This window comes from Mirounga angustirostris, unplaced genomic scaffold, assembly GCF_029215605.1.
Source record: "Mirounga angustirostris isolate CCGP_5_RB_7025 unplaced genomic scaffold, mMirAng1.0.hap1 SCAF_12, whole genome shotgun sequence".
Taxonomy (NCBI): Eukaryota; Metazoa; Chordata; class Mammalia; order Carnivora; family Phocidae; genus Mirounga; species Mirounga angustirostris.
Genome location: NW_026991720.1, coordinates 41,202,795 through 41,491,152, shown reverse-complemented (window position 1 = coordinate 41,491,152; position 288,358 = coordinate 41,202,795). Strand labels below are relative to the sequence as shown.

The 288,358-nt window shown below is 38.7% G+C and overlaps 2 protein-coding genes across 5 annotated transcripts; one reads left to right on the top strand and one right to left on the bottom strand.

The window, feature by feature from the left end:
* Positions 1 to 29,400: 29,400 nt before the first annotated feature.
* On the bottom strand, positions 29,401 to 59,701 carry HERPUD2 (HERPUD family member 2). Of its 3 annotated transcripts, XM_045864432.3 has the most exons (9): positions 59,370 to 59,701; positions 58,794 to 59,193; positions 48,395 to 48,472; positions 45,080 to 45,193; positions 42,984 to 43,138; positions 34,760 to 34,882; positions 31,832 to 32,155; positions 30,992 to 31,109; positions 29,401 to 30,255 (listed from the first exon to the last, which is right to left on the bottom strand). In XM_045864432.3, the coding sequence occupies exons 2-9, from the start codon at positions 58,938 to 58,940 to the stop codon at positions 30,094 to 30,096; spliced, it is 1,221 nt and encodes a 406-aa protein (XP_045720388.1). In that variant the 5' UTR covers positions 58,941 to 59,193; positions 59,370 to 59,701; the 3' UTR covers positions 29,401 to 30,093. The 3 variants fall into 3 exon arrangements, with proteins under 3 accessions (XP_045720388.1, XP_064431126.1, XP_064431127.1); XM_064575056.1 differs by lacking the exon at positions 45,080 to 45,193; XM_064575057.1 differs by lacking the exons at positions 45,080 to 45,193; positions 48,395 to 48,472.
* Positions 59,702 to 148,951: 89,250 nt separating this feature from the next.
* Positions 148,952 to 267,370, top strand: SEPTIN7 (septin 7). Of its 2 annotated transcripts, none has more exons than XM_054505230.2 (12): positions 148,952 to 149,152; positions 218,710 to 218,816; positions 232,387 to 232,487; positions 233,402 to 233,536; positions 238,593 to 238,710; positions 241,874 to 241,966; positions 243,054 to 243,150; positions 244,624 to 244,675; positions 249,474 to 249,599; positions 260,083 to 260,218; positions 264,310 to 264,449; positions 266,316 to 267,370. In XM_054505230.2, exons 1-12 carry the CDS (start codon positions 149,092 to 149,094, stop codon positions 266,353 to 266,355), a joined length of 1,206 nt encoding a protein of 401 aa, XP_054361205.1. In that variant the 5' UTR covers positions 148,952 to 149,091; the 3' UTR covers positions 266,356 to 267,370. The 2 variants fall into 2 exon arrangements, with proteins under 2 accessions (XP_054361205.1, XP_054361204.2); XM_054505229.2 differs by lacking the exon at positions 148,952 to 149,152 and adding an exon at positions 182,198 to 182,320.
* The last annotated feature ends 20,988 nt before the right edge of the window (positions 267,371 to 288,358 follow it).

Sequence of the window (288,358 nt, the reverse complement as noted above, 5' to 3'; positions counted from 1 at the left end):
CAAAATATAGCCAAGTGGAAATTATCCACTTGGCTATCCATAGCATCACTTCGACCACATTCCATTTGTTAGGAGCAAATCACTAAGACCAGCCCATATTCAATAGAGGGGGAAATAGACTCCACTTTTTTAGGATAAGTGTGTCAAACAATTTGCAACATATTTTAAAATCACTACAGAAGCGGAACTGGAATTCTCATTTATCCCTTTTTCACTTTACATCTCTAGCTCTGTCTTTGATTGCCAAGGTAGGAAAAAGGTGGCATAAATATTTGCACATTTCACCTCCATATCTGTAGTGGACATCATAAGCAGCCCAGTACTCATTCTGCTGAAGGTAGACTTGGCCTCAGAATCTCTCTCACTGTGCTTGAGGAAATCACCACCAGTCATGTGGAGTTGGTACACAAGTAGAAACGTCTTCCATCACTGCTTATATCATAGCTGTGTAGAAAAGCCTCACAGGGATGGTAGGTTTTGGCTATCGTAGATTCCTTAATCTATGGATCACCTCTTTTTTTTTTTTTAAAGATTTTATTTATTTATTCATGAGAGACAGAGAGAGAGAGAGAAGCAGAGGGAGAAGCAGGCTCCCAAGGAGCAGGGAGCCCGATGCAGGACTCGATCCCAGGACCCTGGGATCGTGACCTGAGCCGAAGGCAGACGCTTAACCATCTGAGCCACCCAGGCGCCCCTATGGATCACCTCTTGAACCTTCTGTAAAACAGGATTTATAATAACAAACCCCAAAAGTTCTCTAAGAAGAAAAAGGCTTGAGATTTGTCTAGTTATGTCATATATGTGTCAAAACCAAAGGCCAAATTAAAACTGATATCAAGAATCAGGTTTTTTAATCACAAAAATAGTTTATATTTCTATTGTAAGGAATAACACCTTATTAGCTTAACTCATGAAATTTATCATCCATGCCACTTTTTCATTTCTTAATCATACACCACAGCCTTGCAACTTCATTTATTTAACTGATTTGTATCATTACTTCTTGTTCAGGATTTTTATTTTCAATGTGTGCTTTACATGGTGGTAAGAGAAGAGAAGAGATCATATACACCAACTAATAGTTATTAAGCATGTGCTCTGCATCTGGAGATATATTAGCACACAGAATTTTGTGTTCCCTATAGCTGTGTTTTCAATTTGCAGTTTACAATCAGTAATAAAATCAGCTTAGTGGCCTGACCACCTTTTTGTTCATGACAGTATAAAACAGAAGAGACTAGAAAAGAATGGCAGAGAGTAGCATGCTTCCCACATTTTAAGGGTGAGTTCAATTAAGTGAAACTTTGTTTCAGTGTGTGCGTGTGTGTGCGTGTGTGTGTGTGTGCGAGTGTACAGAGCGGTGGAGCCTTGGAAAATCAAACCTAAAAATATATGACAATGATTAATATCCTAAACTAATCTTTTTTAATGCACGTTAGTTATTTGCAGGACTAAAACTCACACACAATCTGTGATACTCAGGCACTTTATAACTCACTAATAGCCACTAACTGTCCACCACACCTGCATCCCTATGATCCCGATTGTGATTAATGAGGTCATTCATTCTTGCTGTTATCCATATAGTATACCCATCTATGGTTTGGACTAACTGAAATGAGGGGAATATGGCCACACTCAATGTCTGCAAGAAATCTACATAGTGGTTCAGTAAAATGAAGCATCGTATTTCAATACAACGCACACACAGTTTAACTGCTGAGAAGATACATATAAAATGATTCAACTAATCAATATTTGGGTGCCTACCATATGCTAAGCACAAGAAAATTAAATATGATTGTTTATACTATGGAATTCAAATAAAGTTCTACCTGAGTTAGTGCTAGGTCAAAGGAGGCCACTAATTGCTATATGGGTACAAAATGGTGAAATTCGGAGCAGACATTAAGGTAATTTGAACAAATTTTAAAATACTGAAAATACAGAATGCCACAAAATGTGAGAAACCACTGAAGATAAAATTTCATAAGCCACCAACATACCGGACTCACATCAAGACAACAGACTTCAGACGAGGTTATCTGGGTAACCACTTCCATGAATATGTATTGATGGATAGAATTTATAGACATGTATAAGGTGTGTCTGCATCAATTATGTTTCATTCTCAAAATGTTTACAAGTGGAAGGTAATATTGGCCATACTTGCTTCCTTATCAAGTCATTACAACATTTTCATATACTTTCTTTTCCAAATCAATCTTCACATGAGTTATAAGAAAATAACCTGTGTGCCACATGGTTTAAATTGTAGTGTGGATGTTCATCGGCCTTCCTTTAGGTAAGAGGCAATAATTGGACAACAGGCTTTTCTCATTGCAAAGGGAAGAATACTGTCTTTGCAGAATGTGTTTCCCATCCATTATCCTCCTCTCTGCAAACTAACATTTGCCAAACCCTTAGACATAGTGTGATAAGGAGTGCTGTACTCAGAAATGGGCTCTGCAACACTGAAAAATAGCTTTCTTGTGGAGGAATATCATCTTGCGTTGAAAGATCTGATTAAGGGTTAGGAGAAAGATTTGATAATCACTGCCTAGGCTGTTGAATTCTTCCTGGAAGAAAGAACTTTGCTTTAGAGTTTTGTTCCTCAAAAGACGGGAGGTTTTATTCTTGCCCAGTATAATCATGGTCTTCCAGCTTTTATCTCCGTTCCAGGGAAAAGTAAGATACTGAGATAACAAGTACACATTGGGCTATTTTATCAATATTTTCTCATGTATCTTGTTTTCAGTTTCTTCTAGAGTTTTTATTGCTTGTAACTACTGTTTTTCTGTTCTGATTATAATAATTATAGAAATTTTCAATAATATTTTGTATTACAGTTCGATTCAAGATCAATGTAAACTATAGTCCACATTCAGCATGTCGGCTCAGTGTCCACAGGCTAGAAACCAAGGGATCTGAGTTCTAGTTCAGCTCTGTCATGCTACTGGTCTGATCCCAAGCAAGTCCTTGGCCTCTCTGGACCTGAGTTGTCTCGTCTACAAAATAAAGAGCTTAGAGGAGATGATGTTTTCTCCTCCTTTAGATGTTTAAACCTCCATTAGTGCTAAAATTATACAATTTGGGCTTAGAACTGTCTCACCTGCAAGACCTCTGCTCTAGACTTTGTGCACTGGCTATTCACATGCTATCCACAGCCCCCTTTTCACTTGCCTTCCTCAGCCATGGGCTGGAAATCTAACATTCTGGATTCCCAGACTCCCTTGCACTTAGATGGGATGGCCATGTAAGCTAGCCCTGGCCAGTGATGTTAGTTGAAACCTCTAATAGGAAATTCCAAGTTAGCTTTTTTTTTTAAGACTATTTATTTGCGAGAGAGAGAATGAGAGACAGAGAGCATGAGAGGGAGGAGGGTCAGAGGGAGAAGCAGACTCCCTGCTGAGCAGGAGCCCGATGTGGGACTCCATCCCGGGACTCCAGGATCATGACCTGAGCCGAAGGCAGTCGCTTAACCAACTGAGCCACCCAGGCGCCCTCCAAGTTAGCTTTTTAAAAAGAATAGACTTGGCTATAATATCCCTTCATCTTTCCATCCCTCTTCTACCTTCCTGCTTGGATGTGGCTGTGAGCCTGGAGCCACAGCATGTGACCATGAGGCACAAACATGAAGACTAAGGCCATAAGCTAATGCTAGCAAAATATGAAAGGAACCTGATTTGCAAATGCATCCCCAAACTATCATCCCAGACCCAGCTGGTCTACATGACACTCTTGTTGCTTGAAACAAATAAATCCTTGCCCAATTAAAGCACTACTAATTGGGCTTTCTATGTGCTGCAAAAGAATGCAGCCCTAATAAACCTTAAAAATTATCTTTCCCAAATAGTAATGATTGTAGAATGTACTTCAGTACACTTTAGAATTAATCCTCCTCCTTAGAATCAGTTTCCACTTTGAGATGACTTCCCTCACCTTGTTTAGCGCTCCTCTGACTCCTCCTCTGCATTCAAGACCCTGCTCATCCCCCTCCTGCTGCAGAAATGCTCTCAGACTCTTCCAGGTAAAGCCGGTCACAGCCTCCTCTGTGCCACCCCCATACCTGGCACTCTCCTGTCTTTGCTCCATCTCACTCTACTGGGATTTACTTGGTCTAGCTTTCCTCCTTACCAAACCACGAGTCTCCACAGGGCAGTCAGCATGTCTCACACAGCTTTGTTCACTCCAAGGATAGCTTTGAACCTGACATACGCAGATGTTCAGTAAATAGCAGTTTAATTATTTAATTTTGAATAAGTGCATTAATTTATTAATATCATTATCATTCAGCAAACTCATTGTTTATGTGGAAGTGGCTGGAGACAATTGGACTTCACGTGGATTGTTCTACGTAGAGACTGGATATTCTATCTAGACTGTATAACTGATTCTGCCATTCACCTCTACATGCATTACAAACTTACTTTCAAGAGGAGTTTCGGGGCACCTGGGTGGCTCAGTCATTAAGCGTCTGCCTTCGGCTCGGGTCATGATCCCAGGGTCCTGGGATCGAGCCCCACATCGGGCTCCCTGCTCCTCAGGAAGCCTGCTTCTCCCTCTCCCACTCCCCCTGCTTGTGTTCCTTCTCTCGCTGTGTCTCTCTCTGTCAAATAAATAAATAAAATCCTTAAAAAAAAAAAAAAGGAGTTTCTTTCAAGCATCAAATCTGTCTAACTCAGCCAATCTCCCACCTTTTCTGATGCAGCAATAAGACTGATCCTAAATTTGTTTATTAGTTTAAGGGAAATAAAAGATGTTATCAAGGTCCTAAAACTTACGAGAATGAAAAATGGGGAGCTTTTAACAAACAACAAGTAAATATTTATAATGTTACATTTATAATGCCTGGGAGGCATACATTATGCCTTTCCTGGGACAGCATTATAACAAATGGAAGAGATAGCAAGATAGTCATTCTTTCTGATCTATTGATTTGCTTGGCATAGTACAGGGGAGACATTTAGAACTACAGATTGTGTGTGTTTTTAAGGGAAGGAATACCCTAAAAAGGTCAAAAAAGTAATTGGGATGTAATGGGATTGTGTGAGATTACATTAAAGTCTACAGTTATTCCGTTTATTACATTTTGCTATGAACCACTAAAATGTCTATCTATCTAAGCAAATTGAAGCTGATTCAGTTATGCTTAAGAATGCTCAGATAATTAATATTTTAGTGGACCTCACTCACTAAAGCTATGGATAAAACATGTTTTTTTATGGGGAGTGATTTGTCTAGTGAAAAACACCATGGTTGAGAAAAGCATTCTGAAACTTTAGTAATTCACATACCAAATTCACAATTTAGGCTACAATCTTTGCCTGTATTATCATACAACTAGTGTACTTACTGGTTGTTTTACTTTGGGAAATTTACTCTTTTTCCTTCTCTATTTAAGTAAATGTATTTTAAAAGGAACTGCACACATTTAAATAAATACATGTGCATAAACACACACACATATATATACATACACACACACACACACACACACACATATCCTTCAAAGCTCCCCAGCCTTGGATAATATATATGTATATACTAGAGATACTGTTATCTGAAGGCTCTGAGCCTGAGGCCTGATCTTTCTTTACTTAAGAAGTGAAATAAGAACACCATAGAGACCATATGTTAACTAACTAGAATTTAAATAAAAACTTGAAACATAAAAAATTAATTAATTAATTAATTAAAATAAAAAAGAACATGGTAAAAGCTGAATGGCGTTCAATATGGGACAAACTTGAGACTTCTTCATGGACATATTAATAAAAATAATTGAAAAGTGAATAACTTTCTGTGAAAATGTAATTTACTATTGTATCCACATGCCACATAGAGTCTATTTGAATACCATCAGATATACACACCCTAAAGCTTGACAGGTATGAGTACAGCAGAAAGAGCACAGATTTTGGAGTCAGAGAGACCTAGATACAAACTCCAGCCCCACCACTTCCCATGTAACTTGGACAACTTCTCTTATCTCTCTGTGCTTCAGTTACCTCATCTGCAAAATGGGCATAACAAAGTACCACAATGGCATATAGTTGGAGAACAGAATGTCATAATTTGCAAAAGCATGCTGATGTGTGAAGATAGCTATAGTTTAGGTCAATAAAGAGTTCACATGTAATGCTTGTTAGAAAAAAATTTCAAACATCACCGAAGTAAAAGAATACAGTGAACACCTATGTACCTATTTCTTATATTCAATGTTACTGTTCTGCCATTTTGCCATTCTCTTTTCTCTCTCTCTCTCTCTCTCAATATATGTGAATGTGTGTGTGTGTGTGTCTTTAGAAATTCATGGATGGAATAGAAAGGAGATTTTGGGGGGGACAATAAGTTTTGCAAAACTCTGTCTTTAATCTTTCTAGTCTTATAAATCCAGCTGCTTACTCAGCTCTCCACTGGCTGTCTCATAAGCACCCCAAATGTAACAGAAATCTTGATTCCTCATTTCCTACCCCAGACCAGCTCCACCTGTCTTCCTCACCCTAGGAAATGACACCACTATCCACTCAGTTGTTCAGCATGAAAACCTTGGAATCAACCTTGATTCCCCTCTAACATGTGACCCTTTGCAAAAAAAAAAAAAAAAAAAGATTTAGGGGGAAGACCCAGAACAGGAGGGACCCTGATAGCATGGAGGTTATGAGTATGGATGACCTGAGTTCACTGTTGGGTAGATAGCTCATGAGCTTTGTGAATGTGGGCAAGATACTAACTACTCCAACATTCAGGTTTCTCCTATGAAATATCAAGATCACAATAGCATCTACGACTCCACAGTTGCTGTGAGAATTAATGACCTCAGTGGGGCAGCTGCCCAAGGTCAGCTCACCTAGGGCACTAGAGATTAAGCCTGTTTCTGGTTCACGGTCTCCTCCTTGCAGTGATGGTGGAAAGACAGAATGAGAGCTACATGACTTTCCACCTACAGTAAGTTGAGCAGCATCAGAAGGGGACAGGACTCATTGCCCCAGAAGTTCCCTCTATAATTACACTTGGATTTACATACTTTTACCAAACCAAACCCTTTCCTTTGTTCATTCCCTCTTCTAACTGTTTACATTTCCAACCACAGCCCCTCTGTGGGTGGGTTGCGTGGTGTCACACCCCCTTCCATGCTCACATTAGGCTTCAACACCCACCTCTCTGTGTCAATTGGCCACTATGGACCCTAGTTTAGGGTCCTTTCCTGACTTACTTGGAGCTTGTGATGCCTCCTCAGTGGATACGACTTAATAATTTGCTTATTAAAATGAATATATTCAGGGCGCCTGGGTGGCTCAGTTGGTTAAGTGACTGCCTTCGGCTCAGGTCATGATCCTGGAGTCCCGGGATCGAGTCCTGCATCGGGCTCCCTGCTCGGCAGGGCAGGGAGTCTGCTTCTCCCTCTGACCCTCCTCCCTCTCATGCTCTCTGTCTCTCATTCTCTCTCTCAAATAAATAAATAAAATCTTTAAAAAAATAAAAATAAAAAATAAATAAAATGAGTATATTCAGATGATAAATCCAAAATTATAATGACTTCTGGCTTACTCTCAACCATGCAAGAAATAAGTTTTCTAACTTGATTAAGTGTCAGAAGCAGATGTATTATCATTTAAGATAAATCATTTAAGTTTCGTGCTATTTCACTCACTGATGAAATAATCACTTAAATATGTATGAACGACAGAAAAAATATTTCAGAAAAACCCAGTGTAATATAAATATTGTTTTAAAATATACCAATAGTTATATTTTAAAGCTATAGCTAACATATTTATATTTATCATTTATTTTTATATTTGTATATCTGTATATATCTAAAGTCATGAAAGGTTATTAATAACTCCTTCACTGTAAATTATTACATGAGTAATTTATAAAATGAGTAAAACTAGAAGTAGGGTTTTGTTATTCAATAAGGTCTGTGCCCCTTACAATATTACTTTTATGTACATATTATCTCTACTCTGAAAACCCAAGGAAACCAGTTAAGTTTATTAGCTAAGGGGGTATTTATGCTAAGGTAAATACCTCTTACTTTGCCAGCATGAATACAGTTGGAGAAATGGAACAGTCTATGATTAGACTAAAAAACAAGAAGCATGACCTGGATCTCTGGAGGAGACCCACCTGGACTTTGGGGCATGTTTTCTTGGCCTGGGATTAGTCATCTGGCCCTGACTTTACAGCTTATTACAAAAACTAATGTTCTTTCATAACTGTCTGTATCCCACTTGACTGGTGCATTCTGTACCATCAAAAACGCATGAACACTGTTAGATCAGATCAGTCAACAATGCATCCTGCAATAATAAAAGGAGCAAGAAGGACTAATTTGTCCAAGTACAAATAATGTTTTCTGGACAACCTCCTGATAAACAGAATCTCGGGAATGGTGAAAATCTCAGTATTGTGAACTAATGTCCTGTGGCCTCATTTTATCCGCCTTTGACCAGAATGAGAATTAGACAAATAAATCTCTGAAAGCCAACAGCCGGCACTAACAGCAAGACCATGAGGTCCTACCAAAGATAAACAATTTCACAGAACACCAACATCAGATGAGGTCACTCTGGGATCATGTCAGTGAGATAAAAGTGAGACTCCTTTGAAATTATTTCCAAGCACAGACAAGAAAAAGGATACTGGGAAAACCATGAAAACAATCAAATGTCGCCCTCTTTTCAGCTAACATGAGTGACCACGGCCTTTTTGCCAATCTCCTCTTTAGCTCCACTCCATTTCTCCCACCTCCTAGATAAAGAGTATTAAGTTATCCAAGCGTAGATTTAATTTGACTTCCTTACAGTATCCAATCCGGAAGAGTACTCTGCTTCTTTGAACACGCCATGAAATCACCTAACACAGGCTCCGATCCTGAGTTGTTTCCTGGTGTTCTCTGTCGTAGTAAGTCACACAAGCAAATCTGTTCCCCCACAGGTATGTTCTTAAGGAACTTTGACTCTGGACGGTGTTAACACCAAGAGCTACACTGAATCCTTTGACCCCAAAATGATCCAATGACAGGGGAAACATAAGAAATTGGAAATAGAAATTGCAATTAGATGTGTGCCAGAAGGAAATTTCACACGATTGCCTTTGTTTGACACACCAACTCCATGAGTTTTTTCCTTCCCTCGCAGCCTCCAAGCAGTCCATCAGCAGGCCTCCTTAGCTCCACCTCAGAGCACGTCCCAAACCTGACCACACCTCATCACCTCCACTGCACACGCCAAGCCCAGCCATCCTTAGCTACCACCTGCCCTATTGCCACAGCCTCTGGACCTCAGCTGTGGCCTCCAGGCCCCTCCCACGGCCTGTTTGTCCCACCACAGCCAGAGGGCACTTTACAAATAGGAAATATATATGTATATGTAATACGGAGTTTACAAAAAAGTGCTCAATGTCAACAAGCACCTCAATGTTTTTGAATTAAAGTAACACGATGCTCAATGTAGTACTTACACAAAGTGACTGCTCGATAAATATTTATTGTATACATGAAGAACAATTTTTTTTCTAACAATTGGCAAAGATTTAAAAATAGAAATTCACAGTATTGGCAAGGGCTCACAGAAACAGCACTCCATGCACTTCTGGAGAGATTCTGCATTTTATCACAACATTTGTCTCAAAAGCCTGAAATGCCCATACACTTTGAGAAAGCACTTTCATATTTAAACTTTTGATTTCGGGATTTAATTAAGGATGTGCACAAAGCTGTATGTATATTCAGTAGTCAAGGCATTTTCTTTCTTTCTTTCTTTTTTTAGGATGTATTTGTTTATTTGTTTTTTTTTTTTAGGATGTATTTGTTTATTTAGTGGTATGTGTCAAATTGGGGGAGGAGCAGAGGGAGAGAATCTCAAGCAGACTCCACACTGAGCATAGAGCCCGACTCGGGGCTCAATCTCATGACCCACGAGATCATGACTTGAGCTGAAATCAAGAGTCAGTCACTTAACGAGCTGAGCCACCCAGGCGCCCCAATAGTAGTCCAGGCATTTTAACTGGCTGTTTAACCTTACACGTTCAAAAATGAATTTTTTTTTTTAGATTACAAAAATTCATCATGAAATAGAAAGACACTTTTCTGTTGCTGAGCAGTGTATTCATTCCTTACTGCTGCCATAACTGTTTACCACAAACTTGTGGCTTAAAACAACAAAAACTTATTATTTTAAATAAATGGAGGATGGGAGTAAGAAATGGATCTCACTGGGCTAAAATCAAGATATCAGCAGGGCTGTGCTCTGTCTGGACACTCTAGGAGGAAATCCATTTCCTTGCGTTCTCTAGCTTCTACAGGCCTCCTACATGTATGATGCCTACATTTCTCCATTTGACTCATAGCCTCTTCCCCCATCTTCAAAGCCAGTAGCTCATTAATTTCAACTCTCTCTGTGATTCTGACCTCTTCTGCTGCCTCCCTCTTCCACTTTAAAGGACCCTTATATTTGCATCAAGCTCATTTCCATAATCCAGACTAATGTCCCAATTTTTAGGTCAGCTGACTGGCAACTTAATTCTTTCTGTAACCTTAATTCTCCCTTGCTATGTAACATAAGATAATCAGAGGTTCTGGGAATTCAGCTGTGGACATTTTTGGAGAGCCACTATTCTGTCTACCACAGGGGGTAAGAAAAATTTGATCTCACTTCTAAGAAAACGATGACCCTTCCAACCTATAGGCTGGTTTTCAAACTTCAAAAGAAGGCTGGAGTCTGCAGCCTCAGGCTGCAGATAATGAACAAGACTTCTCAGCATACTCCAAAAACCTTCAATGATGACCATAGTCATGGTGGTTGGGAATCAGCATTGCTCTTATTGTTTGAAATCCAAATATTCAGACAAATAAGGTGGCCTGACCAGAGCCCTGGTGGGTATTTGATCCTCAGACCCTAGGTTCAGTCTACTTGAAGCAATCAGGAGGGGAAGAAGGCCAGAACTTGGGTTCTTAGGCCATCTGAGAGTCAAAATTGAGGGAACAAAGTTCAAACACAAAATCCACGCAGCAAAAGTAGGGCTGACGCTGTGAGACCAAACCAGTGGCAAAAGCCACGTATAACTGGGATGGAACTGGAATTAAGCATTCAAAAATTGAGCCCATTCAGCTGACACACCCACTGTGTGCCTATTTGCCAACTTTTCTCATGGTGTTTGGACAAGTCAGCCTGGCTTAAAGGTATGTTTGACGGACATCATTTTTCTCAGAGGGGAAATTAAAACTACACCATTGTTTTGACTAACTTTCCTTTTTCTCCCACAGATTGAAGAATCTCAGTAGTTAGAAGAGGAACCTTTGGCCCCATGCCTAACAGTAATCCAAATGAGGAAGCGGCATCTGGAGTCACTGGCCAGGGTCTCCTCCCCCAGCACCTCTGCAGGTGACTCACTTTTACTGCATTCAAGCAGAAGGGACACGAGATGGAAACCAGCATCTAATGCACACCACTCACACATTTCCAAAGAATCCATATTGCACTGATCCCCCTTCCATCCAGGTTTATTATCATACATTTTCTTTCCAGGAATAACGGAATGCCATTGGTGAAAGAAACAATGCATGAAACCTCTAGCTAATTCCGCTGTGGTTCAGAGAAAAGAGCTTTAGTGTGCAGGCCCCTGACTAATGCGCTTCCCTGATTCGAATGAGTAAAGGAGAAAAAAAAAAAAAACTATAGCTAACCTCATTCTAAAACATGAAAGTTGGGAAGGATTGTATGGGATAGAGATAAAGGAAGAAAGGCAACTCAACTAATTCTATTTTTCCCAACAAAGGATCAAGAAAACAAAAGCCCAAATCTTTACCATAAACTACTGGGTGCCAGACTCCTAAAATTCTTAGGACTTTTGAGGCATTACTAATAAGCTAAAAGAAACCAGGCCAGTGTAGAACAGTCTTGAGACCCCATCACAAACACTGGTCCATACCCTCTGATGTGACTGGTTGGTAGGAAAACAAATTCTTTCCATTTGACTGCTAACAAAGCTCACAGAAGAAACATTTCCTTTGACCCCAGCCCCTGCTTTATCCAGTGCTTATGATTCACTCAGGGCCAGGGCCCTGGGGCCCATCTCAGGGGTGAGACTTCTCTTCACCGTGCATGAAGGAAGCAGTGTTGAAAGCAAAGTATTTGATTTCCAAAGAGGAAGGCCTGTTCTCAAGGCCTAAACATTTAACTGTAAAATGTGTAAACGGTGCCATGGAATTCTAGCTGTGGTATGTGTCAAGCTAAGAAGGCAACATGCCATCTTGCCACTCTGTGTTACACAGAGGTACAGAGAGGCTGAGATAGATAAACACATACAGAACATTGTTCATTGTGATATTCAAATAAGGGAGCCACTTGGAGAACTTCTCTGCTGCTGAAAAATTAGAGCTACCATTGCATAAAAGCCATAGACATTTTGGCTTGATATCATCATCAGTTAAGCCACGGTTATAATAATTTGTCACTGGAAATATATAAAGATAAGGGATTACCTTGTTTTTCCACTTGACAGGTTTCTGAAAATGTGGAAAGTATTTTGTAAGTGAAGTCATACTAGGCATACCACTATTTAAAAATTTTTTTCTATAGCACTTACAACCTTCTAGTATATAATTCACTTATTTGTTGCACTGATTGTTTATTGATTCTTTCCCTCCTATTACAACATGCAGATCTTTGCCTATTGTGGCTGTGGCCACTGCTGTGGTTGTTGGCCCAGGACCCAGCTAAAACCTCAACCCCAGGGTTTCCTACTCCACATCTGCATCTCTTTCTTTACCACTCCACCCTGCAAGCCTAGGGTGCTAACCCTAACACTTCATTATCCTAAAGGAATTATAGGGCAATTTAGTCCACAAGCAGGGAGAAGGCTATCCCTTTTATCAACTCCTCCCTGCAACCATGATCCCGGGTTGGCATGATGTTCTCCACATGCCTTGATTTACTATTTCAACCTCAAACTTTTTCAACAACTAATACTTATTGAGCACCCCCTATGTACAAGGTACTGTCCTGGGTGCTTGGGATATAAACAGACAAAGTAGACAAAAACTCTTGAATTAATTCAACTAGTATTTCTTAACCCATTGAAGTTGATCCTATATGCAATGCCTCTCTATAAATTTACCCTATATGTCTAACTCTATGCTTACAATCAATCCCACATTAAAATCTCAACCTGACACTAATTTCTGATGTTTGCCTTTAAGATAAGCAGACAATAGGGCCTATAATACTCCAGATCTCTAAAATTTTTGTTAAAATATCTTACTTCACACTTACTGTAAATGAACAGGTGCTCACCTCCCATACGGCCTTGGGGAAAGAATCATTGAGTGTAAATATCACAGGTTATACAAATCTCATTGTCACTTCAAGGAGACTCCTCACACTCCCAAAGTAACCAAAAAGCCAAATTGAATTATTATGGAATTCTGGAATAAATCTCCTAATCCTTTCAGAAATCTCTGTCAGTCTGTTTCCATCTCACCATACTGGTCCACAATCCACCCATGCGGACACTCTTGTCTAGGCAAACCACTGGACGTTTTTAGTTGGAGTGTAATTTATGTGCCAAGTCATAATAACTATCTCAAAAATATTATGAAAAGTCAATATAATGAAAAGCTTTCCCTTGTCTCATTCTTGAAATTCTTCTCCAGCTTAACCCAATTGCATGAATCACTTAGAGGCCTTTAAACAAAATGAAATCCTAATGACGTCTCTGCCATGAATAATTAATTGTTCATGTACAATCTTCTCAACAAAATCCATTCTCATTAGATTAGAGGTTTCCTCAAGATGCGTGAGTTCATTATGGACATTTTTACCTCCTTCTTGTATCTTTCTTTCTTTGTCCATCTTATCTGTGTCTGTGATCTGAGATTCCATCACCCTGGCAGCCTTCCAAAGAGGAAGAGTTGGAAGGCATTTAAAGACTTTTGAGAAGTGGTCAAATGTCTTACTGTTTTTGAACATAGTGGCTTAACTGAGAGAGTAAACAACAGATAGTGAAGAACTAAACTTACCATGGTAAGGAAAGGTAGTTTGCTCTTTCAGTGGGAAACAAGGGGAGTAGGGTAGGTATGCTTAGCCATCTTCTTAAAAACTCATTTTTTCATCCATGAGTCTTCTGTCTTCATGAGAAAGCCTTGATGGTCGAAAAGCCTTGGGAAAAAAGAAACATAATAAAGTCTTGTAATTTCTTTTCAGATGATGGAATGCAAGGTCATAGACACAATGGGAAAAACTTTAGAGGTCATCTTCCACTCATTTGACAAAGAGCTGAATGCTGCCATCTGTTATAGTTCCAGCCACTGGACCATAATGAACCTTGTCCCTATCCCCTTCACAACCCTGCCTTTCCATTCACTCTTCCCTCCTCCAACCTCACACACAAATGGGTTCAATTCTTCAAGCTGTATTGCTGAACTGAATCAGATTTATTAAATCTGTGTTTGAATTTTTCTAACTACTCTAGAAGAAGAAAAGGAAAAGGATCTCATCTCCAACTTCAAACACATACTATTTCTATTTTCCTCCTAAACATAAGGTATACACATTGGATGATGCCTAAATTATCGTTGTTTTCACAGTAATGGTCTAAAAAACACGCATAAAACGGACTTGGCAGATACTAGGCACAGAGCTTTTTGTTTAACAGTTTTTTAATATAACTATATTCATCCAATAGGCAAGATTTTGTATTCTGTCCTTTTTCATCTAGCATATTATACGCATTTTTGAGGTTACTCACAGGCTTTACAACCACCATTTAGAAAAGCTGAGTGACATTCCTTCAGGTGGGCACACTCTAACAAACCATGCTCTTTTCTCTCCATTTTTCATGATTATTAATAATACTGCAATGAGCAACATCTTTCGCATAAAACTTTTCCAGTGTTGAGTATTATTTCTATAGGTTCAACTCTTAGAAATGTAACTACTGAATTAAAGGATAATATTTAGGTTGTTGAGATATATTGTGAAAAACTTTCCCAAAACACTACTCCAATTTATACTCCTACATATCCTATCCAAATTAACAGGATCAATTAATTTTCAATTCAAGGTGGTCAACAATGTACAGAAGAGGGTGACTTTATTTAGTTTTTTTTTAAAGATTTTATTTATTTATTTATTTGAGACAGAGAGAATGAGAGACAGAGAGCATGAGAGAGAGGAGGGTCAGAGGGAGAAGCAGACTCCCTGCCGAGCAGGGAGCCCGATGCAGGACTCGATCCCGGGACTCCAGGATCATGACCTGAGCCGAAGGCAGTCACTTAACCAACTGAGCCACCCAGGCACCCAGAAGAGGGTGACTTTAAATGTTTATTGTGAAAAGTATCTTACATACAGAAAAATATATAACATACATGAAGTTTAAAGAATAATAATAAAATTAACACTCATGTACCCATCACCCAGTTTAAGAAATAGAATATTATGAATATGTTAGAAGCCCCCTTCGTATATTGTGGCACCTACAGACAGATCTCATAATCTCATTAGCTTAAAATTCATATACAGACACGTACATTTATACTTCATTCACATCACAGCCCATGCAGCCTAAGGAACTCTCCTTGATGTAACTTTGGGGCGTTTCCATCTTACAATTTTGCCATCTTGGACTTTTTTTTCTGCCTCTAGTCAAGTATGACAAAGAAGAGAGACAGCATGGAGAACTCACATCTGCTTTTAACTGTCTTTCTCAAGAAGTGACACATCTCTGCTTTCTTTGTGAGAAGTGCCACATGGCCTCAACTTTATTGTAAAGGAGGTTGGCCGATGCAGCCCCTCTTGATACCCAAACGGTGCTGCCCATCGCTTACAGTCTCCGCAACAGCACCCTTCTCCAAGAGACAACCCCTTCCTGACTTCCGTGTTAATGACTCCCTTGCTTTTCTTTATAGTTAAAAACAAATTGCCTAGGAAGCACAAACCTAATTGTGTGAGAGAAGAACACAAAATCATATTCATTCTAGACAAACAGTCTATTGTTGATTGAATTCTCAGATGCATTCCTTCTTTCATCATTTTTCTTAAATTACTGCCTTCTGTATGCAAAATCTAGAAGGACAGTTGCAATTAATTTTCATGATATCACATAGTCCTTGGCTCCATCAGTCCATCAGCAAACCTCCCTCATGAGAAAATTCTAACTGTAATCAAGGAAGTAAATATCTCCCAAGAGCTGCTGGGAGAAATAGCTAATTCTAGCGCTGGGGCAGGACATATACAAGATGAGCCTGCAGCACCCTGTTATGCCAGGAAGTAAGGGAAGAAAGAAAAGAAAAATCCCAGTTCAAAAGAAAAATCCCAGTGATGGGAGTTATTTCAAAGGGACACAGGAGCCAACTAAAAGCACTCATAACGGCCAAAGCTGGAACAATTTGAGCAACTGAATAAACTAATACTGGATTAAAACCCAAAGTATAAAATAGGTAAAGATCCATGAGTCCAACAGACATAAATAAATGATTGGAAAAATAAATGGGAGAGAAGAGACAAATCTTCCATACGGAAGAATTCTAAGTAATTTCTGTAGTATACTCCATCTGCAAAGTGGTAGAGCAGGACTCCCTACTACTTAAGTGTGAGCTGTACATGGTGACTTCTTACGAAGAGCAGAGCATGGAAAGGGAGTAACTTTACAGTGAAGAAATCTGACAAACACTACCTCAACCAGGTGATCACAGTTAACATCAAGAGTGATAAGTCATGTTGATAGCATGTACTCTTGATATGATGTGAAGAAAAGGGCAATTTAGCTCTGTGATCATCCCCCAAAACACTCATGACCCTAGTCTAATGAGAAAAACATCAGACAAATCCCAAATGAGGGACATCCTACAAAACACCTGACCAGTACTCCTCCAGCTGTCAAGGTCATCAAAAACAAGTGAAGTCTTGAGAAACTGTCAAAGCCTAGTTTAAGTAGATGTGACAACTAAATGTAATGTGATATCCTAGAGAGGATTCTGGAATAGAAAAGGGACATTAGGTAAATATCAAGGAAATCTGAATAAAGTATGAATTTTAGTGAATAACAACCTATCAATATTGGTTTGTTAATTGCAATAAATGTACCACACTAGCGTCAGCTGTTAATAACAGGGGAAACTGGGGTACAGGGTACATGGGAACTCTCTGCACTATCTTTGCAATTTTTTCTGTAAATCTAAAACTGTTCTAAAATTAAACATTCATTTTCTCAAGTTAAAGAAGCTAAAGGAAAAGATCAAAAGAAACATCAAACAATTGCAGCCACTTTTATCTATATGCTTGAGTTTTAGACAGTAATAATTAAACCCCTGTAATAAGAGCTGAGGACTGAAGAAAAGTGTCTCCCAAGGGAACTGTGATGTAAGGCATGAAGCAGAGGGTGTTATCTCACTACCAAAAACTGTGGTCTTAATGGGGGGGTTTCTGTGAATTTGTCCAAAGTAGAGACTGTCAAAAATTTAAATGACCCTCGCCTGAAAAATAATGGTCTGATTCAACCACCAGGAGTCAACTCTGGACACAGGAAGATAGTGAGACAGCAATGCTTAGTTCCTCTGGGAACCACTCGCCTCTCTGGCGCCCCCCACAGCACCCTTGAGGAACCTGCACAAGTGGTTATTATTCTCTGAATTTTTTTTCCGAATGTCTGAAATACTCCATAATAATATTAAGGTCATGTTTTTCTAGATTTTTTTCCCATTGAACCTTCAATTCTGAAGTAATTCCAGGCAACAAACTGCAAAAACAGTACACCCTTCACCCAGCTTCCCTAAATGTTAACATTTTACAAAGCCGTAGTACAATGATCAAAACCAAGACACTGACTTTGAAGGAATACTATTCATTAATCTACAAACTATCTTCAAATGTCACCAACTGCACCACTAATGCCCTTTTTTCTGGTCCAGAATCACACACTGCATTTAGTTGCCATGTCTCCAGTCTGGGGCAGTTCCTCTGTCTTTGTCTTTCTTTCTTTTTTTATTTATTTATTCATGAAAGTCAGAGAGAGAGGCAGAGGCAGAGGGAGAGAAGCAGGCTCCCCGCCTAGCAGGGAGCCCGATGCGGGACTCGATCCCAGGACCCTGGGATCATGACCTGAGCCGAAGGCAGACACTTAACCATCTGAGCCACCCAGGCGCCCCTCTGTCTTTGTCTTTCTTACCCTTAACACTTGTGAACAGAGTAAAATAAACCCCTGGAGTTTATGGCAATCTCCCAAAACAGTTTTATTGAAGGCAGTTCTTCAGATCGTTGCCAGCACATCAGGGAAGAGCTGTGATATGAGTTCTTATCTGAGATGACTCTGTCACCTCCAGCAAATCCCCAGAAGGAGCAAGAGGAGAATAAGGAAGTGGCTTAGCAGGGGCAGGATTGCCCTGCAATCAGTTTTTAACTCTAAGGTCTCCTTAGAGCAGTGCCAAGCTCCTAGAAGCCCAGAAACCTCACCTCATTTGCAGGAACTTCTAAGGTGCGGGGGGGGGGGGGGGGGGGGGGGCGCATTGTGGGTAAGTGTGTGCCCAAGTCCACTCACCAGGGCTTGGTGGAGGAGTTCAACCCGAAACTGTCTGAGAGAGGACCAGGCTGTCAGTACCGTGCATCTTGGAGCTGACTGGGGGCCACGGTCCCAGCCTTCCCCAAGTTTAGCATAAAAGACCAGACTGTCAGGGCCAAGAGAGGGGTTTCTCTCTTGCGTGCTTTTTCATGCTACTGTGACCGTAGCATCCTGCGCAGCAGTGCCCCGGAGCTCTGAGCAACCTTCCTCCAGGACCCACAGCAGTAGAGATATGCGGTGGGACATCGCCATCTAGTGCTGAAATAAGAAAGTGCAACAATGCTATCCCTGCCTCTCTGGTCCCTGTTAGTGGGGGCATAAAACTACTTATTTAGCAGAAGTTGACAACCTAGAAGAAGCAACATGTCAAGATTTGATCAGTTGACTAATTTCATAGCATGACAAGTCAATGTGGTTTATTGGGCATAGAGAGTTTGGAGTCAGATGGACCAGGAGAGAGTCCCTTCTCTGTTCGTATTCAACATGGCTTATTCAGCCTCTTGAGTGTCCCTGACCCTCATTTTCCTCATATTTAAAGTGAGGCTAATCATAGTTACATTTAAGGTTGTTATAACAAACCTTGATGAGCACTGGGTTCATAGTAGGCACCCAATAAATATGTATTCCCTCTCATGCTCCTCTCTAGCCCCTTGGGCACAATTTCCATGACAACCTTGAGTCACTGAAATGGAAGACAGTTCATGAGAGGTATGATAACATTTATCCAAAAAGCTAGACATGCTGTAAAACCCAGAAGCCATACTGCAGAGTGCTTAGAGCAGAGACTGTGACAGGGTTTTGAAGACCTTGTTTTGAAGACCAGCTCTGCCGGATGCTGGTTTTTCCATCTGTAAAATAGAAACGGTAATAAACATACCTACATCCTAGGGTTGCTGTGAAAATTAAATAAATGAATACCTGCAAGGCACTTAGAAAAATCAACATTTGATGAGTGTGATCTAGTATTAATAATATTTCTTAATGTTGCTGACCCAAAAATGCAGGGCTGGGAGTGGGGAGGCTCAGAAACAGCATTTATTTGATTTATAAGAAGAAAATGTTACATGTTACATTTCTTGTCCTTTTGAATGCTGCTACTCCATCCCTTGTGTTTTCCCCTAAAACACACACACACACACACACACACACACACCTGCACTCTATCTTCAAAGAGTTACTTTGAGTCTGGTGTTTCTTGACTGTTAGCTTCCTGGGCCAGACCACGATGCAGTGGGGCCTGGGTAGCCTATCTGGGCTTCATCAACAGCCCGAACCCCTCAGAGAGCTGCACCTTCCTTGTAAAGTGACTCTTCAATCACTATGAAATATCCTTCTTACTCCAGTAATGCTTCTTATCTTAAAGTCTGCTTCGGATACTAAATACACCAGCTTCCTGTTGGTTCATGACTGCATGGTAAGCCTTTTCAAACACTCTTTTTACTTTCAACCTTCCCATATCCTTACACCTCGGGTTTGTTGTTTTTAAGTCTCATAGAACTAGGTTTTGTTCTTTATCCAGGTTGACAATGTTGACTTTAAATTGTAATATTTAGTCCACTTATGGATGATGTAAATATTGATGCATTATTCAGGCTTACTCTTTGCTCCATTTGTTCCCATCTGTTCTATGCTCCTTCTTTCTCCTTTCTTGCCTTCTTTCGAATTTTTAAAATGTCATATTCCCCTTCCATTATCTGTTTGGTTTACATTTTAATTATTCTTTTAGTAAATACCATAGAAATTGAAATGTGCACCCTGCTTAATTAATTCCTAATATAAATTAGTGCCTTCAACATTTCCATTTCCAAGACAATTTAAGGTCCTCAGGATATTCAATTCCATTTACCTCCCATCAGACATATAGGCTACTTTTGTAGTTCATTATACGTGTAAGACCCCATAAAGCATCAAATTCCTAGTTTATGGCATTATCTTTTTAGATTTACACATATTTACTTTTCCACTGCTTTTTTATTCCTTTCTGCACCTCCAAGTGATCAGTAGCTGTTCTCCTTATGCTCAAACACCCATTAGTATTTTCTTTTGGTACAGGCTATCTTCATTGGCCTGAAAATGTCTTTTGAGGGATATTTTTGTTGCATATCCTCTCCCAGGTTGGCTGTTGTTTTCTTTAAGCTCTTTGAAAATATCACCTATTAGGCTTACTTACTGTTGCTTCTTTGAAAGTTCTTCTCTGGCTACTTTTAAAATTTGTCTTTTTTTCAGCAGTTTTACTAGGAAGTAATTGATGTGATTTCCTTTGTATTTATCTTGCTTGGAGGTCAATAGCATTTCTTATATCTGTAGCTCAATATCTTTCATCACTTTTGGAAAATTCTTAGCCATTGTCTTTTCAAATTTTGTGTCTGCTCTAATCTCCCCCACTCCCTCTCCATCAATCTGGATATTTGTTGACCTTTCAGTTCACTAACTCTCTCTTAAACTGTGACCATCAAAGCCATCTACTGATTTTTAAATTTTAGCTATATTATTCTTCAATTCTAGAATTTCTTTTTTATGTGATTTCCAGGTCTCTGCTGAGATTTCTCCTTCTTGTCAATTCCTTGAACTTTTCTTATTTTATTTTTAAATGTTTTTGTATGAGTAGAGTTGACATGCAATGTTACATTAGTTTCAGGTGTACAGCATAGTGATTCCTCGTCTCTATACATTATGCTCTGCTCACCACAGTGTAGCTACCATTGTCACATGACATTAGTACAAAACCATTGACTAAATTCCCTATGCTGTGCCTCTTATTCTCATGATTTACCCATTCTATAACTGGAAGCCTGTATCTCCCACTCCCACTCCTTTTGCCCATGCCTTTACCACCTCCACTTTGGTAACCATCAGTTTGTTCTCTGCATTTATAGGTCCAATTCTGCTTTTTGTTTGCTTATTCATGTTTTTTTTAGATTCCACATATAAGTGAAATCATATATCTTTCTCAGTCTGACTTATTTCACTTAGCATAATAGCCCTAGGTCCATCCATGTTGTCACAAATGGCAAGATCTCATCCTTTTTATGGCTGCATAATATTCCTGTGTGTGTGTGCATGTGTGTGTGTGCACATCTTCCATATCCTTTTGTCTATCAGTGGACACTTAGGTTGCTTCCATATCTTCCCTATTATAAATAATGTTGCAATAAACATAGGAATGCATGTATCTTTTCAAATTAGTGTTTCCATTCTCTTTGGATAAATACTCAATTATTGGATCATTTGGTATTTCTATTTTTAATTTTTTGAGGAGGCTCCATACTGTCTTCCACAGTGGTTACACCAATTTGCATTCCCACCAGCAGTGTACCAAGTTTCCTTTCTCTCCACATCCTCACCAACAGATGTTGTTTCTTGTGTTTTTTATTTTAGCCATTCTGACAGGTAGGATGTGATAGCTCAATGTGATTTTGATTTGCATTTCCCTGATGATTAGTGATGTTGAACATCTTTTCATGTGTCTGTTGGCCATCTGGATGTCTTCTTTAGAAATATGTCTATTCAAGCCCTCTGCCCATTTTTTAACTGGATTGTTTGTTTTTTTAGTGTTGCATTGTATGAGTTCTTTATATATTTAGAATATTAACCCCTTATCAGACATATCATTTGCAAATATATTCTCTCATTCAGTAGACTGTCTTTTGTTTTATTGATGGTTTCCTTACCTAGGTTAGGGAAATTTTCAGGTATTATTCCTTCAAATAGATTTTCTGCCCTTATCTCTTTCTTCTCTTTCTGGGACCCCTATAATGTGAATGTTTGTTCACCTGATGTCCAAGAGATCCCTTCACCTATCCTCATGTTTTTTATTCTTTTCTCTTTTTGTTGTTTAGCTTGGGTGCTTTTCATTTACTTGTCTTCCAGATTGCTAATCCATTCTTCTACATCTGCTAATCTGCTGATGATTCCCTCTAGTATATTTTTTATTTCAGTTTTGTAGTCTTCAATTCTCATTCATTTTTATATTTTCTATCTCTTTGCTGAAAGTCTCACTGAGTTCTTCCACTCTTCTCTCTAGCCCAGTGAGTATCTTTACAATCATTATTTTAAATTCTTTATCAGGCATATTGCTTATTTTCATTTCATTTAGTTCTTTTTCTGAGGTTGTGTCTTGTTCTTTCTTTTGGAGCATATTCTATGTCTCCCCATTTTGCTTGACTTTCTGTGCTTGTTTCTATGCATTACACAGAAGAGCTACTTCTCCTAAACCTGAAGGAATGGTCTTGCGTGTGGTCATCTCCTGAGTAGACTGTGTGTGCTCGGTGAATTTCCTGGCTGGCTGGAGCTACCGCTGGCATGGGCTAGGCGTCCCAGGGCTCTCTATGCAGCAGGTGCCCTGATAGGGAAGCTAAGGCTAAAGTGAGTGCAAGCCGGGGTGTTGTGAGGCTCTACATACAGAGAGCACCTTGGCACGATAGCTGAAGCTGAAGGGGGTGTTATCTGGGGTGTCCTGGGGCTCTCCATGTAGAGGGTGCCCTGGCAGGCTAGCTGGAAATGAGCCAAGGTACAGGTCAGGAGGTCCTGGGCCTTTCTGCACAGTGGATACAGGCAAAACAGCTAAACCTGAAGTGGGTGCAAGCCCCGGTATCCCAAGGCACTCTGCACTCAGGGCACTCTGGCAGGACAGTTGAAGCTGAAATGGGTGCAAGCCAGGGGCTGTGGGGCACTCTCTGCAGGGGGTACCCTGGTGAGGCAGCTGGAGCTGAAGCAGTGGGTAGGCTGGGAGGTCCCTGGACCTTCTGCACAGAGGGTGCCCTGGCAGGATAGCTGAAACTAAAGTGGGTATCAGCCAGGGGAATCCAGGGCTCTATGCACAGAGGGCACTTTGGCAAGATAGCTGAAGCTGAAATGAGTGTAAACTGGGGTATTCTAGGACTCTTCACACAGAGACTGCCCTGGAGGGGTGACTGGAGCCAAGGCAGGGCCCAGGCCAGAGGGTACTGGGCACTCTGCTCAGGGGAAGCCCTGGCAGGACAGCTAAGGCTAAGGAGGGCACAGGTCCCCGGGCTCTGTGCAAAATGTGCCCTAGGAAGACAGCTGAAGCTGAAGTGGTTGCAAGGGGACTGTTCTGGGGCTCTCCACACTGAAGGCGACCTGGTGGGACAGCTGAAGCTGAACTGGGTGCAAGCCAGTGTGTCCCGGGGTGCTCAGCTCAGGGAGGGCCCTGGTCTGACGACTGGAGCCAAAGCCAGTGCAGGTGGGAGTGTTCCGGGATGCTCCGCACAGGGGGTGCCCCGGCAAGGGGGCTGAAACTGATGTAGGCATGGCCTGGGGGTTCCCAAGCACGTGGCTCTGGCGGCACGCTGCCAGGGCAGCTAGATCTGAAGGAGACTTCAGCCGGAAGGTTCTTGAGCGCTCTGGGCAGGTGTTGCTCTAGCAAGCCATCTGAAGCGGAAGTGGTGTGGGGCTGGGGCGCTGCGGGGTGCCTGGCGCCTCTGTCACCTCGGCAGGAAGGCTGGAGCTGGAGCCAGCGCTAATCAGGGGTGTCCCAGTGTGCAGCGCCCTGGGGCCGCCCTAGAGGACGGCTGAGGCTGGTGCAGGCTGGGGACCCGGGACTCACGGAGGCGGCAGGCGGGTTAGGGTGCCCAGCCTGTGCACTGGTCTGCGCCTTCAGGGTGGAGAGGGAATGTGGACCCGCGGGCAACCCCTCCCAGCCCAAAGAGTCCAGCAGCTCCCCGGCCTGTTGGCAGAGTCCCAGAGCTGCCTTTCATATGCTAGTCGCGCTTTTTAAACTCCTTTTTCCCTGTGCCCCAGGACAGAGGGGTGTGCCCCCAGTCCCTCAGTCCTCGCCCTCGCCAGGGCCCTTCGCAGCGCTGTGGGCGCGGCCTTCCCTCCTTACCTTGTCTGCGTCTCTCTCGCTGTTCCCTTTTGCCTTCTGTCTTTTGCTGTGCCGAAGCTGTTCAGCGGGCGCTCAGTTTGAAATTTGGCGCCTCCGGAGGAGTGCTGGTGAGTTTGGGTTCGTCCCAGGTCGCCATCTTGGGCCGGAACCTTTACTTCCTTGAACTTTTTAATCCTAGCTATTGTTAAGGTCTCTTATGTAATGCTAAATATCTGAATTTTCTGAGGGTCTGTTTCTCTTCACTTTCTCATTTTGGTCATATCCTGTGTTTCTGTATTCTTAGTTACCTTTTATTAATGAACAGAATTCCAAAAAAAAAAAAAAAACTATAGAGAAATTAGAGAAACTGCATAGTGTTATCTTCTGTCGGGATTTATTTTTGCTTCTGGATGGTACTAGGTTTGGTACAAATTGCCTCATTCAGTTGGGGGCTGAGGTGATTTGAGAGTGGGCTTCGGTCCCTGTGAGAACAGGCCCATTTCCAGTTTGTGTACTGGAGGGGTCGGGGGCCCTTTTGGGTCCCAGTAGAAAGCCTGGGGGTGTTCAAAAGCGCTTCCACTCGGTGCATCCTGGACTCTAGTTTTTGTTACCTATGAGTCTCCCCAAAATTTTTGCGCAGCTTCCCAGCCACTACGCTTGAATGAACAAGGCTTTGAGGTGGGAAAAAGTGGCACTAAATGTAGGTCGCACCTGTCTGGAATACTGGCCTTTGTTTTCTTGATTGCTCTCTGATGTCTTAATAGATGCACGTGTTCTGACTTTTATGGTTTTCTCAGCAGAAGGGTGGGTGTAAAACAAGCTAATCACCCATTGCTGGAAGCTGAATTCTCCACATGCCTTACTTGAATAATTAATTGTAAAGAGTTCAAGTTCTGAAGTAAAATAGACAAGTTCAAATCTTGACTCTCTCACTTACTAGCTATGTGAACTTAGGTGAGCTATTTGACTTCTTTGAGTCTTAGTGTCCTTATCTGGAAAAACAGAAGTAACAGTAGCACCTACCTTGAGCTATTTTAAGGATTTTTTTTTAGATGCAGGTAGAGCACAGCGCCAGGAATGTAGCAAATATTGAAATGTTACTCAAATGTTAGTGATAACAGTTTTCAAAGTACTATAATAATTTTTATCATTAATTATGTAAATTAACACAAAACAGCACCCTCTGTGAGGGTTGTAACTGCTAAAGACCCAACACAGATCTTAATTTTTCCAACTTTCACAGCTATGGCTTTGGGACCCTTGGATAGAACGGCTCACCGCACCGCATGAAATAGTTTACGCAGGCGTTCGTGTGTTCATTTTGGAAAGTAGATCAATTGGAGTGAGAGAGTCAGAATTTAGCAGCAGGATCAAGGAAGTAAGCTTTGGCAAGAAGACTCATGAAATTAGCCCTCCTAGGCTATGGCCTCGAGGGTGTATCTAAGTGTAATGAGAGACAATAACCACCAAGGTTTGCTCTGGAAAAGGGAGACAGATCTTTCGCTATCCTCTCGATATTAGGGCTGAGCCCTCATTGTGCTGGGAAAAGCTTTCTGCTTACTAGGACTCCTGGACACAGAGAAGCTCCACGTGCTAAGGAACAAGAACCCTAATTATTCTGGGCTCTCTTTGTAAGAAAAGGCTTTATTTCAAAGATTCCATAGTATTTTAATAAGAGGCAACACTTAAATTCAAGAAGCATTTTAAATGTCTTAAATGTTTTTAAATGTTACTATATTGTACACTTAAAAATCTGTTAATAGAGATCTCACGTTCGACGTTCCTACCACATAAAAATTTTTCAAAAAAATGTTTAAAGTACTTTTAATTGTTGAAATATTGAAACATCCAAACTATATTTATATAAGATATAAAATGCCAGAAGCATGTTTTGTACTCACCACGTGGCCAGTTTATTTCACTTTCCCGGTTACAGTTAGAGCACATGATGCCACGTGGGGTGGTGAGTCCAGCCACGCTGGGACTCCAGGAAATACTCTGTCATCGAGAACACCACATTGCAGAGCCTGGTGCAGTTTTGCAGACCCAGCAACGCAATTCCAGATATGACAGGCCTGACGGTCTGATTTATACCAGACTTATCGAAAGCTGATCTATAAATCAGCACACCTTAGTCTTTCCACAATGAAGCAAAAATAGCCACTGGGACTGTACAAATGAGGATCCAAACATGGTCTTTTCTCCCCTCATTTGAAAAGCCAAATTTCAATAGTGATGATGGAGCCAGGAAAACCAGTTAGAATAATGATGGATGGTGGCACTGAACAATGCCACCAAACTACGGCAAGAACTGTCTCCAAGTCTCCAGTCCTGAGAATCACCCTTTTCCTTTTACCCACCTAACATAATCCGACCCTCTCGCCCACACTGCTTGGCTGTACAAATTCTAGTCTTTATTGTGATGTGTAAGGAACAGAAGTCCTAGAAAGTGTTTATATCCCACAAATCCATCCTGGCTGTTGCTAGTCAGCATTTGGCCTACAGACCAGTGTCTGGGCTTCTGTGCTGCTCTTTTGCCATCTGGAAACCATCTCCAAGCTACCACAGCCCCCTAGGCACCATCTGGCCCCAGTATGGACACAGCTCCTCCCTTAATCCTCTAAAGCACAGCTGACACTGGGCTGTAGGTTTTGACAAAGTCTTACCAAAAGTGAGCCTAACATGAGGGAATTAATAATGTAGTGAAAATCATTAAAATCCAGCAACACATTCCACTGTTCTTAGAATCTTTAGAGGGGGCGTATATGACTAACATTTTTCTCCTTAGCCCCAATCTGCAGCTAGGATACAGAGACCTGTTCATTTCTTCCACATGGGTGTCCCCTACAATGCTGTTCCCCTCTATGAATTCTATGGCTCCAATTCTCCCATCTCTAGCTCCCAAAAGAAGAAAGATTAATCTGTCTCATAATTATCTCTGCATTCTTACCCTACCCAACCATTCTGGTTTAGGATATGACCCATGAAGCATTTCTTACAGCTTTGACAGTTTATTTATTTAGCTCCCAGGTTAAAATCCAGACCCTCCCTCTGGATGCACTCACTCCATCAGCCCTGAAGCAAGCCATCCCTAATTGTGATCCGAACAGTATACAAATGTACCAAAGCTCACCCAGTTGGATATCTATCAGTTCTAATTCTTTCCTGTTAAAACAATGCAATATCTTAAAAGCTAAATCTCACACGTACACCATACCCTTTCAAACTTTTGCTGATTCAAAGGATATGTACATTTTCAATCACTCATTCAGTATTGAACTAATTGCTGTGCACTCTTCTAGGACTAGGGATATTATAATGAGCATAAATATGTTCCCAACCTCATAGCCCTCGTATCTTGTGGGAGAGACAAAAGGAAATAAATATAAACTGCACTGGTGTAATCTGCAAAGAACAGTGCTACCAGGGAAAAGCTTCTCTACAGAACTGGCCATTAGCTGAGATCTCATGAATGATTAGTAAATGTTAACAAGGCAAAAAAAAAAAAAAAAAAAGGAAAAAGGGAAAAAAAGGAAGAGTCTCTGTGTTCCAAGCAAAAAGAACAATTTTAAAAGTCCTGGGGCTGGAAGGAGAGAGTACTGGAATTGGAAGACCAGCCTAGCTAAAAGAGAGGCATTAATGGTGAGCAGAGATTGAGAGGGTGCAAGGCAACCTTTCAGAACTTTGTAAACATGTTAAGGAACTTGATTTTTATTCCAGGAACAATAAGATGACCCTGAATGATTCTGTGCACACTTTGAAAATTTGATACTTGCTGGAAAGGCTATATACTATTTTATATTCCCCTACAGCTTCACCTACATTGATTATTATTTTAATAATTTGATAGTTTTAACCTTGGGACTCATTACATCTGTTTTCATATTTATTGCCCATATTTGTATCTGTTACAGACATAATGTTTGTGTGTCTCTCCAACCCCAAATTCATGTTGAAATCCCAGCCCCCAGTGTGATAGTATTAGGAGGTGGGGTCTTTGGGAGGTAACTAGGGCATGAGGGCAGAGCTCTCAGGAACAGGATCAGTGCCCTTGTAAGAAGAGAGGAGAGAGAGTGTACTTCTGCTCTGTTCTCTGCCATTTGAGAATACAGCAAGATGACCATCTACCCAAGAAAAGGGCCTTCACCAGACACAGAATCTGCCAGCACCTTGATCTTGGACTTCTCAGCCTCAAAAACTGGGAGAAATAAATGTTTGTTGTGTAAGCCACCCAGCCCAACCTGACTAGAGATTATCCTGCCCATTTCCTAATGGGATATTGTCTTCTTTTAACAAAATTTAGGACTTATTATTATTGTTTTAATCTTTTTTCCCCTAATTGTTTGCCTTTTAATTATGTATGTCAAAATATTATATACATAGCAACCTTTTCTTTTAGGGATTCTGCCATAAAGGCATTTTGTAACCCCAATTATTATAGAAGTATTCATCTATATTTTCTGTTAGTAGTTGCATGTTCAATTGCTCATACTGAATCATGATATCTTGATTGACATCTATAAACAAACCTAACTTTACTTTTCAAAGAGTTATCCCTTGAAATGTCACTTTTATCATTATAAGTAAACAACTTAGAAAATCATTTGTTTTCTTAATCTTTCAAAATCTTCTATTTTGTTCTATTATCTAATCATATATTACCAGACCAGTACCACATATAACTTTATAATACATTTCATGTGAGATCAAGTTCTTGCACACTAAGTTCTCCTATCCTCATTTGTCCAATTTTAATTTTTAGCTACCCTATGAGAAACTTACTCTTTTCTTATAAAATACTGAATTGGCTTTCACAGGGATTTTTAAATAGACTATCAAGGTTTCAGACTGAGAACTAAGAGATATCCATCTGGAACACAAAGAGGTGAAAATGACCTGGAAGACTTCAGCAAGATTTTCCAACAACTATTGAAATTTACATAGATTTTTACATGTAATGGGTACATTACTGAAAGGTCTGAACAAATATCCCATAAGACAGTTTACCATAATTGACCTTTTATTTAAAAAAATTACAGGGAGCAATTTCCAGCATATTTTATAAAAGTACTGCCTGTATCAAACATTTATATCACTATTAATTCCATTGAAGAGCTGCCTTTTTTTTAAGGTACTAATTCCAATTGATGGGATACATGCCCTTAAAATAGAAAGTTTCCATTATTTATCCAAATGTTAAAATTAAGATTATTGAGAAGTTTATTGCTTTATGGCTGGGCAAGATGCTGCTAGCACATTTTAGGTAAATAATATTCTTTATTAAAAACTATGAGGTCATTCTGTTTAAAACTTTCAGGATAATTCACAGAAAATAGATATATTTATTCAAATTATACACTGAAGGGCTGGGCTGTTGGCTATAGACATTTATATGGGAAGCAGCTCTTTAAAGAAATAAGACACACAAATAGATCTGCCTTGATATAATATACATAATTGAAATTAACAAAACCTGGAAGACCAATATTGTTATACTATGTTCTGTTAGAATCTTAAAAAAGAAATCACACATTTAGTAGTCCATTTGTGCTTAAAATATTCATATGCATGAGAAGCTTAAAGAAAAAAACACCTCTGTACATGATGATGAAAAGAAAGTAATAAATTTTTTTGAAATTGCACTGTTATTTAAAACACTTTCCTAAAGTCAGACCCTCCTCTGTAACTGGCACAGTTTTTCAGGTCTAATTGGCAACCTGGGGAGGCCCCTCTGGTATCAGTGAAGTAAAGAAGGTGGTGATAAAAGACCAAGCTGCCGCCATTAATCCAGGCCTTTGAACTGCACCGGCGTCTTCACCTGCATCTTCTCCACTCTCATCTTCAAGCCCATCATCCATAAGACGCTCCTTTCAAACAAACAAGAAACATACTCCTAAGGGATTTGAAGTTAGCATTAACTCATGACAGAAAAAGACAGAATTAAACTCTTCCCTACAGAAAAGGAATATGAGCATGTAATAAGGAAGTGGTACATATCTGGTCATCAGAAATCTTTGTTAAATCCAAAATTGATAAATTCCTCAGTGTTCAAGTTCAAAGGGATAACTGCCAATTTAATACAATAAATTCTCACCGTGTGCATAACTTTCTTTCTAGGCTATTTTCAGGAAGAATAATGTTAATTCTTCCTGCTTAATTCTTTTTGTGGTTGTTTTTTGGTTTTTGGTTTTTTTGACAGAGAGAGAGAGCATGAGCATGGGGAAGGAGCAGAGGGAGAGAGGGAGAGAAGGGCAGAGAGAGAGAGAGAGAGAGAGAATCTTAGGCAGGCTCCCCCCTGAGTGCACAGCCCAACATAGGGCTCTATCTCACGACCCTGAGATCATGACGTGAGCCAAAATCAAGAGTCGGACACTTAACTGACGAAGCCACCCACGTGCCCCCTACTTAATTCAAATATATGACTGATTCAGTATTATATTCTAAGTTCTCCCAGATAAAATCACACAATTTATATGTTAACTTTTCTTCACGTGCCATTCCACAAAAACTTGTGGAATGCCCCAAGATTCTTTTATCATGTTGGTTTCTTACACTGCTGAGGAACATCTATATTTGAAATATACAAAAGCCTCATTAGCATACCATTTCTTCAAGTTCTAGGTTGTTTGCATTTTGCCCATCATTGTTAACTTCGGCATTATTGTCAGGAGCCTGTTGCTGACGACCTTCTTGCCTAAAAGGAAACCATCCAGCTTGGTGTCTGTGCAGTAAAATAAAGAGAAAAGAAAAGAAGTCTCAACTGTTTTTATTTGTATCGCTTTAAAACAGTGTCCTACAACAGAATAATTATTTCAACTATAATAAATAAAAAGACCAAATTTCCTACTTAGGACCAAGAACTGCCCCTCTCAAAGCAATGACAGCAAAACAGGAATTGACTTAAGTCTAAAAAATCTATCATGGGCTTTGCTGGTTCTATGCTAGATATCTTAAGATCTAACTTAGCTATCTTAATGTCCTAACATATTGAGAGTCATAACATCTTTTCTGCTATTTTTCAAAATGAAATTCAACTACATATTTCTTTGCCTCTTGGGGTAAAGGGGGGCAAGAAAAAGTCTACTTAGGAAAAAAAGTCTGACCTATTCCTATAGGTCTTACTAATGATAACTATAACTAAAAAGAATATCCTTATGCAATAGAGCATCAGACACTTCAAGTTCTAAATAATTGATAGAGCATGTCTAAATGAATTAATAATTTTTTATTATGAAAGACGGTGAAAGAAAAATCTGCTTGTAGACCGTTCTGATAAACATATTTACTCAACATAACCTACTTTGCTTTTGGTGCTAGGTATCTGGAGTCCAAAACTCCTATTCCTTCACTCAACAGTCATGACAGACTACTATATGCCAAATTCTGTGAACATTTTAGAAAGTAATTAAAAGAAACCACAAAAAGTTAACAAGCATCACTCACAAATAAACCAGTAGCATGGCTCCCATTACCATGATAAACCGACTAAAAGAAGAATAGAAGTATACAATGCTAAGGAGAATTGCAGCTCGTGAGAACGTGTACATCCAGTCTAGCCAGTCTCGATTGAAGTCTTCTTCATTTAGCACTGGACCTCCCTGTGCATTCATTTGAACATTCTCATTCATGGGTCGATTTTCTTGGGCCACTAGGTTTGGAGCTGGTGGGGGTTCTTCTCCAGGAACACGTGGCAGATTTAGAGGCTGTGAAGCAGCAGGCTGAGCAGGGTTGGCATTTGATGTGGCCTGAGCTGAAACTGCAGCTTGACTGAAATATTCACCAAAATAAATATTAAGAAGAAAAAAAAATTTTATCATACTCTTTTATTTTGTAAAACTTCCTTGGGGAGCCATATGTATTTTTCATAAACCTAACATGGAATATCACAACTCTGGTACCACATTTCTTAGGTAAGCATGAATCCCAGTGGAAAAGTGAGGTCAAGACTGATGGTAGGAGAGAGTAGCTCAGGAAAGGATGCTCCCTTAGCCTCACAGTCTAAGATGGTAGGGGAGAGGTGGAAGACATAAGAAGGCCATGGTAATCATTATCTTTTCTCTCTTTCATTAAATTACTTTATAACATAACGACCAAATCTTTTTCCAAATCTTTTCACTAATGGCCCCTTTTGTTTTTCTACGTGGGATGACTACCACCGCACCCACCACCTCTCCCTTAGAGCCATTTTTTGAAAAATATGTCTAAAAATGTAAATTGATCATTACCCTGTGTGTCCATTGTCAGTGATAAATGATTTGTATTTGTGTTTTAAGATATTAACTAGATCCCAGATAACAACCCCCCGACCCCAATCCTGACTTTTGGGAACTCCATCTGGGAACCACTGGAATAGGTACTCGTAAACCTATGAAGAATTGTGTTCCTGAAGTTTGCTTATAATTTGATTGCTTGAAAGAATAAATTTTTCTATAGGAGGCTTCCAGTAAAAAGATAATATATCTGGGATTTGCTTTAAATTATCCAGCACAGGAGGGGCAAGTTCTAGAACAAGAATGCCATGATTTGATAAATGTTGAGGCTGGGTGAGGAGTACACAGGGATTCATTTCACTATTCTATCTTTTTGCATGCTGAAATTTTTTTACAATAAAATGTTTATAAATCAGGATAGCAAAACAGAAGTTTCCCAGGCTACAAAAGCCCATTTAATTCAGTATGCTAATACCTTGTATCTGTAGGGGGCTTTTTAGTTTCCAAAACACATCCTACCTCACGGATATTCTGATTCATAGGTGAGTTACACTTCATTAAAGGAGAGAACTTGAGGCTCAGAAGTTAAATAATGTACATAATAGTGTATAGTTTATAACAAGCTACAATAAGCCCCACTTATCTTACACAGTTCTCAGGAGTTATAAATGAGACAAGGGGTGTAAAGCATCTAGCATCTAGCACAGTACTAAGCACAAAGCAGTCACTCAGATGGTTACTATGACCACAGCAATAGGTAAGGTACAAATAGCCTGTCTGCAGCCAAGGGATCATGCAAGAGAACATTAGGATATGAGGTTCATAAAGCACATCAGCTTTATGGGGTAAGGTCTGGAGTAAGGATAAGGATACAGACTTCACACTGTAGGCAAGGGAACCATCAGGTATTTGGGAGGATGGGGAATGACTGGCTCAATTCTGTGCGAAGCTCATTAACCTGGCAGCAGCAGGATGAAATATAGTAAAGAATCCAAAAGGAGAAAGAACAATTGCAGTAAGGTAGGTCCAAAATGTGAAAAGATCTGGGCAAAATATTGAAAGGAAGATATAGGGGAAGAACAAAAGTTAGAAACAACCTATTAACTCATCTTGGTAAATTGTTGGGTTCAGGGATAACTGAAGGCAGAGTCAAAGCTGATTGAGGTTAAGAGCCTGGAGAATGAATGAGAGGAGACTGTGTCACTGACAAGTCAGGAAGGAGAACACATTTAAGAGGACAGTGGTGTCAAATTTGAGACACCCTGAATTTAAAGGAAAGGCAAATTTCCCTAGGGAAATCTTCCAGCAACCAGGATGAAGCACAGGAGATAAAGAAAAGGGGTCATCCACCGAGAGCTAATGACTAAGGCCACAGAAGGAAAAAATTCAAGAGGAGTGGCCTAGGACTGAACCCTGTCTTCATTACCAGATTGTCATAAGGTACATGGCAAGTACACAAATTTCTGTCTAACTAAACAAGCAATGTTACCATTTAGAAGAAGGGGAAAAATGAGCCATCAAGGACACAAAATGAGTGATCAGAAAAACAGAAAGAACGAAGAGGATAACAAAATCACAGAAACAAGAGAACATTAAAGAGAAGCTAGAAATGTTAAATGAATACATAGAAGTCCAGAAGAATGAAGGCTGAGAAGCTGTGCTCGGTGCTACGATCCATGCTGACCAGAAGCAAGACTTACTAAAATGCTGACAGTCCAGAAAGCATATTATTAGCCTTATGTCAACATGAATGTTCCTGACATAGGATTCCCTTTCATTTAGCATCCTATCTCTTCATGTAGATTTGCTGCCTTCCAGTGAAACTTAGGATCCTAAGTTTTCTCCTCTTAAGTAGATAAAATGTTATATTAAAGAAAGCATCTCAATACTGCTAAATGTAATTAGGAGAGAGAGGGAGAAACAGAGAATAGGTTTAGCTGATGTGAACTGGATGTGAACCCTTTTCTCTTTAGCCAAATCATTTAAAAGAAAGTTATCTGCTGAAATGTTGGCAAATTCATTCTCATAGTAATTTTTAAAAACCAATAAAACACATCAGTAAATGGAATCCCATATCAACTTACCTAGGATGAAAAAGAAAATAAAGCAAGTAGCACACTAAGCAAAAAGAAAAAAAAAAAACGAACTCAAATTAACTTACTATTGCATGTAATACTGATGAGCATACATCTGTTGCCACCACAGCATCTGCAGGGGGCTGAAAGCGGGATACACTGGGAATCCAGCTGGAATAGCTTGCCCAGGAAGCGGGTTGTCCACATTTCTGCAATACACAGATAAAAGAAATGTCTTTTCATGCTCTAGAAGTTGAAAGCATTTCTTGGAATTTTCATTTCTTAAGTCTAAGCCACCCGTTGACAAAATACACTAAATCATACTGAAAAGAAAAATACTTATTTTTCAACATTCTTCAAATAAGATATTATGGTTTATACAGGATGACCCAGGCCCCAAATTATAGAACAACTAACATTTCAGCCCAATCTTAATAAGAAAATAAAGCAAGTCACCCACAAAATGTGTGGCAAGCCTGAACATTTTGCTATCTTCCCATTTCAGCAGAAAAGGCCAAAAATACTTTTAATTACATTTTAAGTACATTCTCCTTAAGAACCAAAAGCCCTAAAATATACTTCACGACAAAATATTTTGAGGAATGGGGAGCCTACCGAAATGATATTTTATATTAGTAATATTATTAAAAACATAGCATCTATTAGCTATAAAATAAAAAACATTATAAAAATCTGTAAAATTTTTTTTTTAGTTAAAAAACCAAGACTGGCAGAACATATTTATACATGCATTCTTAAAGTAGGTTAAATGTCTATTAACTCAATAAAATTTGTGGAAGGTCATACTTAAGTTCTCTATGCCTCAGTTTCCTTGCCTCTAAAATGGAGCTAATAATAGACTCTTCCTCATAAGATTGTTAGTCTGTACTCAATAAAAGTTAGCTATTTTTATTTTTACTGTCCTTTATCCCTAAATCTGAATACAACTCCAAAGTGTGTGATATGAGATTTGTAGAAATTCACATATATCAAGACACCTACAGGAATAAACATATGAATAAATGCAGAATTTGTGTACTTGCTAACTTTCCTTTTCTTCATATTACTTGAATTTTATCTTTAGCTGATATAAGCTGGGTCTAACCAGAATGAGACAAGACTCAATAACAAATTCATGAATTTTTAATATGATATTCAAAAGACTGTTAATGTACAATTGGCAATAATTGATTTCACTGCTAACAGGATGAACTGGAATAAGGCTTTAAAAAACAATTTTACAAAATTAAATATCTTTAAAAATGTTCACTTTTACCCAACAGCCCAAGTAATTCAGCTTCTGAGAATTAACTTAAAGAAATACAAAATATGGGGAAAATTTTCACATCTCTGCCCTACACAAATGATATTTTATATTAGCAATATTGTTAAAAACACAGCAACTATTAGCTATAAAACAAAAAATAAACATTATTAAAATTTTAAAAAGAGAGGGGGAGGTGGGAGCAAAGGATCAGAAGAGCTTTAAGAAACATCAACTAAATGTAATCTGTCACCCTCTGAATACTGATTCAATCAAGACAACCAGAAGAGACATTTGAGATAATCAGGAAAAACTGAATATGAATAGGGTATTTGATGATATTAAAGAATTTCTGAGTATTCTACTGGTATTTTGATTAACATTTTCTTATAGTCTGTATCTGTCCTATCTGTGTCAGATACCCAGTATTTACAGATGAGAGGGTATCTAGGTTTTGCTTTGAAAATACTCCAGCCCAAGAAAAAAAAGGAGGAACAAGAGGGAATAGATAAATGGTTAACAGTTGTTGAAGCTGGGTGTTAGGTAAATGGGGGCTCATTATAATATTTTCTGTACTTGTGAATGTTTAAAAAGTATAAGCAAATTCGGTGAGGAAACTGCGGTTATATACCTGCAGGAGGAAATCATTTGATGGCACAAGTTCTAACAGCTTTTGTTTTCCTTTTCAGACAGACTATACCAGTTAGTACTATTTGATAAAAACTAAACAACAGAAAAAAGGGGTGAGGGACATTCACAGGAACACATGGAAATGGTTGAGTACAACAGAGATCATGACAAAAACCAAGAACTTGAAAGACTGTCATTCACAAATACTTGAGAGCTATACCAAGAAACACTCATTAATACGTTTTTTAAAGTTAGGAATTACAAAGGAGAGAAGATAAAAGGAACTGGAAACTTCAAAATTCAGGAACAAATTCTTTCAAAAAAAACCTGTGAAATCAGCCCCATTTCCCTTACCACTCCATACCAAGATGAACCAACTGCAGGGAATCCCCACCTTACTCCCAGAATATGCCTTCTCAAGACTCTCCACACTTGCTTTGTTCTACCTGCTGAACTTCCCTTAAAATCAGCTCAAACATTACCATCTATGAAGCCCTCCCCACTCCTCTAAGCAGAGACAGTCACTTCCTTCTCCAAGCTCCTGCAAAACTTTTTTCAAGACTATGGTAACACATCAGCAGATGGTAATTTGTCTATCTGACCTACTTCCATTGAGGGCAAGTACATAATTCATCTTCCTGTCTTCAGTGTCCAGCATATAACAAATTATAAGGTAAACTTTTACTGAAGAAAGTCACAGTGTCCTCAAAGAAACAGATTTGCTTACTCAGTCACCAATACTTAAAATCTGATCAGTAGATCTGACTAGAATAAAGTTTTAAATGGGAGGGCAGAGAGGAGAGAAACACCATTATAAATGAAGTCAAAATACAAATGGCAACCTATTAAAACAAACAACAAAATAGTCACTTCAACAAGACTGTTAAGAACACAGACTTTCAAGTGAGATATGGATTTGAGTTCTAGCTCTGCGGCTGACCACTTCTGTGAACTTAGGCAAGCTCAGAGCCTTTAAGCCTCCTTCTCATCTATAAAATGGGAGAAAAAAGTACCTAGACCACAGAGATGATGTAAAAGTCAACGTACAGCACTGAATTATAGCATGTGTAAGTGTTTAACACAATGCCGAGCTTGTGCTAAGTGCTCTGTAAGTACTATTAATATTCTTTTAGATAAAGAACTGTCACAAATGAATTTCGGAAAACAGCAACACACCAACAAATAAGTATTTCACAAAACAAAACAAAAAGAACGTCTTTATCGTGACTCAAATTAAAACAGGAACATTCCAATTTATCACATTGGCAAGAACATATTTGTATGGGGTATCAGACTCTTTAACAACTGTTATTGGGAGAATAAACTGGTACAACTTTTCTTTACTGCAATTTTGCAATGGTCTTTAAGAGCCTCAAAAAGTCTTAAGAAACACTTTGACCCAGGAATTCCCCTTCTTACAACTTATCCTAAAAGAATAACTGCTAACATATAAATAAATACTATTTAAGAATACTGATTGTAGGGCGCCTGGGTGGCTCAGTCGGTTGGGCGACTGCCTTCGGCTCAGGTCATGATCCTGGAGTCCCGGGATCGAGTCCCGCATCGGGCTCCCTGCTCAGCAGGGAGTCTGCTTCTCCCTCTGACCCTGCCCCCTCTCATGCTCTCTCTCTCAAATAAATAAATAAAATCTTTAAAAAAAAAAAAAAAGAATACTGATTGTAGTGAGGTTTAGTGGGAAGAAATTAAACAACCCAAACCCTTATGATAGAATATTGCCCCAATTCTTCACTCTTCTATAACTCTCTATACATGCATACTGTCTGGCATACAGGGGCAAAGCTAAAGCTGGCTTATACCAGCTAATATTGACTCACAAAGCTCAAGTTCAGGAATTTTGTGAGCCAACCCTTGGTATCTTGAAATCAGCCGTGGTGAAAGTACTTAACACCAGAAAAATCAGCAAATGCTACAAATCAGCTTTATTCCCCCTCCCCGCAAGAAAAGCCAGTCGGTAAGCATTTACCAGCACACCACTGGTAACCTGGCAATACCTCAATGCTATTGAACATGGCCATGTGACTTGTTTTGGCTAACGGAACGTTAGTGAATGTGACACATGCAGAGATTGTAAGTGTGCTCAGGGGTTAGCTTCCCCTCTTGTGTTCCTGTCATTTGTCATAAGAAGAACCTGTCCTAGGGAGTTTCTAGTCCAAAGAATGAGAAACATGAAACAGACCAGAACTCAACCTACAGCCTGAGGCAGAGCTGTCCCGAGTGACTAACAAGATTGGTGAACAAGAAAAATGAAGTGTGTTGTTGTAAGCCACTGAGATTTTGAGGTCATTATGTAGTAAAACCAACTAATGACATTCTTCATCGATAGAGGAGTGAGCCAACTGGCATATCCACATAATGAAAAATCTTAAAACTTTCTTAAATAAAGGGACACCAGAGGCTGAGACATACAGAGGTAATGCTGGGAAAAGAAAATGTCCTGTGTGCATCAAAGTAGTCTCCCTGGAAAGAATGGGCTTTGAATTGGGTGGTGCATAATAAGAATATGATTGCAAAGTGCTGAACAAAGGCTGTTTCAAACAAGAAGTGGGTATAGAAGACGACTGAGGGGTAGCCAACCAGGATGTTAAACTAAGGCACTACCGGAACATAAACAACTAGAGAAACTTGTACTTCTTGGATCTTCTCTCAGGAGAACTACACACATGTGCACGGAGTATTTCGATAAGCTGCTTGGGGTGGCAGGAAGGGGATTAAGGGCTTTGTAAGCGTGTTCATGTTCAAATAACAATAGTTGGTCTTTGAACTTCCTGGCTAGCTGCAGGGCTTTTATTTTGCTGTTTGGGCACTGGCTCTAATGGTCTTTCTCTCTGCTCTTTATCCCCACCCCCAACTCTCCTCCAGAGCTAAATCACCCTAAATGAATGCTGAACCAAAGTCTAAAAAACACTGGTGTGAATATAAGAACTCATCCAGAATGCCATGTGTCTCAAGACTTTAAATGTGGTAGATTTATATTTGAACTGGAAATATGTCCTCGCTAAATTATATTTTTAAAAAAGGTTTACAAAATATAATAGTATTATTTTTTATTTAAAAAGTTTACTTAGGGCACCTGAGTGGCTCAGTGAGTTAAGCATCTGCCTTTGGCTCAGGTCATGATCCCAAGGTCCTGGGATCGAGACCCGCATCGGGCTCCCTGCTTTCCAGGGAGGCTGCTTCTCCCTCTGCCTCCGCCTCTCTCTCTCTCTCTCATGAATAAATAAATAAAATCTTTAAAAAAAATAAAAAAAATTAAAAGTTTACTTAGAAAAGTGAAAAGATATCACAAAAATATTAGTAATAGTTATTTCTAGGTGATGAGCTATAAGCAATTTTTACTTTTTGGGGGGGGTGCAGAGGGAGAGAGAATCTTAAGCAGGCTCCACGCCCAGCATAGAGGCCGACAAAGGGCTCCATCTCACAACCCTAAGATCATGACCTGAGCCGAAATCAAGAATCAGACGCTTAACCGACTAAGGCATCTAAGCGCCCCAGCAATTTTTACTTTTAAAAAAACCAGACAATATGGAAGGGTACAATGAGTAGGTTTTGGTTTTGTTAATTATAAAACAAAGCTGTTAATATTTCAGGGAGAAAAAACTGATGTACAAAACAATGGGTATTCTATAACCCAACCAGTAATTTTCAAAGTTAAAGTAAATAAATGTGACAGCACAACAAACTAAGTCCAAAGCAGTCAGTCAGGATTTATAAATGTGACATTATAAATGGACAGCCAATGTGATGATGTGCACATACTGCTTTGGTCTTCCCATATTTCCTCAAGACCTAGATAGGGGCAAATAATCACCTGTATTAGGATTTCTCAACATGAGGTTCCCAGAGTATTAAGTTGGCAAATTCCTGAGCACCACCCCAGACCTAGTGATTCAAAATCTCAGGGAGTAGGGACCAGGATTTAGGAGTTTTAACAAGCTCACTAAAGACTGAGAACACTAACCTACATGGTGAAAAGCATGTGACTAGTTAAATGTAAGCTGTACTGAATTTTGAAAAAGGAATGCACAGCTTATATTTTGTTGGTGAGTTCATCAAGGTCACTAAATTACTGCTCTTGCACATTTAAGGCTAAGGCCTATGTTAAACAAAATCTACTTAAAGATAGATTTAAAGTCTTCATTAGTAAAAAATTACACCTATGAGATTAAGTTAAATTATATTCATTATTAAACTGAATAATCTATTAAACTTTCAGTAAATTGCTTTGTATATCACAAAGTGCTCTTCCCAAATATATTTATTTTCCAGCACCTAGTACTGGCATTCATTCATTCAAATCCGTTTGCTGAATAAATGTACAACATTCTCTTGTAAGTATGAATGAATTTGTAAGTAATTGCTAACACATCACTAAACGCTTTACATACATGAACTCTTTTAATCCACAATGGAATCCTGTATGATAAGTACTACTATCTCCAGATAATGAGCAAACTGAAGCAAAGCAGGGAAAAGACTTGCCCAAGCAAGTAGTCAGTAGACAGATTCAAACCAAGGCAAGCTGGCTCCAGAATCTGTACAGTCACTAAGTTATACCACCTTCCTGATTTGAAACCAAACATTATTCATCTAGTAATAGATTCCCTAAGTAAAGCTGTAATATCTTTAAAGATTTTATTGTTCATCATTTTAATACTTACATTTGGCAAAATAAACACTATTTCAGAATTTTCTGATCTGTTTAATACATTGCTAAGAGCCGAATGCTTCCATGTTGATTTCCTCAACAGAAATTATTAGAGAAATAATTAATCTTAGAGAAATTATTAATCTTTTCTCAAGGTATCTATGGTCTTATTCTGAAGACCTGTAACTTATAAGTTTTGTTTTATTACAAAATATATTCACTATAAGTATGAGAAAGAGTTAAAAATCTTATTATCATTATTAACATGTCATTATATATTCTTCCAGGTTTATTATATGCATTATACTCTCACTTTCCAGCACTACCACCAAATAAGTAAAATCACTGTACAAATTGAGAGAAACTGAAACTGTCTTATTCTGCAAAAAAAAGAGGAAATGAATTACTGTCATAAGATAGAAAATATTTTAAGCTATATACTCAGCTTTGTTTTTCAACATTAAGAATTGAGTTTTGCAAACTGAGGGTTCCAGAGGGGAGGGGGGTGGGAGGATGGGTTAGCCTGGTGATGGGTATTAAAGAGGGCACGTTCTGCATGGAGCACTGGGTGTTATGCACAAACAATGAATCCTGGAACACTACATCAAAAACTAATGATGTATGGTGATTAACATAACATAAAAAAAAAGAATTGAGTTTTGCTGTACACCTTAATTACATAATGTTTTACGTCAAATATAATTCAATATAAAAGAAAAAGTACTGAATTAAGTTTAAAGTTCTAAGTAAAAAGTATCTGAATGTTTATTCGATCCTGTTTGACATAGCCATCAACGGCTACTCCTTGGTTATGTCACTTCTACCATTCTGAGGTCCTAGCTGTTTCCTTATTTCCAGCCTCACAAGCATAGATCTGGAGCACTGTCACACACTGCAGGACCATAGCATGCTATGCAATACAAAACGATCTCACTACCTATTACTCATGTTTCCTTTACTTCAAAAGTAACAAATAATAGTACCCCAGTTAAATACCTTGGTTTCGTACATAACCCAGGTCCAAACCGTATTCTCCAGGACCCTACTCTTTGAGCTGTCTGAAAGATGTGCTGTGGCTGTTGGCTGCATTTCCCCCTACGACTGCCTAATCCAAAAGGCCTGCTATAATTGCTAAATATAACGTAGCCATTGCAAGCCTCTTGAGTAAACTCCTCTAACAAAGACCATAGCAACGGTTAACCTATCTTTTATAATACATCACAGTTTTACCCTACCTCAGTTATTACCGAGTCTGGCTGATCAGAAACACCTATGGAACTTTTTAAAAACAGATTACTGGGCCTTATACTCTTCCAAGAACACCCTCACTCACCATCAGCTTCCCAGAAAGCTAATTTGAGTAGATCCACGGTGAACCTAAAAGAATTTTTTTAGCTACCTAGATCCTTGCTATTTGAAGTGTGGTCAAAGCATCAGAAGCATCAGCATCACCTGGGAGCTTGCTGGAAATGCAGAATCTCGGGCCCATCAGACGTACTGAATCATATTGCAGCTTAACAAGATCCCCAGGTGATTAGCACAAACATTAAAGACTGAAAAGCACTGCCCTAGATGATTCTGAGGTATGGCCAGCTTTCAAAAGCACTGCTCTCCTCAACCCCCTAATTCTCAAAATGTATAAGGAAGAATATGAATAAATTTCCAATGTACTTTGATTAGTGCAGAGGGGCTACCCTGAAAGTCGGGAGTAACAGATTTTTAAGAGGCCCACAACTACGACTTCACTCACCCTTGCATTACATAGGGGAACTGATGACTCTGTGCTGGGTCGGTTTGTGCTTGTGGAAGGGTACGTTGCCTCAATCCTTCTGAGGAAGAGCTGGCAGCTAAAGACAAGGTTTCTTGACTGGATGATGGCGTTGTTGATCCTGACTGATCTGAACTCTACAAACAAAAATGTAATTATTTCTTCAAGGAGATTTAATTCATTGCAATCATGAGATTAGAGACACACTGTTAAAAATGTATTTATGAAATCCCTCTGCAAAAAGTGAACTTTAGAAATATACTGATTTGAATCTTGTGCCCAGCATAATAGGCTGATATTTTCATTCTGATGAGAGTAAGAGTTCAGAAAATCAACAAATACATTTCTTTACAAAATTAACAAGATATCAATCAGGATTTTAAAATTCTCACGTTCTGATGATGTCATTAACTCACAGATTCAATAACTTTAAATAATATAACCACTTGAAGACCACCTCAACAATTTTAACATCCTTCCAACTTCATTAAAATTATATTTTACCTGTACTGCCTTCCTATTGACTGGATGTCTTTTTGTACGTCTATCTTCCTAAGTCATGCCATGTAAAAGGTGCCTGCCAAGAACAATGGTCTTTCACAAAACTAACAAAGCTTTCTTTAAGAGGTTATTCCACATAAAGTAGACACCAAGTAGGTATCTACCTAATCAGACTAGGGAGTTTGATTCTTAGGGACATAAACTGGAAAAGGCTTCCTTTTTGGCAAGATTTCTCATTAAATGGACCAACATAATATGGTATTCATTTTTTTAAAAAATTAACAGAAAAAAGGCATAGCCATTTGGCAGCACAGCCTAATTTTGTTAGAACTAATTTTTTTTTACCTTATTAGATAACTCTTTCATGACTAGATTTTTAAGACCTTCTCAAATCCCACTGAAATTTCTCAGCCATAAAAAATGAAGGGTAATTCAACTTAATTTTCCCTTGATACTTTTCAGATTTTGGTAACACAGCTTGAAAAAACTGAATATACATACTAATGACATGAAATCATGGTTGAGGAACCACGAGACAAGTCAGGAGGGATCTTTCTTAACAAAAACTGAAGCAACACAACTGTGTCCAAAGAGTATATCCTGAATGCCCATGTTTTGTCCCTTCTTAGGAGAGGTAGGAAACATAGAAAGACCCTTGGATTTACTGATAAACCAAACTTCAATTTAATGAAAGCTAAATTCCCATAGCTAGTGCTGGAAAATACTTACCAGAGGCCATACTAATTAAATATAGCAACTAAAGGGTCTAGTTTCTTAAAGAAGCAGTTAACTAATAATTACTGAAAGATCCTTCAACTAGTTATCACCTCTGCCATCCACCCCCTCCTTCAAGTTTTGGCTAGATTCTTGACAAGAAGTATACTTAGCAGTAAGTAAGTTCTTTGCCCAAGAGTTTTAAAGCAACCTTCCACTCATCCAATCCTTTTCTCGCACCTCCAAAGGTGTCATATAAAACATTAATGGGAAACTGAAAATAATTTAGCATAAAGAATTTGTCTTTAAAACTTGTATATCTAAATTGAAAAGTTCAACATTTTAAAAATTCCCAAGTTTAGGCAGATGGAAAAATAAGAAGGGAAAAATGAAGTCTGAAAGAACTGACTAGGTGAAATAATCTTTCTTCCTGAAGTTGAAATGTATGCCCAAGTCCAGTCATTTTAAAAAATAAAATTCTTGACCAAGCAATCTACTTTAAGAAGATTTAGCATACTCAAAATTTAAATAATTTAATCCACCTTGAATAAAATACAGTATTATCAAGTATCTTTAATATTTCTGAAACTTTACTGGTCCTAGATTTTAAATTATGTAATCATATCTTCACTTTGCTTTCTGAGTATTTTAGTATTTAACCCCTGAAGATTGGATCTTCAATAACAAATAACTCAAGTTTCCAGGGATAACACTATGCACTGGATCTCTTAAAACCAAGTTTAAATGCTTATCTCAAGCTGTTCAAAACACAATCTCACAACCCACAAGCTCCAATAGTTCTGTTTTTCACCTAAAAGGATAATCAGAAAATTTCAACATTTACTCCTCCACAAACAACTCACAGAATTGCTGTTGGATGCCAATGCTTCATGACTTTCTCTAGTGGTGCTGGATTTTGGAGAACTGGGAGGAGTCCGAGAAGTACATACTAGATGAACCATATGATACTCATCTTGCTAAAATTAAAGAAGATTACATTGAAAGGGTAGTACTGTAAAATATATAGTTCAAAAAGTCAGTACCTAAGCTGAAATATTTAACTCAAATTTTAAGTTCCTTTCTGGCGTAGACATTTTATTAGTAAATTGTTGCCATTTGAAGGTACCGTAATGTACCCTTTTAGTATCTGGGGCCCTTCTGAATTCCCTTTGTATATCAAGGAGTCTTGAAGCAATCAGTGCTGTGAAGTTGCATCAGTGCAATCTATTATTTCAACATAGAGACATCTAGCACCTTAATATCAAAACTGTGTAACAGTCACATTGAAGCTTAGGCCTACAAACTTTGAGTAGTGAAAATATTTCCATTACTTGAGACTTCGCAGCCATAATAAAGAAACTCAACTGCACCTACTCTCATTTGCCTTAATTTTAGCAAGGTGATATATAGTTTTAATTTTTTTAATTCAAAAACTAGTTTTACCTATAACAATTATACACAGATTTAAAGTGTATATTTGAACTACATTCTGTACATATTCCATGTGTTTCCATAAACTTACAACTATGCTTAAAGGAATATATTCTAATAAGGATTAGGATTGGCATTTAAGCTCAGTGATTTCATGAGTATATTTATAGTCAGGCATAAAGCTAGTATATAAGATGGAGAAAGGAGAGAAAATAAAGGAGAGCAGAGAAGAACAAAGGATGGCTCAGCAACTTAAAAAAAGAAAGAAAAGAAAAGAAAAGAAAACAAGAGAAGGATAAAGAAAAGGGGGAAGGAAGAAAGAAAGATTCCCAGTTGTGAGAAAGAGAAACAAAGCTACCAGAAACTAAGAATTTATTAACTGCCTCCCATAAACCTAGAATTGTGCTTAATTCTGAGGTGAATCCAAAAAAAGGGTAAGAGTCAGCCCCTCACCCAAAGAGGCTCATATCATGAAAATATCAGAATACAACATTAGCGCACAATTAGGGAATATATAAAACAGTCTGCACAAAACTGAGAAGCACAAATTACAATTGCTTAAGGAGTTAATAGGGTTAGAACGCTAGGGAAAAGGCATTCCCAGAGACAGCATGACATAAGCTGTGCCTAGCAAGCTAGGTAGAAAGCACACCTGATTTAATGTCCTCTTAGCTTCAGAATACTAAAAAGCATTCAAGTATAAGATGTTTATCCTTAGAAACCTAGTTTCAAAGGTCATATTAATCACAATTAACTAATAGTTTTCATTCACCTTTGGAGACTGTTTCTGCAAAACATTTTATAACTAACAGGTAAAGCTAATGGCAGCATCTACCTGAAAAAAAGTAAAGGGGTAACTGACTTTAACAAAAACGCTTTAAAGATCTATTCAAAATATAAAAATATTGTTCAAAATGTTTTATATAAGGGGCACAACAGTCCTTTAAAGCATTTTTATTTTAACTCTTCTGGTCAGAAATCATTTATAGAAGGAAAAACCTTTTAAAAAGTATTCATATGCATACACTAGCCATCCTTGGATTAAAATTATTATAAATTCTGTATTTCAAAGAGCATAGAGCAGAAACGTTTTTAAGCATAAACACAAGGGGAAAGATGAACAGGTGGAGCACAGAGGATTTCTAGGCTAGTGAAACTATTCTTCAGCGGATGACATGGTGGATACATGTCATTATTTATTTGTGAAAACCCATAAACTGTACCACACCAAGGGTGAACCCTAATGTAAACTATGGACCTTTGATAATGCTGCATCAATGTAGTACACTGTGTACAATGTCAGTTGCAACAAATATACCACTCTGACGTGGAATTTTATTGGTGGGGTAGCCTAGGCACATGTAGAGACATGGGGTATATGGAGAATCTCTATACCTTCTGCTCTATTGTGCTGTGAACATAAAACTGCTCTAAAAACTCAAGTCTATCAGGGCACCTGGCTGTAGGTGGAGCATGTGACTTTTGATCTCGGGGTCATGAATTCAAGTCCCACATTGGGCGGGGCGTAAGGGCTTACATTAAAAAAAAAAAAAGTCATCTATCAAAGAGAGAGGGAAAAAATCTGCTGTAATGCCACTATTTTCGAGGGGGGGACAGGGAAGAGAGGCTGTTAAACCACTTTGGCAGCCTGAAACTACCTGATTAAAATGAAAATGACAGCAAGAAGTCACAATGGCAAAGCTAAAATTTCAACTGTCTAAACAGAAGAAATATACCAGTATAAGATTTTTTGAAGTTTCCCACAGGTGACCATAAACATAGAGGAGAGGACACAGATCTTCTAAATGAGATTAGGGATATCCAAAAGAACATTAAGAGTTAAGTCAAAGAGTTAAGGAGAAACATAAAAGCTATGTATTTGATTCTGCTACATTCACAAACAAAAAGCCGCATCTCAAATGCAGAAAAGTTCTACAAGTTTAATTCCACAAATGAACATGAGCTAAGAGCTGCCATTACAATAACTAGCATTCAAGCTGACTGTCAAAAACTACATTGAGGGCGCCCGAGTGGCTCAGTTGGTTAAGCGACTGCCTTCGGCTCAGGTCATGATCCTGGAGTCCCGGGATTGAGTCCCCGCATCGGGCTCCCTGCTTGGCAGGGAGTCTGCTTCTCCCTCTGACCCTCCTCCCTCTCATGCTCTCTGTCTCTCATTCTCGCTGTCTTAAATAAATAAATAAATAAATAAATAAATAAATAAATAAATAAATAAATAAAAACTACATTGAAATATATTTTAGCTCGTAGCACCAACATTCAAAGTTTGCCAACTGATCAAGTAATTGGACTTCCTTTTCATTTCCTGTCCTGAAATTAAACTCCTACCTCAAGCAACTTGTATTAAAACATCACGCAGTTCGGTCAAAAGGGGATTTAAGAGAGAAGAGATTATCAATGAAAAGCCCTCACCACTACTTGAACACTCTACTCCTGCACTACCTCTAAGTCAATACTGCTTTCTTATATAAGGTGACAACTGAACAGAAACATAGACTCCGAGTTCATATTTAGCTACCAGATGGATATACAAAACTATTACCTAAACTAACTAGAGTCTATCATTATGTTCTTTACTTTCTAATTCATGTTTACCTGTTATGCTACCCAAAAGGGTTGATCTTAAGGATCTAAAAACTGAACTAGTTGGATATCGATAAAACTTCAGAACATATCTCTTCTCACACTCTAAATGTATCTGTTATCAAATAGTGGTTAGAAAAGCTTACTTTTCTGAGAATGTCTTTCAGCTGCAGATGATCGGGAAGCAGTCTGCCCGAATACACCAATCTCTGATCCTTCGTCAACTAAGAAATGGGACAAAGAAAAGAATTCAACTTTTTCTAATTATACAAATGGAAGTTGGGAATAATATGCCTAAAAATGAGTAAAGTAAAACTCCCTTTAGGCACAGATAAGCAGAAAATTGACATAATTTAAGACCTTTTTTTCCAAATTCTACTTAAGACATTAAGAGCTCAGCAAATGGTAGTCTATCTATTGTAGATATAATAAAATACAGATAATTACCATTTTTTTAAAAAACAGGAAAAAAAGGTAAACTGGAAATTTGCCTTTTCAGCCATAATGCAATGCATGTGTGACTATCATTAAAAACCTTTAAGACTATAAATGAGAAGATGGCTGGCCTTCTAATAGTAATAGTCAACAATGGGATAAAATTTCAAGGTCACCACAGTTATTTCGAATTGTTTTCTCAGTATTTATAATCTAAAAGAATATACAAGATTTATTTTCTTCTTTACTAACATCATACAGAACGATTCACTGGTTTTAATTCAAGAGCCGTTTGAATTTAGTTACAGTTTTGTATAACTATTCTAGTTTTTATTATTCCTACCATTCTCACAAATACCTCTATACGTTTTTCAAAAACACAAGACTAAAGAAAAATCAACTCAAGTGCATAGAGATTCAGCTGCCATCTTTATATGAAACCGAGAATAGGAAATACGTTCTGGTTACTTCTGCCCTATTTTGTACGTATGATAAATCTGCTAAGTGTTCACACTGCTAGAATTAAAGTATTTAAAATCAAAGTATTTATGTACGGTCCCCATAAGACTTCCTAAATAAGTAGATGTTCCATGAATTCTATTAAAACAATTAAATATTAGCTATATCAATAATTGTTAAATATGCCAAATCTAAGCAATAACAATTTTCAAACAGAATATATGTATTCAGCATGGCTACTAAAAAGGGTCTTACATTAAAAATAACCATAATAGAAACTGTCATACTGAGTAAGATCTGTGGTTCAGGGTTTCTTGGGTACCCAAGATGAAGGGAAAGGTACAGCTGTCTTTCCAAGATACTTAGCTGTTAGGCATAATCTAGCTTTCCCTGGAAGTATTTTTGAGTGTGCCATTCCTAAAATGCACAAGTTCAAATTCCTGTATATAAACAACCAAATTAACACAAGAGGTGTTTTTTTTTTTAAATACATATCACAAATCTTGAAATTTCAATCAATACACATAAATATTGAGTGGGGAATGAATAGTGAATTATATAACATAAGTTAAAAGCTAAGTAGATAATAATTGATTTAACCCTTGGACAAAATTATAAGTTTCCATAATATACTTACTAATTTAGCTGGAAACTAAAAAAGTTTCTTTGATAAATACTACAGTCATCATAAACTATTATTTTTCCATCAGTCCAAACATTTAATAGATACTTCTATGTCATAACATTCTGCATAAAAGACATCAGTCTTATGAATTTTTTTTTTACTTTACTATGAAAATTCTCAAACATACACAAGGTGGAGAGAACAAAACAAACCCCAAGGTACCATCTTCAAGAACTCCCAAATACTCAACTCCAACAATTATCAATATTTTGCTATTCTTGTTTCATCTATCCCCCATTGCCTTTTTGAGGGGAAAGAGAATTTTAAAACAAATATCACACATCATTTCTTCTCACCTGTAAAAACAGTATGTATCTGGAACAGGTTTTTGGGTTGGTTTGTTGTTTTTGTTTTTGTTTCAAATAACTGCAATGTTACCACAGTCAACAAAATAAATATCAATTGGGTCAACTTTGAATAAACTTTTATCTTTCCACAACAAGGGAACATCAATTTTCAAAAAGGCAGAATACAATAGAATAACAAAATTACATGGCACACCCCCCACAAAGTACATGAAGCAAAAACAAGTATGGATGAGGATGTGGAGAAATTGGAACCCTCACACACTGCTGGTAGGAAGACAAAATGGAACAGCCTCTATGAAAAAGTTTGGCAGTTCCTCAGAGAGTTAAACAAAGAGTTACCCGACAGGGGGCACCTATGTGGCTCAGTCAGTTAAGCGGCCAACTCTCGGTTTTGGCTCAGATCACAATGTCAGGGTCGTGAGATCAAGCCCCGCAGGGGCCTCCACGCTCAGCTGAGTCCGCTTGAGATTCTCTCCCTCTCCCTCTGCCTTTCCCCCTGCTCATGCTCTCTCTCTAAAATAAATAAATCTTGGGGCACCTGGGTGGCTCAGTCGGTTAAGCGACTGCCTTCGGCTCAGGTCATGATCCCAGGGTCCTGGGATGGAGCCCCGCATCGGGCTCCCTACTTGGCAGGAAGCCTGCTTCTCCCTCTCCTACTCCCCCTGCTTGTGTTCCCCCTCTCGCTGTGTCTCTGTCAAATAAATAAAATCTTTAAAAATAAATAAATAAATAAAATAAATCTTAAAAAAAAAAGTTACCCAATGACTCAGGATATGCCCAATTCCACTCCTAGATACCAAAGAAAACTGAAAACATATGTGCACATAATAACTTGCATAAGAATGTCCATAACAACATTAGTCATAATAGCCAAAAAGTAGAAACAACCCCAATGTCCATCAACTGATGAATGAATAAACAAAACATGATAAATACATATAATAAATACTACTCACCCATAAAAAGTAATGAAGAACTGATACATACTATAATGTGGGTGAACCTTGTAAACATTTTGCTAAATGAAAGGAGCCAGACAAAAAAGACCACATAGGGCGCCTGGGTGGCTCAGTTGGTTAGGCAACTGCCTTCGGCTCAGGTCATGATCCTGGAGTCCTGGGATAGAGTCCCGCATCAGGCTCCCTGCTCGGCAGGGAGTCTGCTTCTCCCTCTGACCCTCCCCCTTCTCATGCTCTCTCTCTCTCATTCTCCCTCTCAAATAAATAAATAAAATCTTAAAAAAAAAAAAAAAAGACCACATATACTATGATTCCATTTATATGAAATTTCCAGAATAGGCAAATCTATAGACAGAAAGTAGATCAGTAGTTACCAAGAATGGAGAGTGACTACTAGTGAGTATAAGTTTTCTTTTTTGAGGTAACAAAAATGTTCTGAAATTAGACAGTTATAATAACTACACAACTTTGTGAATTAACTAAGAACCACTGAGTTGTACATGTTAAAGAGCAAGTTTTACAGTGTGTGAATTATATCTCAGTAAAATTGTTTCTTGAAATTAAATATTCAAATGCCTTCAAATAATCAGAAATTTTAAAAGGAGAAAGGGATTCTTTAATTTTACTGTGACTGAAAAACAGAGAAAAAGGAATTTTCTTGTGCCTAACTTAGGTGAGAAGATCTGAAAATTCTTCTATGTCACTAAATTGCCTCTTCACTTTAAATATCAATAAATTAATTTAAATATCTGGAAAACCAGTAGTTAGATATGATAACAAACAGCACAGTAATCAACTGACTGAACTTTCAACTAGCCATTTTGGATCATAAACTAGAGTATTAGGAAAAACACAGATTTTGAGATCTCAATTCAAATTCAATTTCACTAATAAAAGTGACACAATTTTATTTATCCAGACCTGCTAATAACAGCATCATTTATCTTGACTGAAAAATCCATTTCTGTATTAAATTAAGTAATGCTACCTGCTATAACAAACTCCATAATCTCAGTAGCTTAACATAATAAAAGTTCGTTTCTCTCTCAATTAAAAAAATAAAAAATCACGTGGTACCCTTTCAATATAAAAATCCAGAAGACTCAGGATTGGTAAATCTAAAACAAAGTACTAATTAAATTGTCAATTAAAAATCTACTGTTAAGATACTGGCTACACAGATACATATATACTTGACCATCTATGTTAACACCACCATTCTTCCTGTTGCTCACACCCTACGTGGAATAGCCAGCAAATCCTATCAGATAATGCTACTTTCACTGCCTCCACTGCTTACCACTAGATAAAGCCTAGTGATACATGGTACCTGGTATTTTATGGTAGAGTAGAGGCAGCTAAATTACCAAGTTAGAAACATCCCAATGGTACTCCAAGGATGGTACTCCGAGAGACAAAACTAGGCCACTCCAAATAAATACCTGCTTAACTAGCTGACCCCAAAAATTCTGCCACTCACTTAACAGACATTGCTAAAAACCAAGGTGAGGAAAGCTCATCAGCTAGTATAACATGCAAAAATAAATCATAAAGTGGGGAGATTTTTTTCTTCCTAAAAGGTTTACATATACTATCTAAAGTATCTGACTTTTTACTATTTAATCAGATATCAAAAACAGACAAAATACTATGCATCCCTAGTGCATTTAAAATATTCACAAGAGTCTGATAGATGAGTTTACAAAGCCAACAACAGTTTCATATTTCTAGAAAGTCACCTTGCTGGTATCAAAAGATTAAGTTTTGTATATGAGGAACTAAATACAAGCTCTCATTATGGATGGCTTAAAAAAATCATGTTCTTAGTATATCTGACATCAACACAATCAAATAGCTTAGTAAAAAATCTTCAACTTACATGTTAGTTCAAAGAACTAGAACCCAAGTCCTTTGAAAGTGGTAATTATTAGTATTTCAGTACTTAACATATAGCTCAGTCACAAGTGCCAAATAACTTTAAAGAGGTGGTTCCCAGAAGGTGCACAACATATCGTTTCTGTAGGAAATGAATTCTATGAATTTGTACTGCAACGTATCTTCCTCCCACTCCCACTAAATTCACCCAATTTCAAGCCCCAAAGAATTCAGAAGCACTGTAAATGGAAGCATGGTTTACCCAAACTGCCTCTACTCCTTATCTCCTTGCAACAACAGTAAACAAAAGCAGCAAACAGGAGCTTAAAAAATAATTTTCTCTAGAACTCCAAAGGGACATCCCCAGCTTAGCTGTTTCCACTCACAGGCCATTTGCAATCAGGTATACATACAACAGAGAATGCCAAAATACGTGACTGCTATGGTTCATAAAAACAAGCAAGAATGTAAAACGATAAAGCAAAGCAATGTGCTTTGAGGTCTTAAGATACTAGGTTCCCATATCTTCCCTAAAATATATCAAAATAAACAGAAATAGCACACACTAACATGACATGCATTAGAACACTATTAAAGCTATGTTATCCATTCATCTACAGCCTTTAAATGACAAACCACCTAAACACATACACCTCTTTTTATAGTTCATTTCTTTTCAGTTTGCAAGCATATAGCTAAGATGGCCAGGTCCCTAAATGCCTTTCTTCATCTTATCACATATAACCATCATATACAATGTGAATTAATGGTTTAAGCACCGAGGCTTGAAAGTCAGACCAACCTGGGTTCAAATTCCAAATCTACTACTTAAGGAGTTTTATCACCAAGCCTCAGTTTCCTATCTATAAAATAGAGCTAATAAATAAAACTTACATCCTAAGGTGCCTATGAGGAATAAATGTGATAAAACATACAAAGTACTTAGTAGAATGCCTAATATACACGGCAACCACTTAGAGTAAATGGAAGTTTAAAATTTGAGCACCAACTATGACAGTTAAATAACAGCATTTGAGACCATGAAATCACTATTTGTAATGCAGAGGTGAGAAACTTAAACTAAAAGTTCTAGATAAATCCTATTTTAAAAACTGATGCATGATTAAACAAAACATAGTACTGTTATTTTCCAAAAGAATACATTAGGAAAAGCTACAAAGGAGTTAAATCAAATTTCGGGACGCCTGGGTGGCTCAGCTGGTTAAGCGTTTGCCTTCAGCTCAGGTCATGATCCCAGGGTCCTGGGGTCCTGGGATCGAGTCCCGCATCAGGCTCCTTGCTCAGCAGGGATCCTGCTTTTCCCTAGCTCACCCTGCTTGTGTGTTCCCTCTCTCCCTCTCCCGCTCTCTGACAAATAAATAAAATCTTTTTTAAAAAATAAAAAATTAAAAATAAAACAAATTTAGTCAGCACTCATTCAAAACTTAACTTTTCATCAATCTTCACATTCAATTTAATAATATCCTTTGTTCGAAGAGTTTTAAAAATATGAACTATATTGCTACGTGACATGAAACCCTCTTAAACATATGCACTAAAATTGTAAAGACAAGTCTTACAAAACAAAAATTATTTATATATATGGATTATAAGCCCCTTGAAGTCAACAGTTCTGAGATAGTTAAGTAAGTTTTAAAAATGACCTGCCTGAGTAAGGTAATAGGGAATTACAAAAATGAGGCAGATATAAACCTCAAATTATATTATTCAAGCTACTTCCACTGCTAATGAAATTAAGACTTCCATCTGAACTGTAGGCAATTTGGTTATGGAATGTTATATTCTCAGAACAGAACCTATACAACTGGTTCTATTTCTATTTCTATTTCTTTAATTCTAACGGAATCGCAGAGCAATTTGAAAAAGCAGAACAAACCTCCTAGCTGAGCAGGAGAGCTAGAAGACGTTAAGTAATGATATTGACTGCTTTAGTTTAACAAAAGAAAGCACCCAGACAAAGGAAATCCACCCACAGCTGAGGGACATGTTCAACAGGCATTTTGACCTCAAGACTGTAAAATGAGGAGCCAAGGCAAGCCCCAGAAAGGTTTATCCTCAAAACTGAATTCAGGGTGAGTCAGGTCCATCTTAGTTATTGTTTGTGTATGAGAACAGAGAGTAAGAAAGAAGCAATGAGAAAGATGCCTAATCAGACTTAGAGATCCTTACTTTTTTAAGTTTTCTCTAGGATAGTCCATTCTACTGAATAACATTAAGTTCAACTATTTTGAGAGGCGCCTGGGTAGCTCAGTCGTTAAGCATCTGCCTTTGGCTCAGGTCATGATCTCGGGGTCCTGGGATCGAGCCCCGCATCGAGCCCCGCATCGGGCTCCCTGCTCCGGGGGAAGCCTGCTTCTCCCTCTCCCACTCCCCCTACCTGTGTTCCTTCTCTTGCTGTCTCTGTCAAATAAATAAATAAAATCTTTAAAAAAAAAAAAAAGTTCAACTATTTTGATATTTACATCTCTAGCAAATAAACCTAAACTAGATCAAAGTCTGAAACTACTCAAGTAAAAGTGGCCTTCTTGACAGGTATCTTCACGCCCCCGGGGCAATTACCCAAATTACAGAATAATTATTTCACACTACAGGCCAATTTCAGGATCTGAAAATGTAAAGTCATGAAGTGATGACAAATGGCATATCAGAACATAATTCACAACTATCTATATACACTATCAACATGAACTGATGCACTTTCCAGTTCCTACACCAAGTCCTAAATCAATTATCAATACCATTCAAAGTTAAACAAAACTCCAAAAGAGTTCAATTCCACATCTGAGGTTTTTAGTGATGGCACTGTAAAGTCTTGCATAAATATGGCAACTGCCCTATTTCCTAACTGGAAGACACCTTCCCCTCTGTAGCCCATTATGGATCTGTAATCTTTCATTTAAAAGTACTATATTACGTTGAGAATCATCAAAGCAACATTACCTCTGAAATGATAGGTTTAAAAAAAAAAAAAAAAAACAGCTATCATCTTGTCTGCTTAAAACTGTTATCAACTCTTTAAGAAAAATGTCCCCAGAGGCGCCTGGGTGGCTCAGTTGGTTAAGCGCCTTCAGCTCAGGTCATCATCAGGAGTCCCGCATCGTGCTCAGCAGGAAGTCTGCTTCTCCCTCTGACCCTCCCCCTCTCCTGCTCTCTCTCATTCTCTCTCAAATAACAAAATCTTTAAAATAAAAAAAAAGAAAGAAAGAAAAATGTCATTGTCACTGTGAACCTTTTCTTAAAACAGCTACACATTCCCTTACCTTCCCTTCTGAGATGACCATTCCCTCCCTATGCTCCTACAGCATTCAGTACACCCCTCTTGTGTAACACCCGTCACATAATATTACAGCTTTTTACTTACATATCTGTATGCCCCACTAGACCTGAGCTTCAGAAGAGCAAAGGAATCATCATCACCTTCATGCGTAACATATAGACACCCAAATGCCAGGTCAATAAAATCCTAATTAAATAAATAAATGAAGCCCAAGAAAATATGCTTTGGTGGGAAAGGGTATATTTGCTGTGGGTTTATTGACAGATGGAAAATTGAATTTAAAATATTCATGTGGAGATTATCTGTGATTAAGTCAAATCAGTACCTGACCATAAAGCTAAAATCTTAAGACGATACACACTCTTGCAGAGTTTAGCCAGAATTCTGTTAACAGCAGTAGACATGTGACCTGTTTTAGAGATCCTAAAAGGACAACTTCAAATCTCCATTATTTCCTTCCAGCAGCTCCTATTTACTTTCCTAGAAGCCACTGCCCACAGGGACCAAGGCCCTCCACCCACCCTTGGCCCATCAGACCCAGTTAGAGCAGTATTGACCAGAGCCATCACTTCTCTACTCCTTACTGGAGAACACTTGCTTCTACAAGGCACTGGAACTGTACTCTGCTTCCAAATCATCCACCTCCACCAGGCAGATGTGCAAAGAATCAGGCATAAGAAATAATCTCTGTTAAACACCAAATAGCACTTAAGACACCTAAACACAGAATTAGTGTTAAGCAGTCTTTGTGGGTGCTCATAAGAACCCAAACTTCCCTCATAATACGTTAATAGAATATTGCCTATATTACAAAATGTTCTCTGTTCTAAATAACCATCTAACTTTTAGTACTCCAATTCCTATACTGAAGACTACCTATGGGGTATCATGAAACAGTCGGTGTGTTCAACAACTAAAACACTTCAAATTAGTTCTCATGTGATAAGTAAGTTAGAATGTAAGCCTGTCAAATCTAATAACCACAGGAAGTTTTCAGTGAAGTTCTAAGATAACAAACACATGGTCCTCACCCCCAGTTCCACACACTCTCATTAACTAGAAATGAACTTCAATATTACAATTCACTTGGAGGGGTGCCTGGGTGGCTCAGTGGGTTAAGCATCTGCCTTCAGCTTGGGTCATGATCCCAGGGTCCTGGGATCGAGCCCCTCATTGGGCTCCCTGCTCAGTGGGGAATCTGCTTCTCCCTCTCCCTCTGCAGCACCCCCTGCTTGTGCACACACTCTCTCTGTCTAATAAATAAATAAAATCTTAAAAAAAAATAATACAATTCACTTGGAAATGACTTGCTGGAAGAGAAAAGTCAGGTTTGCCACAGTTAAACCTGAAAGTGTGTGTACAAGCAGCAGGTGGGTTAGGGAGACACAGTGCAGCAAAGTTTGCAATTGATCTGTCCTCCAGCAGCCAACTGATCCATATGGGTACTAGAGATTAGTACTAGGAGGGCAGAACTCCTGTCAAAAACTGGCTTCTTCTGGGTGCAGGTAAGGCAAATGGGTTTCACATCACTCTTCTCTTAGATACTTTTTGAAAAAGAAAAAGTTTTAGAGAAGTGGTAACTCTTGGTCTAACATACTGCAAACCAAGTCCCTTTTAGTTTAATCATACAATATAAAGATCTCACATAAGCACATACCTGAGCATATATTTAAATGTAAATGTATAAACACACGTTATAGAGAGAGAGAGAGACACACACACACACTTAGATATATGCTCAAGTATATACTTATATACTTAGGAATGATATTCAGGCTCTGTTATAAATAGTACTATGTAAGTCTATTGACTTTCAATTCTGATTATTCCAAAAAGCTATTTTCCACCTTGAAAATGTGTAAAATGAATCATATGCAATAGGAAATCTTCTGTAAAGGAGAAAACTTTAAAATAAATTTGTTACCCCTTGTGTAAATCTTAACTTTCAAACCAAAGATCTAAAAAAAATGAGGGTTCCATCTAGTTTGTTCCAAGTACTTAAATACCTCAGGGTTTTTAGTTCCTCTACTAAAAATATTTGTATCAAAAGTACTGACAAACAAATAAGGCCAACTAAGAGTTGTTTTTCTAAACCTCCTGTTTTTGCAATAACTGCCCTATTTCTGTAGTTCTTCTAGAAGTCTCAATGCCTAACTAAAGCAATAAAAGCTTTAATATAGGTTGCAGGGTTTATCTTTTTTTTTTTTAAGGATCCATCTGTCTCTCCCATATTAAGCCGATGACTTAAGTCCAATGAAAATGGTCCTTTTTTATGCCTATCAATTCTTATGTCCCTTGATATTTTTGTAGACAGTACTCTTACTAATTAACTGAACCTCATGAGGAAGATATTAATGATGGTTGAGACACTCAAGAGACACACACACACCTCGGAACTCAAAATACTTCGCAGTCTAGCAAGAGACCTATTTGATTCAAGAGGGGAGGGGATGAACAGAGAGACGGGAGTGCATGGCACGAAAAGTTGCTGACCAGAGCAGCTGCGCCCAGCTTTTAGACACTTACTGGTTTGCTAGGGTACACGTTAGATAGATGTGTTTTTAGTTTCCCCACGGTCCAGTTCAAGAAGCAGCTAATAGTCTGGTCACTGTATTTCTGATTCGGTGCTTTAATGATGAGGGTCACAGGAATCTCCATCCCATTTTGGTCCATGGTGCCCCCGAGTTGAACAGAGTCAAGAGGAGCAGCCCAAAGGAGCCGAGGTGGTAACTGCCGGCGCGACTGGTACAGGGACGGCAGCAAGTAGGTTCTTAATATTCTGTGTCCAAGTCAGTCACAAGTGCATCGGGCGATACAAGGGCCATTGCCGGTACCAAGGATGATGGACAGTGGCGGCGGCGGGGTCCGGGGACCCGGCCGTGGGTGCAGCTTTCCCCGCCAGGTCCGGGCTCCGCCGGGCTCCGGACTGCGGAAAGAGGCCGGGAGGAAAAAAGAGAAAGCAATGATAAGGGAGGGAGTCACCGCCCCGCCCCCGCCGCGACCCCCAAGCTGAAACGCAACAAGGCCCCTACGCGACGGCCCTGCCAAGCGGGCCAGAGAAGGGGCCGAGCCGCTCAGGGCGACCCGCCGGGGCAGGGGTACCTGAAAGAGGGCCGCGGAGCCCGCCACCGCCGCCCTCCGCGCCCGGGTAGGGCCGCCGGCCGCACAGTCCTGCCGGGCGTCCTCCGCGGCGGCCGCTCCCTTCCTGCTGCTCGGCGGCGGCCACGGCCCGGCCCCGGGTCTCGCGAGGCGGCGCGATGGCCGCCGGAGAAGTTGGCCAAAGGGCGCGGCCCGCTCTCCGCCTGACCCCTCGGGCAGGACACGGCAGCGCGGCGCAGGACAGGGCGCGGCAGAGGCAGCGGCAGGTGGCAGGAGGGCGGGGACTAGAAGCCCAGGCTCCCGGCGCGAGCGCGCTCGTTTTGTTGTTGTTATGAGGAAGGTCTGGGTCCCCTTTAAGCCGGAAGGCGCAGGACGGAAGTGCGTCACGCGCGGCCCGCCCCGGCGCCGGGCTCAGGCGGTACAGCAGGAGCCGACCGCCGCGCCCGACCGCCCGGGGGGCCGCCGGCTGAGTTCCGGGTCGCCGCGAAGCCGCTGGGCTGTGCTGGAGCCCACCTGGCCTGACCGCTCGCTCGGTCCCGTACCCCAGCCGCGCTCAGGCCTCACCACCAGCTGAGCTGGCGCTAGCACATCCTGTTTTGACCACACCCTGAAGATTTGAGAAGTGCTCCTTCATCCTAAGAGTTTCTCTGCAAAAGTTAGTGTCCTTCCAGATGATGAATCAAAGTTCCGCTCCAAATGTCTTGTGTCGAGTGTCTGCAAAGCACGGTACCAGGAGCTTTGGCGGAGAGACCATGAGCTACACTGCGTAAGGAGCAAAAGCTTTCAGTGAGACCGGAGGTCTGCCTCTACTTTCCGTGTCACCCTGGCTATCCTTTCTGAGCCTCAGTTTAGTTCTCCAAACGGTAATGGCTAACTGCGTGTTGATGAGCAAATGAGCCATCTGGTACAGTTGAGGCATATGACAGTCTCTCAAATGTTAATTTCCATCTCTTTCCTCTTCGTCTTCACAGAAGTCGGCAAGTGCTTACTGAGCCCCTACTGTGTGTTCAGTGGGAGATGAAGAGGGATGGTAGTGTTATTTTTGTTTTACGGCTTAGGCGTAGAATGCAAAGGTTATGTTCACTGCCCAAAACTGACTTATTCTCCATTTTCTGCACGGGTTTGGGGGTCAGTACAGCAAATTAGACGTGCATTTTCACGGGCTTCCACTTACAGGAGAAGGCAAGCAGGTAATATAGAGAGCTAGTCTTTTTCCCTCTCGCCTTCAGAAGGGTTAGTGAAGGTTAGCTACCATTGAGTTAGTGACCAAGGGAAATTCTTCCTCTCTATAGGTAATGCAGCAGGATCCCTTACACCCTGACTTCTTTCACCTCCTTCTTTGTGGTAGGACATCTATATCTGAGCCATACCCTCTCAATGCTCTTCAGAAATAAGAGTGAGGCCCCCTTTATTTTTTTGTCTTGTACTGAGGACAGCTTGCTATGACTCGGGTTTTCTGTAGCAGACCCTGGTCTCTTTCTACCTAGTATTTAGTCATCCTAATGGAACTTTAACTTATTTCTAGCTAAAAATACTTTTTCAGACTCCTGTACATCTAGGGGTAGCCCATTTGACCCAGTTCTAGCCAATAAGACAAAAGTTGAAGTTGCTACTGGCCCTTTCAAGGAAGGACATGCACATGTTCTGCAGGCCAGAGCTCATCCTGTCCTACACCTGTTGTTCTTGCTTGAGGAATATGCCAGAGGTGCAGCAGCCATAGTTCAGTCATGAAGCAACAAACAGAACAGAGGCCTGCATTCCAAGGCTGGCAGAGCAGAACAATTGAAAGAGGCTAGATCCTTTATGGCATCATTGTGCGACCATGTAAGTCCTAAGCTGTCTGCCCTAAGACTTCTTTTTTGTCCATTTCCTGTTTGAGCCAGGAAGTTTCCACAATCATCACCACCTAACCCTAACCCTACAACTCTTGTCACTTATGCTCATGACTCAGACTGAGTAATGTGGTCATCTCACTTGGTACTGTGAAATGTACATTTTTAGTGAGATATACATTAATAATTACTAATATTAAGGCAGAATGTGCATTTCACTATTTAAAGGAGAGGTTCACTAGTATGGACAAAAACATTTAAAAATGTAATGAACATTCAAGAGACTGAAATATATGGTTATAAGGATGATATAGACAAAAATGATTTTTTTAAATTTCGCAGCCACCTAAGTGCCTAAAAATGCTTTTTTTTTTTTTAAGATTTTATTTATTTATTTATTTGACAGAGAGAGACACAGCAAGAGAGGGAACACAAGCAGGGGGAGTGGGAGAGGGAGGAGCAGGCTTCCCGCGGAGCAGGGAGCCCGACGCGGGGCTCCATCCCAGGACCCTGGGATCATGACCCGAGCCGAAGGCAGGCGCTTAACCGACTGAGCCACCCGGGCACCCCTAGAAATGCTTTTGATGCTGTTGAATTTGGCCATAATAAATGATACTAGAATGTGATCCCATTTTTGTTAAGTATATGTGTGTATAGAACATCGTATGAAAGGGTGGTCCCCAAAATATGGATAGTGTTTACCTTGGAATTTGGGGTAGAAAAAATTGTTAGTATTGAGGAGAAGCAACATTGCAGTTACTTAAAGGCTTCTATGAGCATTGAGCTGCCTATTTAGATCATTGTACATGTTACAGATAAATGGAAATGTGAAAGAACAATTGCATATTTCAGTTACCATTATAGCTTAAAGGCAGCCTCCAATGAGAATACTTAAGGGTGTGATGCTAATAGATAATAAAGGATTTGTGGTGGTTAAGACTAAATCTACTTGAACAATATTAACTATTCAGTACACATAATCCTAGTAGCTAATTCGGTAGTTCAGGGTGACTTCTGCCCATGAGTAGCTTTGTTAACAAAGTAAAGCAAATCTAAAAGAAAATTATTTGTAAGTCATATGAGTTGATTTCCAGTATTTGTGGGACTTTTTCCAATTCTTTTCATCTTTGGGGTGGGAAGGAGGATAGCTAGAAAAGCATATATTGATTTGTTCTGTGAGATTCCAGTTTCTTCTAAAAATCTAAAGAAAATAAAGTGCTTGTTACTGAACTTTTCTTAACTGAAATTTGGAATATCTTCCAGGAAGGTAAAATACTTTATGATGTTGAATAATACAGTTTGTGGTGTTTTGATATTTTGTTGTTTTGTTTTTTTTTAATAATCTTGAGAGGAAAGACTTTAGTCAAGTGATGATCTTGCATTTGCAAATTTCAAAGATGATGTTGGCCATCTGGTTTCTGATTCCTTCTATTTCTACTTACACCAAACTTGTCTTTTTTTTTTAAACACTGTGCCACAAAGTATCTAATCAAATCTTAATCAAGTTCATTGTTTAAAAACAATGAAATTCTACACTTAAAGCCTAGGAAAATTAGCTCGTTTCAACACTACACTTTCAAAATCTTAATGGGTCCCAGATGTTTGATTATAAACCATATTGTGGAAATGGAAGGAAGAAAACCACCCATGCATTAAATGCCAAATGGGTGATTTGAGGGATGTGTCATCTAATGAGTTCTCAGAACAGCCCTGAGAGGTAGTGAGGACAGTGAAGTGCAGAAATGCTAAATGTCTTGCCCAAAGTCACACAGCTAGTTCTGATTCCTCTATAATGCAGACTCTTCCCACTACACTGAACTTTCCTATTTAAATATATTCATATATACCAAGACACATTCAGGAGGAGAAGGCTTTCAGGAACAACATCTTAGAAGTTATCTAGATCAGTTTTCCAACTACTGCCAGAATCACCATATCTCTGAAAGGTAGTCAGCCAACTTTGGCTTGAACCATTCCAAGGAGAAGGAACACTGTTGTTTTCACTACAGCATGACCTGTTGTGAAACAGCCATGGTTATTATAAGTGAATTAAAATCTGCCTTCCTATTATTTGTCATTAGGCAACTTTTCTCCTCTTGATGAATCTAAAATATGTTTACTCTTATATCACGTGCCAGCCCTTCAAATGAATAAATGCTCTCTATGATTTCTCTAGACTAAAAAATCCCAGATCCTTCAATCATCCTCAAGAATAGTTTCCAGATCACCCAGAATACTGACTCACCTTTGGACACAGTAGTTTGTATACCCCTCATCAATTATGGTGACTGCAGTAAGCATTTAGACACATGATTTCCCTAGAACAGTCTTCATAAGGACACATCTGTATTTCTATTAATTTGTGTATTAGTAGAAATCTTCATAAGCTGGTTTAGCAGTGGGATTTCTGCTTTTCAGAAACTGTATATTTAGTCAATACTTAGAGTGACCATTTGGCTAAGACTGAAGTCTCTCTCTGATAATTCAATCTAGTGACTTACTTATGACAGTCCTTGGAGAAAATTGTAGCCAGATAACATCTCACTGACTTCCTTAGGTGACCAGAGAAGCAGGGAGGGGCAAATCCCTTATACTTTCCACCCTTTAGAGAATTTTGACCTAAATGTATGGATTGTCTATTGCTGCAAAACAATATACACCCAAAACTGTGGGTCAGAATTTTGGGAACAGGTTAGCTAGTGGTTTTAGTCTGAGTCTCTCATGAAATTGTAGCCAAGATTTCAGCTGGCATTCAGTTATCTGAAGGCATTGTTGGGACTGACTGGAGGTCCTTCTTCCAAAGTGGTTCACTTGTAAGGCTGACAAGCTGGACTGGTTCTTAGTGTGAAATCTCACTTCCTACCCATGTAGGTCTCTTCACGTCACTGCTTGAGTGTCTTCACAACATGGCAGCAGGATTCCCCCAGAATGAGAGGTCCAAGAGACAAAGGCAGAAGCAGGAATGCCTTTCATCTCGGACATCACACCTTTTCACCTCCATGGTGCTGTCTTGGTCACAGAAACCAGCCCTGAGTCAGCATGGGAGGAGAGTACATACAAGCATGAATACCAGGAGGTAAGGACCGTCAGTCTCTTTTTAGAAGCCAGCTACTGTAATGTACCTTACCAAAGCATAACAGGTCATAATAGACACCCCATTCATTCTATATACAACCATCCAAGTCCAAATCCCAATCATAGTCTTGTTGTTTCACAACTGCTTGCCTTTCCTCTGACATTCTCTCTCTCCCCGGAGATCTTTGACCAATTTCCTCACTCCCAAATTAGAACCATCCTTAACACTATCGGCTCTATTTCTCAAATGTTTATAAATGTGTATCTTTGTTACTAAAAGCAAACATAGTTGAATTTGGGGATATTACATTTGCTATTCTACATTCAAACAAAGTTAAGAATAATCACTAAATTGAACTGGAGAATAGTCATTAGGCCTTACCTGTGGCCTAATCTCTTAATCTGGGTTCGCAGATATACCTTGAATCGTCTATAGAACTGTGCACTTATGTACACGTGTGCATTTATCCAGAGGAAGAGTCCATGGTTTTTATCAGCTCCTCGAAGGGGCCATTTATAGTGCCTTTCAGAGCCCCCAATAAAATTCAGTCCTCATTGTAAGGTTTTTCCAGTTAAAGGAAATGGGTTATTGAACCAATTATCAAGTTTTTGCCTCAAAAATCCAAAAATACTCTTCACTGCCTGCTTTGTGATAAAGGAGATAAACCCTATAAATAGTTCTCCTTCTCTAGCTGTCAGGAAACTAAGCTTTGTCAGTAGGGGGCACCGGAGGGACACTGGAGGAAGAAGAGCTATCTACCTGTGTAGTGTCATATGCTCCTTTAGGTAGGCTCTCGCAGCACACCTGACTTCTGCAGCTCCGGGTTCCCGCAGTGCCCAGAGGCCCGCTCTGTGTAGCAATCCCCACAAGCCCTCTCCGACAACTTTGCAGGCAACCCTCATGAACAGCTCCACAAGCAGCCTCACAATGGAGACCACCAATACAACACCCTCCAGAAACAACTGCCCCTCACACCCCTTAGGCAGCCTTGTACCTTCAGCAAACCCCTCTGCACTCAAATGAGCCATAGTCACTGGACTTCTTTAACAAGGGTCAATCTCATGGGTATGTATATATCTGGTCTTCCTATATTCTTTAGAATTCTCTTTGCTCCTACTAACCAACTTTTTATCATTCCAATTCCCTGTTACAAGGAATAATTCTTTATATTTAACCTCCATGTTCAAAATATTGTTTGATTTCTCTCTTGATTGGACCCTGATATACAGAATTGGCATCAGTAGTGGTCCCAGGAGATAAACATACAAAGAATTTAAGAATTGCTTTGGTCATGCCTTTTGGCTGAGCTCCTCCCAGTGGGAAAAGAGATAAGGGCATTACAATTAAACTATCACTTGTGGTTGATTGTGATGACATGCCGACTGTAGCAAGGGATTGCTCAAGTGTTGATGCACTTGACCATTATGGCAGTTAAGATGACCATCAGGACAGTGGTATGATTCTTCTGAGTGCACTTTAGCATTTAGCAAAAGAAAATGACAAGCTCATCTTTGAACTCCCAGTTCCAGTCACAGTAGAAGACCAGAATGCTTCCATGATAGCTATAGAAGAATCTTTTAGTTCTTGCAGACACAGGGATGATACTGATGAAAATCAAGCACAAAATTTTAAGAGTTGCTAAATTATAGCAATAATTGAATTCACATCAGATTTTTCACTTTAAAGTTAGTGTATCGAATGGGAAAGAACGGGATCCTGCCGTTGGAACGGGGACATCTGCTTAGACCCAGATGAAACTGACAGTCTTGAAACTACAAGTCATTCTAAGGCTCCTCAGTTAGTGAAAGTAGCCTGCCCTCAGGAGACTAGCCTCATTGCTTAAAAACTCTATGATAATCTCATCTGGGGCAGATTCCTAAAAGAGGATGTTTATTCTCCTCAAGGCCCACCATAACCATTCCCTATTGCCTATTGTATCCTCTAGACTTACAACTAGGGTTAAATCTCATCATGTTTCATGGGAACAGGTACACACCATGACCCAGGAAGAAATAGCTTACACACCAAAATAATGGCAAGCCTTTGGTAACCTGTATCAGCAGAAATTGGGAACATGCATGGCAGTATATTCTAAGAGTGTTAGACTGAGAAGGGTGAACTATAACACTAGATTGGGACAAATTATTCAATATGAGTGTACTTACTAGAGATCCCAGAGTTAATGTGCTAGTTCATAAAACTGAAGGTGGCTCTCACAATTTATTGATTGACTGACTGAAAGTTAGACTCAACCATTTAATGGTTGACCTACATTTAATACAGCTGAGATACCAGAGCTTTCCTGGCATGATGTAGATAAAGGAATCCAAGGGCCTAGGGAAGATAGGAATCTTAAACTCTATCCTGTGTTACCTTCACACCCACCCACCCCCTCCGACATTCCCTGAGAAGATCCAGAAGGCACCCACTTCACTAAGGTATTGAGAAACACATTAGTGAGAGGAGCACCCACATGCTTGTAAAGCTCTGTGGTTGCTCTTGTTTGTAGAGCAAGTATGGCTGAAAGGGTTGCTGCTACTGAGATGAACTCCCTAGTTATGGTGCCAAATGGGAGACAGCACCCTGAAAGGATGGGAAAGTCTTCTAGGACACAGTATGGTTTGAATCAGAGACCATTATATGCAGAGAGGCACGTGGATTCTTAGCTCAACTGCAAAGATACTTAATGTCCACCATTTATATAATAATAATTGTGCTAGTCACTATTACAGAGGACTGAAGAATAGTAAGATGTACTCGCCTTCGAGGAGTTTGCAACTTAGTAGGAAAAAATAAGAAGCACACAAATGTCTATAAGACACAATAGGTAAGGGGGTGCCCCAGGCCCTTCTGCACCCCAGCCAGTTCATGCCTCAGCCAAAAGCAGAAGAGGAAAGGAAGGGAACATATGTGATCTGTTACATCAAAGTGGGTTGGGGGCAATTTGCAAAAGGCAAACAGTAATTTGACATGATTTTTTCCTTTCCTCCGCTTTTCCAACTTTCCTCCCATTTCCCCTAGATTATGAGTTCATTAAAACCCCATCCACTGCCTTTCCCCAGGCCCAACGAGACTCTTTCAGTTCAGCCACTAGGGAGCTGAGAAGATGGACCCCACACTACCAGGCATGCATGCCTACCTCCCTCTTATTAATGCCTCTTTTTCACTGTGCCATTCTTAAGGATGACGTCAATCCCTTTCTTCACACTCTACCATCTCTCCCATTTCACTTCCAGTAAGTATGGCAATTTCATTCTGTTGGTAGTGGCTTCCTAGTTAATTGTGTTAAGATTCTGAGGCCAGATCTAGGATCAGCAGAATAATTGATTGGTTTGACTGACTAAGGGAAAGAGGGTATGGCAGCTAAGTCAAGTATTTCAAACACTATACACTAGAAACCCATTTCATTCACTCATTCATTCATTCATTCTATGCATTTTCACACTCCAAAGATTTTGTACTTATCTTGAAAAGTAGTTCCAAAAACATGTATAACAGTTTTTAAATGGTTATAAAAGTGGTCAGGGGTGGGGTGCTTGGGTGGCTCAGTCAGTTTAGCATCCGACTCTTGATTTCAGCTCAGGTCCTGATTTCAGGCTCATCAGGGAGTCTGCTTGTCTCCCTCTGCCCCTCCCCCGGCTCGCACGCACACTTTCTCTCTAAAATAAATCTTAAAAAAAAAAAGTCAGGGGAAAGGCCATAGTTCTTGAGAAAAATCTTGGCTGAATTCATATTTTTTACCCTTCTTAGTTTCTTTGTGCATTTCTCTTCATGACTCCCTATGGTTTGTCAACTAGGTGGAGTCTTTGAAACAGCAAGCTAACTTTAAGAAAATTTGTTAAATTCCAGGCTTTACAGAGTATAGGACAGCTTCTTGAGTATAGTCTATGTAACACTCATTCTTAAAGAATGCAGGATTTTATCTCCCTGATGGGATTTATGTTTCACAACTTTGATGTTGCCCAGTGCAAAATGCTCAGTTCTGTTGCAAGACTTTGTAACTAAAATCACTTAAGAATGAAAATAAGGCAACTTGCCTTTGGTAGAGTGTTTATTACAAATGTGGAGTGTGCTAGGTGCTTTTGTACAGTGATCTCTTTGAATCCCCTCAAGATAAACGCTGAGCCCCCATTTTCAAACTTGCCCTGTTCTTAGATGCTTTTTTTGTGCTTCCATGTGAAATCTATCACATTTACCATGTGACAATTATCTCTTGATAAGTGTGTGCTTTCCCTTGACTGTGAGCTCCCTGAGGCTAGATATTATGCTGTAACCATTTTTTATCACTGTTGCCCAGCACAATTCCTATTGCATAACAACAATAAATATTATCAACTAAATGATAAAACTCATTTTACAGAGAAGGGAGAAGAGCTGTAGAGAAGCTAAGTAATTTGCCCAAAGTCACGCAGTTAATAATTGATAGAGCCGTTGATAAAAAAGTCCATTAATTTTATGGCACTTCCTATTTGTTCCTATTTAATAGCACTTCTAGCTTCTGATTCTGTAGGATTTTTGTGTAACTATCCATATGCTCTTTCATGTGTCTGATTACAGACAGTAGAGTGTCTGGTAGAACTACAGGATAGATATCTGGGTCAGTAAGGAGCTATACCATGAGATTAGCAAAAAGACTACAGAATTGTCACAGAGACAAAGTTCAGAAGTAATGCGGGGACGTGACTCTTCATACATCTGCTGAGAATCTGAGGTAGCTAAAAGCAGCATCCTTGATTAACTGTAAACTTGTTTGTTATCTACCCAGAAAAACAGAGAGAACAACCACAGGAATTTCAGCATTATACCTAATTCTTATCTCTTATACACTTCATTCTGTCATTTAATGATTGACCAGACCACAGGCATTTTTCTGATAACTCCCTTGCCAAACTCAATATTTTAATTTGTTATTTGTTATTTTACATGTAACTGGAATCTCCTATAGTTATTATATGCTTGTAGCCTTTTTATTTTGTGTCTATGAAAGCCATTCCTTGGTTAACACAACAATCTTCTATTCACTCTTACCCCAAAGTACAGCTTATAGAGTAACGCTTCAGGAAGGGAAAAGTTTGAGGCACTCCCTAAAAACCACCCACATTTGTGAGGATGCCAAGGAATTAATGAAAATAAATAAACTTAAAGAAGGAAGAGAGTGTTCTGCATAGTTTGGTACTTTGTCTCAGATTCATGTGAGACATGATCTTTGCTCCCCACCAGTTATATATTGGTTCTCCAGTTTTTTTCAAAATTCCTTTAGAAGCCTCCATTTGGGTACATGGTTTCATTTTGACTTATTATTAACAGAAACCATTTTTAGATTGCTATTTTATAGAAATATCATAGAAAAAACATCAGCTATGATTTTTTTTATTAAAAACATATTTTTTAACTTTATAAGAAATTTTAGTCTGATTTTTATAATCTCACTGTTAGCAACTATCATTATCTTTTATGCTCCAATTTTCATTATGTATGTATGCATATTTATAATGAATCCATGTATATGTATAGTTTTATAAGGTTGTAATAATAGTATACATACACTATTTTAGAAATGACTTTTTTCACTTAAAGCTGTTTTTGTAAGTTCTTTTTATTTCTATTTGATTACTTTTTTATTTTATAAAATCGTATTATCAGTGCTGGAGTTTCAAAATATAATGCTGTATTAACATGCCATAATTTTATTTAGTTGTTTCTCAAGTGATAGGTGAGTTCACAATTTTTCATTAGTAAAAATAATACTCCTATAAATATGTTGGTATGCTTAGCCCTTATTCTTGAAACATACTGCTAGGAGAATGATTACTAAGTCAAAGGAGCTGAGCATTTTGTCACTCTTGATATTCATTGACCATTATATTTTTAAATCAATTGAAGTAAAGCTTGAAATGAAAGTAAGAATTTGGCATTATTTTATTTTTAACTTGCTTTAATTCAGCTGTAGTATAAAATGTGTGGTCATCAACATTTTGAAATTCTCTGAAAATATGCCGTTTTGTCTATTTTGTTGCAAGTGATACTAGCTAACTATCAAAAAGGCATGGTGGATTCAGTTCTCTTTCCCATTCTTTGCTTACCCAATGATATATTGGTATCATTCTTTAGTGGGCATTCTCACAGTAGAAAAGATGGCCTACGTCTTTAAGACTTATGACTTCCATATATCAGATCTCATTAAAGATTCTGATTATCTTTGCTTGGCTCTGATGCCTACCCTGGACCAATCATTATATCCATGAAGATGTAGTACTCTTATTGGTCCATCTTGGTCTCATGTTGACGGAGGGGTGGGAACAAGGCACCGTGACTGACAGCCCTCCTAGGAGCCATGGATTTGGAGAAGTGATTTTCTCAGAGGGGCTATTGGTAGAGAAAAACAACATATCCATCATATGTATGACTTATATTGTATTTAAACTTCTTTAAATTTATAAATGTAAATGTAAATTTGACCCTATTTAAGATTGTGAAGTAAGAATTTTTACTTTCTCTCTTATCTCCCCTTTACTGCATCCTTCTTTCTCCTTTCTCTCAGACCTACCCTCCACTGTCCAGTGACCTAATGTTCTTTCTAACCTGTTTCCTGTCAAAATCTACTTTCAGTTAGCAGAGTTGAAAACAAACTGAAAAATGAAATTAAGACCCAGGATTCAAATTCCTATCTTCTTTAAAGTTGGTTTGTTTTTAATTTTTTTTTAAGATTTTATTTATTTATTTGACAGAGAGAGACACAGCGAGAGAGGGAACACAAACAGGGGGAGTGGGAGAGGGAGAAGCAGCTTCCCGCGGAGCAGGGAGCCCAATGTGGGGCTCGATCCCAGGATCCTGGGATCATGACCTGAGCTGAAGGCAGACGCTTAACGATTGAGCCACCCAGGTGCCCCAAAAGTTGGTTTGTTTTTAATTGAGGACAATCAGAAAGGAGTAAGAAAGGCAGAATTTTCAGGAGAGGAGGGACATCTGAGCACCTTTAGATACTCCCCTTATACTAGGAATTCATTTTTCCCCCTTTATTTTTTTAAATATTTTATTTGAAAGAGAGAGAGAAAGTAAGCACGAGCCGGGGGAGGGGGTGCAGAGGGAGAAGCAAACTCCCCGCTGAGCAGGGAGCCTAATGCGGGGCTCGATCCCAGGACCCTGGGATCATGACCTGAACTGAAGGCAGATGCTTAACCTACTGAGCCACCCAGGTGCCCCCTTTTTCCCCATTTAGATAACAAGTCATATCTTTGGTGAAAAGGATGTAAGAGCTGCCTGGGACCCAGGATCTCACCCTTGAATTCTGTCCATTCAGCTAGTCCCCAGAGAAAATACACATGTAGAAGGAAAGGCTAGCCAATACATGCCCTCTATTCCCATGACACTATTGTGCAACAAAGTAGAAGTAGTTAAGAGCTTAGGCTCTGGAGTCAGACCAACCTGTGCTCAAATGTGGCTCTGTCACTTATCTATATGATCTTGGGCAAGTGAGTTAACCTCTGGGGGTGTTAGTACTTTTGAATATAAAACAGGGATAATAATTTCTACCTCATGGGTGCTGTGAGGATAAAAAGAGCTAAGGCATGCAGACTGCTTAGTTCAGTGCCTGGCACATAGTAAGACCTCAATAAATGAGAATTGCTTGATGTTGATGATGAAGAAGGAGGAGGAGGAGGGGCGAGGAGGAGGGGGAGGAAGAAGAAAGAGGGGGGAGGAGGAGGGGGAGGAGGAGAAAGACAGGAAGAAGAAAGAGGGGAAGGAGAGGAAAGGAAAAGAGGAAGGAAAGAGAAAGAAGGAGAAGAAAGAGGGCATCATCTTCTGACCCAAAAGGCCAAATTATAAAGAAACCTCCTTTTCACTTGGCTACAGGTGGGTCTTAGGGCCTAAAATAGTAATCTTCAAAAATTTTTATTCTTACAGCTCCAAAATAATTTTTTTAAACTGTGAAACCCCTCATGCATTTTTTTTTTTTAAAGATTTTATTTTTATTATTTATTTGACAGAGAGACACAGCGAGAGAGGGAACACAAGCAGGGGGAGTGGGAGAGGGAGAAGCAGGCTCCCTGCAGAGCAGGGAGCCCGACGCGGGACTCCATCCCAGGACCCCGGGATCATGACCTGAGCCAAAGGCAGTCGCTTAACCGACTGAGCCACCCAGGCGCCCACCCCTCATGCATTTTTAAGTTGACATCTAAAGTTTTTCATCATGAGTTTAAATAGTTACAAAAAGATATTATTCCTAGCATTTTATAGTTTTATTTTCAAATAAAACTGTTATGTCATTTTTAGCTACTCAGTTGCTAGAGTCATTCACTTATCATTATCACAGGGTAATCACAAAAGAAGCCTATACCAAGACGTCACATAATTAATTATACCCATTTTTATTTCTCTTGGAAGCAACTTGTTAATCTACCAGATTCAGAAACAGAAATTGAAAATGTGTTAATTTCAATAGACTTTTGTCATTACCATATGCTTAAAATATATTTTCATAAAAATCTTGGAGCTACAGATTTCACTCATTTATTTCATGGCATTATTTATTATTATACTTTAATTACCAAAGCCGACCCAAACAGGTATCAGACCGTTTTTTTCTATAGGAAAAGATTAACTTCCTATTCAGTTGATATATACAGGTTGACAAAGGGTAGTGAATTCTAAGTGTATGAGGTATGTACATACAAACACACACACACACACATACGTACATACACACTATATATCTATATACATTCACACATATGGTTTGGAGATCCAGGCCCCATACCAATAAAAGTAGGCTGTCTTCCTCTCATGGGCCCTTTTCATCTTAAAACCACTTCAAAGTCCAGTGCTGTATCAGTCTGACACTGAGGAGTGATCAACCCAAGGGAAAGGACACGAAACTGAGAAAATGTTTTGAACTACAGCCCATTCTTGTACCCAAACTGTGTTGCACTTGTATTAGACTCCTACTTGGGTGGGTGGGGCTTCCCTCAGAGGTCAGTAAAGGCCCAAGATGTGTGTATGAAATATCACAGTAGAAGTGAGCTGAAATTCAAACCTGAGTTATATTTGCAAATACTGTACAGGAATCAAGCATACAATATAAGCATTGCCGATGTGACATGTGATATAATTCCATCTGAGTTTTTACTGTTGGGTTCATAGACCACAGATTGCAGTTACTTCATGACTGTTCTCTCAGGTGGACACCTGATGTACTGCTTGCAGGAGTGTAAATGAATTCCACATTTCTGGGGGCACAATTTGGTAATGCATATCAAAATTTTAAAAGAGGACTGTAATCAGGAAGGGGTAGGGATGTATTCTGAGGGCCAGTAATATTCAATTTCTTGACTTGGGTGGTAGATACACTTGTTTACTTTATAACTATTGGTTAAAGTATGTAAGTCGATTGTATTTTTTCTCTATGTTATATTTCACAATTTAAAAATTGTCCAGGGGTGCCTGGGTGGCTCAGTTGGTTAAGCGACTGCCTTCGGCTCGGGTCATGATCCTGGAGTCCCTGGATCGAGTCCCGCATCGGGCTCCCTGCTCGGCAGGGAGCCTGCTTCTCCTTCTGATCCTCCCCCCTCTCATGTGCTCTCTCTCTCTCATTCTCTCTCTCTCAAATAAATAAATAAAATATTTTTAAAAATAAATAAAATTTTTTTAAAATTGTCACAAAATATACCTATTTGGCTATTCACTTTAAATAATGCTTCCATAGTTTAAAAGGGATGTAGGAATATTCTAGACCATTGTTTAAAATAGCAAAAAATGAAAACTAAAAATCCAGTACTGAGGGTTTGGTTAAATAAAGCATAGCATAACCATATACTGCAATACTATACAGCTTTTTTAAAATTACGTACAGATAAATATGTACTGAGATAGAAGTGGTTCATGGCATAAGGTGAAAAACAAACTGCAAAGATTATGTTTGGCGAAATCCCTTTTCACTTGACAATTATATAATCCATGTATGACAAACAATTTCTGGAAATACGTTAACCAAAATATCAATAGTGGAATTGTGGTGAATTCTGCATATCCATGTTTTCTATACATGTTTTCTACTGTCCATACTTCTTTCTGCCTATCCATGTTTTCTAATTTTTCTAAATAAATTTGTTTTACTATTTTGATAAGAAAAAAGTAATTTTTAACTTGTAAAAGCTCACTTATCCCTTGATTCAGCAGCAAGCCTTGTTGGCATTATTCTCAGTTTTGGCCTTTCTTATTTTTAAATAAAATATACATTTTACAGGGACAACCAGTTCTTTTCATAAACCCTTATATTTTGGGGTGCCTGGATGGCTCAGTTGGTTAAGCATCTGCCTTCAGCTGGGGTCGTGATCCCAGAGTCCTGGGATCGAGGCACACGTTCGGCTCCCTGGTCCGCGGGGAGCCTGCTTCTCCCTCCCTCTCTGCCTGCCGCTCCCCCTGCCTGTGTGCACTCTCTCTCTCTGCCAAATAGATAAATAAAATCTTAAAAAAATAAACGCTTATATTTTAAAATACTAATGTATTTTGTTTCTTGACAATCTGGATGGAGTCAGACATGAGGCTTTAAGTTAATTTCATGTTTTAAGTTTTAATCTCCATAAGGAACATTTTCTAAAATCAAAACTGGTACTAAAAAAGGAACCTACTTCAGTGGTTTAAAAAACCACTTTTTTTTAGAAAGTAAGCAGGATTGAATGGTATTTTTATTTTAAAAATTTGCTTGCTCACAAATTCTTCAGAATTTTAGATGAAGACCTAATTTGAGAGTTATATTCAAGTTACAGACTTCATATTTACTATCACATTATTAAATTTCTTCTTAGAGGTACTTAGTGTGGTATTTTCATGAGGAAATATACTCATTTGTAGAACAGGAAACACAATGAACCATGAAATGCACCATTGCTGCGGTTAACCACATTAGCCACTGGGTGGCCCTACTGTCTCACTCCATTCAGTATCTCTGCCCGTGGAAGTTTCCAATAAAACCGAAGATGAAGAGTAAGGCTTTATTCACAGAATGCTTAATTAGGAACTGATGCAGCATTTACAGTCTCAACATTTTATTTAGAAACAGTTCTGCTCGTGTATGCAGTATTTTCTTGTGTTCTTTGATAACTAGGCATTTGATTTGCCAAGGAAAGGAAGGGAAAAGCTTTTTTTTTCTTTTTTTCCTTAACATTTCATCATTTCCTATTCCAATTTTTTAATCAGAACCAAAAATTCTTCATTTGTGACATATTAGCTATTTTCATAGCTGTCATTTTCAGAGTCCTATAATAAAATAATACCAGTAAAAACAAAGAAAGTTACCACTAGACAGGAACTTAGTATCTTCTTTTGGAAAGGTAGAAAGCTACCTCTTTTGGAAAGGTAACTTCTGCCTCTGAAAAAATTTCATTGTGTTCTGGTAAGGACTCGTGAATAGAAGACAGAAATAAACCCCAGAGATGCAGTGTTAGCCTCTGAATAAGGGATCCTTAAGGCTAAATCTCCTTGGAATCACAGATCTACACCTTGGGTCTAATCATAATTTAGAAACTTGACCTCAATTTTTATTTCTCGATGCCATTACATTTGCATTTCATGCATTTATGATAAGCTTTTTCTCCATCCTCTCTTTTAGTCTAATTTTTCAACCCTAAACCTATCATTTTCTTCTGTGTTCTTGGTTCCTTTTCAATTTCCTATCCCCATCTTTTTCTTTTTTGCTGTCCCTTTTCATTTGCTAGGTTGAGCATATAATTTTTGAATGAGAATCATTGTTTTAAAAATTCTACTTTAGCCCTGAATCATTCCTTCAGAGGAAAGGAAATCTAGAAATCTAACATAAATGGTTCAGAGTTTCAGATGTCCCTAAATGTGAACACAATTACGTGAATACTTGAGTTAGTAATCACTGCTATTTAATAAATTAGCTGTATAACTGATTTACTAATCTGCTTGGGAAAACTAATGAATGATGGGATCAGATAAAAAAAATTTTTTGAACTCAAACAGCAGCGAAATTAGAAAGAGAACATATTTTTGATTCTACACACTATAGAGTAACTAAAAACAGAACTTGGGGTAGACTACAGAACTCCAAGTGAGGAAGTAGAAATTAAACAACAAGTTCACCTTATCAGGAAAAAAATACAGTCATGACTTGGAGAATATACCGTTTTAAACATGTTCAAATAGATAAGGAAGAAGAAGTAATGTAGGATCTTGGATCCCAGGTTTGGGAATGATTTAATCTTGTATAATTCATAGAATTCTCTGCAGAAGGGGAGAGGAATAAGGAATCTGATTGGTGATCAGGGAGAGAATAAATCACAGCTATCATCCTACCCAGAGGAGATAAATGCACACAAAACCCTCGAAGCCCAGTCATGTCATATATCCCAAGGTTGGGTCAAATCCCTATGCTGGGGGGCGCCTGGGTGGCTCAGTCGGTTAAGCGTCTGCCTTCGGCTCAGGTCATGATCCCAGGGTCCTGGGATCGAGCCCCACATCAGGCTCCCTGCTCGGCGGGGAGCCTGCTTCTCCCTCTCCCACTCCCCCTGCTTCTGTTCCTGCTCTCGCTAACTCTCTCTCTGTCAAATAAATAAATAAAATCTTAAAAAAAAAAAAAAAATCCCTATGCTGGCTGTCACATATGTCAATAGTACTATCTCCCAGTCAAAAACAAGCCTGTTTGCACAGTGTGGGAGCCAAATGGCAGCAACCACACCCACCCTAGAGGCTTCATTATTTCCCATGTCTTCTGGGATTAGACTTATATATTTTGAATGAAACTCTGCAGTGGCTGAATCTCATGGGACACCAGTGGGGCTAAATCTATAACATTCTTCATCCATAAATAGACTTGTGTCAACAAAGTTTTAGATCAAAAATGTATTTAAATATTTCTAAATGTCTCATTTGTGCAAATATTCAATTTCCTCTTGCTGCAACTTGAGTCCATTGTTATTCCTTTTTAATAATGAGATGTTTCCAGGATATAGAAAATTATAAAGAATCATAGGATGAACTTCCAGGTGCCTATTATACAGCCAAGACAATTTTTACCATTTTCCTTATTTGCCTGAGCATTTTCCTAAGAATTTTTTAATACAAGTAAAATATTTTAGATACAGAAGAAATCCCTGGTATCATCTCTTCTAACCCCACTGCTCATCATCCTTCCCTTCAAGTAACCACTACCAAGAATTTGGTGTTTATCATCCCATGCATGTTTTTATAGTTTGACAACATATGTATGTATTCCTAAATAAAATATATATAAATGAACATTTTAACCTTTTCTAAAAAATAGCACCATATTGTATATAGCCTTCTGCAATTTGCTTTTTTTACTTAACATTGTATTTTTAAGATTTACCCATTTTGAGAATATTACTCAGCCATAAAAAAAATGAAATCTTGCCATTTGCAACAACATGGATGGATTGAGAGGGTATAATGCTAAGTGAAATAAGTCAGAGAAAGACAAATGCCATATGATTTCACCCATATGTGGAATTTCAGAAACAAAACAAGCAAACAGAAAAAGAGACAAACCAAAAAAACTCAACTACAGAGAATAAACTGATGGTTACTCGAGGGGAGGTAGGTGAGAAGATGGGTGAAATAGGTGATGAGGATTAAGAGTACACTTACCGTGATAAGCACTGAGTAATGTAGAGAATTGTCAAATCACTATATTGTACACCTGAAACTAATATAACACTCTGTTAATTATGCTGGAATTAAAAATAGATAGGGGTGCCTGGGGGGCTCAGTCGGTTAAGCGTCTGCCTTTGGCTCAGGTCCTGGGATTGAGCCTCATGCCAGGCTCCCAGCTTAGCAGGGAGCCTGCTTCTCCCTCCCCCCCCCCCCCCCCCCGCTTATGCTCTCGTATGCACGCTCGCTCGCGCTCTCTCGTTCAAATAAATAAATTGTAAAAATCTTAAAAATTAAAAAAATAGAGATAGATAAATGATTTATCCATTTTGCTACATTTACCATCAGTCTTCATTTGTTTTAATTTAGACCTGCAGCTCAGTTCTCTCTGATTTTGCTTATTCATTAGGCAGTTTGGCCTTACAGAAGTTTACCATTTAGTGGAGGAATTGCAAACAGTTTTTGAAACAGCCATGATTTTAATCTTATCTGTTTACCATGGAAAAACAGATTAAGAAAAAGGGTCTGTTTGCAGTCTTTTTCATGTAGTTTCTAAAGATGACCTGAGCTATTCAAGTAATTAATACCCCAAAAGTTTTTCTATGTTGTAATGAACACCAATAAATGCATCATGGAGCTGTTGGGCTGTATGGTAAAGCGGAGAGTTCTTGTCCCTAGGAGTTAGTGGTCTTACAGTCTTGTCCTGACTGTACTGTCTTCGGCACTTTATCTGACTCCTCTGGGCTCTCATTTTTCTCATCTATAAAATGAATCAGTTGGACCAGATCCTCTTGGCGCTAATTTCAATGATCTGTGAAATAGTTAAATAAAAATTATAAAGGCTTAAAATTTAAGTCCTATGCTTTAGTAGAATTTCATTTTCTGTCTGAAATAAAATTTTATTACAATCCTTTGATAAGGAAACTGCATAATGTATGAATACCCATTTGTTAGGACATAGAGTGTACTTAACTATTTAAATTAGTATGTAGATGTATAGGTACATTTGTGACTTCATGACACTTTGTTCACATCTGTAATCTATATGTAGGCAAATTGTAAGGACTGCAGATGGGAGTGTATAGTATTAGAAACACCTGCAGATATTTGGCAGTTTCAGTCACTCTTCCTGGACCCTTCAAATACAAGAGTAAGGTCTTTTATTAAAGCTGCAACCTGTAGAATCCTCCCTCAATCCTTTATCAGAAAAATAAAATAAGTCATGTTAGAGGATTTTTGAATTTCTGATTGTAGATATCAATAACTATCAGTCTGGAAAATGGCCGAGCATAATAAAAAATATAATCTTATAACACTGGAAGCTTTATAGTAACACAAAAATGCCACTCCTCTATCTCCCTCATCCTCCCACTCCTACCAACTCCTGTCCACAATTTCAAAAGAGACATGAGAAAATCCTTTTAGGGGGCGCCTGGGTGGCTCAGTCGTTACGTGTCTGCCTTCAGCTCAGGTCATGATCCCAGGGTCCTGGGATTGAGCCCCGCATCAAGCTCCCTGCTCAGTGGGGAATCTGCTTCTCCCTCTCCCACTCCCCGTGCTTGTGTTCCCTCTCTCATTGTGTCTCTTTCTGTCATATAAATAAATAAAATCTTTAAAAAAGAAAATCCTTTTAAACCACCATTTACCTTGAAGTAAATTTTAAAAAGTGTGATCAGGGATAGAAACAACATAGGTGCTAAGAGTGTGAAAATAAATCTTGATGATTGCCCAAGTATCTAATAACTTGTTCACCAATACTGTGTTTAAAAATATAAATTTTCATGAGTAACAGATTATAATGATGATTGGCCTTTGAAAAACCTGTTTCCCACTCCTTTTTAGCATGGAAGCATCCCTCACTTATTGCTATGGGGAATTGCCCTATTTTGTCTTGTTTCAGAAAGAAACCGTCTCATTTTGTGGGAAACCATCCTCATCACCTAATGTTTCGGTCCATTTTTTTCCCAGGATTTTTGCACTCGAATACCAATTACATCATCTCTTGGGGATATGATAAAATTACGTTAAAAACTCATGTTAAAGCTGCAGATTTCCTTTACTGCTCTACATAACAGCCTTACTCCCAGAGAATTCACAAATTACATTTAAGGAATAAGGGAACTTCCTTTCTTCATTTTATTCTCATTAAATCTTCTAGGACATTGATTAATTAAAGAGGATTGGTCTACTAAAGTATGTCCATTAAGTGTGTAGGGCATGCTACTCATCAAATGCCAGGGCTCTGAATGGGTAAGATTTCATGGTCAAGTATAGCTCTCTTAATACAATCTCCTTCTCGTGCCTCCTCACTCCCACAGTCTTCCATTTCACTGCTCTTCGTTCTTGCTCCTACCAATACCTCCACTTAGATTCTCGCATCCCACCTCCTTTCCCATAACTCCTTCCTCTCAGTAAGTTTCACTTTTCCCACCTACATTTAGCCGCATCTGCTCTGATCTGTAGGCATATTTTGCCTTAAACCCTAGGCAGGTGAACAGAGGCAACACGATATCAACCTGTCCAAGAAGCTCTGCGATTATGGAAGGTAGATAAGCAGGTGGTAGCAAGAGCATCCAAGTGGATCAGCCAGGCCTGGGGACCCGCCGGGCTGGCCCACTTGCAGACATTAACGAGAGGGCAACACGAAGGAGGCCTCACCGTTACTGTAATTGCTGAGAGCAGGAAGGAGGGGGCAGCAAGGGGGAAGGAATTCTCGAAGAAAAAGTGGAAAACCAAGATTAGAATCCCAGGAAGATCAAGTACCAGTGCCACGTCCCGCAGGTTGGGGGAAGGACCAAAGTCGGTGTGGGAGAGCCAAGAGTTTACCTAGTGCTTTGGCTTTATCAGTAGGCAGGCGCACGCGCACGCAGTACTAGCAGCTGAGCTGATAGCTCCCTGCTCGAGCGGGTCAGGGAAAACGTGAGGGCGGAGGAGCCCACCCCAGGAGCTGTTGAGGCCCAGCTTAGGAAGCAGCCGGCAAAACCGGCAGAGGCTGCTGGGCCGATCAGGCACCAGGAATGACAGAGAGGGTGGCACAGGTGAACGGCAGCCACCAGGCAGGACAAACCAGCTTGGCCAGTGCCACAGCGGAGGCCATGCTGGGCTTGGATCAGGGAGGTTGAGGCAAATATGAGAAAGTAGAAGAGACCAAATAGGTAAGCCAAGGTAGTGAGCGGCCAGCATGAACAGACACAGGGCAGGCCGGATGGCTGTCACTATGTGTCCAATTTTCCAGCTGTGATCAAATAACCAATTAAAATGTAAGTCACTTTAGGTCAAGGTCAATTTGAATTCTACGCCTTGCTGGTGATACAGGATCATTAACTGCATCAATAATGCCCATGCTAGGGGCGCCTGGGTGGCTCAGTCGGTCAAGCGGCTGCCTTCGGCTCAGGTCATGATTCCAGGGTCCTGGGATCGAGCCCCGCATCGGGCTCCCTGCTCAGCGGGAAGCCTGCCTCTCCCTCACCCACTCCCCCTGCTTGTGTTCCCTCTCTCACTGTCTCTCTCTCTCTGTCAAATAAATAAATAAAATCTTTAAAAAAATAATAATAATAATGCCCATGCTAAACCCATTCTGAAATAGGGGCAATTGTATCCTTTATTGTTGGTCTGGATGTGTTCAACAAAAAGGAAATGATGGAGGCAAAACCGTGCAACTTATTTTATTTATTTTTTTAATTTATTTTTAGAGAGAGAGTGCACACACGCACAAGCAGCGGGGGAGGGGCAAAGGAAGAGGCAGAGAGAATTTGCCTGAGACCTGGCTCAATCTCATGACCCTGAGGTCATGACCTGAGCCAAAACCAAGAGTCAGACATTCAACCTACTGAGCCACCCAGGCACCCCACCATGCAACTATTTTTAAAACTGATGCTCATTAATAAATCTCTTGAGGAGATTTAACTTGACATGTTGAGATTCATGTAACTTTATGTTGAGAATACATTTTCCAGAAATAATTTATTTCAATTGGTCACATTTTTATCTTACACTAAAGTGTAAATTTAATTTAGTGTAAATATCTACCATTTGAATACTAACATAATCTTTTTCCTTACACAAAAAATAAAAGAACATTTATGTATGTGCACATGTATGCATCAAGACTAAAAATTAAACGTAGGTTAAAGTCTTTAGCTAAGAAAAACAATTGGCAAATTCACAAGTTAGAATTTATAACTCCATTGTGAGGTTAACTAACTTGTTAGTGTAAATAAGATCGTCAGCATATCAAAAAGGTGATCCTGTCTCAGTTGTAACTACAGATTGCAAATCTTGGGTCAGTTCAAATTTTTACCAACAGATGCCAGTGACTTTACTGAAAGCAGAAAATTAGAATAGAAATGGAAGTGTAAACACAACCCTAGTTGATGAACATGCTCATTGTACTTCCTTAATATGATACTAACAAATATTCAGCTTTTGAGTTGATCAATGGTATATTCAACATATCACAGGAGCATAATTTTTAAAATGATTTGTCCAAAGTTTCTATCAATCCATCCTAGCAACAGAGCCAAGTGTTAGAGTTATTGCCGCCTGAGTTGCAACAGCTGCCCTGGGAATCTTGCCCAAACAGCAAGTTAACTGTTATTCACAGTACTATCTGGTCTTTCCCACCCCAAACATACACAAAAGATTTTTGTCATTCTTGGCATTGAGCAATAGAAGTAGCAAGACATGCCAGTAGAACTCCAAAGGCAGAATGTCCTTCCACCTGTTTTACACCGTAAGACAGACTTCCAAGTGCGAGGCGGTGTGGAGGGCTGTTTCCTTGAATGGCAGCTGAATGCACCAGCAGGATCCTTGGCAGCAATGCCCAGGCACTGAAGCTGGGCATTCAGGAAAGCTAAATGGAGAAAAGAAACTTGAGCAAACTGCTTCCTGGAACACTGAGAACCTAAATGGGAAATTAAGAACTACCAGATTCTCTCTATCCTTACACCAGCCAAGATCAGATTTCCAAGCTCCTATTTATTCTAATTTTTCCCCCAAAAAAGTGCTATGACAATTTATGAAGATAATAAAAATAATTTTTTTTCTTTGAGAAATGGTATTGCTTACCGCTTTATTATGCTCTTACTTGAGAATTTTTTCCCCATCCTAAAGGAACAACTTTGTACCACAAAAGAGGTTCATCTAGGGAGACACGTGACTTATTCTGCATCTCAAAGAGACAGCTCCTTAGGTAAAAGGCGTTGGATATTCCAGTTTGCTTCTTGAACATCGAGGTATCACATTAACAGAAAGCTGGGGCAAAGTCTGGCCTCTGCCTGCTTGGCAGACAAAAATCTCACCACCCAGCAGGACACCTAGACAGGGAGAACTTGGGGCAGGAATAACTCCCACAGTGGAGCATGAGGATAAACTGATAACAAAAACCCTACAAGTCACAGGCTTGTGTTAATTTTGAGCTATCTGCCTGGTGCCATCCGGAATTCTAATGTCAAACCTAGAAGCTTAGCAGTTTCAGAAAGTAATAACCGCAGTCGGAGGGGGCAGGGGAGAATTCCTCCAGCTACTTTTAGTTTTTCAGGAAGCTTGGAAGTAATTGTTTACTTAAAGCCTCAAGGATGACTTTTAGTTAGGGAAAAAAAAAAAAAAAAAAACCTCTTGATTCCTTGATTTCCTTTTGGGAAGATAAATTCATTATTACTTAACAAATGTGTTTGCTTCTTGTCAAAGCAGGGATTCTGTGGGGGAAATCACATTAAAAGGGGTTTTCAGGGCGCCTGGGTGGCTCAGTCAGTAAGCGTCTGCCTTCGGCTCAGGTCATGGTCCCAGGGTCCTGGGATCGAGCCCCACATCGGGCTCCCTGCCCTGCGGGAAGCCTGCTTCTCCCTTTCCCACTCCCCCTGCTTGTGTTCCCTCTCTCGCTGTGTCTCTCTCTGTCAAATAAATAAATAAAATCTTTTAAAAAAGGGAGGGGCAGTTTCAGTGGGGAAGGGATTAGAAAACACTGTCCTACAGAAAACTGTTTTAGGGATGTAAATTTTCAAGTTGTTTTCATAAACATTTCGCAAACAGTGGCTTATTTCCCATTATGCTTGCCTCTCATTCAATCAAAGTACTGAAGATTTACAAAGCTTGTTAGAGGCGTGGCTGTGGGAAATTCCAGAGCTGCTGCCGCCTGTGGAGACTTCCTTTACTCAGTGTCTCAGATCCCAGACACTCAGATCCAGATCCCACGGTCTGACTTGCCAGAGCTGCAAGGAAATGATAGAAATTCAGTAGAAGTAGACCTTGCTGCCAGGCAGCCCTCTCATAACGTTAGGGATTCTTCAAAGAGGTTTTACCAAAGCAGAGGCAGAGCATGCATATGGACTTACCCAGATTCAAGAAATGGGGGCAACAACGTTTCTTATTTGATCTCCTCTCATTTCATCAGTGAGAACAAAATCCATTGTTTTCAGTTGGCACAAAAGTGTATTTATTCATTAACCCACCACGCGTTGCTCATGTACCCATCCTTCGCCAGGCTCCGTGCTAAGTGCTGGAGAAAGATGAATAAGACTCAGTGCCACAAGCAGGGTTGTCAAAACCTGACCTCATTCTGGGTTGCTTGGACAAGCCAGCTGGGACCTGGGCTCCTCACTCCCCACAGAAGGGATTGCACCCAAACTTATAATGGAACCAGTTTCTCCCTTCCGTAGAACCAAGGTCCTCAAGTGTTGGACAACTGGTTTTCCCAGGCAACTCCCATAAAGACATAGTATCTAACCCCAGACTGGATGATATCCAAGAAGTTTGATTATCCCCCCACCATCTAGGTCATTCTCACTCTTGCCCGATAAAGAGAGCAGCGAGGGAACAAGTTCCCTTCCCTGGAATGTCCACCCATGGTGTGTCCAGCAGAGAATCGTGGTCCATCTCTTCTGTTCTCTCATTCATTCTTGCTTTGTAAATTTCCCCAGTAAAGCCTATGAGATCTCATGGAATTCATCACGAACCTTGTTGCATGGCAGGTGATGAGCCTGAAAGCATCCATCTTACAGAACAATGCTTCCCAGCTTCTGTAATACTACTCAGCACCATGCTGAAATCACCTGTTCCAGAACAAATCCTGTCCTTTGATACAAAGGATTTAATGTTCAGTTCTGGTGGGACCTGGTCAAGGGAGGGAGTTGGGAAACACTTCAGGGGGTCAGTGCTAACTTCCTAGCAGAGGAGTGAGGAGTTTGTGCCATGGAACTCCAGTGTTCCTTCTCTAACTGCTCAGCTCCTGTGGACCATGCCCGCATTAAGCCTCCCACAACCATTGATCACATACATGTTTGTTTCATGAGTTCATTGGTTTAGTCACATAATTAGAGCTGTCACATAATCAAGGGCCTTGAAAAAGCATAATGCTCTCTCCAAGTAATATTATTTGGATATCAAAGGTGTATTTAACATAGATTATCGGGCGCCTGGGTGGCTCAGTTGGTTAAGTGACTGCCTTCGGCTCAGGTCATGATCCCGGAGTCCCGGGATCGAGTCCCGGGATCGAGTCCCGCATCGGGCGGGGAGTCTGCTTCTCCCTCTGACCCTCCCCGACTCATGTACTCTGTCTCTCTCTCTCTCTCTCATTCTCGCTCTCTCAAAATAAATAAATAAATCTTTAAAAAAAAATAACATAGATTATCAGTTCCATTTTTTTGTTGTTTGTTTTTAAGCTAAGAACTTACTCTCCAGATGAAGGCTTATAATGAAGCTCAGAATATAAAATACATGTATGTGGACCTGCTCCAACTGAAGTGAGGCGGAGGGGTAGGACTCAAGGATCCCAAGGAACACTGTTTGAAAAGCACTGTGAGAAATACCAAAAGGGTAAAAGAGTTTAGAAGTTTCTTGAAAAAATAAAGCCCAGCTGTTCTGTAGCTTGACTGTGATGGTGAATACACAAGCCTACACATGGAATAAAATTGCAAAGAACAAAATAGGCTCATACACAAACAAGGACATATAAAACTTGTGAAATCTGAAGATCAGTGGATTGTATCAATGTCAATTTTCTGGTTGTGATATTTTGTTATAGCTCTGTAAGATGTTGCAACTGGGGAAAACTGGTGGAAGGGTATACCAGGTCTCCCTGTATTAGTTTTTCCTACTGCATGTGGCTCTACAGTTATCTTTAAAAATTTTATCATAATTAAATAAATAAGTCCCTGGCATGAATTTCTCATCCTGTCCTTTTCCTCCTGAAATCACAGAATGGTCAAACTTACCTATGACTACCAGCTGAGGTTCTTTGGTGGTCATATTAATGAACATAGGCAGGTGTATCAGGAAGCCTTCAGGTATAAGTAATAGATAATGCTGACCCAACTGACTTAAGCAATAAGAAAAGCATGGTGTGGGTGTCTGGGTGGTTCAGTCGTTAAGCGTCTGCCTTCGGCTCAGGTCATGATCTCACGGTCCTGGGATCGAGCCCCACATCGGGCTCCCTGCTCGGCGGGAAGCCTGCTTCTCCCTCTCCCACTCCCCCTGCTTGTGTTCCCTCTCTCTCTGTGTCTTTCTGTCAAATAAAATAAATAAAATATTTAAAAAAAAAAGAGGTGTGTTATATAATAAAAAGTCTAGAGTAGGGTAGTCCCATGGTCAGTTGGATTCAGTAGCTCACCATCATCAATCAAGGACCCACATTCTTTCCATCTTTCTACCCTACCATCTGCCACATGTTAATTTTGTCCTTAGATGAGCTTCGTTAGCAAATAGCTGCTATCATACCATACCATATCATTTTCTTAAGTTTCATGCTAAGGAAACATTTGTGGATCTTTCTACCACTTGCTTCACTCACTTATTTTTACTGACCAGGATCAAGTCACAAGCACTTCCCTACATGAATCACTGACCAGGGGGATAATTTTACCTAGATATAGTCCCTGGTGGTGGGAGATGGTTATATCTGAAAAAAAATCAGCACTCCGCTAATGAGTAAGAGCCAGGGGTGGATGGGCGATGGATAGGCAACCCATTACCAAGGAGCCACAACAATGTGGAGTGAGAGTTATCCTAGAAAATTCCAGGCATTTTTCAATAGTACAGCCATTGAATCTCCTAGATTTTGAGGCAAGCTCAGAAAGTGATGAAGATGGAGCAGGCACTTTCTAGCACCCAGAACAACTGGAAAGAACATACTTTTACAGCCAATTCCTGATTCTACACCAAGGAGAATGATGAGTCCAGCTCATCATGCACAAGCCTGGGGAACTCAAAACTAGGAGGAGAACAAGGGAAAGAGGCTGCCATAGCAGAAACCCAGAGAATGAACCTCCTCCCAGGAGCTGGCAGGGCTGTCCTTGCCATTAAAGATCCTGTCCTGGGTTTAATGGTGAGCAATTTTTTTGCTTTGTTTTATTTTGCTTGAGTGAGGGTTGAGTTAAAGTAAGATAATATATAAGGGTTATTTTTTTTTAAATAAAACTATTTTAAAAGTGAGGAAATGCAACAGCTGCCTTTCAGATGGTTGGTTTCTTGGTCATCAGAGATTTCCTTTTTTATTTACCCCAAATTTCTGACCTACAAGTATAGCACCCAATGCAGTATTTGTCACTGAGTCCTTGCTTAATCATTGTGTAGGATAAAACTCCTTGGAACTAGAGGTGGGGTTTGAGGGACATGAAGACCAACCAGAGACAAGGAAAGACTCTTACTGCTGGAGTTGGTACCAGGAGACTCAGGGAGGGAACAAGGAGTCAGCGTGTGTATTTGAAGATATGCCCATATTTGGTAGGGTTGAAGGGGTACAAAATATGGGGCAAATGACAGGCTTTTACTGCCTCCCTGCCTGCAATGTCAGCCTCAAGGAGCCAGAGACCAGACATCTTCCCCAGTGCCTATCTGTATTCCCAATGCCTATCACATAATACATGTAAATATTCATTTAATTAACCAAAAATTTCCTTGTGAACTTTCAAATTATAAAAGGCTAGAAGGGTATGTTCTTTCTGAACCATGGCCTCAAGAAGAAAGGAAGGGAGCAGAAGATAGCTGTTTCAGTCATTCTCTGTCATACCCCCTGCATTTGTGGTCCTCTATCAGGACATCCACTTGCAAAACCCCAGTCCTAGAGCAGGAAATGGTGGGCAAGATGGTATTGCCCAGCTCAGGAAGACCTTCTCCAATGATGCACTTGAGTAAGGAGTGGGGGTGGGGGACTATTACTTACAGGGTCTAAATCTTGGTGCTGGAATTAGACCTCAGTGCTAGGTCTGCAGACCTGGAGGGCCTGGCGTCCTGCAGGCCAAAAGCTGTTCTTCCCAAGTTCTGGGCAGTGGAAGCTGTGTGAACTGAATAGTGAGCTCATCTAAACTTCGAAAAGATGGGGAAGACTGTTGTTCCTCTCCCCCTGGAGGAACTTTACAAATGACCTTGACAAATAGCCCCTCAAAACCTACAGAACCAAGTTTTTCACAATCCTCTTTATTCCTCTGCTTCTATTTTCTTCCTCCTTTTTCTTCCTTCTACATTTCTTGTCTTCCTTTCCCTTTCTCTGTTTATTCTTGTCATCCCCTCTTTCCCTCCCATTTCCCCAACTCTTCTTCCTCCTCCCCAGTAAAGGGGACACTTTGGAACTGGAAGTATACCTCAAGATTTATTGAAAGCAATTATCTCTTCTTCATAGGATTCTCTGGCCTTTCATAGAAAATGATTCTTCTATCCCAAGGTGACTTTCATAATAATTCCCTGAAGACTAAAGAATTATATGTAAATTTAGTACATTAAAAGGGAAAAAAACATTTAAATACTAACATTTAAGCATTCTGGCCTCTATTATTTTAAAATTATAAGTTTGATTTAATGCGATTCATGTTAGAATTCCTGAAACTACAACCATCATCTGTGGTTTGCAGGCTTCTTTTATCTACACAGAAATTTCCTGTCCCATTTTCTCTTTCCCCAGAGACCCATAACAACTTACGTACTGTTGATTTCAGGTTCTGTTTGGGAGGGTAAGGGGAAGAGAAGCCATTTTAGACAAACTTGAGGCGAGGCAGAGGACAGCATGAGATGTCAGCCCTTACCTAGGCTGGCATGTTTACTTTTGCCTGAGCGAGTTTACTTGAGAATAAAAATGTCTTCCCACTTAATTAATTTAAAATTCGTTTCTTGAACATATTCTCCAGAACTCAGTGTGCCCACGTACAATTGTGTATGCCACATTTGTGCACAACATCACAAGTTCTCAAAACCCAAGTCCACAGATCTGGGGTCATCGAGGCCCGCTAACCCTCATACAGAGCCTCCCAAGTGCCGGGCACCGTGCAAATCTCTTCACACGTTATCGGCTTATCTAATCCTTCAACAACCTTTCAAGGGAAGAGTCTTAGTCTGCTCAGACTGCCACCACAGAATACCGTAAACTAGTGGCTTAAACAATAGACATTTATTTTCTCACAGTTGTGGAGACTAGAAGTCCAGAGATCAAGGAGCCAGCAGCAGGGTTGGGATCTGGGAAGGGCTCTCGTGTTGGGCAGATGGGGCCACCTGCTTGCTGGATACTCACATGGCCTGTCCCCTGTGCTCCTGCGGAGGGAGAAAGTGAGCAAGCACTCTGGTGTCTCTTCTTAAAAGGACACCAATCTTACTGGATCAGGGCCCCACCCTTAGGACCTCATTTAACCTTCATTACTTTTCTAGAGGCCTTGTGCCTAAATACAGCCACACTGGAGATTAGGACTTCAACAAGAATTTGGGGAGAACATATTCAATCCATGACAGCAGGTAATGTTGTTCTCCTCATTTTTCAGATTAGGATGCAGAGATCTAGCCGGATTGAGGAATTTGCCCAACATCACAGAGCTAGTAAATGGCAACACTGGGATCTGAACTCCAGCATCATGCTCTTCAGCACCCTGCTGTGTGTGTCTCTTCAGATGGCAGGAATCCTTTTTTTTTTTTTTTAAAGATTTTATTTATTTGTTTGACAGAGAGAGACACAGCGAGAGAAGGAACACAAGCAGGGGGAGTGGGAAAGGGAGAAGCAGGCTTCCCGCAGAGCAGGGAACCCCATGCGGGGCTCCATCCCAGGACCCTGGGACCATGACCTGAGCCCAAGGCAGACGCTTAACGACTGAGCCACTCAGGCGCCCCAGCTGGCAGGAATCCTAATATCACATCTAACAGCCCCAATCCCTGGCAGACAATTTACACCGGTCCTAATATTATCAGAGCATTGCCATGCCTTTTTTAAATTGCCTTTCCTGCAGGGACATAATCTGTCACTATTATTATTATTTTATTAGAAACAGATTTTTATATTATCAAATTTAGAGAAATAATGTATAGTTACTACTCTTAAAATGCTTATACATCTTAATCACCTAATGAAAACTTCCTCTAAGTATCTGTATTTATATTCTAATGGTTATAAATATAGCCAGTAGTGATATTTTAAAGGCTCTATTGCTTTTTTAAAGATACAAAGCTTTTTAATCCAAATTTCTACTCAGAAAACTGGGGCATTGTAATTTGGTAAGGCTGCTCGTAGAATTCTTACCAATCAGTGAAGAAAATATTTATACCACCTTACAGACTTTATGATGTTCAGATCAAATATGTACTGAGGGGAATGTGATGACCGGATTGGCAACAGTTCTGGGATTTTTAGTGGAAGTATTCAGGGGTAGGGAAGGTGGGGAGGAATGATGTGTTGGATAAGAGCAAAGATGCTGGAATCTGGCTATCCAGGTCTGAATCCCGGCTCTGCTGTGTCCTGGAGCAAGTCACTGACAGCTCCAAGTTTCAGTTTCCTTATTAGTAAAATGAAGCCATTAGTAGCTTTTACATTATGTAAGGATTACGTGAGGGAATCCTTAAGTGTAAATTAAATAGTGCCTGGCTCACTAAAAATTAAATTTTTTTCCTGCTTTATAGAAACATAATTGACATATACCATTGTGTAAGTTTAAAGTATACAACATTATTATATATATATATGTAATATATATATATATATATAAATGATCACCACAAGGTTAGTTAACATATCCCTGAAATAGTTACAATTTTGTATGTGAGAACATTTAAAATCTACTCTCTTAGCAACTATCAAATAGCCAATACAGTATTGTTAACCATAGTCACCATGCTATACAATACATTCCCAGAACTTATTCATCTTAAAACTGGAATTTTATACCCTTTGACCACTTTCCTCCATTTCCCCCACCCCTCCCACCGCCTCATCCCTGGCAACCACCAATCTATTCTTTGTTTCTGAGTTTGTTTTTAATTTTTATTTATTTATTTTTTAAAATATTTATTTGACAGAGAGAGACACAGCGAGAGAAGGAACACAAGCGGGGGGGGTGGGAGAGGGAGAAGCAGGCTTCCCGCAGAGCAGGGAGCCCGATGCGGGGCTCGATCCCAGGACCCCGGGATCATGACCTGAGCCGAAGCAGATGCTTAAAGACTGAGCCACCCAGGCACCCCAGTTTCTGAGTTTGTTTTTTAGACCCCACATAAAAGTGAGCTTGTACAGTATCTGTCTTTCCCGGTCGGACTTATTTCAAGTTGCATAATACCCTCAAAAACTTAATCTTTTAAAATTGTAAACTTCTAAAGAGCATGTTTTATACTTCTAAAAAATTTTCCAGGGGTGCCTGGGTGGCTCAGTCGGTTAAGCGGCTGCCTTCGGCTCATGTCATGATCTCAGGGTCCTGGGATCAAGCCCCACGTTGGGCTCCCTGCTCAGCCGGAAGTCTGCTCCTCCTTCTCCCTCTGCCTCTGACCTCCCCCCACCTCATGCTCTCTCTCCCTCTCTCCTTCTCAAAATAAATAAAATCGTTAAAAAAATTTTTTTTTCCAAAACTCCCCAACAGGAAGGGACGCAATGAGTGTTAAATGAAAGAATGCCAAATATCTTGAGAGGTCAATGTCCCACCCCAGCCCATTCTCAGTATTATTAGTTTCACCAGGAAACAGGGGGAGCTCTGTCTTGAAGCTAAACAGGGCCTCGCACAGGCAAGAGCATTGCTAGACCACAGGCCTTGTTCTTAAACCACAGCTCCACACCCCAGCCACACATGAGATTGGGGCGGAGCTCTTGCTTCATTCTCTTGATCAACAGGTTCTCACCTATGCAGTTCTTATGACTTTTTTTTTTTATATAAATGTGCACGTATGTCCAGTCTTTCTTGGTGATGGCATTATGACATGGCGTATTTCTCTTCAGAATCTATTTAAAACTAGGTATTTCAGCTGTTGGAGTGAATTAAAATTATTAAGTACTACATAAAATATATTTTGGTCAGCTGAGCCTAATTGTAGACTGTGAACACAGATACCCATCAGCACAACTACCACCCCCCACAGACACTGTAGCATCTGCTTGCCTCTATTGATGTGATTGGGAACCTTTGTTCTGTGACTTGGAGAGGAGACCCAAGTGCAGCAGCTGCTGGGATGGCTAAGAACCAAAAAGGTATGAGGGATGGTATGGATTCTCTTCCCACCTAGCTTTTTGGACTTGGTTGGACGCAGCAGCGGTTAGAGGTGAGGGCCAGGAAGTGGGGGAACTATTCGGAAGAAAGCTTCATGCTTCTCAGTCCCAAATATCATCGCTTCAGATCCCAGGGGATAAAGTACCGAGCACAGAGCTGGGAGGCAAGAAGCCGTGTTCTCCGCTTGTTGGCGGACCGTCGCTCTGCTCTGACAAGCTAAGGCTGCTGGGCTTGGCAGCGCTGGGAGAGGCCGTGGACTTGGCCCTAGCAGCATCGCTTTCATGATGGGCAGCTCCAGCGCTGACTCTTTCCAAGTGACCCTGCGGGAAGCAGACCAGGAGGAGCCAGAGCCGGAGGGAGAGGACCAGGTGGATCTGCATGGTTGCAGCCGCTGGTGTGTAAGCACGAATGACACATCCTGTTGGGGACGCCCTGAAATAGCTGAAGGACACTGAGGTCAAGCTAAGATCCTGTTGTTACCTTTGTAATTTGGACATCAAAAGGACACGTAGCCTGATTTTACATAGTCTGGGAGAACTGGACATGCTGTAACTGAACTATAATTGCAGTTAATGGGCTGCTTTATAAGTAACCTAATTTCACAGAATAATTGGTGGCTTACAATAAAATGAGATTGGTGACGTACGATAAAACAAGGAGATTATAGCCATTGCCAAAAACGCCTATGAATTGGAAAGATTAATATACAAGCAAAAATTATGAATTCAGTTTTGCACAAAGAGAAAAACACAGAGCTTAGAAAGAATGAGACTTGCTTCATGGATAGTTTATTATCAGGAGTTCCAGCATTTCTTTTCAAGAAGAGCGTAGGAGTAGAAATGTGGATGGAAGATGGATGGAGGACTGCCTTGGCATTGGCATGTCACTCTACTTTTGTTTAGATATATTTTTCTTTTTTAAAAATTTTTTAATTTAAATTCAATTTAGTTAACATATAGTATATTATTAGCTTCAGGGATAGAATTTAATGATTCGTCAGTTGCATATAACACCCAGTGCTCATTACATTACATGCCTTCCTTAATGCCCATCACCCAGTTACCCCATCCCCCTACCCACCTCCCCTCCAGCAGCCCTCAGATTGTTTCCTATAGTTAAGAGTCTCCTGTGGTTTGCCTCCCTCTCTGTTTATTGTTTTGTTTTTAAGATTTTAATTATTTATTTGACAGAGAGAGCAAGAGAGGGAACACAAGCAGGGGGAGTGAGAGAGGGAGAAGCAGGCTTCCCGCTGAGCAGGGAGCCCGATGCCGGGCTCAATCCTAGGACCTGGGACATTGACTTGAGCCAAAGGCAGACACTTAACAACTGAGCCACCCAGGTGCCCTTCCTCTCTGTTTTTATCTTATTTTATTTTTCCTTCCCTTTTTTATGTTCATCTGTTTTGTTTCTTCAATTCCACATATGAGTGAAAACATATGGTATTTGTTTTTCTCTGACTGACTTATTTCACTTAGCACAGTACCCTCTAGTTCCATCCACGTCTTGCAAATGGCAAGATTTTATTGTTTTTGATGGCTGAGTAATATTCCATTATATATACACGCCACACCTTCTTTATCCATTCATCTGTTGATGGACATCTGGGCTCTTTCCATATTTTTGCTATTGTGGACATTGCATGCCACTCTACTTAAGACTGAAAAAATGTCAGTTGTTTTCATCAGAGGATGGGGTGTTAATGGACATGAGTACCTTTGGTACCACTGCTGACCCCAGGGTATCCTTAGGTTTTGAACCACTTCCAAACCAGCCTTGTCAACTACCACAAGACACATGGTATTGGCTTCCTTTCCTCCCAGTGAGAGCCACCTGGGGTGCAGACAATGGGTCCTGGACTGGGGGAGGCATGGCCATGGCTCTGAAGACACTCCCACACAATCTCTGCCCACTTCCAGTTGACCGACATCCCACTGTGGATTCCAGTGAGAAACACCTTCTAGCAAACTCTATTGTTAGATCAGTTTCCCTAAGAACAGGAACCAGGGAAGCCCTCAGTGGCAGCCTCCCTCTCTGTTTATTACCATCCCATTCTGTCTGTCCATTTCTCTCTAGCAACAAAGCTTTCTCTACTCATCCTTCACCTTTCAGCTGGTAAGTCACTTTCTCAAGGAAACCTCCCCTGACTAGGTTAGGCCTTTCATCACCGTGTTTACTTCTTCATAATTAACTAATACTGACAGAATTGTGTATTTAATTACTGCAGAAAATGTGGGCAAGGATCAGGCCCATATTGTTCACTGATGAACCCTCAGTTCCTGGCACATAGTAAATACAAAATATCTGTTGCATGAGCAAATGCTGATGTCATCTGAGAGCTCTCCCTACATGGTTTAAGGCTTCAGCTAAGGCAATGGGTGTTTTTCCTCGTGCTCTGAATATTTTTAAGTTGTTTTTAATATTATATAAGCAATATGTGAATACGTGTTCATTGTGAAAAAAAAATCAAAGAACACATACACATACATATGAAAGTCATGGTCTTATATATGTGAATTAGGCCACAATAAAGCTACTTTTAAAAAGCTACAATTCTCGGGTGCCTGGGTGGCTCAGTTGGTTAAGCGACTGCCTTCGGCTCAGGTCATGATCCTGGAGTCCCTGGATCGAGTCCCGCATCGGGCTTCCTGCTCAGCAGGGAGGGAGTCTGCTTCGTCCTCTAACCCTATCTCCTCTCAGGTGTTCTCTCTCTCTCATTCTCTCTCTCTCAAATAAATAAATAAAATCTTAAAAAAATAAAAAATTTAAAAATTTAAAAAATAATAAAAAGCTACAATTCTCCTTCACAATTCCACACCATCCCAGTCCCATTCCTTTTCCCAGTCCTAGAACTACTGTCAACATGTCAACTTCCAAATCCTCTTCGGTGTGCTTTCATACATATACGTATCTTCATACACATATATTCATATACATATTCACATTTTCCTGCATATATGTGGTGTACACAAACATCCAGAGTCCAGTCAGAAGGCAGAAGCTATGCTAAAAACTACAGAGGTTGTTTAACACAGGTCAGAGAAGAGTGAAGAGACCAGAGAAGAGCAGGGAGCCACCTTCAACCGTGGGGCTAGAGGGACAAGGGAGAAGGCAGTGTTATCCTGATGGGTGTGGGGCCCACCTGGAAGGATCTGGAACCACTGCAGCACTTCCAGGCTAAGGCTGGAGTCACGGAGAAAGGATTGTAGAGGAGGGGATGGAGAATCGACAGGATGCTGCCAGACACCATCTGACACAGAGAGAAGGGGAGAAATAACGTGGCTTCTCCCTTCCTCTCGTTCTCCAGGGTTCCACCACTGGCTCTCTTTGGCTGGGTCTGGAAGGGAGCCTGGGGAAAGCAGTTCCCAGGGATATTAAGCCCAGGATAGAGGATGGCAGAGAATAGATCTGAGCAAACAGACAAAAGACCAGCATATGTGGTTTAAAATAAAGCACATAAAATAGCATCGTGGTATATGCAGTGTTCTAAATTCGTCCTGTCATTTTTGCAGGGATAAAATCTGCTTAAAATGGCCATTGAGAGCAGGCTTGATCCACAGAATCAAGGTTACAGCAGTAGAGCACAGAGGAAAGCAGCAGAAGGTAGAGGTGTTCCAGGAGAAATGCACTCCCGTCCAAAGGGGAGGCACATCACAGAGCGGCAGGTCAGAGGACTGGTTTGGGTACAGGTCTGTTCTCAGGTAACCAGGCTGACCTGCTCTGCAGACAGGTGGGAAGAGAGCTGTATGGGCTGATTCTCACCCAGGAGTAGGCTCAACGACTCAAGAGATTTTAGAACCAAAAGGTCACAGAAGTCTCTCATTTCAACTCCTGGCTCTTACAGAATAAGGAACTGAAATACAAAGAAGTGAAATGATGGGCTCCACAGCCAAAGGACCTCAAGCCTATTTTTTGTCATTTTTTTGTTTTGGGGGGCATGGTACGGAGGTGTCGGGGAGACAGCTTAGGACCAATGCCTCCCCTTCCTGTGGGCATTGGGACTGCTGCTGAGTCACAGAGCAGCCAAACAGAGGTCTAACGAGACACGGGGAAGTCTAGAAGCACTTGTTCCAATAGGACCTGTTTCATAAACAAGAGGACCTGTTTCATAAACAATGCTTGGCACCTGGCGTGTCTTATGAAGGAATTCACCCAAGAAGATCTTTTCGTTAGAAACTCTTCTAGCCTCCAGAGTCTGGTTTTAATTGCCTTTAGCAAAATTTCAGAACCTTCAGTGCACTGCAGGAGCTGAGCTGGATGCAAAGATGCACAAGATACAACAAAGAGTAAGCCTTGTACTTCTAGGAGTCCTAACTCTCACGGGGTCAGAAGTGAATCAAAGGATTATGATACAACGAGATAAATATAATAATATCTGTGGCACAGAAGAGGGAGGGAGTAACTGCTGGGGGGGTGGGGAGCTTGGGAAAGTGGACTGAGAAGGCCTCACGAAAGTGACATGATGGAAGGTGGAGAAGGAACGATAGGAGCACCTCAGACCTCCAAGTCCAACTCTAAAATAACAGCATTCAACCAAACTTCCCTGAAACACCACTATGATCCCTCAAGGATTGACAAAGCAGCTGTTCTTGCCCCCATTTACTTCTCATTATGTAATGGAAACTGCGCATACATGTAACATGTTTAAAAGTAAATGATGGATAAAATGAGCCCATGGGCCCCATCAGTCAGGATCAGCAGGGCCAGGCTGACCTTCAGAGACGGTGCACCAGAAAGTGAAGGAGGCTCTTCACATATAATTTAATATCGCAGCCACATGCTTCTAAGGAAGCCCTGCACAGTTCTGTCTTGCCCCACAATAACACTTTTCAAATGTTTTTGAAAATATCAGATAGCCAACCGAGACTCGAATGATGCTTTTCTCCTTACTGTTGTGCTTTGCTAGCGCCCCAAGCATGTTTGGCCTGTCCGCGGGTGATCCTGCTCTGACCAGGCAGCCCCTTTCCACTCCAAGACACCCCGGACGAGGCTGGCCTCGACAAGCTCGTGTTCCTGTTCTTAAGCAAAGGGACGGAGAGCGGGGCTTTCGCTTCCCCACACAGCCCATGCATTATGACCTTGTGCTTTACCCATCCTGTCAATAACCTTACAACTCAGGAAAGCCACCTGCAGCCTTGCGGTCTGGCTAGACATGAAGAAAGGGGCTGACGTGAGAAACTGTTTCCTTACGTGAGCTCGGCAGCAGGGGGTCAGAGGAAGACCGTATGACGGTGAAGCATTTGTGGGCGCAGGCAGGCGTCTGAAACGGGTCTGGTGTAGCACTTGCTCTCTCACTTCACCGTGGGATCTCGGACCAGGGATTTCACCCTGTTGAGCCCAAGTTTTATCTTCTGTGAATGTGCTTCAAAAGAGCACCTACCTTGTGAGGTCACTCTTTCAACACACACTGCAAATGTCCCTACTGTGTGCCAGGCACCGTTCTCGAAGAGAGAGATTCAACGGTGCACAAACAAAAATCCCAGCCCTGGAGCTTACCTTCTAGGGTAAGAAGATAGACAACAAAAATAAAAGGACTATTGATCGTGTTGGAAAGGAAAGGGGTTAGGGAGCGTTGGGAGAGATGCCATTTTAGGTGGAATGACCAGAAGGGCCTGAGCGAGCAGGTGACTTGGTAGATGCAAGCTAAGCAGCAAGAGGACATCCGGGGGCCCACCTTCCAGGGAGAAGGAACAGCCTGAGCGGAGGCCCTGAGGCAGAAGCAAGTCTAGTAGGTCTGAAGAACAGTGAGTGAATCTGGCTGAAACCGACTGAGGGTGGGAAGAGACAGGAGGGAAATGAGGTCAGAGCTCAGGAGGGCAGAAGAGTGGCAGGCTCCGACTTGCATTCGAATAGCATCACTCCTGGGAAACCGGTTGGGAAGCTACTGTAGTGATCCAGGTGAGAGAGAAAGCACACCACGTCCTAACCTCGGCGCCTGGCACGAACCAGCTCTGGATAAGAGTGCCACTGACCTGAAGCCACGCGTGCGTAGCTGGCGAGGGAAGACCTCAGCTTTGTTCTCCTTTCTGCCCCTCTCTCAGCCATCCATCTACTGCCCACGTCGTCTTCCTCAATCACCCTGCTTGTCATCTTCTTCCCCTTTTCTTCTCTCTCTGCTTCCTCTTCACTCTGCTGTCTGCCTTTACTTTCTCTTATGAATGGTCTGTCCTCCAGGGCCGAGTTTTGGGGGGGTGGTTTTGCATCTTGGGGAGAGAGCAGTGCACCTCCTGGCCTGTGAGTTCCACAGGGCGCATCAGTGGGACCAGACATGGGGTGACAGGCACAGAAGGTGCCTAGAGAGGTGGCTCTGCCGTGCAGGTTGTACTGGGGCCGTAGGCAGAGTTTTGTAGCCTGGTCAGCATTCCACCACGACAAGAGAAGCCCCTCTCGGAGTTTTAGGCAATTCCGTAAAGGACGCCAGTGCAGGGGGTTAAGAGGCTGACACCACCGCAGCTAGACCAGGAGAGCAGAGATCAAAAGGCCGTTCTCAGGAAATCAAGAAGTGTAGGGACTGTAGGGAAACCATCACAAATAACCCCAAAGCCTTCAGCACCAAAGCGAGTGCTTCTCAGAAGGAACCTCCCTGATACCAGCCACCACTTCAGTGTCACAGTACCAGGTAAATGGTCACAGCAGGCAACAGGGGGATTCCCAGAAGGCATTCTGACAGCAGGACCACCAGCCATGACGTAACTAAGCATCGTGACCCAACTCGACGCGACGTAACACAGAAGTGTCTGCAAATCACAGGAACATGTGGCACTACAGCCAAATTCATCATGTCCCTGGCTCAACTTGCCCTCATCCGGAGCTTAAGATACCCAGGGCCACTCTCATCCCCCTGACAAGGTGACAGAAGGGAAGTCAGAGTGGAGAGACACAGGACCTTAACTAACTGTGATTTAAAATATCTTACTTTTGCTAATTTTACAAAAACATCTGGCCCTGTGCATATGCACGTTGCTCGGACCCCTCCCAGGGCCCTCGAGGGTGTGCTATGAGTGAGGGCTCCTGAAGCTTTAGCTTCTCATGGAAAATCTGTCTTTGCCTGGAACCGAAGCCATTTACCTTCACTGGCCAGAGAGCTGATTCCATCATAGGAAGGGGCTTTGGGCCAGTGTGAAGTTTCCTTAGGAATTGTTTGCAGCAGTAATGTTTTTTACTCAGCTTGGAAACTGCTAATAGCACTACTAGATGATTTATTAAATTGATACAAATTTGAATTAGTAGAAAATGAGCCACTGTGTGTGGCCTTTACTCTCAGACTTCTGAATCACCCCCCTTTAAGTCAGTAGGACCCAAACTAGTCTATTCAACAAAAAATTATTGCGGGCATACGCCATGCGGGTACGACCATGAACTCTGATTGTAAGGGGCCTTCAGGGGAGGAGACCAGTAATCAAATAATCAGTCAAGGACTAGAGGGCGTCCCACTGAGAATATGGACAAGTGATCCTAATCTAGTGTTCTATAACAGGAAAGACTGAAGGATTCATTCTTTCAACAATTTTGGGGGGCTGCCTACTCTGTGCCCGCACAATGCTAAGGGCCAGGATAAGGGCGAGCAAAAAAGCTGCGGCATCCCTGCCTTTCTAGAACCGTCCCCTGCATGAAACATTATCACAGAATCACATTGCATCTATCCTTACTGACAACCCAGCGATGGCCTCTCTGAAGGAGTGCAGCAGGTGCACCTGTGAGCATATTTGAAGGGGGTTGGTGCAGCAGGACAGACTTTCAGGAGGGGCCACAGTGCACTGAGAACCAGAGGCAAATTAACCCGCGAGTGAGGAGGTGGCAGGGCTTGTGGGAGTCTCCTAGGCAAAAGGAGCTGCAGGAGAAAAGACCTTGGGGGCGGGAGGAATGTAGGAGGGAGAAAAAGACAAAAAGAAGCCAGCATGGCTGAGCAGCTCCAGCGGAGGACAGGAGAGAGTATGGATACATGGGGCTGGAAAAACAGCAATGCACTGGTGTGCCTAAAGCCAACGGGAGCCCCAGAAGTTTCTGAGGAGTGGAGAGACATTGCTCGGTTGGCATTAAATGGACGGCTCTGGCTGCAGCGAGAATATTGGATTACGAGGGTTGCTTTGACAGTAGCTGCATCCTAATTACGTCCCCCTTTCTCACTTTCCTTTCCGGTAGCCGCAGAGATTTAAATAAATGCCTGCCAGATACTCAGTTCAAAGCACCCGACAATGAAGGGCTATGTGGCTTGGAGAAGAACACACTGCCTTCAGTCAGGCAGACGCAAATTAGATCTTCCCTCCACCTCCACTCAACTGGTGGCCCCGGCGAGTCACTCACCCTCTCTCCAACCCACTTGCGAGTCACTCGCCCTATTTACAACCCACTCTCCACCCACTCCGTAACATGGGGAGAACAATGCCTCCCGCGCGGAGTTAATGAGCAACAGAAAGGGGTGCGCAAATTACCTGGCATTTGGCAGAACTCGGGACACACCAGCTACTATTGGAAGTGACTGCAGTGTAGGCAAGCTAGTCGGGAGAAGATTTCCGACCAGAAGTAACACTAGCATAAGCACTGGGAATATAGTGCAATCTCTCCTATTTAAAAAAAAAAAAAAGAAATATACACAATATCATATATATTTATGTGAAGAGTACATTTTTATAGAGAGCCGTCTAATGAAATCTTCCTACCAGCAGTGTTGGAAAACAAGTCTATGTTATCTACGCAATTAAAATATATACACATATACAATAAAGTTGAAAAGTTTTCTCAATAAATTACATTGTGCAAGACTTGCGTTATCTCTGGCCTTTTCCTGTTTGCAGTTGTCCTGTGATGACAAAGGAGAAGCTGAACTCATTTGTTTGCCGGTGCATCCCCCAGACTGAACAACATTAGTTTCTCAAAAATGATGTTATTTGTTTCTGTTTCTGCAGAGCCTGCTGGAGATCCGGGCACTTGGTGGTAGGTGTGTGGTAAATACTTGCAGAATGGAAAAATAGGCAAAAAACAAAAGAAAAAAATTTAATGTATGAGTCTGAAAACTGTAGTTTATGAACCAAAATCAAGACACATCGTCTCTTCCACAGAACATGAATGTCTTGGAGAGAACGTGGCATGGCAAGTTTGAACTCCACACTGTCCTGGAAAATTCAGGATATACGATCGGCATACACCTCAAACAGCTGACTCGGTTTGAAAAGAGCTATAGCCAGTTCCACTGTGAGCATGTGTTATACTTATTTTGCGGCATAAAAATTGTTGCAAGTCCTTTGTTCACAGTGGAAGGAACAATCTAGAAGATTTAAGGGATTTCTGTTCAACTGTTGACACAAGGACTCAGGATCTGCTTTTCTCTTATCTCACTCATTGTAATTAATTAGCTGCCCTGATGAGACCTCTCCTGGCACAAAAAGAACAAGTGAAACAGCCATACATTTTGTTTGTGAAGCGCAGCTGAGCCTAGCCCAACAGAGTGTCGATTCAAAAGAGGGAAATAAAATATGCAGCAAAGTTGGGGACAGGGAACAAAGAATCCAGTATGACAATTGAAAGGAGGGTTAAACAAGCATTCAGAGTACCATCAGGAAGGTAAAAAGCCTCAAGAGTCTAGAAAAAAAAGATAAACTGGAGGGACAAGGCTGAGAGGAGGTGGAAGGACCGATTTAAAATCAATGAAGAAATTTAAGACTTTGTTCTAAAGGAATATTTTTACAAGTTGGGTTTATTGAAGTATAATTTACATGCTATAAAATTTGCCTTCTTTTTTTTAAGATTTTATTTACTTATTAGAGAGAGAGACAGCAAGAGAAAGGAACACAAGCAGGGGGAGAGTGGGAGAGAGAGAAGCAGGCTTCCCGCTGAGCAGGGGGCCCGATGATGATGATGATGATGATGATGATGATGATGAGGGGCTCGATCCCAGGACTCTGGGATCATGACTTGAGCCAAAGGCAGATGCTTAACGACTGAGGTACCTACACGCCCCTAAAATTTACCTTCTTAGTATAAAGTTCTATGAGTCTTAAACATCACATAGGGTGTGTAGTTACCACCACAATCAAGAGATAGAATAATTTCATCATCTCTAAATTCCCATTTGCCCCTTGGTAATCAATCCCTCCCTCAACCTTAGCTACCGGCAGCCACTGTTCTGTTCTTCTGTCACTCTAGTTTTGCCTGCTTTAAAGGAATTTAGTAACAGACCTTAAAATGGGGGAGAAAAGGAACTGAGAGTTTTTCTCCCTACCATCCACTCACTTCCTATACCCATTAATAGCATCATTTAGTGAACTTAGGTTTATTGAGGATCTATTATTTGCTAAAGATTTTAAGTACATCATCTTTCATTTTTACAGCTTGTCGGGGAAGGAAGTTCATTCTCCCCATTTCCCAGGTGGAAGATGACACTCAAGAAGTGTCAAGCTGGTAAGAGAGCGGAGATTCCAAATCAAAGTTGACCAGAAATGTCACCATGGTCTATCTCTGGGTGTTAGGTTAGAGCTGGTTTCTACTTGCTTTCTTAAACGTTGTTTGCATTATCAAAGTTTTTTTAACAATGAGTTTATGCTATTTTTGTAACCAGAAAAAAATACCTTTATAAATATATAAATATATACTATATACAAGGTCTGATTCCAAAGCCTATCCTCTTTGCTGAGCAAAGGCGGGGGAAGACAGGGAAAATAATTTAGAAGGGAAGAAAGGAAAGGCTCCTCTTGGCCACAGGCACCCGTTCAGAAGTAAGGAACCAGAATCAACTCTACCAAAAAGACCAGAGCACAGCTTTGCTCTGTCTCTAGATCTCACCACTGTCGAACATCTTCAGCTTCAAAAAGTTCCCTAACACAAGTGTCCTTCCAAAGTGGTGAACATTAGCCCCGGAGGCCAGTAAAATCCCACGGAGACCGCTCCAGACTCAGCAGACAATCCTGTGCATCTTCCTGCCTCGTCTCCAAAGACCAGGTAGGAACAAGCTAACCATCACAGGCAAGTGAGGGTACAGCAACCTTTTCACCACTTTTGGAGAGGCAGGAAGGTGAATCCCAAGACCAGGGCTAAAGGAACACAGGGCACCTTTTATTGGAGGGATAGGGGATCGTATTTAAATAAGACTATGTTGGGGGAACATTACCCATCATGGTGCTGCAAGGGATTCGTGAGGGCATTCTCTGATCTTTAGGCAGAATCTATTGATTGCTTGTTCCAAAAAATATTTGATGGGTCTTACAAAGATGTACATAATACAAAAAATTTTATGTTAACTATACTGAAATTAAATTAAAATTAAATTAAAAAACAAGGAAAAAATAATTTAGGTACTAGAACTGCATACCCAAATAGAAAGACAATGAACCTTGACTCCTACCTTACACCATACACAATTAATTCAAGAAGGTTCACAGACCTAAATGTAAAAGTAAAAACTAAAACTTCTAGAAGAGAAAAGAGGAGAATATCTTCACAAATAGGGATAAGCAAAGATTTCTTAGATAAGAGGCAAAAAGCAAGAACCACTTAAAAAGTGATAAATCAGATTATACCAAAATTTAAAACTTTTGCCTCCTAAACAGATAGTGTTAACTACAGAAGCAATCCAAAGGCTGACATAAAATATTTCTAAAAACATACATCTGACAAAGAATTAGTACTGGAATATGTAAAGAACTCCTATACCTCAAAAATAAAAAAATTAAAAAGCCTGAACAACTCAATTTGGATTGATTTGAATAGACACTTCACAAGGGAAAAGACATTAATGGCTCAAAAGCAATTTTAAAAGATTCTCAGTATCATTATTCATCAGAGAAATACAAATTAAAGACAGTGAAAAACTACTATTCACATGAATAGCTAAAATAAAAATGACTGCCGACACTAAACGCTGGGAGATCATAGAACAACCTGAACTCTCAAACGCTGCTGGTGACACAACCACTTTGGGGAAAAAGTCTGACAGTTTCTTACGAAACTAAACATGCACCTACCCAATGACCCGGCAATTGCACTCCTAGGTATGCAGCCAAGAGTTAGGAAAGCATTTCCACAAAGAGACTTGTACAAAAACATTCTTAGCAGCTTTAATTGCTAAGCAAACTGAGGTATATTCACACAATGGAATACTAATCAGCAATATAAAGAAACAAAGTCTGATAGCCTAACAGTGCGGATGAGTCCTTAAAACATTGTGCTGAGTGAAAGAAGGCTTATTATATAAGAGTACTTGCTGGGTGATTCCATTTATTTGAAGTTGTAAAACAGGGAAAAATTTCAGAACAGTAGTTGCCTCTGAGCTTGTGGGGATGAAAGAAGGACATAAGTAATCTTGCCGGCCTGATGGGAATATTCTATATCTTGATAAGGATTTGTTAGGCAAGTGTGTTCCTTTGTCAAAAATCACTGGATGGTATACTTGAGGTGAGTGCATTTTGTTGGATGTAAATTTTAACTTAATTAAAAAAAAAAAAAAGAAAAACCATAACCAAATATTGAGCTTTAGTTAATGATATGCATACTAAAATGTTTAGGGGTTAAGTGTATAGATGTTTGCTATTTACTTCGAAAAAATAATTGAAAGAGGGATGGATACCTAGATAATATGTGATAAAACAAGGACAAAAACTTAATTAGTGAATCCAGATGGTGGGAACATGGATGTTAACTATAAAATTCTGTCATCTTTTCTAGATATTTGAAAATCTTTGTAATAAAATTTTGGGAAAAAAATAGGTTGGGATTTAAGAGAAAGGAAAAATGCAGGTCAGACAAAAAGGATGAAACTGAAGTTAGAACATCATAAAGAACTACAGATCTGTCTTTGAGCTTCCTAAGAGCCAAAGCAAAAGAAAGAGGGTGAAGGCAGAAGAGAAAGAGGAAGATGGAGGAGGAGGGAGGGAAGAGAGAGAGAGAGAGAGCACAGGCTCAGTTACATAATTAGCAATGCCCATAAGATTTTTTTTTTAAGTAGGCTCCATGCCCAGCGTGGAGCCCAATGTGGGGCTTGAAATCATGACCCTGAGACCCAGACCTGAGCTGAGATCCAAGAGTCGGACGCTTAACAGACTGAACCACCCAGGCACCCCTGATTTTTAAAAAATTGTTCTAGTAGAGCACCGCTTTTCCTGATACAAGTTTTCATCAAGAGGGCACTATGCAATGTGGTTCTATTAGGTAGTATAAGAACAAGGTTCAGAGACTTTATTTCCTAAACAAGCAAGAAATTCATTTCTCTCTCATATATAATAATCTATAGGTAGTGTTCTGGGACTAGTATGGTGGCTCTATTCAAGGGAAAATAAGTGACTGGGGCTCCACAATTCAGTAACCTAGGAAATGGCTGTGATGATTTTATCCAGGAAAAAAAAAGTGTATCCAAAAATGTAAATACCCTTGAAAATTTCTAGGAAATATTCTAACACTTGTCTCATTGATCTACTCCAATGTATCTTGCTAAATCCATTTCTCTCTGAACATGTACCATATGCTACGTACCATAGAGAATGATAATAATAACTTTTTGTGCCGTATTTCAACAATTCTAAGATGTATAATTTTTTCCCCACATTTTGGCACCTCTGAAATCAGGATGGGTCTTAAAATCAATGGCATGTTGTAATTGGGATTTTTTCCTTTCTCTCTTTTTTTTAAGATTTTATTTATTTATTTGAGAGAGAGAGTGTGTGAGCGTGAGAGATAGAGAGAGCACGAGCAGGGGGAAGCATGCTCCCCACTGAGCAGGGAGCCCGATGCAGGACTCAATCCCAGGACCCTGGAATCATGACCTGAGCCCAAGGCAGACGCTTAACCGACTGAGCCACCCAGGCGCTTGATTTTTTTCTTTCTTAATGGTACACAAAATAATAGTGTTTCTTCATTCGGTGGTGCATGTTAGATTTAACAAAACACATCTACTACTTCATGGTTCAAAATATTTTCATCTTATTTGAGTCTCACAACATCATATTTTGGTGAGATAGGTAGTTATTTCTATTCCAAATACAGAAATTGAGATTCAGAAAGTTTAAACGACCTTTCCAAGGTCCTCAGCTAGACTATGATGAAGCCATAACTCTAATCTGAGCTGTCTAAATTTGAAATACCCTGTTTTCTCCAATATCACACAAAATATTTAGGGAATGAAAGCTCCTTGGAAACAGAGAATCTGTTTTATTCACTACCATAGCATCAGAGTACAAAACATTGCTTGGCACATAGCAGATATTTAACAAGTGTTTATTGAATAAATTAATATTACAGAAGGGAATGAGTGGTCACAAGGGAAAGAGCCTGTGGGCTGTAGTGGGCTGGGCAGTTTATACGGAGGGTCACTATCCTGCCATCTTCTCTCTGCTTTGATGTACTTCTCATTAATCACTCAAACAGTACCTACTTCATGATGCTTAAATCAGATTAAGCTAAATATATTTGCTCCCTAATAACCTGAGAAGCAATCCAGTATTGGGCAAAGTGTACTGATTTTCACATGAGAAAATCTGGGTTTAAATTTCTTCTGATTTTTGGGTGCCTGGGTGGCTCAGTCGTTAAGCGTCTGCCTTCGGCTCAGGTCATGATCACAGGGTCCTGGGATCGAGCCCCGCATCGGGCTCCCTGCTCTGCGGGAAGCCTGCTTCTCCCTCTCCCACTCCCCCTGCTTGTGTTCGTGCTCTCGCTATGTCTCTCTCTGTCAAAAAAATAAAATCTTAAAAAATAAAAATAAATAAATAAATTTCTTCTGATTTTTAACCACCTATTAGCATAAAATTTGGGGAGAAATTACTTAACTTTCCAGAGCTTCAGTGTTCTTATCTGCAAAATTGGGAATAATAGAACTTTCCAGATTGCCTCACTGTGAGGCTTCAGTGAAACCAGATATGTGAATACAACTCACACAGAACAGGGGCTCAATAATATTAATTCTCTTTCCTAAAACATGCTCCATTTGAACTTGGTAAGCACTTCCATTTTTGCACTTCACATTTCCCCCCCAAGATTGTGGGTTTCTGAAAGAACCCCATTTGGTTCATACCCCCATTTTCAGAGCCCTGGAGGCTGACAGACACATGCTAAGTACCCTCAGATATTTTCAGAGTTCCTTCATTCACGTATTGAATCTATAAATATTTATCGTGTGCCAGTCCCTGTTCTAGTTGCTGACGATACAACAATGAACAAAACCAAAATCCCTGTCCCTGTGGAGGCAGATGGATAATACATGAATAAATAATGCATGGTGTTAAGTGCTATCCAGAAAAATAAAGCAGGGAATGGGGATTGGAAGTTGGGGTGGGGGTGGGGGAGTGACTCGTAATATTACTTTGAGTGTTAAAGAAAAGCCTTACGGTGACATTGGAACAGAGACTGGAAGGAAATGAGGGGAAAATCATGCAGACCTCTGGTGTAAATTTTAAGAGCAATAGAAATATCAGTAGGAAAAATAAATGAAAAGAACTAGACAAAACATTCCAGAATTTGGGAACATTTGACCAAAAACCCGATAGAATCAAGTAACAGGCTCCCTTGGGCAGTACTAAATGGACCAATCTAACTGGAGTATCAGGAAAAGAATTTGTATTTTATGTTAGGGACAATGGTGAACCACCGAAGGCTTTTGAGCAAGTGGGTGTGAAAGGATCAAAATAGCACTAGAGGACGCTTACTCGGGTAGAGCAACCCATGCAGGGAGTATTAAAGGGAAGAGATGACAGTTCTAGCCCAGACATCTTAAGGTTGACTTTCTGGGGGGCTTTCAAAAAGAACACGCTCAGTGAACGGTTGGAAATGTAGGCTTGGAGTTAAGAGTGAGATTTGAGATTTGAAGCCCAGAGCCATCTAAACCCCAACAGCTGATTGTCATCATCTCCCGAGCCTCCCAGACTCCATCTGCGAGCAACAAACAGATCTTGTTAGAATTTTACTTCTGGCCTGAAAACGAGTAGAACATTCCTCTTTGGAATTTTCCAAGCTTAGGCCAAGACTAGACAATCAGAGTCAGCAGTAATGAGAATGATATGCAGGACCTGACGGGGAGACATGCCAGCAAATTAAGTAGGAAAAAAAAAAAAAGCCCTGAAAGGTGGGGCACAACATGCCTTGGGAAGCTGAGACTCTCGAGAAATCTGGAAGAACATATATCATGCCAGATGCTTCGGCCTTATGGGAGGCCTTTTGTTTAAAGGCGTGCTACGTGAAGTGATTTAGACACCTTTCAAAAAAGCAACAGGCCAATGATTCATCGTGTCTGAAAAAGCGTACAGACCCTCACGTTGGACTTTTCAGTCAAACACTGATTGGAAATAACAAAAGCCATCTCTTTGCCATTTGGAGTGATTTCTCATTCACCCACCAACCAGCAGGAAGAGAGTCTGTGGAACCCGGGGAGTGGGGTTTGTAAACCGCAGGGAGAAAATTTGCAGGAAGCAGTTGCAGCTTTATATAAGATTCTTTAAGATTCTTGAGTCCTATCGATGTGCTCATGGCTGTGTGACAGTGGAAATCTACCGCTGAGAAAAAAGAAAAGAAAACATTATCAAAATAAGCTTGGTTCTCACTGAGAAAAGCAAAGGACTGCCATCTTGCCTGGAATCCTGGTGCGTGTACCGTGGGCCTATAATTAGCTATTGGCTTCCAGGAGAGACCAAAGAGATGCAAAAGAGAGGGCCTCCTTTCCTTGAAATATATATTTTTTAAAGATTTTATTTATTTGAGAGAGAGAGAGATCGCAAGCAGCGGGAGGGGCAGAGGGACAAGCAGACTCCCAGCTGAGCAGGGAGCCTGCCACAGGGCTCGATACCAGGACCCTGGGACCATGACCTGAGCCTAAGGCAGATGCCTAACCGGCTGAGGCACCCAGTTCCCCTCCTTGAAATGTATTCTCTTAGCCCAGGAATCTGTAAATACATTGCTTACATAACCCCCAAAAGAATTGTTTAAAAACTGTGTAACTCCCTGCATATTTTCAGTTGTCATCTAAAATTTTTCATCGTAAGATGATGGTAGATTGTAACGGGGAGAAATATTTCACGACACTATTTGACAAAATAGGTTTTAACTCCCCAATGAATGAAACACCCCACATCTTAAAGAAATCATATAAAAATTTTATAAACCAGTTTCATCCAATGTTTCTCAAAAAAATCTGCTTGTCTTATAAGGATATTTTAGTTAACTTTAGGAGAATCAGCATCGCTAATGTACACTGTTCGGCTGCCCCAAAACCAGAGCTTCCCCACAGAGGCCAATTATTCTATTTCTAATGCCAGACTTCACTCTGAACAGAAATATGTATGAGATGGGCCAAGAAAGGAAGCCCTATGCACATAATAAATAAAGGTGTCCTCACCAAACCAATATTTCTTTCTTGTTTTTTACCTCTATACACATCTACAAAAAAATAAGACCTTTTTCCTGCACCATTACCCCTAACAAAAGCATTTAGTCCATATTAAAATTTCTCACATGCCTCCCAAATACCCTTTATGACTGATTCATCCCACCCAAGATTCAATCCTGGACCATGTATTCCAGCTGGTTGTTACACATCCCTTGTCTCTTCTAATAGAACATGCATTTTAGTAGGAGTGATATGGTTCCCAAGGGAGTGAAAATTAATTCTTGGGAGATGAAAAAAAATCTTACTTTTTTTGTGTACAAAGCAAAGATATACATATAATACATAAACATATACACAGTATACCTGTGATATTAAACTTTCATGGTGGAGGGGACAATTAGGAAAAAATGTCTAAAAAGCGGGGGAGGGGGGGACAAGAGATGAACAATAATAGAAATTAAAAAAACGCTGATCTAGAGCATTCCCTATTTCATGGCACTGACAGATGGATGAGATCCCCAAACCAGTATTTCAGGGTACTACCTGATTGGTTCACAGGGGAGGTTTTTATAGTCCAGGGCAATACCCCATTGTGAGATTTGGGATGTATGATGTGGCAGACATGGAAATGTCCTGCTTGGATATCCCCTTCAAGAAAGGACCCCATCTGTCCAGATGAGAGGAATGTGGCTAGCTGAGACTCCTCAGAATCTCCCTCAGCTTTCCAGTGGAGGTCACACTCTTCTCCAGAAATGCCCCGGCCAGTGAATGAGCAAAGCTGGTGTACAAAGCTTGGCCATTTTCAGCCAATACAAGAACTTCTAAGAGGCCATCTTGGCTCGGAAGCTCCCCCATTGATCTGACAGAGACATTGCGGGGTCTGCATCACCTGGCAACTCCAGCAGCCCAAACCTGCTTTCTCCCTTTCTCTTTCACAAATGTCACTCCCCAATAAAACATTTGCTTGCACTCATAACTCTCAACACCCTCTTCCTGGAGAACCAAACTGGCTTCATACCTACTTTGCAGGATTCTGTGTAGATTATATTACAGTAGACTACACAAAGCCCAAGTGTATGGAGCCAGCATTTGGTGTTTTATAAATGGCAGCTGTGATTTCGAGGATGTCTTATAGCTTCCAGTTTAATAATAGCATGTTGAGATTTTAGATCTGTTGAGTCTCTGGGGGATCATACAAGCCAAATCTGCTCGAACCAGGGTTAGAATTCACAGAACCGTCAGTTTAGTTCCCCTAAAACCAGAGTTCTCCGTGTCCTTGAGTTGCAACAGTAGGAGGGGAAAACCAGTTCATCCCTGTCAGTTAGATGCCTATTGAAGAATTCCATCAACAGCTGCAGGCAAAGGCAGGAGTCAATAGGAAACCGTGTTCCATGTTGCTGTTGCAATTCAATATTTCCTGAAGGCAGAGGCCGCCTTCATGCCTCAGAGAGTTGGAATCAACCTGGGATTCATGGAGGCAAGTAAAGTTGTGAAGGATGGAAAAAGGTCACTCTGTCCAGTCATAATTTGATTCTCTCCACCCCACTGCTCTCTTACACCAATATATGAATGAGGGGTCAAAAACACACTTCCTGGTCAAAATGTACTTGATCCTGAATTAGTTGCAAGAAACTGAAATCTGAATCAAACTAGCTATAAACAAACAAACAAGTAAACACAGATGAAAGAAAAAAGAAGGGGCGCCTGGGTGGCGTGGCTCAGTCATTAAGCGTCTGCCTTCGGCTTGGGTCATGATCCCAGGGTCCTGGGATCGAGCCCCACATCGAGCCCCACATCGGGCTCCGTGCTCAGCAGGAAGCCTGCTTCTCCCTCTCCCACTCCCCCTGCTTGTGTTCCGTCTCTCGCTGTGTCTCTGTCAAATAAATAAAATCTTTAAAAAAGAAAGAAAAAAGAAGGAAGGGTGGAAAGATGGAGTGGGCTTATGATTTATTGGTTTATTATTTATTTGCTTCTTGCAATGGGAAGTCCAGGAGAAGCCGACCTCAGAGGATTACAGGCATTTAGCAATACAGGAAGATCTCTCTCCTTTTCTTTTCATCTCTCTGCTCTGCAGATGGGCTTGCTCTACCTTCTGCAGAGAGGAAATGGAGCATGGTTCAGACGGTTCTTGGTTATATCATCTCAATGACACCAACTTCCTTTTCCAAAGCTGGATATAAAGTCCCAGGGAAAGACAAATTGGCTCAGCCCAAGGCCTAAGCACGTTTCTACCCAATCACTGTGGCCAGGTAGAGGAAGGCTATGGTTGGCCACGTCTGGATCTCAAACCTCTGAACTGGTTTGGCAGCCCATTAAAACTACAAGGAGAAGGTGTGGGATCATCTTACCCCAAACGAGATAAGGCATTGTGTCAAAAGAAGATGGGGGAGGGGATGCTGACAAGCACAGCTGACAGGTGTCCATTACAGATCCTTTATGCCTCAAGGTCTTGCTTTGTTTTCCAACAAATGTCTCTGAAAACAGAGACTTTTATAATTGCAAAGAAAAAATTTTGTTGACAGAAAGAGGAGAAAATATGCACAAGACAGGAGATGGGTAAATAAGGCTGACATTAAAATTCTTTGGAACAAGGGCGCTGGGGTGGCTCAGTTGGTTAAGCGTCCAACTCTTGATTTCAACTCAGGTCAACTCAGGGTTGTGAGATGGAGTCTGCTTAAGATTCTTCCTCTCCCCCAACCCCAGCTCGCATGTGTGCTTTCTCTCTCTCTCTCTCAAAACAAGCAAACAAACAAACCCCAAAAAAATCGTTGGAAGAGTACATCATCTCTTTGTGATTTCAGGTATTTGATCTCTAGGAGGATGACTCTCATGTCTACTTCTACCAGCCCCTAATTCCAGTCTCTAACCCTCAGGGGATAAAAATATCACCTACCTCACAGGGCTTCTGTGAGAATTATATGAGTTAATGAAAGCAAAACATGTAGTACAAAGCCCGATGCACAGAAATCTATTTTATAAATAAAAATATAATTTGTATATAATCCGGTAGCACCCATATTCCTACTACATACTGAAGGCTTTTTACTGCAAATACCTGCAACTCTCTGCTTAGGCCCAGGGAGACCCATGCAGAGAATTAAGGCCCCCAAATCAACTCTCAACCAACAGGAGTTAGCGGCCAAATGCATGAACTTCCTTATCCCTCAGTAGGGCAGCTCCGAGTTCCCCAGCATGACTACATTCCAGCAGACTCATTTGAGAACATGCCCTTTTTTTGGCTTCCTTTCCTTCCCTGTCTTACTACTTCTGCTCCCTTGTCAGTGTTTCCTGGAATCATCTCCTAAATAAACTGCTTACACTTGAATCCTTGTCTCAGGACCTACCTCTAGGGAACCTAAACTAAGACAATAAATTTGCAAAAAAAAAAAAAGTGGAAGAAAATGCACTAGAATGTTCACCATCACTATTCTATGATTGGCGGGACTGTAAATGATTTTCCTGTTTATTATCTATATTTAAAACATTTTCCACAAATATGAACATGGATAGCAACTAATTGTTATGGAAACAGTCTAAAATCTTAAGCCTGGTTTTTAGTCTCTGCTGGACCTCACCACCTTTGTCTTCTACCGACTTTTAACTCTACATACTTAATAAACAAGTCTTAACTTTTGCCCCCACTGAGTCCATCCCTAGCTCTGTGCCTTCACTCATACCTTACTCGGCGCTTTTTATTAATCCTACCACTTCCAGTAGGCCTCCCCTATTCCCTCCAGCCCATGATGCCATTTTTAAAAAAGATTTTTATTTATTTATTTGAGAGAGAGAGAGCGCTCGAGAGTGAGAGAGAGAGAGCACCAGCAGCAGGGAGGGGCAGATGGAGAGGGAGAAGCAGACTCTCCACTGAGCAGGGCTCGATCCCAGGACCCTGGGGTCGTGACCTGAGCCGAAGGCAGATGCTTAACCGGATGAGCCACCCAGGCGCCCCCCATGATGCCATTTTATGTCCATTTTTTCCATGAATCATTTCATTGACATTATCTGCATGCCTTACATTATTTTAAAGATACATTATTTTAAAGTACTTCTTTGGTATGGGTCTCTTCACTTTCTGGGATACTTGCATCACAATAGAGCTATTTCCAACACTAAAACGGTATTGGACCAATTCAAGATAAAATACTCCCTCCGCCCCCACCCAAATTATTTCAGATAATATCTGAGCTGCATCTGCTGTTTCAGTCTTTAACAAAGTGTCTTTTTTACGGGACAGCAGCAATGGGGGAAGAACAGGAAAGAAACAGAAGCTGGCTCTCATGCACTCATTCCATCACCCATAAATGATCTTTTCATGAGGACACGGCCGATAAGGAGAAAAGGAAAGACAAAAAGCATTCTTGACTTAGGAATGGAATAGCAGCTCCCCCTCTGTGTCTGATTCAGTTACTCAGAATGGCTTTCTTACGGCTGTGCTTTTTGTGAATTATGAGTCTCTCTCTTTCTATTCCCCCCAGGCTTCATATTAAAGACGAGATGCAGCTGCCAGGGACTCCAGAGATTTCCCAGCAGTCTACTATGGTGAAATAAAATACCATGTTATGCTGGAAAACTCACCAGTCCTTTCTTCACATAGGCTGTGCTATCCCATGGCCAGGATAAGGGATCCCAGGCCTGCACGCTGACTGTTGCTCCTGAGATTTGTCACGGTCGTCTTCTAGACGGTGCTCAAATCTTTCTGTGTTCCAGCTTCCCACCATGCTATTGATAATTGTCTTCTAAAGGGCTGCTATATGTTTGTACGATACGTGTACACTCCACCTTCTTGAGCTACTCTCCCGAAGGAGGGTATTTGGTTACTATTAGAGAGCAACTGTTTTACTTCCAAGGAGAGAGAGGTTCTGCGGCCCTGTTGCCACGGATGATTCGGGACACTGGCAGGCTTGTGATCTTCCCTATTTGCATCTTCTGTGTCACTACTACCAGAAGGGTTGCATTATATAAATGGGCTGAGGTTTATACATAGTGATCGGTTGGACTACTTGTGAGGTTGCAATCTCCGCTTTCTCTGCCCCAGAGAAAAATGGAGGCAGCTAAACGAGGTGCACCAGCCTGCGTGGAGATTGGGAGCACGCTAGTGAACTGTTGGGAAAGGATCCCATTGGAGACTATCTCTAGCTAAACGGTTTAAACCTTATTAGAGACTGAAGCTAAAAGTTAACACAATGCCCCATCCTCATATCCTGATTTCAATCTTTAAATAATAGGATAGGCCGGGGCGCCTGGGTGGCTCAGTCAGGTCAGCGTCTGCTCTCCGTTCTGGTCATGATCCCAGGGTCCTGGGATCCAGCCTCCCGTGTCGGGCTCCTGGCTCAGCGGGACGTCCGCTTGTCCCTCCCCCTCTATCCCTCCCCTCACATTCGTGCTCTCTCTCTCTCAAATAAAATCTTTAAAAATAAAAAAAATAATGAATAATAGGATAGGCTTCAAATCCCAGCAAAAGCTTAGGTGAGCCTATAGCAAAAGAGAAGGAAGAATGTGAGATATTATTTAGTTCTTGCTGGTAACGTTAGCTCTCCAAGACTCAACAGACCGTCCTCTCTACACGCTCCTTTCTCTCTCTCCCATTTTACTCCAGTTATTGGCTAGCAAATAGGATAAATGAAGGTCCCCCTTTCTGTCGGATATACCCTGTATTCAGAAGTCTTTACTAGACTAAAATTGGATACTAAGTATTGAATTTCTTTCTAACCCCTCTTTGGGGTATACATGGGAGAAGAGGTAAGGATCCAATTCGTGATACAAACATTCATTTATATATTCAATCAGACAAACAGGTCCCTTTGGGAGCACACAAACACAATCTGAAAGTAGTTCAGTTTACCAACTGAGGGGCAAAGGTGAAGTCTTCACTGTCTTTTATCTTTTTTGTAATAGGTGATCAATAAATATAGTTGAGTTGGATCATTAAGTTAAAAACATCTGTGCCCATTTTGAAGAACACAATCTGAAAGCAAATTACCAAATGCAATGAATATATGAATTATACTTTGAACCCCTTCTCTGCTTTTCAGTTGTGAGATTAAAATGCTTACCAAGTCTAACTTGTTAATTTTTACCAGTCCCAATAGTCCCTGGAGGAAAGGAGTCACGATGAGTATCCTTCCATTTTACAGACGTGAGAACTGAAGAACAAGGCATGAGTCGGTGAGTCAGAGTCAGCATACAATGATGTGAAACTGGAACAGAAGAGGCAGAAATGCAGCCCAGAATCTACTTTGGGGCTCCTTTTCTATCTCCTTGCCCCCTCTGGCTATATAGCAACTTAGGAAGCCCTGGCATTGCACTCTGGTACAACAGGAGAAACATCCCCCTACCCATCAGAGGGGCAGAACAAGGAGGCAGATCCCTGGAGTGGGTCAGGACAGGCACTCTGCTTAGTCCCTCTACCGTGTGTCCCCCTCCACTTGCACGCTCCAGTGCCTACCTAATTCAGCGCTCAGCTTGACCCCTAGTGAACTCTGGCCGGATGAAAGAATGAATGATAACTTGCGACTCCCATTTTGGTGTTGGAACCATTAATTCAGTATTTCTTAAAATGGTATGGTCGGCCCCTTCGGAAGAGGGAAAAAAAAGCCCCCCACCCCCCACCCCGCCACCACATCACTTATCTGCAATTGAAGACTGCAGACGCTTAATGAAAAAAATTTCATGCTCCAGGTTGACAAGGGACCCTATGCATTTGGTTCTAGTGATGCCTTTTTCTAATTAAACAAATACCTAAGTAAATTAATAAACACAAATACCATGTATGAGGAAGGGTCTTCATTATGTTATAAAGTGAGGAAGCTCTAAGACAGTGCATCCACTGGACTACCTGCTTTTAAATGCATTATCTGGTTTGATCTTCACAGAAGCTTTTCGAGATGAGTGGTCTTTTTTTTGTTGTTGTTCCTTTTGTTAGATAAGGAAACTGAGAGAAGTTGGGTAACTTACCCAGAATCACCCAGCTTGCAAAGGAGGATTTAAAACCTATTCAGTTTGGATCCAGAGCCTGACATCTCACTCCCTCTCTCTGGTTCTTGCTCCCACTTCAGCTTCTTTACTCCTTTCTGCCTTCTCTTTCTTCTCTTTCTCTCTCTCTTCCTCTCTGCCCCTCCTTCTCTCCATCTGTGTCTTTCTCTGTCTCTCTCTCCCTTTTCTACCACATATATTTATCTATGCATAGCTTTTCTCACACTCTCCAAGAGACCCAGAATTTAGAGAAGTGTCATCGTCAGCGTGCCTTGCCAGTCCCGGATTAAAAGGCCAAGCAGGATGTCTGATATTCCATCCACCAGGCCACTGCCTAAGGTCACTACCCAGCTGCTGGGCACAGCCTAGACTCAGAGACTGCCTGGGCTGGGGCTGTCCACGCATTTTATACTTGGATTGGAAAAAGGCAATTATTAATTTTAGAAGCAGTGTTTAGAAGTGGCTGTCACTTAAATTTTGTCAACTAATTTGTATAAACATGTGCTACCAATATAAATAATTTGCATCAGAGGTTTGCTTAGGTTCTTCTGTAGGAACACTCTTCATGCTCCAGAAATCGTGAAGATCAAAAGATTAGCCAAGCACCGGTTAAACTTCTTCCTTGGATGCAGCACATACATCCGTACTTCTGTTAGCTCACATTTTGAGCAGTGCCTCTGTACCAAAAAAACCCCACATGCTAAGATTTTACATACATGATCTTATTTCACCAGGCCTTTTAAGAGTTAAACAATAGCCCAGTTGTCACTCCAGAGTATGTGGCTGAGCCAGCTCTCCAACAGAGGTGGGCCGCCTGTCAGGGCCTGAGCTCTCAGCACTTCTGCCCCCAGTGACAAGCCCTGGGCCATCTCTGCAGAAGACAAAGATGAAAATAGCCTAGCAAGGCACTTGGAATCCAGTAGCAAAGATTTTTAAAGCTTCACAAGTATAATAATAAAGAGCAGAACACAGTCTACATCGTCTTCTGGGCCCAACAGGTACGGAGTAGTAAGGATTTCTGAAAAAGAACAAACCTTTCCTTTGCATGCAATGCTTTTTTAAAGAGCTTGGAGAAAAGAGGAAACCACAGATCATGCTCTGAGACAGGCTGCCTTCCAAACATCACAGTTACTTCTGTGGAAAAGCAGAGCTAAGACCGGGGGTTGGGGGGGGGGGGGCGGTGCGGGGGTTAAAGTCCAGAAAGCCAGTGGCCTGAAATGGGTTTAAAACTTCTGTGCATCTGGAGATAAAGGAGGCAGAAGGGCCAGGAAAGATGAGAGTTAATGACCCACATGGCAGTCACCCCCGATACTGGCTCGGTGGCTCTTACCATCAGAATAGCGCAGACACTGAGCATTTAAGAATTAGCCACTGACACTGGAAGGCCTTTGAAGGCCAAGACTTTTTCTTGTTTATTTTACTTTGCTATAAATCATTTACTTCATACTGTAGTTCTTAGGGTAGGACATCCTGTATTAATTTGTGACCATTATCGAGTTGAGAGAAAACCCAGAGTTTGTATACAAAAGAAAAAAAAGAATTCCCCAAATTGTTTTCTTTAGATGCATGGCTGTGTGGGGGAGAATCAATGCCAAGATTCATTTTTGAAGCGTTGTCTAAACTCCAAAAGTTTTAAAATGATTCCAAACCCCAGTCACATTGGCGAGGGAATGGTCTCCCCCACTGAAATTCTACTTTGCATAAGGTCTATCCCTTTTGACTTTAAAACATATTTAAACATTTTTGAAAGATTGCAGAGGTAAGGAGTTCAGTAGTTTGGTGGGAGAATCACAACAATGTGACCCTCTTCAACACATGTTCGTCAGGGACTCTATTTTTTCAATACAAAGGCACTTATTCTACTAACTCATTTTCTGCCCTCAATCCTCTCTCTTAGTTGGGATGCTGCATGGAATATGGTAAAAAAGCTGTCATGCAGCCATTCCTTAGGAAAAAAAATCAGTTTGTTTCTACTACATTCGCCCTTTAAGGGTTATCTGATTGCAATTATCTTTCTAAAAAAAAAAAAAAATCTTGCTGGAACTTGCAAAGTTCTAACAGAAATTGGAATGAAGCAGTCAGGCAACGGCAAGTCCAGGAGGGGAAAAAAAACAGCGAGTCCGGACTTTGAAAAGTATTTACATACATTCCAGCACATTCCAAGCACATAAAGGATAAACTGAACAGGGAAAGGCATTCCATGCCCCAAATTGAGCCTTAGTCAAAGAAACACTTTATGTTACTGCTACATGTAGAGAAACAGAGCAGAAATTGTAGGCCCAGAGGAAGTGTTTGTGGAAGATTCTGAGGGAGAAGGACAAACATACACCAAGTAGATGCTTCCCATAAGGACATGCTTTGCAATTTGAGCATTTTTGAGCTTGCAATGGAATTTTAAAGCCATCCAGAAACAACAGATGTTTGAACCCAAATGATCCAACTTCATGATGCCAAAATTAGGGCTCTGAAGAGCAACTTAGAATTTTAACATATGAAGAACCACGTCAGTAACTCTTCTCCAGGCAACAGTTGAAAGAGATTTATTCTGTGGCTTGCTCACCCTACCCTTTTATCTGTGCCCATTTATATTCTCAGCGAGAAAAATTTCTGTCAAATGGAAATATTAGTAACTGAAATGTAAGCCTCTTTTCTAGGTCTGACTTGGATCTCCTTTCTCCTTTGAGCACTCTGCCTCTAAACTGAATTATGAAACCAGGAGGAGGACCCTTCTGAACATTACTTATCCCTAAACTTTCACATACGAAAACCAATAACACGTTTTGGTTGGACCTACACAGCACAGAATTATCTAGCTAATGTCGTCCTTGTAAGCAGCCAAATCAGGTATTTCGAGCAAGCAAACAAGAACCAACCAACACCAACTCCCACTGACAATAAATAAGCAAACTGCACTTTACAAGCTACTTTTTTCCCCAGAGTAAATAGGTAACAGATAAAGGCCGAATCCCTCTTTACTTGGTTTGAAGGAGAGATCAGGGTGGTTCAATTCCAAAACAAGGTTGTTTCTTGATTAGCTCGAAAGGTTAACTCCCACCACCACCCTCGTCTTGAGGATAAACAAACGAATGTAACCTAGACATCAAATCACTTTATTCAGCTTTCAAAGAAACGTCTTATACATCTCGTTTATCAAATAAACTTCCCAGCAAGGTAGCAAGGTTTATTGGTTTCCAGAAGGATGTTAACATAAAGATGTTTCTTCTTTCAGCCACGTAAATACTGCAAAATAGCGCCGATGAGAAGAAAGTGGCAGTATGGTCCTGGTTCTAAAAGGGAGCCAGGAACTCAAACTGTAACTGCATTTTAAAAATAGCACAGCAGTGATGATTATAATTTGGCTCCGCAGCACATAAGCGTGGTATGAACAGGAAATGGGAGTACATCTTCTGAGCCTGATAAGGTTCTCTAATGTAAGACATATGCTCTGTTTCTTAGCTGGAGAGCTAGGCCGAGGCAGAAAGAAGAAAAGCATACATGTTTTGGGTTCATATATGAAACCAAAAATCAAACTTATCAACCTTGGAAGATTTTTTTTTTAATTCCTATTGAATTAAGTGATGAAGTCAAGAAATGTGCAGTGTGGATTCAAATGAGAAAAAAAATACCTTTATTAGAAAAATTAAAATTTGAAGTAACTTCCAGAGGAAAATTAACTGAGTGAGCTACTGTCTCAGGGCGGCCTCTGCCAAGCAGAACCACTCCTCAGAGAAGTCACTGTTAATCCAGGGAACATTCCTGATAAAAGAATCTCCATGGGCTACGAAAGGTCAAAGTTGAATTCACTAAGCACTGTATGTCTTAAGACCATTCTACAATATTAATAATTATTCCTAATTCTTAAGACAAAGTAGGAATGTGGCAAAATGCCCTTGAGATTACTTTTATATTCTAGGAAGGAACTGGTGGTTTAGGTGGTTCCAGATTAGTGTTTTAGAGTAAGGATCATATAGTGCAACACGGCTCAGCATTGGTTGCATGACAATACATAAAAATCCAGACGGACTCATCACATCTCCCAATTTTATAGTCCACATCAGGGACAATGAAAAGGAGCTGATATCCGTGCCTATCATCAAAATACAAATTGGATTTATTATCCCTTGACACAGATGATTGTAAGGAAAACTTGTAACATCTGGAAAAGAAATCAAAAAAGTAGTTTAGTTTCTAGGCTCTCCTCCTTTACAAACAGAAAGCAAGGGAGATTTTCCTTGTTATTCAGAATAAGAATAAGTTCACTAATTCAACAAGTATTTAAGTGTCTCCTATGCATGAGGCACTGTTGTGATTGCCAGGGATATGACAGTGGGAAAGACAGAGAAGGAGCTTATGTTCTAGTAGGAATGTCAGTCAATAAATACCTAAAGAAGAGAACTTCGAGGGTAATTAATGCTATTAAGGGAATGAAAGGGTGATGTGTAGAGAAAAACAGAATAGGTGGGAACCACTTTAAGATGGTCAAGGAAAAGTTTGCTTCAGCTGAGGCCTGAATAATGAGAAGAAGCCAAATTGATGGATATACAGGAGAATGTACTAAGGGTAGAAGTGAAAGCTGGTGCAAAGGTTCTGTGGTTGGAACAAACTTGACTTCTTCAAGGAACAGAAAAAAAGCCAATGAGGTCAGAACATGGTGATTGATGGGGAGAGGGGAAGAGATGAGGCTAGAGAGGTAGTGAGGGCTAGGTTATATAGGACCTGTTGTATCTTGGTAAGAGGTTTGGATTTCTTTTAAGAACAATGAGAAGTCATTGGAGAATTTTATGTGACTTTGATCTGATTTTTACGTTTTTTTAATTATAAAATATTTCAGGCATCCAAGAATGTATAGATAACAATAAAATGAATACCTTGAGAAATTGTGTTCTTGAAATCCCCATGTTACCCTTCTCTACCTTATTCCCTTCCCTTTCCTCTCTACCTTATTCACACCCCTTTCTGGGGCATGGGGGTGGCTACGTCAGTTAAGCCACTGATTCTTGATTTCGGTTCAGGTCATGATCTCAGGGTCGGGAAATGGAGCCCTCCATTGGGCTCTGTGTTGGGAGTGGAGCCTGCTTAAAATTCTCCCTCTCCCTCTCCCTCTGGTCCTCCCCCTTACCCCCCACCATGTACTTGCATTTTCTCTGTCTCTCTGGAAAAAAAAAAAAAAGATAACCTTATTCTGAATTTTATGTTCATAATTCCCACACATATTTTTGTGCTTTTAACACATACACACATACATATCCATAAATAATATATGTGACACTGCCTTACATTTTTTATTGAGATATAATTGACGTTGCATATTTTAAAACTTGATATGAATGGTACCAAACTGTACACATTCTTCTACAATTTGCTTTTTTTCCCCTCTAAATATTTTTTTGAGATTTATCCAGGCTGATATGGAGAGTTCTTATTCATTAATTTTTGATGACTATTTAGTGTTTTCTTATATTAAAAAACCACAATTTATCCATTCTTCGGTTAGTGGGCATTTCTGTTGTTTTCAACGTTTCTGTTTCTGTTCAGTGTTTCTCTTCACATCTCCCTGGGCAGGCAATAGAATATAGAGAGACAAGAGTGGAAACCCAAAACCCATTTGGAAGACTCATTGGTAGCATACCAGTGGTGACTAGCTACATGATGAGGTGAGGAGAAATGGAGAGATTTGGTATATGTTTTGAAGATGTGACTGATTAGACTTGCAGATGGCTTTGACAGGGAGGAGGGGTTGCTGAGAAAAGGTGAGAAGTTGAGGATGCCTCCTGACTTGGGTCCTCAGCAATTTTCAAGGCACCTAGTGGCCCAAATCTTGGCACTTTAAAAGGTACCAAGTGATGTGAAGCTTTCATTTCTTAAGGTTACTAAAAATCTTATTTATAGTGCCTTATAATACACAGTATTCGGCATGTCATAAAATTTTGATGAATAAATAGGCAATTGAATGAATAACAGAATTTACAATTGGTTCTGTAGGGTACATTGAGATTACACTAAGATTTAGTTACAAGACAATCTCGAGTATTTTCAGATGAAATGGAATGAAAATAATTGAAAGGGGAATGTGTGTGTTTGGGGATTATTAATGAAATGAGATTGGCTTTATGTCGAACATTTTCAAAGCTGAGCGATAGGCATATGGGGGTTGCACTTTTGTGAATGGTTGAAAAATGATAAGAAAACAAATTTTCGCTCTCTTCCCATCAAGGTAAGAATTGCCCCAATATGGCTCTTCAAATAAACATCCAAATAATAACCACTCCACGTGAACAGGTTGTCAGAGAATTCAAGAAGTCCAGTCAAAGTTCTTAACCTCTTCAAGTTTACAAAGTTCATGAGTAGCTGATGAAACATGTGGACACTTTTCCAGAAAAAAAATTCACATATACACAATTTCATATTTTTAAATTAAAATTTTATGTTTTATTTTTTCTATGTTTAATAGTCATACCATAAGATTTTATTTTATTTTATTTTATTTTATTTTATTTTATTTTATTTTATTTTATTTTATTTTATTTAAGGTTCTTTTGGAGAAATGGTTAACTCCAGCACTGGGGCAGGAAAAATACAAGGTGAATCTGGAGCATCTTGTGATACCAAAAAAGTAAGGGAGTGCTCAAAAAACAAAGGCAGCATATCAAAAGGACATAGGCGCCAACCAGAAAGAGCTCCCAGTGGCCAAAGCTGAAACAATCTGAGCAAAAAAAATAAATAACAATAGCGTTGGATTATAATCCATAGAATTAAATAAATATCCATGAATCAAACTGATATGAACAAATAATTAAATTTAAAAATAGATGGGAAAGAAGAGACAGTCTATCTCACATAAAAATCCCAATTAATAGGGGCGCCTGGGTGGCTCAGTCGTTAAGCATCTGCCTTTGGCTCAGGTCATGATCCCAGGGTCCTGGGATCAAGCCCCGCATCGGGCTCCCTGCTCGGCGGGAAGCCTGCTTCTCCCTCTCCCACTCCCCCTGCTTGTGATCCTGCTCTCACTGTGTCTCTCTCCATCAAATAAATAAATAAAATCTTTAAAAAAAAAAATCCCAATTAATAAGTATGGAAGAAATGAGAAAAATAGAAAACCAAAAATGGAACACCATAGTAGTATTTGTTGCAAGCAAGATCATCAATGGATGCTAAAATCAATGGAATAGAAAAACAATATTTTTATAATCTCAAAGTGTCTCCCCAAATATTTAATTACAAAGGTAAAAACATTAACTTTACAGTAGAGAAACCTGGCAAATAGCCCCCTAAACATGTGATGGGAGTGAACAGCACTAGTAATAAGATGTCATCATCGTGAACTCCTGGATTATGATGTCTTGCAAAGGCCACGTCTTTTCTGTGTATTCTGGTAAAAAAAAATGCCATAAACTTAATTTAATCATGAGAAAACAGCAGACATAGCAAAACTGAAGCACATTCTGCAAAAAGCTAACTAGTAACTCTTCAAAAATACTGAAGTAGCAAAAGACAAGGAGAGACTGGGGAACGGTCCACATTGTTGGAGAATAAGGAGACCGGACAGTTAAATGCAATGTGAAACCCTGGATGGGGACCATAGAAAAGGGTGTTAGGGAAAACAGGGTAATCCAAATAAAGTCTGTAGATTAGTTAGTAATGGCTTTACGCCAGTGTTCATTTCTTAGTTTTGATCATTGTACCATGGTCATATAAAACGTTAATGTTGGGGTGCCTGGGTGGCTAGGTCAGCGAAGCGTCTGTCTCTTGATTTTGGCCCAGGTCATGATGTCGGGGTCATGAGATCGAGCCCTGCGTGGGGCTCTGTGCTGGCCTTAAGATTCTCCCTCTGGCTCTCCCATTCCCCCCCCACACAAACGCTCTCTCTCTCCTCCATACTACCTTCCCCCGTACCTAACGCTGCTATCACTTGTATCATTATTTACTCACTATTTCTTTAAAATTGACCCCATTTATTTTAAACTTAAAAAGCAATAATTAAACAAAATAATAAGCTCTTCTACAGGGTCCTCAGGACAGGGATGTTTGTTTTATCCACCGATGTACCACAAGTTCATTGAATAGTGGCTGGCGCACAGAAGGTACTCAATAAGCACTTGTTGAAGGAATAAATTAAAACCTTTACAACACAACTGTAAATGGAAAGCCAGCATCATTTGCCAGGCATAGAAAGATTACTTTCTATTCTAAAATAAATACAATACAAATAACACAGTATTATTAAATGCTGTTGCTTCCTGAATGCTTTGAACCTGAAGCCTAATATCTCTATTTTTTTAAGATTTTATTTATCAAAAAAAAATATATTTTATTTATCCACTTGACAGAGAGAGAGAGAGAGATCATGAGCAGGGGGAGTGGCAGGCAGAGGGAGAGGGTGAAGCAGGCTCCCCACTGAGCAGGGAAGCCTTACGCGGGACTCGATCCCAGGACTCCGGGATCATGACCTGAGCCGAAGGCAGATGCCCAACCAACTGAGCCCCCGAGGCGTCCCTATCTTTATATTTTAAAAGTAATGCAAGTGTTAAAAGATATAAAAGAGGATACCAGTTACAAACAGAACTTTTCCTTAATTTAATCAGAAGGATTCAAAGAGAATAATTCTCTGAGTAAATCAATTTAAAGGCATATCAGTGTGCCACCTAAAAACATCCCACAACTGACCAAGGCAAGGTGCCATTCTCTGGGGAAGATGGCTCTCTCCTAAAAGAATCAACTGAATCAGGGCTTATGTAGGGTGAGATAGCTCAGTCTCTCTCAATCTTCTCACTTCTTAGGTGTCATCTCTTCTCTCCTGGAATCTCCTACCTCCTTGCTTACTTCTCATTCCCGTCTCCAGTGCCCTATAGAATTATTTGTAGTCTCTGTAACACTCCATTGTGCATACCTCTTTTAGCACTTAATACATAAATTCATGATTGTTTTTCTTCAAATCTATCTCCCTCATTTAAATTATAAACATAGAGGACAGCAGGGACTGTGTCATAGCCTGTTTATATCCCCAGAGCTCTTACCAAGATCTAACAGCATGGTAGGCCTATAATAAATGGCTGAATTATGAAATTAAGGAAATTACAGAAGTTAGAGGAAAAGAAAGAACTGTGCGATTTTTCTCTGATCCTTGAAGCTGTGATTTTTGTCATCACCTGTGCTTGAAAAGCTTCTTCTTGAGATCATTTATAAGATCTTCCCAAACACACATGAGGGTTCTCTACAGAGATGAAAAAGTAGATAGCAATCCTTTCTTTCAAAATCTTTCAGAATTAATTTGCTTCCTAGAGCAATTATAATGTGTCATTCTTTGTTTGCAGAGTAAATGCAAAACCTGGAGGATACCTCCATTGTAGACATTACAGCTGCATTTTTGTGGCTTGCTGATAAAGACGGAGGTAGCGCTGAGGTCAGTTTTCTATACCTGGGTGATGATCTCTGCTCTCCAGAAAGGATGATGGGCCAATACAGCTCCTACCTGACAATAAGTTTAAAAATTACAGGATGCCAGAGGCATCTGGGTAGCTCAATCAGTTGGGCGTCTGACTCTTGATTTCGGCTCAGGTCTTGATCTCGGGGGTTGTGAGTTCAAGACCCGTGTTGGGCTCCACACTAGGGGTGGAACCTACATTAAAAAAAAAGAAAAGAAAGTACGGGATGCAAAGGAAACACACTACAGAACAACATTCTTACAAGAAGTCCGAAATGAACCTTCTTTGGACAACCCTTGAGACGGTTAGCAGCAGTTTCTTTGGAGTATGTGAGTATGTCTAAATAGAAACCAACTTGCTGTTAACTATTGCGTTTGAGAACAGGAGTCAATATATACATAGATCTAACATGGAAGTACATGGCAAGCATCCCTGAGATACTGAGCTGAAATTATCTCTACCTTATCAAATTATTATGCAGAAATCAATAGCTTTCATATACATGAAAAAAACGCTTAGGAGGGGCGCCTGGGTGGCTCAGATGGTTAAGCATCTGCCTTCGGCTCAGGTCATGATCCCGGGGTCCTGGGATCGAGCCCCGCATCGGGCTCCTGGCTCAGCGGGGAGCCTGCTTCTCCCTCTCCCTCTGCCTCTCTACCTGCTCATGCTCTCTCTCTCTGTGTATCTCTGTGTCTCAAATGAATAAATAAAATCTTAAAAAAAAAAAAAAAAACGCTTAGGAAATACAATGAAAGCAAAGACTATTTTTAATAAGCAATAACATACATAAAATTCTCCACCCTCAGTCATAATGAATGTTATTAAAACTTTTATACCACGCTGGTACTAATTTTCTTCTATCAGGTAAAAAAATCCAAAAGTTTTAGAACACTCCATGTTGGCAAAGCTGTCCGGAAACAGGTACTCTCATATATGCAGTATGAACTGACACCGTCCTTGTGGAAGGCAATTTGCCAACAGTGTCAAAATTACAAATACATTTACTCTTTAACTTGCCAATGCCACTTCTAGGAATTTATTCTAGCCATGGGAAGAGGCTGATGTGCACTGTCACTCACTGCAGCATTGTAGTGGCCGTTTGGGGCTGGGGGGAAGGAATCAAGCATTCATCAAAAGATTTTTGGTAAAAAATGTATTTGTACAAAACTACATTATATAAATCTCAGTTGAAAAACATTCTGCAAATGGGCGCCTGGGTGGCTCAGTTGGTTAAGCGACTGCCTTCGGCTCAGGTCATGGTCCCGGAGTCCTGGGATCGAGTCCCGCATCGGGCTCCCGGCTCGGCGGGGAGCCTGCTTCTCCCTCTGACCCTCTCCCCTCTCATGCTGTTTCTCTCTCTCTCTCAAATAAATAAATAAATAAAATCTTTAAAAAAAAAAAAAAAAAAAAAAAAAGAAAAACATTCTGCAAAATACCTAACCAGTGCTCCTCAAAACTGTCAAGAGCAACAAAACCAAGGAAAGTCTAAGAAACTGTCATAGCCAAAAGGAGCCTCAGGAGACAAGACGGACTAAATGTAATATGACCCTCTGAAAGAGAAACAGTAAAACTAAAGAAATCCGAACAAAGTAAAGACTTTAGTTAATAATGTATCAGTATTGGTTCAATAATTGTAATAAGTACACCAAGCTAAAGCAGAATGTTAATAATAGACCAGCATATGGGAATTCTCTGTACCATCTTCACAATTTTTAAAAAATATATAAGAGTGTTGTTAAGAAATGAAAGTTATTGATAAAAATAAATTATAGGATAGCCATACAATGTTTGGCTTTCTATGCAACATTCAAGAAAGAATAAAGAAGCTCTGCCTGAACTGATAAGGAAAGATCTCCAAGGTTGTTAAGGAAAAAAAATCAGTTGTATAAGAACTTGCATTTTTCTAGAGAAACACTGCATGCACACAGGTACCTAGTAACAGTGGTCATCTGTCAGGGGTAGAATGGGAAAAAGAATGGATGGAGAATAAGGTGGAAAGAAAAAATACAGACACACACACACACAGAGACATTAATGATGTGAATTGGAATACCCAATTTAACTAATTTATCAGCTGCTGCCTATAGGACTTTCTATGAATAAACAATGAGATGGACTCCTGAGTAAACTATGATCATTGTTGAGAAGCCACCTCCCTTCCTGAATGATGAATCTTTTTACACCCTGCATTTCTGTGGATTCATTTTAAAAAATAAGTACAAAATGGAAACCCAACTGATCTGAGCCTGCCAAACTTGTATGGACCCAAACTCCTGAATGGTTTTGCCTAAAAGATCATGCTACCCTCTTCTGTAGTATCCTCAGTTTCTTTTTCTGTAAAGTGAGGGTAAGTTTAAGTCAAAGTTTCTGTTTTGAGAAACTTGTGTGATTGATTGAAAGAGAGATAATTTATGGATAGGGAAAAAAAAAGCAGTGCGAGTGCAGAATGGCAGATCCATAAAAAACTACTTGAAATGAAGAGCAAGCTATGGAAGTTTGTTATTTTCTAAAGAGACTAACAAAGTGAAGTTCTACCTCTAGTAAGAGATTAACAAAGGAAGTTCTTCACTAAATATTCCAACAAAAGATATATGAGGGACAGAATAATTTGAAATTGGAAGTTATTCATTTAAAAAAAGTGATTTAAAGAGTAAGATTCATTTTGCACTTATTTCAAAGAGCTGTTAGAAACCCAATCCAAATGGAAAGGCATTTAATTATATGAGGTTCACAATGACATTATCCTTAAATCAGGTCTGCCTTCTAACATATGAGGGGGTCCAGGGCAAAAGTACATATTAAATTGAACATGTCTATATCTAAATATTTTAAAGTTATAGATCAAGCTAGCAAATTGCTAAATAAATATTTAAATCCTCCTACCTTGGCATCTTCATAACAACCTAAATGATTAGGTCTGAATTTAGATTTCTCAAACTGATGTTCAGAGTTCCATGCCAGAAACCAGCAGGAAGGAAGAGGAGAGCTAGTTTGTAGTCCCAACCCATGGCTTACCCAGCCTTGTGAGGATAGAGGTCGGGAAGAAGCCACAGATGTTCTTTGGACCATGTGAGCTTGGAATTCCTCTGTCCAGGCTACCCCAAATATGGTTCTGGTAGAGGGCATACAGCTCTGAGTAGGCATGTCCCCTTGGCAACACAGACCCCTCACCTCATGGGGAGAGGCATGGCCAAAGGAAAGCAAGAATAGGGCCCTCAAAAGTTTGAGGCCAGAGTTAGGGACTTTTCTCATCCTGGTCTAAGGGTGAAACTGTTTCAGATATTTCTTAGTGATTAATCATCAGATGAGGGAATAAAGAGTAAAACTTTCAGTCTTCTGGGTCCTTCAAAACATCACCTTGAAATGGAGATTTTTGTTATGATGATACTGACCAATAGAGAAAAATCAAAAGATATAATGATTTGTCTTTGGGCATTGTGCAACACTGGGATTTTCTGAAATTCAAGGTCGTGTATAAAATAAAGTGGAGTTGGTTGATTTGTATGATTTAGTACAATTTTTACATAGTATGTGATTCAAAAGGCTCTCTAGAGAGGTCGAATGGGGGATACGGAGAATGGAGTAGACTTACTCTTCAGTTGATACCATTCTTAACTGTTGGATTTTTCGTTTTTATCATGTAGATATATTGCATTTACATTTGAACAACAGCAACAAACATAAAGATCTTCTAATGGTCTCCTAAGCAAATATAGAAGTTTGAATGTTGAATTTAATTATCAGGCCTAAATCTTTTGGTCCCCAGATGAAGCATTGCCAACACAACATATTAGGTAATGTGATAAATACAGAAACTCTATTTTTTCTTAATGGCAACATTCACATTTGAAGCAAGCTGTCAGTAGCAAACTGCTAAACAGTTGCCTGGTTTAGCAGATGTCTTTGTTAGGAATGTGACAATTATCACCATTATTTATTTCACTGAATATCAAGTGGTACAGAGGGAAGCCAAGTCCTCATCAATAGTGCACGTGGTTAATTACATCACGCTATCTCCTCACATGCCTTATTCTTTGCTACTTGCTTTTGAAATTATCCTAAAAACACATCTCTGACAGACTTAAAACTGAATGCATTTCAAAGTTAATATCAGCTGTCACACAAAACTGTGGACTACATGGGATAAAGGAAATTATTTTTTTCCAGCTACTTTATTTGCTGTATAATATTAGGTAACATTTACCAGGTGCTTACTCTGTCCCAGAAAAAGAGTAAGCACTGCACATACATTTTTTCTTTTAACTACAATCAGAAACTCCCCTGATATTCACATATATTCTTTCATCTGCACTGTACCTTCCTACAACATGTTATTATTTCTTATATTAGTCAGTGACTTGCTTTTATATGATGAAAATCATGAATTTTTTGTCCATTGAATAATTCCTACTATAGAAGTTCTATATAAATGGAAAAAATTATATTATAATAAAGACCAAATCATTGAGGAAAACAAAATCAAAGTCTTGTTTCCCAAATAAGCTGAATTTTATTCTTTTTTTTTTTTAAAGATTTTATTTATTTAATGTCAGAGAGAGGGAGAGAGAGAGAGACTACAAGAGGGGGAGGGGCAGAGCAAGGAGCCCAATGTTCGACTGGATCCCTGGGTCCTGGGATCATGACCTGAGCCCAAGGCAGACGCCAACCGACTGAGCCACCCAGGCATCCCCTGAATTTTGTTCTTAATTCTACAGATTAAATCAAGGCAACTCTTGCTATCAAATTCGACAATTCAATAAGTGAGAAATCACCTACTATGGGAGTGCTCCTCTGTCGTTGGGTTGGATACAAAAATGAATTAGACTGTCCCTCTCCTCTAAGTGTATGGTCTAATGGAGAGGAGCAACAAACTGTTGGATGCCAAAAAAGATCGTGGAAAATTCTGTGTTACAGATATCATCCAAGTATTTAATAATGTGGGGAGCCTCTTATTCTGACTTTGGTTGTGGGGAGAGAGCAGTTTGGAGAATGATTTGAAGTGAGCTTTGAAGAACAGCTAATTTACAAGAGCTGATCTGGAAGGAAGGGCACCTGACAGAGGTAATACATAGTTTAAGAAAAAGGAACTGAGCACAGAAGAACTTGTCACAGACCAGGCTGCAAGAGTTAAGTGGGAGATAAGCCTACAGTAATGGATTTGGACCAAATCATGGAGGGCTTTGACTATAGAAGGCAATGTTAGGAAAGGAAAGTCTTTGAGCTCAAAGGGACATACCCAGATCTAAACCTTTGGAAGATGACTCTGGCAGTGTCCAAAAAAGCCAACATTAAAGATATTGGTGGGAAAAACCATTAAATGAGCCAAAGAATGGGACAGAGTCTTTCAAAACGCAAAAGCTTTAAGATGTGAAGTAACAAATTTGATTTGCTATTTTTCCACTAAACAGAGGGAAAACAAACTGAAAGCAGGGAGACCATTTAGGAAAATATGCAGTGGTCCAAGCAAGAGTTAATGAGTTCTGAAGAAGGATAGTGAACAGAAGACTGATTTGAAAGATAATGGTGGAAGGAGACCATTGAATTGATTAGCCAAGAACAAAGGCATAGGAGTGAAAAGTGATGAGTTTAATTTAGATCAGAGTTTAAGATGTCTGCAACACATCGGTGTGGGATGCTCAGAGTATAGTGAGGGACAGGATCTGATTAGGGGAAGATGGATGAGGGTTAAGGTGTAGGGCTGGGAGTCATTCTCATAACAGGGAGAGCTGGATAGACAGAGCTGTAAGATAGATGAGATTACCAAGAGATTGTCAGGAGTTAAAACAGAGGGCTGGAGACTGAATCTTCCGAAAGCTTATATATTTAAAGGGTTTGTTTCAAGAGAAAGGGGAAGGGGTAAAAAATCCTGGAAGGAAACCGAACAGAAGCATTCCAGGAGGGAGGAAAGCCAGAAGAATGTCCCATGGGCTCTGGTGGAAATGAAAGTTCTAGTAAGGAAGGTGTAGTAATACCAAATTCTGCTGAAAACAGTTTGAGCAGAAGGTCTATAAAGAGGTTTCGGCTTTAGAACTTCAGATAGGCTGATGCTGCTGAGGATCAAGAAGGAGAAGAAACCAACGTGGATAAAGTCTATAGATGAAAAAGCAGGAGAGAGACAGAAACACCATTAACAGAAATTAGAAAATTAGAATCAAGGGAGAGTAGTAGGCCAGGAGAGAAAAGGTGTGTTAGGTATCAAAGGGGTTAGGGGGAGAGATGAGCAGGGAGGGAGATCCAGAAAATGGAAGAGGAATAGATGAAGGGGAGTAAAGTCAAGAAGGACATGGGAGAGGGAGGAAAGAAAAGGACAGATGGAAACCCTGGCTTTAGAAGGAAATCAGGAAAATTCTTCAGAGACTAGAGAGAAGATAAAGGGAATGGGTAATAATTTGGACAAAATGGAATTTATATAGGGTTCATAGCAGATGATCTCCAGCTCCTCGTAAGCAGGTAGGAAAAGAGGTAGGTGTAGAAAGCCAACAGGAGTGCCAAAGTCTGGAACAACAGCTCTGTGTATTTAAGAGTGAATTGATGAGAGGCGAGAAAAAGAATCCCCAGTGTTGTTGAATTCCCCAATTGGAAGGAAGTTTAGAGCATCCAGTCAACCTGGTCATCATCCTTCTCCAGAAATGCTTTCTACCGTCGGTGACTCCAGACCTGCAGCCCATCTCACCGCATCTCCCTCCAGATTGTCATTAGACTAGCTTGGTGGTGGCACATTTGGAGCCAACGAATGCAAGAACCACAGCAAACTGGGCTCACTGGGCCTTTGTACCCCAGATGGGGACACAACCACAGTTTTCTAAAGTTCTAAAAATAAATAAGTTGTTTTTTTAGAGACAAGTACAGTGACTCTATTATATACACTCACCAGGAGATTGTGCGGAGTTTGGGATGTTGTAATCCTCTAACTCAAAGAGGAATTGTTAGCCAGATGTTGAAAAATATATGTAAATGGGCTCCGGGAGTACATGCTATCTCTACATCTCCCCAAAGAATGTTGACCTAGTCCTAAAGCATTTACTTACACATTCTTTTCAAATAATCTTTAAAGTAAATTCGGAAGTACTATGTTGTAGCACATAGGTTAGTCCAATATAGACAAAATGTTAATCGTTGTTGAAGCTGTGTGACAGAAATGAGAATTTATTATACGCTTCTCTCTACTTGGTATGTTTGAATTTTTTCATAATAAAAAAGTAAAAGGAAAACAAGAAAAAAGGAGATAAGTGTCTTTAGTGTGCATATATAGTTGGGAGTAATGAGATGCCTTTCTTGCTTTTCTCCTTCCAGCTGACATACACTATAACCTTTGAGTAGTGGCTTACCCTAGTTTCTTTTTTTTTTTTTTTAAGATTTTATTTATTTATTTGACAGAGAGACACAGCGAGAGAGGGAACACAAGCAGGCGGAGGGAGAGGCAGAAGCAGGCTTCCTGCGGAGCAGGGAGCCCGATGCGGGGCTCAATCCCAGGACCCTGGGATCATGACCTGAGCCGAAGGCAGACGCTTAACGGCTGAGCCACCCAGGCGCCCCTACCCTAGTTTCTTTTACTCCAGAACAAATCAGAATATACTGGCACTGAGATTTGGATGATATACCATCATTATTATTCCACATAGTCCTTCACACTTCATAAAACTCTTTCATGTGCTGTCATTTCATTTAGTTCCGTGGAATTTCTGTACTCACGGACATTCTCCCAAATAACTGCCCTCCCAAAATCCATCCCAAAAGAAAACAGGCTTTAATCATTCAGGATTCAATCTGTATTGAACAACTAGCATGTGCCATTACTTTGAAGTTATTTTAAAACTCCATGGCTAACTATCTTTGTAAGGAAAAAAGTAACACTCAAAAGAAAGCCTTCATTTGCTCAATAAACATTTATTAAGCACCCACTATCTGCAGAGTAGATGCCAAGGTCTCCGTAACACAGCATCCCGCGAACTTCTGCACGTAAGCAAGAATGGCTGAAGACTTGTGATGTGGCCCTTGCAGTGAGGGGAGGGGAACTTAAAAAAAAATGCAGATCTCCAGGCTCCGCATACAAAGGAGTTCAGGTCTGGGGAGGTCTCAGGAAGGAGTGAGAAGCCCTGGTCTACATCACCAGGTCTCGGGGGACCAGAGCAGACTCTAGTCTGACTGAAGCTGGCCCTGCCATCCATGGGGTATAGTTGGTGAGTGTAAGGAAGGCAAGCTATGTGTTTGAAGTTGCATCCCGATGCTAGAGAGGACGTGAAAACAGGATGCAAGCCTAGAGAAAGGATTCGGCAGAATTTGGGAAAGCCAGAAGTACTTGGCTCACTGGGCTTAGGTTCAAGCCTGGACTTTGGTCCTGTGGAGTTCTCGACAGGGGCCTAGAAAGGACGGATTGGATAGTGGATCCCTTTTGTGTAGCTGGCACCGTGCAAAGCTCTTTATTTATATAATCTCATTTCATCCTCATGACAGCCCTGCGAGATAGGGCAATTTGCCTACGGTCAGATGGCCTGTAAGTGGATGAGTTGTATTTGAACCTAACTCTATTCTGACTGAAAGCCTACAGCCTTTCTGTCCCTCCACGGTACTTACAGGGACTGGGGCAAAGGCTTGTCAGGCTCACTGAGGGCGATAGCTCAGAAGACCATGTAAGTATAAGGGGCTCTGCTCACAGAAGGCATCAGGCAGCTATCTCTACGCTCCACTCAACTTCCAGTGACTCTTGACTGACAGGGTTCTGGTTAGTCCCAGCGTTACGTCTCAGGCAACAAAGGGAAATTGGCAGGTTTGTCTTTGTGCCCCCAGCCTCCCCAGTTTTACCTGTTTCTTCCCCAATCCCTGAGGAGGGGCTTATTGTCCTCATGTTCTTCACCTTCATTCGCACCAAGTAATACACGTCTGATAGATGAAAGCACGGTGTTTTGGGGGACCTACTGCTTTTAAACAAAGAGCAGGTGTTTAGAGGAATGAAGTTAGTATCAGAGGCAGGACCTAGGAAGAATTTGGAAGACATGCCGAATTCTCCTTAATCACACTTGTAGATAGGTTGTAGATAGCAAAGGATCAATTCAAATTGATCCTATTGCTATCTGGAATTGATCCTACAGCTATCTGAAGAGAAATGATAGGAATTTCAGGAGATGAGGTCATGAAGAGTCCCACTGCTTCAGAGATTCTCCTGAAGTACTTTTCACACCACTGTACCAGCCTATCTGTACGAAGTTCTCGTTTTCACAGGGAACAGTACATATGTGTGTGCTTCTCCCAGAGATGGTAATCAATGCATATAATCCATCAGAGCCTCTTTCTTTCGATAACTGAAGTTATAGACCTGGACACGGCTTTATTAGCGTCCCGAACACCGGTATTGCCCTACCCTACAATAAACAAAATAAACAAGAGAGGCTCTCCTGGTCACCCCCTCCCACATCACCTGATCATCATACAATGAGGGCTCAAATCATGGAATTTTCTCTACTTACCAAATCACTTGTAAGTTCAAAATTGTTCCGGCAAATACTTGAGATTAGTGGTTATGAAATATGGATAGATAGATATTGATTTAGACTTAGATTTAGAGGTGGTAGTTTATTTGCTAAGAGAATACAGTGATGACCTGTAAATGTGATTCTAAGATAACATCAAGCTGGATTGTGGTTTTCTGTATCCTGTGTATACAAGTGAAGTAAGTAATTTTACAAGGCAGCATGATAAAGCTTTGTTACTTATCAGCGGTGCAGCTTTTACAAATTACTTGACATCTTTGAGCCTTGTTTTCTGCACTGGTAAGATCAAAATAGTAAAACTTGCCTTGAAAAGTTTTTGTGAGGATTAGGTGTAATATATGCAAAGTACCTAACAATGCCTGGGCCATAGGGGCTCAGAAATACTTGTTGAACGCATAAATAATAGATGCTCAATAAAGGTAGGTAGTTTTTATTATTTATTAGAATGCTCATCAAACTTTATAGGCTTTAAACTTGCCTATCCCATGTTCCTCAGGAATAATGAAAAAAATTAATGGTTTCATTCTTAATTTCAAGAGCAAACACATCTGCTGCAAAAATTGAAATTACAGGGGCGCCTGGGTGGCTCAGTTGGTTAAGCGACTGCCTTCGGCTCAGGTCATGATCCTGGAGTCCCGGGATTGAGTCCCGCATCAGGCTCCCTGCTCTGCAGGGAGTCTGCTTCTCCCTCTGACCCTCCCCCCTCTCATGTGCTCTCTCTCATTCTCTCTCTCTCAAATAAATAAATAAAATCTTTAAAAAAAAACTGAAATTACATAAGTATATAAATAAAAAGCGAAAGGTCCTACTCCAGAGCCTATACCTTAGAGGTAACTACTGTTAACAGTTCAATATATATCCTTTCAGACCTTTTTCTAGGCCTGTGCAAATACATGATATAATTTCTAAACACGAGTTTCACTATACATGGTGTTCTGTGACTTGAGTTTTTTTTTTTTTTTAAGATTTTATTTATTTATTTGAGACAGAGAGAATGAGAGAGAGAGAGAGCACATGAGAGGGGGGAGGGTCAGAGGGAGAAGCAGACCCCCCGCTGAGCGGGGAGCCCGATGCGGGACTCGATCCCGGGACTCCAGGATCATGACCTGAGCCGAAGGCAGTCGCTTAACCAACTGAGCCACCCAGGCGCCCGTGACTTGAGTTTTTGATGTAATATCGTGGACATCTTGCCAGACCTAGGATTCTATTTGTATAGTCAGACTTTATGATACAAACATCCTATTAATGGAAAATTAGGTTATTTACTATTTTTTGCGGTTTCAACTGTGTTGCAACAAACATCCTTATGTAAATACCATCTTGGCGTGTACACTAGTTATTTTTCTAGGATAAACTTCTTGAGGAATAGCCACGTTAAAGGGTACATATATTAACTAGACTCTGCCATGTTGCAGGGAGAGTGTTAGGGCTGACATAACAGCCCAATTTTGTCCCCACAAAATTCCTATGTTGAAGCCCTAACCCCTAGTAGCTCAGCATGTGACTGTCTCTGGAGATAAGGCCCTGAAAGGGGGTGCTGAAGTTTATGAGGCCATTAGGGTGGGCCCTAATCTGATCTGATTGGTGTCCTCATAAGAAGAGGGAGTTTGGACACACAAAAGACACCAAGGATGTGAACGCATAGGGGAAGGACCACGTGAAGACACAGAGAGAAGGCAATTATCTGCAATCCGAGGAGAGAGATCTCAGGAGAACCCAAGCCTGCTGGCACCTTGATCTCGGACTTCTTGCCAGAGAACCGAGAGAAACTAAATTCCTGTTGTTTAAGCTACCCCAGCCGTGCTATTTTGTTATGGCAGCCCTAGCAAACTAATACAGCAGGGTTATTCTCAAAGCGGTGGTGGCCCTTCTGCCTTGAGCTGAAGTCCCCGTAGTGTGAGCAAGCTGTTCTGGCCACTGCTCCCTACTTTCTTGATCCCATGCTCTCGCTGTTTCTTCCTTCATTGTCTTCACCCTCCTTGCTCATTGCAGTTTATTTAATAAGGGGGCACTTAATATGAACCTTGGGGAATTTCAAGGATTTTTGGATTTTTTTTTAAAGATTTTATTTATTTATTTGAGAGAGAGACTGAGAGAGAGAGAGCATGAGAGGGGGGAGAGTCGGGAGGGTCAGAGGGAGAAGCAGACTCCCTGCCGAGCAGGGAGCCCGATGCGGGACTCGATCCCGGGACTCCAGGACCATGACCTGAGCCGAAGGCAGTCGCTTAACCAACTGAGCCACCCAGGTGCCCCTGGATGTTTTTGAATAATTTGCTTTTTGATATTCCTCATTCTGGCATGGCATTAAGATAACAGGAAGTACGGACTGAGGTATTTTCCCACTGAATTATCCTCTATTTTTATTATATGAACTAGGAAACATTGAGAAGAAAATTTTTCCCATATCATTTTCTTCACATTTCCTCCCCTGACTGATGAGAGCAAACAGCTCAGCCTTTGTAGATCACTTCAAATTTATTAGTCAAGTCTTTAGGTTAAGATAACGAAATCTCCCTACATCAACTTAGTGGCCAAGTAGAGTTAACGCACCCCTTGAAACACATTCCCTCTCCCTGGCCAACCGTCTCCCTCAAACTCATTCTATCTGGGGTGTGTGCTTCTGCACGAAGGAGGCAGGAAGGCAACTTGAAGTTACTGGAAGATCTACATTCTGCTCCACGGCCATCCTCAGTAACCTCCACATACTTGACATTCCTTTGAGTTCCTGAAGAAGAGTGACTCACCCAGAATCACATAGCCACAGCAGATGGAATAATTGGTCTCTGGGTCTCCTGATATTTCTTTCTTCCGTCAGCAATTCTCTTTACTTGTAAAGTGAACGATCGTCTTGTTGGAGACAGCTGCATGTTGGTGACCAGAGGAAAGGAAGAGGGGGAGGATCTGCCCGTGATTGAAAAAGAGGGCTTTCTTTGGTGAACTCTTCCTTGCCTGGTTTCTTGCCAATGTTCACGTTGGTTGCCTAAGCACCGTAAGTCTGGGAAGCTTGTGCTTATGTTTGGCTAACCGTTTAGTATATCTTGGGAAGCTACAAGTCAGGCCTGCCTGCTGATGAAGAGGGAAAGAGAAGGGCAAGAAGGAGCTGGGCTGGGGGAAGTAAAGGTGGGCCTCCCCTCTTTGTCCAATCTTGCCAATGGTACTGTCAAAGGTGCTCTCATTTGATTGACAAAGAGATGCCAAAAAAACTAAACCAAGCTGAGCCAACACAAAAGCCTCATGGTGACACTAAAAACGAAACACACACACACACACAAAACCCAACCCCAACAAACACAGAAATCTCTGCCATTTGACATCTGGAGGGAAATTGTGTAAAAAAGGGTCCTCCCCACCGCCAATGTGTTTGTATGTGTGTGCAGTGGAAGTTGGGGATAAATTAAGGAGCAAATATGAAGATAATATAATAATCACTTCCTAATTGCAACACTCAAGTTGTATTTTATTTTTGCCCTTTTTGGGGGCCTGTTTTTTTTTTTTCTATTCCATTCAGTTTCCTAAGCCACATATGATCCCTGAAGGTATGTGCAATTATTTCCAAAAAATATTTGGGTGCCTACTATGGGCAAGGCACTATGCTAGGTTTGCTCAAGATGAAAAGATGGCTAAGATTTAGTCTATGCTCAAGCTCTGCAGTTTCACAGCAAAAGTAATTCATAATCATGTTTGCTTACAGATTTGCAAAAACAGCTAACTTTTACAAGAGAAACCGCTTTAATTGTCTTGCATTCATCGATAGCATTTAAATGTCATTGACATTGAACTCAAACCGAAACATAATTTGAAATAATAAGCAATTAAATGAACACTCTTATCACAAACAAGGATTTCAGAAGAGTTGGCTTACTAATGTGTTATAAATTATAAAAGGGAAACAAAGAGTTACACCCATGCCATATGTGAACCATGGGGCTATAAAGTAATTTATCATCTGTAATACATCTGCCTCATTTAATTCAAATTCTAACATTTATAATTTCAGTAGTTGGTACTATGGTCTTATACATGACATGGAAAAAATAATATTTGAACAAGTTCTTGAATTTGGTGGGTAGCTGCTTAGGGTTACAATGTCTCTTCCAACTCTTAAGATACTAGATTCTATTAGGACACAAATGTAGCCTTTAGAATAGAACTCCACACGGAAATATCTGTAGTTCAACACTAGTTTAATGCTGTATTACTATCATTTTGGATGTTAAAGTTGGCCATTATTTTGGTTTCATAAAATCTGTTTATCTGTTTATTGTGGTTGACTGGCAAAATGTTATCATTTACTGCCAAATTTCTGGAAGTAAATCAGGGAAAAAAAGAGTATTAACTGAAAATCGTAAATCAGTCTCAATCATGATTCCTCCCCTGAAATGGATGGGCAACATGGGCACCAATCAGAGAGAGATGCTATTTTTTATTAGATGCTTAAGTATTTCCCTAAAATAAGATCCAAACAATGTCAAATGATTAGAGGTATAGTGTAGAAAGAGTCTCAGTTGTCGGGCGTCTCAGAAAGGAAGGAAGTAATGACATACCATTTTAACTATTACTAAGCATTTGTCCTCCCAGTCTCCATGGTAATCCAGTGCAATTGCTCCACATAAAGTAAGCACATTAGTCTGGTACAGGCATTTGCTTCCTCTCTGAATTTCCTGTTTTCCTAGATATGAGGTCTCTGAGGTGTGCCTTTAGGAAATAGTCACTCACTCAGCGGTCTGCTAGGAAGAGTGATTTGGAGAGGGTAGGTTTCTGCTGTTTGCTAAAAAGATAGCTTTGTTCTAACCTACCCTGTTCCATCTACAGAAACTTAAGTTTGATTCAATTCACTTTCACTAACCTCTTATACAGCAGGAGGCATTCAGTCGTTGCCAAAGTCAGTATATTAAGTCTAGTTGTTGAGGGCAGCTGGTTTCTCATAGAACCATGTTTCCCTACTTCCTATATCAGTCAGGTTATGATTCAGTGGTAGGAAATGCCAAAGGGAGGTGGCAACAATGGCCTTTTCCACTTACAATAGATTTTCTTTTATGCACTTTGGATTTTTCTCCAGTATTGTGCTCAATGGTATTTCTGCCATGTAATTAGATCGGATGGCTCTACGAGGTGCTGATTGGCAAGAAAACCTCCAGGTAAATGGCTTCCTCTCTTCCCGCAGACCCAGAGGCAACTGTGCTGCCGGTCTGTTACCAGGGATTTCCCCAGAGGGAACTGGGGATCTCATCTGCATTGGAATGAAGCTTCCAGGAGGGCCCTGGAATTTGAAAATTCCTTGACCCTCCACTGATAAGTTGAGATAAATTAGGCCTCCCGGGGCAGTCTGGATTCAGACATCCTATTTCTGTGCTTTCTCCTCCACTCCCTCCTTGGCTGGTGGGAAAAAGAAAAACTCCTCCTTCTAAGGTAAAGAATTTAAGAATGGGAGCTATTTGCTGTTTAAACAGCTATTTTGCTGCTTGTTTAAATCTCTGGTCTTCAAGTTACATGGTTCTTTCATTTTATCTTCTTTTGTTTTGTTATTACTACTGTGTCTTTTGGCTTCTCTTCCTCTGTGGGGTGAAGTTTGAGCTTCACAAAGGAAGAGGAAGTATGAGGCTTGATGTTTTCTCATTTTTGTTCATTAGTTGTATAACCTTGCAAGTGTCACTTGACTTCCTGTACAATATGGATTCTTAAGTCTATAGAAGGGCTTGTCAATATCTATTCCCTTTCATTTGCAGAACATTAACATTGTCAATTATTTTAGTTAGACTGATCTCAATAGAAGTTTTCTCTAATATCTATGTTATTTAATCAAGAATTTAACACTAGAATACACTGGGATATTAGTTTTCAAATATTTAAAAGTTAAGTACAAAATTTTAAACCGTACTTACCTTGATTCCCTGTGTTTGTATTTCATGATACTTAAGTGAGGTTTTGTGGATGGCAGGATATTTCTTGTGAGGAATATCTTGAATTATGAGGTTTCATATTTTAAGCTTGATTTGAACAAAATATATTCCCATAATCATTCATATGATTTCATAGTTTCAACTTTTATGAATAAGTTGTATGTCTTTAATTTTCACAAGAAATAAAGTTTTAATTAGTCAAGGCTCTTTATTTTCTTTCTTTTTTTTTTTTTTAAAGATTTTATTTATTTATTTGACAGAGAGAGACACAGCGAGAGAGCGAACACAAGCAGGGGGAGGGGGAGAGGGAGAAGCAGGCTCCCCGCAGAGCAGGGAGCCCGATGTGGGGCTCCATCCCAGGACCCTGGGATCATGACCTGAGCCAAAGGCAGTCGCTTAACCCACTGAGCCACCCAGGCGCCCAAGGCTCTTTATTTTCCAAATCATTTCTCAATCCTCTTCTACTAGACTTCAAGGGAGGAATAAAAAGCACTCACGGGTTTTTGGATATTTGAACATTACTGTTAATGGGGAATATTGCAAATTGCCTAAACCACTTCACAAAACACACAACTGAAATCTCAAGCTCCACCCCTACCACCTAAACTGACATGTTTGCCAAGTTTTGGCAATAATGAGAAGTGCTATCTCATTTTTACTCTCATGTTCTGAGTCGGCCCTCAAGAAAAACCTTTATATATAGACCTAATACTATTGACGTCTCCTTCTTCTTGCATTAAAGGTAGAAGTACCTGAAAATTGTAAGAAATTGTCTAACCCTTTCACCAGACCAAATGTCTAGCAAATGAAGATAGGATTCAGGACAACAGAGGAACAAATCTCTTCACCTGAGGTCTTGTGTACTGGAAAAGCATGAGCCTTTGAACCATGTCTCAGGCTCTCACAAATTCTTTTTTTTTTTTTTTTAAGATTATTTATTTATCTATTTGAGAGAATGAGAGAGAGAGCGAGCGTGCACAAGCGCGTGACCTGGGAAGAGGGGCAGAGGCAGCCGAGCAGGAATCCCTGTGTGGGGCTCACTCCCAGGACCCTGGGTTCATGACCTGAGCTGAAGGCAGATGCCCAACCGACTGAGCCACCCATGCGCCCCCACAAATTATTTTTTTAGAAGATTTTATTTATTCATTTGACAGAGAGAGAGAGAGCACAAGCAGGGGGAGCAACAGAGGGAGAAGGAGAAGCAGGCTCTCACAAATTCTGAGGCCTTGAGTAAATCACTTCACTTCTCTAAACATTGGTTTCCTTGTTTAAGAAATGAGGGTAGTATCTATTTCACAAAGCTGTTATATAGATTAAATTAGATTGATGTGAAATGACAGGCTATAAAAATTTTCATCTTCCAGTCAACCATCAGAATATTATAAGTAGTCCTGGTTCTACTACCAAAGCTAGAAAATTGGCCTATATTTATCATAGACAGTTACCAAAACAATGATATTTCCCTAGTTTACAAAGCACAATCACTTAAAGAATACTTTCATTTATAGATATTCAGATATTAAGCCTAATTGTGTATGTGTGTGTGTGTGTGTGTGTCTATTTAGACATTAATTCTGGGCATTTGGGGGAAGCTTTGATTAAGAAATATTAAGCAGCTGTGTACCAGAATTTTGGCAAACTGACATTCATTAATTATTCAACACATCTACATTGAACACATATACTATGTGCTAGTGCAGCAATTCCTAAACTTTAAGGACTCCTAAGAAGGACCTCATTACATTCTTACAAATTATTGAGGACGCCGGAAAGTTTCTGTTTATGTGGAACATATCTATTGATACTTACTCTACTAGAAATTAAAACTCAGAAAGTTTAAAAATATTATTTACTTATTCGTTAAAAAATGACAATTACAAGTTAACATAAATTATTTTTATGAAAAATAGCTGTATCCTTCAAAAAATTAATTTGAAGAGTGTCATTGTTTTACATTTTTGCAAATCTCTTTAATGTCTGGCTTAATATTAGACGGTACTGGATTATTTATGTGTTTTTGCATTCTGTGGCAATTATCACACTTCACATAGTCCCTGGAAAACTCCACTATATGCTTGTGAGAGAATGAGAATGAAAGAGATAAAAAAAAATTCTTAGTATTATAATTAAAATAATTTTGACCTCATGGATACCCTTTCATCTCAGAGACCTCCCCAAGGGCTTCCCATTCCATATATCAACCACTGTGCGAGTGCCTTGCACCCAGTTTTGACTCAAGAAATATTTACTGAATGAAGTAATACCATACCCTGTGGCAGGTGCTGGGGATACATGGACGAACCAAGACAAGAGTCCCTTACTGGGACTTAGCTTAAACTCCAGTAGAAGAGACGAACCATGAAAGATGATGGACTGTGAAAAACAAACTGAGGGTTCTAGAGGGCAGGGGGGTGGGAGGATGGGTTAGCCTGGTGGTGGGTATTGAGGAGGGCACGTTCTGCATGGAGCACTGGGTGTTATGCACAAACAATGAATCATGGAACACTACATCAAAAACTAATGATGTAATGTATGGTGATTAACATAACAAAAAATTAAAAAAAAAAAGAAGAGGCACATATTTATAGTACTTTGCTATTAGTACCACCCTAGGGATAAATACAAGATACTATGGGGGAGGAGGGGGCACCTTGCCCAATTTTGGGAGATCAGGAAAGCCTTTTAGAGAAAATGATGGCTATGCCGAGACTTTAAGGAGAAGCCAGGCGAGGAAAGTGAGTATAAAATGAGAATGAAGTGTTTCACACAGAGAAAACAGCAAGGCTTGCTAGAGTTTAGAGAGCAAGGGATGGTAGGTTGGCCAGAAATGAGGGGAACTGTATCACTTAAGTTTCCTGAGGGAAAGTTTGAAGACTTTCAACAGGGGACTGACATAGTTAAAGTTTAGAAAGGTTACTTCGGGTACAATATGAAGAATGAACTGGAGTTGAACAAGGCACTGGGCAGAAAGGCTATTGCCGAGATTTGAGGCAGGAGATGATGTTGGCCTACATAGAACAGTAGTAGTGGAGATGGAGAGAAATGGCGAGATTGGAGGTATATGAGAAGGAAAAATGGACAGGACTTTCTGATGGCTGTAGGAGATGAGAGAGAGAGAGACACCGTGGGGCTGAGTATAATACTCATATTTCTGGGTTAGGCAATTGAGTTAATGATGGTACTATTTAGAGATAGGGAACATAAAAGTAAGTATAATAAAAATGAAGAGTTTAATTTGGGATATATTGTTTTGAGATATCTTGGGATATCAGGACATGTATTTTTTTAAATACAAAATCGTATTTATAAAGAAATTTTAAGGATACACATTTCAAGGACACATATATTTTCCCTTCTCTCAGTGGAGACATAAGACAACTATGTAGACTTACTGAATTTAGAAGGACATTTGTTACAGGCCAAATACAATCCAATGTCTATCAGGACATGTATTTTGAAGGCAGTCAGGTATGCAGGTTTCTAGTAAGGAGAGAGAACTGGACTAGAAATTTATATTTAGGAGTTATTAGCATATATATGGTCACTGAAACCTTGGAAGTGAATGAGATCACCATAGTATAAAAAGTGAGAATAGGAATAAACTGACCAGGACACAATGCTGAGGTACATGGACATTTAAGTGACAGGAAGAAGATGGAGGTCCTGGAAGGTAAAACAAAGAAGCCAGAGATCTAGAAGGAACACTAGGTAAGTGGGTTTCAGAAATCAGAGGATGGAAATATGGCAGGCAGTGGTCACAAGGATCAAATGCTACAGAGATGTCAAGTAAAATAAGAAAAAGGGTCCACTAGAAAAAGGAACCCTCATGCATTGTTGGTGGGTATGCAAATTGGTGCAGCCACTGTGATAGACAGGATGGAGGTTCCTCAAAATATTAAAAATAGAACCACGATATGACCCAATAATTCCACTACTGGGTATTTGCCCAAAGAATATGAAAACACTAACTCAAAAAGAATTATGCACCTGTATGTTTACTGCAGCACTATTTACAATAGCCAAGTTATGGAAGCAGCCCAAGTGTCCATCATCAGATGAATGGACAAAGAGTTGTGGTATATATACACAATGGAATATTACTCAGCCGTAAAAAGAATGAGATCTTGCCATTTGCAGCAACATGGATGGATCTATGGAGCATAATGCAAAGTGAAACAAGTTAGTCGGAGAAAGACAAGCACCATATGATCTCACTCACATGTGGAATTAAAGAAACAAAACAAACGAAGAAAAAAGAGACAAAACAAAAAACAGACTCTTAACAAACTGATGGTTACCAGAGGGGTGGTGAGTGGGGAGATGGTTGGAATAGGTGAAAGGGATTAAGAGTACACTTATCATGATCAGCACTGAATAATGTATAGAATTATTGGATCACAATATTGGATCACTATATTGTATACATGAAACTAATATAACACTGCCCATTAACTATACTGGAACTAAAATTTTTAAAAATTGTGTGAAAAAAAAGAAAAAGGGGCCACTAAATTGAACAGAGTGATTGTTAGTGACCCTGTTGAGAATTTCAGTGGAATGGTAGGGATAAATTGAATAAATATCCATTTATTTATTGAGTAAATAATCCATTGAGTGAAGTTCCTGGGAAGGCAGGAGACAGAATCCAGAGACTAGGCACAAAGAGAGGGGATACATGTAGAAATGTGTGCCTCAGATTTGGGGGGATACCTGATTCATTGTGATGTTTGAAAGGATAAATGTGGATGCAGGTAGGCTTATGAATATGGAAGCAGGAAGTTGTTGGAATTCCTCTCTGACTGGTTTTATTTTTTGCTGATAATAAATGAGGGAGATGGTTTAAAAACAATGGAGAAAATCTGAAGTGGCTGTTGTGAAAAAGAGAGCTAACTAGGGAGAGGCAAGTATTATTTGGCAAGGTTGAAGGTTCATTGGAGGTTGGACACTGTAAATATGCGGTGAAAACAATCTATACTGTCTATCCAGGATTTCAGGTCATTTTTTAAAAAATCTGTTTTTGAATCAGAAGGTTAAGGTCTAGACTATATTTTATCAGCAAATATAATACTGCAGATAGTGCAGTAGAGATCATAAAACTAATACAATAATTCTCTTACTCTCTCCACCCCAACATAAAATTTATGATACACATATGTGCATGTGCACGCACACACACACAATTATATAACACTATTAGAACTCCTTATGGAGGAAGTTCTATAGGTTGTCATCATCATGTTGCCTGTAACCTTCCACATAATTTTCAGTGGAAAGTAGTGAAGCTATTATTGTGTTGGGTGTAGTTTGTTGGAGAGTATGAACAAACCTGAGGCAAACAACTTATTTTTTATATAAAGAATTTATCCATTTTCAGAGAGCAAAATAACAAAATTCACCTCTTTCATATCCATTGAAAGATCCCCCTCCAAGAGATATATCAGTAGAGATGAGAGGCAAAGATTTTCATTATAGACTATTAGATTACATAAAACAATAATAGTATTCAGGATAATTTTATATTTTAAAATGTGCTGTATATAGGTAACATTCATTAAATATTTATTATGGACTGGGCACATTTAACTTTCACAAAAACTCCATTAGGTAAGTATTATTCCCATTTATAGCTGAGGGAACTGGATTACAGAAAGGTTGAGTAACTTGACCTTAGGTATATCCATAATAAATGGCAGAGCTGGGATTAGAACCCAGGCAGTCTGACTTCAGAGGTCACGTGTTTAAATTCCACCTATACTGCCTCTTCAAGGTAGAAATTTAATGAAATTTCCTAAAGTAAAATGCCCTTTTGAAGTCTGGAAAATTAACACAATGACTGTTTGGACAGATGAGTTGTTAAAAGACGTTATGAGCAATTCAGTACAAGTGGAGACTAAGGAAACAGTAGATACCAAGACACAAAATAAGCTGTTTCCTTAGATAAAATTTCCTTTGTAAAAAAAATACTTGGAAACATTTCAAGTATACGAGAGTATAGAAAATAATTACAATTTAGTACCCAAGTATCCTCCACCTAACCTTTAAGGTTTGCCACATTTTCAACAGATCACTTTTGGCAGAAAATAAAGTATTATAGATAGGCGTGAACCTTTCCTATTACATCCCCTTCTCTTCTCAGGAAGTAACCACTATTCTGAATTTATCTATCATTTCCTTACATGATTTTCCCAATTTGCTCTCAGTTTTTTGTTTTTAAACCTTTATTTATGATATACCATATACATCTTTCTGCAACTTGCTTTTTTTTTTGCTCAACATTATGTTAATGAACTTTATCTAAATCAATACTAGTAGATTTAGTTCATTAATTTCCCTTGTTTAGTATCCCACGTATGTCAGTTTGTCCAATAGTGTAACTTATTCATCCATTCTCCTGTAAGTGGACATTAAAATTGTTTCACTAATATAAGTAACGCTGCTATGAATATTCTTGCACGGACTCACGGTAATTATTTATATATTACATATATTATGTAATAAAGATGATAACGTGCATGAACTATACAGCAAAGACAGGCATTAGTTTTCAAGAAAGGTAACAACAGACCATGAGTTGTTCTGAGCAAAGTGAGGCTACTTTGACTACTAAGCATTTGGGGGGGGAGGCTCAAGGATCAAGCGACATTCACTGCTACAGTATGACACCACAAAATTTCAGTCCTTAATTACTCTTTCACTGTTGTCCAATAGTTTCACGTGTGTTCATTCATTTTCTCAACTAGAGTATAGCTCCACCAGGACGGAACCGGGGACCAACAAAGTGAGTTAACACGAGTGTGACCGTGAAGAGCCCGCAGTGGAAGCTGCAGCAGGCGACTTCTTGGCTGTGCCAGGCCACCAGAAAGTGACAGCGCCAGGCGAATGTCGGGGCAACCAGGACCTAATCTCACTTTCCACCCCGAGAGTCCTGGAAGCTGAGGACACGGGGATGGATGGAGGCATAGACATCTGCTTGAAGCGTCTCTCCACTCGCACCCACAGGTCAGTAGCTGGGAACAGAGGCTTGGACGCGGCCCCCGCCCAGAGCGCAGCTTCCCAGTCTGGCCTCTGCTAACGGCGCCTCTTTGCTTTACGTCAAACCCGTAGGGAGGCGCTAAGGCCAACCAGGCGGCTTCCGCAGCTCCAAAACCTGACGTGAAATTGCGCGGGGCGGCACTGACAGAGGCCATCTTTAATTCGGGCAAAACCCCACCCTCATAGCCCACCGGCCACTCCCTCTCATCGTCCCCAGGCTTTTCACGGACAAACGTAACGCGGCTTAACCTTAGAGGCAGTGTTGAAGAAACACGCATAGAGGCCTGACTATCCATGACCCCGGAGGCGCCAAATCCTGCCAATTTAAACATGGCGGCTAAACCTGAGTAGCAAAAGAGCAGTGATGCCAATGAAGTCATGTTCGAAATGGAGAGAGGCGGCGGGGCAGAGGAAGTAATCTCGCGAGATCGAAGCTGGCGTCGGCTAGGCCCGGAAGCTTCGTCTGAGGGGGCGGGGGCGGAGGAGGGAGCGGGACTCGGGCGAGAGCCAGTGGAGGAGTCCGCCTGTTGTCGCCTGCGTAAGCGGGGCAGCGACGCCGGGCGGCTACGCCGCGGAACCGGCGTAGGCGGCTTTGGAGAATCGGCGCGCTGCGCTGCGCCCGGGCTGGTCGCGGAGGGGGGAGGGGATGTCGGTCAGTGCGAGATCCGCTGCTGCTGAGGAGAGGAGCGTCAACAGCAGCACCATGGGTGAGTCTCAGCTTTGGGCCGCCGCGACTCAGGTCGGCGGCTCCGGACTTGGGGGGGGCTCTGCGGCCGCCAGACCGAGCTGGGGGTACGCCCTGAGGCGATGCGGGGAGCTGCGGCCGAAGGAGGTGGCGTGGGCCGGCGGCGGGCTCGGGGCGCGGTGGCGGCGGGCCCGGGGGGAGGGGAGAAAGCGGCGGTGACAGTTTGAATTGAATGTGAGGAGAGCCGAGGCGGCGGTATTTCCTGTGCCGCGGCGGGCGGGCCGGAGGAGCGGGGAGTGGGGAGCCGTGAGCCACGGCCTCACCCGCCCCGCCGAAGCGGCCCGAGCGGGGTCGTCTTCGCCCGGCCCGTAGGCTCCCGCGGCCCTGTTTCCTCTGGTCGGCGGCCGCTGTATCCACGGCGGAGCTCCCCTCGTGGGGAGTGGGCCTGGCGAGGAGGGTGGGGACGTTTGTGCGCGCCCGGGTGAGGGTGGTGTGTGGGCCGGCCCGGGAGGGCGGCGGCGAGGAGGGAGGAAGGAGGATGCACCAGGCTGAAGCTACGGTAGAGGCGGCGGCGGCGGCGGCGGCTGCAGAGGCTCCGGCAACCGCGTCGCCTCCTCGCTCCGCCTCCCGGCCTCTCGGGGTTTCCTTTCCCCAGGCGCGGCCCCGAAGGCCGGTGGATGGCGGGCGAGGCTTGAGTGCGGAGGCTAAGGAGCTGGTTTGGGCTTAATATTTAGGAAAAAGGGGAAAGAGAACGCCTGGGAAGGGCGCCCCCACCCCTCCCCGAGGAGTGGAAAGGGTGGGAAGGGTCGCTGGAAAAGGGAGGGAGTTGGAAATACTGGTGATGTTTAAGGAAATTAATTATTTTGAAAATATTTCAGTATTCTCAGTTATTCTCTTCAGAAACCTTTCATTTCCTTTCCTCCCCCACATATTGGAAAAAGAACAAGGCCATTTCATTCACATTTTCCACTCCTGAGTTCCATTTCATACTGTTTGTGTAGTAGGAAATAAGCAACTGAGATTTTTCTAACACATTTTCATTTGCTAAGTTAAATTTTGAGAGTGCACTGTTTCAAATCTTTTTTTTTTTTTTTAATATAGTGTAGGGAAGGAATTTGTGACGTCCAGGTGTTTGCTTAGTTACTGAAATAACTTACGAGTTTATGGTTATAGTTAAACTTTAAGATTTCTTTTGGCTTTGTTACTCTGATGGAATGGAAGAATACCTTCCTGAGTGCCCTTGAGAATCTAAATGAACAGATCATCTAGATTGAAAAGCATTTTACTTGTTTTACATATTTACGTGATGAGTATAGTCAGTCGTCTTCGTCTCCCTCTCCCCAAGTAATATAAAAGCAACTTGAGGAGGAAAGTTTTTAGGCATTAAGTGTACAGGTACGGATGAAATTTGTGGAATCCTGATAGACTAAAGGATGGTTCCCTAGCAGGATAAAAACAATTACTAAGCTACTTACTGCTGCCTGGATCCCTTATTCCTCCAAATAGCAAGTGAAGGGGCCGGGGGAGGGCAGGAAACAATCTTTCATCCCACCCAGCTGTTCAGTGGGTGGGGCTAGAGGAGATAGGGTTGAGTGGAGCTATGAAATAAATGTGGAAGCTACATAGATGGTTTGTATGGTAGCATTGTGCCATTCTGTGATGGGACAACATGGTGGAGCCAAGTCCTCTTAATACAGTTATTAAAGGGACGCCTGGGTGGCTCAGTCGTTAAGCGTCTGCCTTTGGCTCAGGTCATGGTCCCAGGGTCCTGGGATCGAGTCCCGCGTCGGGCTCCCTGCTCAGCGGGAAGCCTGCTTCTCCCTCTCCCACTCCTCCTACTTGTGTTCCCCCTCTTGCTGTGTCTCTGTCAAATGAATAAAATCTTAAAAAAAAAAAATACAGTTATTAAAAATATCACACACCCTCTTAGGCTTACAGAATTGAAGATCATAACTGATAATAGAAATTTATTTTGTGTTTATGTCAAGTAGATTTTAATTTACAGAAAGGATATTTTTGTAATTTAGTTAAGAATTTTTGGTTTTCAGTACATTAACTACATGAAAGGTAGTGTTATCAATAGATTGTTTCAGAAGTTTGTTGTAAAATTGGTTGTTTGCATTTGTGCGTTTTCCCATAGAAATAATCTTAAATAAGTCTATGCTAGAACTTCTGAGCTAGTCTAACAGAAGGTAGGACTCCTGACAGATGTTAGAGCAGTTGTAGAGGGTTAATGTCAACAACACAGACAGACACACACATACATGCAAGCATGGGTAGGAGGAAGAGTTAGATCTGTGGTTTCCAAGGTCTCAATAATGGGGGGTGGTCAGATGACATAAACCAGTCAGAGTGAAAATAGTGGTAGAGTAGGTTGGTTTCAGACTTCTTATAATTTGATGATACACATGCTCACTATAGATTCTATTCTGGGAATTGCCAGTAGAGTACTGTTCTATGACTAAATTACCAGCTGAGAACCATGTCTTACATTTTGAGCTAATGAGCTCTCTTCAATTTTTTTATTAGAGGTTGAAAGATTTTAACTTTAACATTTATGTATTTTACGGAATTTTGAGGCAAAACTTTGTGTGTGTGTGTGTTTTCCCTGTAACTAAATTTGGACTGTAAATGACACTAGGTTTATTGTGCCATGAAACTGATGTAGAAAAAAATGTGTTTTTGAGGAGTAGAATTTTAAGGTACCATGATTATGGGTTAGGCTTGCCAGATGAGAGCATAGTGTTAAATGCAGACTGTTGGTCTCTACAGCAGTGCTTTGCAGACTTCAGGTTGAGGCCTATTAGTGGGTCTTGAAATCAATTTCGTGGACTTGTAATAATTTTTAAAAAGTAGGAAAGAAAGATAGCAGTACATTGCACTTAGCATGAATTTTAGGGGGGTTAAATTTTGTTTTATATGTATTGTGTATTGGGTTGGGTTATAGCATTTTTATTAGGAATTGTGGTCAAAAATAGGAAAACACGTGGGGGATGTGCAGTGTGGGTGGGTCAAATCAAAGGTCTTTAAACATTATGGTATAGCGTGGAGATCTTGGTCTGGGGACCCCGGGATCATGACCTGAGCTGAAAGCAGAGGCTTAACCGACTGAGCCACCCAGGGGAGAAGGGAGGACTTTAAATGCAATTAAGTCCATGTGGCTTTTTCTTATCTTGGATTCATTTATTCTGTACTCCATACATGGAGTGTGGTTAGAGAGATCTGGGACCTGCTCCTTGAGAGGAGGTCACCATACAGGATGGGTCCCAAAAGAAGATAGTATTGTTTAGTGACTCTGCTCCAGGCCTTGAGGAGATATATATATATATATATATATCTTTTTTGTATATATCTTATATATCATATATCTTAAAAGATATATATATATCTTTTAAAAAATTATATATACATATATACGTATATATGTATATATGTATGTATATGTGTGTATATATACATATATATTTTATTTTATTTTATTTTTTAAATTAAATTAATTATTATTTTTTTTTTTTGGTCTTGTCCATATGCATCATCAGAAATCAAGAGAGCCAAGATTTGGGCATGAGCCTGGGGGGAAGGGGGCCAAGGAGGCAGCTTGATTTGCTTTCAGTGTTGAAGGCTTTAGGCCAGACATACAGAAGATCTTTTGATTTGTGCCTGGTGTAGTCCAGCTCTCCAGAGGTAGGATTATATATACGGATTTGAGTTCAAAGTGATAACAAATATAGTATAATGATTAAGAATATGGGCTTTGGTGTTAGGCAGACATGGGTTTAAATCCTGGCATTGCCCACTTACTAGATGTATCAGGATACAATTAGGTTACTGCTTTTCCAACTGATGAAGGACCTTTTCTTTCCTTCCCTTTTCTTTTAAAATTTCCAATCCACTGTTGACTGATACTGTTGCAAAAAGTACTGCAAAATTTTAAAAAATGAAGATGCATTTAAAAAAAGGGGAAATACAGCCCCAATTTTTTATTCAGTCCAACAGACATAAACTTATTTTTGCTATAAAAATTTTCATTTCTGTGCTCCAGTTTCTATACTTCACTGAAGTAAACCGATAAACAGTTCAGACTGGCTCACTGGTCCACACACCACACTTTAAATAGCACTGTGTTAGACTATGCTGCAGTGAGAAATAGCCCTAAAAAAATCTAAGTGAAGGTAGCTAAAGATGAGGTTTTGCCTGTCATTCTAAAGTTTATGTACTTTATTTAGGCAAGTGTTTCTTACCTTCAAAAGTACTTGTTTGTAGGCTGAGGAGAGTAAATAAGTATCCCCAGAGTTTGCGGAGTAAAGCCTGAAGTTGTTCCTGTTCACATTATTTTGAATTTTTAAAAAAATCTTGTTATTCATGTGACATTTGCATTTTATTTGTTTGCCTTATATGCAGTATAAAGAGGCTTTCTTCCTCCTCCTTCGTCACCAATGTGGAAGTAAAAATTGACTCTCCTGAAGAGGTGACACGTTAATTCTGTTCTGTTTACCTCTGGGGCCACAACTGAGTACTTGTGGTAGCTTCATATGAGAAGCGAGGCTCCAGGTCAGAATTTGTCAAACTTGGCACTATTGTAATTTGGAGTTTTATAATTGTTTGGGGGGCTGTCCTTTGCATTGTACAATGTTTACCAGCATCCCTGGCCTCTACCCACTAGATGCCAGTATCGCTACCCCAGTTGTGACAAAAAAAATGTTTGCAGGCCTTGCCAAATGTCATGGGGTGAGAGGGAGAGGAGAGAATCACCCCGGATTGAGAACCACTGTGCCAGGTGATGGAGAAGCCTTTGAAGGATCATAGGAGATGGAGAAGAAAGAAGTCTTTCTTTACCATCTAGTCCATAATTTTTCCTCTTAGTGCTCTCACCATATTTCCCAAAATTGGGAATCAGAATCACCTAGGTAGCTTATGTGTGTGTATATGTGTGTATGCATGTATGTATGTAAGTTTATCATTTAATTAATGAATTTTTGTAAAATGTGATCAGTAGTTAACTGGATACATAACATTATGCTAGGTCAATATTTTCCAAAATATAATTGATAAACCTCATGCATGAGGGACAACCACAGCCTCCTGTTAAAAATGCAGATTAATTAGTTCCCACCACACATGCAGTGATTCAGTCTCTGAGAGAGGGGCCTAGGAATCTGCACTTTTAAATGCTTTCCAAATTAAGTAACTTTATTGAGGTATAGCTTTCATACAATAAAAGGCACAGAGTTTAAGTGTTCAGTTCAGTGAATTTTGACAAATATATATGCCTTGTAGCTTTTATTCCAATCAAGATAAAGAACATTTTTGGAGAACCTGGGTGCCTTAGTCCTTTAAGTGTCCGACTCTTGGTTTCAGCTCCGGTCATGATCTTGGGGTTGTGAGATCAAGCCCTGCCTAGGACTCTGTGCTCAGCAGGGAGTCTACTTGAGATTCTCTGCCTCTGCCCCCACCCCCACCCCCCCCACCCCATGTGCTCGCTCTCGCTCTCAAATAAATATATATATATATATTTTAAAGATAAATAACATTTCCATCACCCTAGAGTTTCTTGTGCCCCTGTGCCATTTTCCCTCTACTGCTCCAGGTAACCACTGGTCTGATTTCTAATGTCCACAGATGAATTTTTAAAAAATTTTTTAAAAAAGCAGCTTCATTGAGATATAATTCACATGCAGTCGACTCATTTAAAGTGGTTTTTCTGGGTAGCTTTTTAAAGTCTTTTCCCCCTAACTTCTTTATTGTGACAGATTTGAAATATGAAGAAAACATGAAATAATAGTAAAATTATCATCTTGGTACTTTTAAAAGCATACAGATTGTAGTAGTCTTCCAGAGTTCCATAAACAGTAGGCTTGGGATAAGGCCCTGATTGTTTTTCAGAATGATTAAAACCATTTTTTCCAGTGTTACTTTGTAAAATATATTTGAAATATTCCTGCAGTGGCAATTTGAGATTTTTGTAAATGTAACAAATACTTGACTGCCAACAAAGTGTCAGACACTGCAAAATAGTAGTAATCAAGAAAGCTATGGCCCATGACTTTATGGATGTTAACATAGTGTTTGTGTTTTCATTTCTGAAAATGCTTTTTATTCTATGGGGGAGTTTATATTTGTCAAGTAAGTAATACAATCACTTTGTTCAGAATTGAGAAGGTTAAAAAGAGATATGTAGTGAAAATCTTTCTACTCCTATCAAGTAACCCAGTTTCCTCCTCAGGCAACCTTTTTTAACAGTTTCTTTTATGTTTCTTCTGGAGGTGATTTTTACATATACAAGCAAAAAACATACATTCCTCCTTTCCCCACCCATGGTAGCATCAGACACATTCTTCCTCACCTTTTAATTTTTTCTACTTAGTGTATCTTAGGATATTCCATATCAGTATATGAAGCGCATTCTTATTCTTTTATACAGCTGTATAATTCCATTATAGGTAGGCTGTGATTTTACATGTCCCTTTCTGCTAAGACATTCATTTTCAATATTTTGCTATTATAAACCATAATGTGGTGAGTAACTTGGGACGTTGATTATTTCACATGTGTTAGTATATTAGAACTCTTGAACCCTTTGACACAAGACATTATTAACTAAAGTTGTAGTATTGATGTTAAGTCATTACCAGCTTAGGACTTCAGCACTCAAGTTCATTCATTTAACAAACATGTCTTGTGCCTTGTGCTGTGTGGTGGGCACTGGGGATACTGAGTTAAATGCCGTGATGGTCAAAATAGAAGGTGATTAAGAGCTTAGGTTCTGGAGTTAGACCTGGATTCACATGTCTAAATCTTAACTGAATCTTGGGCAAATAACAGAATTTTGTTTCCTTCTCTGTAAAGTGGGAATCATAAAGTTACTGGATAATTAAATGAGAATTAAATGAGATGATAATGTGGCAAGTTCTTAGCTTCACATATCGAGCAGATGTTAGCTTTTTTTTTTAGATTTTATTTATTTATTTGACAGAGAGAGACACAGCGAGAGAAGGAACACAAGCAGGGGGAGTGGGAGAAGGAGAAGCAGGCCTCCCACGGAGCAGGGAGCCCGATGCGGGGCTTGATCCCAGGACCCTGGATCATGACCTGAGCCGAAGGCAGACGCCTAACAACTGAGCCACCCAGATGCCCCAAGAGCAGATGTTAGCTTTAAAAAAAAAAGTTATCATGGCACCTGGGTGGCCTAGTCAGCTGAGCATCTGTCTCTTGGTTTCTACTCGGGTTGTGGTCTTAGGGTCATGGGATCAGGCCCCGCATTGGGCTCTGTGCTGCTGTCCAAGTCTACTTGAGATTCTCTCTCCCTCTCCCTGCCCCTCCTGCTTGTGCTCCTCCTCTCTCTCCTTCTCTAAAAGAAATGAATAAATCTTTAAAAAAAAAAAAAGTTATCAGACTATATGGCAAGTGACTATTTACTTTTCTGCCTTCATTTTTAAGTTTCTTAAAGTCAAGGACTGTGTTTTGTTCACTTTTCCCTACCTGGCATTTACTTAGTAAATCATTTGTGATAGGATTTTAAGGTATATAGAGTATACAGTGGAAATACAGAGCAGGATACCTTTTCTGAACTGGAAAAGGTAAATCTTTAAGGGTAGATAAGAGTGATTAGGCAGAGGAGGAGGAAGGATACTTACTCTAGGCTGAGAACTCATGGTAATTTATGAGGCTAGACAGGTTAAGTAGAGATCTGGTGTCCTGTGCTGAGGATTTAAAAAAAAAATCTTTACTGAAGGATTTTAAAAGGAGAAGAATAGTAACCATGAACATCATGATGATAATTCCAGTAGGGATAGCTAGAACACCAGGGTGGGGCCAGCGAATTGAGGGCGGTTAACATAGCAATCCTAGGACTAAAAGATGAAGGACAAGGGTGCCTGGGTGACTCAGTCGGTTAAGCGTCTGCTTTTGGCTTGGGTCATGAGCCCAGGGTCCTGGGATCAAGCCCCATCTTGGCGTGTTGGGCTCCCTGCTCAGTGGGGAATCTGCTTCTCCCTCTACTCCCCCTCCCCACTCATGCTCACTCTCAAATGGATAAATAAAATCTTTAAAAAATATATAAAAAAGATGAAGGACAGAACTAGGGTAGTGGCAAGGGACATGAAGTGAAGGGGATGGTTGTGAGGGGATGTAGGTGGGGAGTAATGAGCCCAGAATATCTGAACCTGAGTAAATGGGTGATTAGTAGGTATCATATATTGAAATAGGTAATTTAAAACATGATATTGAGAGGCCTGGAGAACATCTAAGTATGCATGTCTGGTAGTTTTAATACTAGGAGAGACCTTTAGGATGGAAAATAAAAATTTAAGATGATTGTGAATTTATTCGTTTCTGCTTTGAATTTTTACATTTACTAACTGAATCCACCATATTGATCAAAAGCTATACTGTAGTTGGGTCAGTAAATTTGTTCGTACCTTTTTTTTTTTTTTTTTTTTTTTTTTAGAGTTGGGGAGAGGGGCAGAGGGAAAGGGAGAGAGAGAATCTTAAGCAGGCTCCGCGGCCAGTGGAGAGCAATTGCAGGGCTGGATCTTAAAACCCTGAGATCATGACCTGAGCCTAAATCAAGAGTTGGACGCTTAACCGACTGAGCTACCCAGGTGCTCCTGTTGATACTGTTTTTTTTAAGACTTTGTATTTGTGGTTTGGTGAGAAGAGTTGAAGGAAATTGGAATAAAATGATTTGTGTGAAACTTCAGTGTCCTTCAAAGTTAGACAGACTGGGGTCTCCAATTTCTTAAGAGTACTAAGATGTTTACTTATTTAAAATTTCTACTGATATATTTCATAGCAATAGCTCTTTCACACCAAGGGTCACACTAGTGTTTCTTTACATGAATAACATTTTGTATCCTTAATGTTCAAATGTTCATACAGATTGTAATTAGAGTTCTTTTCTTTTTGAGGAAGATTTTGGTATGTATTTTTAATTATAGCGAATACTATAAATACTTTGCCTGAGATCATTATGTGTATAAGAGAAGGCAGAATCTTTTTATTTTTATTTTTTTTATTTTTTAAAATTTTATTATGTTATGTTAGTTACCAATACATCATTGGTTTTTGATGTGGTGATCCACGATCCATTGGTTTTTGATGTGGTGATCCACGATCCATTGTTTTCGTATAACACCCAGTGCTCCATGCAGTACGTGCCCTCCTTAATACCCATCACCGGGCTAACCAGTCCCCCTTCCCCTCTCCCCTCTAAAACCCTGTTTTGTTTCTCAGAGTCCATAGTCTCTCATGGTTCATCTCTCCCTCCAATTCCCCGCCCATTTTCCCCTTCATTCTCCTAATGTCCTCGATGCTATTCCTTACGTTCCACAAATAAGTGAAACCATATGATAATTGACTTTCTCTGCTTGACTCATTTCCCTTAGCATAATCTCCTCCAGTCCCATCCATGTTGATGGAAAAGTTGGGTATTCATCCTTTCTGATGGCTGAGTAATATTCCATTGTATATATGGACCACATCTTCTTTATCCATTCATCTGTTGAAGGGCATCTCGGCTCTTTCCACAGTTTGGCTATTGGGACATTGCTGCTATGAACATTGGGGTACATCTGGCCCTTCTTTCCACTACATCTGTGTCTTTGGGGTAAATACCAGGAGTGCAATTGCTGGGTCATAGGGTAGCTCTATTTTTAAATTTTTGAGGAACCTCCACACTGTTTTCCAAAGTGGCTGTACCAACTTGCATTCCCACCAACAGTGTAAGAGGGCTCCCCTTTCTCCACAACCTCTCTGACATTTGTTGTTTCTTTCCCTGTCCATTTTTGCCATTCTAACTGGTGTAAGGTGGTGTCTCAATGTGGTTTTGATTTGGATTTCCCTGATGGCTAATGATGATGAACATTTTTCATGTGTCTGTTAGCCATTTGTATGTCTTCTTCAGAGAAGTGCCTTTTCATATCTTCTGCCCACTTTTTGACTTGATTATTTTTTTGGGTGTTGAGTTTGAGAAGTTCTTTATAGATCTTGGATACCAGCCCTTTATCTGTAGTGTCATTTGCAAATATCTTCTCCCATTCTGTGGGTTGCCTCTTAGTTTTGTTGACTGTTTCCTTTGCTGTGCGGAAGCTTTTTATCTTGATGAAGTCCCAAACACTCATGAAAGAAATTGAAGAAGACACAAAAAGATGGAAGAAAATTCCATGCTCATGGATCGGAAGAATAAACATTGTTAAAATATCTATGCTATCCAGAGCACTGTACTACCATCCCAATCAAAATTCCAATGACATTTTTCAAAGTGCTGGAACAAACAATCCTAAAATTTGTGTGGAATCAGAAAAGACCCCAAATCGCCAAGGAAATGTTGAAAAAGAAAAAGCTGGGGGCATCACGTTGCCCGATTTCAAGCTATATTACAAAGCTGTGATCACCAAGACAGCATGGTACTGGCACAAAAAACAGACATACAGACCAATGGAACAGAATAGAGAACCCAGATATGGACTCTCAACTCTATGGTCAAATAATCTTTGACAAAGCAGGAAAAAACATGCAATGGAAAAAAGACAGTCTCTTCAATAAATGGTGCTGGGAAAATTGGACAGCCACAGGCAGAAGAATGAAACTCGACCATTCTCTAACACCATTCACAAAGATAAACTCAAAGTGGATGAAAGACCTCAATGTGAGACAGGAATCCATCAAAATCCTAGAGGAGAACATAGGCAGTAACCTTTCTGACATCACCCACAGCAACTTCTTTCAAGATACATCTCCAAAAGCTAGTGAAACAAAAGCAAAAATGAACTTTTGGTGCTTCATCAAGATAAAAAGCTTCTGCACAGCAAAGGAGGCAGAATCTTCATAGTAATTTTATCTTAGTGCTTTCTGTTTATGCTGTTATTAAAGTAACCAGGGTAATACATGTAGCATTGTAAAAATTTGTTACATGTAGCATTCTGGGATGTGATCTATACAAGGAAATTTTTTTCAGTAATGAATGAATCGTTTTTAATTTTAAAAAGTTTTAATAGATATGCGTAGTTGCTTTTATGATGAATTCAAACAAATTTACAAGGAGGAAAAAAGCCATTAAGTTATTTCAATTGCTGAAGGTTAATTTGTGTTCTTTCTTAATTACATATTTTTTCCATGGTTGTAATTAGTGGTGTATTAGTGGTTAGTGGTTCTTCACTCTGGTCAGACATTGAAAACACTTCCAATGCTTAACACCCTTCGAAGCTTATTAGTTCACTAGCTGTGAGGTGGGGCTCAGAAATTTGCATTTTAAGTATTTTAGATAATTTTGATGAAGAACCAGAGTTCATAAACTCTGAATTATATATTATGAGGTAATATAAGTAAAAGTACTCTGTAAACTCTTAAATTTTTACACAAAACCAAGATATTATTCACTTAATATTTAATATAGTTTTTGGTATATTAATCTGTATGCAGGTTATTTTAATATGTATATAGTGCTACAATGTTGGTATCATGATTTGTGTAGCCATTTTATTATTTTGAGACATTTTGTAGTTTCAGTATTTTAGAATTGTAAGTGTTTGAAAGAGTATCTTTAAACAAACCTTCTGCCTTCCCATTATTTTCCTAGGGTATTTGTTAGTTTAGTTCCTTAAACTTGTTTCGATTTACATTTCTTACATTTTGGAGAGAGAGATTTGTTACGTATAAACTGATTAGCTTCCCTACTTTCAGTGGAATATACTGAATTTGTTAAAGTCACCATCAGGAACATTTGCTTTTATGCTCTGCGTTATGGGGCTATTAAATAATGCAATATGGGAGTAGTTTTTGTTTTTTAACAATGTATAGCTTTTCACATATTTCTCCTTTCATGGATGTACTTACCTTCTTCTGTCCTTGAGTCTGTAGCTATCTAGTTTACTGTTACAAATCTCTGTGTTTTAGTTGCTCTGTTTTTATTTCTTGGTTCATTTCTTTATTGAAGGTCTGCTATCTGTTAAGCATGAAGTTAGATTTCCACTTCTGGTTCCCAGCTATAATCTGTAGAACTAATATGCTGAGTGAAAAGGAAAGAAATTTAAGTGGAAATGATTCCTGTTCCATGGATGTATAAAATGTGCAAATAGAAAAGAACTGCAGAAGTTCTTTATATAGTCACTGTATAATTTGCAAAGACCTTAGTTCTCAATGGATGGCTTGTAGTCTTACTTTTCTTGTTGCTGAGAAGGGTGAATTGAGTAACATTTCTCTAGTGTAAGTTTGGAGACATGAGAACTTGGCATGAAGGGATGAAATTAGTGATCCTAGATAGAACTGTAGTATGTCCTGTCTTGGAATTTGTGTTAGAATGTTAAAGTTAGTCTAATACAGTACAACTAGGAGTTACTTTATGAGATGCTAAATTCAGCTGTGAGCCAGAAAGATAACTGGAATGACTTAACTGGCAAGCAGACCCATCAAAAATACTTAAGTTTGTGTTTGACCATGGTGCTGTGCTGTGCTGTTAAAATGATAATTACACAGATGTAATTTTTTTTTTTTTTGAAATTTTGGAATAATTTTAGACTTTCTGAAGTTGCAGCCCCTAACTTATTGAAAGTTAAATATTTGGTCAACGTGGAGGAAATGCAGAAATAATACCACAGACGTGCAGATACAAAATGTTATATGAGGTAAACACCATCAACATTAGTGCTGGCCAGGACTAAGGGAGTTAAGAGAGGAGTTTTATGCTTGATGGAAACATCTTTAATTGGAATCTTTGTTCAAAGTTTTTGGGTAGGGCTGGGAGATTCCATTGTTTTTTGGTTGAAGGATGGGTGTTCTAAGTATAGTTCATCATTAGTGGAGTCCATATAACAAATTATCAGCATGATTCCTATCCCCTACTTCTAGGCTGATGCCCAGGTATCTGTTTTTTATCAAGCTTCCCAGATGCTTCAGATTACAGCCAAGTTTGGGAATCACTTATCTGCAAGATAAAAGTCCAGAGGCCTTAATAATAGCTGTCATCTATTGCACAACCACTACAATGACCAGCATTTATTATACTCATTATATGTGAAGTACCAAATATTTCATATATACCTTGCAGTAACCTCATAAAGATGTTATCCTGGTCTAAGCCTCAGAAAGATTATGTAATTTACCCTCCAGTAATTTAGAACTACTACCAGAGTGTAGTTCTAAGTTACAGCAGATATTGGAAATCAGATTTCTAGGTATATTTGTACTGCCTTATTATTCTTTTATGTGTTCTGTCATTAAAAACTTAGGCAGTCATTTTAGGATTTCCTTGGTTGGACTTTTTCTTCTATCCAGATTGAGTAATATTCTTTGTATTTTTGCCTCTGCTTATGCTGTTCTTATCTACCTTGAAGCCCCATCCATCCATTAAGGAAGGTCCAGCTCAAAACTACTCAGTCAGGGAGATTTTTCCCAATTATCTGAATCTTTGATGATCCTTCCCTTTCATTGAACTCCTAGAAGATACGTTTTTAGTAGGTAATAGCACAGTTTTTTATGTATTATCAGTTATTGTTCATGTTTAATTATTGTTGGTGGAGTAGTGTTTGCAGTATTGTGATGTGTGGCATACTTTTTTGAGCTCCCTACCACTCTCTAGCTTTATTGTGTATATAGTACTGATCTTGAATAGAGTTCTTTTTTATAATGAAGTATAAGTTGAAGGCATTGGTTATGGGTTAAAATAGAACTTAAAATTTTGAGATATCAAATTATTTTGGTTACTTCAGTAGCTCACTAAGGCAGGCTTTTAAAATCTTCGGTTGTAGGGTAAATTTAACAGATATATTTATAATTTATGAGTAATTTCAACAGTAAACAATTTGGTTTGCAATACAATTTTTTAAAAGATTTATTTATTTGAGAGAGAGAGAGAGAGAGAGAGAGAGACCGTGGGGGGGGAAGGGCAGAGGGAGAGGGAGAGAGAGAATCTCAGTCAGACTCCCCACTGAGCATGGAGCCAGCAGACTCAAGGCTTGATCCCATGACCCTGAGATCATGACCTGAGCTGAAATGAGGAGTCTGATGCTCAACCAACTGAGCCACCTAGGCACCCCTGCAATACAATTTTTTTAAAAAGTACTTTCTTAGGAACTGTATTACTCTGCTAGGGCTGTCATACCACAGATTGGGTGAATATCACAGATTGGGTGGCTTAAACAACAGACTTTTATTTTCTCACAGTTCTGGAGGCTGGAAGTCCAAGGTGTGAGCAGGTTTGGTTTCTTGTGAAGGTTCTTCCTGGCTTGCAGACAGCTGCTTTCTCAGTGTGTCCTCATATGGCCTTTCCTTTGTTCGTGAAGAGAGAGTGAGATGTCTTAGGTATCTCTTCCTCTTTTTATAAGGGCGCCAGTTGAATGTGTTTGGGGCTCTACTGTAAAGACCTCCTTTAACTTCGATTACCTCTTTAAATGCCCTGTCTTCAAATATAGTAGTCACATTGTAGTTAGAGCTTCAACATATTGACACAATTCAGTCCATAAGAGGAATCAAATTTCTATTTTCCTATATGGTTTGTAATGTAGATAAGCTCTAGAAAGTTTTTTAAAAAAATGGATAATATTTTTATTGATTTCTTTTTATTAGGTAAGCAATACTAGGATGAATATCAGTTAAACATTTTATGAGTCATGGGATTTGGTATTCTGACAAGAAATGGCTTTGATGTCTTTTAAGAAGCTAGTTTGGGAGATATATACTGAAATAATTTGAATTCTTTGATGAAATTGCTATGTTGTGTTCAGAATGAATTCTAGTAAAATGCAGATTTTGTGTGTGTGTATATGTGTGTCTGTCATGAGTGTAAAAAGCATAACAGTGACGGATTAAAATGGAATAAAGTTAATCTTTTGAAAATTTTGAGTATGTTTTTGATACTACTTTTGTTATTTTTTTGATATTTTTACAAGATCTCAGGATTGGAAGATGGATCAAGTTATTTAATCTAATTATGCAGAAAGTGCTCTAATTTCCTCCTCTGCAGCATACCTGTCAAGTGGCTGTCCAACCCTGCCCTGTCCAGTACTGTAACCATGAACATACATGGCTGTTGAGCACTTGAATTGTGTCTAGTCTGAATTGAGATTTGGTATAAAGGTAAAATACACAAAGGATTTTGAAAATACTTACTTTGAAAAAAGAATATAACATGATTTATTTTTATATTATATTTTGAAATGTTTTGAGTATACTGAGTTAAAATATATTATTACAATTAATTTTACTTTTTTAAAATGTGGCTACTGGAAAATTTAAAATTGCATGTGTGGTTTGTGTTTTATTTCTAACGGATGGAGCTGGTTTAGCCTGTGTTGCAAACTCACTACCTTCTGAGGAAGCACATTTTATCTTTGAATAGCTGTCACCATTAATTTTTTCTTCCTATTTTTGTATATATCTGAAATCTGTCTTTTATATTTGTATTCAGAAGTTCTCTTTTACTCCTTGAGACTAAAAAGTAAGTCTAACTTCTCTTTTTAATATTATTATTTAATAGTCTGAATACAGCTTTCTCTGAGTCTTTTGTAGAGACTTTTAGTCTTTACATTTTCTTTATGACAGGGTTATATACCTCCAACCATTGTTGTTACTCCCCTCTGAACTGTCTTCATTCGGTACATATCCCTGCTCACTTACCTTTTGATAAGGAACTGAGTATCTTTTGATCTTAAAATTACAGATCAGAATAAATCTTTTGTCTTGTACATGCTGTATAAACTTGTTAAGGAGTTAAACTACGTTTTAGGGTGACTTTTAGTTTCTTATTGACCTATGGAGCATAATGTCAACTAAGATTTTTCTACCTTTTCCTCCTGCGCTACTGTTTTATCTTGCTTCTTCAACACTTTTTTTTTTTTTTTTAAGAGGAGCTTGTTAATAGGTGAAATGTGTTCCACCACTGGCTTCTTATTTTTGCAGGTCCATTTTATAGTTCTGAACTAATCTGAAACTTTGTCTTCAGATTCCAGTTCAGGGTGGTGAAAAAGGACATGGTTTGTATCCATATATTTCCATATTAAATTTCATTTGGATTTTGAGTGTGTCATATAAAGTATTTGTTATCTTTTTCAGCTTTTATCATATGCAGGTTTGACAAGTGTTAGCATTATGTTTTCATCAAGGGGTAGAATAATGTTATCTGGGCTTAATTAAGGATGGATCCTTGTGGTGTATAATTATGGAAGTTGACATACTTCTTGTCAGCTCTTAATCCACCTTATTTTATTAGTATTCCAGCCTTTGTTTCTCCGCCTTGCTCAAGTTCACATCGTGATTGAAATCTTGTGAGAATTATCTCCTATAATTTCTTCTTTTGCAGTCTAATGAACTTGTCAGAAATGGAAAATAAAAAACATTTGATTTACTTATTAAAAATAAAAATCCGTACTGACTTGTGGTTAACATTATTTCATTTTCTTTCTATGTGATCCTTTTGTTTTTTGTTTTAATGGAAATGCTTCAAGTTCTTTAATAGTAAACTTGGAACATAGAAGATAGTATAAAACCAAATTACTTCCGAGTCCAATTAGCAAAATACAACCTATGTTAAAATTTGGATATATTTTCTTTTGGCTTTTTTCTTTGTAAACTTTTGAAAAAGCTGTAATGATGGTGGCACATGATTACATGTGTTTTGGGTAAATACTTAAGCTAAGTCATTGGTAGATCTGTGCTTAACTTTTAAAGAAATTGCCAAACTGTTTCCCAACATAGTTGTAACATTTTACGTTCCCATCAGCAGTGTATAAGAATAGTTGCTTTACATACTCAGCACCGCTTGGGATGGTCACTCTAATTAATTTTAGTCATTCTAGTAGAATTGGAAATACTTCATTGTGATTTTAATTTGCATTTTCCTACTGACTCATTGAGAGTCTTATGTGCTTTTTTGCCATCCATAGATCTTTGGAGGTCTGTTATAATCTTTGGTCCGTTGTATATTTTTTATACAACTCTTAATGAGTTGTATATTTTAGATACTAGTCTTCTGTTGAACTATTCAGATAACTTATTTCTCATTATACTTTTTATCCACTGTCAGTTTTTGCCTGTCACAGTTATTACTGTGCTGTTAGCTTTAATATAATTTTCTGTTTCCATTATGCTACCTTTTTTGAATTGGAATTCTTTTGTAAGAAAGAGCTATTGTGTCTCATGTTCATTTATTCAGTTATTTATTTATATTGGTATGGACATATGAAATTAACTTTATCACTTTTGTTGCTCAAATTGTCCTGGATTTGACCATTGGTAGCTCTTTCAAGTTGGCTCCTATTCATCTCAACATGCCTTATCAGTTTTTGGGAGCACTTCCTTACTTTTTGGTTCATCTTGTATTTTTCCTTCCTAAGTCCTGGAATCAGTCATTTTTCCAAAGAGTACCAAGTTACTTTTATTTGAGAATAGTATTTAGAAACCAAGATTTGAGCACTGGAAGTGTTCATTGCTATTAGGCTGTCATTGCTTCTAGGTGTTTGGAGCAGATAGATCTAGGAAATTGTATATTTATATGCGTTTACACACCCATATTTATACATATGTGTATATATAAATATATGTGTGTATGTATATTAAAAACCGTGAATTCATACCGATAAACCAATTCTTTTATAATTCTGAACTACTCTGATACTTTGTCTTCAGATTCCAGAAACCCTGCACTAACATAAGGTTCAGTCTAGCCTTTCCCCCCCTTATTTGTGAGTCCTTTCTCCAACATCGAACAACCTGGCCCTCATCCACATTTTATTACATATTTGTACATATCTGATAGATATATAACTGTAGTTTCAGAATTGCTGTTATAGATATACTTAGTAGACTAGTATTTGTGTATACTTCTTTTGTCTTTAAACTCTGTAGTCAAAATACTGTTTTCCAAAGATACTTGTGTTCTTCCTTCCTTACCGTGTTCAGTGGAGTTATTCGTTTGAAATACAGTTTGTTTCATTTGTTACTGTTTCAAGTCCATTTTGAGCTCTTCTCACATCTTGGCTGATTTTTTTTTTTTTTTTAAGATTTTATTTATTCATTTGAGACACAGAGATACAGAGAGAGCATGAGCAGGGGGAGAGGCAGAGGGAGAAGCAGGCTCCTCGCTGAGCCAGGAGCCTAATGTGGGGCTTGATCCAGGACTCTGGGATGATGACCTGAGCCGAAGGCAGACGCTTAACCATCTGAGCCACCCAGGCGCCCTGATTTGGGTTTTTTTTTGGGGGGGATATTTGAAATATTACTATGGTGTTAATAGTCAACTCTGTAAAACAGTATGTCCAGAAGTATCCATCCCACCTCTCATCTCTTTTACCCTATTCTCCTTCCCCGCTATCACTTTTCCACCCATCTGTATGGGTAACCAATGTTATTAGTTTCTTCCTATCTTTTTGCACGAAGGAAATACACAAGCTATATGTGAAAGGTAGTGTATTGTAGATACTACATACCTGCTATAACAGCTTTATTGAGATGTAATTCACATGTGCCATAAAATTCACCCCTTTAAGTTGTACAGTTCTGTTGTTTTTGGCATATTCATAGAGTTGTGCAGCCATCCCACTGTCTAATTTTAGGACATTTTCATCAGAGAAAGAAACCCTGTACCTATTAGTAATTACTACTCCATTCCCTCCGCTTCCCAGGTTTTGGCAACCACTAATCCATTTTCCATCTCTATAGATTTGCCTGTTGTGAGCATTTCATATAAATGGAATCATACAGTATTTGGTGTTTTGTGACTAGCTTCTTTCACTTAGCATGATGTTTTCAAGATGCATCCATGCTGTAGTATGTATTAGTACTTTGTTCCTTTTTTGTTGTTGAGCAGTATTTCATTAGATTGATAATACTACATTTTGTTTATCCATTCACCCATTGGTGGGTATTTGTGTTCTTTCTACTTTTTGGCTATTGTGAATAATGCTTTTGTACACATTTAAATCCAAGTTTTTGTGTGGACTTACTCTTTTGGTTCTCTTGGATATATACCTAGGAGTGGAATTGCTGGATCAAAGGGTTTCTGTATGTTAACTTTCTGAAGAACTACCAGACTCTTTGCCAAAGTATCTGTGGTATATTACATTCCCACCAGCAATGTATGAGGTTTTCAGTTTCTCCACATCTGTCTACACTTGACATTGTCTTTTTAAATTATCTTAGTAGCTGTGAGGTGCTGTCATTGTGGTTTTATTTTATATTTCTCTAATGACTAATGATGTTAAGCATCTCCTTGTGTGCTTATTGGCAACTTCTATAAATCTTTGGAAGAATGTCTATTTGAATGCTTTACCCAATTTTTAATCAGGTTATTTGCCTTTTTATTTAGTTGTAAAAATTCTTCACATATTCTGGATATAAGTCCAGAACAGACTGGATAGATGATTTGCAAATATTTTCTGCCATTCCCATGGGTTGTCTTCACTTTCTTGACAGTATTCTGTGAAGCACAATGTTTTTAATTTTGAGAAAATCCAGTTTACCTTTTTTTATTGATGTATTATTTTTGGTGTCATATTTAAGAAACCATTCCTAATTCAAGGTCATGAAGATTTTCAACTGTTTTCTTCTAAGAGTTTTATAGATCTAGATCTTACAAATATTTAGGTCTTTGATCCATTTTGAATTAACTTTCGTACATGGTGTGAGGTGGGTAACTATTTTCTTTCTTTTGTATATGAATATCCAGTAATCCTACCATCTTTTATTGAAAAAACACTTTCCTATTAAGTTGTCTTGGCAACCTTGTAGAATAGTTGACCATAAAATGTAAGGGTGTATTGCCACCGTTGATTTGTACATCTCTCCTTACAATTGTACCACACCGTTTTGATGACTATAACTTTGTAAATGAGTTTTGAAACTAGGAAGTGTGACTCCTCTAGCTTTGTATGGTTTCAAGATTGTTTGGCTATTGGTCTCTTGAATTTCCACATGAATTAGAGAGTTAGTTTGCTAGTTTGTGCAAAGAAGCCAACTGGGACTTTCAGTGTGGGGAATATTGCCATCTGAACAAACAGAAAACACTCAATAATGAAATTCTTCTAATCCATGAATGCAGAAGAGCTTTCATTTACTTAGATCTTTAGTTTTTTGATGTGTTTTATAGTTTTCAGTGTGTAATATTTGCTCTTTTATTAGATTTATTTCTAAGTATTTTATTTTTTGATATTAAAAATGAATTTTTTTTTAATTTTCATTTTAGGTTTTTTGCTAGCATACAGAAATGTAAGTTTTTGTTAATCTTGTTTCCTGCAACTTTATTAGTTCATGGTGTGTGTGTGTGTGTGTGTGTGTGTTTTAGTGGATTTGCTAAGGTATTTTATTTATAAGATCATGTCATCTGTGAATAGAGATAGTTTTACTTCTTCTTTCCAACTTGATTGCCTTTTCTTTTTCTTGCCAAGTACCTTGGCTTGAACCTCCAGAACAGTGTTAAGTAGAAGTGGCACTAGACATCATTGCCTTGTTCCTGAAGAGTGAAAGCATTTAGTCTTTCACCTCTGAGTATGATGTTAGCTGTGGGTTTTTCTTAGACATGCTTTATGAGGTTGAGGAAGTTCCCTTTTATGCCTTGTTTGGTAAGTGTGTTTATTATGAAAGGGTGTTGGATTTTTTGTCAAGTGCTTTTTCTGTGTCTAGTGGAGATGAACATGTGGTTTTTTTTTTTATTGTTGTTGTTATTGCTTTATTTACTTAATATGGTGTATTACATTGGTTAATTTTCATATGAAGAACCAATCAGTGGATGAATTCCACTGGTCATGGTGTATACTCTTTTTTTATATTGCTGGTTTTGGTATGCCAGTATTTTGTTGATGGTTTTTGCACGTATATAAAAGGCATTTGTCTGTTGTTGTTTTTTGATGTGTTTGTCTGATTTGGTATCAGGGTAAAACAGGGCAATGTTCTGTCCTCTTCTGTTTCTTGGATTAGTTTGTGAAGGATTGAGCTGTCTTTAAACACTTGGTAGAATTCACTAGTGGAACCATTTGGACTTGGGCTTTTCTTTGTGGGAAGGTTTTTGATTACTAATGTAATTTATTTATTTTTTTAATTAAAATTTTATTTATTTGAGAGGGGGTGGGGGAGAAGCAGACTCCTCGCTGAGCAGGGAGCCCCATGCGGGCCTTGGTCCTGGGACTCCGGGATCATGACCTGAGCTGAAGGCAGGCAGACACTTAACGACTGAGCCACCCAGGCGCCCCATCTTTATTTTTTTATAGGACTTAAGATTTTTTCTTCTTGAGCCAGTTTAGGGTAGTTCGTGTCTTTGTAGCAATTTTTTCATTTCTCTATAGGTTATTCACTTTGTTGGCATGCACTTATTCAGAGGTTTATCGTTATAATCTTTTTTGTTCCTGTAAGGTTAGTAGTGATTTGCCCTGTTTCATTCTGAATTTCATTATTGAGTGTTTTCTGTTGTTTTCTTGATTAGTCTTTGCTAAGGTTTGTTAAATTTTCGTCTTTTCAATGAACCAACTTATGGTTTGGTTCATTTTTTCTGTATTATGTTTGTTACATATTTTATTTATTGCTGCCCTAGTCTTCATTTCTGTTTGGTTTGCATCTAGTTTGCTCTTTTTTTAGTTTCTTGAGGTTAAGTGTTTGGTAATTGATTTGAGATCTTCTCTCTTTAGCATAGGCATTTATAGCTATAACTTTTCCTCTAGGCCCTGAATTAGCTGCATTCAACAAGTTTTGGTATGTTGTGCTTTTTTAAAATAGTAGTATTATTAATCTCAAATTTTATAGTTTCCTTTGTGATTTCTTTGACCCATTGGTCAGAGTGTAATGTTTAACTTCCACAGCTGTCACTTTTTCAAATTTCCTTTTGTTATTTATAATTTCATTCTTTTGTATAAGAAGACTATCCACAACAGCTGATTTCAACCCTTTAAAATTGAGACTAAGATGTTTAATATATGGTCTGTCCTGGAGAACATTTCATGTGCACTTGAGAAGAATGTATTTTGTTGGTTTCAGGTGCAGTGTTCTATATATGTTAAGTCTAGTTGCTGTGTTCAAGTCTTCTGTTTCCTTATTTATCTTCTTTGTAGTTGTTTAACCCATTTTTGAAAGTGAAGTATTGAAGTCAGACTATTATTGTTGAATTGTATTATTTCTCCCTTCCATTCTCTCAGTTTTTGTGTATTTTGGGGCTCTGTTTTTAGGGGCATATGTGTTTATAATTGTTATACCTTCTTGATAAATTGATGTTTTAATCAGTATTAAGGATCCTTGTCTTTGGTAACAATTTTGTCTTAACGTGTGTGTTGGAGCCACTCCAGCTCTCTTTTTATTTTTTAAATCCTTTTTATTTCAAGGTAGTTGTGTCTGTGATTCTAAAAAGAGTTTCTTGTGGGCACCATATAATTGGATCATGGTTTTTAATCTACTCAGCCAATATATGCCTTTTTATTGAATATTTAATCCTTAGACTGGCTAATGTTATTTTGATCTGTCTTCAGATTTGCTGCTGCTTCTGTTAGCTCAGATATGTTATTGAGCCTCTCTACCGAAGTTTCATTTCAGTTGTACTTTCTAACTTGAGAATATTTAGTTCTTTTTAATACTTTTTTTTTAAGATTTTATATATTTATTTGACAGATACAAATGAGACATAGTGAGAGAGGGAACACAAGCAGAGGGAGTGGGAGAGGGAGAAGCAGGCTTCCTGCCAAGCAGGGAGCCTGATGAGGGGCTCCATGTGGGGCTCGATCCCAGGACCCTGGGACCATGACCTGAGCCGAAGGCAGATGCTTAACGACTGAGCCACCCAGGCGCCCCTAATGCTTTCTTGTCTCTTTATTGACATTCTCTGTTTGGTGAACATTGTTCTCATACTTCCCTTCAGTTTTTTAGACATGGTTTCCCTTAGTTCTTTGAACGTATTTAAGAAAAATATGCCTTTGCTTAATGTTTTGGTGTTCTTAGGAAATAGTCTTTATTGATTGCTTCCCCCCCTGTATATGGGACATTCTTTCTTGTGTTTTTTGCATATCTCATAATTTTTTGTTAAAAACTGGATCTTTTAAATAATACAACATGGCAACTTTGCTCAGATCTCCTTCCAGGGTTTCTTATTGCTGTTTGTTGTTTGTTTGGTGACTTTCTGTAAATTCTGCTTTCTGTGCTATGTGTTGTCACTGAAATCTCTGGTTATCTTTGTGGTTATTTATGGAGTCTTCTAGGGCAACACCAGACAGGCCAAATAATGATAGTTGTCTGGGAATAGGGCTTCAAAAGAGCCTGTCCTGCCTCATCCAGTTGCTGTCAAGATGCTGATTTTTGCCATGATTGTGTGCTGTTGGTTTTCAAGGCTACTGTGGAGCTGGGAGGGGAGATGAGAATGGGCAAGTTACCCAGATTCAGCCCCCTTATTTTGGATAAGTGCTCTGTGGATGGCTGCAAGACTTTTGTTAACTTCCAGAGTTTTGAAGAAGTTGATTTTGAGTTTTCTCACTGCTTTTGAAGGAGAGAATTTTCTGAGATCTTTACCCTGTCAGTTTCTTTACTGTCACTCCAGTCTTTATCCTTTTAATTGTTTTCCGTGTGCACACAAGAGAATGTTTAAAGGTACATAATACTGTGTCAGCTGTCTAAAACAGTTTTTCCACTTAATATAATGTTATCTGTCATGCTTATTCTTCTAAAACTTACAATGTATGGTATTTTTACATATGGGAATACCATGATATATTGTTTCTTTCACTTGTTTTTGGGACATGGTTTTTACAGTCTTTTACTTTTATTAACTGTGTTTTGTTAGATGTTCTTATAGCTAAATCTTAAATATATTCTCAAAATTATGAATGTGTGGAAGTGGAATGTGTTGAGTCTGGGAGCATGAAAATTTACGCTTTTGGTCTGCAAAACCAGATTGCTCTTCAGGCAAATGGTTTAAATTTATATTCCACCAGTCATGTAGGAGATGCTTATTTGCCAGCATCCTAACCCAGTACTGGGTACTATTATTCATTTCATTTTGTGCTCCAGGAGATCTTTTGGCACGATGGAAATGTTTTATATCCTTGAAATGTTCTATATCTATATCTAGTATAGTAGCCACTAACCACATGGATCCTCAGCACTTGAAATGTGACTAGTCCTAAATGAAGTGTGCTGTATTTCAAAGATTACTACAAAAGAAAAGGATGCAGAGCAATGAATATGTGAAATGAATCATAATAATTTTATATTGATTGTATGTTGAAATAGTGTTGTATATACATTGGTTAAATAAAACATATTATTAAAGTTAAATTCTTTTTACTCTTAGTTTTTTAATGTGTTTAGTGGGGTAATTACAATTGCATATGTGATTTATTTTATACTTTTATTAGGCAGTGCTGATTAGACTCTAGACCATTCTTCCTTTAAAAAAAGCCCTGCTTCTTTAAAGCTTATGCTGTTTAACAGCAGCATGTTCTCACACTTTTTAAATTTGCCAGTTTGTATTTATTCATCAAGATGGCACAAAACACTTAGTTTTCCTTTCCTCCCCAAGCTCTGTCATCATTCTGGGGCATTTTTAGTGCCCATGTGTACAACTAATTCAGTAATTTAGCCTCACAATTTCTGGGTTGTGCTTGGGCCATCATTTTAACGGTCCCATGTAGTTATCATCTAGAACTTCTGTTCCACCTCTGAAATTTTAATTGTATGGCCTGTTCTAACCACAAGTTCACATTCTTTTAGCTTTCTCATTTCCTTGTTTCCTACCTTTCTTCCTTGACCCTTTTCATTTTTGTTCACTGAATCACTTCAGCTATACTTGTCAGCTCCTGTAATTCCTTGTACTTTTGTGCACACTTTCTGCAAAATAAGAGTTTCATATGACTCCTACAGCCTGTTTGCTGTACTGAAGTTGCAGATTGGTACTGGACAAAAAGATTCTATGGCTTCTGGGATACATTCACACAGATTTGTGGTCTTCAGCCTTAACCTGCATATAGAGTTGCTTGGCTGTCTCCTATGGACTCCTAGTCTTTCTCTCTATTCTTGTGGTTGCTCATTCAAATGTTACCTCTTAATATTCCCTGGTCCTCCTCTCCTTAGAATTAGTACATGATTTTGTCTTTGGCCCTTGGAGAAAACCTCATCCCTCACTCTAGAACATTGTATCCTGACTTACCCTTTTTTCAGCCATTTGTCTACTTGATCTTTTCTATTAGCATTTAAATGGATGCAACTATCTTTTTTTTTTCTCTTAAAACCCTCCCTTGACCCCTTGTTATTCTCCAGGTTCTACCTTATTGCTCTGCACAGATGAGCATTCAGAAAGAATTGTTTATACTCATTCCCTGCATTTATTCACTGTTTATTTACTTCCAATATGCATTTTTCTTCTGTCTTTCCCCTGTTCTGACAAAGGTCCCTGATAGTAAGTAGATTCTTCTATATCTATATTGATCACTCCAGAGCTTTTGGTACAGTTGACCACTTCTTAGAAAAGGCCACTATAATTGATCTCTTTAAACTGCATCTAGGAACCTCTTTTTTCCTCATTCTTTTTCTCGCTCATCTTTTTCTAGATTTGTGTAGGTGGTGGGATGTTAGTGTTGGTTCTGGCCTGCTTCCTACTTCGTGTACTATATTTGGATTCATACCCATGGCCTTCTTACCATTTAAGTGTTGGTTTAAAATGTTTTATCTGTTTCACCCAGACATTTCTAGAACTTCTAACTTTTATATATGCAAGCTGTGTACTAGACATTTGTCTCTCTAAAGTCCAGTTAACACCTTAAACTCAAGTGATTCCTGCTTTTAATGATTGGTACCACCGTAATCCAGTTGTTCAAACCTAAATTCAGAAATCTCAATCTTAACACCCCCCGGGTTAGTTATAGAGACCTGTAAATTCATCTCATTAATATCTAACCTAGCACTGTCGAGTAGAAATTAATGTAAGTCATATATGTAATTTAAGCTTTTCTAATAGCCACATTTAAAAAGTAAAAAGAAACAGGTGCAATTAACTTTAGTTCATATTTTATGTCACTCAATATGACTAAAATTTCATTTCAGCATGCAGTCACTATAAAAATTAAGATATTTTTCAAAATTCTTTTCATACTAAGTTTTCAAAATCTGGCATGTATTTTGCATTTACATCCCATCTCATTTCAGGCTAGCTAAATTTCACAGTTTTTGATAGCCACGTGTAGCTAGTGGCTACCTTAATAGACAGTTGAATTTTAGCTTCTGTTTCTCTTCATCCTCACTTCTTTCTTGGCTCAAGTCTTAATTTTTTCCCTGAGTTACTGCACCAGCTTTTGGGATTGCTATCATTCTGAGAACACTTATAGTTCATCTTCAATATTCTTGTTAGTGGTAATTTTCTAAAATAAGAATGTGATTCTGCATGTGAATTAATGTGATTGTGCATTCTTATGCTTAAAGTCCTTTAATGATCTCCATAAGCTTTCAAGATGAAGTCTAATCTTTTTTTTTTTTTTTAAGATTTTATTTATTTATTTGAGAGAGAGAGAATGAGAGACAGAGAGCACGAGAGGGAAGAGGGCAGAGGGAGAAGCAGACCCCCTGCTGAGCAGGGAGCCCGATGTGGGACTCGATCCCGGGACTCCAGGATCATGACCTGAGCCGAAGGCAGTCGCTTAACCAACTGAGCCACCCAGGCGCCCAAGATGAAGTCTAATCTAAGATCCTTAGTGTGGCTAACAAAATCCTTCATGATCTGGCTTTTGCTTAAGTTTCCTATGCTGTAGCTCCCAGACGCTGAAACTAAGATGTATTAAATTTGTAGTTCCCATAGAGAATCATGCTCTCCTTTTGCTTTTGAGCCTTTGCAGTTACCAACTAGTTTGCTTGAGACCCGTATTTTCCAGCACCTACCCACATTTCTCATCAGACTAAGACCTGCTAGTCCTTCAGGATCTGAAGCATCTGACCTAAGAATAGAACCAAGCTCCTCCCCCTCCCCCTGCCTTTTTTGTTCTCATAGCCATTCTTCATGTTTGCCTAGATCATAGTATTTTATCACTGTTATTATAATTGCCTTCTAACTTACCTGACCTTAGGTTCTTAATTTCATAAGTAGGGATCTTGTTTTTATTAATTTTTGTGTACCTAATTGCTAGTACATACATTGTGAAGGTCCAGTAACTATGTTGATTGAGTGAGAGAGTAATTCTATATATGTAGAGATCTAGATTCCAGGTTCAGAGTAAAGAAAAAAAAAGTTTTAAAGTCATCTTATTCTTACATATATTCATAGATTTAAATATTAAAATATTTTAAGCATATTAACTAGGAATCCAGAATAGAGAAAATAAAAGTTGGTTTCATCAGTACATAATTGCTCATCTCAGTGAAAAGGGAGGAGCTGAGGGCAGGCAAACTAAGACATGAACTCTTCAAAAAAATTAGGGTGAGGGGACATTAAAGCCAACATTTAGGACATACCCTTGTAATCTTGTAACATTTTAGTGTTCTTGTTATTAAATCTGGAATGTAGGTATTTTTATACCAGTTATACTTAAAATATTTAAAACATTTAAATGGTGACATTCTTTAATTTTTCCATTGGGTTATGTAAGACTAAGCAAGTGCTGGAGAGTTATATCTATGTATACGATGTAAGACTTTTAAGAATACTAAGGAGTAGACAGATAAAATTATGTATCAATAACCTTTCCTTTTGTAGTGCATAGTTTTTTGTACTTAGAATTGCTTAAATTTTACAAGAAGGAAAATTATTTTTGTCCATGTATAAAACAATGTACAATATATGTATGTTTTAAATTCCAAAGGGCACAAATTGAACTTGAAGTTAATTAGGAAGAGACCAAATGTTTATCTTTGAAATTTAAAGTTATGGATAAAAAGCTTGGATGTTTATAGCCTGATTTTTTTTTAATTGCAATTATTAAGGGGAGGAATAGAATTCTGGTGATATTAAGGTAATTTGGGGCTGAATGTCTCATTTTGTAAAGATGAGGGAAGTTGAAGGTTTGTAGTACATGTAGCATGGGTATGTTTTAATTTTCCTCAAATTCTGGTTTTTGCCAGGTTTCCTTTCTGTTACAATTCCCCTTGCTCGATTTTGTTGTTGTTATGGAAATGTATTTTTGGCATTTTTCAAAATAAATTGCTGCTTTTCTCTTCTGGAAAATTTGTTGAAACACATTAATGTTCAGACCTTTAAAAACGATAATGGATTTCAGATGCCAAGATTTTCATAACTTTATTCTTTGGAATCGGAACAAATGGCAAGAGAAGGTGAAGTATTCTTAAGGGTTCCAATAATCTATCAGTCGGAACTTACTTGAAGCATCTTGTTCTTCAAATATAATTGATTTCTAGAAATAAGGTTAAGTAAGTTAAACACTGAGATTACTGGATATTGTATTTAAGTTGATTTTTCCACAGACAGTGAAATAACAAGCAGTGAATTGTTGTGATTTGATTTTCTTAAATAAGAATTTTGCCATAGAGATTTGGCATAGTAACTAAAAGATTTTTGTAAATATATGCCTTTAGAGAAGATGATTTGGGGGCACTTGGGTGGCTCAGTTGGTTAAGCGGCTGCCGTAGGCTCAGGTCATGATCCCGGGGTCCTGGGATGGAGCCCCATATCGGGCATCCTGCTCAGTGGGAGGTCTGCTTCTCCCTCTGCCGCTCTCCCTGCTTGTACTCTCTCGCTTGTACTCTGTCTCTCAAATAAATAAACTTTTTATAAAAAAAAATTTTGATAACTGTTCTTTCTTATGTAACTCATATTTCAAATCAAGTAACACTTTTGAGACCCTAAGGTATTTTGGTAGAAGCCTGCATGAGAATATACTTTTATCTATATTCACATGCTTATAAGTGTCACAGTTATATCATTCACATCTATAAATAATGTTTCTTATCCAGAGATTACATTTCACACTGGTACTGTGAACATTTTATTTGGCCAGGAAAAGAATCAGTGGGTGGTTAAGTCTTCTGAATTACAGACTATGGTTGATTTTAGAATTTGGGGTAAGGAATGATTCTTATGAAATGTGAAAAGTCTATATGTTTTAGTCAACCCATGTTATATTATTGGTATATTCCCAAAGTCTTTTTTTTTTTTTTTTTTTGATCTTTGGACACAGTTTTTTTCCTTAGAAGGAATTTTCCTGAAAGTATATATTTTAGCCATTTAGCTTTTTAAAATAGCTCTCATGTATCAGCACTTTGCTAGGAATATAGAGATGAGTAGGACATGTTTTTCTTCCTCTGGGAAATAATTATAGGGGGCTGATAAGTAATGTGTTTAATTTTAAAATAATTTAATTTAAAACAGAATTATTTAAAATGTTATAATATTTATGTGCAAATAATTGTGTACCCTCAACCTACTCACTCATAGCAGACTATGTTACTGAGACTGCTCTTATCCAAAGTTACCAGTAACATTATTTTTATGGTTATGTCTTTGGTATTTCATTTGACCTTTCAGTGGCATTTAACACAGTTGAGTGACCTTGAGCCATTCCTGGTGTTCCTTCTTGCTGACTGATCTTTCTCACTTTCTGCCTCACAGCTCAGTGTTGGAGTGCTCCAGGAGTCTGGCTAGGCCCCATAATCTGTAGTTTCTCCCCAAGAATCCAACCCTCTGCCAATACTACTTATATGCTTATGATTCCTAAATCTATGTTTTCAGCACCAACCAACCCTGCATTTTGTGGACTTACGTATTTAACTGCCTACTGGCCTTCTTGAATGTATAATGGACACATCACACTTCACATGTTCAAACTTGTTTATGATTTTGACGATTTGGGCCCTCACCACCTAATCTTTTATTCCCCCCCATTGTTCCTGTTTTCCTTAGAGATACCACTCCATTGAGTTGTTTAAGCCAAAAAGTAGGAGTTATCTTGGTCTGTTTTTCCTTCACCAGTCACATCCAGTGCATCAGCAATGTCCTGGCAGTTTTACCTTCAAAATATATTCTGAATCCTTCTTATCTCTTCTTGCATCCACACCATCTAAATTCAGTATACCCTTTCTTTCTTGGACTATTGCAGTAGGCTCCTTACTAGTTTTCTTATCTCCACTTCTTCTCTTAGCCGTGAGAGCTATCTTTAAAACACAAATCAGGTCAGGTCACTTGCCTGTGTATAACTCTCTGGTGGCTTCCCATCATGCCTAAAATAACATCCAAATTTCTTACTTTGGCTGGGTCCCACATGATCTGGCCTCTGCCTGCCTCCCTGACCTCGTTTTCTATCACTTTTCTGCCTGATCCACCGCCTTACTTCATTGTAGTTCATGTACCTTCTTTTTGGTCTAAAAGTACTAAGTTCATCTCCACTTTAGGTCCCAGCCTTTTGCCTAGACATCTTTCCCCCCTTTTCTTAATTCATTCCCAATATTGTACTATATGCCAAAGACTGTTCAAGGACTTGAGGGTAAAGCAATGAATAAGACACAGGGACATACTCTCGGGCATTTTTCTCATATCTTTTGTTTGGAGCGGTCCTTGAATATGCAACCTAAAATACTCTCCCTGATACTTTTTCAACTCTCCCAGATGGTGGCTTCTTTTTTGATGCCACAATTTATGTAATTTATTTAATTTCTACCTTGATGGCTCACATTGTAGTTGGAGGTGGAGTAGGGAGATTGCAATAAATATGATGAGTAAAATATATGTTAGATGGTAAAAAAAAGTTCTGAGGAGAAAAACATAAAGCTGCAGCAAAGTGCAGAGGAGAATGGAGTTGTAATTTTAGATAGGGTGGTCAGGGCAGGCCTCTGTGAAGTTGACATTTGAATATCATCATCTGCTCCAGGTTGTGATATAACTCATAGATTTATGTCAATATAAAATATAGATGTACACTTTTCACAGACATTGTGTCCAAAGTTAGTCTACTTTCTTCTCTGTGCTTCGTTGGTTGCCTTTCAGTTTTCACAGCTCACATTAACTTCATCTTCCCATTTGTTGCTTGCTATCTTTAGCTTCCTTCCCTTTCCTGTATCCACAAGTCTGTATTTCTTCCAATTCTGAACTTTAATCAGTAGAACTTGAAATATAGCAGTGTATAAAGATTTTTAACTAAAACATTTGCATTTATCTGATATGGGCTGTCTTAATTCAGGGATTGACAAAGCAAAATTGTATGAAAGTTGCATTTTTTTCCCTGGGTTTTAAACTCAGTCCCTATATACCTTGCTGAAACTTCATACTTGACAGCTTTTCTACCATTTTTTTAAAAAAACTTTAAATGCAGGGCATAGTAATTGGTTTTTATAAAAAGATAAGAGGTCTTCAGGAGAGCTGCTGCACATTAATTAAAACTCACTGGGACTTACATCCCACAAAAAAAGTATTACTTTGACATGTATAAAGTCTGTCCTTATTTTATTGTAATTTATTTCTAATTTGTTGAGTTACATGCAAGTAACTTTCATTTTTCCCTCTATTTTTTGCTGTGTTCCAATGGATTTGCCTTTCCTGTTTGGACTGAATGTGTCATATACAATTCTTGGAATTCCTCATTTACTGTTCTTCTGTGGATCTGTTCTGTTGGAATCTGGAACACTGGAATGATGGAAATGTGTTCTTTACAAAGTAGCTGTGAGTATATGAGATAATTTTTACAGAGATGTTTTCAGTCTAAATTAACTTAAATTTAACTTACAGTTGAATGAAATATGAGCTAAGGAAGCCTTAAATTTAATACATATTTTTAGTTTATACATAGTAGGCTTTCAAATATTTGGTTTTAAAATACTATACTCTGATCAGTATCCTGGTTAGTATTTAAAACTAGCTTTTCCATTTAATTGGCTTGGTTATCCTGTCAGCATTTGGCTTAAAGATTAGTTTATATGAATCCCAAAAAAAAGGCTAAAAGGTGGTGGATGGAATATTTTGTTACATGTGATACTAGTGAGGAATGCAGATTGCTATTTGTTAAATCCAAGTGTGTTGAGTTAATCTTTGATCTCATGAGTATTTTTTTTTTAATGAGACATTAAATGTGTCAAAAACTTTTAAGAGAAATATGTACCTCTTAGGAATATTTTGCCATTGTATTTTAATGATGACTAAGACCTACCTCTAAGTAAAATTAACCAGTAAGACTACTCACTCAGATGGTCTGAACTATGGACAGTTTTTCTCACCATTGGGTAAGTTAAAAGTCAGATTTAATTACTACACCAATTTAAAAGTAGGCTTCTTTGAATTACTCATGAAATTATTGTTGAGGTCATCAAAGAATCAAAAACCATGCAGAAAACTGAATTCTGATTTTCTTTAAAATATGGATAAATCTGATGTCCCTGATGAGGGAGGCAGCAGGATCAATTGAAATGCTGAAATGGCATAATTGGACCTGGTATTAATAGCTTGAAAGATATTGTTTACTGATTGGCCTTGACTATGAGAGTTTTAAGAATTTATGAGAAAATTGTTTTAAACTCAACATTTGATTTCATTTCATGAATAAGTAGACAAATTTCAAGGAATTCATACCTGTGATAATTAGTATGAGCAAAGGGATAATTAAAAGAGTTCTTACTGGGCGCCTGGGTGGCTCAGTTGGTTAAGCAACTGCCTTCGGCCCAGGTCATGATCCCAGGGTCCTGGGATCGAGTCCCACTTCGGGCTCCCGGCTCAGCGGGGAGCCTGCTTCTCCCTCTGGCCCTCTCCTCTCTCATGCTGTTTCTCTCTCACTCGCTCTCCAATAAATAAATAAATAAAATCTTAAAAAAAAAAAAAAAGAGTTCTTACTATAAGGGGATTTGAATTTTTTATTATGAAAAACCCTTTATTTTTTATTGTTATTTTTTTTTTAGCTGATTGGTCAGAGTCTTGTTATTGACTCATTGTAAGTTGAAATCTTTGCTCTGAGGCAGGTTTCTTTAGTTTTTACTTTTTGCCCATGTGTTTTTATAATTGACCATTATATTGTCAAATCACTCATATTCCTAATTCATTTTGTTTATTGTTGCAATTAATACTTTTATTGGTAACACTATAAAATCTATTTGATTTGCCTTGAATAATAGTTTGTATAGTTTTCTAAAATAGGTTATTGACGGGAATTTGAAATGTGTGACAGAAGACTTTTGTTGATACATGAATAACTTGGCCCTTTTTGCTTTTCTCAGCAACAGAAGAACCTTGAAGGCTATGTGGGATTTGCAAATCTCCCAAATCAAGTATACAGAAAATCAGTGAAGAGAGGGTTTGAATTCACACTTATGGTTGTGGGTAAGATATGTTTTCTTACTAAAATTGGATTTTGATACAAGTTTTAAGTTATTAATCATCTCAATGAATTTAAGAAGACAATAGCCTGAATGACTGTAGGAATCGTGTTTTATTATGTGAGTACATTTTTTTAAAAGATTTTATTTGTTAGAGAGAGAGAGAGAGAGCACGCATGCAAGCACATGAGCAGGGGGGAGGGGCAGAGGCACAAGTAGACCCCTCACTGAGTGGGGAGCTCCACACAGGGATCCATCCCAGGACCCTGAGATCATGACCTGAGCCGAAATCAGATATTTAACCGACTGAGCCACCCAGGTACCCCTTATGTGAATACATCTTAAAGTTTAACCTGGTGGCATGATAGGAATTATATATTTTCTTGCCTCTTTTTTTTTTTAAGGTGGCACAATTTTAGAAACTAAGTAAAAGTTGAAAAGCAGTGGGGGTGGTAGAGGAATAGAACACTATAAAGAAATTCTCTTCAATTGGTAATGCTACAAAAGGAAATAGTGTCTGGTGGTTACTTATTACAGGATAATTTTGTTCTCTGGCTTATATACTGTAGTGGAGTCATATCACATGAGCATTTAACTTAAACATACATGCTCTGAATTTGAGAAAGAAGGGTGGGGTAGAGGTTCATAATCATGCAAGTGATTACCCTGGAAATTCATTCAATGAGTATAAGCTCTGTAGTGAGTGAAATACGGCTTTGTTCTCTAATTCAGTCTCATTTTTCTTATGTGTTTTATCCTGTGAACACCATACCCTGCATGAAGTCCATTTTAAGAGATTGTCGAAGGTTATTTTGACTGTATGTTGGTACCATTGTTGTTATATTTGAAGAAACAGTATATCATATATAAGAGTAGTAATTTTAAATGTATAATATTTTCACCTCATATAGGCTGACTTCAGAATGTAAATCCTGAGGATGAAACTGTGTTTCTCTATATGTTTTAAGAAGGTGAAAGACAGGATAATGGATTCACTGTCCTTGACAAAGACAATTGAGTTGATGCTGGGTCTTTTTTGTAGTATTCATTAATTTTTGCTAATTACACTCAGCTCCTGTTGTTTTTATTTGGGTGTTGAATTAGATTAATTGAATTAACTCTGAAATACTCCTTCATTGAAGGGAAGAATATTTTATCAATTGACCAGAATATTTTACCTGATGGTCACTTTGTGGTTGTTTGGAAATATCTCTGTTACGATAGTTTAAATAGTTAAAACATGGTACAAAGTCTGCAAACTTGATGTTTGGTAGAGTTGGTTAATTTGCCCGTCTCTGGTTGAGTAGAAGCGTAGTATACCCAGCTTGCAAATTGCTGCTGTGAAGCAGAGGTGGGTCTAGATAGATAGATGGATAAAACATTCAGAACATACTTTTCCTTTTGTAGGGCAGTTAACATCATTATATGTGAAGAAATAGTAAATCTTATCTTTACATATATAACATTTATGATCTTAAATGACAAACTGTAAACAAATATAAGATCATTTTGTAATTTGTAAGAAAAGTTTCTAGGTCTGTTAGGAGCACCATAACAATTTAAAAAAATTTTTGATATTAAAATTTTAGTTCGAAGGATAACTTCTTGAACATATACTTAGTAGAATAATATCTGGGGATCAAGGCCAGATATTTGGTTCAAAATCTCTGACATTTTTCCAGGTGAAAAAGATTTAAGTCAGCTGAAATGATTTTTAGAGGAAATATGCAATCTCGGAAAGTATATTATTTATTAGTTTCTGGTCAGTCCTTTTGTGAACTACAACTTTTGTTTTTTCTTTTCCTCGATGTGACTTCAGCTGAGGGTGGGGGAAGAATGGGTGTTAATATCCTGACCCACTTCACCTTGAACATTATTGTTTAATTAGCTGTCTGTGTATAGACTTGTTGAAAGCAAGGAGTAAGTCTTTTCATCTACATAGTTGGGAGTGTCTAGCACATAGTCATCTTTTAAGTGTCTAACACATGGTTGGTTTTTCTGACTTTAGGCCAAATCTAACAGCTTTGTTTGCAAATCACAGAAACATAAAGCTAACCTTACTTTATTATTCTTTACTTACTCCTTATAAGCTAAGTCCTCATTTTTTTTTTTTTTTTTTAAAGATTTTATTTATTTATTTGACAGAGAGAGACACAGCGAGAGAGGGAACACAGGCAGGGGGAGTGGGAGAGGGAGAAGCAGGCTTCCTGCCGAGCAGGGAGCCCGATGCGGGGCTACATCCCAGGACCCTGGGATCATGACCTGAGCCGAAGGCAGATGCTTAACGACTGAACCACCCAGGCGCCCCAGTCCTCATTTTTTTTAAATTTAAATTTTACTTAGTTAACATACAGTGCAATAATGGTTTCTGAGAATTCAGTGACTTATCATATACAACACCCAGTGCTCATCACTAGTGCCCTCCTTCATACCCATCACCCATCAACCTTCAGTTTGTTCTCTATCATTAAGAGTCTCTTATGGCTTGTTTTCCTCTCTCCTTTTTTTCTTTTCTCCCTTCCCATATGTACATCTGTTTTCTTTCTTAAATTCCGCATATGAGTGAGATCATATGGTATTTATTGGCTTATTTTACTTAGTATAATACACTGTAGCTTCATCCACATCATTGCAAATGGCAAGGTTTCATTCTTTTTGATGGCTGAGTAATATTCCTGTGTGTGTGTGTGTACGTACGTACGTACATACACACCCCCACATATCTCACATCTTCTTTATCCATTCATCAGTAGATGGACATTTGGACTCCATCCATAGTTGGGCCCTTGTTGATAATGCTACTATAAACATCGGAGTGCATGTAGCCCTTCGAATCTGTATTTTTGTATTGTTTGGATAAATACCTAGTAGTGCAATTGCTGGGTCATAGGGTAGTTCTATTTTTAACATTTTGAAGAACCTCCAAACTGTTCTCCAGAGTGGCTGTACCAGTTTGCATTCCCACCAACAGTACAAGAGGTTCCCCTTTCTCTGCATCCTCAGCAGCACCTTGTGTTGTTAGTTTTAGCCATTCTGTGAGATATATTTGAGATATAAACTCAGAGTAGTTTTAGCATAATAACGATCCTTTTTTTTTTTTTTCTTTAAAGATTTTACTTATATTTATTTGACAGAGAGAGACAGAGTGAGAGAGGGAACACAAGCAGGGGGAGCAGGAGAGGGAGAAGCCAGCCTCCCGAGGAGCAGGGAGCCCGATGCGGGGCTCGATCCCAGGACCCTGGGATCGTGACCTGAGCCAAAGGCAGACGCCTAACGCCTGAGCTACCCAGGCGCCCCACGATTCTTGGTTTAAGACTTAATATATTTTTACAAACTGAAAAATCTATATTTAACAGTTGATTTCTTTATGTAACTCTGTCTTTTGTTCGGAAAACTTTACTTAGTAACCTTGCCTCAAAAGCAAAATTTATTGAGTACTTACTTAAGTGCCTTGTATCAGGGAGGCATAGTGTATATTCCCATATCTTAAAGGAGTTTATAATTTATGTGACAACATAAAGTATACATAAAAAGGTAAGTAACATTTCTAGGAAGTACATATGAATCAGTGGAAGCATACAAAAATTAAGGGCCATAGAAGTTGAAGGCTTTGGAAAACTTGTCCCTAGTTGGAGATTATTTTTGCCTTATTTGAGGAGGAGAGGTAGTAGGACAGATTTTTGAAGAATAGAATTGGGATAGACATTGAGTGGAAGGTCCATTTGGGAAAATAATAGCTAATACCTGCATAACCTATTATGTATCAGGCAGTGTTCTGAGTACGTACCTAACTCATACAAACCTTAACAACAACCCTGTGAAGTCGGTATTATTGTTATCCCCATTTTAGAGAGAGAGAAACTGAGGCATGGAGAGATTAGGTTACTTGCCCATGGTCACATTGCTAAGCAGATGGTAAAACCAAACCCAGTCTACTTCTCAGTTAGTCTGGTGTGTTCTTAAGTACTATGCAGAGGCTCATTTGGGGGTATTGGGTAGGGTGCAGAGCTCAGTAGAGTGAGTCCAGTATGCCTTGAACTTATATGATTTCATCTGGATGTTCTGTTTTTCCTAAAAAAATGGAAGAGACAGAGAAGTGAGAGGGGATAGCGGGGCAGGAATGATTGAGAATTAGAGAACTTAAATACTTGTGTGAGTGTTTTTTTCTGCCATTCCACTGAAATGAGTTGTGTAGCCTAGGGCAGGCATGAAGTAGGAGAGGTAAATTTTCTATTTCCCCAGTCATTTTCAGGTTCCACATACTTTAATATGGTGAATATTTTACGTTGCTGAATGTTAGTATAGTGACAATATGGTGCGTTAATATAAACTAGTTACTTTTTATATTTTCAGACACAAGTATCTGTTTTGGTGTAGGAAGAAAAACAGGTTGTCAGTTTTGTATGTAATTGCGGTTTATGGATGATATAGGGGGTTTTCAAGATTAATCTGCACTGAACATTGACTTTAGGATCTGACTCCCAAGACATGACGTTATAATAGTTGAAAATTAGGTTGGAAAGGTAGGCTAGCCTAGATTTTGAAGAACTTGATTGCCACCAGGATAAACAGATTGGAATTCTTGATTTTGAATCTTTATTTGAAAATTTAGTTTAAAACTCAATGTCAGGCATATTAAATAATGAAGACACTTAGGTCTCTAATTCAGCAGTGTCAACCATATTTGAGCTTGAAATTTGACTGTCTCTTGTGTGCTTCTTAATTATACTTGACTATGCTGAGAAGTAAAAAGTTAATTGTAAAATCCTGATTTTACCAGAATTCTCCAAGGAGGTAGAACTCAGACTATAGATTGCTTTATCTTACCAGAAAATAGTTTTGAAAACAAGTGATATTAAATCTATTATTTTGCAGCCATCAGAAAACCCTGAACTCTCGCCATTTGCAATGACGTGGTTGGAACTGGAGGGTATTATGCTAAGCGAAATAAGTTAGTCAGAGAAAGACATGTATCATATGATCTCACTGATATGAGGAATTCTTAATCTCAGGAAACAAACTGAGGGTTGCTGGAGTGATGGGGGTGGGAGGGATGGGGTGGCTGGGTGATAGACATTGGGGAGGGTATGTGCTATGATGAGCGCTGTGAATTGTGTAAGACTGATGAATCACAGACCTGTACCTCTGAAACAAGTAATACATTATATGTTTAAAAAAAAAAAAAGATGGGAAAAATGAAGAGGGGGGAAATTGGAGGGGTAGACGAACCATGAGAGACTATGGACTCTGAGAAACAAACTGAGGGTTCTAGAGGGGAGTGGGTGGGGGGATGGGTTAGCCTGGTGATGGGTATTAAAGAGGGCATGTATTAAATGGAGCACTGGGTGTTATACGCAAACAATGAATCACGGAACGCTACATCACAAACTAATGATGTATGGTGATTAACATAATAAAATTAAAAAATCTATTATTTTGAATTCTTTTTGAAAATTGAAGTATAACTGACCTCCGGTATTATTAGTTTCAGGCATACTATACAGTGAATTGACAGTTCTGTGCATTACCATGAATAAATGACCTTACCGTCTGTTACCATACGAAGTTATGACAGTATTACTGACTGTATTTCCTATGGTGTACTTTACATTCTCGTGACTTATAACGGAAGTTTGTACTTTTAATTCTTAAGAGGATAAAATCCACAGTTCTATCATTTCTGTAATCTTGAATTTCATACAATTTTTATGGTAGAGGTGTTCTTTATTTAGTGTTTGTAATGATGTATTTGACCTATACCAAATGTCTTTATTTTATTTTTTTAAAGATTTTATTTATCTATCTGACAGAGAGAGACACAGTGAGAGAGGGAACACAAGCAGGGGGAGTGGGAGAGGGAGAAGCAGGCTTCCCGCCGAGCAGGGAGCCCAATGTGGGGCTCGATCCCAGGACCCTGGGATCATGACCCGAGCTGAAGGCAGACGCTTAACGACTGAGCCACCCAGGCGCCCCACCAAATGTCTTTAGTAGCAGGATTGGCATTTCTATTTTTTTTCAGTGGGAGGGAACTTACGCTGCTTTGGCCATCTTGGGGATTCAAGTTTATCATAATGTGTTTCTTGTATATGACTTACAAGCTAAAGTTTAGGACATGTTTAGTCGGTAATAGGATATACATTGTCTGTCATAATTGTCATTTTCTCTCACCTTCTTGTTGGTGTTTGAATTGTAATAACCTCCAGAGTTATTTGAAGAAATTGAAAGGTAATATTGACTCATTTTGTTTTTCGGCATTCAGTGGTATTATGTTTAATTCTGAAGTAAGATATGTTGGAGACTTGAAATGCTTTGAGTAATATTTCAAAAATTTTTTCCTTGAGCTCTATTTTTATTTTACTTTTAGTAATAAAAGTAATCGATGATTGCAAAACGTTGTGAATATAGACGAACCACTGAATTGTATACTTTAAAATGGTGAAATTTATGGTATGTGAATTTTATCTTAAAAGAAGTAATTTAAAGTAGAGGAAGTTTTGGGAAAAAAGAAATCACATAATTTCACATATCCACTATTTTAATTTTTTAATTAATTCTAGGTTTTCATCCGTGTATTTTAAAAGGTGCTTTTGTAATAAAGTTAATATGTTTCATTCATAGAAATTAAGAAATGCAGAAAAGTAAAATGAAAATAAATATCACCAAAATCTGTCACTCAATGATAACTGAATGATAGAATCATACAGTATTCTTGTTTATGTATCTGTGATGTTCTGTGATTGCCCTCTAAAATTAGCAGTAAATTGTGATCATCTTTTGATGTTAGGTATTCTTTGATAACCTAGCTATGCTTGAGTCATAAATTTTAATGGCTTGTATAGGTTGGATATACCATAATTTGCCAGGTTGTTCAACATCAGGATGATTACAAATAAACACGGTTATAGTTCTGTCTGTCCTTGCATTTTTAATTAATTCCTTAGGATAAAACTTTGAAAGTTTGAATTGCTGTGTTTAAGGGTTTTATCTTATTTTATTTTATCATTATTATTTTAGATTTTATTTATTACAGAGAGAGAGCACAAGCAGGGGAGAGGGAGAAACAGGTCCCCGCCAATCAGGGAGCCCAACATGGGGCTCGATCCCAGGATTCTGGGATCATGACCTGAGCCAAAGGCAGACGCTCAACCGACTGAGCCACTTAGGCGCCCCGAAGCATTTTAACAGATAATACCAAATTGCCCTAAAATAGTTGGTATACCATTTTGCCCACTCACCTAGTGTTGACAATACTCCTTTCTCTGCATATTGCCAACGGTGGATATTATAGGTTTTTTTTTTTTTGCCAATCTAATGCCTAAAAATTGGTATCTTATTTTCATCTGTATTTTATTGTTACTGGTTAACTTAATTTTTTTAGTATTTATTTATCTTTGGTATTGATTCTTTTGTAAGTAGCATATTCTAGTTTAATTTAAAAAGCTGTGCTCATTTTTTTCTTTAATAAGATACAGGTACTCTAGGGTATTTATTATTATTAGCATTCATATTATTATTATTAGTAGTAGTATTTGTTATTAGGTATTGGCATTTTTTGCCAGAATTTTTTCTGTGTTGTGTTTTAACTTGATTTTATATTGTCCATGCAATCTTTTTTCTTATGGCTTTTGTTCTTGATGTCTTCCTGCTTGATTGAAGTTACTGGGGATTCCACTGTATTTTATAGGTTAAACTTTTTATTCTACAATCTTAAATCCATGTGGATTTTTTTTTTTTTGATGTGAGATATGAGACAGGAATTTGATGTTTATTTTATTTTTACATGGTTAAGTAGTTGTCCCCAAACCATTTATTACAAGCTTGAATTTTAAAAATATATGTGCACGGTTGGTTCTCTTTCCATCCTTTGGTTTAGGTCATTCTGTAGTTTTTCCTATATAAATACCACATTATTAGAGTTATAAATTACAGTAATTATGTTGTGACTTGTGTAGGAAGATTACTAGAGTATGTTAATTTAGGGAGATAGGTAAACAATATGTAAAATAATTACAGATTGTGTTATTTTCTAGGAAGAAAATAAGCATGATGGGATCTGTTTAGAGTTATCCAGGGAAGATCTGCCTCTCTGAAAAGGAGACTTTTCCATAACAATACCTGAAACACCTGAAAATTAGGAAATACTAAAAAGAAATAAAGAAAAGTAAAAATGACAAGAGATAATTATCATTAACATTTTGCTGTGTTTATCCTCAATATTTTACTTTTGACAGTTGTATAATTTTTCCAAAGGTGGCTATCTCAAATTTTAGCCATTGCTTTTTCATTTGATATTTGAATGATTTTCTCTCTTTTACCTCATAATAATGCTACAGTAAAAATTTATGGAATGGAAAATTTGGTCACATTTTAACTATGATGTTTAATGACTGCATAATATTCTAATCTATGATTGAATATACCATAATTTTTGTAATTTATTTCTCCACTAATGGACATTAAGTTTGTTTTTACCCCTATACTGGTACAAATAACATGGCAGTGAAGATCCTTAAACACACAGTCTGTGTATGTGTGTTGGGAAGCAGAAGGCAGAATCTTTATTGATTTGTTGATAGTCCCTGAAGTAGGATTACTGTAGCAAAATGTTTCAACATTCTGTGGCTCTTGACACATATTGGCAAATTATTTTCTTGAAAGTTTGTTCTACTAAATATATACTTTTAAAAAAGAGAAAATATTTTCTGCCTGAATTTGAGATGTATAGTATAATTGAAGTTGGGGCTATTCATTCCATGGATGCTGAAGGGAAGAATGTAAATGTAGATGAAGGCACTGTAAGGGAATAGTAGAGGAGGATAAAAGTATACAAGTTAACTACATCATTAAATGATAACTGGCATAAGAAATATACAAACCACATGCTGGTGGGAGTTAGAGGAATAAGACTATAGCTAAAAACTACACACCACTGTCTTAAATCATACACTACTAATAACTGGGAAAACGGTACATGATATTTTTAGTAGTTAATATATTCACGTTTTATACACTTAATTCTTTATCTGATTTACTTTCAGTGTCTTAATTGTGGAACAGTATAATTCAGAAAAACACAAAACAGTTTTATAGATTGGGAGTTTTTCAATTTTGTAAGAGAGGTAATGCCTGGATTGACATATATAAGAAATGTAGTCTGGATAATATCCCCGTTTCATTTAGTAGGCTTAAAAAAAAAAAAGTTGGGGATTTTTAAAATATATATAGGTTAATCCTTGAATTATAATTCTTAATCTATTTTGGCTTCTCATACACATTCTATCGTAATACGGTCTTTGAAAATAGATCATAGTCTTTTGAAAACAGGGAGGTGGGTGGGGAGATGGGGATAAAAGAGTACATTTATGAATAAAAAAATTATAAGAAAAATAAAAGATCATTTAAGATACTTTATGTTGGAAAACATAGTCACCCTTTTAACAGCCTTTCTGAGAGCCCTAAAATAAACTTTATAGTAAATGGGCTGAATTAGAGAAGAGAGGTGAGATGCTGATGTTTTCCAGCCATAGGGAAATTGTTTTCTTGATACTGAATATACTCAAGATTCACTGGATACGATGGACTGAAATAAAAGTTATGAAACTTTTAATTTTAATTAGTTAGACTTTGGGACAGAAAGGAGAAGTTTACATAGTCTGTCAATATTAATTTTGTTTTAAAGATTTATTTATTTGAGGGCAGAGGGGCAGTGGGAGAGGGAGAGAAGCAGACTCTTGTTGAATTTGGAGCCCTACATGGGGCTTGATGCCACAACCCTGAGATCATGACTTGAGCCAAAATCAACAGTCAGATGCCCAACTCACTGAGCCACTAACAATATTAAATTTTAAAAAGATGGTACTATAGGCAAAGAAAGGTACTTAGGACTTTGAAGACAAGGTAATGAAGGAAACCTTTGTCAGTGTAACTTCTTTGTGGAATTTTCACTTTTCACACAGGAGAGATTTTTTTTTTTTTTTAAAGGTTTTATTTATTTGACAGAGAGAGTGCACAAGTAGATAGAGCGGCAGGCAGAGGGACAAGCAGACTCCCCACTGAGCAGGGAGCCCCATGTGGGACTCGACCCCAGGACCCTGGGATCATGACCTGAGCTGAAGGCAGACGCTTAACAGACTGAGCCACCCAGGCGTCCCATGAGAGATTCTTTTAGTGTGTGGTTTTTCTTTTGGCATGGCAGGCTGCTGTTTCTTGATCCTTAAGGGGCAATTTTGAAATCATCCATAATCTAGGGCATGGAGATCAGGTACTATTTGTTGGTCAGGTGAGTCCATCCTTTTTCTAGGTAATGTGTCACATGTCTCTGAAATTGTTTTAAATATGAAATAGTATTAATGTTTCTTCTTTCTAGCTATAACTATAGACAGGAGGTCAGAATTTCCCCTTCATACTCTTAGTACATTTTTCTCTCCAGAGCATTTATAGATTGAGTGGTTTTTGTGTTAGGAGCCAGGTTTACTCTGTTCCAAAGCAGGAAGTTCTCTATCATTTCATGCTTTAGTATACAACAGGTAGATTTGTTGGAAAGATAGTTTTATGCCAACAAACCATACTTGTTTCACCATTGAGCTTCAGAACCTCAGAATTATTTTAAAGGTTGGAAAGGTATAACCTGTCTGCCATGAAAGACCTTACAAAGGTGGTTAAAGTTGGGAAAGTCAACCTTGTTAATTTTATTTAAATTTTCTTCTTGAATGAACAGAAACACATTTAAGTATATAATTTTCATGCATTTACATTTGAGTCTTTTTTTTTTAAATATATTTTACTATGTAGGAGTGATAATTTTTTTTTTAATGTTTAATTACTGTTTTTTTTATTTATTCTTATGTTAATCCCCATACATTACATCATTAGTTTTAGATGTAGTGTTCCTTGATTCATTGTTTGTGCATAACACCCAGTGCTCCATGCAGAACGTGCCCTCCTCAATACCCATCACCAGGCTAACCCATCCTCCCACCCCCCTCCCCTCTAGAACTCTCAGTTTGTTTTTCAGAGTCCATCGTCTCTCGTGGTTCGTCTTCCCCTCCAATTTCCCCCCCTTCATTCTTCCCCTCCTGCTACCTTCTTCTTCTTCTTCATTTTTTTTTTCTTAACATATATTGCATTATTTGTTTCAGAGGTACAGATCTGAGATTCAGTAGTCTTGCACAATTCACAGTGCTTACCAGAGCACATACCCTCCCCAGTGTCTATCACCCAGTCACCCCATCCCTCCCACCCCACCCCCACTGCAGCAACCCTCAGTTTGTTTCCTGCAATTAAGAATTCCTCATATCAGTGAGGTCATATGATACATGTCTTTCTCTGTTTGACTTATTTCACTCAACATAATACCCTCCAGTTCCATCCACGTCGTTGCAAATGGCAAGATCTCATTCCTTTTGATGGCTGCATAATATTCCATTGTGTGTGTGTGTGTGTGTGTGTGTGTGTATATATATATATATATATATATATACCACATCTTCTTTATAGGAGTGATAATTTAAGGCAGTAGCTAAGTTACTGAAGATTCTGGATCAGGTTTTTTAGGGAAACAGGAGCACAAAATGAGTTCACTAACTAAACTTCCTGAAATATAACTGAGATTTTTATCATGTATTTTTTTCTGGGGATAGTTTGTGATACATAGATTCTCCAAAGAGAATCTATTTATCTAAAAAATTGGGAACTGTAGGTACAAAGTATTTAATGTAATTTAGAAACCTGTGGCATTGATTTATAGTGATTCTTGTGCTGAAATAATGTTTTAATTAATTTTGAAACAGTTTCTAAGCACAAAAGTTACAGGTACAGTATATAACTTTCTTCTCCTTCCCCCCAAACATTTGAGATGCATGATACTGTGTGTTTCCCTACCTTGGTATATTCTCTTACATAACCATAATCCACTATCAAAATCAGAAAATAACAAATGTATGTTTCTATACATATGTATATGCTTACATATAGACACATATACATTTACATTTATATTAATCTGTATCTATCTCTCTCAACATACGTATTGAAAACTGTTAACACCGATATTTCCAATTTCAGTTCGTTAGCACAGGGGTCCTTCTACCTTTCATCTTTTCTTTGTGCTTCTGAGGTAAGAAACCATTATCCTAATATGTTTACTTACTTGATCAGTTCCCCCTCTAGATAACTAATCAGCTATATTCCCCTCTTCTCTCCCCTCTACTCTCTGATGCAGTGGCCCTGCTCACCCCTCTCAAGTGCTATGACACTCCATGCCACGCTAGTCTTCTCACACAGATGCCCTCCTCATCCTTTTTCGGTTCAGGCCTTCTCCCAGGGCACCTTTGGAAGCCATCTTCATTTTGCAGTCTCTAACACACTGCTCTTGGGCCACTGTAGCTCTCCCTCCAACATGGTCACCTTCCTTTCCCAGACCCAGATAATGATTTTTGGACTGAATTTTCAGGGAGGAAAGTGGAAGAGAAGTGGGTGAAATCATTTTGAAAGGTTTAAAAACTAATATTTAATTATAGAATTAACTGGCATATGAGGAGAAAAAATAATTTGACCTTTTTTTGGTGCTTAAAAGAAAGGTAGTAAAATTACAATTTGGGACTGCCATAAAAATGACTAATGGGGATAAAACCCTGGAAAAATTTAGCTTGGAAGTGAAAATTATTTGCAGGTATGTGTAGTGTTGTAGAGGTACCATTGGTTCCATTTATATACATTTTGGCAAACTGAGTTTGGAGAACTTTTGGTTGGCTTCCAAATTTATTAACAGTTGAGACAAATAGGTTAATATCTAGAAGGAAGAAAGCTTTAGACTTTAGGGCTTCTGTTCTTGCACCTAGAACCCTCAAATAAACAGATGATAGTGCATGTCAAGGAATCACATGTGAAGCATGATATGTGGTTCATTCTTAACTAAAGTTTTTATAGGGGACTATGAATTGTTTATTATGTTACAAGTGGTAATAATTACAGTAAAACATAATGGTGAGATTTCTATAGTACCTTGTCATGGTCCTGAGAATAGATTTTAATTGAATGATCAGTAGTAATTCATCTGATACAACTGATCAGCAATAAAGTACTAGGAATTATGGATTAAGCTGATAATAAAAAATGAAAATGACCACTTCAACCCTCAAAGGAATTTCCAGGAAGTGCATGCTACGATAACAATTTAATAAATGCTTTGGTAGTACATATTTAAAGTGCTATGTACAGAGTCAGGGGAGTTATTATTTGGGCTTAATGGGAATAATATCTTATTTGCCTGATGCGATAGAGTTCTGAAAGCAGTAACTCTCTGTTTTGCTTAAATTTCAAATGTATAATTTATTTTGGCAATTTTATAGAAGAGCTGCTTATAGATTTGCTTTTTATTTATGTTTTTAGCATATAATAAAAATCAGGTTTCTATATTTGACATAAATCTACCTTATAATACTTAGTACAACAGCTACTATACTAAAAAAGAACATGTACTTAGCCTAGTTTTAAACTCTAATTTCTGCCACAAATGAGCTTTCTGACCTTAGATAGATCACTTTGAATCTCAATTTCTTATCACAACAAACATTTACCTAGTTTTTCTAAGTCAGGCATAGGGCTAAGATTAAAAAAGAGAGACATACCACCTAAGAATCTGAGGATTTAGGATGGTGTTAGAGTAGAGACAATTGGACAGTAATGCTGTCTGCTATGTGTAACTACTGTCTCACAGAGGGCTTGAGATAATTGTATATATGAATATACTTTGTATATATAATCTATTTACTGAATCTGTAAATAAGTAAAATATTAAAATCAAATTTTTACTTAACAATATTTTTACTTAAAATATTAATTTTAAGCATATATTTATTAGTGCATTTTTATGTCTTAATTTAGTTTTAAGATCCAAATATCTGTGATGAAGAGAAAAGAAAGGTCAGGAGTGGTTAAGAATGATATGGCAGGGCACCTGGGTGGCTCAGTTGGTTAAGCAACTGCCTTCGGCTCAGGTCATGATCCTGGAGTCCCGGGATCGAGTCCCGCATCGGGCTCCCTGCTCAGCGGGGAGCCTGCTTCTCCCTCTGACCCTCTCCCCTCTCATGTACTCTCTCTCATTCTCACTCTCTCAAATAAATAAATAAAATCTAAAAAAAAAAAAAAAAGAATGATATGGCAGCTAGGAGGTTAAGTACTTGATTAATTCTTACTTTGAACTTTTGCTTTGGTTGAACTCCTTTGATTATAAACATTTAGGGCACGCATGTTTTCCTTTTACTTTGCAATTCAGTATAACAGCAAAGCTCTTTCCTGGTGAGAGTCAGACTTAGCTAATTTGAAAGATGGTTGAGAATTTGCTCTTATTTCCCATTTTAAACAAGGTAGCTTGCATTCTTGCTAACAAAATACGATTTTTGTACATGCCTGTTCTGTGCATTTCAATAAAAATATGAAGTTTAATGTTTTGTTCAAGTTACTTATGTGACATTACTAATTAGAAATTAGAGGAAATGTCTGATTTTTCCCCACCAAGTTATGAAGGACTATAGTATTCACAAGAGTACTTGATTTTTAAGAGGGAATATTTATTGAATGATCATTAGAATTTTAGGCAGTAATGTGAAGATTTTGGAGGAACATGAGGGGAGAGTTTGTAAATAATATCTGTCAATTTCAGCTCTTTTTCAGTTTAGCGGAAGAACTGACAGAAGCTTGATGTACAGTCTAGGAAAGGCTGCAGACCCTAGCCTAAGTAAAGGCAGTGCATTTTTACCAAAAAGTTTTGGTAATCCATTTTTGAAATAGTCATGAAAAGAATTTCCAAGTAGACATTTAGATTTTTTTCTAACACGAGGATAGAGAAAAAGGTAATGAATTGCTTAAACTGAGCTGTATAAAGAGTACTTTTATCTCTGAGTATAGCAAGAAATATCATAAACATCCTCCTTAAGGCCTCCCAGCTTTAGACACATAGCACGTGAAAGTTTTTTGACTCAGTAGATGAAGGTAATTATTGGATGGCCAGTTGGAATGTTTGCTACTGGCTACATAGCAGAATTATTACTTAGACTGACTGGCGGTCATTTACTGTAATTAAAATAAGTAAACCTTGTTTAGATAATTGAAGAGCCAGGTCGCAGGGAACCTGTTCAGGTTGCATTTTAGTATTAGCATGTACATCAGTCCTAATACATTTCGAGGAGATGAAAATCTGGAAATCTCAGATCACATGTTAATGGAATACCTTGGAAGAAGTAATCCATATCTAGTGTAGTCTAGACTGTTCTTGATAGATTAAATCTTCAGAGATAAGCATACTAAAAAGCAAAACAAAGAATAGCACCTCCTCTTTATTTTTCAGCCAGATATAAAGAAAGAATAAATCTGTACTGTTTAATTTTCCATCCATTACTTAACTCCTTACCATTTGGTTTCTTAATACAAAACTGCTTTTTTTAAAGGTCAGTAAGAGGACTTCTCATTGTCCCTGGGCCACTTTTTTTAACCTGTTATTTGGTATTGTTGACTACTTTTTCCTTGCAATTCTTTCTCATTTTTTGTGTTCCTGCCTCCTGATTTATCTGGTTGTTTAGCATCCCTTTCACTGGCCATCTTTAAATGTTGGTGAATCTGGCATTTTGCCCTGTCATCATTTACTTATTAGAGTTTTTAAATTTCATCTACCTTTCAAATCATTTTGGGAAGCATCTCCAAAACATATATGGAAATCCTTGCCTGGATATTCTGGGCTTTAGTTCTGGGGTAGAGTATAGTCATCTGTTTTGAAATAGCTCTTTAAATAACACTGGTGCATTCTGGTTAAGAACTGCATACAGGTTGACACTGTCTCATCTCTACCTCAGCTGAAATTAACACCTGTGCCTTAATACATAACATTTGAGATGATTTTTTAATGTCAGGTAATGTGCTAATAAATTTTATTAAAATAACTTAATTAGCTTATTATTTTGATCAAGGCCACTACTGTATTGTGGTCGACTTAGGATTTGAATTTCAAGGTCATTACTGTATTGTGGTTGACTTAGGATTTGAATTTGTATAAAACTGATTTCAAACCTCAGGATAAAGAAGAGTAGGCAAGCAATGGATAAGATAGAAAAGCTCTACAAGGTGGTCTACAGCATCTCTCAAGCACCAGGCTTTCCTCTTGTTTAAATTCCAACACGGTTAGACCTCCTGAAAGGAGTTAAAGATCCTGTTTTTTTTTTTTTTTTTTTTAAAGATTTTATTTATTTGACAGAGAGATAGACAGAAGAGCACAAGCAGAGGGAGTGGCAGAGGGAGAGGGAGAAGCAGGCTCTGCACTGAGCAGGGAACCCGATGCGGGACTCGATCCCAGGACCCTGAGATCATGACCTGAGCCGAAGGCAGACGCTTAACCATCTGAGCCACCCAAGCGCCCAAAGATCCTGTTTTTTAAAAATCCTTTGCTTTCTTTCCCACACTGTTGCTGCAAGATGGTTAAAAGTGGCCTCTTATATCTACAGATATTCCAGATAGTTGAAATGCTCCTTCAGCCTTCAGAACCTCATTGGAATATGACCTCTTTTCTAGGCTGCTGAGGTCCTCAGTTTTCTGAAATCCTTTTACTCTTGGATATCTCATTCATGATCTTGATCAAATTCTACCTTGTAGGACAGCATCTTCTCTTTGTATTCCCCATTCATTTATTCAGTACAATTTAATGACCACTTACAAAGTGCCAGGCGCTTTTCTAGTCCCTGAAAGTCTGGAAATGGATAAAACATGGTCCATGTCATTAAGCTCCTAGTGACAGAGAAGGAATTAGGATCTAGGTTTGTTTGTGTTTATTACAGCATAATGCAGAATAATAAACCACTCTTACCCCACAGCAAGTGTACTTGTTCAGTTAATGAAACCTGTCAGAGCAGGGAATCAAAAATAATACCATAACCATTTTATTTTAACAAAACATTAGCCAGTCCTTTAATGTAAGGCCTTTTCTTTGATTGTGTGTTTGCTCAGTGGCATTCCATGTCCTCACTCTTTAATAAAGCTGTACCTATAATATTTATTGCTGGTGACTTCCAGTTTCATTTTTTTAAGAAAAGCAAAAAGCCTTGATACTTTGTGATAGTTTTTGTAGGCTCCTTGATTTTTTTTTTTTTTTTTTTTAGTTTTGTCTCCAGTTAAAACTGTATTCACAAGTTGCCTGATGGCTCTTAGTAGATGCTTTTTATTTCTCTAAAAATAATTTTATCCTCTTTACTCCTAAACTTATTTGTCCTCCTATGCTTTCTTTTCTCTTTATCTAAATGCTAAACCGGAGTTTGGAGATTCCACCTTTCCAAAAAGCCACTCCACATCTAAGCATTATTTAGATGTTCACTGGTTTGCTTGGTTAGTTCCTGTGCATGTCTCAGTGAAATGCTGCTTGCTCTGTGAAGTCTTCCTTGATTCTTCAAGCTATATTGAAGTGTTCTTCATGTATACTCACTGTACTTTTTGTTTAACTTGGGCTTGTTTCTCAACAAAATTAAACTTTTGAGGGTAAAATGTCCCCAGTTCTAACATTTAGCAGCTGTTAATAAATAATCATAAAATGAAATTATTTATATCTGTATTTTCTGTCAGTTATAATAGTCCATCAGAGGATAGCTATTGGGATGGAGAAGGTATAGGATGTTGGGAGTGAGATTATTTATCTGAATGAAACTTTGAATCCTCCTTGGCAGGCTTTTTCAAACTGGATCATTACATCAATTTAGTGAGTCATTTTAAAAAATGAAAAATAGAAATGATTTGAAAATAGAGTGTATTTTGCTTAACATAAGTATTGTTTCATTAAACTTTTAAATTTATATGCACATATTTATACAGTACAGATAAATATACTAGTATGTATGTGTATACTGGGTTTTGATGCGAAATGTGTGTGTAGAGGAGTCTTCTCTATTTTCTGTAAATTGTGGTAATGTGAGTTTGAAAACAGCTACTCAATGGGAGAGTCCCATGGAGAAGCTCAGAGACTTCATTTAGAAGCAGATTTACATGAAGAGCAGAACCCCAGGGCTTGCGGATTGGAACAGGGATGTTCAGGTTCTTGCTCTGCCACTTACCTTGGTGTGCTCTTGGCATAGTCAGTTAACTTCTCTTTGGCTTCATTTTCTAATGTTTAAGTGGTTTGATTTGTATCTCTAAGGACTGTTCTAATGTTCTGAGACTTTACGTAATTAGCAAATTGATGTTGGTAATAAAACCACATTATGTGTGTTCATTACACAGTTTGTGTAATGAGGTGGGTTTTTCCAAGCCACTAATTGATAAAACTGAGGAGCATTTGTGCTTTAGTGTTTATGTGATATATACAAATGAAAAATCCTCAAGGTTTAAGCTGTCTGTGTATTCTATAACTATGTATGATTAAGGAAAAATAATTTATAAGAACTACACAGTATTTCTCAAAGTGTGTTTCATATGTTACTAGATATTTTAGGGGGTTGGGGGAAACAGTCTAAGGCTGCAAAGTTGAGGAGCTGTTGGGTAAAACAAAGATAAACTGTCTCTTTAATTGTAGGACTTCTGAGAGCCTTTATAATCCCAAGGACCTAAAGGAACCTGACCCTAACTATTATAAATAATTATTGATACGCCTTTCTTCAAAACCTTGTGAACAAACATTTCATGAATGTTTTGTTCTTAGACTTGAAATGTAATAATCTTGAATGATGATAGGATATGCATGGCTTTCATGGGTTAGGCTTCAAAGAGGACATGGGTTATTTTGACTTGTATCTAATGTTAAAGTATGAGTGCAATATTACAAACTCAGTTACTCTTATGTTAGAATTTTCTTAAAGTATTTAACATCTAAGTATTACAATACTTTGTTTTAACAAGGACAGAAAAAATATTAAATCCAATTATTTCTTAAAGTCCAATAAAATGAGGGAAAGATAATGACTTTGTTCCTGAACATATATAGTGCATTTCATAGTCAAATAAATGTAAAATAGTTGTTAATTTGGATCACTTAAAATATTAGTGATAAAGAAATCAAATATTACATATTTTATTCATATAAGAAATAAAATATTATAAAGAAATATAAAATGTTGCAAATAGGCATTCTGTTTATAGTTTATTGAATAATTTTGTTTTCTTTTTTTTATAGAACATTTTTCATCTTTTTTTTTTTTTTTAAGATTTTATTTATTTATTTGAGAGAGAGAGAATGAGAGAGAGAGCACATGAGAGGGGGTAGGGTCAGAGGGAGAAGCAGACTCCCTGCCAAGCAGGGAGCCTGATGCGGGACTCGATCCAGGGACTCCAGGATCATGACCTGAGCCAAAGGCAGTCGCTTAACCAACTGAGCCACCCAGGCGCCTGAATAATTTTGTTTTCTTAAGCTAGGATGTAGAATTCTGAATTGTGTTATTCTTAAATGTTTCCTAAGTAATACAGTGGTAAACTTGAAGTTGTTTCCACAAATTCTGTGTTAGAGTTTGACTTGATGGAACTAATTTTAGCTCTGTATTATTTTGCATTAGTGACAGTAGTAGCTTTCCCTTTAGTAAAGCACAATGATCAAGAACTGATTGTAGTTTTTTTTCTTAAGATCTTATTTTTAAATAATCTCTGCACCTAGCATGGGGCTCGAACTCACAACCCTGAGATTAAGAGTCACATGCTGCACCAATTGAGCCATCTAGGTGCCCCAGGAGTTGATTGTAGTTTTAGGTCACCTTGAGAGCATTAGGACAAGACTGCTGTATTTTGACTAATGATTAGGATATCTGACAGCTAGGTATGGAAGTAAATATTACTCTAATAAATATAAGTAGGAATTAATAATTTAATGTCCAAACTCAGACACCGCTTCACTACATTCAGCATTCCTTTTTATTTATTTTGAGGCTAGGACCCTTTAAAGTCATTGCGATGCCAGCCTTACCCTTCTACTCCATTCTTTGATGTCTCACATGTTTATTCCTCCTCAAAAAAGAAAAGTTTATAAAAATAAACATTATTTTTCTAAAAATATAAATCCTGAAGACATTTAGCAAAAAAGTGAAGTTCCTTTTTCTTTCTCCTTCAGTACCATTCCCTGTTCTGGTGGCATCATTAAGTTATTACAAGTCTTCTGGCATTTTTCTGTAATTTTATGTATGTTGGTCATTCCCATGTAGATTTCTTTTTTATATAAATGGTACCATATTATAAATACTGTTCTGTGAATTTTTTTTTTCCTGTCACTTAATATATTGTATATACATCCATATCCGTACATAAGGAGCTACCTCATTCTTTGGAATTAAGTGGTATTCTATAGTATGTATTTGTCAGAAAAACTGTACCAGTTTAGTATCACCAAGTCACTCTGAAGGTTAATCTATTTTCTTTAGGCTTATTTAAGCACAAGTTTTTCTCTGAATACCGCTGTAATCGTAGTGCATAGGTTTTCATATGTAGTACTCACTTTGTTTGTATTTGAGTAGTTTTTCAGATTAAGAGGAGTTGAGGGGAGACACTGTTTTATGTCTATATGGGCAGGTGGATTGTGTTATTTTGTTGTTAATTTCTAATTTCACTGTATTGTAGTCAGAGAATGTGACCTGTAGATTTCTGTATTTTTCAGTATTGATTGATTTTCTTTGTAGCCAGATACATGATCAGATTATGTCAGTAATCTATAGGTAATTGGACAATATGTTCATTCTCTGGGTAGGGATTTTGCATTTATTTTTGACAAGCATATTAATTTTTCAGAGCATTTCCATTTTTTAACCACTTAGTTTATCTGTATCTGAGAGGCCTATTAGTCTTTCACTGTGGATGCTCTGTTAACTTATCATTGTTTCTAAGTTTATGCCTTGTGCATTTTTAAGCTTTGTTGCTGTTTTTATTCTTGCTTCTATCATATGAAACTTTCAAATAAATCAAAGTAAAGTTTGTAAATGAGAGATAGAATTAGTAGAATCTAAGAAAACACAGCAAAAACTTAATACTGAATTTCCCATTCTCTCCTTGGATTAATTAATACATAATAATATGTGTTTCAGTGACATGTTGTTTATTGCATTAATATTCTTAAAAATTTAAATCTTGTGTAGTTTTTAATTTTTTGTCTTACTGAAATGAGACTTTTAGGTTTTTGTTGTTGTTACATTTGTTTGTCTTGTTTGTTAATATTACTTGGATTAAATTTGACTATAAATAATGGAATCTTAAAATAACAGTATATGACAAGATAGAAATTTATTCTTCCTCTATTTCAAAATCCAGAGTTGAATAGTTCTGGATTGAAGTGATAGCTGTGCTTTAAGTTCTCAGTGTCCCAGGTACTTCCTTGTTTGTTGCTTCACTGAGCATGTTCTCTCTTCCCAAGATACTTCATAGTCTAAGATGGTTAATTCAGCTCTGAGCATCGTGGTTACATTTCAGTCAGCAGGAACAAGGAAAGAAAAAGAGGAGTGCACTACCCTTAGAGAGCTGTTCAAGAAGCTACACATGACTTGGACTCTGGAGTCAGGTTCAAAACTGTCTTAAATTCAAATCCTCCTTGCTTTAGGGAAAATACTGCAGTGGTGGCTTTGAGCAACTACATTAGCATGAGAAGGTTACAAGTCTAGATACCAATCTTGCCTATTTGGATATTCTGCTCAGGGCCCTTGTGGCAGCAACCATTTACAACAGACAGCTGGTATGGTGGTGTGCAGCTAAGAACTGTACCTATGTTAGGGTAGGTGAAGCAGGATGCCATATTTAAGAAAGTTGAAGTTGTCTAGGTTTTTAGGTCAAATTTTGTTTCATTTTGGGAATATTGGGAGTACTGCCTAAATCCTACTCACCCTTCAAAATTTAGCTTTTATTTCACTGAGAAACTTTTCGTTGATCCAAAACAGTCTTGTGTTTCTTGCCTCTCCTATGTGCTGTAGTACCTTGTGCGTATCTTCATTATACCATGTTTGAATGAAATGGTAAATTGTAGCTTTCTCCCACCCAAATAGAGGGTGTGTATATGGGTATGTGTACAGATTTGTATGGGAGTGTGTATGGTGGGGGAGGGGTAAGAATGAATTACTTGTTTTTAAATCTTCATAACCTAAGCCTCTACTACAGTGCATTGTACATAGGAACAAATTGTGTACACTTGTATATAAATTTGCATCTATTTTTGTTAATTCATCCATGCCTGTTCTAAGATTTATACCCATCTTTAAACCGATAAAATATAGATTGAAGTTAAGTGACTTTTAATTCTTCTAATTCTGTATTGATGTAAAATCTTTGACTTTTAATTTGAAAGGAGTGTTAAATTTAAAACGTCATTGTCTTAATTCATCCTGTTTCTTCTCACGTTTTCCTGTATTCTTTTTTTTAAATTTTTTTAAATTTTATTTATTTGACAGAGAGAGCCAGCGAGAGAGGGAACACAAGCAGGGGGAGTGGGAGAGGGAGAAGCAGGCTTCCCGCTGAGCAGGGAGCCCGATGTGTGGGACTTGATCCCAGGACCCTGGGATCACGACCTGAGCCGAAGGCAGACGCTTAACAACTGAGCCACCCAGGCGCCCTCCTCTCTGTTTTTATCTTATTTTTCCTTCCCTTTTCTATGTTCATCTGTTTTGTTTCTTCAAAGAAAAAAAGAAAAAGTACTTTTTATTGAGTATTTACTGTGTACCAGGCACTATGCTTAGGTTTCACGTGTATTATTTAGTTTATTTCTCACAGTTCATCTATTATGTTTAATTTGATATGCGAAGAAACATAAATATTCAAGTATCTTGCTTGCTGTAATCATGCTATAAAGGTAAGATTCTCATCCAGAAAGCCTAAAGTTAAATGCTGTGCTAATAACCACTATAATATTGCTTCTGTTAGTTGTCCAAACCAAATTCGTTAAGTTATCTTAAGAGTTTTCCATCTCACTTCCCCCCCCCCCCCCGCCCCCCGTTAAGCCCTAAATATATTTTAAATTCTTTTTTTAAAGCCTTCCTCTCTTAGTATGCCGGCCATTGGTTCTCTACCATTGGCTGCAGAGCAGAATCACTTGTGGTTCCCAAGCCTTGGCCCTGGAGACTGATTTAGTAGCTGTGAGGCTGAAACCCAGACATAGTATTTTATCCAAATAAATTACATTGATTCAGACTTCTGTTTTCTGTCTGTGAGTTCTTCATTTTCTGTACCTTTATTTTGCTCGTTTTTATTTATCCTTCAAGGTCTAGCTTTGTTGTCACCTCTTTCTGGAAACCTTCTTTAACTCCCATCTGATTTAAAAGTCTTCCGTGTTTTCTATCATTTTAAATATAGCTAAATATAGAGCTCATAGCATCTACTTACTTGTTTCTCTCCCCTACTAGTCTGTAAGTTCAGTGGGAATTGGAGTTCTGTCTTATTTTGCCTTTTTAATCCCTCGTGCCTGGTACATAGTAGATCATTAATAAGTATTTACAGAATTCTATTTCATGCAAAGCAGCATGTAATATTTCACATTGCTTTCTGAGGATATTTTATAGTCAGAATTTGACACTGTTGGGGCACCTGGGCAGCTCAGTTGGTTAAGCATCTACCTTTGGCTTGGGTCATGATCTCAGGGTCCTGGGCCCTAGTTCCCTGCTCAGCAGGGAGTCTGCTTCTCCCTCTCCCTCTGCTGCACTCTCTCTCGCTCTTGCACGATCTCTCTCTCAAATAAATAAATAAGTAAATCGTAAAAAAAAAAACTTTTCAGTTTGATCTTAAAGTCTTTATCAGGGCAAGTAAAAGAAAAATTACTATAAGGAGAAATCATCATTATCAGTTGGTTATGGATTTCTTGTCTACATGGGACCCTACTTGTGAATTACTGATTGTGATCTTTTGCATGATGAAGATGTTTAAATAAGATTTGATTTGGGGGAGGTAAGAAATAGTACAGTAAAACCCCCAAAACTAGAACTGATAAATGAATTCAGTTATGTCACAGGATACAAAATCAATGTACAGAAATCTTTTGCATTGCTGTACACTAATAATGAAGCAGCAGAAAGTGAAATTAAGAAAATAGTCCCATTTATAATAGCAGCAAAAGTAATAAAATATCTAGGAAAAAACTTAACCAAAGAAGTGAAAGACTTGTACTCTGGAAACTAGAAAACACTGATGAACGAAATTCAAGACTTTCTTGAGTATTTTATAGTTTTCTGAGTACAGATTCTTTGCCTCTTTGGTTAGATTTATTCCTAGGTGTCTTATGGTTTTGGGTGCAGTTGTAAATGGGATTGACTCCTTAATTTCTCTTTCTTCTGTCTTATTGTTGGTGTATAGGAATGTCACTGATTTCTGTGCATTGATTTTATATCCTGCCACTTTACTGAATTCCTATATGAGTTCTAGCAGTTAAGTGGAAAAACGTTCCATACTCATGGATTGGAAGAACAAATATTGTGAAGATGTCAATGCTACCCAGAGCAATCTACACATTTAATGCAATCCCCATCAAAATACCATCCACTTTTTTCAAAGAAATGGAACAAATAATCCTAAAATTTGTATGGAACCAGAAAAGACCCCGCATAGCCAGAGGAATATTGAAAAAGAAAAGCAAAGCTGGTGGCATCACAATTCCGGACTTCAAGTTCTATTACAAAGCTGTCATCATCAAGACAGTATGGTATTGGCACAAAAACAGACACATAGATCAGTGGAACAGAATAGAGAGCCCAGAAATGGACCCTCAACTCTATGGTCAACTAATCTTCGACAAAGCAGGAAAGAATGTCCAATGGAAAAAATACAGTCTCTTCAACAAATGGTGTTGGGAATATTGGACAGCCACATGCAGAAGAATGAAACTGGACCATTTCCTTACACCACACACAAAAATAGACTCCAAATGGTTGAAAGACCTCAATGTGAGACAGGAGTCCATCAACATCCTAAAGAAGAACACAGGCAACAACTTCTTCGACCTCAGCTGCAGGAACTTCTTCCTAGAAACATCGCCAAGGCAAGGGAAGCAAGGGCAAAAATGAACTATTGGGACTTCATCAAGATAAAAAGCTTTTGCACAGCAAAGGAAATAGTCAACAAAACCAAAAGACAACTTACAGAATGGGAGAAGATATTTGCAAATGACATATCAGATAAAGGGCTAGTATCCAAAATCTATAAAGAACTTATCAAACTCAACACCCAAAGAACAAAGAATCCAGTCAAGAAATGGGCAGAAGACATGAACAGACATTTTTCCAAAGAAGACATCCAAATGGCCAACAGACACATGAAAAAGTGCTCAACATCGCTCGGCATCAGGGAAATCCAAATCAAAACCTCAATGAGATACCACCTCACACCAGTCAGAATGGCTAAAATTAACAAGTCAGGAAACGGCAGATGTTGGCGGGGATGCAGAGAAATTTCAGAGTATGCAAGCTACTACTTCATGTAGTGAATCATGGGAGTTTCAATGAAGATAGAGAAAAAAATTCACTGGGGAAAAAAAAATCGTATAGTTAGGTATTTTCTGAATTTTTAGTGAGTATAAAAAAGCAGACACCATTTTGAAGTTTTATAATAGTATAAGATACATGCTATTTATTTTTTAAAGATTTATTTATTTGACAGAGATAGCGAGAGAGGGAACACAAGCGGGGGAGTAGGAGAAGGAGAAGCAGGCTTCCCGCCGGGCAGGGAGCCCGATGCAGGGCTCGATCCCAGGACCCTAGGATCATGACCTGAGCTGAAGGCAGACGCTTAACAACTGAGCCACCCAGGCGCCCCAAGATACATGCTATTTAGAATTAAAGGAGCAGTCTTGATCATTGTTCCCAAAACGAGAATTGCTTAAAAACAAAAAGCCAGTAGTCTTATTCTTTAATAGGAAAATCATGAGCCTAAGATCTCTAGAATCAGGGATATACTTAACTTTATTATATGTTTTCTTTATATATTTTACTTACCAACTATAAGATAACTTCCTGTGAGCATTTGTTGAAGGGTTGAAGGCAAGCTTATAAACATAGAGATATAATTACTTTTCATTCTGTTTTTTTCCTTATGATACTACAAGAGGAAAGAAACTTATAGGTATTAATTCAGCTATGACAGTACAATTTCCAAATATGAAATTTATGGCCACCTCCTTTTAAATTTAGATGAAGAAATTGATCAAATTCCTTTCCAAGGTAATATGGTAGGAAGATCAAAGTGGGAAGTAAGGAGCCTAAAATAGAAATGCTAACAATTATGGAAACTTAAAAGTTGGTTTTAGTTGGTATTTATAAAACAGTTTCAAATTTGATTTTTTTGGTGTGTGATCATGTTTTAAAGATAGCCATTTTTGAGGGAATTAGTTTTATTAACAAATCACGTTTGTGACAAAGAGGTTACCTTGATTTGGACTACTTGGACAGGAAGTTTTCTGAATTTAAAACCTGAGTATTACTATATGAAGAAAATGTATACTAGATGCTAATTTTTATTTCTTTTAGTGCTCACCACTCAATAAGTAGTGTTCTCTTCATTTTACTGGTAAGCATACTGAGCCAAGAGATTGCATACAATGGTAAAGGTTGCACATCCATTAAGTGGAAAAGTTAGGATTTTTTTTTTTTTTTTTAAGATTTTATTTATTTATTTGACAGAGACAGACAGCGAGAGCAGGAACACAAGCAGGGGGAGTGGGAGAGGGAGAAGCAGGCCTCCCGCCGAGCCGGGAGCCCGATGTGGGACTCGATCCCAGGACCCCGGGATCATGACCTGAGCCGAAGGCAGTCGCTTAACCAACTGAGCCACCCAGGCGCCCAAAAAGTTAGGATTTTTTAACCTGTACATTTCTAAAGTTTTTTGAAGTTTACCCTAATTTAAACTCTAGGGAACTTTCTGAACCGTAATCGGTAGGTAAAAATGTTTGGAATTTAATACCACTTTTCTGTGAATATCTGTTGTTAAATTTCTTTCCCAAATACTTAAGCCAGCTTTATTACTTGAACTTGGAAGAAAGAAGGTTGGGTGGACTTTAGTGTAAGTTATAATACTAAAGTGCTACATTACCTTACACAAGTCATTTAACATCCCTGAGGTCTTTTTCCTAAATGGTAAGTAACTATCTCAAAAGATTGTTTGGCAGGTACAGTGACAAAGTCTGTCCTAAGGAAAGGTAATGTAAACTGAGTGGGGGGAAATTGGGATGTTAACTCATTTACTACACATTCAGAAAAAACATACCCCTTTTTTTTCTCTGAGGGTCAAAGGACTCTTGCTTTCTTAGGCTTTCAAAAATTTTTAGACTCCTGGGTACTGGACACAATATTGCCAGAATCCTTGGAGCCTTGCTATTCTTCTTTATGTTTATCCTACATTCTTTCTCTTTTTCCAAAACATGTCCCACATCTCTACTCATTTCTCCAAAAAAATTTTTTCAGTCCTCTGTAATTTTCTCCCTCTGTGTTCATAATTTAAATTCAGTGCACCCAAAGGATCTCATATTCAGTATCATGCAATTTTTCATGGATTTCATATATGAGTTTCTCATATATACATTTTTCATCGAGTTAATTGCTATAACTTTTTGGAGAAAGTATCTGTTTATCAAAATTGAAAATATACATATTCTTTGAATCCAGAATCTAATTTCTGAGAGTTTAATGTGGCAAATGGAAATAACAGTATACAAAGATATAATATCCAACTTAAGAGTACATAAAGATATACATCTTGGTTTTTTTTATAGCATTATTTGTAGGAACAAAAAATAGAAAATATGTACATTAAAAGGAAGGGATGAATAAATTATGTCTGTAGTGTATAGAGTATTTGATACCTATTAAGAATAAGGTAGCTCAATGTGTTTTGATTGAAAAGGATGGCCATGATATGTTACCTTTTGAAAAAAGGAAGTTACAGTATAAAATGCATGTAATGAGTCAATTTTTATTTCTGTGTGTATATTTAATCCCTTCATATATATATTTATATTTTTATATGTAAAAGAGAAAGCATGGAAATATACACATTGAACTGGTAACAGATTATTTTGAGAATTGAAGGAATTATTTGGAAGATATTTAAGGAAAATTACCTTTACTTTTTATTACTGAATTATACAAACATCAGGGCTTATAAAATTTAATAGTTGAACTATAAAATAGATAAAAAATATATATACACATATGTATTTACTTTTGATATTAAAAACTTCAAACATGGAAGTAGAGCTTCAGCAGTTAACTCATGCCATTTACCCCATTCTTGTTACTGTTAGCGGCATTAAGTTCTTTCACACTGTTGTGCAGCTGTCACCACTATTGATCTCTAGAACTTTTTCATCAGCCCAAACTGAAACTCCACACCCTTTAAATAATAACTCTCCATTCTCCCTAGTCCCTGGTAACCACTATTCTACTTTCTGTTCCTATGAATTTGACTCTTCCAGGTACCTCATAATAAGTGGAGTCATACGATAGTTATCCTACTGTGTCTCTTTAATTTCACTTACTGTGATGTGTTCAGGGTTCATCCCTGTTGTAGTATATATCAGAATTTCTTTTTTAAGGGCGAATAATATTTCAGTGTATATATATACTATACTTTGTTTATCTACTTGTCTGTTGATGGTCATGTGGGTTGTTTACACCTTTTGTTTTGTCCCTTGCATCTGTTGATGAGCATTTGGGTTTCCACCTTTTAATTGTGAATAATCCTACTGTGCTCATTGGTATGCATATGTCTGTTCAGTTCTCTGCTTTCAGTTCTTCTGGATATATGCCAGAAATAGAATTGTTGGATCATATGGTAATCCTATGTTTAAATATTGAGGGGTTGTCATACCATTTTCCACATTGGCTGTACCATTTAACATTCCCACCAGAATGCCGTTGGGTTTCGATTTGTACATCCTCACCAATATTTTTTTTGTTTTTGATTTGGTTGTTTTTTTGTTAATAGCCATACTAATGGATTTGAAGTGATATCATTGTGGTTTTGATTTGCATTTTCCTGATGACTAGTAATGCTGAGCATCTTTTTTTTTTTTAAAGATTTTATTTATTTGACAGAGAATGAACAAGGGGCAGGGGCAGTGGGAGAGGGAGAAGGAGACTCCCCATTGAGCAGGGAGCCCAGCGTGGGGCTTGATCCCAGGACTCTGAGATCATGACCTGAGCCAAAGGCAGACACTTAACCAACTGAGCCACCCAGCCTCTTCAGTGTCTTTTAATGTGTTTATTAGCTGTTTGTGTGTTGTCTTTGAAGAAATGTCTAGCCAAGACCTTTGCCCATATTTAAATTGGGTTGTTTGGATTTTTTTGTTTTTGAATTGTAGCAGTCTTTTACATACTGTGACTGTTAATCCCTTATATTTATGATACGCAGATACCTTCTGTTGTGTGTCTGATGGTGCCCTTTGATGCACAGAGGTTTTAATTTTGATGGTCCATTTGTTTAATTTCCCTTTGCTGCCATCATGATTCAAGGAAAGGTTCAAGAAATCATTGCTAAATCCAGTGTCATAAAAGCTTTCCCCCTGTGTTTTCAGAGTTTTATAGTTTTACCTTTGATTCAGTTTGAGTTAAATTTTGTTATGATGTAAGGGATGGATCCAACTTGATTCTTCTGCATGTGGATATTCACTTTAACCAGCATCACTTACTGCAAAGACTGTCCTCTCCCCACTGAATGGTTTTGCCACCCTTGTCAAAAATCATTTCAGCATTTATATAAAGGTTTTATTTCTGGACTATTCTATTTCACTGTTTTATATGTCTGTCTTTATACTACCACCACACTGTTTTGTATCTTTTTAGTAAGTTTTGAAATCAGCAAGTGAGTTCTCCAACTTTCTTTTTCAAGATTGTTTTGGCTATTTGGGGTCCCTTAAGGTTCTATATGATCTTTAGGATGGTTTTTTTCTGTTACTACCAAAAAAAAAAAAAAAAGTTTTTTGGGATTTTGGTAAGGAGTGAGTTGAATCTGTAGATCGCTTTAGGTAGTATTGACGTTATAGCAGTATTAATCCTTCCACCCCATGAAAACTGGTTGTGTTTCCATTTATTTGGGTCTTTTAAAATTTCTTACAGTGATGTTTTATAGTTTCAGTGTACAAGTCATTAGCCTCCTTGGTTAGGTTTATTAATAAGTACTTTATTCTTTTTCATACTGTTGTAAATAGAATTGTCTTCTTAATTTCCATTTGGTATTGTTCATTGTTTATGTATAGAAATGCAAATGGTTTTTGTGTATTGATTTTGTATCCTGCAACTTTGCTCAATTCATTTATTAGTTCTAACAGTATTTTTGTGGAATCTTTAGGGTTTTCTACCTATAAGATTGTATCATCTGTGAACAGATAGTTTTACTTCTTCCTTTCCAATTTGGGTGTTTTTTTTTTCTTGCCAAATTGCTCTGACAACTGTGTTGAATGGAAGAGGTGAAGGTGGACATCTTTTTCTTGTTCCTGATCTTAGAGGAAAAACCTTCAGTCTTTTACTATTGACTATGGTGTTAGCTGTGGTTTTTTTATATATGGTCTTTATTATAGTGAGGTAGTTTCCTTATTACTGTAGTTTATAGAATTTTTTTTTATTATGATAGGGTGTTGAATTTTGTCAAAGGTATTTCTGCATCACTTGAGATGATCATGTGCTTTTTCTCCCTTCATTAGAATTAATGTGGTATATTATATTGATTTTTGAATGTTGAACTATCCTTGCATTCCAGGAATAAGTCTGACTTTGTCATGGTGTATAATTCTTCTAATAATGTTTGCTGTTGAATTATGTTTTGTGTTTTTTTAAAATATTTTATTTATTTATTTGATGGTGGAGGGGGAAGAGCACAAGCAGGGGGAGTGGTAGGCAAAGGGAGAGGCTTCCCGCTGAGCAGGGAGCCCAACATGAGGCTTGATCCCAGAACCCTGGGACTATGACCTGAGCTGAAGGCAGACACTTAACCGACTGAGCCACCCAGGTGCCCGAATTATGTTTGTTAATACTTTTTGAGGATATTTGCATCAGTATTCATCAGGGATGTTAGATTATAATTTTCTTGTGTTTTTGTCTGGCTTTGGTATCAGGGTAATGCTGACCTAATAGAATGAGTTCGTAAATGTTCTCTCTTCAGTTTCTTAGAAGAGTTTAAGAAGATTGGTGTTAATTATGATATAAATGTATGGTACGGTTCACTGATAATGCCATCTGGTCTAAGGACTTTTCTTTTTTGAGGAGGTTTTTGATTATGACTTGTTTGTTTTATGGTCAGTTTTAGAACGTGCTTCATGTGCACTTGAGAAAAATGTGTTCTGATGTTGGATGTAGTGTTTTGTCTGTTTTATAGTGTTGTTCAAGTTCTCTTGTTTGCCTTCTGTCTGGTTCTTCTATCCATTATTGAAAGTAGAGTATTGAAGTCTCCAACTATTATTGTAAACCGTCTATTTCCCCCCTCAATTCTGTCAGTTTGCTTCATATATTTTGGAGCTTTGGTGTTTGGTGTATATATGTATATAATTCTAATGTTTACTTCATGAATAACTTTTTATCTATATAGAATATCTTTTTTTTTGTAGCAGTTTTTGACTTAAGTCTGTTTTGTCTGATAATAGTATAGCCATCTCACCTTTTTTTGGTTACTACTTGCATGGAAAATATTTTTTATCCTTTTACTTTCAACCTCTGTGTGTGTCTTCTAGGTAGCATACAGTTTGATCATGTTTTTTTTTAGTAGTACTGGCAGTCTGCCTTTGGGGAGTTTAATCCACCTACATGTAATTACTGATAATGAAGAACTTAACTTTAGTCATTTTATTATTTTCTGTATGTCTTAAGCTTTTGTATATCCATTTCCTCCTTTACTACCTTCTTTTGTGTTCAGTTGATTTTTTTGTAGTGTCACGTTTTGATTCCCTTTCTCCTTTACTTTTTCTGTATATTATTTAGATATTTTCTTTGTGGTTATAGAGATTACATATAACATCCTAAGTTATAGTAATCTAATTTGAATTTATACCAACCTAACTTTAATTGCATACATAAACTATTCATAGATAGCCCCTCCCCCACTTTTTATTATTGATGTCACAAACTGTCTTTAAACATTTTGTACTCATTAACAGATTTATAACTATTTGTTATTCATTTGTTTTTTTAAATCTTACAGAAAATATAAAATGGAGTTAACAAACCAAAATTAAAATAATACCGGTTTGTATATTTGTTCATGTATTTACCTTTACTGGAGATCTTTATATTTTCACATGGCTTTGAGTTACTGTCTAGGGTCCTTTCTACCTGAAGTAATCCCTTCAGCATTTCTTATAGAGCATGTGTAGTGATAATGAATCTCCTTAGTTTTTGCTTATCTGGGAGTATTTTAATTTCTACTTCAGTTTCTAAGCACAGTTTTGCCAGATACAGAATTCTCATTTGACAGTTGTATCATCACACTGCCATCAGGCCTCCAAGTTTTCTGCGGAGAAATTGGTTGAAATCTTATTGAGGATTCCTTCTTTGTGTTATGTTGCTTTTCTCTTGCTACTTTCAGAATTCTCTCTTTTCTTTGTCTTTCTTCAGTTTGTGTCTTGGTGTGGGTCACCATGGGTTTATCCTGCTAGGAGTTTGTTGAGATTCTTGGATTTTAGTTTTATGTCTTTTCATCAAATTTGGAAAAATTTTTTTCTCTTTAATCTCTGATCCTTTCTCATTCTTCTTTTTCTGAAACTCCCATAATGTATATACTGGTCCAGTTGCTGGTGTCCCACAAATCCCTTAGGCTGTGTTTACATTCTTTTTTCTTTCTGATCCGTAGACTCAACAATTTTGAAGGTCCTGTCCTCAAGTTTACAGATTCTTTCTTCAGCCTGCTCAGTTCTGCTGTTGAACCTCTTTGGCAGATTTCTCAATTCAATTGTATTTTTCATCTCCAGAATTTTGTTTCATTCCTTTTTACAATTTCTTGATATTCTTGTGTTACATTGTTTTCCTGATTTCCAGTACTACTTTGTCCTTTTTTTCCTTTAGCTCTTTGAATATATTTAAGACAGGTATTTTAAAGTCCTCATCTAGGTAAATCCAATATTTGTACTGCTTCAGGGATGGTTTCTGGGAATTTGTTTTGTTCCTTTCTATAGGCTTTTTCTGTTTCTTTGCATGCTTTGTGATTTTTTTGTTGAAAAATGTGCATTTGGAAAAACAGTCACCTTTCCCATCTTTGCAGACTGCCAAATGTCAGGGCAGTCATCTGATGATTAGCTGGGTATGTTATGAGCCGAGAGATCAGCCTGCAGTGAAAGTTTGGCCTGGGTCTGTGTGTGAATTTCTCAGTTCCCCCTGTGTACATGGCTGCTTTTGAATATCTTAATTCTCCAAAGGGTCTCACTCGAGCTTCTCCTTAGGGCCTCAGGTGTCTACTGTATATCTATCCACTCAATTTTCATCTCCAGGCATCTGTGGGTTTCTAGTTCCCCTTCAGCTTTCACCATTGGTGTTCAGTGCTTCTTCCACCTAAAATCCCAGTTAGACAAGGGGCGCCTGGGTGGCTCAGTCGTTAAGCATCTGCCTTTGGCTCAGGTCGTGGTCCCAGGGTCCTGGGATCAAGCCCCACATTGGGCTCTCTGCTCGGCGGGAAGCCTGCTTCTCCCTCTCCCACTCTCCCTGCTTGTGTTCCCTCTCTCGCTGTGTTTCTCCTGTCAAATAAATAAAATCTTAAAAAAAAAAAAAAAATCCCAGTTAGATAAGACAGACCAGTCCTTCTGGCAGATCCTAGAGAAGTTAGAATCTGTTTTAAGTAAAGTCAGCCCTATTCCGTCTGGTTTGAGGGAAGAATATGGAACTGGGTTGCTGTCTCCTTGAGTCCCAGACATACCATATAGAGAATAGGGGAAGAATGAATGAAAATGACCTGAACTTTGTTGTTCATGGCATTTTCTTGACTGGGCATTTGTTTGGTGCTGTAAATCTTTGACTTTTTCCAGAGCTCCTATAAGGTTAATTTAGCCAGTTTCTAGTCGTTTTTGATGTTTCTGTGAGGGCTTGGAATTTCTTAGTCATTTTGCTGATGTCACTCAAGAATGCTTTTTAAATTATAAAAATAAAATAAAGTTAGTGAAGGAAATTTAGAGCACACACAAATGTAGAAAGCTAAGGAAAAAAAAAAATCTTACCTACAATTCTACTCTGTAGTAACCACTATTAACATTTTGATGTGTTGCCTTTCGGGCTTTTTTCCCCTTTGTCATACCTTTCATTTTGTCCTGCTTTCTCTTGTTCTTCTACCCTGTACCACCAAAAAAAAAAAAAAAGTTAAATAAAATAAGGTCTCTAAACATACTTTTAGTCAGTACAGTGTTAATTTTTGAATTTAGTGTATTTTTACATTTGACATCCCAAAATATTTTTACAGATACTCAAATTTTTCATTTATGCTTCTAAATGAAAATATTGTAGATCTTTTTCTTCTCTCTCTCTCTTTTTTTTTTTTTTAAATAAAACACAAGTCAAATTTATTGATTTGTCCACAGTCAGCAATGGTGATCTCGCTGGTCTTGCCATTCCTGGACCCAAAGCACTCCATGGCTTCCATAGTATTCATGCCCTCTTTCACCTGGCCAAAGACCACACGCATGCTATTCAGCCACTCAGTGTTGACAGTGTGGATGAAAAACTGGGAAGCATTTGTGTTGGTTCCAGCATTTGCCATGGACAAGCCGCCAGACCCTGTGCTTCAGGATGAAATTCTCATCATCAGATTTCTCCCTGTAAATGGACTTCCTGCCAGTGCTATATGGCATGTGAAGTCACCACCCTGGCACATAAATCCTGAAATAATCCTGTGAAAGCAGGGACCTTTAGAACCAAATCCTTTCTTCCCAGTGCTCAGGCCATGAAAGTTCTCTGCTGTCTTTGGAACTTTGTCTGCAAACAGCCTGGAGGAGATGCAGCCCACAGCAATGTCGAAGAACATGGTGGGGTGGGGTTGACCGTGGCTAGACAGCAGGGTGGGTCTAGGGCAGCAGTGTCTGCAAGGCCTAGGTATTTCTGATTATCCCCACAGGCTTGGGTTTTATTCCAGTCTTTACTCCTTTATTCAGTACGTAAGAGTTAAGAAAGAAGTAGGTATGAAGAACCTATAATTTATTTTCCTTTGTCCTAGAAATTTCTGGAATTTTTACATCTAGAAAAAAGTGACAGCCCCTCATTCAAAGGGGTAAGCCATGACAACCTAGTATGGATCTTAACTTTCTTGAGAGCCAATATAAAGAGAAAGAACTCAACCTAGACAGAAATGGTAATGTTAATATTGTGACATCAGTTATTTAGGCTAGAGGTACCTATTAAACCAACTGAACTATTAACAATAACTAGATTCTTTAATCCTGTGCTATATTAATTGATAATTATAGTTAAGATTTTTAATTTATTTAGCTTTATATTATGTATATCTTGAAGCTATTTATATTTTGGTAAAAATTATATATTTGGTATGTTGTACTAAACTTGACATAGAGGGTTAAAGAAGAGTATGTGCATCTTAGTGGAAATTGTGTTCTACCTTCTTCCATTCCTACCTCTTACCTTAATCAGAAGCACCATAAAAAGTAATTACCTCTGATGTTTTTGGAATTTGGTTTATGGAAAGGTACCCTTTATACTTAAGCTGATTGATACATGGGTGAATAAATTGGAAGTACTTTGTTTGTGGTTCACTTTTATACTGAGATGCATTGTGATTAATTTTTCTTCTTTTATCAGCAGATTTCTTTTTATAGTTGCATGATTTCTTTTTTTTGGTCATTCATTAATTATTGACTATAATAAATGTTTACACCTAACTTTTATGTTTTATTTCACTGAAGTAGCAATATATATCCAAACTTGGGTGTTTCTTTCATAACTAAGTTTGGTCTCTAGGAATACATTACTGTTAAAAATGGAGACTATTGCATTAGATTTTAGATACAATACTTTTATCTAGGTGTATCTAGAATTAGATACATTACTTTTAAAGAGCACAGATTGTAGAGTTAAAAAGCTAAAAAGATTCCTTGGAAGCATGAGTCTAATTTTATAAGAAAAGGAGGACCAAGAACTTATTCTTTTTTTTTTTTTTAAGATTTTATTTATTTATTTGAGAGAGAATGAGAGACAGAGAGCACGAGAGGGAAGAGGGTCAGAGGGAGAAGCAGACCCCCAGCTGAGCAGGGAGCCCGATGTGGGACTCGATCCCGGGACTCCAGGATCATGACCTGAGCCGAAGGCAGTCGCTTAACCAACTGAGCCACCCAGGCGCCCCAAAGAACTTATTCTAATAGGGAGTCTTTATAGTATGTTTTCTAATGTCACTTCTTTGTTCCATCAAGAATTACTTGTATAAAGCAAGTTTGGTTATGGTATTGGTTGAATATTTAAGATTGATAAAGTGGCCGAGTTTAACACATTTTTCCTCCCCCATTTCTTTTAGGTGAATCTGGACTCGGGAAGTCAACATTAATCAACTCATTATTCCTCACAGATTTGTATTCTCCAGAGTATCCAGGTCCATCCCATAGAATAAAAAAGACTGTACAGGTATGTACACAAAACACATGCTAGTACTTTTATTATGCTTCCCTGGAGATAGGTTTGTATTTGGTCTCATCCGCTATAAAATGGTAAACCTGATTGATGTTAAAAAGAGAGAGGGTGAGCACAGGTAATTAGAGGAATTATCTTGACTAGAACCTTCTAAATTTGTCCTTAGGACCCTCCTAGAGATTATATGTAATAAATAATACCCCTAGAGTTATACTGTCCAACATGGTAGCTACTTGCCATATTTAGCTATTAAGTTTGAATAAGTTAAAAGCAAATAAAATTTAAAATTTAGTTTCTCAGTTACACCAGTCACATTTCAAGTCCTCAATAGACATATGTGGCCAATGGCTACCATTTTGGGTAGTACAGATGTATTTCCACTGTTGGAGAATGCAGTAATGGACAGTGTGGAGAAAACATGATTTGCAGAAAAGCCATTAATTTAATTTATTAATTAATTTAAATACAGTGTTCTGTATTACTCAGTGGCATAGGCCCATATGATAGATGAATGGCAGTTGGAATTCGTTAAGGCTCCCAAGCTATGTGTAGTCTAATTTAGTACTTCTCAGTCTTTAATGTGTGTTCAGATCAGCTTGTTAAATTTAGTTCCTGTTTTAGTTAGTTATAATCTGAGATGGGCTGAGATTCTGCATTCCTGAAAAATTTTAGGTGATGCTGATGCTGCTGACCCATAGACCACACTTCAAATGACAGAATGCTCTAGGCTCCAGATCTGCACTGTTTAATACAGTAGCCAGTAGCCACATGTGTCTGTTAAGCTCTTAAAATGTGGGTAGTCCAAATGGAGATGTTATGCAAATATAAAATACATCCCAGATTTTGACAATTTAGTATGTGATGAAAAATAATATAAAAGATCTTATTACTAATTTTTTATATTGATTACACTTCGCAGTGATAATATTTTGGTTATATTGTATTAAATAAAATACATTAATTTCACCTTTTATTACTTTTTGAAGTGGCTACTGAAAAGTTTTAAATTACTTACGTGGCTCACATTACATTTTTGTTAGACAGCACTCATCTAAACTATTAATTGAAAAATTGTTAGTAGATTGGTGCAGTAGTAATACATAGCACATAAGCAGAGAGGAAGGGAGTGAATAGTTCTCGCTGGAGCAGGCTTTATTCAGGCTGGAGGTGGATTTGAAGGATTGGTAGTGATTATTCTAGTGCACAAGGTGGAAGGAAAGTCTGGAAATTCTGGGCAGAAACTCATATCAAACTGCAAGGTGCAGTTTAGTAATTAAATTCTTAAAGAAGTAATTTTGTCAAGTGAGTATTTTTTCTTTTTTTTAAAGTTTTTCTCTGTTTTAGGAATTTTTTTGTATCCTTCATAGAGCTTGAAATTTCAAATTACTTGCAAAAATGTATTCTAAAACCTTGACACTACATTGCTTATTTATTTCGTGATCAGTGTTGGATATTTTAACCCTAAGCAAGAAGAGGAACTTTTAATTTTTTAATTTAGGTATTTAAATTCAAGATAAGTAAACTATGTATGTAGAAATGTTAAAGAAATCCCACAATATAGATTCCCAAGTTCAAGAATATTTAGTCTAGGGGCACCTGGGTGACTCAGTTGGTTAAGCATCTGCCTCTAGGTCAGGTCACGATCCTGGAGTCCCAGGATCGAGCCCTGTGTTGGGCTCCCTGCTCAGCGGGGAGTCTGCTTCTCCTTCTGCCCTTTACCCTACTCATGCTCTCTCTCTCAAATAAATAAAATCTAAAAAAAAAAAAAGAATATTTAGTCTAAAATATGTTAGATCTTAATGGTCATGTACCTGCCAGTAGTGGTCTTGGTAATTACTGCTGGTGAGAAAGTTTTCTGAGTCCTCTTTGTAGTTCTGGCATATAGTGTAACTCCAGGCTTGCATTAGTAAGTCATTAGCATCTTCCAGGTACTATTCCAAGCAGTTTACGTGCATTAACTTATTTAATTCTTAGAACAACTTTATGAGGCAAGTGGTACTATTACCGCCATTTTACATATGTGGAAATTGAGGTACGGACACGGTCATATCCCTGAGATCACGTAGTTAGAGTGACAGAACTGGATACAGATCTGAGTGGTCTGGTTTAGTGTATAGTCTGTCAAATTATGCTGTCTCTATACTGTTGATATTTTTTTTTTAAAGATTTTATTTATTTATTTGAGAGAGAGAGAGAATGAGAGAGAACACATGAGAGGGGGGAGGGTCAGAGGGAGAAGCAGACTCCCTGCCGAGCAGGGAGCCCGATGTGGGACTCGATCCAGGGACTCCAGGATCATGACCTGAGCCGAAGGCGGTCGCTTAACCAACTAAGCCACCCAGGCGCCCTATACTGTTGATATTTAATATAAGCTAGTTTCATAGGTTAACCAGTTCTTAATAGGTGGATTAGCTTTCCTTTACTGCATGTCCCTTTTTAATAATGTTTCATCCAACAGGTTTTTGGTTTTCTTTTCTTTTTTTTTAACCTTTTCCTTTAAAAATCCTACAAACGGAGATGGTTTCCCACCTAGGCAATTTAGACAAAACGAGGACAAAATGATTTGATCAGTGACGTCATCTCTTCATCATAATTATTAATATGTGAAAATAGTTAAAATAACATAAAAAATCCCTCTATAAGCAATAAGGGGCTGATTCAGCTGATGCTGACTAGTAAGGGATACTTACAGGAAGGGATTTTTTTTGTTTTACTTTTTAAATCTCTAATAGTACATACATGGTGTTTGCTATTGCTTGTTAGGTTTGAATTTGCAGTCTGGACTCAAGGGTAAGGACTTTCCTTTAAATATTAAACTTGAAATTCCAATAAACTACTGCTGGGTGGATGATGGAAGGAAGCAAATTAACTCATGAAAATTTTGTACCTTACCATGTTTAATTTTACTTTGCTTAATAAAGACAAAGAAACAATATTCTAGCTTTCTTAATTCATCCATGCAGTGATTTTTATCAGTGCCTGAACACATGAAAGTATCAACACTTGCAATTTTAGGAATTCAACATATAGAAATCTAACCTGTCATACTCTGTAGCAAAGTATTTGCTTAAATAATGAGAGATTGCTTGTAATGTAGTTACAACAGTGTGTGTTCTGTCAAGGTCCACATGTTGTAAAAAGGATATTAAATAGGATTCATTATCATATTATCATCAGTGATTCTCCATATTGTGAGACTGAATATTTTTCCTTTTATCTTCTCAATTTTATACAGTGAACATACTTTTATAATTTTTTAATGCCTTTCAGAAAAGAAAATATAAATACCAAAAGATAAAAAGTATTTATGAGGAATAAGATTTATATTAAGAATTGGTTCTAGGTCAGTTCAACAAAAATCTGTCCCCTAGAAGTCCTTATGCCAAAAATTAATTTGCCAAACAAATTTATTAAAAATACTGATAGACTATATGGTACTGTCTACCCTAAACCAGTTGCTCAGACCAGAAAACTTGGAGCCATCCTTAACTCCCTTTTTCTAAATCCACAGGCAGTCCCATCAACAAATCCTGTTACCTCTACTTTCACAATATATCCAGAATCCTCCTTTCTTGTACTGCTCCTATGCAGGACTCCATTATCTCTCTGCCTGGATTATTACAATAACCTCCTAATTCGTCTCCCTGACATGATCCTTGGCCACCATCCCAATCTTTTTAACAAAGCAGTGAGAGTCTTCTTTTACAGTCTCAGAGCAAGGCCAAAGTCCTTATAATATCTAGGAGACCATATAAGACTTGCCCCCATCCCTCTCTATAACCTGTTTCCTACACTTTTCCGATTTTGGCTTATTCTCCTCTGACTAAACCAACTTCCTTGCTGTTCTTTGAATAGGCCAGTCCTGCTTCAGGACCTTTCCATTTCTTGTTTTTCTACCTGCAGTGTTCTTCCCTGAGATTTCCTCATGGCTTGCTCCCTAATTTTCATCAATTCTCTGCTTAAAAGTTAATTTCTCAGTGAGGCCTTTCCTGGCCACTTTATAATCTCCAGCCAGTCCCTACCCTGGCTCTAAATTTGTAAGCTCTGTGAAGGCAGGAACTTCATTTTATTCACTGCTTAAACTTAGTTCTTAGAAGTGCATCTGTTACATATTAGCATCCAGTATTTGTTGAATGATTGAACAAACAGTTCTAAAAATATATAAGACTTAGCGTTTAGTTGGGATATTTTAAAATTTGATGATCTTTGAAGATTTTTATTTTCTTCGTCTGTGAAGTTTTGTAAATCACTATTTAGAATAAATGAAATAATTTTAAATTTGAGATTTTTTGAAGTTTTAACTTTGACAGCTTTTTTAAAATAAGTTTTATTCTGTTTTTTTCTTGAGCAAAATTTTTAAATTATTTTGTAGTTTTATACTAAAAGGGCACAAATTTTAGCATAAAGCTTGATGAACTTTTGTATATATATTCATATATCCAGGTAATTATCACGCAGATTCAGATACTGTAGTACATTTCTAGCACCCTGGAAGGTTTCTTTGTGCCTCCTCTCAGTCAATATTACACCCAACTCCAAATATAAATAGCTTTCTGACTTCTGTCTCCATAGATTAATTTTGCCTTTCTTGAACTTCATTTAGATACATACTTTTTTGTGTCTGATTTCTTTCACTGAATATTATGTGGTATTTGTGCTATGCTATAGTTCTTCTTTATTGTTGTATAATATTCCATTGTATGATTATATCATAAATTATATTCTGTTGTAGATAAGCATTTGGGTTTTCATTTTTTTTACCACTATGAATATTTTTATACATTCTTTTAGTGGACCTGGACACTCGTTTCTGTTGTATGTCTGTGTACATTAAGTATAAAGGTATTTTATTGTTTCAATTAATTTTCTTTGATTTCTTATGAGGTTGAACATGTCTTTAATACTCATTAACTATTCAGATTTCATTGAAGTATTTTGATCATCTTAATATTTCCTATCTTTTTCTCCTTGATTTGGAGAAGTTCCTTATCTAGATAATTGCCCCTTACGTTTCAGACATTGAAGATAATTTCTCTCAGGCTAGCATCTGTTAAAGACGATGGGAGAGGCTCTCAGTTTGTTAGAATTGTTTTTACATTTGCTTGTCTCCCAAATAATCCTGTTTAAACTCAGCCTTCTTTTAAGGTAACATTTCAATAGTGTTCTCTTCAATTGTGAATATCTTCCCAACTCTCCTTTTTTTTTTTTTTTTTTAAACAAAGGAGTAATTAATTAGGGCTTGATAGTATCTCTAGTAAGATTTTTAAGACAAAGGCCTGAGTTATCACTCTTAAATCTCCTCTTTTTACCAAAAGTTAAGACCTATAACATCTGAGAACTGGATTGATTCTGACTAGAATCGCAGAGAAGTACTCTTTCCTGACTGTACCATGGAGGTATTCCTTCATATACTTGAAACAAGTTGAAGAATCCTGTGTACTCTCTTCCTCACTTATCTAGGAGAGAACATAACATGTTCTGAGTCATTCTGTTTATTTAGAGAATAGAAGGTAGTTTTCTTTTACAGTTGACTGGCTCTTCACCAAGCTCAGTAATCTAGCAGATAGTCTCCTCTTGGAAGCTCATAAATTCTTTCAGTGGAGGGTGGTCAGAAGTATTACATCTCATCCCAGACATATCAGTCCAGGAGAAATATAAAGTCCTGAGTTTCAAAAGGAAGTACAATTTCCCTGACCTGAAGGCTTTCTGAAACCCTTCCAAACTGTTGGGAAAAAAAAAAAAAAAAAAAGACAAAAAGAAAAATCCTGTGATGTAGCAAGGTAAGGAGTGAGATTTTAATAAAGACCGTGATCTCATAATCTCCCTGAGCATTATTTATTTATAAGAGACTGGTATCATGGGGCGCCTGGGTGGCTCAGTCGTTAAGCATCTGCCTTTGGTTCAGGTCATGATCCCAGGGCCCTGGGATTGAGCCGGCTTCCTCTTCCACTTCTCCTGCTTGTGTTCCCTCTCTCGCTGTGTCTCTCTGTCAAATAAAAAAAAAAGAGACTGGTATCATAAGAAATTCCTTCACATTTGCAGTCTTGGAAGGAAAGGGAAGGTGTCTATACTGAACAGAGAGATGGTTCTGAGGTTCCTATATATCAGTGGTTCTGATTTGAATGAAATTTTCAGTATTAAATAGAAGTCCTTTGTGATTAATACCCAATGTCCTGTCTTGGGCCTCAGGACTGAGTGCTACAACTCCAAATGTGAGCCATCACTGTAGTCCTAGAGGTCTTTATATAGGTGTTTCTCAAACTTGAGTGTACACCACAGTCACTTGGAACGCTTGCTAAAACAGATTGCTGAGTCCCCCTCCCCTCAGAGTTTGCTGTTTAATAGCTTTGAGGCAGGGCCCAAAGAATTTATGTTTCTAATAAGTTCCCAGACTATGCATCTGCCAGTCAGGATACTATACTTTGAGAACCACTGCTCTGCAGTGTTTCTAGCCTGATAAAAACTGGTTTTATCCTGTCTCTCTGGAAAGAAGCTTAGAGAGGATACTGTTTATCCTTCATTCTTTCAGAATATTTCACATTGAATGAAATAGTACCTGTAACTTCTGTTTTTATTCATATATTTTTTTTGTTAATAGACTGACAAATATGAAGTGATAGAAAGAATTGAACACTTGTTCTACTTCATGTCCATTCTCAAAAATAGATCCTCAGATTAACAAAGTTTTAAGAAAAATATTACATACAGTGTTGTATGTATAGTAGCAAATTTTATAATTTTATTATATTTGAAAATTTTTGAATCATATTTCAAGTCCGTGAAAGGTTGCCAGCTATCTCCAAGGGAAAGACTATCCTTTATTCTGAGACTAAATCGTTTCAATTTCTTTTGTGAAATGAGAGTGTTAGATTTTTTTTTTTAAGATTTATGTATTCATTTGAGAGAGATTGTGTGTGAGAGTAGCGGAGGGCAAAGAGAGAGGGAGAGAAAGAATCTCCAGCAGACTCCCCGCTGAGCACAGAGCCCAGTGCGGGGCTTGATCTCACGACCCCGAGATCATGACCTGAGTTGAAATCAAGTCAGACACTCAACCAACTGAGCCACCCAGGCACCCCAAGAGTGTTAGTTTTGTTTTGTTTTAAGTCCTTAGTTGGCAACCTTATATTGTCCCCTTTAAAACTTTTTTTCTTGGTTTATGAAGTCCTGCAAATCACTTTTGCAGATTAAGTGGGTGTAGAAATTTTGGAAGTGAGAAAGGGTGAAAGCAATGAATCCTATCCCTAAGGTAATGTTTTATAGACTCCTTGAGACCTTTATATAAACCCCGGTTAGGAAACTCTCTTGTTGATATTGGTCCAATATTGATTGTTTTTTGAACCATTCAAAGAACAGACATTTGAATGTTTATCTTACACCAGGTTTTGGGGCTACAGTGATGATAGACATTACCAAAGTTCTTAAGCCAATCACAAGAAGGATATAGCAAATATGATTTAGTGAGAATATGCTGCTGTAAGGTGCTATAGATTACTTGGCAAGGTAGTTTATAGTGAAGTAGTAGGAATGGAGGGCAAGATGGTACTGGTTTGAGAAGTGAGTAGTAAATGAGGCACTGATGATGGGATGGCTATGAAGGAGGTGATGAAAGTGAATACCTAGAGGTTGAATGTAGGGTACTGAGAGAGTCGGTTGGTTTTTGTTTCCAGAAAACAAAAATTCCTGAGAATGTTTATATCCTATGGGGAGTTAATCCCTAAGAGATGAGAAGTTGAAAATAAAGGGTAAATAGTCTAAACAGTTGTCAATATGACTCTAATATGGAGTAATCAGATTCCTGGTATAGATTGAGAAATTATCCTTACGAAGAAAGGGATCTATTCCACTGAATAGAAGGAAAGACTGTTGCTTCAAACAAATTGGGGATGCTCTTGTCTTCATATAGAGATGAGGTACTTTGCTGAGCATGGTGACAGTAGGGTAGAGAAGAGCCATGAGAGAGGCATGAGAGAGGCATGAGACTAGTGAGCACATAGAATGATTATTGGATAGCAGGGAAATTCCTGTCAAATTGAAGTTCATGAATTTTGTGGAACAGAAAGATATCTGAGCTGGAAAGGAAAAAGAAGTAAAGGGTTTAGGAGGGAGGTTGCTAATAGAACATGAAAGGGACAAGGAACTTAAGATCTCAGTATAAGGAGTCAGGGGAAATGAGGTGTAGTGATTTGTAGCGGGGGAGGGGTAGAAGGAGAAGCAGGCTCCCTATGAGCAAGGAGCCCGATTCGGGACTCGATCCCAGACCCTTGGATCATGACCTGAGCCAAAGGCAGACGCTTAACTGGCTGAACCACCCAGGCGTCCCTGGATCAGCTTTCTTAATAAACAAGATCAGGGTCTTGATTAGAAGGAAATAATCTTTAGGCATAACGATTCTGCTATTGGTCATTGCTTCTTAGTTTCTTGTGGAACATAATGAAGTATTTAAGTATTTAATATAGATATTATATATCTTATATTTATTTATCTTAAATATCTATCTAACTTATTTAATTATCAGGCATTAGATAATCAAAATAGTTTTTGTCTTTGAGCTAAGTGGAATATCTCAGGCTGTTTAAGTCTCTGTTGTCCCAAGTTCCTGTAGAGCTTTGGCTGTAATGCCACCTCCTGAACAAGTTTGGGTAGAGGGGTAAGCTCCTGACAGAAAACTTTAACCCTCTCCTTGAAATTTAATATAGTTAATTAAGTAACACTTTCTACTTAACAAGTAGCTCTTAAACATTAGGTTATAAAACTTCTAACGGTCTTTTGAAAATGAAAGAAATGAAGCTATGGAAACACCGAAGGTTTAATTTTTTTCTCAGATTGAAAAACGGAACAACATTAGAAAAAAGAGTGTCTTGGATTTCTGGGAACTAGGAGTCCAAAAGAGGCCTCAGTAAATTAATTATACATAAACAATATAATGGGCTGTAGTTTTATTTTTCAGAGAGAAACACGTAATTGAAAATACCCTTGATTCATTCCTTCAGTATTAAATTATGCATTTAATCTTAGAGAACTTTGAGTGATGCCATAAAATATGCTGATGTGACCTGCTTAAGTAAAGTGCATGGGAAAGTGGCCATTTGGAATAGATTTCTTAAGAAAAGTTTGAAATTCCTGGACTTGAACTAATTTGTTTTCCATGGATCCCATGAGGATACTTGCAAAACCAGATGACAGGATACAGTCAGATACTGTGAATGGCACTAGTTTACAGTTAAGTTTTCTGGATCTCTTCCATATGTTTCCTTCTTCTTTCTATTTGACCATGTATGGATACATAGAATTTCATAGGCCAGAAAAGTCCTTTTATAAACAGACTCTTTAAAGTATTTAAAATACAGATCTTAATTTTTTTATGTCTGTAAACAATTACGTTGTTAAACTGATGATAAAAACAAAAACAAGGAAACAAGGATCTTAAAATTTAAGATGGCATGGTGTGATTAGTATACAACCTATTATTGAAGATAGAAATGGGCTTTGCCTTCTATGGTCAACTAATCTTTGACAAAGCAGGAAAGAATGTCCAATGGCAAAAAGACAGTCTCTTCAACAAATGGTGTTGGGAAAATTGGACAGCCACATGCAGAAGAATGAAACTGGGCCATTTCCTTACACCACACACAAAAATAGACTCCAAATGGTTGAAAGACCTCAATGTGAGACAGGAGTCCATCAACATCCTAAAGGAGAACACAGGCAGCAACCTCTTTGACCTCAGCCGCAGCAACTTCTTCCTAGAAACATCGCCAAAGGCAAGGGAAGCAAGGGCAAAAATGAACTATTGGGACTTCATCAAGATAAAAAGCTTTTGCAAAGCAAAGGAAACAGTCCACAAAACCAAAAGACAACTTACAGAATGGGAGAAGATATTTGCAAATGACATATCAGATAAAGGGCTAGTATCCAAAATCTATAAAGAACTTATCAAACTCAACACCCAAAGAACAAAGAATCCAATCAAGAAATGGGCAGAAGACATGAACAGACATTTTTCCAAAGAAGACATCCAAATGGCCAACAGACCATTTGGTGAAAAAGTGCTCAACATCGCTCGGCATCAGGGAAATCCAAATCAAAACCTCAATGAGATACCACCTCACACCAGTCAGAATGGCTAAAATTAACAAGTCAGGAAACGACAGATGTTGGCGGGGATGCAGAGAAGGGGGAACCCTCCTACACTGTTGGTGGGAATGCAAGCTGGTGCAGCCACTCTGGAAAACAGTATGGAGGTTCCTCAAAAAGTTGAAAATAGAGCTACCATACGATCCAGCAATTGCACTACTGGGTATTTACCCCAAAGATACAAAAGTAGGGATCCGAAAGGGTACGTGCACCCCGATGTTTATAGCAGCAGTGTCCACAATAGCCAAACCTTGGAAAGAGCCAAGATGTCCATCGACAAATGAATGGATAAAGAAGATGTGGTATATATATACAATGGAATATTATGCAGCCACCAAAAGGAATGAGATCTTGCCATTTGCAACGATGTGGATGGAACTGGAGGTATTATGTTGAGTGAAATAAGTCAAACAGAGAAAGACATGTATCACATGACCTCACTGATATGAGGAATTCTTAATCTCAGGAAGCAAACTGAGGGTTGTTGGAGTGGGGGGTGGGGTGGGAGGGATGGGCTGACTGGGTGATAGACACTGGAGAGGGTATGTGCTCTGGTAAGCACTGTGAATTGTGCAAGACTGTTGAATCTCAGATCTGTACCTCTGAAACAAATAATGCAATATATGTTAAGGAAAAAAAAAAAAAGAAGCAGGAGGGGAAGAATGAAGGGGGGGAAATTGGAGGGGTAGACGAACCATGAGAGATGATGGACTCTGAAAAACAAACTGAGGGTTCTAGAGGGGAGGGGGATGGGAGGATGGGTTAGCCTGGTGATGGGTATTGAGGAGGGCACGTTCTGCATGGAGCACTGGGTGTTATGCACAAACAATGAATCAAGGAACACTATATCTAAAACTAATGATGTAATGTATGGGGATTAACATAACAATAAAAAAATATATGGGCTTTGCTTAGTAATAAGGAACCAGAAATGGTTTGGAGTAAAATTGGGAGATGATTCATGTAGAACAATTGTATTTTGCATCAGTTTCTAATATATAATGCTGTGTCATTTAAAAGAATTATTAGGTACAGGGATGGAATGATTACTTTGGATATTTCTGCTTTAGTGACAGTTACCATAAATGAATAAGCTGTTTTTATGAAGGAATGGAAGCAAATTCAAAATATATTGAGATGTTGGAGATTGACCATTTTTTTAGTTGATACATAATGACAACTTGATTGTCTTTTGACTAGAGGACAACCATATATATAAAATACAAACTTTGTAAGTCACATGACATAATATAATTTTAAAATTTTCTTAAATAATTTTTACTTAACATAATTTTTTTAAGTTTTGAAAATCTAACACTGGTAAGTCTGATTATTTCCTCATTTTGCTTTCTCATATTATGAGAGTAACCTCGTATCAGACTAGATGTATTATCTTAGCTATGTGGTGTGAAACAGTGGTCTTCTAAGCAATGCACATCCATTATTGATACTGAAAATGGCCAGGAAATATTAAGAACCCTATTTATTGATATCTACTTTTTTAATCTACAGAGAATTAATACTGTGTTAATACTTATTAACAGATTTCCAATTGTATATATTTGGTAGATATAAATAAATATATTTGGGATGTTCAGAATTTCCACTGGTGGTTCACACTAGGATTAAAGCAGTATAAAGACCTTTGGTCTAAAAGATAAGACCTTTGCCTCTTATTTGTCTAAAAGATTAGAAGCCCCTCCATCGACATACATGTCCAAATCTCAGGCAGTGTTTTCAATTTTAACAAGATTTTTTTTTGTATTTTTTTTTTTTTTAAATAACTTTTGGGGTGCCTGGGTGGCTCAGTCGTTAAGCGTCTGCCTTCGGCTCAGGTCATGATCCCAGGGTCCTGGGATCGAGCCCCGCATCGGGCTCCCCGCTCTGCGGGGAGCCTGCTTCTCCCCCTCCCACTCCCCCTGCTTGTGTTCCCTCTCTCGCTGTGTCTCTCTCTGTCAAATAAATAAAATCTTAAAAAAAAAAACAAAACGAAAACTTTTGGTTGCCATAGATCTGTACTATCCAATTCAGTGTCACCAAGCCACATGTATCTATTTAAATTAAAGTTGATTCAAATTAAATAGTTAATTCAACTCCTCTGTTGCTGTAGTCACATTTCAAGGGCTAAGTAGCCACCATGGCAAGCATCTACTATATTGGACAGTGCAGATACAGAACATTTACATCATCTCAGAAAGTTCTGTTGGACAGTGCTACCACAGACTTTCTTGCTCAGCAATCTCAGTCTTAGTTCCTCTGTCTCTTCATGCTAGCCTCTGTAAAAATTGCCAAAGGAAAATGGAAAGACATATCTGTAATCCCAAAAGATACACCTAACTTTTTCTACCTAGAAGTTAGTCACGTTTCCTTTCCAAAACGTAAATAGCTGAAGTTGCTTTTCACATGTTGATGATTTTTCCCTTAAATCTTACAGTACTTAATTCCTTAATTCATACCATCTTATGGCAGTTAACACTCAAAATTTGAGTCTAATTCTTCTCTCTTAAATTAGCCTGTCAGTATACGTAGAGCCTGTAGTTTTAATTAGCCTTGATATAAATGTACATTGAATGAAAACTTGTGTTTTTCTGGGGCAGTATTCCCCTTTTCTGTTTGAATCAGTGTTTACTTTATCTAGCAGGAGCATATGCCCAAGATGAATGATTTATATGTTCTGATACACAGCTTGGGGTTACAGAAAATCTTAGATTGTAGGAGGAACTGTTGGCATTGTTTAAGTCCAATACCCTTTCTCAAATAGAATATTTTTACAAATTGTAAAGAGAACCAAAGATTTTAATCAGAGTTAGTAGGATTTTTTTTTTTTTTCTTTTCAGTGCCTGCACCTTTGCTGATTGCTTTGGTCTAAATGTGCAGTATAATATTTGAGAAGAGAATTGGATCTTAGCCATATCATAAACACAAGTGTAAATAATTATGGCCATGCTGAGAAAGATTTGGGAATGGTAATAAGTTAACTTGAGTAATTGATTTGGACCAAACTAGAAGGAGATAGTCCAGGAAAACATTTACTGTAAATGGTACATAGATATACTTGTCTGGTTAATTGCATTTGATTTCTATGAATTAACCAAATCATTCAAGCACATTATTTATTTTATTAGATATGCATTTAGATTATATGAATATTATATGGCTTTAGTGACTATTACTTTTTCTCAGTTCCTGTTTTCCTTCTTTATGTCAATTATAAGCCATAATCCCACTATTTATATATGTGCTTTTCTTTCAAGTAACTAGGACTTCTAGTATCCGCAGTAATTGATTCTAAAGAAAATGTGGGGGTGGGTATTTTGTTTGTAAAAATTTCCCAGTTGGTTTTGATTAATGCTCATCCCCTGCCTCTTACCTTGTAGGAAACCACAGGTGTAATGTGTGGTATTAATATCTGTACCAATGACTCTTACAGGTGGAACAATCCAAAGTTTTAATCAAAGAGGGTGGTGTTCAGTTGCTGCTCACAATAGTTGATACCCCAGGATTTGGAGATGCGGTGGATAATAGTAATTGGTAAGAAGGGTTGTTGTCACTGCTTTATATTGCATTTGGAGTATCAGTGGTTAGACTTTTTCTGCTTAAGATTTTTAAACTACTCATTTTAGCAAAAGTCACTGAACTTTTAAGTGATATGACTCGAGTTCTTTTACCAACTTTGCCACTTACTTGAAAATGTTGCTTAACTTCTTGGAACTGATTTCTATAAAATGGAGATAATACCTGTCATAGAATTATTTTGAAGACAAATTCCAAAACAGTATAGATACAAGAATTCTCATTATTATAAGGAAGTTAAAACTTTCCATTGTCTACTATAATTTTATCCATTTATTGTATATATTATTTTCTATCACATCCTAATTTAAACCTAATTTTAAATGTTCAGTTTTTCCAAGTCATAAGTTAAGAAAACATTCATGACATTCTATTTGGAAATAATACCTTAGTATCTTATAAACAATATTTAAATTTTTCTTTGAGTATCACATTGTTTTTGAAGTAAATTTCTGTGTCAACTTTTAAAACACCTAAATAATCATAGAACACTACATCAAAAACTAATGATGTACTATATGGTGACTAACATAACATAATAATAATAAAAAAATACCTAAATAAGTTCATCATGAGGTTTTTGTATTATTTAATCTTATACTACCAGTGCAAATAATATGATAATTTGGTTGTGCTTTGACTCTATATAATTAATTTTCTTTGATTTGGAAAGTTTAGAAATAATGGAATCAAGATTTATTCAATGTAATTAATATTTGTTTTTGAATCAGTATAGGTAGAAAAATTTGAGATCTCTTCCACTGGTTTGATTGGTTTTGCCCATTTAAAAATATTGATTACTCGAACAGTCATCAGTTGCACATTCATATGTAAACTGAAACTTAATTATTTTATTTATCTGCTTTCTATAGCTGGCAGCCTGTTATTGACTACATTGATAGTAAATTTGAGGACTACCTAAATGCAGAATCTCGAGTGAACAGACGTCAGATGCCTGATAACAGGGTGCAGTGTTGTTTATACTTCATTGCTCCTTCAGGACATGGGTCAGTACTTTGATACTTCTGATAACTTGCTTTTGCTTATTATTACTGAACTTTGGGTGCATGTTTTAGTAATCCAGATCTCTGTGGAGTACATTTAACTACACCAGTTGTGAAATCCCAAATTCTATATAAAAATGGCTTATAAAAAACACTTTTTAAGTCCTAGATGAGCTAATTTTACTTCTTAGTTCACACATAAGGCTTTTTTACCTGCTTCACTATAAGAAACAGTGTTTCCATCATGGTTTAATGTCTCAGTGTGGCTAGTTTAGCTTCCCCTTTTGACCTCTTGCCACAAATTGAACTACCAATTAATGAGGAACAGCTATAACATTTAGCTTAGACATATTCTAAGAAACTCCAAAGATGTTTTTACTATGGATCTGATGGAAAAGGTTATAAAAAAAATTAAGTACTTAAGTTCTTATGTGCCGTTTATTTCTTCACTAAGTTTCTTTGACTCTGTTTCATCTCAGCTATCACAATCATATTATTTTTCATATCATCCGTGCTAACCTTCTACTTATTAGGAGTTTAAATGTAAGTATCTGGACATTCATATGATCTGATTATTCTTTTTGTTAGTATGGCCAGCCTCTGTTCCTTTTTTTATAGTTGGTACTTCCTCTGTCATTTGAGTAGATATGTGTCACTGTCAACTGCAGATGTTTGTATTTATTCTCCTTCAGTCTTTTTCTTTGGGTAGATGACTCTGCATAGCTCAGCCACCTGATAATTAGAGCTGCTATCTCTCTACCAAAAAGAACCGGAGTATTATATAGCATCACACTAAATAGCATTACACCACCTCAGATTACAGTAGTATAAACCAGTTCCTTCATAACAGTACCTTTCTCTTCTATTTTCTGCTGCTTTCTCCACCGTTTTCCTAGATAAGCTAATGCTCATTATCATTGTCGTGGTTGAGCAAAAAGTCTTAATTATGTAGTTTACCATTTTTGCACTGTCAGATTGTAGTGGTGCAAATGTTTCTTCTTTTGTTTCTAATATTCTTCTACAGTGTTCTTAGAAGTTTACATATTTAATGTGCAAAATTGACTCATCTACTTAAAAGGCTCAAAAAAATAATCTCAAAAACACAACACACTATATATAGCCTTTTATGAGTACTTGCTAGCTTCTTCCTGAATTTATGTACTTTTTTTTAATCATTTTATTTTATCTATTGTATCTATCTATTTTTATCATATCATTAACTTGTTAGGGCTTTTTCTTGGAAGGCAACAAGTAAAATCTTAACTACACTGTAGTCACTAGAAATTGGTCAGTTTTTATCCAGTTTTATTATTTTAGATCTTTTGGACCCTCTCCAAGATTTAGTAATTCTCATGAAATCACATTCCTTCCATCCCTGGGGGAAAGTATATTTCTTAAAATTACATGGGAAATAAGATTAAAAAACAATTTTTTTTTTTTTTTAATGATTCAAACGATGTGTAGTAGCTTTGGGCCATTTCTTACTTGTCATGAGAGATGGGGGTTCAAAATTTTTATTTTCTAGGCATAAAAATGTGCTTTTGAATAGTTTCTCATCTTAACTACTTTTAGGCATGGAACAAAGTTTTGCCCATTGGTATGTGTTACTGTGGATTAAGTAAAAGAATAAAACACTGAATTTATGTAGAGAGTTCTTGATCTCCTGTTCACTACAGACTGAAATTCTAGGCAGTCTAATAGATGAATCAGGGCCTTTCTGTCTTATCTGGGTAGTCCCTAGATTCCCTTTTTTGAGGGGTCCTGTTTTGGAGTAATTATAAATTGGTCCAACATTGTATTTTCAGTGTCCCCCACCTCAGCCCACCTAGTGTCATCACTAAACACAAGACTGATTTATGATTTCAGGAATTGTTGCTTCATTTTCTGTTCAGTGATTGGTAAAGCTATTAAAATTAAAAACTGACTTGGAACTTGAATTTTAAAATGGTATTTTTACCCTTTTGAATATTGATTTCCATTTAAAAAAAATCAGTGTCGTTCAGTGAGTTTTATACAGAAGATTTTTTCCCCTTAGAAATATATGTATGTGTATATATTATAAATATTTGTCATTTGCCCTGTAGTCATTTTATTTTGTTGTAGGCTTTGAGGTTAAATAAATAAACTAGTCTTTTCCCTCTAATGTGGGTTTATCTTCTAGAAATTCTATAAAGGACTTTCCATTGTTTAAAACTAAATTTCTTGGAAAAGATGACCTGAAATAAAACTAAATGGACAGAGGAAAAATTTCAACCAGAATGTAATCTACATGTGAACTAAATGTTTTCTGCTGTTGACATTTTGTAAGCTTCTGAAATTTGTATTCTAATTTAAAAGGGCAGAAGGGTTTTATCGGGGCTTTTATAAAGGTTTTACCTTTTTGCCCTAAAGTTTAATTTTTAAAGTGATTTAAATGTTCTTCGGCCTTGTTGTTTTATATTTAAGAAGTTGACTTTACCCATTTCCTTCTCATTGTTGTTTTTTAGTGTCTTTTTCTTTAAAAGTTGAGATAATAAATATTCAGCAAGTGCTGTTTTACTTTTAAGTGTAAAACCTTGTTAACTTAGATTTTGATTTTAATATTTTATATTAAAATATTAAAATATTAGATTAACTGAATTCTTGTCTGTTACTGGTTTAATGAGGTGGTACTGGTGGTAACTTAAATTTATCATGAGTATAATCTGGAAAATGAACTATAAAAATTTACAGATCTGAGACTGATTGACCAGGCCATGGCTTTTATATTTAATGTTGTATGTAATGACTGATGAAAAAAAGCAAAACTTAAATTTTTTCAAAGTTGGTTATGTTCTTTCAGTTAGCACTTATGAAATAAGGGTGCTGTTTATAGATAATACAGTATTATTCCAGCAACAATCTCTTTTCTATAGTGTTCCCTATTCTCTGAATGCCAATATCACATTTCAAAGGATTCAGGATAAGGAGAATTAGAATAGGAGGTAGGTGTCTTCTCCATACCTGCCTTCCTACTCCATATCCCTATCTTTCTGCCAGTCAGCATCACTACCACTAAGAGGTATAGTATTATTTATTATTTGTTAGTAAAAAGGAATACCTCTTTAGTCTCTGGGTCCCCGACCTCCCCGCTACTTATACATATATGTATATACTCCCACACACAATATGTTTATTTAACTATAGTACTCTAAAAGAACTCTAACAAGGGCTTTCTCTTTATTTTATATTAATAAAATTCATAATTAAACTAGATCTTTTTTCCAGTTGTTTTTAAGGTTTGTAAGTTAAGGAATAACAATTTAGAATGCTATTTCTATGAAAAATATTCCCATCTTCATTTATTTTTGTGGAATATTAATTTTTAGCCTATAATATATTCTAAATGTGAAGAATTTCTTTGGTTTTCATTTAGAGTTATTCAAGAACATAAGGAAAATCACAGCACCTTACTTTTTTGGTCAGCAAATATTTGGATACCTCAGGTGTCGAACTGTAATCGGTGTTGGAGATATAGATATGAGACAAAGCCTTGCTCTTAAGGATCTTCTAGTGAGAAGATGGGGAAAACAGATACACAATATATGACAAATTAAGTGTTGTGACCTCTTAGAAGATGCCTAGCGTTAGGTTGGAGAAATATTCCCAGAGGAAATGAGAATTATAAGCCAAGTCCTAAAGGACAAAAAGGAATTAGGCAAGCCAAGTAGAAGGGGGATGGGAATGGAGTGTGTTTTAGGTAGAGGCATTAGCCCATGACCAGTGGTCAAAGTATGGGGCTTTCAAGGAATCATAAGTTCAAAAAGGCTGGCACATTACAAGTAGGAGATGGCAAAAGATGGTAAGGGATGTTAGGAGATGAAGACAGCCAGAAAGGCTGTGTCTTCACAGGCTTTGTAGGCCACACTATCCAAGGAATCGGGCCTTTGGTAAGGGTTTCAGTCAGGGAAACGACTCATTCAGATTGGATTTTAGAAAGACCTTTCTGATTGTAGTGTGTATGGTTTGGAGGGAAACTGGGTGCATTCTAATAATTGTCCGTACTAAAAAGGTCTTAGTGGCCTGAACCGAAATAATATATTTATTTGTTCAACAGGTTTTGGGAAATCTTTGGGAGTGAGAATCAGGAGGGAGGAACCCTCGGTTTCAGCCTTGAGTAGTTGGGTGGATTGTAGTACCATTCTCAAAAACAGAGAGCGCAGAAGAGGAGGGAAAATTGGGGGGTTCAGATGAGCTTTTGATTTTGAGCTAAAATTGGATGTCTAAGTGGTATTTCTACTGGGTGAACACAAGTCTGCAACCTAAGAATGAGATCTGGGCAGGATGTGAAGATTTGAGACTCCTAGAGGATGATAGAAGTCACTGTGGTCAATGCTAAGACTACAGAATGCAGAGTAAAGAGAGAATGTAGTATAGAGTACTCTGAGGAAGGTAACTCTTAAGGGACTAACTTACAGAGACGATCCTAATAAGTACCCTAAGGAAACAGCTTATGAGAGAGTAATGTCAAGTGCTGCGTAATGGGTAAATATAAAAAGTAATGGTAAACACCACAATATCTATGAGTTACTGATGCTAATTATATTAGGAGCATGGCAGTATATGGTGACCTTCTTGAAAGTATAACAACAAAGTGAGAGCAGCAGCCAGATTGTAATGGGTAAGAGGGATAGTGAAGAAAATTCTCTTTTGAGCCTTTTATCTGACATCAAGAATGGAATGTGGGGTTCAAAAGAGGACTATCATTTTTTATTTAAAAACAAAACAGATTTCCCAAATTTTGAGTAGTAAGTACAGAGGCTATTCTAGGAAAGCCTATTAGGAGCTTCTCTGGTTTTTCTAATTCCTCTTTAGGGCCAAAACCCTATGACCAGGGTGTTCGGGGAGGAGTCAAAGCCTTCTTAGCCACTCCAATGCTTATTGAGGTCCTATTCTACCTAACTGTTGCTGGCCCAATACATCTTCAGAGAGTGGTTCTGATAAGTAAGTAGTCCCAGTGTATTTAATTGAGCACTGGGGATGTGAATGATCTATTCTGCCAAATTGATCATTCAATCATATTAAATATTGTGTATTTCAGACTTAAACCATTGGATATTGAGTTTATGAAGCGTTTGCATGAAAAAGTGAATATCATTCCACTTATTGCCAAAGCAGACACACTCACTCCAGAGGAGTGCCAACAGTTTAAAAAACAGGTGAGAAAAGGAGCTTGAATTCTTGGGTTTCTTATACCACTCATGTAATTTGCAGTTTTTGTATTTTCAGTTTAATGTGTTACAGTGTATTTCTCTTGCTACTTTACTATATGGTCATTTATACTGTATTAAAAATAACTCTTGAAAATCATCTGCCTGTTTTCTCCTCAGAGCTCTTATCCATTATCAGTAGTGCCCTTATCCTTTGTCAATTTAAATGACTCTTTTAGATGTTACTGTTACATCACTCCTCTCCACACCCTTTAGAATTATATTTTTTTAAATATTTTATTTACTTGAGAGAGAGAGCGCACACGTGGGTGGGGGTGGGGGGAGCAGCAGAGGGACAAGCCGACTCCCCGCTGAGCAGGGAGCATGACAAGGGGCTTGATCCCAGGACCCTGGGATCGTGACCTGAGCCGAAGGCAGACGCCCAACCAACTGAGCCACCCAGGTGTCCCTAGAATTATTTTTTTAGACTGAATTCCCAGGAAGAGGATTACTTTTTGAAAGGGTATGATTATTTTATAGTTCTTTTTTTTCCCCCATGTAGTCATGGTGCTTTCGCACTAAAACAGATTTTTTTTATAATGAGTGTATTTTTTCAATGCCTTGCCAACATTGTCATTTTATTTTTAAAACTTTTTTTGGAATTAAGTGGCACTTAATTATTTCTTTAACTTTTAATTTCCCAGAAAGACTGAACACTTTTTAAAGCAGGGGTTTACTTCTTCCTCATTGTGTTTGATTTGTTATATATAACATTTTTTGAAATGTAGTGTGAATTTCTGGAGCTATGCTTCTATACCAGTAGTCTATTTTTTATTTTATGCCAGTTGTAGTTTTTAAACTGCAGCTACTTTAAGTAGACTCCACTCACAGCATGGAGCCCTGTGTGCAGGACTTGAACTCAGGATCCTGAGATCAAGACCTGAGACAAGATCAAGAGTCCAATGCTTAACCAACTGAGACACCCAGGTGTCCCATACTGTAGCTACCTTGTATAATACTTAAAAATAGGTCTTAGAGTTAGTTATCTCTTACTGTCTTTATAAGTCCCCTTTGTAACAAGATACTTTGTTTTTCCACTTTTTTCAATATGAATTTTAGAATACCTTGAAACCTACTACAAAAACAAAAATCTGGGGGCATCTGGGTGGCTCAGTTGGTTAAGCAGTTGACTCTTGATTACGGCTCAGGTCATGATCCTGGGGTCCTGGGATCAAGCCTCGCATCGGGTTCTGCACTTGGCAAGGAGTCTACTTGAGGATTCTCTCCCTCTCCCTCTGCCCCTTCCCCTGCTTGCTCGTGCTCTCTCTCTCTCAAATACATAAATCTTTAAAAAAAAAAAAAAACAAAAACCCAAATCTGTTGAGATTTGCTTTGAGATTATGCTATATCTGTATATTTTGGGAATGTTTTAATTCATCATTTTTATTGTATTTGTATTTCTACTAGGAGTATATATTTATTTATTTTACATTTATTCACTCCCATTTTTATTTTGTAATGTGCTTTTTCTAAGTTCAAATACTAATTGTTTCCCAAATCCAATTACTTCAGATAATGAGAAGGGAGAGGATTTTTTCCTAAGTACTGCTATGCATAATCTTTAAGAGCCAGACAAAAATATGTTTTCTTTTGTCTTTTTATAAAATACAACCAAAACCTATACCAACATAACTCCTCTTGGTTTGTGTGTATCTTGATATGGAATTGTACTAAAAACTTAGGGGATAAAAAAGATGAATAAACAATAAAGTCTACTTCCAAATTTGTCACTTTGTAGTAGTTGTACAATATATTTTTTTAATATTCTTTAAAAGTGGTTTTTAACTACAGGGTGCCTATCAAAATCATCTGGAGAACTTTTTTAGAATGAGCTATTGGGGGGCGCCTGGGTGGTTCGGTTGGTTGAGCGCCCAACTCTTAATTTTGACTCAGGCCATGATCTCAGGGTCGGAAGATGGAGCCTACTTAGGATTTCCACACACAACCCTCCCCCCCCACCCCCCCCACTTGCTTGCTCTCTCTAAAAAAAGAAACAACAGAGAAGGAAAATGAGGTTTGGACTGTATCCTTACCAATTGGTTTTATAGATTAAGGTAGAGCTTTGGCATTTTTAATGTACAACCTCTAAGAACCACTGCTCTTAGAGCAAGCCACTAGTGTTTCTTTTTTTTCTCCTAGTCATATATTTGACACTTCATCATTTATTCTCATGTTTTTCTCTATATAGATACATACCCCAATTGTAAAAGATATGTGGTCCTTCTCTGTGGCAGTTTTACCTCTACCTACTTTGTTTAGGGCCCCTTTATGCTGCTGGGGCCCCCTACAGTGATGGTTGGCTGAAATACCCATATAGGCAAGGACTTAGTTCTGGGTATATTGGCCATTGGTTTATTGTGAGTTTGAGTAGGGTAGGTAGTTGAACATTATTTGGGTGTCTGTGTTCTGTTTAGAGTTTGGAGTGATTTGGAATTAGTTTGAAGTAGGTAATTTCTGATGTTATTAATAAGTAGCCTTTTATCCCCCCTGCATTTTCCTTATTAACTCCTTAGCTTCTTAATTTCCAGGGTGTGTTTTTTCTCTGTGTACTTGCCTGATCTTATATCTGTTGCTCCTTGATTTGTGTGTACACAAATGTACATGCAAGGATATTTTCTGGTCAGCATGCAGATTTTTCTCCTGGAGCCAGGGCTGTACTTAGTTTCACTTACCTTTACCAAATTTTACTAAAAATTTAGGTGAGTTGAAGCTGTGTTGATTCAGCTGAATAAAACAGTTTGAGGGTTCTATCTAGAGAAAGAAGGTCAGTCAAATTATAAATAAATGATGTAAAGCCATTATAGGAGAAATCAACTAGAGAAAGCCCTTTCTGGAATCTTACATCATTTTTAGAACTCTTTTGGTATTATAACCATATAACTTTAATACTTCTGAAGAAATCAGATTTGGGGAATAGTATTTATATATCAACTTCATAGTTTAAAAAAAGATCAGCATAGTTCTTTGCTTTTAGATTATAGTTTTGCATCACTGAAAAATAGTAAAGGAATTGGAGCTGAGGAATCAGGAATTTAAGAAGAGTATAATACAAATAAAGCTAATCTACTAATTATGTGTGGTGCACTTTTGCTAACTTCCTCTTTCATTTTAGATAATGAAAGAAATCCAAGAACATAAAATTAAAATATATGAATTTCCAGAGACAGATGATGAAGAAGAAAATAAGCTTGTTAAAAAGATAAAGGTAGGTTTATTCCCATATATACACTAAAATGTTTTAGGGCCTTAAAACCACTGAAATATCCACTGAAAAGATAAAAAGTATCAGCTGTTTTAAGTAGTTGGCTTACAAAATGAATAGGGAGATTATTCACTGTTGAATTCAACTTTGCAATTAACTTTGTTGAGTGGCTGTTATATGTAATAAGACATTGTGTGGAATAGATGAATGGCATAATCTCTGTTTTATAATCTCTGTCTTCGATTTTCAGTTAACTGGTTTTATATTATGTAATTTTCCTCCTTAAAAAACAGGTAACGAGAAGGGAGAGGATTTGTTCCTAAGTACTGCTATGCATAGTCTTTAAGAGCCAGACAAAAATGTTTTCTTTTGTCTTTTTATAAAAAAAACCCAAAACCCCATACCAACATAATTTTCTGTTTTTTAATTTATAGTCATTCCTAAGTACCCTGAACCTTAAAATGATGTATTAGTTAATGGCATTATCTAAGCAAATAATTATCTTGGAATAAGGAAATACATATACCTGACCAATGAAAAATTTCTGCAGTTTTATAAAATAGTCATATATTTTATATATTCTTAAATATTTCTGGAAGCTACAAGAATTTTGAAAGATTGTAGTGTGAGTTAGTCTGGATGAATACAGATCAAGTCCCCCAGAGCCGGCGTTCCACAGATTGAGTTTAGCACATGTAATATTCCCTGCTTCCAGGGCTTTTAGGGTTAGTTTGTGATCAAATAGGCAGGCTAGTCACAAGCCTCATTTTTTCCAACTGCCATTTGTTTTTTTACCCTTTTTAAATTTTTCAATATGGGACAGTTTCATTTGGAGATTATTTTTTTAACAGGTACTTTGATGAGTGAAGTATATATGCCTTAGTATTCTTAAATTTTCAGAGAAAATATAATTTTATTCATTGTTTACATTGATGAGAATACCATGTAATGACAGTTTTAATAATAAATAGTAATTGTGAATGGCCTATAAAAGTAAATACAGTAACTGTCAAAGTAATTTCTTTTTTTGGTAATGTGTTGAGTAAACTTCTTTATTCTTGAATTTGAACAAGAATACTTTGTTTTATAGGACCGTTTACCTCTCGCTGTGGTAGGTAGTAATACTATCATTGAAGTTAATGGCAAAAGGGTCAGAGGAAGGCAGTATCCTTGGGGTGTTGCTGAAGGTAAGGTTTTCTTCAGTGAATGGCTTTCTATAAGATCTCACAAATGTGATCAAAAATTTGTATTTCACATTGATATATTCTAGATTTTCAGATAGTTCTGAATTCAGTTTCATTTAGCCTCATATGCTCCTAAGTACATTCCAGTTTTTCAGACCTTGTGTTCTACCAAGTCAGAAAAGTAAGTATGTGTTAATTTTGTAATACTTTCCAAGTTACTTGTCAGTATCCTCCGTCCCATCATTAAATCTACTCCCGTTTTCTTGTTTGAAAACATACTTACATTGCAAGAATTCTTTAGCTGGGGCCCAAAGGTTGCTGCCAAGGGATCTAATAAATCTTCTAAAGTTGAAAATAAATCTTCTAAAGTTGAAAATACTTTCGGAGAAAAGGACTCTCACTTTTATCTGAGTCTCAGATGGGTCTGGGACCCTCAAGAATGATTGAGAACAACTTTCATTTTAAACTGAATTAAAACATTCATAATATCCTTTCCTTGAGATAAAAGTCATCTTTTCTTGGCATCACATCTTTAGAGTAAAAAAAAATCACTGTTAAGAGATACTGTACTAATTTTTTAAGGAGTTTCAAATACCAGTAAAATCTTAGTTTATAGCACCAAACCTCAGAAGTCTTCTTGGCAATAGACATGTTTCCCCAAATTTGTGTTTATTGTATTGGGTTTGACCTAATATTTAATCTTCTGTGTTATGGTAATTTGGAATCAAGATTGAATCATGATTGTTTTATCTACTTGTTATTAGTTTGAAAAATTCTATAATTTTTAGCAGATTGTTCCAAGTTATTGTCCTTATCAGCAGTTTTCCCTATCTGTGAGAGACTGTACTCGTTCCCAGCTCTCTGTCATCCCCTGGTAACCTTCAGTTGCTGAGCTGAGGCTTTAGAACTTTTACATTCGTTGGAAATATGTGATGAAATTGCTTTGTTTCTCTAGTTTTAGTACCCACCCCAAACCAGAATGTTCTTATTAGTGATTCATTTTTTAAAAATAAAGAACCTTTAAAGTTCTTGACTCATGTTTTTATTTTGGCCACCTTAAGGAGGCTTTTCTGAAGTGATTCCCCCTCAACCCAACATTAAGCTTTTAAAATACATTTTATTAGGGAATAAATATAGTGTCTTACAAATGAATACACAGTCTTCCCTTTCAGAATTTCAAAATTGTTTGTTTCTGGAGAGCTCATTTATTAGGTTTATATATTTTATCATTGAGGATTATACTACAATAAATAATACTATAGTACACTTGTTTGGCATGCCCTTAAATTAAGTACTGTGTTAGTGTTTAAACTGTAATGAAAAGTTTTGATGTAATGAAAAGTAGTGAAAAGTTAATGAAATTTTGCATATTCTCTCATTGTAACCCCCCCCCCCCCCAATATTCCGTGAAATTTCCTTTGAAAAGACTTGGCTTAGTAGAAATAATGTATGTGTGTGTGTTTTTTTTTTAAATAGTTGAAAATGGTGAACATTGTGATTTTACAATTCTAAGAAATATGTTGATAAGGTAAGTTTGAGCAATGATGAAAATAAGTGTTTTTCTTTCTCAGAATAAAGTTAGAATTAGATTTAGTTTTTGACTTCTATAAATATAGCTAATTTAAATTGATATTTTCATTCTAGCACTAAGTAAGCACTGCTTGGAGACAACTTGGATTATTTTGCCAAGGTTTTAAACTTGTTAGCAAAAATACAAAATAAGCTGTGTTACTAGACATGTATGGGAAAATGAGTCTCTTTATTGTTAATAGTAAACGAGATAAGGAAAGGAAGAGGCTTTTGCTCTTTCATGTGAAAAACTTGGGAAAACTGTGGAAGGGAAGGCTAGGCTTTGAGTCAAAAGCTAGTCTTTGAAGTTAAAAGGTACACAGCCTGGCAGCTGATGAGTGGGGCATTTTTGGTCCTGGAACACAGTGAACAAAACTGATCTTCCTCCTAGGTGAGAAAACATTACTCCTAAATTGTACCTTGTGCAGCTGATGAAAGAGAAGGAAAGCCTGTGAGAGTAGGACATTGAGCTAATCCTGATTAGAGGACTGGACCTTGAATTAAAAAAGAAACAGCAAAGAGGAAGCCAGAGACATTACTGGGCAGGAAACAGGGCATCAAAATGAGCTTCAGTGTTTTCATGTTGAGATAAATTCCTTCCTCTTGCCACCTCATAACCCTTTCCCCACTTCTCTCCACCTCCATCTTGCTTGCTTCTCCAGGCCCTCACCACATATTCCCTTCAACCTCCAGTTTCCCAATACACAGGAGTATCTTTATCTACATAGAACTATTAACATGCATATTGATGATAAATTGGAAATCATGGAACAATAAGGTTATTCTTACGAGTGAGGGGGGAAATTTAAGTGAGTCAGACTGCTACCTCAAGAAGTACACTAAATATCAGAGTAAATTTTGAAATCAAAGAGATTGCCATGTTATTAGTCTTTCTTAAAGAAGCTTATAACTGGGTGTTTTGGGTAGGAAGGAGATGATAGGGTTGATTCAGCAGTTGGGGTTGCCAGGCGTCACACCATGAGAGAACAGATGCATACGAGAGGGGGGGGGTCATTTGTCTCAGCTTTGAGAATATAGCATTTCAGTTTCTCTTATGAACTGTTCCCTTTCTCTTCCATTCTTAAGATGTGACTTCAAAAGAACTAATAATTGCTTACAACAGTATATATGTAGGGAATGTTTTTATAAATATTGTCAGTGCATTCTCTCTGATTTCATTCTTTTCCTCAATTTTAAATCCCCTATGCAGCTTGCCCAGTGCTTGACACAGTGGTATTCTATAACTTCATCTTGTGTATTTTTTAAATTTGCAATCAATAACTGCCTGCATAGCTAAAATACTGTAGAAGGGAAGGCTAGTTACTGAGCAGGAAGCTAGAGTTTGAACATTTGAAGGTGCATAGCCTGGCAGCTGGTGAGTAGGACTCACTAGTATAATTACAGAACAAATGGACCATTATAGAACAAACGGACCATTCCTGCAGGAAGATTAAGCATAGGAAAGCTGCAAGACAGTCATACATGTATGAAAATACAAAAAAAAATTCTGAAGTTATATAATATAAAGCAGATATGTGCCATGAAACGAATACGTAGATGTATTAAAGGAATTCAGAGTAAGTGGTATATTTCATGGAGTGGGTCAGGTAAGAAAGGATTCATAGAAATAGATGTCTTAACATAGATTAGGATAAATACAGTCATTCAGTGATGATTGTGAGATTGGGAGTGGTCCTGTTTAATATTTTTATCAATGAGTAGGATGAAGACCTTGCTTTTCAGCTCCTGAAGGTAGATGGTTAGGTGATTTTACTTAATGAGAAATTTATTTGTTCAATTTGCTGCAGCACATTTGTTTTTCTTTCCTAAAGCATAAATGTTCACTTTTGCGAGATGGTTTTACTTTGCTTCTTCTCATAAGTTTTCATTTACAGTTTTTACATTTAAGTGTGTAAAACATCCTTGAAGAGTATTATAGTCTGAAAATGAAAAGCTTGGGGCACCTAGGTGGCTCAGTTGGTTGGGCGTCTGCCTTTGGCTCAGGTTATGATCCCAGGGTCCTGGGATCAAGCCCCACATCGGGCTCCTTGCTCGGTGGGGAGTCTGCTTCTCCCTCTCCCCCTCCTCCCGCTTTCTCTCTATCTCTCACTCTCTCTCAGATAAATAAATAAAATCTTTAAAAAAATGAAAAGCTTAAGAATATTTTATTACTTTTCCTTGTAACTTTGGAGTAGAGGTAAGAAAGATATATATTTAATGTAGTTCATGTCTTTAAAGGCACCTAGTAGATAATAAATACTGAAAGGAAGGAAATAGCAACACCAATATTCCAGATGTCTATAAATTCTAAGTAATTGAAATCTTGCAGATTAAAGTTAGGAATATTGTTGCTTCTATGAAAGACCCAAGTTCAAAGAAGTGTCATTTTGCTCATTAAGAGAACTGGCTGTTGCAGACAAACCAAGGAAGACAATGGAAAGGAAGAAAACTTGATACAGATATTTTCAAGGTGTGGTGATGGACAGTATAGAAATCAAATAGAGAAAGAAAACAAAAGGAGAGAAGAGAGGGCTGTGATATCAACAGGGGGAAGTGGAAAAGATGAATAAGTTCCTGAAACTGGAGAAAACTGTTGCTAATTACTGATTTTAAGAGTGGAGGATTGAGTCAAATCTTAAAAAAAATAAAGTGAACATGTTTAAATAAGTGGAAATAGAGCCTTTTATATCCTGGAAAAAAAAAATCAGAAATAGGTAATTATAAAGAAGGTCATTTTAGTAAAAGGAAAAAATCTTTCATTGTTTGAAATGTTAGATGGCATTAACGAAAGTTGCTTAAACAATGAGTAAGTCCGGCTTATTTTTATTTCATGCATCTTTTATTTCAACTATTAAGTGCTCCATCCACCTCAGGTCCTTTAATGATTTTTCAGTGATTCAGTGTTGAGGTATCATCTATATGTAAAATTATAAAACACTTACTTTACATTGGCACAGTTACTTATTTTTATTCTCTACTTAGAGAAAGTGGTAACAGTAGTTTGTTTATTCCAGAAAATCAAGTGTTTACCTTACCTCAGCTTTAATATTTAGTTACCGATTAAGGGCCTATTTTTTTTTTTTTTTTAAGATTTTTTAAAAATTTATTTGACAGGGCACAAGTAGGCAGAGTGGCAGGCAGAGGGAGAGGGAGAAGCAGGCTCCCCAGTGAGCAGAGAGCCCGATGTGGGGCTCTATCCCAGGATCCTGGGATCATGACTTGAGCTGAAGGCCGATGCTTAACCGACTGAGCCACCCAAGGTGCCCCTTAAGGGCCTATTATGTGCTATCTGTATCAAGAGTACAAGAAGTGATGGCAAAAGTGTTTCTTATAAAGGGGAGCTTACAGTAAAATTGAAGAGGTTGTATGGTGTTATCCATAACATACACTGGTACCAAAAAATGAATGACAAGCAAGGAGAAAATTGTCACGGGTTAGAGTGACTTGATTTCAAGGCTGGAAAGAGAGCTTTCAGAGCAGTGGGACTCTTTAAGTTTGAAGAGTCAGTGACAAATTAGCATGAGCTATTCAATCTCAGCCAGTGGATATGCTAGGAATAAGGAGCTGCCTCACTTGACTGAAGTGGAAAGGGATGGTGATGGCCATGGAGAAGATAAATGCGTCAAGGAATAGAGCATAAAGGAACCATGAGACTTGGGGAAAACCCAGACTTAAAGTACTCCTTAGGATGAGTGAACTATCAGAGAACTGCATGAAAATGTCCGTTAGTAGGAGATAAATTAGAGTAATTGAAAATCACATTATGTTCACAAAGGGAAAGTAATAGTAAATGTTTTCTGGATATCAGGAAGAGTGAAAACACAGTATACCTCGGGGCGCCTGGGTGGCTCAGTCAGGTAAGTGTTGGACTTGATCTCAGCTCAGGTCTTGATCTCAGGGTCATGAGTTCAAGCCCCATGTTGGGCTCCACATTGGGCGTGCAGCCTACTTAAAAAAAAAAACAAAAAACAAAAAACACCAACAGTACACCTTGTTTGTTTCCTGGAAGGGAGGTGGAGGATGGCAGAGGCAGGCATGGATGATATGAGGAAAGGGAGAATCAGACGATACAGAGTACTGCCCCTCCAGGTGTGTCCTTTCCCTGATTTGGTAAAGGATATCATTGAGCCGCTCAGAGTGTCCTTCCTTAGCTTCTAGAGTCATCAAGGAGTGAGGAAATTGTCTCATGTATAGTTTATTTCATATATGTATTGATTTTATATATGATAGAAATACTATGAGCAAAATTCATTTAAACAAAATACCACATTCACTGAACAGTTTGAAGAAACAGGAATTTACTGTAAATTATTTTCCTCAGTTTGAATCCAACTTGATATGTGATCTAAAGTGTTCATATGTATTACTTTAGTAAAAACTCAAATAATAATAAAAACAACCAGTTTCTTTTAGGTTTTATGAGTTTCAGCAAGAGCTAATCTCCTTTCTCTAATAAAATAAAATATATACTGTGTACTATGAATACTTTTCTGAGGAAATGCCATCCTTTAGTAACTGCTTTGAGAAGATTTATAACTCTTAAACTCATTTGGAACCTAAATATCCACTGGTTTCAAGTTTAGTATGTTGTATCTTGCTCTGCCTTGAGTGTAAATGAAGACAGAGGAATGCTCTTCCTTAAGAATAGTCTTTTGCTTTTTTTAAGTCTAGAAATTTTTGTTTTGGTAAAATTTTGAATTTACATCAAAGCTTTCTTCATAGAAGCAAACTGTTGATATGATATTTATTTATGACAGGACACACATGCAGGACTTGAAAGATGTTACTAATAATGTACACTATGAGAACTACCGAAGCAGAAAACTGGCAGCTGTGACTTATAATGGAGTTGATAATAACAAGAATAAAGGGCAGCTTACCAAGTAAGTATACCTTGTTTCCTCCAGAAAGGGTATCATTTATGTAGTAAATAATCATATTGTTTCATCTTCATCAAATTCTTCTTGGCTACTCAATAGAAAATTGGGATAATATTCTTTATGCACAATAGCAGAAATTTATTATTGTTAAGCTTTGTTTTGGCAGTTTTATATTTTACTGTTTGTCACAGGAAGTATTTTATTACCTTGTTCCCTAAGTGAAAGCCATACATTCTCTTCTGGTCATTTGCCGTCGTGTTTGTAGTCCATACACCACTCACTTAATAGATCCCCAATTAGAAATCAAATGGCTCCTTTTGCAAATACAGTTTTAAAAGTTTTTATTTTAATTCCAGTTAGTTAACATACAGTGTTATATTCATGTCAGGTGTACAATATAGTGATTCAACAATTCCATACATTACCCGGTGCTTATCATGACAAGTGCACTCCTTAATCCCCATCACCAATTTCACCCATCCCCCCACTCACCTTCCCTCTGGTAACCATCAGTTTGTTCTCTGTAGTTAAGAGTTTGTTTCTTGGTTTGTCTCCCTCAATCTCTCTCTTTCTCTTTTTCCCTTTTCTCATTTGTTTCTTAAATTCCACATGTGAGTGACATCATGTGGTATTTGTCTTTCTCTGACTGACTTATTTTGCTTAGCATTATACTCTCTAGCTCCATCTCTATTGTTGCAAATGGCAAAAATTTCATTCTTTTTTTATGACCGAATAATATACTCCCATATCTTTTTTATCCATTCATCTGTGGATGGACACTTGGGCTGCTTCCATATCTTGGCTATTGTAAATAATGCTGGTATAAATGTAGGGGTGCATGAAACTGAATACATTCTTTTAAGGGAAGAGGACAGTTACGACCAAGATCTCTTAACCCATTTTGCTTTTAAGATAAACATTCTGTACTCTCTTTAAGGAGACTAAATACAGAGCTTCTACCTTTTATTATGTCTGTTTTGAATAAACCATTTTAGTAGCAGAGTTTTCACTAACATTGTACAGAAACAAGGGAAAGGACCAAACAAAAGGAATATTTAGGTGAGTGTAGTCTTGGTTACCTTCTCCATCCCTATTCTGTATTTCTAGGGAGTAAATTAGCTTGAGTTTGGATTTCTTCTCTTGGTTGTTAAAGTAGTGTGAGTGACTGACAAGTGTGTAGCTTATATACTGCTAAGCTAGTATATATCTCAAGCTGTGGTGGTTTATGATGGGGTAGGAAAATGAGATGTGTAAGGAGGGCTGTGAGTTAGTTGGTATAATTCTTGGTAGCAGTACCTGTGCCCCATTTTTCCTTTATTTGGGACTGTTGAAGATCATAAGTATTTTACAAACCATTTTAACGATATGTGTACATTTGTAGCCAGATGTTATCTACTGTTAGAGGATAATCCTGAAGGATCATATGTACAAATAATGAAAAAGGCAAGTTTTGCAAAGTAGCAGTATAGTACTGTGTTTTATAGTGGTCAGCATTCCTTATAATGGAAAAGAAGAGTGTTCCTTTTTTCCTTTTTAGTTATGTCTCCACAATGGCCCTAAATTCCAGAAGGAAGCAAAGCATTAACAGTCACTGGCAGCTCTCTTTTAAAACTGATCTTAGATCTAATTCTATGTTTATTTCCTTCTGTGTTTTTCTAATGATGTTGGAGTCATAGACCCTTTGAATTAGATTTCTTCTTATATTGTTACTTAACTTTGAACTTCTCCACATGCTGTTAACATGTTTGTATTTGAGGAACTTTACTGATCAACTCCTAGGTTTTCTGGTTTTAGTGGTCTGCTGAGAGTGATTGTTAAAAAGGTAAATTTCTAGGTTTAATCATTGGCAAGAGATTCTGATTCAGTAGATGTGGGATGGACCTGAGAGCTTGTATTTTTAATAAGCACCTTGTATGGTTTTGATACAGGGTCCTTATTCAGTGTCTGCTTTGCAAAACACTGACTTTTAGGAATTTATTACTGTTGTTTTAAAAATTGATTTGGTTAATATTTCAACAATGTGTTTATATTTAATGTACAAGATTCTATTTGAGGTAAGGTTCAGTGCATGAGAAAAAGACTTTTATCTATTTCTTTTTAAAAGCAAAATTTGTATTGGGCAACTTTCGTGGAAAAACATAAGGTCCATCATAGTAAATATTGTTCATAATTTCCTAATCCATTTTAAATGCATTTCACTAGCTTATGGACTTTTTAACTGTTTAAAAGAAAAATGTGAGTAGTTAAAGCCACTGATAATTTTATATGTGAAAAGAAAATGTACTGTCAGTACCTATTATTCATTAAATATATGCAGTTAATGTTTGATTTTTTTCTTCTACACATTTTTTCATGTCCTACAAATAAAGAATTGTTTCCACATTTCAAATATAAGGCTTTTAAAATAGTGCTATTGTGATATTTCTGCTGTTGGATTCAGGTAAGACAATTCAGAGAAAAATCGTAAACCTTATAGTGTTGTTAAAAATTCTTTTGCATAAATAGAATTCAGTGTGGATTACTTGAGTTAAACTATATAACCCAGGCAAAAACATAAAAAGTAGAATACTGCTGGAAATCTGTTTCTTAATGAAATGAATCATGTCCAGACTTTTATCTATGAAAATGATAAAAATGTACTGCTAAAAAGCAAATTGCCCTAGGAGTTAGTATATTATTTTATATTAGTAGTAAGTAGAAAAGTATCTTTTTAAAGATTGAACCAAATGGAGAGTGGCATGATTAGATAGATATTGGTATAATTTATTACAATAGGTTTTTACTACTTTATTGAATAATATACTGAATCTGAAAGAAGTCACTTGGAAGTTTTATCCATTGAGTATATGTTATATTATCTTGAAAATGTTAGCAATTTCAGAAAGCATTTCAGCTGAATTTTTTGTTGTTGTTTAAATCAGTATCAACTTACGGTGCTTTAGCTGATGTTAAGTGCTATAAGCTAAGGAGTCATCCCTGAGTAACTGAAAAGAATGGCAATTATTTAAATATGTGATACAGGCAAATATGAGTTTAGGCTTCTTAGTGATGTTCTAGTTGTATTGCTCTCAAGGGACTCTTCCCTCCATAGCAGTGTATCCTTTGATGATATTGACAGGGAGAGGTTAAGGTTGTGGGGGTTTGGAATGGAAGAGGCAGAGTCATTAAACAAAAATTGCCACTTCTCCAACCACCTCCCTCTACTATGAATCTGAACTCAGCATCCCTGCATGGACCCAAATACTGCATTTCTAACACCTAACATCACAGTTAGCCCTTAATAGAAGCATGTTTAATACTGGGAGATACAAATACATAATCTGTGGGATTACATTATAGTACTTTGATTAATCACTGAAAGAGATTGCTCTCCTGTCACCTGGGGGTTTTCAGACTTCCAGTTACACCTGGCACAGTGTACCTCAGGTAAGGTCTGGTTAAGAGGGAGTAGGTCTTTCTTCTGTAAAGTGAGAAATGGGCTATCTATAACTTGGAAATTTTCAGTCAGATCACTTTAGGCAAGACTTTGTGTGGAAGTTGAGGATCTGGAAATTGATTCTCTTAAAACTGTACAGGCTCAAGTAACTCTTGGAAGACTTGATATAAATAGTTTGAAGACCACTGAACTGGACAATGTCTTTGGTCCTTAAAAAAAGAAGGTGGTCATTTTATTACTTTATCACTTTGCATGGTCTCTAAATAGCATCTGCAGGCAATTTGAAGAAGAAATAAAATTGATAATAAGGTCATTTATTTGTCTACTGATTGCTAATGGACCTATGTTTTTTTCATTGCCCTCATACAGTATTTATACATGTACAAATTATTAAAAATATACAGTTATATTAACCTTTGTATGGCAGTGTATACTCCACAAAGTGCTAATCACAGTTTTAGAATATAAGCTATTTTTTTAAGCATTAGGTAGTAAACTAGGTTAATGAATCTTTCTTTTTTTTAAGATTTTATTTATTTATTAGAGAGCGAGATTGAGAGAACTAGTGGGAGGAGGTGAAGAGGGAGAAGCAGACTCCCTGCAGAGCAGGGAGCCTGATGTAGGACTCGATCCCAGGACTCTGGGATCATGACCTGAGCTGAAGGCAGACACTTAAACAACTGAGCCACCCAGGCACCCCATTAATGAATGTTACATTTAATTTTCTGAGGCAGTTTTGGATGGACTATAGAATATACTGAATAGTAGTTAAAAATATTTGGTTTTGTATTTCAGTTATTTGTATATCTGAAAATGTGCCTTTCTGTTAGGTTAGTAGTCCTAGAATGATTATATTTTGGAAAGATCCTAAAACAAGATTTAGACATCACATTGTACATCTTAAATTTATGCAGTATTATATGTCAGTTATATCTCAGTAAAGCTGGGAAGAAACCAAGGTTTAGATTATGTGGTTAAAATCTGAAAAGGAGCTGAGCTTATCTCATCAAATACTAATTTGCTTCAAGACCAAAGTCTGGGAAAGTGGGCACTATTCCTAGCAGCTATTCAGGTATTGCCTGTATCATTGGCAAAGAACATATCAAGTCACCAGTTTAAATACTTCTTAAATCCTTAGGGAGTGTGTATCTTGTTCACCCCTGACTGGAGAGTGTGGAGGGTGGTAGGCAATTGAAAGTAACAGACAGGGAGGTCAAGTTCCAGATCAAAGAAGATTCAACAAGGGGTTGTAAAGGAAAAGGAAGAAGAATTAGCAATATCCAAACGGTAGATCTCTTAAAGGAAGGTGATTCCCAATAAGGGGAAGTTTAACTTACTTGCTTCCTTATTTATTTATTATTATTATTATTTTTAAAGATTTTATTTATTTGACAGAGAGAGAGACAGGGAGAGAGGGAACACAAGCAGGGGGAGTGGGTGAGGGAGAAGCAGGCTCCTGGCTGAGCAGGAAGCCCAATACGGGGCTTGATCCCAGGACCCCGGGATCATGACCTGAGCCAAAGGCAGACTCTTAACAACTGAGCCACCCAGGCGCCCCTATTACTATTTTTGATAAACCTGCTTTTTCAAGTTCTTTCTTGGTTGTCTTTTGTATGTTTTACTTAAAATCACATTTGATTGGTGACTCTTTTATGAACTGTTGTCTATCATTGGCACCAGTTATGACAGTTGGTATCTTGTTCCAAGTTGGGCATACCCTGTTACCTCTTTCCCATATGTTATTTTTCTGTTTTGAACAGCTTTCTCCATCTGTAAGCTTGGGAAAACTTTATGGATAACAAATTCCTAGAAATGACTAAAAATACAGGTTTCCAAAAGCTGATTCTCAGCACTGTTTTGGTACATAAAAGTTTTCATTGAACGAGAAATAAAGACAATTTTCTGAAATCTTCCGAAGTTTTTAAAAAAAATTATTTATTCAGTTGTATCTTTTACTCTTTGTTAAAATGTCCTTTCCTGAAAATATAATGATAATGAGTAGTATTGTTTTACATTTGGCTATGATGCTGTCACTTGGCAAAATGAAATGTTGGTATTGTTTCCCGAAATTTTGGTAATTTTTATTGCTCTTTGAAATCCATTTAAATGAAATTCCTTTGAAAATTTTTGTATGAAAGTTGCTACATGTCTGTGTACATAGTGGCCTACTGACCATTAGAGCAAAAGTATGTGAATGTATTTGTTTAATGTGTTCTTCAGGAAATGGTAATTTAAATGAAATGTGGTTGTCTTCTGTTATACTCAAAATATGGGTTGTGTAACACAACCACAGTTAGAACTTACTAGGTCAGCCTTGTGTGGTCCTTGCTGTGATTTTGCTGTTTGTCACATGAAAGGGTGAGTCATCTGGTGGCTTTCAGGAACTATAACCCTTTAAAGAGATGCCTAGAAGGAGTTACGTTAAATCTTTGTGGATTTAGCGTATATGCAGGTTATGTTATACCTTTTCGTTTCTTTTTATTCTTTCACCAGGCCTTTTCATTTCTTTGGCTGAGCTGCTTTAAATTTCTCTGAGAAGTTTAAGTGTATAAGCTTTAGCATATCTATGTATGTAAAGAAGAGTTTCCATTAAAAAGCAGTTAGGCTATAATTAAATGCTTTTTCCAGCCATCTAGTAAAAAGGTTTTATTTGGAAAAAAATGTTTAATGTGATGAAAAAATGACCCTTCTTCCTGCGTTTTCTACATTGTAAGCATAATTTTGTATTACAGTTTTTAAAATATCACTTTAATAAAGATGACTAGCAATGAGGTGCTAATTTAAAAATTAAAGAGATTCGAAAGATCATTTTTACCGGTAAGAGGCTTCAGAAAATCCATTTATGACCATTTTTGTTAAACACTGGAATATCATTTCATTTGGTCAGGAGTCCAATATTTTGACAAGACTGAAAAACTTAAAAGTATCTCAATATGAAATACTGCAAAAATTTTTTTTTAAAGTACACATACTTAAATAGGTCTAGAAATTTGAGCAGGCTTTCAGAAGATAATTGCACAGTGTGTTTATTTTCATAATTTGGTATAGTAATTACTAACGGAATTTTTGGAAAGAAATTAACTAGCTTTAACAAATTTTGCCATAAACTTACGTTTTAGGGCACATACCTTAATTAATTAATTGTGAAATCTTTGAATTTACCTTTAATTGTTGCTTTTAGTATGGTTTACTCTTAAGTGTTCAAGTCTCTATTTTCTGTTCTTTTAGATATGACACAGTTGAAGGCATGTAAGTGGTTATTTGTTTTTCCAAAGACAAGCAGTTTTAGGATGTAGAGATTTTTAATATTTAAAATTTGAATTTAAAAGCAAATTTCAAAACATAGCCTGTTGGTCTGGAGTCTTCTATTTTCCCCCTCGAGTTATTTAAATAAAAATCAAGATGACAGTGTTTACTTTTGGTTAGTTGGTAGCCTGTTCATGTGCAAATTATATGATAAATTCTTTAAATTTACATGAATTGCCTTCTTCCTCCCAAGGATAAAATTAAATGAGCATTTTATAGCTAGGTTATTGTAAGTAAGAATATATATTAAATTTTAAAATTACTCTTAGTTTCTAATTTATTTAATATATTTACAGTTTCGAGCTATGTTTTCAAATTGCAACAATATTGTTGGATAATCTCTCTTGCTTAAACATACATATTCAGTTAACACTGTCAACTAAAAAAATAGTTACTAGATTATTTCTTTTCTAGAGTCTTAAGACATGTTGGGGGGTGGGAGAAGTGAGGTTTATAGACCCTTTCAAAATCTAACAAAAGCTTTGGACCTTCTCACCAGAAAAATGCTTGCATGGACACACAAATTTGGTATGTCATTTCAGGGGATTCATTGGCATCAGCCCAGGAGATCCAAAGCCCCTTTATCAAAAACACCTGCCATATCAGGGAAATCCAAATCAAAACCTCAATGAGATACCACCTCACGTGAACCAGTCAGAGTGTCTAAAATTAACAAGTCAGGAAACGACAGATGTTGGTGGGGATGCGGAGAAAGGGGAACCCTCCTACACTGTTGGTGGGAATGCAAGCTGGTGCAACCACTCTGGAAACAGTATGGAGGTTCCTCAAAAAGTTGAAAATAGAGCTACCATATGATCCAGCAATTGCACTATTGGATATTTACCCCAAAGATACAAATGTAGGGATCCGAAGGGTACGTGCACCCCAATGTTTATAGCAGCAGTGTCCACAGTAGCCAAACTATGGAAAGAGCCAAGATGTGCATCGACAGATGAATGGATAAAGAAGATGTGGTGTATATATATATATATATATATGCACAATGGAATATTATGCAGCCATCAAAAGGAATGAGATCTTGCCATTTGCAACGACATGGATGGAACTGGAGGGTATTATGCTGAGCGAAATAAGTCAGTCAGAGAAAGACATGTATCATATGACCTCACTGATATGAGGAATTCTTAATCTCTGGAAACAGACTGAGGGTTGCTGGAGTGGGGGTTGGGGTGGGAGGGATGGGGTGGCTGGGTGATAGACACTGGGGAGGGTATGCGCTATGGTGAGTGCTGTGAATTGTGCAAGACTGTTGAATCACAGATCTGTACCTCTGAAACAAATAATACATTATATGTTAAAAAAAAAAAAAAGAAGAAGAAGATAGCAGGAAGGGAAAAATGAAGGGGGGGATATCGGAGGGGGAGACAAACCATGAGACATGATGGACTCTGAAAAACAAACTGAGGGTTCTGGGGGGGGGGATGGGTTAGCCTGGTGATGGGTATTGAGGAGGGCACGTTCTGCATGGAGCACTGGGTGTTATGCACAAACAATGAATCATGGAACACTACATCTAAAACTAATGATGTAATGTATGGGGATTAACATAACAATAAAAAAATCTCTCCGTGGGAAAAAAAAAAACCACCTGCCATAAAGATGAGACCTATGTTATCAGGAAGGGCCCTAACTTTTAATGAAATAATGATATTTATATATATATATATATATTTTTTTTAAAGATTTTATTTATTTGAGAGAGAGAATGAGAGAGCACATGAGAGGGGGGAGGTAAGAGGGAGAAGCAGACTCCCTGCTGAGCAGGGAGCCTGATGTGGGACTTGGTCCCAGGACTCCAGGATCATGACCTGAGCCGAAGGCAGTCGCTTAACCAACTGAGCCACCCAGGCGCCCATGGTATTTATATTTAAAAGCTTATTTCAGTTGACCTCACTTTTTGAATGCAGGTTTTTGTTCTAAGTTAATGTTTGGTTTAGTTTCATTTTCAGAACTTCTGATTAATTGCTTAATTGTTAAAATATACTGCAGGTTTGTAAGTTTACTTTTGGTGAAGAAATATCCTTTAGTTAACATTTTATTCGAATTTACACTAATTGCAAAAACAGATCTTGATCACAGCAATACTTGATGTCTTCGTCCTCCCTTTTTGCTAAGAAAAATCAGTAGTCAATGTTCTGTCCTGTTGCTCTTATTTAATATAGTCCATCTGGCTCTCTAGTCCTCCTCCTTGACAGGGAAGAAGAGTGCTGTAAAAATACTTAGCCACAATTAAAAAAAAAAAAATACTCAGCCTTATAAGGAGAGAAGTGTGTCAGATCAGGATTAAAGTGACTAACCCTAGAAGTTATAGGTGAAATCCAAGACCTGATTTTGTTTTTGTTTGTAAGCCATGATTTAATTTCTTAAAGTGCATTACTGAGATAAAATTCACCAATTTAAAATGTGCTATTCAGTGGTCAAAGCCTGCTGATAAGGAGGCAAAATAAACATGTTTTATCAACAAAGTCAGAAGAGGACATGTCTCTCTTAAGTTGTGCTGTGTACTGAATAGTTTTCAAAGGTGGAAATGGTAATTTAAATGAAATGTGGTTGTCTTCTGTTATACTCAAAATATGGGTTGTGTAACATTTACACTAATTGCAAAGGTTTGTCAGTCACGAAGCAAAGGGTTCTTTCCTCCCTGGGACTGTAGTGAGTTACTGATACTTTGGCATTCACTTGTGTCTCTTTAAGTATACTAGCCTTAAGATAAAGCTTGTTTGCAGTATTTTTAACATGAAAATTTTGATCAAAATTGTGCAGAGATTTGAGCCTGTGGACTTTAATGTCAGTAGAGTAAAACACTTGCATTTAACTATGCTTGTGTCTGTTTTCTGGCATTTCAAAAATAATTATCAGGATATTTATTTGCTTCTGATTCTCTCATGTATCATCTGTGTATGTGTTTTATCACCAAACATCTTTCTAAAATAAGACAAAAAATTAAGACAGTTAAATATTTGAGGTAGGTGGAATGTATTTCATGAGTAGTGAAATTACCGTTAAGTGGCCTAGAAATATTCTGCAAACCTAAATGAAAAACTTTCTAGGGATTCACTGGTAGTAATTTCGAACATGGTAATTCAGTTACTAAAATAAATTTGAATTAATGTTAATTAACTTATAATTGTGATGTCAGTAGTTGTCATAGAAGAGATTGTAACAGAGCTAAAAATATTGTAGAGCTTGTAGAGCTAAAAATATTCTACATATATTAACTTCATTAGGTCTGTTCCTTTTTTCACATTGAAATTTTGTTTGAAGTACAAAATTAAATTTCTTCTCATTTTCCATTCTGTTAGTTTAATTTGGGAATGTTTCCTTTCCATTTTCCTCCTACAGTTTATGTGTCATCTTTAGATTTGATATGCACTAGGTTAAGAGAAACATCCTCCTAACAGTTTTTTTATATCTATTTTCATAGTAATTATTCGTTAGAGATTCAGGTTTAAATATAAAACTTTATGGAAGGAAATTCTATTATAAATATTTATGAATTGTAAAGCTTCTAAAGAATTTTTAATGCATTTATACATAAAACTTTAAATCTGTGTTCTGTGTCATTGAAGATGGTGTCAGAAGAACTGAAAACTTATTTTCAAACTTATTTTCAAGAAACAATTTAGTAATTGGATTCAGCTTATTTGTTTTCATCACTGTTTCAAAGTTTTGTCTTGAATTCATATTTAGACTTTTGATGTTTATCCTTAATGTTCACAACAGGAGCCCTCTTGCACAAATGGAAGAAGAAAGAAGGGAGCATGTAGCTAAGATGAAGAAGATGGAGATGGAGATGGAGCAGGTGTTTGAGATGAAGGTCAAAGAAAAAGTTCAAAAACTGAAGGATTCAGAAGCTGAGGTAGTCAGCCTAACATTTTCACATCCTAAAGACACATCATTTCTTTTTAAAATAATAATATCTCTAATAGTATAGATAATAAAACCTTTCTACCCATATTTTTTCAAATTTAATATAATGCCCTAATGTAACAAAATGGAGAAATAAAAGGAAGCACTTTGTTTATAATAATATTATATACCTCAATATGTAAGTGTTTGGCCATACATGTACTTGGGAGGAAGATATAATAGAATACTTATAATGAATTAATCAGTTTTAATGAGCATGAGAAATGAAATTATAAGGTATTTCATATATTCAAGGTAAGAAGAGTAAAGATCAAGAGTTTTGGGTGGATGTAAGAATAAAAACTAGTATTAGGATAATAATAAACCAGAGTTATTTGCATATGAATGAGAGAACAAAAGAAAGAACTTTAACTGAACTAAGGGCTTGCTAGGATAAATTACAGACAGCCAAAGGGAAGAAAACAGAAGGAATGTGATTTTGTTGTAAATGAGTTGGGCATATTTGTAATACAGTGTCAGAGTAATTGCCAGTGTTAGCAAATTGGTAAAGTAGTGACAAAGCATCCCAGGAAGCTTATCTACTACCTTGGATGTTGAGGCATACATTTAGTTTCTATAAATCAAAAAGACCTTGAAGACATTTCCTTACATTTCCTTTAAGAAGTGAAAGATGGAGGAAAAAAACATTAACGTGAGAATCAAGTAATAGTTGGTTTGATAGATATTAATATGAAATAATTTAAAAATGACCTTTAATGTTAAAATTCAGTGAGACCCCTGTGTTTATATGTGGCTCCACTAATATTTGTATCTAAATATATTAAAAGGGGATTCATGGGGTGCCTGGGTGGCTCATTTGTTAAGCCTCTGCCTTTGGCTCAGGTCACAATCCCAGGGTCCTGGGATCAAGCCCTGCATCAGGCTCCCCGCTTGGTGGGAAGCCTGCTCCTCCCTCTCCCACTCCCCCTGCTTGTGTTCCCTCTCTCTCTGTCTCTCTCACTCTCTGTCAAATAAATAAAATCTTTAATAAATAAATAAAAGGGGATTCAGATCTATTTTGTTTACATTCTTATGGTGATCTCATTGCTTTTGTAATTACTGCATAAAATACTGAAACCCTCTTTGACTAAAAGTATTTTAATCCACTAAATAGAATGAATGCATGGAATAAGTAAAATATTGAGTAATTTCGAGGAAATGTTTATATTCCACATTAGATTACTCTTAAATTACTAGGCTTTACATGTGATCTCTTACTTAAAAAAAAAAAACAAAAAACAGGGGCGCCTGGGTGGCTCAGCCGTTAAGTGTCTGCCTTCGGCTTAGGTCATGATCCCAGGGTCCTGGGATCGAGCCCCACATTGGGCTCCCTGCTCGGCAGGAAGCCTGCTTCTCCCTCTCCCACTCCCCCTGCTTCTGTTCCTGCTCTCGCTAACTCTCTCTCTGTCAAATAAATAAATAAAATCTTTTAAAAAAAAACAAAAAAACCCCACTTTGACCATTGCTACATTTGTCATAAACTAAATGCAGTAAAGATATGGAATAGTTCCTTCTGTTTTGAGACTGCAAAGCACTGCAGGAATAGCATCTCTAGCATCTGTCATTAATAAGATGACATTTTGGAGATTAAATTTAGTCTTTTTATTTATCAGCCTTTTATTAACTGTCCATTTGAGTTTTTACTCTTTCACTAACTAGTGAATAATCTGAAAAATCTGTAACAGAGGGGAATAAAAACAAGAATAATCAAGAGTCTGTATTACCTCTCCACTTAGATTTCATTGAAAATCTAAAAGTAGTTGAATTTACATTTGCTATAGACATATGTTAGTAACTGCTCCTAGGAGTAAATGTTATAAACAAATAATAATGAAACTGTAGCTGAAAAACCCTTCCAAGAGTTTTTATGATTTCTGTGAGTGGTGAAAACAGAGTTTTGAGAAACTGTACTCTTTGAAGGATGAAATCTTTCTTAGCATTGGAAGAACCTATAAAAAGATCTGCCAAGTTTCTCCTGATAGTGTAAGCCATATAGGTATATAAATATATAGGTGAAGAGACCTACTTAACCTTGTTTAATACAGTTTTTTCTCAAGTTCATTAGTGCTAGAATGTTTGTTTAGGGCACAGCTGCTAATATCCAGCAGCACAGTGCATCAGGCACAGTACTAAGCATCCTTATTGTGTCATTAAATCCACACCATAACCCTAGGAGGTAGATATTATTGCCCATCTCCCTTTTTATACATGAGAGGAGGGATAAATTAGCTTGGTCAGTGCTGCATATTGTTGTAAGTTGAAACCATTAGCTCTTTAAGTTTGCTCTTAATCACTAGGGAAGTCCACAATCATGTATCCACAGATTCAAGTCCTAAATCCTAACAAGCTCTGAAAACTGCAAAACCAGACATAGAACTAATTGTTTTATTCCACTTGATGTGAATATTTATAAAATTTACTGCAAAAAATAGTAATGTGTTTGATGCTAAGGTAGGTGCTACCCTAGACAGCCCAGGAGGTGTTTTGTAAATGTAATATATACACCTTTCTAAGTAATATTGTCTTTCTAAAATCTGAAAAAGTCAGAATTTTGGAAGACATCTAACCCCAGCGGTCCCTTGAGAGGGCTTGTAACCAGTTCTTTTTACCTACATGCAGTTAACACAAAAGATATTATATGTAACAGAAATGTACAGATAAAGAATGATGAATGCCTGCAAACTTCTACCCAGCTTAAAAAATAAGACCTCATTAGTTCATTTAAGCCCCTGTGTACCTCCCTATGGTAGTTCTCTTTCTCCTTCTCTGAAGTAACTATTGTGAATTGTGTGTTTATGATTCCCTTGCATTTTTTTTTTTTTTTTTTTATAATTAGAGGCATTTTCCTGTGTTCCTATTTTCTGATATTTTCTTAGTAACTTGTCTGCTACAGTCAGGAAGATGACATCTCAAATTGACTCATGTTTGCTTAAGTTTATCTTAGATGGTTTTGTTTTGTAGGAATTGCATGAAATATTTGCAGTAGGAATAAATATGAAGTCATACTTTGTGGTTTACAAAGTAATTGAGAAAACAAGTTATATACAAAATTTTACTATAATCCAAATTCAAGATGTTAACTCACTGATGTAATATGATCATTAATAGAACATGATTTCTGGACATCTGAAGGTTTTGAATACTTTTTAGATATTAAGTGTATTTAGATTCAACCTGATTTTTTTATTGGTGTGACTGTTTTCTTCAGGAATAGATTGACTAGTGCCTAAATGAAATTATTTAAAGAACCATTAGATAAGCTCTTTGTTTCTGCAATTACTTTACAAGAGTGTTTCTACTTCTCAGCCAGCATTCTTTACAGCATTAATTCGCAATGTAGGAAAAATACCTGCATTGAAATCACTAGGGCTTGTTGAAAAATGCAGATTTCTAGTCTTAACACTCAAAGATTCTAATTCAATATGTCTGGGTGAGATCCAGTATTCTATATTTTGAGCAAGCACTCTTGGTGATTTGCACGAAGCTAACATTTGAGAAACCACTGCTTTATAGGAATCGGGGAAGCTTACTGTGATCTTGAAGCTCTTTAAGTCCTTATCTACCTGCTTTCTTTCCACTTGTCTCAGCTTTCTGAACTTGGAATTAGGAGACTGGTTCAATCCTGGTTCTTCCAATTTTCTGGCTAGTAATCTTGGGCAAGTGACTGAAACTCTGCAGCAGTTTGCTCATCTATACAATGAGGACAGTGATGTCTTCTTTGCCTTGTTTCTCCATGCTTATGAGTAATGCAAAATGAGATGATAAATAAGATAGGATATGTCCATTGTAAGTGCAACACAACTATAAACTTGTTGCACCCTTTTTCCCCATTTCCCAAAATTATTCTCTTGGGTCACTGGCCTTTTGGGTGGCAAGTCCTACAGAAGGAGAAATCCTAGACAGTGCTTTCCAGGTGGTATTCTGAATTTACAGCACAAGAACTCAGTGCTTATATTTATAACATTAGGATGTCTAGGTGAAACATACTTCTGCTCCTGATTTATTAAACAGTTTTATTTTATGTATTGTGCTGTGATTTAGCTCCAAAGGCGCCATGAGCAAATGAAAAAGAATTTGGAAGCACAACACAAAGAATTAGAGGAAAAACGTCGTCAGTTTGAAGATGAGAAAGCAAACTGGGAAGCCCAACAACGTATTTTAGAACAACAGAACTCTTCCAGGTAATTAATATCAGATTCCTAAGAAATGTGTGTATTAATGTTTTAAGGAATTATCATCTTACTTATTTTAAAAGACCTTACCCAGGGCGCCTGGGTGTTTCAGTCGGTTAAGCATCTGCCTTCAGCTCAGGTCATGATCCCAGAGTCCTGGGATCCAGTCCTGCATTGGACTCCCTGCTCAGTGAGGAGTCTGCTTCTCCCTCTCCCTCTTCTCCTCCCCTGGCTCCTGAGCACTCACGCTCTCTCATATAAATAAATAAAATCTTTAAAAAAAATAAATAAAAGACCTTACCCATTATCACCCAAGCACAGTTAATTTCATGGATGAATTTTTTTTTTTTTAAAGCAGTTCTTTTTTCTTTTTTTTTTGTAAAGATTTTTTATTTGACAGAGAGAGACACAGTGAGAGAGGGAACACAAGCAGGGGGAGTGGGAGAGGGAGAAGCAGGTTCCCCGCTGAGCAGGGAGCCCTATGCGGGGCTCGATCCCAGGACCCTGAGACCATGACCTGAGCCGAAGGCAGACGCCTAACAACTGAGCCACCCAGGCGTCCCCATGGATGAATATTTTTATATAGATGGATGCAATCTGTCTACTCTAACAGTATTTCTTTTCATTACAAACATTTTCCATGACTTAACAGTCTTCCTAATTATAATTTCATAGCTTCATAGCATTCTCCCTAGTTGACTCACCATAATCAATCTCTTATCTCCTCCCTTCAATTGTTGGACAGAATAGTTGTGTTCAGTCATTGGCAAACTTAGAAAGCACTGCTACAAAGATCTTTTATACATTTAGGGGTATGTTTTAGTTGTGTTGAATTATTTCTTTAGGATAAAAATTATTTCTTGGGGTGCCTGGGTGGCTCAGTCGTTAAGCATCTGCCTTCGGCTCAGGTCATGGTCCCAGGGTCCTGGGATCGAGCCCCACATCAGGCTCTCTGCTCGGCGGGAAGCCTGCTTCTCCCTCTCCCACTTCCCCTGCTTGTATTCCCTCTCTCGCTATGTCTCTGTCAAATAAATAAAATGTTAAAAAAAAAATTATTTCTTAAGATAAAATTTTGGATATCTGATTCCAAATACAACTGATCAGTTACTTGTTCTTAGTTTACACAAAACTCAGTAATATTTGTACCTTGACTTTGTTCTTTTTCTTTTTAGTCCCATCAAAAACTGAAAAGTTATATCCCTGTAAATATTCTACAGTGTACCCTCACTGCTAAATATTTTCAAGGTTAGATGTTTGTTCTATAACACTGTCCTTCTATTAACTTTTCCTCAGCAAAGAGGAAAATCTATTGGTAAAAGCAAATGTAATTCAGAATTCAAATGACCGTAAAAGGACACTGTATTTATGTCAGTTGATATTTTTCAGTTTGCACTATTTCATTTGGAAAGAATTGTTCTCATACATTAAAAATGGGTTTTTGTCCTATTTTTATTATTTATCCTGAAATTTGGTCAAATATTCAGTTGTCTATTACAGATTTACATTGTCCTCATTATCCACTTCTAAACCTTATTTTTTTAAATTTATTTATTTACTTTTGAGAAAGAAAGCAGGGGTGGGGGCTGGACAGAGGGAGAGGGAGAGAGAGAATCTTAAGCAGGCTCCACAGCCAGTACAGAGCCCGACACGGGGCTCGATCTCACAACCCTGAGATCATGACCTGAGCCGACATCAAGAATCCGATGACGCTTAACTGACTGAGCCACCCAGGCACCCCTTTTATTTTTTTAAATAAAAAAGTAGTGTTGGAAAATCTAACACAGTTGTAGCTGGATTAGCCAGTGCTACTATCATGTGTTGGCTGTAATGTTTATAACATGGCTACTCATTTTGACTATTTTCCTTTAAATTTAGAACCTTGGAAAAGAACAAGAAGAAAGGGAAGATCTTTTAAACCCTCTATTGACCACCAGTTACATATTAGTTGCCAATATGCCAGCTTGGACATCAGTGTTTGTTGGATCCGTTTGACCAATTTGCACCAGTTTTATCCTTAATGATGGATTTAACAGCATGACAAAAATTATTATTATTTTTTTGTTCTTGATGGAGATTAAGATGCCTTGAATTGTCTAGGGTGTGTGTACTTAGAAACTAACAGCTCTAAGTACCTTTCCTACTTTTTTTTTATTAAACAGATGTCTTCAATTTAATGCAAGAAAACATTTTACTGTTGTACAATCATGTTCTGGTGGTTTGATTGTTTACAGGATATTCCAAAATAAAAGGACTCTGGAAGGTTTTCATTGAGGATAAATTGCCATAATATGATGCAAACTATGCTTCTCTATGATAATTATAATACAAAGGTTCCATTCAGTGCAGCGTATACAATAATGTAATTTAGTCTAACACAGTTGACCCTATTTTTTGACACTTCCATTGTTTAAAAATACACATGGAAAAAAAATCCTATATGCTTACAATGCACCTAGAGCTTTTTTATAACAACCTTCTTTTGTTTATTTGTTTGTTTTGGATTCTTTAAATATATGTTATTCTCATTTAGTGCCCTCTTTAGCCGGAATCTCATTACTGCTTCATTTTTGTAATAACATTTTATTTAGGTATTTTCCATATATTGGTCCTGCTAAAATAGAATATAGCATCTTTCATATGGTAGGAACCAACAAGGAAACTTTCCTTTAATTCCCTTTTTACACTTTATGGTAAGTAGCAGGGGGAAAAATGCATTTATAGATCATTTCTAGGCAAAATTGTGAAGCTAACGACCAACCTATTTCTACCTATGTGCCGTCTCTTTATTTTATTAGAAATGGGAACCATGGCCTCTTGAAAAGGAAAAAAGTCACCGTTCTGCATTTAGCTGTATTCATATATTGCATTTCTGTATTTTTTTTTGTTTGTATTGTAAAAAAATTCACATAATAAACAATGTTGTGATGTAATAGAGTGTGGGCTCTTAAATACTCTACAGCTGATAGACAAGACTAGAATATGTTTGGGAAGAAACTTTTCAACTTGAATTTGCCTCCTCCACAATTGTATCTCATCTTTTGCATGTTTATTTCATTTGGAATGGTTATGTATTGGTTTTCTAATTTATGAGATATACAGTATCTCTACTCATTACTATCTCATTAATATGTTATTCTTCTCAGAAAAATCCCAACTCATTCACGTTAGGTAAACTCTCATGTCCCTGGAAACAAACTTTTTAACTGGAAAGGAAGTGGTATAATTTCACTAGGTCAAATGATAGAGATTTTAACAATTTAATGCTTTATGGCATTTTAAGTATAATTAATGCAACCCAGTTCATTACCTTAAAAAGTTTCACCATGTTTGTTACTTTTTAAAATTGATGATCCAAGCAGAAGGAAGTAACTGCTAATATTTTTGTTGGCTTCACAGGCTGAAGGATTTAAATAAGTCAGTATGCTTGAAAGATTCTTATTGCTTTTCAAAGATACATAAATCCAAAATGAATAATTATTCATGTTACAGTATCTTGACTTTACATGTAAGTTCACCCCAGAGTTGCTATCTTTAAAGTAGATCTCATGAGGCATTAAAAACATGATTTAGGAATACCATAGTAAATATTTATTTTTATTTGATGGCTATCACTAGTTAAAAATTGTCTTGGAAAAGTTTTGTTAATCCTAAAATGCCTTCTGCTGTTGGACAACATAACATGGTATGAGTGGCTTTTTAAAAATAAATTGCCTGTTAGTCCAAGACTAGAATCAGGTGTTCCAGAATAACAGGAGTTTTTTTATTTGTTTTGGTTCCTATGTTAAGAGAGATTGGGTTAACACCTGTAACCAGAAAGGTTTGGTTTTAGGGAGTTAACAACCTATTGAATTTGGAGACTGCAAAATGGAAAACTTTGTATGGACCACCTGCCTAACTAGTGAAGGATTACTCCTAGAAACAGGTCCTCATAGTTACCATTTAAAAATTCTGTATATTGTGTTAAATTTGTAAGTTACCTTTATTCTACTACCCTAGTAAAAATTTGCACAAATCCTTATCCTTGTCATACCTAAGGTTTTACCTGAATCTGATATGGGACCTATACAACCTTACTGGGTCTTTTGATTGTTGACTCCAGGCTTTTCAAGCATATTGAGGGCTATTTTTGCTATATGGCCTCTGGATTTCTGAGAACTGCTATATATGATCACTCATAATACGTGTAACATTGAGGAAGGCATAAGGAAAGGCCAGCTTGTAAACAACAAAACAATAATGCCTACTCTCCATTGTCTAGAGACATTATATAATTGAACTAACTTGGTAACCACAATCTTTCTAAGTATGCAGGATTAGTCAATCCTAGTCCCAGGGGTTTGATTTGGGCACCGCAATGATAGAGTTTTACTGCCACCTAGTGGGATGAATTCTACTTGTCTCGTTATCACGTTCACAAGTAACCAGGGAAGTTGATAAATGAATTGATTGGACATATGGCTTATTTCTGTGTAGCTTAGGTCATACTCTTGAAAGCTGAAGAGATACATACAGGTTCCTGCCTCTCAGACTCATTAGTTTGGTGTCGCTCTACCACCTGCACATTCTGAGTACCCTCCCCTCCCCGCCACTACCTTTCGTGCCTTTTACCCTCTTGGAGAAACTGACCTAGTAATGTGGAGGTAGGTGTATAGTAGGTGAGGAAAAAGCAAGAAGAAAGCATATAAGATGGCCTGATAATGCAGCAAGAGGAGAGTGTTGACTTAGCAAATCATCTAGATCACTATCTCCAAACATTATCCTGTTTCCTTATTAAATATTTTTCAGCATGTATCCATAATTACAATTGTATAATAAATTGTATGCATGTACTACTATGTTACTGTGAACATTATGAAACAGAATTTTAAAGTGGGGGAAAAAAGTTTAGTATTCAAGCCCCAGTGAATCATGTAGCTCATTCCACTTTGGAAGCCATTGATCTAGGTAGTATGTAGATCATTAATAATTTTGTTGACTCCCCAAGGATGTCCTAGTGAAGACTGCTGTGGTATCCTATTTGATGTGAAAGGAAAAATTATTGTCTCCCACTCCAGCAAATTGAAGTCTTTTCTAATAAAAAGCTCGCGAACGTAAACAAAAGTCCCTGTGTTTCATTCAGGATATTTTCCCTACCCCTTTGTAATAATGACAATTATCCATGTATTGAACACTTACTATGTTCCAGATGGTAAGTTAACTAGTTTTTGTGCATTTTCTTCATTTAAACCTTAATAGATACCAGTATCATCCTTTCACAGACTGGAATCAGGCTTGGAGATGTTTAGTGACTTACCTAGGAGACAAGTGGTGACTGGCAGAGCTGGAGTTTGAGCCAGTCTTGGTGATGACATCAGGGCCTATGTGCTTCAGTCTTAGGCCATGCAACTGGCGTGTGCTAGACACTAATCATCTATGTTCAAATCCCATCTCTGTGTGAACTGGGCATGTTACTTTCTGAATATTTGTTTCTCCAGCTATAAAGTAGGGCCCATATTTCCCTTGCTGGTTCAGAGTAAAGATTACATTCTGACTGCTCATGTGAGGGTATCTGGACCCTGAGAGATTATCCTTGGATGTTGATGGAAGCAGTGATGCTGGGCCCATGACAAAGAGTATTGTTTTTCCCCAACTTTAAGTGATGGTGCTTTGATAAGTCTCTAGACCTGCTTCTTTGTAGACAAAGCCTTTTGGAGTTACTAAGTGAAGTATGTTTTGACAGTAGGGCACACCATGGAAATAAGGTTATTTTGGTGAAAAGTGGTTTTTTTACAGTGCCAGTAATGGGGGTTATAAAATACATCATTCTTTGCAAGTAATGCTGAGATTGTTTATCGGGAGTATCTAATCTCTGACATGGTTAAAAAAAATTGCTTCTTTTCAAGCAAATTGGTCTCCATGATTTCAGATTAATCCATAGAATATTCAAAGTTTAGTGTCAGCCGTTTTCAACAGAAAATAAGGGTTGACAATTTCCTGTGTTCTTTAGAAGCCTTTCAAAGCTTCACAGGAAGAATGAAGACTATTCTTGGCCTGAACATTTGCCCCATGGAGTGCTGGGCCCGGCCAAACAGCTTTGTGTTAGGAAAAGAGGGTCAAGTGAAAGGGGACCTTGTTCTGTGCCAGGCTCTCAAAGGATAGGCTGAAACACCCTTGGCCACACAGAGCCACTGTTCAAGGTGCAGTATTTGGACCTGCCGAAATCTAAAGCCTTTCGGGCTTTCTGTAATCCTTTGGGATGGAGAAAGGCAGTAGTGGACGCTTGAGAATAGGTCTGTGAAGACGTGGCATAAGATGGGGAGTTAATGTGGGGATAGTAAGACACTGCCAAGAAATGTCTATTTGTTCTCACTCTCTTCAAAGTAGTCCTGCTTAGCTTCCTAGCTTTTAGGTGTGTTGCAAGGCACAACAGTTCACCCTGGATATTAACAAGGAAACGGACCCCAGAATCCCCCCGGGGTGGGGGGGGGTGAGGGGCTGGTTCTCACCAAAGTGTGGAGTCCTGAACTGACTTGGTCTAGCAAGGGTTTACAACTTTTCTTTTCCTCATTTAATTCCAGTGTCTTTGAATTTCGCTGGTCTCTTTGATATTTAAATATACGCTCCACTAGATTTGCAGGCACAGAAAAGTTCCCTGTATTTTGGATAAGCCAGTAATTTAAGCAACTTGGCAAGTGGTGGGTGAAGTGATGGGTGCCCTGGCAGTCCTTGGTGTTAATGTGAACTTTCCCCCCTGCTTTTCAGAAGTCAAGGAATCTATATTTTGTCCAGTAGTAGTGGAGGGAGCTGTCCATTTTATTTCTAGGGATAAATCTCATGTGATTAAATAAATTTATGGCGTAGCATGGTTACTTTAAAAAAAAGTTCTTTCACCCAGACACCAAAATAAAATCTTCCTGAGACCTTAGGGTTGCTGGGTAGAAGTGCCAGGAACTCAGGTTGGCATTTTCTTTCCCTAAGTTCCACTTCATTAGTGCCTAGTTAGACTCCACCCTTCAGAGTGAGGTGCTTGGAAGATGGGGTAGAAGTCACCGAGGCAAGCTTACCTTCTGTGATCTCTGCGTTCAGATGGGGTTGGCCCAATTATATATATACCTCATGTCCTGAAGAGGAGATGGGCTTTTTCTCCAGCTTGTACTGTGAGAACAGATGGACTCATCCTACCAAATGAGAATATTGTGACAATATTCAAACTAGGAAGAATACCTGCTTATCAAATGAGGGGAAATTCAGCTGGGAATCCGAGGGAAGGAAACAAAACCAGAGAAGAGTGCAGAAACAAGCATACTGAGTGCCTGCTATGTGCCAAACACATAAAGTTCACATAGATTCTCAGTTAAAGCTCAGAATTCTATGATGTGCCTATTTAACCCCTTTTTTAAAAACAAGCAGACTAGGGGTGCCTGGCTGGATCAGTCAGTAGAGCATGCAACTCTGGATCTCAGTGTTGTGAGTTGGAGCTCCATGTTGGGTGTAGAGATTACTTATAAAAAAATAAAATGTTTAAAAAATATGGGGCACCTGAGTGGTGCAGTTGGTTGAGTGACTGTGTTTTGGCTCAGGTCATGATCTCGGGGTAGTGGGATCAAGCTTTGCGCTCAGCGGGGAGTCGGCTTGAGGTTCTCGCCCTCCCCCTCCCTTCCCCCCCCCCCCCCCCGCTCGCTGTCTCTCAAATATTTAATAATAAAATAAAAAATAAAAAGCAGATTAGAATTTCAATGTATGATTATATAACATTTGTATTAGCTATTGCTACATGCGAAGCAACAAATGCCCCCTAATAAATGCCTTAGTAACAACTATATTTAAATTGTAATAACATTTATTATCTATTATCTTAGTTTTTATAGGCCAGAAATTAGCAGGGTGGTTCTGGCTGGAGAGTAGCATTAAAGATGTTGACTTTGGGCTATAGTCATCTGAGGGCTTGCCTGGGGCTGGAGGGCCTACTTCCAAGATGGCTCACTCAGATCATTGGCAAGCTGATGTCAGGAGGCCTCAGTCCCTTGCTCCATGGACGTCTCCAGGGGGCTGCCTGAGTGTCCTTGTGACATGGTGGCTGGCTTTCTCCCAGAGCAAGTGATCCAAGAGAGAGCAAGGTACAGGCCCCCAATGTCTTTTATCACCTGGCCTTGGAAGTCACACAATGTCATTTCCACAATATATTTTTGCAGCTCAGCCCTGTTCAATGCGGGAGGCAGCTGTACAAGAGCTAGATTATGAGGAGGCTGCTACCACATTTTATCCATTTTCTGGTTAACAGATGATTTTTACAAATAATGCTGCAGTGAACATTTTGTATACATCTTCTTGCCTAAATATGCAAGAGTTTCTACAGGCTTGTGTATCAATATGAATAAAGCCAGCAAATCTGTGGCTTTGAGCTTCCTAAGCCTCTGTCAAGGTTTCAGGAAGCCATCATGTAGAATGGTTTATCCCCTGCCCCCTTCTCACTCAGACCAGATGTCCCCGCGGGCCCAACCCACAGCCTTCGGTAAGTCCAAGCTTACCTCTTTACAGTCTCTTCTTGACCAGAGAAGAGAGGAGGATCTCTCCCCCTGCCTTAGAGTTTTTCAAACCTCAGAGAAGAACTGCAACAGGCCCAATATGGTGACTGGTACAGATGTGGTCCCTGAGAGGACCACTGTGAGCCAGAGAGCACCTCTGCTCCCTCCACACCTTGTCTTCCCCTAGGGATTATGGGTAAATGAGGTGCCAAGTCTACAGCCAGCCTGGGCCTTTGAACCAGTTCAATTCACCCCCACCCCACACTCCAGCTCTGGGCCATCTGGGGCTTTGCCTACCCTACAACCTTCTTTCCCACACCCAGGCAGCCTCTAAATCTGGCCCTCATGAGACTGCACCTCTCTCCCTTCCCCCTGGCAGCCTGTCCTGGATGTAGGTTTCCACTAGCCTCTACTCCATGGGTCATGGATGCACCCAAAGCCCATCTCACAGCAACCCCATCCCCCCCAATGCTCCCCAGTCCCCCAACCAGGGCTGGATTCCTACTGGTACCCCCAACTGACTGTCAAATAGCCCCTCCCTATTGATTTATTTTTTTCATGAACTTTTTTCTTCTAATTTATAATTTTTGCAAAAGGTACTTTTTTCTGAACTATTTCTGAGTCATTTGTGGCTCCATGCCCCTTATATTAAATACTTAGGTGTGTATTTTTAGAAACAAGGAAATTCCCTTATAGTAACAGAACAATAATAAAAATTTGGTGAAATTTAATGAGCTTTTAATAAGATGAAAAACATTTAAATATCCTTTTTGCTACCTCATCTTCCAATATGTATTTATGTATTCATATTTACACACACTGCATTTTGCATTATGGCCCAACGCCCCCAATTCTGGCTGTTGTGCTTGCATTTTCCTTAAAAGAAATTTAAAGGGGATCACTTCAGCATCCGTGGGATTGGACCCCTTGGGCACCAGTAAACCCCGTGGGTTGATCTCATGAAATCAGTGGCAGTATTGACATCAGAGTCCAGGGGCCAGGCTCCCAGTTCATTTCTCTCTACACCATGTGGGGACAGATTCATTCTTTTCCATTCATTCATTCCATCATTCATTCCATCCAACCTTCTCTGAGCTCCAAGTCCTATGCGTGGGACAGCTGGGGGACACGGGGTGCATGTGCTGGCTCTGCGCGGGACTGAGGCGCCTGATGCTCCTGTCCTCTAGGAACACGTGGCCTCTGATAGAAACAGGTACGAAGCACGATGGGGGGACGCTCTTAGCGTAGGGCCACAGGGACAGCTGGGTGTGGTCAACATTTGTTCCTGTCTGAGGGTCCGGTAATGGCCGAGACCCTCCGGCTCCCTTCCCCACGCCTCAGGCGGCGCTGGGCCCGGCCTTGGCCGCAGGTGTCCTCAGCCCCGCGCTGAGACCTCTGCTTGCGGCTGGGGGACCCGGAATCCCGCCGCCACCTCCGGCGGGGCAGGGTGGGGGCTGGTGGGAGGTCCATGGGGGATTCGAGGAGCGGCTGCGCGCTTGCCGAAGGCGGCCCCCTGCGCCCCCTGGCGGTCGTGGACGCCTGCGCAGGGCCGGGCTCCCCACCGCGCGCGGCCCGGAGCCTCCACCCTCCGCGCGCGTCCGGTGCCGGTCCCTCCCGGCCTCTGTCTCTTGGGGTGGAGCGGGGCCTGCGGTCTGTGCGGACGGCCCCTGCTTTGCTCCCACAGGCCGCCATTCCGGCGTCAGCGGCAGGAGGGGGCCGCTGGGACAGAAGGAGTTAGCATCGCCACGCAGCCTGGCACCGGCGCCGGAAGGAGACTTTCCCAGGGGCCTGCCTGAGCGAGGGCCGCCCCTAGATGCCACAGCGCTCCACGGTCGGATTTTGTTTTGCTTCGGAAGTACTTCAGGACCTTCTGTTGCTTTTATGTATTTGGGGAAGGGTTTTAAGAACGTCGCCAAAGTAACTTAACTCTTGAAACAGAACATGACAACCAAACAAAGGAAACGTTAATGGCGTAGCCATTCTTCAAAAAGTTAAGCATAAAATTACCGTGCGACCCAGCCCCTGGGTCATATACCTAAAAGACTTCCACTGCTGGGCGTATTCTCAAAAGAAGTGAAAGCAAGTCTCAAGCAGATACTTGCGCACCCCTGTTCACAGCAGAGTTATCCACAACCACCAAAAGGTGGAAGCTTCCCGAGCAGTCACGGACACCCGCGTGGATAAACGAAATGTGGCAATATTACCCAGCCTTAAAGAGAGGAAATTCTGACACGTGCTTCAACACGAGTGAATTAACGCTGAGGGACATTATGCCAAGTGAAAAAAGCCAGACGGCAGACACCAAAGGACAAATGTTGTATGATTACACTTCGATGAACCGTCTAGCATAGACAAATGCAGAGGGACAGAAAGTAGACGAGGGGCCACTAGGCTCTGCGTGGGGGCACTGGGGAGTTACTGCTTAACGGGTACAGAGTTTCTGCTGGGGTGTTGACATTTTCCGAAAATAGCGGTGATGGCTGCACGACATCGGGAGTGTCGTTGATGTCACCGACTAGCACAACTTTGGGTTTGCCTCCCCTCCTGCCCGCGGCCAGGGCCAGCGCAGTGACTGAGCCAGAGCCTGGAGTCCTGTAAGTGGAAGGGGCGGGCTGCCAAGCACGCAAGGTCAGTGGGGGCAGCCCCCGTGCAAACGGCCCGCAGCGGTGGAGAAGCCCTCTCCCAGCCTCACGTCTCCCGGCAGTGCCACTCGGTGAGTCCGCGTTGTTTGCTCTCCTGGGGGGAGCTGGCCTTGGCCCGGGCCTGCTCCGGGCTTCAGTACGCTGGCCCCAAGCTTCCCCAAGACAGAGAGTGACAGCGACTGGTGTTGAACCCAGCGGGCCGGCTCACAGCCCAGATTCCTACTGGTACCCCCAACTGACTGTCAAATAGCCCCTCCCTATTGATTTATTTTTTTCATGAACTTTTTTCTTCTAATTTATAATTTTTGCAAAAGGTACTTTTTTCTGAACTATTTCTGAGTCATCTGTGGCTCCATGCCCCTTATATTAAATACTTAGGTGTGTATTTTTAGAAACAAGGAAATTCCCTTATAGTAACAGTACAATAATAAAAATTTGGTGAAATTTAATGAGCCTTTAATAAGATGAAAAACATTTAAATATCCTTTTTGCTACCTCATCTTCCAATATATATTTATGTATTCATATTTACACACACTGCATTTTGCATTATGGCCCAACGCCCCCGATTCTGGCTGTTGTGCTTGCATTTTCCTTAAAAGAAGTTTAAAGGGGATCACTTCAGCATCCCAATGGGGAGGAGGCTCTGGTGGCTTTGCAGAGGCCCCTCTCTTCTACTGAGGTATGGCCAGGGCCGCCGTGGCCACCTCATCTCCATGGACCTTCACCCCTGCGGCAGCCCCTCCCTTGCCCTGCCCCTCTGCGAGCTCAATCTCCCTCTCCCCCTCCCGTGTCTGTCTCCACCCGGGCCCGTTCTTTCCTCAGAGGCTGCGGGACCCCTGGGCCCCAGTGCTCTGCCTCACCTCCCTGCCTCCCCAGTCCGGTGTACATTGCCCAACAGGCACATCAAACTTCTGCTTATGTCTCCAAAAACTGGGGAGGGGAAGAGTTTGAAATTTGAAATTTTAAAAAAGGGCATCAAATTACTTATTATGGGAAACCAGGATTTGTTGGGACCCTGGATTTTGTTGTACCTGTTTGCGGTTTTAAGTTGCTTTTATTTTGAGCTGCATGGGTGGGTGGTAGGAGGCGCTAGTCTTTGAGGGTTTATATCCTGTCGGGCATCTTGAGCTGGCCCTGCCCAGCCCGCCCCGGAGGTGGGTCTTCTCCCTCCGGCTTCTCGCTTACCCTCATGGAGGCCTGCCATCACATCGCAGGGGAGGCCAGGCCAAGGAAGAGTGGGGAGAACAGGAGGTGGAAGGAGCCTTCAGCCTGCCCCAGGGGAGTTTGCTGTCCGTGCAGTGTGGTGTGGGGTGGTCCAGCTGCCCGGTGGAAATGCTTAGGAGAGATGAGACTGAAGGAGGGAGTGAGGGAGGAGCTGGGGTTGAGGCCAGTATACAGAGGAGGACAAGCACCCTCGTGGTGCCCATTTGGGGCTCTGACCAAGGACAAGAGGGCATCTGCTTCCGGATGGCTGGGGAGGGGCAGACGCCACCCGGGGTCTCCTGGGAGCATCAGCTTGGCCAGGAGGAAGCAGGGCACTGGGGTTAGGAATCCCCAGTGACCTCACCATGTCCTCAGTGGATGAGGGGACCTCTCTGGAAAAAGCGTTTGATGGACACTCACGTGCTCCTTCTGGAGTTGTGACAGAACACAGTGGGCCTGTTACAGGGTTACTTTGTGTTGGACACTTGAGAAGCCTGTTGGCATTGCCTGGCAGGTGGCCCGGTTATGGGAATGGGTACGTCGGTGGAGGCCCCTACCTGTGCCCTGCCCGCTTCTCTGAAGAAGGTAAAAGGAGAGGGGGCAAGTCCATGCCCCCCCCCCCACCTTGGGAGAATTGGGAACACCACTCCCAGAGGGCATGGGGGAGGCGCTGGCCCAGCATCAGGCCCCCCCTGCAGACTAATCTCTGGCTTCAGCAGCTGCAGCCGCACCAAGTTCCTGGGACTATATTGACATTTTTGGATTTTAAGAAGTAAAAGGGCCTTAGTTTCTTCCTGTGTCAGACTGCAGCCGTTGCTTTCTGACCTGCGGCTTAAGGAACTCTCGTGCCAAAAGGGGCTCTGGATGCGAAATGCTTTCCCTGGGTCCGAGGCTGCTGGCCCACAGTCATGGGCATTCCCATGGTGAAGAAACATGCCCATGTTGCCTCTTGACAAGTGGATTCATAAGTCTGTCCTTTGGAATTAATCTCCCATAGATGGAAACATGCAGCAGATGAGCGATGCTTCCTGCTTTTGCACGTCAACACAGCCAAGGGGCCACGGACGGCAGAGCAACCAACTAGTATGGCCTCAAAAGAAGTGAGAACCCGGAGCCAAAGTCAAACCTGGCCAGTGGAAGACCTCAGGGCATCTGGGAGTCTCTCTGGGTGTGTGTGTGTGTGCACGCACATGTGTGTAAGGGGGCAGTTTGTGATACACTTCGCTTCACTACTGGTTCTATCACTAAAGAGAAAGGACCCCCTGAAAGGAAAGGAAGAAGAAGTAGGAGACGGGTCTTCTTGTGGCTGAACTTTCGTCAGCCTTTTGTGAAAGAGCACAGCCCTGTTCATCCCCAGGAAAGCAGTGAGGCCAGTGCCGCACAAGACACGACAGGATGAATTTCTGGAGTTTTGGCAGAGCCAGGTTTGGAGGGGCAGGCAGAAGGTGCTAGGAGAATCCAGCAAGGCCTAGCTTGCATACAGAGTCGTCCTTAGCTTTAACGAGAGGAAGGCTTTGCAGATGGGATGCAGTTTTCCAAAAGGCATCAGGTTATAAAAGTCCATTCAGCCCAGAGTATTTACACCGATGTCAACCCCGTGCATCAGGCGGGGGCCGGTTCTGGCTCCACTGCTCGGCCCTGAGCAAGTTCCCTTCTTCTGCAGTCCTGCATACCTTCTGTGGAGAAGGGAGACTCTTGGCCGTACCTTGCAGCATCCTTGTGAAGATCAAATGCTCCTATCAAGTGCCTGGCAAAGCATCTAGGGCGCCGTAAGTGCTCAATAGATATCAGTAAGTGCTCAATAGATATCAGCTGAAAGATTGAGACATTTTGGTTGTTTAGTTTTGTGGGTGTTCTATTTAAGTAATTCTGTTCGTCCTTGAGGGGTGGGAGCAGAGTGGGCCCATGGCTGGTGAGGAGACAATGAAAGGTATTTTTCTCCTTCCAGGAAGAGAACCAACTTCACTATTCTTAGGATCTTGACCTCCTTTACATCTGGAAAAACTTTGTAGTTTTAAGCCTGACGCCCTGTCATGGCACAAAGTAGCAGAATGAACGTGTTGCGTTTTGGAGCCTTGGGAAGGGTACAGTAGGCTGAGGCTGCCGTTTAGCCCCCGGGGACTGGGAAGAACAATCTATGAGCTCACCTGTGGGACGGGAGAGGGCTGCAGGGATCCTGCGTGGAGAGCCCTGGGCAGGCCCAGGGGGGAGGGTGACGGCATCCTCCTCGGCAGGGCCCTGCCAGACAGAGGGAGGAGGCCGGTGAATGTGTGCTGTGGGGTGAGACCACAGCACTGTCCAGGTGGGGGGAGCCACCGTGACCTGCACACCTGGAGGACCTTTGCAGGGCGATGGGACCCCCCACCCCCAGATGTTGTGGAATCCAAAGGAGGAGTCCTAAAAGGACGGGAGTCAGATGTTAAACACCTCCCGGTCTTAGTGGGTGGTTCCTAATCAATCAGAGGGGAAACATCTAACATTATTTGCATCTTGAGGTGAATAATTCCTTGTGAATGAGACACAAAGATAACGTGGGTAACGTGTGCTTGGAATCTCAGCAAACCAGTGCCAGACAAAACTGCCCAGGTGTTTTTTTCACCTGGTGGTTTGGGTTCTCTTGACATAAACTGATAGAGGCCTGAGGATCAACAAACCATACCCACCCAGCAACAACACAGGACTGAGGGGTAGCAAGGAAGAAGAGGAACCCAATACCATTCATATTAATGAAAATACATGTGAAAATTGTTCTACTTAAAGTGTTGGATCCTAATACACCCCACTGGAAAAACTCTCTTTCTCTGTGCTGCCAGAATTCTCCTTCACCATCAGGCTTTGTGGATTTTCCAGAAGAACCAGAACTGAGGGCCAGGCTGCCCCCTGGGGTCATGTCCCGGCTGCTGACCCTTCAGTGACGGGAATTTCTGTGGATTGTCCTTCTTGGGAAGATGGGGGGTGACTGTCGTGCTGGTCACTGATGCTGGTGACACATATCTTTATCCAAAGAGATACATTAGAAACTTAGTGCTCTGTCCTCCAAAGAGATCCCAATCTTTTGGGAAGAAATGATTAAGTCAATTATGATATAGGCAGATAATTTAATATTTTGCACCCAAGAAAAATCCTACTTTTGAAGCATCATTATGGACTTGGGGAAAGGTTCATACTGCACCCATTCTGATAATCCTTACCAGTGCCTCTTCCCCACAACACCAGCTGATGAGAGGAGAGCAGAAGCACAAACAGGCCACACCCGAATCTACTGGAAATGACTCTTTGGCTGGTTTCCATCCTATAGCTAATTGGTCTGCTTTTCAGACCTTGTGAGCCAGAAGAAATGGCCCCAGGATCACAGACTTCGCAATTCCCGGAGCTCAGCAGATCCCGGGACAGCAGGAAAGGCTTGGCTCCACAAGCCTTGGGGGTGGGGGGGCTAGGTCGCAGTCAGGGCTCAGGGTCAGGGTTCAGGGGCTGGGGGCCCGGCGGTTCCAGGCCAAGCTGCACATGAGGGCCGTGCCTTCCCCCTTCTCACGGCAGGTCCTACAGTCATGCCCCAAGCACAGTCTCTGGACCCTGGCCTACAGGTTAAAGAGTTCCGGGAAAACTAGACATTTAGGGATATTTGGACATCTGAAAAAGCCCAGGAAAACCAGGCGGCCCCTGCGACCCCCATTTCTACCCTGGGGAGAAGGGCATTGGGAAGCTTGGGCCCCAGGACCCTGCAGGCTTCCTTAGGCGGAGGGCTCCTCTGTTCTTGTCCCCACTGAAGGTCTCCCCTGTCGATCTCAGCAACTCGAACTCCAAGTTGGAGGCATCGCCACATAGGACCTGAAAGAGGTGTTGCTGGTGACATTACTGAGCAAGTGCAAGAAAGAAGCTTTCTAAACTCCTTGAGATTCAGCCAGGAGGATCCTCCCGCAGCAAGTGTCCCGCAGAAATAATAAAGGAAGGTGGTAACAAAAGAGGAGAGAGAGAGAGAAGCGGTGGTGTGTGTGGGGGGCGGGGGGGAGGGGACAGAGTGGTATGGTCATGAGGATGGCCGGATAGATCGCTGAGGTAGAACTGAGAATCCAGAAATAAACCCTCACATTTACAGTCAATTGAATTTCAAGAGTGATAAAGCAATTCACAGGGAAGGGATAGTCTTCTCAAACAATGGTGCTGGAACAAGGATATCCACACACAAAAGGAAGAGCTTGAACCTCTAACCCAAAATGGATTAAGCACCTAAATTTGAGAGCTAGAACGAGAAAACCCTTAGAAGAAAACATAGGGATAAATCTCCATGACCTTTTATTTGGCAGTGATTTCTTAGATATGATGCCAAAGCATGAGCAACAATAACAAAAAATAAATTAGACTGTCAAAATTTAAAACTTTTCTGCCTCAAAGGACACTATCCAGAAAGAAAAAAGACAACCCATAGAATGGGAGGAAATATTTGCAAATCATGTATCTGGTGAGGGACTTGTACCTAGAATATATAAAGAACTCTTACAACTTAATAATAAAAAGACAACCCAATTTAAAAAACAGGCAAAGTATCTTAATAGACCCTTGTCCAAAGAAGATATATGAAGCCACAGGAAAAGATGTTCAACATCACAAACCATCAGGGGAATACAAATCAAAACCACAACCAGATACCAATTCACACCCAGTAGGATGGCTATTATTAAAAATCAGATAATAACAAGTGTTGGTGAGGAGATGGAAAAGGTAAAAGCCTCACACACTGCCATGGGAATGGAAAATGGTGCATTCACTTGGAAAACAGTCTGGCGGTCCCTCCAAAAGTTCAACATAGAATTACCATTTGAGCCAGTGAACCCACTCCCAGGTATATCCCTGAGAGAACTGAAAACATATGTGACACAAAAACCTGACTATGAATGTTCATAGCAGTATTATTCATAATAGCCAAAGGTGGCAAGAACCCAAATGTCCACCAACTGGCAGATAACAAAATGTGCTATATCCATACAATGAAATATTGCTTGACATAAAAAAGGAATGGAGTACTGATAAGGTGCTATCTCAGGGATGAACCTTGAAAACATCATGCTAAATGAAGCCAGTCACAAGAGACCACATATTGGATGATTCTATTCATATGAAGTGCCCAGAAGAGGCAAATCTATAGAGACAGAAAGTAGATAGGTGGGCGGGGGTTGGGGTTGCCCAGGACTGGGAGGTGAATGGGGAATGGGGTGACGGATGGGGGTGCGGATGATAACTAAAGTGTACAGGTTTCTTTTTTTTTTTTTTTAAGATTTTATTTATTTATTTGACAGAGAGAGACACAGCAAGAGAGGGAACACAAGCAGGGGGAGTGGGAGAGGGAGAAGCAGGCTTCCCGCCGAGCAGGCTTCCCCCCAATGTGGGGCTTGATCCCAGGACCCTGGGATCATAACCTGAGCCGAAGGAGGTGCTTGACTGAGCCACCCAGGGGCCCCTATTAGGAAGTTTCTTTCTTTTTTTTTTTTTTTAAGATTTTATTTATTTATTTGACAGAGAGAGATGGCGAGAGAGGGAACACAAGCAGGGGGAGTAGGAGAGGGAGAAGCAGGCTTCCTGCGGAGCAGGGAGCCCGACGCGGGGCTGGATCCCAGGACCCTGGGATCATGACCTGAGCCGAAGGCAGACGCTTAACGACTGAGCCACCCAGGCACCCCAAAGTGTACAGGTTTCTTTTTGAAGGGATGAAAATGTTCTAAAATGAATTGTAGTGATGGTAGCCCAACTCTGAAGATAATACGAACCACTGTATTATACATTTTAAATGGGTGAGTGGCAAGGTGTGTGAATTATATCTCATTAAAGTTGTTACCAAAAAAATCCTAGGGACTGATTAAAGAGTCTTTACTTAAAAGAATAGTTCTTTTAAGTAAAGAATTTCTAATAGGTGCATTTAAAAATATGGTTCAATTCCCGCATATGTAAGGCATGAATTGCTCTAAGAAGCAAGAGATGCACGTGTAGATTAAAGTCACTCGTCTGTATTCATAGCACGTGTGAAAAGGGGTCGATTCTTGAATTTAGTCAACTCCCATGTATGAAAACAAGGCAAAAAAGGTGTAGTCATATATTCTGTCATAAATGCCATCTCCAAGAAGAATGCCACATCCTCTAGGAAGAGGCTTGCAGGGGTCAGTACGTATGTAAAGAAACCTATTTCTAGTGACTTCTTCAGTGTGGCTCCTCCAGGGGGAGCCATAGCTTGGGGCACACTTCCACTCTGCCAACCCTGAGCGGCCACAGAGCCACAGAGAGTGGACTGGGAACCCAGGCCTGGGGACAGGTGACATTAGACAAAGGACCTGGCCTGAGGGTTCCCGAACATTCGTTCCCCTCCCGGGCCACCTGATGTCTCCCCTAGAGGTTGACTGGCAGTTGCCAAGTCTAAGTAAACAATGAACCAAATCTATTTGTACAGAAATGTAGGGAAGAGGTGAAGCAGGGGGCTGGGCCTGCCTGCGCGTCCAACACAACAAATTCATGGCCTGAGAATGTTTTGTAAGGAAGAAGTAGATCAGATATTGTGTTTGATGGTCCCGAGTGGCAGGGCAGGGGGTGGGGGGGACAGCTAAGCCATTCAAACCTGTAAGTAATTACTGTTCCCCAGCTTATCAGCATATCCGCTCTGGAACACAGGGTTCCTCCTGGACGTAGTTTTAGTTCCAAATAACAGGGGTCAAAGGGCATACCTTTACTATGGGGAGACTTGCTGGGACCCCCCATAGGACCTGAGTGGGTTTTGTGTATTTGTTTGTATTTTACGAAAAGGAACATAATTGCTCCTATCTCCTTAAATTTAACTTTATTTTATTTTTTTTTAAAGATTTTATTTATTTATTTGACAGAGACACAGTGAGAGAGGGAACACAAGCAGGGGGAGTGGGAGAGGGAGAAGCAGGCTTCCCGCGGAGCAGGGAGCCCGATGCGGGGCTCGATCCCAGGACCCTGGGATCATGACCTGAGCCGAAGGCAGACGCTTAACCGACTGAGCCACCCAGGCATCCTTAAATTTAACTTTAAATCTCTTCTTTAATCCTGGCTCATTGGCCGATGCTTTTTCACGAGACTGTTTTATATATTCACACGCAGCACACATAACTGCTATTCCATCCACAGGGTGACTTTTCCATCAGGGTCTCTGCTGGGTACCGATGAATTCAGAAGTGTACTCTAGAGAACAAATGAACTTCTGAATTCCAGATGGATCTGAATTCAGATTAAGGTTCCCGTGGTCAGCCCCAGGGGTCATTGACTTCCTGTCTGTGGTGCCATCTGGGCTCCCTCTCCCATTAGTTAGTCAGTGATCCCGCCTCTTGTGGAGGGCTGCTCTGGGCATCAGGCCCTCACACGTGGTCTAACGCCTTGACTATGCATGCATTTGTTTATTTTATTTATTTATTTTTTAAGTAACTTCAGCCTCTCCTTCTTTTTTTTATTTTTAAAAAATTTATTTTAGAAAGAGAGAGAGGCACAAGCAGGGCGAGAGGCAGAGAGGGAGGAGAAGCAGGCTCCCCGCTGAGCAAGGAGCCCAATACGGGGCTTGATCCCAGGACCCTGGGATCATGACCTGAGCCGAAGGCAGACACTTAACTGACTGAGCCCCCCAGGCAGCCCTATGTATTTATTTTTAAAACAGGTATTTTTTTTTAAAGATTATATTTATTTACTTGAGAGAGAGAGAGAACACAAGTGGGCGGAGGGGCAGAGGGAGAGGGAGAAGCAGACTTCCCGCTGAGCAAGGAGGCCAATGAGGGGCTCTATCCCAGGACCCTGGGGTCATGACCTGAACTGAAGGCAGACACTTAACCGACTGAGCCACACAGGCACCTCTAAAACCGGTTTATAAATCAATGATTATTGTTGTGGAATAGTCCTCAAATTACAAAGAAGAAAATAAAAACAGTAATTCCATTTTTTAGAGCTAATTACGGTCTTTCTACATCTGTATAGGTTTTTTCTATTATTATTAAGACCACATTTTTTGAGTAGTTTGAGGTTCACAGCAAAATTGAGGGGAAGGTCCAGATTTCCCCTATACTCCCCACCCCCGTCCCCACACATGCACAGCCTCCTGAGAGGGGGACATTTGTTACAACTGACACATCATTATCACCCAAAGTCCATAGCTCACATTACAATTCCCTGTTGGTGTTATTCCTTCTGTGAGTTTGGACAAATGTAGAGTGACATGTAGCCATCATTATGAGACCATTTAGAGTATTTTCACTGCCCTAAAAATCCTCTGGGCTCTGCCTATTTCTTCCTTCCCCAACCCCCAAATCCTGGCAACCACTGCTCTTTTTACTGTTTTCATAGTTTTGCCTTTCCCAGAAGGTCATAGAGTTGGAATCACACAGTATGCAGTCTTTTCAGATTGGCTTCTTTCACTTAGTAATATGCATTTAAATTCTTCCATGTCTTTTCATGACTTGATAGCTCATGACTTGTTGGCACTGAATATAGTCCATTATCTTGATGTTTTAGTTTATTTATCTATTTATCCTCCTGAATCTTGGTTGCTTCCAAGTTTGAGCAACTACGAATAAAGATGCAATAAACATATAGTTTTTTTTATTTTAAAGATTTTTATTTATTTATTTGTCAGAGAGCGAGAGAGCGCGCACAAGCAGGGGGAGTGGGAGAGGGAGAAGCAGGCTTCCCGCTGAGCAGAGAGCCAGATGTGGGATTCAATCCCAGGACCCTGGGATCATGACCTGAGCTAAAGGCAGACGCTTAACAGACTGAGCCACCCAGGCGTCCCAAACATACAGTTTTTAAACAGAATTTTATAATATGCTTCCTTTATTCAACAATAGATCATGAACATTTTCTCAAGTCATAAATATTCCTATGCAATTTTATTTTAAGGGTCACACTGTAATCCATCACATGGATTAAACGAGTTAATACAAGTAAAGCGCTTAAAGTGAAGAGTGACACATGGTAAGAACTCAATATACCTTAGCAATTATTACAGTATGATTGTGTGTATAAATTATATGTATAATTTAATCAGCCCTTTATAAGAGGGTATGAGGGTGGTCTTCACTTTTTCACTAATATAAATAATTACCCAGTGCGCATCCTTGCGGACAAGTAACCAACATTTACAATAGTTTCATTCATTTTTTTTCTCTTTAAGCTTCCTACATGTGTCTTTAGAGTCTCACTTTCTAACGCCAAACAGAAACAGCTTTTCTGTGGGGAAGCATAGCACTGAAGGGAGCTGAATTGTTTGGGTTCCAATCCTTCTACCACTTTGCCCTACATGTATGACTCTGGATAAGTCACTTCAGCTCTCTGTGCCTCAATTTCCTGTTCTGTAAAAAACAAAAAAGTCCTTATAGAGCCTAAAGCATAGACTTAGTGAATCACTAGTTGTACACCTGAAATTAATGTAACATTGTGTCAACCATACTTCAATTAAAAAACAACAGGAAAAAAGTCCTCATAGGATTGTAAAGAAGATTAAATGACTTAATAATATATGGGCCATCAGTGGATGAATGGATAAGCAAATAGGGTACATCCATACACTGGAATATTATTCAGCCATAAAAAAGGAATGTAGGCATGGTAACCATAGTTAATAATACTTGATACATACATATATATATTGTATGTTTGGAATTGCTAAGAAAGTAGATCTTAAAAGTTCTAATCACAAGAAAAAGATTTGGTAACTATGTGTGATAATGGATGTTACCCAGAAATCATAGGGATCATTTTGCAAAATACACATATATTGAATGAGTATATCCTACATCTGAAACTATTATAATGTTATGTATCAATTATATCTCAAAAAAAAAAAAAAAAAAAGGACGCAGCCTGATACCTGCTACAATTTGGATAACCTCAAAAACATTACACTAAGTGAAAGAAGCCAGACCCAAAAGGCCACATATTGTGTGATACCTTTGTTAAGATATATCCAGAATAGACAAACCCATAGAGACAAGAAAGATTAATGGTTACCAGGGCATAGAGAGAGGGGCAGTGTGCAGTAACGACTTAATGGTCTGGGGTGTTCTTCTGGGGTGATGAAAAAGTTTTGAAACTAGAGAAAGGTGGTGGTCGCACACCATTGTGAATGCACTAAACGCCACTGAACTGTACATTTTTAAATGGTTAATTGTCTGCTATGTGAATTTCACCTTTAAAAAGCGTAGAGCATTTATAGTTCCTAGCATATAGTAAACAACTAAAATATTATTAGTACTTGTCACCCCCTTCCAGCCAGCAGAGACTGTTGATCTCAACTGTTTTCAAAACAAGGAGAGAAGGCATTAAATAGGTAGTATGAGGGGTCCCAGGCCCCATGGAAAGGATTTTCCTGAGGCCTGCCCATTATACAACTGCTAAGATGATAACATTTTCCTCTTGCTGCAAGGACAACAAATGGGAAACTGGGTCATAGCTCTTAGAGAGTTTCTAGTTTCATTAATGTGGCTCTGGGAGTTGAAATTTGGAAAACTATTCCACTGTTTAAATATCTCTGGCAGCTACACCCTTCTTTCCATCCTCATCATCACTCTCTGTGTGTAGGCTCTCTCACTGTCTTTTTTTTCCTAAGATATAATCCACATGCCCTAGACTGACCCCTTTAAAGTGTCCAATTCAGGTGTTTCATATCTTCACAAAGTCGTTGTCTTTTGCTTGGACGGTAGCAAGTAGTCTCATAGAGAACCTTTCTGGTGCTCTGTGTACTTCCTGGTGTACTCTTCTGGGTTGTGCTTCCAACTTCAGCCGGTCTGATCTTTCTAAAACCCAAATCTGATCGTGCTCCCTTTCTCCTTTACCTACCTCATTTAAAATACCTCACAAGCATCCCACCCCACAGTATAATGTCTGAATTCCCAGCATGCCCAGTATCTGCCTACTTTCCAACATATCCTCTCCCACTGCCCCGCTTTCACTATTATAAACCACTTCAATAAAAAAATCCTTGCACACACATCTCAGTGAACTTGTCTGCAAATTTTTGTAGTATATATTCCTAGAAGCAAGGCTTCTAGATCCAAGAATGGGCACATTTTAGGATATTGCCAAATTGCCCATCTGTGGTACATGAGTGGACATGCTTGCCCACACCCTCAACAACATCAGGTATTAATCATTCTAAAAATCTTTACAATTCTTATAGATTAAAATAATGTCATTGTTTTAATTGGAACTTCTTAACGAAGTTGTACATATTTTCATGGTGTAGACTATATTTCCTATTCCATGAAATGCTTGTTTATGTCCTTATCACTCTTAGGTTGTTCATTTTCTTTCTCATTGATTTGCAAGAACTTCTTATTTATTTAGGATAGTAGGACTTGTAACATATGATGCAAGTTTTCTCGGTTGTGGTTAGTTTTTTGCCTTTGTTTTTGGTGTCCTACTGTTGACAGAGAATTTCAAACTTTTGTGTAGCCAAATTTATCAGTCTTTTCCTTTGGATTTTTAGCTTTCACATCATACTTGCAAGGTCTTTCCCACTCAAAGGTTATAAAAATATTCACCTATGTTTTCCTCTGAAATGTAAATGGTTTAACTTTCT

What these genes read in the sequence shown, in the direction of transcription:
- HERPUD2 (XM_045864432.3), bottom strand. Translation starts at nt 58,940, where the DNA reads ATGGACCAAAATGGGATGGAGATTCCTGTGACCCTCATCATTAAAGCA. An exon ending in TGGCATCCAACAGCAATTCT is followed by an intron (nt 43,139 to 45,079) that starts GTGAGTTGTTTG and finishes TTTTGTTTGTAG; the next exon opens with AGTTCAGATCAGTCAGGATC. An exon ending in ACCTAGAACTTGAAGAAATG is followed by an intron (nt 30,256 to 30,991) that starts GTATGCTAATGA and finishes TTTGTTTGAAAG; the next exon opens with GAGCGTCTTATGGATGATGG.
- SEPTIN7 (XM_054505230.2), top strand. Translation starts at nt 149,092, where the DNA reads ATGTCGGTCAGTGCGAGATCCGCTGCTGCTGAGGAGAGGAGCGTCAAC. An exon ending in CGTCAACAGCAGCACCATGG is followed by an intron (nt 149,153 to 218,709) that starts GTGAGTCTCAGC and finishes CATTTCTTTTAG; the next exon opens with GTGAATCTGGACTCGGGAAG. An exon ending in GCGGTGGATAATAGTAATTG is followed by an intron (nt 232,488 to 233,401) that starts GTAAGAAGGGTT and finishes TGCTTTCTATAG; the next exon opens with CTGGCAGCCTGTTATTGACT.